Source organism: Aquarana catesbeiana, linkage group LG03 (genome assembly GCF_042186555.1).
Source record: "Aquarana catesbeiana isolate 2022-GZ linkage group LG03, ASM4218655v1, whole genome shotgun sequence".
NCBI classification, from domain to species: domain Eukaryota; kingdom Metazoa; phylum Chordata; class Amphibia; order Anura; family Ranidae; genus Aquarana; species Aquarana catesbeiana.
In genome coordinates this window covers 688,129,855-688,418,212 of record NC_133326.1, presented here as the reverse complement: position 1 = coordinate 688,418,212, position 288,358 = coordinate 688,129,855, and the positions used below count along the sequence as shown (strand labels likewise).

Sequence of the window (288,358 nt, the reverse complement as noted above, 5' to 3'; positions counted from 1 at the left end):
CATTATTTAGCCTAAAATAAAATATGTAATAAAAACAGAAAAGATTTATTTAGAAATGACATTAGTATGTTGGGGGGTACTTCAGCATTAACCACTAGCCGACCAGCTCACGCAGATATACTACGGCAGGTCGGCTCTCCTGTGCGAATCGACGTACCTGTACGTCAGTCCATGCAAGAAGGATAGCTGTATATTAAAAGCACTCAGGTGCGCTACTAGTGTCAAATCCACCAGACTGAGGGAACTCCCTTACTCTGGGTGTGCATGTGAATATTATCTTTACAATCCTGAATAACAAAATTTATCAAAATAAACTATCAAAAATAAATAAACACCAATGAAAACAAATAAACTACAAATAAAAAACACAGATATTAAACCTTCAAAGGTGATAAATAGTGACAATGTGACAAAGTCCCCTTGAGGGATGGATGATTGAAAAGCGATTTGCAAACAGTCCTCTAACCCAAGTGTATAATCTCTTGGATAAAGTAGTCCTTTCACTAAGACCCAGGATCCTGTAGTGTAATGAGAAAAGGTGGCCGCTTACCAGAAATGTGGGACCCCTGTTACGGGGGTCTTTCAGGCTCTAATGTAGCGAATCCCGCAGGCTGGAACGGCCAGTGAAGTCCTGCTATTCATACATACGATCCTCCACTGACATCAGGATGGCAATGTGTCCCGTAGACTGGAACAGCTGATCTGAGGGAACAGCTGATCTGCTTGCACAGGCTCCGATCCTTCACATATGCTGTGGAATCTATATGACCGGACCGGCTTCGGGTATATCGCTTGTCATGTATGAGAGAGGATTAAAAAGGAAAAAGGGTTTCCATGGTGTAGAAGGTAAAAAACTTCTTTATTAAAATCAATAACACGATCGGCATCAAGGGTTTTTGCAGAAAATCAAAGGAACGAAAGTTGAGCAGTACTACCGCACTAAAGCTGGTCCACTACTGTGTGGTGAAGCCAGGTTTCTTAGCTCCGCCCTACGCTGCGTTTCTCCGTAAGAGGCATTGGCTGGGAAAGAAGGATAGCGGACACGCGCCTCGGGTTCTGCGGACTCAATGCCCGCCGGTGACCCATGATCACACTGAGGCGAGGCAGAATGGGTTACTGTAAACAAGGCGATTCCCTGTTCTGCCTAGTGACATGATAAAGATCTACTGTCCCCGGTGATCGGGAGCAGTGATCTCTGTCATGTTCCAGTGAGCCCATCCCTCCTACAGTTAGAACACGCCCAAGGAGCACACTTAACCCCTTGATCGCCCCCTAGTGTTAACCTCTTCCCTGCCAGTGTCATTTATGCATTGATCAGTACATTGATATAGCCAGGGTTTTTTTTTCTCAGAACATAGGTACAGGAACGCAATCACGACCCCCCCCAACCCCACCGTCCCTTACAAACACCCTCCAAACCGCATCAAATAGTGGGTGTGGTCAAATTTCACTAACAGTGGGAGGGTCTTAACAGGCTCATTAATTACCAGGAGTGCATTATGTACAGACTGCAGAGATCAGGGAGGGGGTTACACACAGACTGTAGAGTTCAGGGAGGGGGTTACACACAGACTGCGGAGTTTAGGGAGGGGGTTACACACAGGTTGTAGAGTTCAGGGAGGGGGTTACACACAGATTGTAGAGTTCAGGGAGGGGGCTACACACAGACTGCAGAGTTCAGGGAGGGGGCTACACACAGACTGCAGAGTTCAGGGAGGGGGTTACACAAAAACTGCAGAGTTCAGGGAGGGGGCTACACATAGAGTGCAGAGTTCAGGGAGAGGGCTACACACAGACTGAAGAGTTCAGGGAGGGGGCTACACACAGACTGCAGAGTTCAGGGAGGGGGTTACACAAAGACTGCAGAGTTCAGGGAGGGGGCTACACACAGAGTGCAGAGTTCAGGGAGAGGGCTACACACAGACTGCAGAGTTCAGGGAGGGGGGTACACACAGACTGCAGAGTTCAGGGAGGGGGTTACACACAGACTGCAGAGTTCAGGGAGAGGGTTACACACAGACTGCAGAGTTCAGGGAGGGGGCTACACACAGACTGCAGAGTTCAGGGAGGGGGCTACACACAGAGTGCAGAGTTCAGGGAGAGGGCTACATACAGACTGCAGAGTTCAGGGAGGGGGCTACACACAGACTGCAGAGTTCAGGGAGGGGGTTACACAAAGACTGCAGAGTTCAGGGAGGGGGCTACACACAGAGTGCAGAGTTCAGGGAGAGGGCTACACACAAACTGCAGAGTTCAGGGAGGGGGGTACACACAGACTGCAGAGTTCAGGGAGGGGGTTACACACAGACTGCAGAGTTCAGGGAGAGGGTTACACACAGACTGCAGAGTTCAGGGAGGGGGCTACACACAGAGTGCAGAGTTCAGGGAGAGGGCTACACACAGACTGCAGAGTTCAGGGAGGGGGCTACACACAGACTGCAGAGTTCAGGGAGGGGGTTACACAAAGACTGCAGAGTTCAGGGAGGGGGCTACACACAGAGTGCAGAGTTCAGGGAGAGGGCTACACACAGACTGCAGAGTTCAGGGAGGGGGGTACACACAGACTGCAGAGTTCAGGGAGGGGGTTACACACAGACTGCAGAGTTCAGGGAGAGGGTTACACACAGACTGCAGAGTTCAGGGAGGGGGCTACACACAGACTGCAGAGTTCAGGGAGGGGGCTACACACAGACTGCAGAGTTCAGGGAGGGGGTTACACAAAGACTGCAGAGTTCAGGGAGGGGGCTACACACAGAGTGCAGAGTTCAGGGAGAGGGCTACACACAGACTGCAGAGTTCAGGGAGGGGCTACACACAGACTGCAGAGTTCAGGGAGGGGGCTACACACAGAGTGCAGAGTTCAGGGAGAGGGCTACACACAGACTGCAGAGTTCAGGGAGGGGGTTACACACAGAGTGCAGAGTTCAGGGAGGGGGTTACACACAGACTGCAGAGTTCAGGGAGGGGGTTACACACAGACTGCAGAGTTCAGGGAGAGGGTTACATACAGACTGCAGAGTTCAGGGAGGGGGTTACACACAGACTGCAAAGTTCAGGGTGTGCTGAGTTTAGCCTTCTTTCACAGCTGCTTACCTCTGCATCCCCCATCCACATCTTACGTTTACCCCTCTTTAGCTCTGACCTCTGCATGCAACCCCCTTTACTGCCCCCATTTCCTCCCCATCTCCTTAAAAGCTCCACCATCATCCACATATCTTCTTTTTGTTGCTGTATTAGGCTGAAGCACCCAGCCATCTCTAGTACCTCCCTGCATACTGTAGTTGGCATACCTCCCAACGTTTTGAGATGGGAATGTGGGACACCTATCAGCAAAAGCATGCAGGCATAGGTCACACCCCTTGCCACGCCCCATTAAAGAAGAATTGTACAACAAAAAACAAGATTGGTTAAAGTGGTTGTAAACCCTAAAAAAAAAAATAAATAAAAAACCTGCAAGACATGCATAGCATGTTAGCTCATTATGAATTACTTACCTGAGATCGAAGCCAACGCAGCGGTCCTCATTCCCAGCTTCTGCAGCCGACATCACTCCAGGGGGTTACTTCCTGGTTTCGAGGCTCCGGCGCTGTGATTGGCCGGAGCCGCGATTACGTCACTCCTGCGGTAACGGCACAGTCTAACTGAAGCAAGGGCACGTATGTGCCCTTGCTTCAGTTTGCTTAATGCCGCGTACACACGGTCGGACTTTTCGTCTACAAAAGTCCAACGGACGCCGACGGACTAAAGCTGGCTGGTAATCCGATCGTGTGTGGGCTTCTCCGGACTTTCAGCAGACTTTTTCAGCCTCAAATCCGACGGACTTTAGATTTGAAACATGCTTCAAATCTTTACGTCGTAACTACGACGGACCCCGAAATCCGCTCGTCTGTGTGCTAGTCCGACGGACAAAAACCCATGCTAGGGCAGCTATTGGCTACTGGCTATGAACTTCCTTATTTTAGTCCGGTGTACGTCATCACGTACGAATCCGTCGGACTTTTGTGTGGTCGTGTGTAGGCAAGTCCGTTCGTTAGAAAGTCTGCTGCAAGTCCGCCGAAAGTCCGCCGGAAGTCTGTCGGACAGGCTGTCGGACTTTTGTAGACGAAAAGTCCGACCGTGTGTACGCGGCATAAGTGTGCATGTGCCGATGATGTCGGCACATGCAAATATAGGGAATATCTCCTAAACCGTGCAGGTTTAGGAGATATCCAGTGTAGCTACAGGTAAGCCTAATTATAGGCTTGCATGTAGTAAAAAGTGGTTGTAAAGGGTTTACAACCACTTTAAACCCACAAGTTCTTTTTTTACCACTACTATTTCTTTATATTGGCTTTTGGAATTTACAAATGCAGCAATTTAGAAATCAGATGAAAGGTTTAGTGGTGGAAAACACTTTTTGATAGATAAAAAGTGCATATTATATACAGTATCTCACAAAAGTGAGTACACCCCTCACATTTTTGTAAATATTTTATTCTATCTTTTCATGTGACAACACTGAAGAAATTACACTTTGCTACAATGTAAAGTAGTGAATGTACAGCTTGTATAACAGTGTACATTTGCTGTCCCCTTAAAATAACTCAACACACAGCCATTAATGTCTAAACCGCTGGCAACAAAAGTGAGTACACCCCTAAGTAAAAATGTCCAAATTGGGCCCAAAGTGTCAATATTTTGTGTGGCCACCATTATTTTCCAGCACTGCCTTAACCCTCTTGCAGCTCTGTTTCAGGGTTTTGGCAATCTTCTTATAGCCCAGGCCATCTTTATGTAGAACAACAATTCTTTTTTATAGATCCTCAGAGAGTTCTTTGCCATGAGGTGCCATGTTGAACTTCCAGTGACCAGTATGAGAGAGTGAGAGCGATAACACCAAATTTAACATACCTGTTCCCCATTCATACCTGAGACCTTGTAATACTAATTAGTCACATGACACCGGGGAGGAAAAATGGTTAATTGGGCCCAATTTGGACATTTTCACTTAGGGGTGTACTCACTTTTGTTGCCAGCGGTTTAGACATTAATGGCTGTGTGTTGAGTTATTTTGAGGGGACAGCAAATTTACACTGTTATACAAGCTGTACACTCACTACTTTACATTGTAGGAAAGTGTCATTTCTTCGGTGTTGTCACATGAAAAGATTAATAATTAAGAATAAAATATTTACAAGGATGTGAGGGGTGTACTCACTTTTGTGAGATACTGTACATCTATATAGATCAAACCAAAATGAGGGACAAATGAGGAGGAATGAGGGACAGAGGGACTTTGCTCCAAATCAGGGACAGTTGGGAGCTATGTAGTTGGCTCCACCTCTCTCACTTGCAGGGGGAGATCATCAGGTGGTGATGTTGGCATTTGCACTGCACTCCGTGTACCTGCATCCCCCTTGTCCCCATCCTTCACTCAAGAGGAGCCACTCAAGAGATCTGATCTGTGGGAGCCGTTGGGGAACAAGCTGTCACTTGTAAGCATACAGTACCTGACCGCGAGATTGTGTTTCCAGTGCGATACCGTTGCGCTGGTTCTCGGCGACAGGGTACTGTGCATGTCGCGCTGGCTCACTCATCGGGAAAGGAAAACTTTTTTTTCCTTTCGTGATGAGTGACAGGCAGTGCTGACAGCTGTCTGGTATGAATCCTGAGGGGGAACGCCGCGTCAAATTTTTAATAAAAAAAATGGCGTAAGTTCCCTCCAGGGGCATACCAGGCCCTTAGGTCTGGTATGGATTGTAAGGGGAACCCACTTACGCCCAAAAATCGGCGTGGGGGTCCCCCAAAATCCATACCAGACCCTTATCCGAGCACGCAGGGCCTCTTCCCAACAACCCTGGCCGTTGGTTTTGGGGTCTGCGGGCGGGGGGCTTATTGGAATCCGGGAGCCCCCTTTAATAAGGGGGCCCCCAGATCCCAGCCCCCCACCCTATGTGAATGAGTATGGGGTACATGGTACCCCTACCCATTCACCTAGGGAAAAAAGTGTCAATAAAAAAAAAACACAGTACACAGGTTTTAAGAGTAATTTATTATAGGCAGCTCCGGGGTCTTCTTCTGACTTCGGGGGGGGTCTTCTTCCGACTTCTCCCGGTGTTCCGCCTCTTCTCCCGGGCCCCTCCGCTATCTTCTTCCAGCTCTTTTGCCAGTGGGGGCCCAGTCTGCTGCCACTGTCTCGCCGCTGTCTCGTCGCTTCTTCTCTTCTTCCAATGTTGACACGATGCTCTCTCCGGCTGGAATGCTGTGTGCGAGCTGCGGAGCCATTTATATAGGCGGTGACCCCGCCCCCTTGTGACGTCAAGGTCCCAGCATGCGCAGGGACTCTGGGGTCACGCCCCCTTATGACGCCAGAGTCCCTGCACATGCTGGGACCTTGACGTCACAAGGGGGCGGGGTCACTGCCTATATAAATGGCTCCGCAGCTCGCACACAGCATTCCAGCCGGAGAGAGCGTTGTGTCAACATCAGAAGAAGAGAATAAGAGAAGAAGCGGCGAGACAGCGTCGAGACAGCGGCAGCGGACTGGGCCTCCGCTGGCAAAAGAGCTGGAAGAAGATAGCAGAGGGGCCCGGGAGAAGAGGCGGAACACCGGGAGAAGTCGGAAGAAGACCCCCCCGAAGTCGGAAGAAGACCCCGGAGCTGTCTAATAAATTACTCTTAAAACCTGTGTACTGGGTTTTTTTTTTATTGACACTTTTTTCCCTAGGTCTATGGGTAGGGGTACCATGTACCCCACACTCATTCACATAGGGTGGGATGCCGGGATCTGGGGGCCCCCTTAATAAAGGGGGCTCCCGGATTCCGATAAGCCCCCCGCCCGCAGACCCTGACAACCAACGGCCAGGGTTGTCGGGAAGAGGCCCTTGTCCTCATCAACATGGGGACAAGGTGCTTTAGGGTGGGGGGCACCCACCCCCCCCCATGTTGAGGGCATGCGGCCTGGTACGGCTCAGGAGGGGGGGCGCTCGCTCGTCCCCACCACCTTTCCTGGCCGGCCGGGCTGCATGCTCGAAAAAGGGTCTGGTATGGATTTTGGGGGGATTATTCGGCGTAAGGGGGTTCCCTTTACAATCCATACCAGACCTAAGGGCCTGGTAAGGCCCTGGGGGGGAACCCACGCCGTTTTTTTCATTTAAAATTTGGCGCGGCGTTCCCCCTCAGGATTCATACCAGACAGCTGTCAGCACTGCCTGTCGCTCATCGCGAAAGGAAAAAAAACTTTTCCTTTCCCGATGAGTGAGCCATCTCGGCGCTGGCTCCTGCGACGGGGCTCGCAGGTGTCAAATCTCGCAGATAAATGCGTCGCGATTGACACAATATCGCGGTCACCTACTGTAGAAGCCGGACTTTTGTGTTTTTTAAGTAATAGTGGTCAGCAGGGAGCAGAGGGCCTGAGCCAGAGGTGGTGGAACTGAGTTCCACCAAGTTCCAGCTGAAAAAAAAAAAGCCCTAGTTATAGCACTGATCAATGTAATAATGTCACTGGTCCCCAAAAAGTGTCATGTGGGGTCAGATTTGTCCGCCGCAATGTCTCAGTCCCGATAAAAATCGTAGATCGCTACCATTACCAGTAAAAACAATAAAAAAATAAATAAAAGTCTCTAAATCTGTCCCATAGTTTGTAGACACGAAAAACGCAGACTGGTCAAATACCACCAAACGAACCTTCGATGGAAGGAGCACCAGGTCTGGACCACAAGGCAACTCTCATTCAGATGGTTATGTAAAGAAAAATTCTTCCATATGGTGTAGGTCAAAAAAATAGTTTTTTTTTATTTCTAAAAACCAGCATACAGCAATAAGAGTAAATAACTGTGATCACAGGATAAAATTCAGGGCAATGTGAGGAGCGATTGGCTCCTTCCATCGGAGGTTCGTTTGGTGGTTACCTACAACACCCCTGGATTTGTGCTTTGAGGTCCTGGATCCCTTGAAGTTCCGTTTATCCGCCGATTTCGGCACCTTTGCCTTTATGACTCGTTGTCGCTGACACTCGAGTCCACCTGTTCCGGTAAGAGTAGATATACTTCTCTTTTTGGTTGAAGATGTACCATCTCTGATGCTTTCCATGCCGGATAGTGCCAGCTTATTCCATCCTCCGTTCCGGTCATGTGATCCCCCTGTGTCAACCAGCAGCGACAAGAAAAGGATAAATGTACTTTGTATTACAGCACACGTATCCTGGTGGCCCTCCATCTGTTGTAGAACTACAAGTCTCATCATGCCTCTGCCTGTGGGAGTCATGCTTGTAACTGTCAGCCTTGCAATGCCTCATGGGACTTGTAGATCTGCAACAGCTGCCTGGAGCGTCGCCAGTTTGACACCTGTGCATTAACCACTTACGGACCGCCCGCCGCAGTTTTACGTCGCTACTTTGAAGAGAAAAATCTTTGTTATGGTAGCAGCTAGCTACCATAACCCTGGTATCCTCTTCTTCAGCGGGCGGTCCGCTTCAAGATAAAAGTGGTCTCTGCGGCAGATTCACCGTGAGCTCACTTTTATCAGCGGCAGGAGAGGGCCCCCCCTCCCACCACGCTCCGGTACCCTCCGCCACTTACCAGAGCCGTCGGTAGCGGCGGAGGCGATCAGGTCCTTATTCTGGCTTGGTATGGAGATGAGTGAGGGGAAGATTGCCCCCACCCGTCTCCATATCATTGCAGGGCGTAAGCAACGTCAAAAAGTCACTTCTGCCCAATGCTCTTAAAGGGTCTTTTTTTTCCTTTTTTTTTTCAAATGACAAATTTTTTTTTATTGCATTTTAGTGTAAATACAGTATGAGATCTGAGGTCTTTTTGACCCCAGATCTCATATTTAAGAGGTCCTGCCATGCTTTTTTTCTATTACAAAGGATGTTTACATTCCTTGTAATAGGAATAAAAGTGACACATTTTTTTAAAAAGAACAGTGTAAAAATAAAAAATAAAAGGTAAAATAAATAAGAAAAAAAAAATGTTTTAAATGTGCCCCTTCCCCTTGAGCACACGTGCAGAACCGAACGCATACGTGAGCAGCGCCTGCATTTGAAAACTGTGTTCAAACCACACATGTGAGGTATCAGTAGAGCAAGAGCAATAATTCTAGCTCTAGACCTCCTGTGTATCTCAAAACATGCAACCTGTAGAATTTTTTAAACGTCGCCTATGGAGATTTTTTAAGGGTAAAGGTTTGTCGCCATTCCACGAGCAGGCGCAATTTTGAAGCGTGACATGTTGGGTATCAATTTACTCGGCGTAACATTATCTTTAACAATATAAAAAAAAATTGGGCTCACTTTACTGTTGTTTTATTTTTTAAGGCTCAACCTCGTATTCTCCCATCACTGCACTCCCTGCAATCTCTCTAACACACCCTTTCCTCTCTCTGATCACAACCTTATCCGTTTCACACTCTCCTTGTCTCCTACATCCCATGCTGCCAACCCACAAACCACTACCTACAGGAACCTTTGCAACCTCAACCCTTCCCTTCTTCACTCTGCTACTGATGGCCTTTATGACAAAATCGCACCCCTGTCCTGCCCAGACCTAGCCACTTCCATCTACAACACCACGTTGTCATCCTCCCTATCTGCCACAACCCTGGCAAACAGACGACACCTGAAGTCTCAAGAGACACAGCCGTACTCTTGAGCGAGCATGGCGTAAATCTAAATCCCTGCAAGACTTTACCCTCTACAAATCTGCCCTTCTCAAATACAACTCCTGCCTTCACACTGCTAAACAAACCTAATACAACACTCTCATCAAAACCCTCTCATCCAAACCTTGTCAAATCTTTTCTACCCTTGATTCCTTACTTCACCCCCCCACTGCCCCAACCCACCAACTTGCTTACCGCTCAACAGATTGCCAACCACTTCAAGAACAAAATCGACACAATTCTTAAGGAGATATCCAGCATTCAAATTCCTCCCCTACCCAACATATTAGGTCCAACACCACGCTCAATACTCTCCTCCTTTTGCCCAGTTACCACAGATGAAGTTGATAAACTGCTCTCCAATGGCCCACCTCACTACCTGTCCCCTGGACCCTGTCCCTTCTCAATTACTGCGACCACCTTCCCACTCTATCCTCAACTCCTTAACCCACACCTTCAACCTCTCCCTCTCCTCCGGTACCTTTCCTTCCCCGCTCAAACATGTACTGGTTACCCCCATACTCAAAAAACCCTCGAAAGACCCCACCTGTTTGAATAACTTAAGACCCATCTCCCTGCTCCCGTTTGTCTCCAAGCTCATTGAACGCCTTGTTCATGACCAAATGAGTCGCTACCTCACAGACAACAACCTTCTCGACCCCCTACAGTCTGGCTTCCACCCACAACATTCTACTGGAACTGCCCTACTAAAACTCACCAATGACCTACTAACTGCTAAAACCAATGGCCACTACTCCATACTCATACTTTTAGACCTCTCTGCTGCCCTTTACACAGTTGACCACCTGCTCCTCCTCAGCACATTACACTCCCTTGGCCTCCGTGATTCTGCATTATCCTGGTTCTCCTCCTACCTATCTCAGCGCACTTTCAGTATCACTTACAACTCCATCTCCTCCGCTACCCTTCCTCTTTCTGTTGGGGTACCCCAAGGCTCCGTCCTTGGGCCTCTCCTATTCTCACTCTATACCTCTTCCCTGGGCCAGTTGATAACCTCCCATGGCTTCCAATACCATCTCTATGCCGATGACACCCAGATCTTTCTCTCCACTTCTCAACTCACCCCCTCGATCTCCTCACGGATCTCAAACTTACTGAATGACATATCGGCATGGATGTCACACCACTTCCTCAAACTTAATCTTTCTAAAACTGAGCTTGTTATATTTCCTCCTTCACGGTCCCCTTCCTGTGACTTCACCATTAATATCAACAACACCACCATTGGTCCCTCCACACATGCCAGGGTCCTGGATGTAATCCTTGACTCTGACCTCTCCTTCAGCCCTCATATCCAATCACTGGCTAAATCCTGCTGCCTTAACCTCTGCAACATCTCCAGAATTCGACCCTTCCTGACTAATGACACCACAAAGCAACTTATTCACTCCTTGATTATTTCCCGCCTTGACTACTGCAACTCTCTCCTTAATGGCCTACCCTTAAGCAGGCTATCCCCCCTTCTGTCTACTATGAATGCTGCTGCTAGACTAATACACCTCACTAATGGACCCGTGACTGCCGCCCCTCTCTGCCAATCCCTTCACTGGCTTCCCCTACCCCACCGTGTAAAATTCAAAATGCTAACCATAACATACAAGGCCATTCACAACATTGCCCCCATCTACATCACCAACCTCATCTGCAGATATTGCCCAAATCGTCCCTTCCGCTCCTCCCAGGACCTCCTGCTCTCTAGCTCCCTTGTTACCTCCTCCCATGCTCGCCTTCAGGACTTCTCCAGAGCCTCTCCCATCCTCTGGAACTCCCTGCCCCAGTATGTCCGATCAGCCCCTACCCCCTAACTCATTTATTCAGGGAAGCCTATCCCATACCCACCTAACAACTGTCCCCGAGCCACCCCCATCAAATCAGTCTTTGCATCTATTACCTTTTGTACCACCACCCCCTCCCTTTAGAATGTAATCTCTACGAGCAGGGCCCTCCTATTCCTTCTGTATTGAACTGTACTATAATTGTGTTGTCCCTCTATGCATTGTATAGTGCTGCGTAAACTGTTGGCGCTATATAAATCGTGTATAATAATAATAATTTCCAAAAATATTGCGCTTGTAAGACCGCTGCGCAAATACGGTGTGACAGAAAGTATTGCAACGACAGCCATTTTATTCTCTAGAATGTTCGAAAAAAAAAAAAAAAATATATATATATATATATATATATATATATATATATATATATATATATATATAATGTTTGGGGGTTCTAAGTAATTTTCTAGCAAAAGAAAACTGTTTTTAACTTGTAAACAACAAATCTCAGAAAGTTAAAGGATGACTTTTGTTGCATTGTTGTGACATCCTGTGCAGGGCTGGACCGTGCTCTGGCACTCGAGGAATTTATAGGACAGATGTGATTTTCCAAACCACCCCCCTTGGCTTCTATGCCTGTGAGTCTTCTAATCCCATCACACACAATGCAATCCCAGCGGAAAGCCATCTTCCCACTTCTTCTATGTGTACTACAGTCATACTCTGCTCTGTAAATATTACCCCGAGGTCACTCCGACACGCTGGAGGGTGGAGAAAAGCGAAGAGTTCAGAATCTGCTCCCTCTACATTGCTGAGCTCATTCTGATAATGCTAGTGGCCTGGGTGCCCCACAGGATCTTGATTTGGGGCTCCTGGCTCAGGAAGTATCCAAGGGTCAGCCAGGTGAGTAGTATTTTCAGGAAGATCTCAGCTCTGGGTGTCCGTTTATTGCACTAACAGCAGCGAGAGAGTCAGCAGACAATCTACAGACGTTAAAGATATAAGCGAGTCAGAGAATGGGACAGCCAATCAGAGAGTGTGGTGAGTACCTGTACGTAGCGTCTGGGTGTAGATTGTCAGCTCCTGTGTCTCAGCTTCCCGGGGATGTGTGCGGAATGACAGATCTGGAAGTCAGTCTGTGTTTTCCTCTTCCCTGACCCCTCCCCAGATCTATAATTCTCATATTTCATAATTGTGATTGTGTCGCTCTGCAGGAAGAAGTGTTTGTGGGCTGTGATCATAAAATTGTGTAAATTGACAACACCCAACACATCCCAGGGACTACAGGGGTCACCGCACCCGGGAATTCCCTTTCAGCAAGACCTATTTTACCCACTTGCCAACCAGTGGCATCTCTAGCTTTCATATTCAGGGAGGGGCGGTACAAAAGTAGGGGGGCCAACTATAAAAATGTTTTATATATATATATATATATATATATATATATATATATATATATATATACATACACACACATACACACATTGCCTTGAAAAAGTATTCACACCCCTTGAAATTTTCCACATTTTGTCATGTTACAACCAAAAACATAAATGTATTTTATTGGGATTTTATGTGATAGACCAAAACAAATTGGCACATAATTGTGAAGTGGAAGGAAAATGATAAATGTTTTTCAAAATTGGCACCCGGGGTGGATCCTATATCTGGCACCCCCCCCCCGGTGGACAGGCAGGCAGCGCACCGCACGTCAATGTCAAGTGATGTTAGGGTAGTATACTGGCAGGTTAGGTGATATACAGTAGTGCCAGGTCAGGTGATATACAGTAGTGCCAGATTAGGTGATATACAGCAATGCCAGCTTAGTTGGTATACAGCAGTGCCAGGTTAGGTGGTATACAGTAGTGCCAGGTTAGGTGATATACAGTAGTGCGCCAGGCTAGGTGATATACAGTAGTGCCGGGCTAGGTGATATAGAGCAGTTCCAGGCTAGGTGGTATACAGTAGTGCCAGGTTAAGTGATATACAGTAGTGCCAGGTTAGGTTATATACAGCAATGCCAGATTTGGTGGTATACAGCAGTGCCAGGCTAGGTAGTATACAGTAGTGCCAGGTTAGGTGATATACAGTAGTGCCAGGCTAGGTGGTATACAGTAGTGCCAGATTAGGTGGTATACAGCAGTGCCAGGCTAGGTGATATACAGCAGTGCCAGGTTAGGTGATATACAGTAGTGACAGGTTAGGTGATATACAGTAATGCCAGGTTAGGTTGTATACAGAAGTGCCAGCTGCCAGGCGATATACAGTAGTGCCAGCTGCCAAGCGATATACAGTAGTGCCAGGCTAGGGGATATACAATAGTTCCAGGCTAGGTGATATACAGTAGTGCCAGGTTAGGTGTTATACAGTAGTGCCAGGTTAGGTGATATATAGTGGTATATAGTAGTGCCAGCTGCTAGGCTAGGTGATATACAGTAGTGCAAGGTTAGGTGGTATAAAGTAGTGTCAGCTGGCAGGCGATATACAGTAGTGCCAGGATAGGTGTTATACAGTAGTGCCAGCGGCCAGGTTAGGTGATATACAGTAGTGCCAGGTTAGGTGATATACAGTAGTGCCAGGTTAGGTGATATACGGTAGTGCCAGGTTAGGTGATATACAGTAGTGCCAGGTTAGGTGATATACGGTAGTGCCAGGCCAGGTGGTATACGGTAGTGCCAGGTTAGGTGGTATACGGTAGTGCCAGGTTAGGTGGTGTAATGGTGATTTCTACCTACCCACTTATACGCCTAATACACATAAAATAAGTGATTAAAACCTTTTATCTATATAAGAATCAACCACTGAGGTTGCCACTATTATGGATAGAATTAAAACTGTTAAGGAAATGATTAAGAGCTCCAATCGAGCCCAAGGTTATCTGCTGCTGTCTCTAATTTGAAAAGTGTTGATATGCATGCATATAAAAGTAAACACTCTGAGACACGCTCAGCACCATTACTTTTTACACTTCTAATTTATTCAAGGCGGTGTTAATGTTTTATACACACAAATACGTCATTGCTATGTTAGTCTAATAGGTACATCTCATTGGTTAAGATAGAAAAAGAAAATGGAGAATGTTCATAACGAGGTTTGGCTGTCTTTGGTTTTATCTTCAGTTCCGCGTTCTTCTGATGTGTGGGATGCAGGGGGTACCCGCCATCTTGAGAAAATATAGGAACAGAGCAAACCTGTATACTTATATAATGAGTAAGGAGAAAAATATGTATGCACATAAGAAAATAGACATTTTCAGACTACTATTATTATTATCTACATCACATTCCTTCACAATCCCCCCTAAAATGACTATTTTCTCTTTTCTGTTCCTAATACTAAAGGTCCCACTTTGGCCTGGCCCTTCTCCTCAGCAACTCTTTTAGGCTGTATATAGAATTGGGCAGCAACTGTTCACTTCCCTCCTCGATACAGCTGGAGAGGTGCAGTCAGGCGCTATCTATCCCTATAACCCTATAGGACTGTGAGATTATGGACAGGCAGTGACTGTAGAGGAGTGAACGGTTTGTCATCTTCCATCATAAGGAGGTCCTCTTCTTCTTGGTGGAGAAATGTAGGTGTGCTACAGCCTTGCTCATTAACTTTTTACGAAAGGTAGAATACAGCATACAATCAGGACTAAAAGAACCAGGATTATTAATACCCTTACCCATATCTGGGCGAGCACCTTCTGCCACCCACTCATCCAGCTAAAATATTGGTCCCATGGGTCTGTGATACCTGAGTTCTTCTTCAACTCTAGTGACAGATCTTCTAATTTCTTTATAGCTAGAGTAACCTTACCATTTGGGCCAGTATTATCAGGAATGTATGTACAACAGGTTCCCGTTTTTTTTTCCTATGATTTTACAAAACACCTCCTTTCCCAGCTAGCACCATGTCTAAGGCCATCCGGTCCTGGAATGTCATGTAGGAAGTGGGGGCTAACTGGTCAGCAATTCGCTGGAGGGCATCTTTAGAGTAATTTACAAATCTCTGTTGGTTATAATATGTGTAGTGTCAGGTCACCTAGAGGCTGGGTGACAGATGCACACCGTTGGGATCAGGAGTGCACCGCAAGGTAGTGGACCCTACGGGTGACTGCTGCGGATTGAACCCTGGGAGGTTCAGGAAGCAGGTCTACTGGATCACTGACACAGATCCCACTGGGAGCTAGAGCATAGATTCCCCAGGGCGCGGAGTCTAAGAGCCAGCAGGTGTTCACCAGAGCCTTTAAAGGTAAGGATGGACTGCGCTGCAGTCTGGCTCCAGGTCGCGGCCCCCAGGGTCTCACAGCTCACGCTCACGGTAGACTACAGGAGAAGAGGAATGAGGCAGCAGGCTGGAACAACAAGGAAAGTAAGGTACAAGCCAAGGTCGGTAACCGGAATCAGATGTAGGAAACACAGCAAGTACACACAGAGGCTAACACACAGTGGTTGATCAGCACTGCTGGCTTGCAGTGCACAGGTTAATATAGGGTTCCCTGATAGGGCCTGGGGTGGGGCCATACTTAGAGGAGAGGTTACAAAAGCAGTCAGGTGAGGGTCAGCTGGTCTCTAGAGATGAACACATGGAGACAGGTATGCTGATCGACAAACTCTATTGCATAACCATGACATGTAGTTAATCCAATCTACATTCTTGCTGACAGTTGTTATGGGGATCAAAGACTCAAAACCAGCTTTTACCTGATCCCTGGCTTTAAACTCATCAGGGACCCCCCTTGTAACCCCTATGACATGTATGTATACATGAGGATCAAAGCTTCCGGAGAGAGCTGCTCGCTTCCTCCTCTGACTGTGTGCTGGGTCAGTGTATGTATCAGGGGTATCTTTGGTTAGGATATGGGGCTTTCTATTTTCATCTTTTTTTTTTTTTTTGTCTAATGCACTCTGTGGTCGCCCAGTCTGGCCCTGGGTTCCAACCCACTGGCCCCCACAGAAACCACAACTCTGTCCCCAGTAACTGTCTGTGTGGCATACATATATGTCCTTACCATCAGGGATATCACTGTACCAATGGCATCACCATGAAGGGTCAAACAGACTAGGTACTATGTCACAGTAATCTAAGGTAAAGGTTGTCACATGTGTACCTGAAGAGTTACACTAAAACGTAATTATGTTATCATTTTTGTGATGGCCACCTCCTGGGCCCCTCCCCCCCTAGATCAAACAGGAAAAGGATATGCAGCACCCGAAAACACGCTCTCCTGCAGTGATAAGCGTGCATTCAGGTGTTCTTCCTGGCCAACTTGACTGAGGTGGCTGTGGTCAGCAAAACTTGGAATGGACCATCATAACTTGGCTCAAGTATCTCCAGACAGTAGTTGGTGTGTTCCTGTATCTAATTCAGGATCTGGAATGGAAGAAAACACCTGGACATGCATTCAGGTTAATTCTCGTGATAATGTGGTTACATAATTAGTCAACACATCAGACTGTAACTGTAACTGTTGTGGAAAGTAACAACCAAGTCTGGGAGCTGAACCAAACAAAATGTCATAAGGGGATAGGGCATGTTTCCCCTGGGGGTGTGTCTGACACTGAACAGGGCAATGGGCTAACTGTCTGGCCAACTCATGTTAGTCTCTTGGGCCATCTTTAACATCCTGTTTTTAGTGTCCCATTCATCCTTTCTACCTTCCCGCTACTTTGAGGGTGGTATGGGATGTGTAGTGCCAACTGAACCCCCAGTGCTGCCCAAATCTCTTTAGTAAGGGTTGTTGTTAGGGCTTGTCCCTGATCTCTCAATATCACCTCTGGGACCCCAAATCTACATACTATCTCACTCAGTAGTTTCTTAGCTGTGGTCCTGGCAGTCATGACCACTTCCACTAGGGCGTATTCGAATCTGCCACTTCTTGGCACTTGAGAATGATCAATTTGCATCCTCTGGAATAGGGTATAGGGCTTTTGCCAGGTGCTTCTTCTGTGCTTCTTCTGTGCTTCTTCTGTGCTTCTTCTGTGCATCCTGGGTTACATTTGGTGCAGATAATGCATGATCTGCAGAAGCTGTCGGTCAGTGGAGTAACTCTTGGTGCAACACTTGTTGATAAGAGAGTTCATAAAAGTCTTTGTCAAGTGGGCAGCTCCATGTGCCCATTGCACCACGGCTGGGTACATACTCCTGGGTAGACAAGGCTTCTTGTTGCACTCGAATAGTCCATTTCTGAGAGTTGCTCCTCTCCGTTTCCAGCTTTCCTTCTTATCCGCACTTGTTGTTTCCTGTAGTTCTTTTAGATAAACTCTGTCCACTGGGAAAGTCTGTAAGGTAAGCACGGGGTGGTCTTCTTCTACCACCCTGCTGTCCACTTCCCGTGGACCACCAGCTGTCTGTTTGGCAGCTGTATTGGCTCGATGATTGCCTTAAGCTTCCTTTGAGTTCATTTTGTCGTGTGCTTTACTCAGAATAGTCACTTGGGTTGGGAGAAGCAAGGCATCAATCAAGTTTTCACAAGTGTTCCTGCAGCCATCAGGAATCCTCTGTCCTAGATAACACCATAATCATGGGCAATGCTGAAAGCATATCTTGAGTCCATATGAATGTTGGCTCTTTTTCCCTCTGCCCATTTATATGCTGCAGTAAGTGCTTACAGCTCTGCCTCCTGTGCAGACATCACCAGTGGTAAGGCTTCAGCTTGTAGAACAGTGTTTTCAGTGGTGACCGCGTGTCCTGTGTGGTCATGGGGTAACAAGTCAAGACTCTACTCCTCCTCCTCCTTTCCCCTCTCGAGAAGTGGAAGAAGGGTGGTAGGGTTCAGTGTTTGACAACTTAATAGAGTAATGCTGTCCAGTAGGAGGGAACACAGGAGTCTCAAGTGTCTGGTAGTAGACTAGTGTTTCGGCTGGATCTTGGTTGAATATGGCAACAACGTCATGGGGAGCAAGCAGAACGAGGCAGTGTCCGAGGACCAAGTTCAAAGTTTTGTCAAGCAAGGCTTGTGTAGCAAAGCCAGCTCACAGACACAATAGGCCTCCTCTTGCTACCACATCCAGTCGACAGGAATAATATCCTACAGGGCGTAGGCTGATGCCGTGTGATTGGGTGAGTACACCTGCAGCATGTCCCAGACGTTCGGATACAAAGAACTTGAGCGTTTTGCCGTAGGCTGGGAGCCCTAGCGCCGGGGGTGGCGCACTTAAAGGCTTCAAACTTTAGATATTTCTTCAGGAGACATCTGGAAGGGTCTGATTGCAGAGAATCAGTAGGAAGGCTTCTGGAATCCATGCTCTGCACTTGGAAATTAGTCCAAGGAAAATGACAGGTGTTGAGCACCACTGCAATTTGGGCTTTGAGTCTCTGCAGCCCTGGTTGGCAAGATAGCACAACAGGCTTTCTGAGGTGACTTCAACAGGGGGTAAGTCAGCTGCACAAAGGAGAAGGTCATCGACATGTTGGAAGAGAATCACTTCTGGCTGTTCCTCTTGTCATGTGTCAAGGATGATAGCCATAGTTTTTGCAGACTGGCTTGGAAAGTTCTGTACCCCTTGTGGCACAACTGTTTAGGTATGTTTCCGTTTCTTTCCGTGGATGAATGCAAAAAGGTACCAGCAGGAGGGGTGAGGGTGGACACTGAAGAAAACGTTTGTAAGGTCCACCTCTGTGAGGTATTTTGCAGTCAAAGGCATCCACAGCAGGTACCTGGTTCTCCTTTAGGGGTTCTCTTCTTGGGGTTATTGTGGTTTCCGGGGCAATGATGCGCCCTCTTTTAGCTTGACTGAAACTGGTGGCACCTTTAAGTGACCGTTGTCTTCCGGTCCTGTGGACCATAGGCACGCAGGGATTCTGTCAAGTACTTCCTGCAGTATTGAACTTGAAGTTTTTTCTTCATTAAGTGTCATCAGGGAGATAGAGAACACAAGGCAGATGAGTCTTCTAAAGATAGGGGAGTATGTAACTTCATCCCCCCTTCAGGCGTGTCCTGATTGAGGCCTGTAGTCTGGACAACACATCAGCTCCTAGTAGATTCAAGGGACATGTAGAGGATACCACAAATCTGGCAAGCAAATCAGGAAGTGGACTGGAGAGGGGCACCCCATCCATTCCTACGCAGGAAACATCAATAGTGGAAAGGAAAGAACTATTAGGCAGGTTCACCGCCCTCAACACACTTTTGGCTGCACCCCTGTCAATGAGGAAAGTGGTAGGTTTTTCGTCTGGGACATCTTGGGGCTCTGCATTCTTTTCTGAAGTGACCCCGTTTCCCACAGTTGTAACAGGTGATCCTTTCCCTGGTATTGGGCAGTGGTGGTGGACTAGTGTAGGCGGGATCTTCGTCATGGGTTACCATGAGGGGCGTTGGTTTTTTACCTTTTTGATTTTCTATACCTCTGGTCACCAACAATAAATCAGACATTTTCATTGAATGGTATTCAGGGCGGGCCACCATCAGGCCTTTTCTGATATCCTCTCTGAGCCCTGAAACAAAAGCAGTTGATAACATGTGTGTGTGTGTCTTTATGAGTCTAGCATGATACTTCTTCACAGACTCCCCTTTATCTTGGGTAATATCTTGGATTGTGGTCTTCTGATCCGTCAACTTCTCCTTTGCCCAGTCGTGGAGTTGTGCACAGAACTCCACGCCTGAGGTGTAGGAAGTGGCACTTGTCAGGCTGGCATCATTGAAGGCCGTCTGCATGACTGGCCAAAAGACATATCCTGCTTTGATTTGGCATAGGCTGATCAAGTCTCTCCAGGCAGCTGAGTAAGTTTCTTGTATCTGCACTATCCTGTGGTAGAAGGGAATTGGCTGCTTCTCTGGGTCAGGCAGACTTGTCACTAAGGCCGCTGCTTGTGATAGAGTAAAAGCGACATACATCACTGGTGCCCCTTCTGGTAACCGAGACTGTTGTTGGGGCAGGGGCTGGCAAGGGGCACTGTTCTTTACGGTTGCCAGCATGTGTTTGAGATCCTCTCGGAACTGTGAGTCCGGAGCCGGATTGGGGGTTAAATCAGTGGGTGGCCTTGCTGCCTGCTGTTGGGCTTCCCACTCAGACGCTTCTTCATCATTAACATATCCGGCCTGGGAATGTGATGCTCCCGTATTGGGGAAGACAGGTGTGTGGTATGAACCATCTTGGTTTAAAACAGGGAGGGCTGGGTACAGGCTGTTTAAGCTTACTGGGTGTACCAAGATGGCCGCCGGCAGGAAGTGCACTGGACTGGGTAGAAAGTGAAGGCATGGGTGCACTAAGATGGCCGCCGGGCTGAGTTGTCACAGTGGGTTGTGCTTGGGTGGTGAGAAAGGACTGGTTGTTAGACGGAGGGCAGTGCTGTCCCTCCCCTCCTTTGTTTCAAGTTCCAACATATCATCAGCTCTGTGATACACATACATAATACAATCGCCATCTTTCTTAACTTCCTTTATCCAATTTTCTTTATCACACAGGATTTTTCTCCCTGTTTCTTCAGCAACATAACTTTCGCCACTTCTTTCAACTTTGTTAACTATTTCAACATCTTCTCTCCTTCTTTACAATATCACTTTCTTTTCTCTCTCTCAACCAAGGGGTTAATATTTTTTCTCAGTGTTCTTATCAACAAATTCCTTCGGTGGGGGCACATAAGACTAATGTACGGTTAATCTCAGAACAAGAACAAACACATCAGGGGTAATAGGGAGCAACGTAGCAAACAGTAAATCACAAATACACTCACGACAGGACATTACACCTGCCACTCTTCGAACTGTAAAATTTCAGCAGGCTAAGATAACCCCAGGGGCAGACATCACCCCCTTCACAATCCAGTTAAAGGCCGTCATTACAGTTACCTCCCAGAGGCCGACAGCACATCTGGGGGTGACACATCTGTAATGCTTTCAGACTGCAACGCCAGCAGCTGAGATTTCCTTTTTAAAGATCCGACAAATCCTTGAGTAACCGTCCTATAACCGACTGCCACAATAACCCATCTCATTCCAGAAGCCGACAGCTCGTCTGGAAATGAGAACACACATTCACACATGTAGCACTTTTAGACTGCTGAGTTTCGTAGCCCAAAGAATGGCAGACAGTGAACAAATACAGTCAGCAGAAACCCATTGACAGGTTCGTTAAACAACCTCAGGCGAGGAAATACCTGCCTCTAAGACAGTCTCAGCATACCGACAGAATCCAGCCGTCAACCGAAAGATAAGAGAGTCATACAGTGGTAAGAATATAAATCAAACTCACCGGTACTGTTAGGGCTGCGCAAACCCCACTCTCATCAATCAGTTAACGCCCGAATGCTTGTCGCGGTATAACTTCGACTGTAGCCTGAGGTCCCGGGTTTCGGCACCATCTGTTAAGGAAATGATTAAGAGCTCCAATCGAGCCCAAGGTTATCTGCTGCTGTCTCTAATTTGAAAAGTGTTGATATGCATGCATATAAAAGTAAACACTCTGAGACACGCTCAGCACCGTTACTTTTTACACTTCTAATTTATTCAAGGCGGTGTTAATGTTTTATACACACAAATACGTCATTGCTATGTTAGTCTAATAGGTACATCTCATTGGTTAAGATAGAAAAAGAAAATGGAGAATGTTCATAACGAGGTTTGGCTGTCTTTGGTTTTATCTTCAGTTCCGCGTTCTTCTGATGTGTGGGATGCAGGGGGTACCCGCCATCTTGAGAAAATATAGGAACAGAGCAAACCTGTATACTTATATAATGAGTAAGGAGAAAAATATGTATGCACATAAGAAAATAGACATTTTCAGATTACTATTATTATTATCTACATCACATTCCTTCACAAAACGAATGATAACTGTGCGAAAAGAATAACAATAACAATCAAATTTATTTAAACTTACTATTCTATTTATTTAAACTTACTATTAAACTTACTTCTGTACTTACGTACAGAAAAGAAACTTATATTAATCCGATATTACCAACTATAACATAAATGATACAACCTTAAAACAAAGATGTTACCAATGATACAAATTAATACAAATAGGAATATTACTATAAGGCTGCTTTTACGCTGTGGGGACACTTATATTTTAGTGTTAGGACTACAGATACCAGGGTGCCGTGACGAGGCTCTGTGGCTCACGCATGCGTTTGCAAATGCATGCGGACTAAACCCCTGTTTTTAACGCATACTGTTAGACAGGCTTTGTTGTAACCTTAAAACAAAGATGTTACCGATGATACAAATTAATACAAATAGGAATATTACTATAAGGCTGCTTTCACACTGGGGCGTCGGCGGTAAAGCGCTGCTATCTTTAGCAGCGCCTTACGGTCGTTTTTTTGCAGAGGTTTTCGGCCTCTAGCGGGGCACTTTTAACCCTCGCTAGTGGCCGAAAAAGGGTTAAAACAACCCGCAAAGCACCGCCGTTTTTCAGGCGCTTTTTTTTTTAGCCCAAAAGCGCCGGAAAAACGCCCCAGTGTGAAAGGGGTCTAATGGACCTACAAATGCTATCAGTATATCAAGACAAATTGTAGGACAGGAAAAGTTACAGAAAAGATAAAGTTAGAGGTACATTACAGAGAGAAATCTTATGTCCCAATGCTTCTTAGACCAGGAACCAAATAGACTGAAGCAGGGGTTTGTATTCTGATATATACACACTGGTAAAAAACCACCCCCTCTTCACCCCCCTTCCATATGCTAAAACTGTTACATTGAGCCAATGGGGGTGGGGGGGCTCTCTTAAGCTAGGACACCAGCTACCATTTTAGGATCAAGTTATACCTGTTCCCTTCCCACCTCCCACCTCCTTTGAAGTGACATTAGATAATGCTACCAAATGGTCAGAGAAGAGGCTTTTGTCAGATAGCTACTCCAGTTAAAATTCCACAGCTGGGTATGGTGTCTCTGTTGATTCTCAACATGTTCTGAAACTATAGAGTCATTGAAAGATCACTGTAAGTCATATTAATAATGAAGTCTATAATTTTCAGGGCCTAAATTTCCATATCAGTTCCCCCCGAAGTTCATTCTTGAACTTATGCCATCCCTCAATGATTTTGTACCCACCCACAACAGCCCAGAAGCCCCGACCCTCCCCACCACCACTGAGACCTCCTCTTCTTTTTTTGAGCACGCCAGAACCCATCAAGGTAGACTTGGGACAGCAGAGAAATCCTGGTGCTTTTTAGACTCCACATCTGGACCATGAGTGCCTGTGCTGCGATGTTTCCATGCTCCTCTGCCTTGGAAGAGTGGAACTCCAACATTGATGGCGGGATCCCAGCAACTTTTGGTCCCGTAACTTGGGATTGATGTGTGATGTTGTTTGCAAAGATCGGGTCGGACCGCGAGATGGCACTGTACAGCATGGTGAAGGAAAGTTAAGGACAGTCTAGTCATTGCACCTTGGTTTCAAGATATGGCGTGATGGTTGTTGTTGCTTCTTCAGGTGGTGGTAGGGTGGGCCTCCAGACAGTCATGCATAAATACAAGAAAGAAAAAGGAGAATGTCTGTGTACAGTAATTGAAGGAATGCCAGACAGGAGCAGTGATGTGGCCATTAAGGCTAAACACTTGTAAGTACCATCACTTAAAGTAATTAAAGATAAGAATATGAAACAAAGAAAGTAGGAAAGAGAAAGGAGAAAAAAAAATAAGCAAAAAAAGTAAAAAAAACATACAGGTCTAATGCTGCTTCAACCCAGACCGTTTATCACACACATTTCACTTTATGTCAAAGAGCATTGAATCTGCATTCATAAAAACAAACGAACAATATATAACTGTCCTGAAAAATTATTATAAAGTACCTTGAAAAATAATACATTGCAGCTGTTGCAGCAGCAACTAAGCAAAAAAATATGCCAAAGATTCATCAGACAATTGGTAACAAATAGCCACATAAAAACAAACAGGAAACTCTAGGAGCAAATAGAGTTGCATGGTGACACTGGGCAGGAAGCAGGTTTGAAATACACTTGGGAACACACAGATAGACTGCTAGGGACAGTACCATACCTTAGCCTGAGGAAATGATTGGAGCTTGAACAGCCAGGCATGGTTGGGTGTGTAACTAATTACAATAACAGCAGGGGGGTTAGGCAGTCTTAAACACAAGCAGGGCCGCCATCCGGGAGTGCAGCCGTCACAACTGTAAGGGGCCCCGGGGCCAGAAGAAGGCAGGACGAGTGGAGGGGAGCTGTGCTGTGCATTACAGAAATGATTTCACAGCTTCTGCTGTTCTCGTGTCATTGAGCTCAGACATTGAGCTCTTTACTGCCACCTTTGGCTGCTATGTGTATGTGCACCCCTCGTGTGATCTGTACTATGCTTCTCAGCAACTTTGTAAAAATGGATTGGGACCAGGTAGGAAGACTTTCTTTAGAAGTAGGGGCTGTGAGGGAAAGTAAGGGGGGCTGTTTGTGTACAGGGAGGGGCCAGAGCTTTGTGTGTTTACAGGTTTGTGTATGTGAGGGCAGTGGCGGCTGCTGCTCAAAATTTAAAAAAAAAAAAACATCAATTGCAGCCACTGTGCCATCAAACACTGTCACTATGCCATCAAATGCTGTCACTGTGCCATCAAATACAGCCACTGTGCCCATCAAACACTGCCATTGTGCCATCAAATGCCACTGTGCCACCAAATACAGCCACTGTGCCCATCAAACGCTGCCACTGTACCCATTAAACGCAGCCACTGTGCCCATCAAACACAGCCACTGTTCCATTAAACGCAGCCACTGTGTCATCAAATGCCATCACTGTGCCCATCAATTGCAGCCACTGTGCTCATCAATTGCAGCCACTGTGCCCATCAAATGCTGCCACTGTTCCCATTAAATGCTGCCACTGTGCCATCAATTGCTGCCACTGTAGAAAACATATAGTGTAGTGCTTTTGGAAAACGTGACTTAACACATGTATCAAACAGAGAGTGCTAAACCCAAATAATCACCACTAAAGATTAAAGAGACATGTACAAAAATATTGAACACTGTAACACTGTAGTGATAAATATGCAAGGAAAAGTCCAAGTGTAAGATGTTCAAAATGTGGTTCAGAATTCCATGTGAAATCAAAATATGATTCAAAACTTTGTGTGAATATCCCGACCCTGAATGGGATATGTATCTGAAGTGAAAAGTACCACCACCGAAAACTAGGAGGCATTACCGGAGCGTTTGAACCCACATGAGCATATGTTCTGTGAGTCAAATGGATTGTGTTGTGTAAACAACCAGTAGGAATGGACACTGGGAACAATCCAACCCTTTCGTATAAAAGAAAACTTCAGAAGATCATTACGAAAGGCTACGATTGTAACATTTTGAACAAGAAAGAGAGAGATTTTTTAGTACCTTTGGCTCCTAGAATTCCCACCATTTATTATTTGCCAAAGATCCATAAAGACCCACTTCATCCCCCGGGCAGCCTATCGTGAGTGGCATTGATTCTGTCACTTAACGCATAGGCCGCTACATAGATTTTTATTTGCAACCTTTAGTTAGACAGACACCATCTTATTTGAAAGATATGGGAGCCACCATCAGATTATTGGAAAGTTTGGACGTGCGGGGTGATAATATTAGGGCCACCGCTGATGTGGCCTCCCTATATACGTGCATACCACATGAAAAGGGCATTGAAGCTGTCCAATATTTTTTGGATAAGGAACCATCCCTTGCTCCTTCATTATTGAGTTGTTGGAGTTTGCAACCAAACACAGTTATTTTTGGTTTAATAAACAATATTATCTCCAACTACGAGGAGTGGCTATGGGGGCTAAATTTGCCCCAAGCCTCGCTATTTTGTTCATGGCCAAATGGGAGGAGGATGTTGTCTATGCCCATGAGACTCCTTCCTTGGTCTTATGGGCATGTTATATTGACGACATCCTCCTCCTATGGAATGGCAGTGTGGAATCACTGAAAACATTCTTTGACCATTTGAACAACAACGATAGAGGCATTTCCCAGTCTTATGTTGTAAGTACGGACAAGATCAACTTTTTAGACCTGGAAATTAAATTTAAGAACAGACAATTTGAATTTCAAACATATTTCAAACCAACAGATCGAAATGGCTTCATCCCAACTGATAGTTGCCATCATCAATCGTGGCTCCAGTCTGTTCCACGTAGCCAATTTTTAAGACTACGTAGAAATTGTACTGATAGTGAAACCTTTACGGTACAGGCTAATGTATTAAAAACCAGGTTCCTTGACAAAGGTTACAATCCCAATGAAGTTGATTGTGAACTTCAATGTACATTGGAGGTGAACAGAGAGTCTTTATTGGAAGTCAAACCTAAACAAGATTTTGATAATAACTTCAAGTGGGCCATGTTGACTTCATTTTCCACCCAACATCGACAAGTTAAAGCAATTTTTGCTAAACATTGGGGAATTCTTAAAAATGACCGCATTCTTAATTCCTCTTTGCCAGATCAAGCTAGGGTTATTTTCAGAGGAGCCCCCACTTTACAAAGCAAAATAGCCCCTAACATCATCAATCCCCCTGAATCCAGCAGAAGAGCTTTAGTGGTGATTATTTGGGTTTAGTACTCTCTGTTTGATACATGTGTTAAGTCACGTTTTCCAAAAGCGTTACACTATTTGTTTTCTTTTGTATTGCTATTTATCTAATTTGCTGTGTTAGCTGCTACCTTTTTAAGGCAGCGCAAAATTACTTGTTACAACAAATGCTGCCACTGTGCCCATCAAACACTGCCACTGTGCCATCAAACGCTGCCACTGTGCCATCAAATGGTGCCACTGTGCCCATCAAATGCTGCCACTGTGCCATCAAATGCTGCCACTGTTCCCATCAAACGCAGCCACTGTGCCATCAAATGCTGCCACTGTGCCCATCAAACGCTGCCACTGTGCCCATCAAACACTGCCACTGTGCCCATCAAATGCTGCCACTGTGCCTATCAAATGCTGCCAGTGTGCCCTTGAATGCCGCCAGTGTGACCCTGCCCGCTCGCTGCCTGCCCGGCACTTACCCTGTCTTGGTGGGGCAGCGGGTGACGGTGACGAGCGGGGTCCTTCAAGCATCTCCTGCCATCCTCATCTCAACGTCCTCTCCTCCAGATAGTTGTACAATTGCGGCGCCTGTCGTTTCAGCCAATCTGGTAACAGACCCGAGCACCTGATTGGCAGAGAGGTGGTTCAGTGTTAGGAAAGCGAATATTCATTCGCTCTTCTAACACAGCTGGGTGAACTGCAAATGCCAAGCATGGCGCTCTCTGTTTACCTTTTTTGACGCCTATTAGAGCCTATGGCTCTAATCAGGTGCTTAAAAAAAAAAATACCCCGCCGCTGTAATTCATAAATAGATTCATGCATTGGTGATAGAGGGGTGGCTGGAGAGAGTGGGCGGTGCCCGTACGGACGCACTGCCACTGTGTGAGGGGCTGCCATATATACAGGTTTGTGTATGTGAGGGGCTGGCATATATACAGGTGTGGGGGGGGCTGAAATATATACAGGTGTGTATGGGGGGGTGGACATATATACAGGTACGTGTGTGGGGGGGCTGACACATATACAGGTGTGAAGGGCTGGCATATATACAGGTGTGTGAGGGGCGGACATATATACAGGTGTGTGGGGGGCTGACATATATACAGGTGTGTGTGGGGCAGTGGACATATATACAGGTGTGTGGGGGGGGCTGACATATATACAGGTGTGTGGGGGGGCTGACATATATACAGGTGTGAGGGGGGCTGACATATATACAGGTGTGTGGGGGGGCTGACATATATACAGGTGTGAGGGGGGCTGACATATATACAGGTGTGTGGGGGGGCTGACATATTTACAAGTGTGTGGGGGGCTGACACATATACAGGTGTGTGGGGGGCTGGCATATATACAGGTGTGTGAGGGGGCGGACATATATACAGGTGTGTGGGGGGTTGACATATATACAGGTGTGTGTGGGGGGCTGACATATATACAGGTGTGTGTGTGGGGGGCGGACATATATACAGGTGTGTGTGGGGGGCTGACATATATACAGGTGTGTGTGTGGGGGGGCGGACATATATACAGGTGTGTGTGTGGGGGGCTGACATATATACAGGTGTGTGGGGGGGCTGACATATTTACAAGTGTGTGGGGGGGTGGGGCGCTGACATAAATACAGGTGTGAGGGGGGATGACTGTCAGGGCTGGCTCAGCCCTTCCTTCTCTGAGCTGGCCGCTCAGCTGTCGGCTAATTGCCAGCTCTCATCTCTCTCCACAGTTAACCAACTGTTGTGGATCTGCTCGTCAGTGCTGCCTACTTAAAGATCTCCAGCTCACTTCATTCCTGCCTTCGCCCTGGTCTCATCACAAGAAACCATCTCCTGTGTTCCTGTTTAAAGACTGGCTTTGCTGACATCCCTTCTGGCTCCTTATCCTGCTTGCTGTAATTCTACTTGGATCCCTGACTTCTGGCCTGGCTGACTACCCGATCTGGTTTCTGGGCTCTGGCTTTGACTACGCTTACTCTATTTACCTTTTTATTTTGATTAATAAACAAGTGTGATTTTTCTGTACTTCTGTCTCGGTCTGGTTCATGGTTTCTGACAGTGACATATATACAGGTGTGTGGCGGGGGCTGACATATATACAGGTGTGTGGGGGGGCTGACATATATACAGGTGTGTGGGGGGCTGACATATATACAGGATTGTGGGGGGGGGGGATTCGGTAGAATGGCCTGTGGGCAAGCCTTGGGGAATGTTGGTGGTCAGGCTCAGGAGGGGGGGGGCAGGCCTAAAGCTGTGTAAGGGGCCCAAAAATTTCTGATGGTTGCCCTGAAAACAAGTCTACACAAAAGTAACATCAGACCTTTACCCTTTAAAGCCATAGAACTGCAAATATCAGCATAGGAAAATGCATGGGAATAGGAAACAGATATGTAACAGATCTTATGATCGATCCAATTCACACTCTGGATAATACCAAAACGCTCTTACCACTAAATGCAATACCACTTTTTTGATTGAAAATGTATACTTTATTTTGCATAAAAATATACAAAAAACAAATACTTTGACAGGGTACATTCCACTCTGTACTGCGACGCAGCGCATAAATACACTACATTACAATACAGGTCCAAGCATACAGTAAATTACATTCATCCTGTGGTATGATGCCTAATGTGTTGTGCAGAGTAATAATACCCCGAAACGTCACATCATGCATGATGCAACATCCCAAAGATTTATTGAACTGCCAAAGGATACAAAGGGAGGAAAGGGGAAATCTTCAGACCTCTTCCTCCTTAAAGTCCATCAAGTTATAGTATCTGAACAGACTGTGAACCAGTCTGCGACAGTCCTCAATGGACATCCTCTCCCGCTGGTGAATGAGACACTTTCTGGTGCGCCATTAAGCATCCTTAAAGCAACACAGCACCCGACAGGCGCTGTTAGATCGAAGCCCCCACAGCGGTCCTCGTTCACCGCCGACATCGCTACCGGGGGGGTTACATCCGGGTATCGCTGTGATTGGCCGGAGCCCCAATGACGTCACTGAGCCGCCGGTAACGGCACAGTCTAACTGAAGCAAGGGCACGTACATGCCGTTGCTTCAGTGCGCATGTGCCGATGATGTCAGCACATGCAAATACAGGGATATCTCCTAAACCGTGCAGGTTTAGGAGATATCCAGTGTAGCTACAGGTAAGCCTAATTATAGGCTTACCTGTAGTAAAAAGTAGTTGTAAAGAGTTTATAACCACTTTAAGTTCAGGTTTCAAGGCCCTCAACTTGCCACGTGCAAAGGAGCACTCCCAGAAAACGTGCAAAACTGTTTCCTCCTGGGTGATACAAAAAGGGTAGTGCCTGTATCTGCACAGGTTTCTGGCATGCATGAATGTCCTGAGCGGCAACCCCCCTTGGGTTGCCATCCATGCCAGATCTTTGTGCCTGTTGGTGAGTCTCTTTGAAGAAACATTTCTCCAGACCACTTTGCAAATGACTGAAGGGAGGCCTGAAAAAGTCTCAACAATGTCCGATGCTCTAATCAACTTGTGGATATCTGATAAATGCAGTACCACTGACAGAGATTTATAACACTTCTTAGCCTAATATATGTGTTATTCCCTGTACACACGATCGGACATTGATCGGACATTCTGACAACAAAATCCATGGATTTTTTCCAACGGATGTTGGCTCAAACTTGTCTTGCATACACACAGTCGCACAAAGTTGTCGGAAAATCCGATCGTTCTGAACGCGGTGGCGTAAAACACGTACGTCTGGGCTATAAATGGGGCAGTAGCCAATAGCTTTCGTCTCTTAATTTATTCTGAGCATGTGTGGCACTTTGTGCGTCGGATTTGTGTACACACGATCGGAATTTAACCGATCGGATTTTGTTGTTGTAAAATTTTATAGCCTGCTCTTTGTGTGGAAAAAGTCAGATGGAGCCCACACACGATCGGAATTTCCAACAACACAATCCGATCGCACTTTTTCCATTGGAAAATCCGACCGTGTGTACAGGACATTAGAGTGACAATTATCCCCTGCAGTAAGGATGAGCCGAACACCCCCCGGCTTGGTTCGCACCAGAAAATCCGAACATGCCAAATAATTCGGCAAGAACACACGAACACTGTTAAAGTCTATAGGACACGAACATGAAGAATCAAAAGTGCTTATGTTAAAGGCTTATATGCAAGTTATTGTCATAAAAAGTGTTTGGGGACCTGGGTCCTGCCCCAGGGGACATGTATCAATGCAAAAAAAGTTTTAAAAACGGCCGTTTTTTCGGGAGCACTGATTTTTTTAATGCTTAAAGTGAAACAATACAAATTAAATATTCCTTTAAATATCGTGCCTGGGGGTGTCTATAGTATGCCTGTAAAGTGGTGCATTTTTCCAGTGTTTAGAACAGTACCACATCAAAATGACATTTCTAAAGGAAAAGTCAATTAAAACGGCTGTAATGAATTGTCGGGTCTCGGCAATGTAGGTAAAACTCATTGAAAAAAACGGCATGGGTCCCCCCCAGTCCATTACCAGGCCCTTTCGGTCTGGTATGAATATTAAAACCCTGAACCAAAAATTAAACAAGAAAATTGCGTGGGGGTCCCCCCAAAATCTATACCAGGCCCTTCAGGTCTGGTATGGAAATTAAGGGGAATCCTGCGCCAAATTTAAAAAAAAATGGTGTAGGGGTCCCCCCCAAAATCCATACTAGACCCTTATCCGAGCACGCAACCTGGCAGGCCACAGGAAAAGAGGGGGGGATGAGAAAGCGCCTCCCCTCCTGAACCGTACCAGGCCACATGCCCTCGACATGGGGAGGGTGCTTTGGGGTCTGACCCTTGCCCGGGGGTTGTGGGGGTATGCGGGCAGGGGGATTATCAGAATCTGGAAGCCCCCTTTAACAAGGTGACCCCCAGATCCCGCCCCCCCCATGTGAATTGGTAATGGGGTATTGTACCCCTCCATTTTACAAAAAAAAAGTGTCAAAAATGGTAAAAAAAGACAAGAGACAGCTTGGGACAAGTCCTTTATTAAAAGATACACAAAAATCGCGATGTCCATTCATCTTCTATCACGCCGCCGACCAGCCGAAAAAAGAAAAAAAAACACCTCCGCCTCCATGGGAGGCTCCCGCCGAATGACGCTTCCCATTGGTGACAGCTGTTATATAGCTGAGGGCGGGGCCACCCTGTGACATAAATGGGTGACCCTGCTCCCCTCTGATGCCACCTGGGGCTTCCCCATGGCTTCCCTGTGGCATCAGAGGGGTTGGGGTCACCCTTTTATGTCACCATGTGGCCCCGCCCTCAGCTATATAACAGCTGTCACCAATGGGAAGCGTCATTTGGTGGGAGCCTCCCATGGAGGCGGAGGTGTTGCGTTTTTTTTTCTTTTTTCAGCTCGTCAGTGACGTAATAGAAGATGAATGGACATCACAGGACATTTTTATTTTTTTATCTTTTAATAAAGGACTTGTCCCAAGCTGTCTTTTTATACCATCTTTGACAATTTTTTTGTGAAAGGATAGGGGTACAGTGTACCCCATTACCAATTCACATGAGGGAGGCCAGGATCAGGGGGTCCCCTTGTTAAAGGGGGCTTCCAGATTCCGATAAGCCCCCTGCCAGCAGACCCCCACAACCCCTGGGCAAGGGTTATGGGGATGATGCCCTTGTCCCCATCAACATGTCCCCATCAACATGGGGACGAGGTGCTTTGGGGTCAGACCCCAAATCACCCTCCCCATGTTGAGGGCATGTGGCCTGATACGGTTCAGGAGGGGGGGGCGCTCTCTCACCCCCCCTCTTTTCCTGCGTGCTCGGATAAGGGTCTGGTATGGATTTTGGGGGGACCCCTACGCCACTAACTTACTATTGTACAGAAAAGAAACTTGTACTTATCTGATATTACCAACTATAACATAAATGATACAACCTTAAAACAAAGATGTTACCAATGATACAAAGTGATACAAATAGGAATATTACTATAAGGCTGCTTTCACACTGGGATGTCCGCGGTAAAGCTCTGCTATTTTTAGCGGCGCTTTACCGTTTTGTTGCAGCGGTTTTCGGAAGCTAGCGGTGCGCTTTTAACCCCCGCTAGCAGCTGAAAAGGGGCTAAAATGACCTGCAAAGCGCCTCTGCAACGACGCTTTGCCAGCGGTTTGGCGGTGCTGCCCATTCATTTCAATGGGCAGGGGCACTTTAGGAGCATCGCTCCTTCACCGCTCCAAAAATGCTGCTTGCAAGAGCTTTTTTAACGTCCCGCCAGCGCATCGCCTCGGTGTGAAAGCACTCTGGCTTTCACACTGAGAATGCAGGGGAGCCGTTTTTCAGGCGCTTCAGAGTTAAAGGGGTCTAATGGACCTACAAATGTTATCAGTATATCAGGACAAATTGTAGAACAGGAAAGATGAATTTAGAGGTACATTACAGAGAGAAATCTTACGTCCCAATGCTTCTTAGACCACAAACCAAACAGTGTTTCAGTGTTTCCTCCTCCCTGTTCCAGCAGGACGGCGTCCAGGTGGGTAGGGGAAATATCATGGGGAAGGATAACCCCCCCTTATGAGCCTATACCTGGCGTATAACCGTTGTGGATTAGCGTGGGGGTAATGGAAGCGTCAGGGATTGGAATCTGTTCTGCTCGGCGGCGAGTGCTAGCCAGCCGAGAAGTCCGCTCTTACCCTCTCGGTTCGGATGTGAAGCTTACTGGCTCCGAGGTCAGCCCTTCAAAACTTCAGCTGGCGTGGGTGTACTTGCAATAAATTTATCCGCGAGATCAAACTGAGGGAGAGGGGGGGAGCCGGGTGAATCAGCGGGTCATATTCGATCAGTTAACAGGGAGCATGGAGCGAGACCCGGCTCATTCCTGCAGGCTCTAGCTGTGGACGTGCGCCATTGCTAGACTCCTCCCTCCATTGGGTGGAAAGCTCTGCCCTATCTATTTCTTCCTCTCTCTTCTCCCCTTCCTATTTCTTCCTTCCTCTCTCTCTCTCCTCCCCTACCTCCCTCTCTCTCTCTCTCTCCTTCGTCCCTATTTCCTCCTCCCTCTCTCTCTCTATCTCTCTCTCTCTCTCTCTCTTCCTCTATGTCTCCTTTTTCTCCTCGCTCTCTCTCTTTCTTTCTTTCTCTCTCTTTTTTTCTTCCCCTACTCTCACTCTCTTTTCCTCACTCTCTTTTTTCTTCCCCTCTCTCTCTCAGGTGCACAGGGTGTGCAAGGTGTGCCTGGGCACACCCTAATCACCCTATGTGGCGCAGATTACCCTTTTAAACCCCTGATATTTCAACAAAGCCCCCTAACGGGCATCCTAAGAAATTAGAAAAAAAATATAAAAAACAAAAATTGTCAAAAATAATAAATAAAATAATAAAAATAAAAACTACTGGCACCATCCACTGCCCTACTGACACCGTCCACTGCTCTGACACCAAGCTCTTCCCTACTCACACCGTCCATTGCTCTACTGACACCAAGCTCTTCCCTACTGACACCGTTCACTGCTTTGACCCCAAGCTCTTCCTTACTGACACCAAGCTTCTCCCTACTGACACCGTCCACTGCTCTACTGACACCAATCTCTTCCCTACTGACTCCGTCCAGTGCTCTGACACCAAGCTCTTCCCTACTGACACCGTCCACTGCTCTATTGACACCAAGCTCTTCCCTACTGGCACCGTCCACTGCTCTGTCACCAAGCTCTGCCCTACTAAAACCGTCCACTGCTCTACTGACAAAAAGCTCTTCCCTACTGACACCATCCACTGCTCTACTGACACAAAGCTCTTCCCTACTGACACCGTCAGTATAGAATACACATGCACACACATATATGTTTGAGCTTTGAGGTGCACACCATAATGCAATAGGCTGTGCACACCTATGCTCTTGCCAGTATTGAGCCTTTGCGCTCTGAGACGGTTGTCTAAATCATTGCTTCACCCCATTGCCCAGCTACAACACAAAGACACTTACCTGTAGCAAATCACTCTACTATCCTGTGTGACCTGCTTTGAGATGCGACACCTTACCTTATATACTCCAACCAATCCTGTAGATTTCATTAGGGAAATTCCAGGCTTTATGACCACTTCAGAGATAAAAAGCAGTCCCAAGTTTTTTTGCCTGTGTTCCTAAAGGCAATCTAAGATCTTGATTTGCAGGCTACAAATTCAAGAATGATGTTCTAGCTATGATTGAGTAACCAAAGTCCCATTCTCCAGTTGGAGTGGAACAACAATATTTACAGAGCATCTATAAATCTACAAATGTAAAACACCGTGGGTTTCTACTGTTCTGATGTATTGGAGTGGAGTGTGGACACATAAAATACATGAACAAAAGTTTTTGGACCCCTTACCATCACACCTTTATGAGCCGGTTGGAAATGCCATTCCAAATCCAGGGGAATTAATATAGACTTGACCCTCCTATGCAGCTTTAATATTCTCCACTTTTCACAGATGGGTTTTCACCAGATTTTGGCTTTCCTCCTAAGGAAATTTGTGTCTATTCAGCCCACAGAACATTTGTGAGGTCAGGTACTGATGTTGGATGGGAAGACCTGGCGCACAATCCCAAAGGTGATAAGTAGGGTTGAGGTCAGGGCTCTGTGTAGGACACTCAAGTTCCTCCACCAAACTCATCAAACCATTGTCATTTTGGACATGGCTTTGTACACAGGGGTACAGTCATCCTGGAACAGGAAAGTTCCTTCCCTAAACCGTTACCACAAGGTTGGAAGAACACAATTGTCTAAAACGTCTTTGTGACCTGTAGCATTAACAATATCCTCAATGGAAACCCCTGAACCTAATAATTTGGAGGTATGTGATGGTCAGTTGTACGCAAAATTTTGTCCATAAAGTGTACATGAAGACCAGTTTGATTAACAGCGCTACACGATTGTAGGAGCATTAATATAGATTTGACCCTCCTATGCAGCTATAATATTCTCCACTCTTTGAGGAAGGCTTTCCACAAGATTTTGGAGTGTGTCTGAGGGAAATTGTGTCCATTCAGCACACACAACATTGAGGTTAGATACTGATGTTGAATGACCGGGCTCACAGTTGGCATTCTAAAGGCAGGGCTCTGTGCAGACTCGTCAAGCCATGTCTTTATGGAGCTGGTTTTGTACACCGGACTGAACTGTTACCACAAGGTTGGAAGCACACAATTATCTAGATTGTCTTTGTAATCTGTAGCAATACCAATACCCTTCAGCGGAGGCACCTGAACTTAATATTTTGGAGGGATGTGGTGGTCAGGTTTCCACAAAATTTAGGTTTGTAACGTGTAAATGCAGACCAGTTTGATTAAGGCTGCCACACAAGTGTAAATGCTCAGTGACAGCGCTCGTTTATCTATTTTGTGTGCTGTGATCACTCGGTGGTTCACTGACAACTATGTACTAATTACTACATTGTAAGTCAGTGGCGGCCCATTCATTAGGGGTGCATGGGCGCCGCCCCCCCCATCTATGTGTCCAGCCTCCTGATCTACATACAGGACGCCGGATGCATGGATTCCAATGGGGTGGAGTGTTTTTTTGAAGCACATGATTAGAACCAGTGGCTCTAATTGGCTTAAAAAAGGGGCAGGCTCGGGGCACAGAGCACTGTGCTCTGAGCCCACCCAGTTGTGTTATGATAGCGAATGAACATTCTCTATTTTCACACTTAATCTCCTCCTCCCGATTGGCTAATATGTCACGCAATCCTATTGGACGCATAGGAGAAGGAGAGAGGACACGCACGACGGAAGCCAAGAAGGAAAGGACACCGGAGCTCGCAGCACGCCACACTGAGGACACCGGAGCCGCTGCCTGCAATCCACCGCCCGCCACCTACATGAGGGTAGGTGGTGGACCGACCGGCAGACAGGGTAGTAGTGCCACCTGCGGGGGGGGGTGGTTGTTGGCTGCCCCCCCAGAAAAAAACCCACAAGCCGCCACTGTTGTAAGCTATGTAGCATGGAATTGTTTTAGAAGTAGAAAAACAGTAATCAGTTTATGGCAGAACTGATATAAAATCAGGAAGGCTCCTTACTAACTGGGGTTCCCCATGATCTTGCTGCCATAATAGGAAAAGATTAGACCTCCTTTTTGGCATAGCACTGAAAAATGGAGTATACTCCTTATTAGGCCACCTATAACTCCCCGCACTCTCTGCTTGTGCTATGTTATTAGTTTGCATTTTTCCCAGCTATTTCTGTGGACTACTGAACAACCTGTTTATGTTATGAAGAAGAAAGGAGGGGAATGTGTTCTGTAGTCCCCACAGAGGGTGACAATGCTGCTCCTCTATACAATGGAGTGAGTGAGCATTGTCCCCCTAGGCCAGGAATTGTGTTACTGGGAGTATCACCTGGTCTAAATAAGGGAAAATAAATCTGAAATAAAGAATTTGTTTTTCTTTCTTTGGTTCCTTCAGACTACCAATTAAGGGGAGTGGTTAATTGCTCACAGGTGCTTGAGGCCTGTATAACTTTGTGTAGGACTCATACTGAGCCTGCTCATTGTGAGGCAGTTGAAACTCAGTCCAAGTGGAACTGGTCTAAGTGGTGAGTTAAAACCAGAGTTTAAAACAGGAGGTTATAACAGGGGTCATAGTACCTGTGTAGTGTGAGTACCTGAGTGTTGTCTGAGTAGTGTGTGTGGATCGTTAGTACTTGTGTATTGTGTACTGTATACTTGTGTATTGGGAGTGCACATAGGTCTGTGAGTACCTGTGTATTGTCTTGTGTACCTGTGTATTGTCTTGAGTATTAGTGCCAGGAAGCTAGCTTTTAAGTAATTTGGACAGGGTATAATCCCCAATCCTCACTAAATGTAATAGGTACGATGCCCAGCGGGTGTGGAGAGGCGACTCTTTGTACATCTTGTGGCATGTATGCGTTCCTTGATCATCCGATCGAGGGCGAATACTGCTGTGCAAAATGTAAGCACATTGTTTCCCTGGAAGCCCAGGTTCTGAATCTGGGGAAGCAACTGTCAGCACTGAGAAGTCCCTCCATACTAAAGGAGAGCCAGGAACGTACACAGCAGGTGCCGGCAGGGGCCAGCACAGAGGCGGGTGGAGACAAAGAGGTGCAGGCACTAGGAAAGAGTAGATGGGTGACAGTCAGGAAGGGTAGAGGGGGAAGTGCCAGGGAGGCCGATCCAGGACTGGAGCATCCCAATAAGTACGCTCCGTTGAGTGACATTGGTGAAACCAGTCAGAGACCAGCACTGCTGGAGCTGAGGGACTCTCCTAGCTGCCAGGGGAAGAACTCCTCCAGTGAGAGTGGGGGGGCAGCGAAGGGAAAGGAAAGACAGATTCTGGTGGTAGGGGACTCAGTTCTTAGAAGGACAGAGAGGGCAATCTGTAACCAAGACCTGAAGCGCCGAACAGTATGTTGTCTACCGGGCGCTCGGGTTCGGCACATCACGGATCTTGTGGACAGATTACTGGGAGGGGCTGGGGAAGACCCAGCTGTCATGGTGCACGTTGGCACCAATGACAAAGTCAGAGGCAGATGGAGTGTCCTAAAGAACGATTTTAGGGACTTGGTAGCTAAATTGAGGAAAAGGACCTCCAAGGTAGTATTCTCAGGAATACTACCAGTACATCGAGCCACACCAGAAAGGCAGAGGGAGATTAGGGAAGTAAACAAGTGGCTGAAGAGCTGGTGTAGTAAGGAGGGGTTTGGGTTCTTGGAGGACTGGGCCGACTTCTCAGTCGTTAACCGTTACTATAGAAGGGACAGACTGCACCTAAGTGAGGAGGGTGCAGATCTGCTGGGAATGAAGATGGACAAAAAGTTAGAGGGGTTTTTAAGCTAGGCGATGGGGGGGGAGGGTTCAGAGGTAGAGATAGTCAGTGCGGAAGATATTCCAGAGGGTAGTATTGGGGACATTAGTGGTAGGTTAACCAAAGCACAAAAACACAAGGTAAGTATAGTAGCAAGTCCTAGTTGCAATCTCGAAACACCCAGTACAAGGACAATATGCGAACGTCTAAACTATGTGGCATGTTCACCAATGCCAGGAGCATGGCGGACAAGATGGGTGAACTAGAGATACTGTTGTACGAGGAGGATTTGGATTTTGTGGGAATTTCAGAGACCTGGTTCAACAGCTCTCATGATTGGCTGGCAAACATTCAAGGGTATACCCTTTACCGCAAGGATAGAGAGGGTAAAAAAGGGGGAGGGGTATGCCTATACATCAAGAATAATGTACAAGTGAATGTGAGAGATGACATCACTGAGGGAGCTAGAGAGGAGGTGGAATCCTTATGGGTAGAGCTTCAAATGGATGAAGCTAAGGGGAAAATAATACTGGGAGTATGCTATAGGCCCCCTAACCTGAGGGAGGAAGTGGAGACAGATCTCCTATCACAATTTGGATAAGCAGCAAGGATGGTAAGTGTTATCATAATGGGGGATTTTAATTATCCAGACATAGACTGGGCGGAGGGAACTGCGCATTCATTTAAGGCTTGCCAGTTCCTTAATGTCTTGCAGGACAATTTTATGGGTCAGATGGTAGACGCACCAACTAGAAATAAAACATTACTGGATCTACTAATTACAGACAATACAGACCTGATCACGGATGTGGAAATACGGGGCAATTTAGGTAACAGCGATCACAGGTCAATTAGTTTCAGTATAAATCACACAAATAGGAAACATAAAGGGAATACAAAGACACTGAATTTCAAAAGAGCCAACTTCCCTAAACTACAAACCTTGCTAAAAGGCATAAATTGTGATAAAATGTTAGGAACAAAGAATACGGAGGAGAGATGGGTTTGCTTTAAGAGCATATTAAATAAGGGCATTAGCCAATGTATCCCATTGGGTAATAAATTTAAAAGCACGAACAAAAGCCCTGGATGACTTAACTCCATTGTAAAAATGCTTATAAAAGCAAAGGAGAAGGCCTTCAAAAAATACAAGGTTGAGGGATCATCATCAGCATTCAGACTTTATAAAGAATGCAACAAGAAATGTAAGGGTGCAATTAGGACGGCTAAGATAGAACATGAAAGACACATAGAAGAGGAGAGCAAAAAAATCCCAAGAAATTCTTTAAGTTTGTAAACAGTAAAAAAGGGAGGACAGACCATATTGGCCCCATAAAGAATGAGGAAGGACATCTGGTCACAAAGGATGGGGAGATGGTGAAGGTATTACATTTCTTCTTCTCCTCAGTCTTCACGAGTGAATCGGGGGGCTTCAGTAACCAAAACTGCAGTGTTTATCCTCATGACACATCACAGGAAGCACCTCCATGGTTAACAGAGGACAGAATTAAAATTAGACTTGGGAAACTTAACATTAATAAATCACCGGGACCAGATGGCTTGCATCCGAGGGTACTTAGGGAACTCAGTCAAGTGATTGCTAGACCGTTGTTCCTAAATTTTACAGACAGTCTACTGATTGGAATGGTATCAGCTGATTGGAGAAAAGCCAATGTAGCACCAATATTTAAAAATGGCCCAAAATACATCCCTGGGAATTACAGACCAGTTAGCCTAACATCAATAGTATGTAAACTCTTGGAGGGGATGATAAGGGACTATATACAAGATTTTAGTAATAAGAACGGTATCATTAGCAGTAAATAGCATGGATTCATGAATAGGGATGAGCCGAACACCCCCCGGTTCGGTTCGCACCAGAACCCGCGAACGGACCGAAAGTTCGCACGAACGTTAGAACCCCATTGACGTCTATGGGACTCGAACGTTCGAAATCAAAAGTGCTCATTTTAAAGGCTAATTTGCATGGTATTGTCCTAAAAAGGGTTTGGGGACCCGGGTCCTACCCCAGGGGACATGTATCAATGCAAAAAAAACTTTTAAAAACGGCCGTTTTTTCGGGAGCAGTGATTTTAATGATGCTTAAAGTAAAAAAAAAAAAGTGAAATATTCCTTTAAATATCGTACCTGGGGGGTGTCTATAGTATGCCTGTAAAGTGACGCGTGTTTCCCATGTTTAGAACAGTCCCTGCACCAAATGTCATTTTTAAAGGAAAAAATCTCATTTAAAACTGCTTGCGGGTTTAATGTCATGTCGGGTCATGGCAATATGGATGAAAATCAGTGAGACAAACGGCATGTTTACCCCCCAGTCCATTACCAGGCCCTTTGGGTCTTGTATGGATATTAAGGGGAACCCCGCACCCAAATTAAAATAAGGAAAGGTGTGGGGCCACCAGGCCCTATATACTCTGAACAGCAGTATACAAGACAGGGACTGTAGGTTTGTTGTTAAGTAGAATCTGTTTGTAATTTTGAACATTTTTAACGTGTTTAGCTCCAGCCAAAAAATCTTTTCTAAGCTTTTTGGAAAACATAGGGAAGGGTTATCACCCCTGTGACATTTGTTTTGCTGTCTTTCCTCCTCTTCAGAAGATTTCACCTCACTTTTTTGTCCCAATGAAAAATGTTTTTTGAAAATTTGGGTTTTTTTGTGGAACAAGGATTGGAAAGCATCAGTGGAAAGGAGAAATTGTTTTCCCATATTAACTCTTACAGGAGAGAATTTCCCTTCCTAGGGGTAGATTTCATCTCACTTCCTGTTGTCTCCTTCCGTTTGCAAGTAGGAGTCGTTTGTAAGTTAGATGTTTGAAAGTAGGGTCCTGCCCTATATACTCAGCAGAAATTTGGGCCTTAGGTGTTGCTGTGGCCACAACACTGTAAGCCCTCACAGGGCCCTGCTGTGAAATATTAGATCAAGAATTGTAACTACATGCCCCTGTTGAACAGGAGCTGAAAAATTAGGCCTTAGGCACTGGTGCTGGTGCCACAACACTGCAACCCCTCACAGACACTCTAGTTGGAACGCAGGAACGAGCCCTGCTGCAAATTATTGCTTCAAAAATTGTAATTACACGCCCCTGTTAGACAGGGGCAGAAAAATTGGGCCTTAGGCACTGGTGCTGGTGCCACAACACTGCAACCCCTCACAGACACTCTAGTTGGAACGCAAGAACGAGCCCTGCTGCAAAGTATTGCATCAAAAATTGTAATTACACGCCCCTGTTAGACAGGGGCAGAAAAATTGGGCCTTAGGCACTGGTGCTGGTGCCACAACACTGCAACCCCTCACAGACACTCTAGTTGGAACGCAGGAACGAGCCCTGCTGCAAAGTATTGCATCAAAAATTGTAATTACACGCCCCTGTTAGACAGGGGCAGAAAAATTGGGCCCTAGGCACTGGTGCTGGTGCCACAACACTGCAACCCCTCACAGACACTCTAGTTGGAATGCAGGAACGAGCCCTGCTGCAAAGTATTACATCAAAAATTGTAATTACACGCCCCTGTTAAACAGGGGCTGAAAAATTGTGCCTTAGGCACTGGTGGTGGCGCCCAGAACCAAAAATGTTCTTACAAGCTATCAGCGTGATGATTGAGGAGGAAGAGGATAATTACTCAGGGATAGTCACTCAGCATCAGCATAGGCAGTCTTTGAAGGGATCTGAGATTTCAAAAAAAATTATTCGGTTACATCAGCATCAGGTGCTTGGTAGCTGGTGGTGATCCAAGACTCATTCATTTTTATGAAGGTCAGCCGATCGACCGAGTCGGTGGACAGACGCACCCTGTGATCGGTTACCACGCCTCCAGCAGCACTGAATGTGCGTTCCGAAAGAACGCTGGATGCAGGACAGGCCAGTAGCTCAATTGCATACTGTGCAAGCTCTGGCCAGTGATCCATCCTCAAGACCCAGTAACCCAGAGGATTTTCGGTGGGAAAGGTGTCCAAGTCTGATCTTGCCCCTAGGTATTCCTGCACCATGTAAAACAGACGCTGGCGATGGTTGCTGGAACCGATCATACCTTGGGGCTGCGGACCAAAAAATTGTCTGAACGCATCGGTCAGACGGCCACCTTCTCCACCGCTCCTTCTTTGACTGACCGAAGCCTCAGCAACACGTTGTCCAGAAACAGGAGTTTGTAACCTCCCAGTCTCTGGGAACGCGTTGCACAGACCTTTCTGCAAGGCCTCCCGAAGATGTTTCATCCTCTGCTCCCTCTGCGATGGCAAGATAAGGTCCGCAACCTTACCCTTGTAACGTGGATCAAGGAGGGTTGCCAGCCAGTATTGGTCCTTCTCCTTGATACCACGAATACGAGGATCCTTACGCAGGCTTTGCAGGATCAGGGAGGCCATGCAGCGTAGGTTTGCTGAGGCATTCGGTCCGGAGTCCTCTGGGTCACTAAGAACGACATGGTCCGCAGCCACCTCCTCCCAGCCACGTACAAGTCCATGTGTTTCTTGGGACTGATCCCTTAAAGACTGCTGCTGATGCTGAGTGCCAGGCTCCACCTCCATACTGACACAATCTTCCTCCTCCTCCTCTTCCTCCTCGTCCTCTTCCTGTGTGATCGGCGGGCACGCAGGAACACTGTCTGGATAAAGGGGGCCTTGAGAGCTAAGGAAGTCCTCCTCTTCCTGCCTCTGTTCTGCCTCAAGTGCCCTGTCCATTATTCCACGCAGCGTGTGCTCCAACAGGTGGACAAGGGGGACAGTGTCACTGATGCATGCACTGTCACTGCTCACCATCCTCGTGGCCTCCTCGAATGGTGACAGGACAGTGCATGCATCCCTGATCATGGCCCACTGGCGTGGGGAAAAAAAACCAAGCTCCCCTGACCCTGTCCTGGTGCCATAGTCGCACAGGTACTCATTGATGGCCCTCTGCTGCGTGTGCAGCCGCTGCAGCATGGCCAACGTTGAGTTCCACCTGGTGGGCATGTCACAGATTAGGCGGTTCTTGGGCAGGTTAAACTCCTTTTGGAGGTCCGTCAGCCGAGCACTGGCATTATATGACCGGCGGAAATGCACACAGACTTTCCTGGCCTGCCTCAGGACATCCTGTAAGCCCGGGTACCTGCCCAAGAACCGCTGCACCACCAAGTTAAGGACGTGAGCCAAACAGGGCACATGGGTCATTTGTCCCTGTCGGAGGGCAGAGAGGAGGTTGGTGCCATTGTCGCAAACCACCATTCCTGCCTTAAGTTGGCGTGGCGTCAACCACCTCTGAACCTGCCCCTGCAGAGCTGACAGAACCTCTGCCCCAGTGTGGCTCCTGTCCCCCAAGCACACCAGCTCAAGCACCGCATGGCATCTTTTGGCCTGCGTACTTGCGTAGCCCCTTGAACGCCTACGGAGCACCGCTGGTTCCGAGGAAGAGGCCATGGAGGAAGAAGAAGAGGAGGGGGTGGAGGAGAGAGGTGTGTCACAATCAGCATTTTGGAGGCGTGGTGGCGGAACAACCTCCAACACTACTGCACCTTGTCCTGCATCCTTCCCAGCTGCCAGCAGAGTCACCCAATGCGCCGTGAAACTTAGGTAACGTCCCTGTCCATGCCTGCTGGACCATGAGTCAGCGGTAATATGCACCTTACCGCTGACCGCCCTGTCCAGCGAGGCATGGACATTGCCTTCCACATGCCGGTAGAGAGCCGGAATCGCCTTCCGTGAGAAAAAGTGGCGTTTGGGTACCTGCCACTGAGGAACCGCACATTCCACAAACTCACGGAAGGGGGCAGAGTCTACCAACTGAAAAGGCAGCAGTTGAAGTGCTAGCAATTTTGCCAAGCTAGCATTCAACCGCTGGGCATGTGGATGGCTGGGAGCAAACTTCTTTCGGCGGTGCAGCAGCTGGGGCAGGGAAATTTGCCTGGTACAATCTGACGTCGGTGTACCAAAAGCAGATTGCCCACAAGTACTTGGCTGTGACACACCTAATTCTACACCTTCATTCCTCTCACTGCAGGTCTCAGAGAGGACTGAAGGTCTAATGGGGTTGGAAATCTCAGCTGATGAGGAGCAAGGAGAGATCCTCTTTGTTCTTTGGTGTGGGTCTTTTAGATACGCTTGCCAACGAACTGCATGGCAGGTCAACATATGTCTGGTCAAGCATGTGGTACCCAAGCGGGAGATATTTTGGCCACGCGAGATACGCTTGAGACATATGTTGCAAATAGCAGCGGTGCGATCTGATGCACTCGTCTCAAAAAAGGCCCACACCAAAGAACTTTTTGAATAACGCGCAGAGACTGCAGCGCCCTGCACATGTGGAGCTTTGGGGTGTGATGCAGTCAATGTGCTGCCCTTAGGCTGGCCCCTGGAGGGCATCCTGCCTCGTTGGTGATGTGCTGCCGCCTCCTCCTCCTCCTCCTCCTCCTCCTCCTCTCTCCTATCAGGCACCCACGTTGAGTCAGTGACCTCATCATCCCCTCCCTCCTCATCACTGGAGCAAACCTGGCAGTATGCTGCAGCAGGGGGAGCATGACTGCCAGATTGCTGTCCTTCTTGGGCACCCCCTCTGTCCGCGCTCATGTTACTGCCTTCATCGAGCTCAGTATCGTCATCAGAGCCTTCCAAACGCTGGGCATCCTCCTGGAGCATGTACCCAACACTGTGGTCAAACAGTTCGAGGGAATCCTCATGAGGACATGGTGGAGCTAGGGAAGGAGTCACTGATGACATTGAGCTGAGGGAAGAGGCCGCTGCTTTGCCAGACAAAGCACCCTGGGCATGGGTGAGAGAGGATGAGGAGGATGAGGACGGCTTGGTCATCCACTCGACCAAGTCTTCCGCATGTTGCGGCTCAACATGGCCAGCTGCCGAAAAAAAGGCCAAGCGTGTCCCATGGCCACGTGCTGATGAGGATGCACCGTCTCCACGACCAGCACTAGACACAGAGCCTGCTTGCCCTCTCTTATTGGCTTGTGACTGTCTGCCTCTCCTTCTTGGCCTTCCAGACATACTAATGGCCTGTAGCTGCACTAAGCTGGGATAGAACACCTGTAATTTTCTTCAAGTAGCTTTATATACTGTAACCAGACAAGCCTGCCTGTCAGTAGGAAGATAACAGGAACGGATCTAGCTGAACACTGTGAGCAGGACGCACTGTACTAAATGTAAATAGTCTAGCTGCCTGACCGTGGTACTAATAGGATCAAATAGAACACCTGTAATTTTCTTCAGGTAGCTTTATATACTGTAACCAGACAAGCCTGCCGGTCAGTAGGAATTTAACAGGAACGGATCTAGCTGAACACTGTGAGCAGGACGCACTGCACTAAATGTAAATAGCAGGAACGGATCTAGCTGAACACTGTGAGCAGGACGCACTGCACTAAATGTAAATAGTCTAGAAGATAACAGGAACGGATCTAGCTGAACACTGTGAGCAGGACGCACTGCACTAAATGTAAATAGTCTAGAAGATAACAGGAACGGATCTAGCTGAACACTGTGAGCAGGACGCACTGCACTAAATGTAAATAGCAGGAACGGATCTAGCTGAACACTGTGAGCAGGACGCACTGCACTAAATGTAAATAGTCTAGAAGATAACAGGAACGGATCTAGCTGAACACTGTGAGCAGGACGCACTGCACTAAATGTAAATAGCAGGAACGGCTCTAGCTGAACACTGTGCGCAGGACGCACTGCACTAAATGTAAATTGCAGGAACGGATCTAGCTGAACACTGTGAGCAGGACGCACTGCACTAAATGTAAATTGCAGGAACGGATCTAGCTGAACACTGTGAGCAGGACGCACTGCACTAAATGTAAATAGCAGGAACGGATCTAGCTGAACACTGTGAGCAGGACGCACTGCACTAAATGTAAATAGCAGGAACGGATCTAGCTGAACACTGTGAGCAGGACACACTGCACTAAATGTAAATAGCAGGAACGGATCTAGCTGAACACTGTGAGCAGGACGCACTGCACTAAATGTAAATTGCAGGAACGGATCTAGCTGAACACTGTGAGCAGGACGCACTGCACTAAATGTAAATAGTCTAGAAGATAACAGGAACGGATCTAGCTGAACACTGTGAGCAGGACGCACTGCACTAAATGTAAATAGCAGGAACGGATCTAGCTGAACACTGTGAGCAGGACGCACTGCACTAAATGTAAATAGCAGGAACGGATCTAGCTGAACACTGTGAGCAGGACGCACTGCACTAAATGTAAATAGCAGGAACGGATCTAGCTGAACACTGTGAGCAGGATGCACTGCACTAAATGTAAATTGCAGGAACGGATCTAGCTGAACACTGTGAGCAGGACGCACTGCACTAAATGTAAATAGTCTAGAAGATAACAGGAACGGATCTAGCTGAACACTGTGAGCAGGACGCACTGCACTAAATGTAAATAGTCTAGAAGATAACAGGAACGGATCTAGCTGAACACTGTGAGCAGGACGCACTGCACTAAATGTAAATAGCAGGAACGGATCTAGCTGAACACTGTGAGCAGGACGCACTGCATTAAATGTAAATAGTCTAGATAGAAGATAACAGGAACGGATCTAGCTAAACTGAATACAGTGTATATATATATATGCAACACCTGGGATGCATATATATACACAATACACTGTAAGTGCAGCTAACTGACTGACTGTTCTGCCTAATCTATCTAACTCAAATCAAATGACACTGTCTCTCTCTCTCTCTATCTCTCAGCACACCGGAACACACACTACACAGGGCCGCCGTGCAGGCGGCCTTATATAGTGTGGGGTGTGTACTAAACCCTGGCTTTGGCCAATTACAGCTCTCTCTACTGACGGCGCTGTGATTGGCCAAGCATGCGGGTCATAGTGCATGCTTGGCCAATCATCAGCCAGCAATGCACTGCGATGCCGCAGTGAATTATGGGCCGTGACGCGCCACACGAATTTAGCGCGAACGGCCCATAACGTTCGCAATTCGGCGAACGATCGAACAGCCGATGTTCGAGTCGAACATGGGTTCGACTCGAACACGAAGCTCATCCCTATTCATGAAGAATCCTTCTTGCCAAACCAATCTACTAACCTTCTATGAGGAGGTAAGTTGCCATCTAGATAAAGGAAGCCCTGTAGACGTGGTGTATCTGGATTTTGCTAAAGCATTTGACACAGTTCCCCATAAACGTTTACTGTACAAAATAGGGTCCGTTGGCATGGACCATAGGGTGAGTACATGGATTGAAAACTGGCTACAAGGGCGAGTTCAGAGGGTGGTGATAAATGGGGAGTACTCGGAATGGTCACGGGTGGGTAGTGGGGTTCCCCAGGGTTCTGTGCTGGGACCAATCCTATTTAATTTGTTCATAAAGGACCTGGAGGATGGGATAAACAGTTCAATCTCTGTATTTGCAGACGATACTAAGCTAAGCAGGGCAATAACTTCTCCACAGGATGTGGAAACCTTTCAAAAAGATCTGAACAAATTAATGGGGTGGGCAACTACATGGCAAATGAGGTTCAATGTAGAAAAATGTAAAACAATGCATTTGGGTGGCAAAAATATGAATGCAATCTATACACTGGGGGGAGAACCTCTGGGGGAATCTAGGATGGAAAAGGACCTGGGGGTCATAGTAGATGATAGGCTTAGCAATGGCATGCAATGCCAAGCTGCTGCTAACAAAGCAAACAGAATATTGGCATGCATTAAAAAGGGGATCTACTCCAGAGATAAAACGATAATTCTCCCTCTCTACAAGACTCTGGTCCGGCAGCACCTGGAGTATGCTGTCCAGTTCTGGGCACCAGTCCTCAGGAAGGATGTACTGGAAATGGAGCGAGTACAAAAAAGGGCAACAAAGCTAATAAAGGGTCTGGAGGATCTTAGTTATGAGGAAAGGTTGCGAGCACTGAACTTATTCTCTCTGGAGAAGAGACGCTTGAGAGGGGATATGATTTTAATATACAAATACCGTACTGGTGACCCTACGATATAAATAAAACTTTTTCGCAGAAGAGAGATTAACAAGACTCTCAGCCACTCATTAAAATTAGAAGAAAAGAGGTTTAACCTTAAACTACGTAGAGGGTTCTTTACTGTAAGAGCGGCAAGGATGTGGAATTCCCTTCCACAGGCGGTGGTCTCAGCGGGGAGCATCGATAGCTTCAAGAAACTATTAAATAAGCACCTGAATGACCGCAACATACAGGGATATATAATGTAATACTGACACATAATCACACACATAGGTTGGACTTGATGGACTTGTGTCTTTTTTCAACCTCACCTACTATGTAACTATGTAACTATTTAAGAAAACAAATGCAGCCATCACATCTAAGGATTGTTAGGCTGTAATATATTACATTTTTGTTCTTTAGTGTTTAGATACATTTTAACTACTTCTTTTCACCAAATAGTTTTATGTCATTGCAGTGCCATTTTATGTTTTTGTTCATTTTGCTTATTTCTATAATTTTGTATATAAAAAAAAAAGAAACAAACAGCTTTATAAAAAAAAAACATTTATTTCATTTGGCATGATATCTCATAACAACTTCAATGCATTAACAATGAATATATTTCTTTTTTATGATATTTTTTATAATTTTTTTTTGCAGAATAACAGTATAGAAAGCGCACAAGTGGCAGTCAGTAGTTTTTCCAGGCACAACATACATAGAGTCATTATTACAGCATAGTGCATAGCAGACATTTTACCATTAAAGACACGGGTTTAGAAAAAAGTTGCAGACATAACAGGTTTGATATTACAATGGAAATCCACCTGGAAGTACTGGCATTGTTAATTTTGTGTATGTGTGGTGCCAGGCAGTTGGACTATCAATCAAAATATGCAGTGAGCACCCAAGCTTACAAAGTGAAGTGAGTGGAGTAAGTCCACTGAGGCTGTTTATTCCAGTGATGTGAGCTGAGCGGGAGAGGAAATTTGGGGTGACTGTCTAGAAGGGTTCTTCCAACCCAAGCTGATGCTTGAAGAGGATGCCAGGGTGGCAGTCCTTGTCTTTCCTCCCAGGCTTTGCCTGGAGACAATGATACTAGAGAAGAGTAGAGAAGGTCTTATGCCGTGTACACACGGGCGGACTTTTCGACAGGACTGAATCCGTCGGACAATCCGACCGTGTGTGGGCTTCATCAGACCTGCAGCGGACTTTTTCGGTCGAAAATCAGATGGACTTTAGATTTGGAACATGTTTCAAATCTTTCTGACGGACTCGAGTCCAGTCGAAAAATCCGCTCATCTGTATGCTAGTCCGACGGAGGAAAACCAACGCTAGGGCAGTTATTGGCTACTGACTATCAACTTCCTTATTTTAGTCCGGTCGTACATCATCACGTACGAATCCATCGGACTTTGGTGTGATCGTGTGTAGACAAGTCCGTTCGTTCGAAAGTCTATCGGAAGTCAGTCGAAAGTCCGTCGGAAAGACCGTCGGACCTTTGATGCCGAAAAGTCTACCCGTGTGTACACGGCATTTGTCTGAGGTCCAAGCCAAGTCCCATGGAATCTAAGCTGTCCTGTGTTAGGGCCTGGAGAATCAGGCAGATTGCTGCCCATTTGGAGCATCTTCAGGGAAGTCTGTTATGCTAAACAATGTAAATGAGAGCTTCAGGAAAGCTGCTGTCTAATGGACATTGCATGGAGACCTCATGGTTCAGATCTTACCTATGACTACTCTCATAGGGCCAGAGGACCAACTCCTATTGGGAGGCTGCTGTTGATTAAACTTGGGCCACAAACACAGGTACTTAAAGAATCTATTGTCTTTGGGAAGCTGCCACTGAAGAATCTAGGTCCAGCGCTAGTTGTTCTTGAAGGATCTATTTGTAACTGAAACATTAGGGTCAACATCAGTTTTGATATTACCGGGAGGACCCTACATAAGAAATTAGAGTCAGCATCAATTTTTATGGTTGACATAAGAAGACCTGTGAAATTTTGCCATTTTGAGTTATCCTATACCCCTAACCCTCTCTCCACAATGCATTGGTCCATTGAGCACATAAACTACAAAAAAACTAAAGATACTGAAGCCTAATTATCACTACTGGTGTGTCAGTGTATTAACCTGGTCCAGCGACATGAAAGTATCACCAATATGTAGGGTTGGAGAGCCAGTTATAAACCTGCAGCCCCTGCAGATTGCTGGTTTATACAGGTACTCTTTAAATAAAACTTGAAAAAATAATACAATACAGCATAATACAGTATAATAACATCTAAACATTCAAGAAATGCAACAATGTCAACACCCTTCATCCTGCCTCATCGATCGAGTTCACATACCTAAAGGTTCAACTGAATTTTCTCAGAATTACTTGGTGTTGTTTTGTAATACAGTGTTTCTAGGTACAGATACACTCATAAAATTGCAGCATTAGTACAAAAATCAATCACCACCACCGCCACCGTCCCCTCCGCCACAGTCCCCACCACCACAGTCCCCACCACCACAGTCCCCACCTCCACCACCGCAGTCCCCACCACCACCACCCCAGTCGCCTCCACCCCCCCAGTCACCTCCACCCCCCCAGTCACTGCCCCCAAAGCCCCCATGAGACATATCACCAAAGTCTACCCCACCAGCACCGGCCCAACCGAAGTCTCTGTCACGAGCTGTGGCTGTGGCTGTCACGTAGCTGTGGCTGCGAAACATTTCCCCTATGCTGAAACTCTGCAAAAAAAGAGAAATACACAGCTATGATAAAGGCAAATCTCATCTTATCCACTTTGCAACCGGGACAATTCTGACATTTCTCTCAAACATGTAAAAATCTGGTTTTTGGGTATTTTCGCTAGAAATTTACTTAGAACCCCCAAACATTATACTTTTTCTTAAAGCAAAGCAGCCCGTGTGAAAGGGGTATAAAGAGCCATTAAACTTGTGAGAATGATTGACACATTTGCCAGCAAAGTTTTTATATATGGACCTCTCAATGTTGTGAACCTGCACACACACATTACAACCAGTCTCTACAATCTAAGCTTAGGTTACAGTGGAGGGGTCGTAAGATTTATTCTGTATAAGAATAATAAGTATTAAAAAGGTTTGGATGTGAGAGTGAGTGGTTTAATTGGAAAGTTTTCCGATACATCTGTATGGCGTGACTGTGCAATTGTATAATACAGGGGTCTCCAAACTTTCTAAACACAAGAGGGCCAGTTTACTGTCCTTCAGACTTTAGGAGGGCTGGACTGAGGCCAGTGGGAGCAGAAAAGGTCCCGACGTCAGTGGGGAAAAAAATAACGCACCATTGTTTGTTTCAGTGAGAGTATATGCTTACCATTATTGGTGTAATTGGGAGGAATTGTGCCCCATCGTTGATGTCATTGGGCCCTATTGGTGTCAATGGGTGGAATTGTGCCCAACCTCGATGTCATTAGACCCCATTGTTGGTGTCATTGGGAGAAATTGTGCCCCATTGCTGGTGTCAGTGGGAGGAATTGTGCCTCATCATTGGTGTCATTGGAAAGGAATTGTGCCACCTCATTTGTGTCAATGGGGGGGATTATGCTACTTTGTTGGTATCAGTGGATGAAATAGTGCCCCAAGGGCCAGATAAATGCAAGTAAAGGGCCACATCTGGCCCCCGGGCCCCCACTGGTATAATATGTTCTCTGCTGATACCCTGACATGATACAATCTGGCTGCTCATTCAGATTATTCAATATGTAATTTCAAGATTTATTATTTGAAATCACACCAGACAACATTCAAACAAGTCTCCCATCACAAGCCATTGATAAAGGTAATTCTCGCGTTTCCCTTAAATTCTACTTCCATTTCATAGTCACATGACCACACAGGATTTTCTTACCAGCTTTTATGATATGTGGGTGGGATGTGGATGCATTTCCAGGGCAGACAGAGACATGATGCATGGGTTGGTGAGGAACATAGTTCCCCATCTGTTAATGTGGAATTCAACACTACAGCTGCTTGTTCTGACTCAGAGGCTCCTGCTAAGATCCAATGCCAATAGGAGTTGGGCAGGGGATGCGTCAACCAGGCTGACTACAGGGTTACAGACACACCGTATGTTGGTATCTTGTAGCTCTGAGTCGTACTGAGGGGCATAAACCGACTACACCAGAACAGATCTGCTTCCATAATTGGTGTGGTCAGAATTCTGGAGGAACAAAAAGGGACTGGCGGGATCTGTAGATATTTGCTCATAACTATCAGAATTACATTAAAAATAAAGATACATACCCAATAGTTACGATGGACAAATTAATGCGTTTAGTGAATTTCATTTTTAAGGTTTAAAAACACTTCAAATAAAAAGTTGGTCACAATCAGAAGATATCCCAGATTCAATTTGTTAGAGCAAAAACATTTCCCAGCATGTAGTATGAGGAACCATCTAATCCTAAATATCACAAGGTACAGATGTTGAGAAATTTTCCTGACCTGGTCGATCAGACATGAAACTAAGTATGACGGTGTGTGGGCAGCATCATTGAAACCAGTCCATGTATGGCATTCTTTTTGATATCTTTTGGTCAATTTATATAATAAAGTTTGAAAGTGTGTGCTGCATTTATTTTTATTCCGTATTTAAAGTTGAACTCTGGTCAGCTTACAAAATTCACATTTGGGTAATGTCCAAATGAACTAATAAGAAAAAGGAAGGACAAATAAGGATAAGTAAAGATGAATAAGGACAAGTAAAGACAAGAAAGAACAAGAACAAATATGGACAAGAAAGGACAAGTAAGGATAAGTAAAGGCGAAAAAGGACAAGTGAAGACAAGAAAGAACGAGTAAGGACAAATATGGACAAGTGGCCCATATTTTGTATGAGAACATGGTCACTAATAATATTCTTATTCCCTTCTGTGACTCCGTCTGGGAAATTTACGCTCAAATTCCATACAGTTTGTGTACTTACTGGAGTGACAGAAGAGGAAGTTATGGCTGATTCACCCCTAGTGTGAACACAGACCACAAATAAGAACCTAAAAGAAGAACAGCTTTGGCTGAAGTTGGGATTTAGCCTGAGTATACCTAATATCCAGAGGAAAATAATACCCTCAGGCTCGGTTCACACTGGATGCCGATGCGGCTCTCAGCAGGGGTCCTGTGCGTCCTGTTTCACCATTTCAGGTCCAATTTCCGCCCAACTTTTGGGCGGAATTCGGACCTGAAATGGCCCAAAAGGCGCATAGGGCTCCGGTGCAAATTTGCACCACAGCCAAATCAAAGATATGTGAACCAGCTCCATAGAGAGCTGGTCACATTCTCCTGCTATTGCAAATTGGATGCAGGTATCCTCCTCCGCTGCCTGCCGGAGCCCGCAACCCACCTACCGGGGCCTGCTGGGGTAGGTGAGGGGGGGTGCTGAGATGCCATGACCAACGGAGGGGTTGTTTGCCAGCGTCCCCCCGAAAAAAAAATAACACCGGCCGCCAATGTTCACAGTACCTACAGGTAATCCTTATTATAGGCTTACCTGTAGTAACAATTGGTAGAACAGAGTTTATTACCACTTTAAGGATTTCCAACCTTCAACCACACCTAGAGCATGTCCCCAGTCTCTGACCATCTCCAGCTGTATATTGTCAGTCTCTGTCAATCTTATGTAGCACTACATATACTAAATATTATGTGAGACCATCTGGGGAAGTCAGGGTCCTCATTGAGCACCCCTTATCTAGTTAGTTGCTCACCACAGCTGTAATCCATTTTAAATGTTTAATGGTAAAGAGCCCTGCCTAAGATCAGACCCCACAAACTTAGTGTGCTATTACCTATGTACGCCTCTCTGAAACTAGTTTGACCTTGATACTAAGGATCTGACTTTCCTGTCCCCCGGGCTCATGCTCTCCCCTCACCATTCCCTAATGCAGGGGTCTCCAAACTTTTGAAGCAAAAAGCCAGTTTATTGTCCTTCAGACTTTAGGGGAGGCAGACTGTGACCAGTGGGAGTAGAAAGTGGCCCAGTGTCAGTGGGAGAAACAACGAATCAGGCTTGGTGATCAATAGGAGTAAAAAGAAAAAATATAGCACCTACAGTATGGTCAATAGAAGGAAAAATAGTGCCCCAACATTGGTGTCAGTGGGATTAATAGTGCCCCATCATTGGTGTCAGTGTGAGGAATAGTGACCCATCATTGTTGTCAGTTGGAGAAATAGTGACCCATCATTGGTACCATTTGGAGAGATAGTGCCCCATAGTCGGTGTCAATTGGAGAAATCGTGCCCTGTTGTTGGTGTCAGTGGGAGGAAGAGTGACCCATCATTGGTGCCAATTGGAGGAATAAAGCCCCATCATTGGTGTCACTGGGAGAAATAGTGCCCGATCATTGTTGTCAATTGGAGGGATAGTGCCCCATTATTGGTGTCAACTGGAGGAATCCTGCCGCATTATTGGTGTCATTGGAAGGGATAGAACCCCATAGTTGGTATCAATTGGAGGAATAGCATCCCATCATTGGCGTCAGTGGGAGGAATAGTGCCCCATCATTGGTGTTACTGGAAGGAAGAGAGCCTCATCATTGGTGTCAGTTGGAGGAATAGCACCCCATCATTGGTGTCAGTGGAAGGATTACTGCCCCATCATTGGTGTCAGTTGGAGGAATAGCACCCTAACATTGGTGTCAGTGGGCAGAACAGTGCCCCATTACTGGTATTAGTGGGAGGAATAGTGCTCCATTGTTGGTGCCAGTGGGAGAAAGTATTTCCAATTGTTGGTGTCATTGAAAGGAATAATGCCCCACCCCTGAATAGTTGGAGTAGAAGGAATTCTGTCCCCTGTTGGTGTCAATTGGAGAAACGGTGCCTGCTTGTTGCTGTCAATGGTGCCTTAAGGGCCCAATGAAGACCTGCATAGAGCTGCAGTTTGGAGATCACTGCCCTAGCACCTCAATAGCCTGTAAAGAGCGCTGACATTGGACAGGACTATGGCATTTGGAGGAGCTGCTAAAGCCTCATACTTCTCGTATAATTGTATCTACTAGGATTGGATGGACTCTCTGCTCTCTCCATTCTGACCTTCTAGGAGACCTGGGACTGGCCTGGCCCTTTCCACTCACCACATAGAGGAAGGCTGCCAGGATCACGGCTTTCAGAGCGGCCTCCATGTTCAGCGGGAAGTGGAAGATGACCTGAGAAGAATTCCCTTCCTTCTCTTTGATGATGAAAGCCACAGGATGGGAGCTACCTGTGCCATGTATCTGAAGGGTAGAAGAAGATTACAATAAAGAGGAACTGCAGGCAGATAGAAAAGACACACATGAATGCAGCTAGTTTTCTTATATTGATTTCAGCCTAGTAACAGTTGAACCGCCTTCTCTCCTGTACTGAAATTTCTTCCTCTCTTTTCACTGCACACTGTGAGCTTCTCACAATGTGCATTAGAAGCTACAGTAAGTCAGATAAAGCCCGCCTCAGTTCCTGGCTGGAGGACATAAAGCACCATTTAGCCCTTTCCTCCCCAACCCAACTGTCCTTGGCCCACCCCTTTCGTTGAATTTTGAGTAACATTAATTTAATAAAATATTGCTTATGAAACCTATGAACATTTTGCATTTTTTTGTATGCAGGCAGCCAGTTGAAACTTGCAGCTTATCTATATATAACACAGGATTCCCACAGTACAATGGGTTATTTAAAGGACCAGAACTGCAGTAGTTCTCTCCTTTCAGGCTGTCTGTCAGTGAAACCATAGATAGAATCACACGGAGTGAGGAGGAGGAGTTGCTGCTCTGACTTTTGTGTGTGTGTAAGCTTTAGCTTGAGCTGCTGAGCTCTGTGAACAACAAGATTTTTTTACCCAAGAGGAGGAGCTGAAAAACATGAATACAAAAGGAGGAGCTGAAAAAGGAGGCGCTGAAAAAGGAGGAGCTGAAAAAACATGAAAAAAGGAGGAGCTGAAAAACATGAATACAAAATATTTGTATGTGATATTTCATCATTATATTTACAGCCAGCAGGTGTCACTGTACGCTCCTTCTCACATATTTACTTGTCTGTTCTTAGCTGCTATGTTGTAAAAGCCTATTGTCTACAAAGCTCAACAGTTCAAGATCAAAAATAAACACAGGAGTGGCTAAGTCAGAGCAGTGCCCTTCTCGGTATGGCTCAGTCCAAGTTTTTCAATAAGAGATTGCCTGTCCAAGAAGCACAGGGGAGGAGCCAGTGCTCTCACACACTGCTGTGTATGTGTATACATTTTAGCTTGAGATTCTGCTTCTAGTTTCCTCCTGCTGCCCAACCCAGGAAAAACCTCACCTCAATAGTACTGTCATTGTTGGAGTCCAGAGATACAGGCAGCTTGACGCTGAACACCGGCTCTCCGTTCCCCCTCTCAATGGAAACATTCATATTGCTGGAGGAGGTGACAATCCTGACATTCCCCATGTGGTAAGCAAACTGATCACAAACTTTCAGCTGGGGGGAGAAAATATAACATAACAATATAATATAACAATATAGCAATGATATACCAATATAACATAAGAATTTAACATAAAAATATAGCAATGACATAAAAAATATAACATAACAATATAGTAATGACATACAGTGCCTTGAAAAATTATTCACACCCCTTGAAATTTTCCACGTTTTCTCATGTTACAACTAAAAACGTAAATGTATTTTATTGGGATTTTTTGTGATAGACCAACACAAAGTTCCACATAATTGTGAAGTGGAAGGAAAACAATAAAGGGTTTTCAATTTTTTTTACAAATAAATATCTGAGAAGTGTGGGGTGCATTTGTATTCGGCCCCCTTTATTATGATACACCTAAATAAAACCTAATAGAACCAATTGCCTTCAAAAGTCACCTAATTAGTAAATAGAGTCCACCTGTGTGTAATTTAATCTTGGTATAAATACAGCTGTTCTATGAAGCCCTCAGAGGTGTGTTAGAAAACCTTAGTAAACAAACAGCATCATGAAAGCCAAGGAACACACCAGACAGGTCAGGAATACATTTGACATCTCACTGTCATCATTCGAAAATGAAAAGAGTATGGCACAACTGCAAACCTACCAAGACATGGCCATCCACCTAAACTGACAGGCTGGGCAAGGAGAGCATTAATCAGAGAAGCAGCCAAGAGGTCCATGGGAACCCTGGAGGAGCTGCAGAGATCCACAGCTCAGGTGGAAGAATCTGTCCACAGGACAACTATTAGTCGTGTTCTCCACAAATCTGGCCTTTATGGAAGAGTGGCAAGAAGAAAGCCATTGTTGAAAGAAAGCCATAAGAAGCCCCATTTACAGTTTGCGAGAAGCCATGCGGGAGACACAGAAAACACGTGGAAGAAGGTGCTCTGATCATATGAGACTAAATTTCACTTTTTGGCCTAAAAGCCAAATGCTATGTGTGGCGGAAAACTAACACTGCACATCACCCTGAACACACCATCCCCACCGTGAAACATGGTGGCGGCAGCATCATGTTGTGGGGATGATTTTCTTCAGCAGGGACAGGGAAGCTGGTCAGAGTTGATGGGAAGATGGATAGAGCCAAATACAGGACAATCTTAGAAGAAAACCCGTTGGAGTCTGCAAAAGACTTGAGACTGGGGAGGAGGTTCACCTTCCAGCAGGACTTAGGATTTAGATCAAATCATATTCATGTGTTAGAATGGCCCAGTCAAAGTCCAGACCTAAATCCAATTTAGAATCTGTGGCAAGACTTGAAAATTGCTGTTCACAGACGCTGACTTCTCTTTCTAAAAATGCCATTCGACTTGGCTCTCATGCTAATCCATAAAACATGGAGCTTGGTGTTGGTGCAGCTTATGCAGCGTATCATTGTTCAGATCACTGATAGAGGGAGGAGGAGGTGAAGGTGTTAGAGATAGAATGGAGATGGGAGGTACAGGAGAGAAGGGAGGTGAAGGGGTTAAAAAAAAACTGTTAAAATCCCCAACCTTTTAACCAGCTGCTGTCGTCCCCTTCATTCATTTATTTTTTTAATTGATAAAGTACTCATTTCCTACCCTTCTTTTAACTTTTACAACAATGTTGTACTTTTATTACATTGCAGCTGATTGGTGGTAACCCTAAAAATGCCTTTCACTGGCAGTCCCTCTACTTTATCTGGGAATAACTCATCTCCAAATGTTTGTTTAAAAAGATACCTCTAAATACTTTTTTCCAGTGATCTTCAGGCCGCTCTGCTACTACACCACAACTTCACAGGCCCTTAACCTGAGGTCTCTGTTCGGTTATAATGGGTCTTGCTGAAAGGAATATCGATGGTGGGGCCAGTCATTTTTTGGAGGATGTTAGGGAGTACAAACATGGGAGTATTGATTTGTAAAGGGGTTGTAATGGCAACTACTGTATCTCTAGACATCTCCTGTAGCATGTTTACAGTCTCTGACCATCTACATACCTCCCAACTTTTTGAGATGGGAATGAGGGACACCTATCACCAAAAGCATGCAGGCATAGGTCACACCCCCTGCCACGCCCCTTAAAGGAGAATTGTACAAAAAAAAAAAAAAAACAAGATTGGTTAAACCCACAAGTGCTTTTTTTACCACTACTATTCCTTTATATTGGCTTTTGGAATTTACAAATGCAGCAATTTAGAAATCAGATGAAAGGTTTAGTGCTGGAAAACACTTTTTGATAGATAAAAAAGTGCATTTTAAAAACATCTATATAGATTAGACCAAAATGAGGGACAAATGAGGAGGAATGAGGGACAGAGGGACATTGCACCAAATCAGGGACATTCTCACGAAATCAGGGACAGTTGGGAGCTATGCATTTCCTGTAGCATGCCTGCAGTCTGACCACCTAGCATAGAATGTCCCTGGTTTTTGACCATCTTCTGCAGCATGTCCCTGCTCTCTGACCATCTCCTGCATCATGTCCCTGCTCTCTAACCATCTCCTGCATCATGTCCCTGCTCTCTAACCATCTCCTGCATCATGTCCCTTGCTCTCTAACCATCTCCTGCAGCATGTCCCTTGCTCTCTGACCATCTCCTGCATCATGTCCCTGCTCTCTGACCATCTCCTGCATCATGTCCCTGCTCTCTAACCATCTCCTGCATCATGTCCCTTGCTCTCTAACCATCTCCTGCAGCATGTGCCTTACTCTCTGACCATCTCCTGCATCATGTCCCTGCTCTCTGACCATCTCCTGCATCATGTCCCTGCTCTCTGACCATCTCCTGCATCATGTCCCTGCTCTCTGACCATCTCCTGCATCATGTTCCTGCTCTATGACCATCTCCTGCATCATGTTCCTGCTCTATGACCATCTCCTGCAGCATGTTCCTGCTCTCTGACCATCTCCTGCAGCATGTTTCCAATCTCTGTCTCCTACAGAATATCCTCTGTATCTCATCATCTCCTGAAGCCTGTTTGCATACCTCCCAGCTTTTTGAGATGGAAACGAGGGACACCTATTAGCAAAAGTATATAGGCATAGGACACACCCCCCTGCCACACCCCCTTAACTACTTCAGCCCCGGAAGATTTGGCTGCTCAATGACAAGGCCATTTTTTGCGATACGGCAATGCGTCGCTTTAACTGACAATTGTGCAGTCGTACAATGCTGTACCCAAACAAAATTGATGTCCTTTTTTCCCCACAAATAGAGCTTTCTTTTGGTGATATTTGATCACCTTTTTAAATGTACAAATGCAGCAATTTAGAAATCAGATGAAAGGTTTAGCGCTGGAAAACACTTTTTGAACGATAAAAAGTGCATTTTATATACAACTATATAGATCAGACAAAAATGAGGGACACAGGAGGAGGAAAGAGAGACAGAGGGACATTGTTCCAAATCGGGGACAGTCCCTCAAAATCTGGGACAGTTGGGAGTTATGCTGTTTGCAGTCTCTGATCATCTCCTGTGATATGTCTGCAGTCTTTAATTATTTCCTGTAGCATGCCTGCTATCTCTGATCAACTCCTGCCGCATGTCCTCAGTATATCATCATCGCCCATAGCAGTCTCTGGCCATCTCCTGTAAGTATGTCTCTAGTTTCTGATCATATTCCCTAATATTTCTGCAGTCTCTATTTCCTTTGGTGAATCAGCAGTCTTTGACCATCTTCTGCAGCACGTTCTCAGTATCTCACCATCTGATGTCTGTACAGTGCCATCTTAAGAGCATACAGCAATACAGTGCACTGGGGCCCTGTCTATACAATCAGGCACGATTGCCCATCAAATGCAGCTTTACTGTGCCCGTGAATGCAGCCTCGCTGTGCCCATCAAATGCAGCCTCACTGTGTCCATGAATGCAGCCTCACTGTGCCCACCATTGCAGCCTCACTGTGCCCGTGAATGCAACCTCACTGTGCCCACCATTGCAGCCTCACTGTGCCCATGAATGCAGCCTCATTGTGCCCACCATTGCAGCCTCACTGTGACCGTGAATGCAGCATCACTGTGCCAATTAATACAGACTCACCATCGCCTGGTAACACCCACACAGCGGGCATCTCCTCCTGTGTAGTACGGAGCTGGCTGGGTCTGTGTTCGGCAGCTGCGCTGTAAGGTCCCACCCCCCCTAGACCGGCTTTTGTTATAGGCGGAACACTGATTCAATCTACTATTATATGAGTCGGTCTAGGGGGGGCGGGACCTTGTTACAGCGCGGCTGCCGAACACAGACCCAGCAACTCCGTTATACACAGGAGGGGGAGGAGAGAGGGAAAGAGTGGAGCGCTGCAGCCGCAACTCAAAGCAGCCCCAGGGCAGGCGGCCTACCAGGATGTTTCCGAGTATCCCAGTAGGCATACCTCCCAACTTTTGAACTTCCGAATGAGGGACACATGAGGAAGGAAGTAACTTTGTATAGCGCGCCGCTGCAATTGTGGGTGTGGTCAAACTTCTGACAGTGGGAGGAGCTTAAGGGGCGTCATTAAACAAAACTTGGGCTTCCTTGTACCTATAAAATATGCTTTTATTATTGTTTCGCAAGCAAGAGTCTCATGGATATATACGAACCCCAGCACATTCATTTAAAAAAAAAGGCATGCAGGGTTTGGAGTGCATTATGTACAGAGTGCAGGGTTCTGGGATGAGCTAAATACAGAGTGCAAGGTTCTGGGATAAGCTATGTACAGAGTGCAGGGTTCTGGGATGAGCTATGTACAGAATGCAGGGTTCTGGGGTGAGCTATGTACAGAATGCAGGGTTCTGGGATGAGCTATGTACAGAGTGCAGTGTTCTGGGATGAGCTATGTACAGAGTGCAGGGTTCTGGGATGAGCTATGTACAGAGTGCAGGGTTCTGGGATGAGCTATGTGCAGAGTGCAGGGTTCTGGGATAAACTATGTGCAGAGTGCAGGTAGGGGGTGGATAGGGGGATCTCAAGATGGCTGGGATGGGGGGGATCGCAGGATGGCTGGGATGGGAGGTGGATGGGGGGATCGCAGGATGGCTAGGATGGGGGGATCGCAGGATGGCTGGGATGGGGGGGATCGCGGGATGGCTGGGTTGGGGGGGTAGATGCGGAGATCGCAGGATGGTTGGGATGGGGGGTGGATGGGAGGATCACAGGATGGCTGGGATGGGGGGTGGATGGGGGGATCGCAGGATGGCTGGGATGGGGGGTGGATGGGGGGGATCGCAGGATGGCTGGGATGGGGGGGATCGTGGGATGGCTGGGATAGGGGGGTGGATGCGGAGATCACAGGATAGCTGGGATGGGGGGTGGATGGGGGGATCGCAGGGTGGCTGGGATGGGGGGGATTGCAGGATGGCTAGGATGAGGGGTGGATGGGGGATCGCAGGATGGCTGGGATGGGGGGATCGCGGGATGGCTGGGATGGGGGTGGATGCGTAGATCGCAGGATAGCTGGGATGAGGGGTGGATGGGAGGATCGCAGGATGGAAGGGATGGGGGGTGGATGGGGGGATCGCAGGATGGCTGGGATGGGGAGATCGCAGGATGGCTGGGATGGGGAGATCGCAGGATGGGGGGGATCGCAGGATGGCTGGGATGGGGGGGATCACGGGATGGCTGGGATGGGGGGGTGGATGCAGGGATCACAGAAAGGCTGGGATGGGGGGTGGATGGGGGGATTGCAGGATGGCTGGGATGGGGGGGTGGATGGGGGATCGCAGGATGGCTGGCATGGGGGAGATCGCAGGTAGCTCGGAAGGGGTGGATGCGGAGATCGCAGGATGGCTGGGATGGGGGGTGGATGGGGGGATCGCAGGATGGGTGGGATGGGGGGTGGATGGGGGGGATCGCAGGATGGGGGGGATCGCAGGATGGCTGGGATGGGGAGATCGCAGGATGGGGGGGATCGCAGGATGGCTGGGATGGGGGGGATCGCGGGATGGCTGGGATGGGGGGCTGGATGCGGAGATCGCAGTATGGCTGGGATGGGGGGTGGATGGGGGGATCGCAGGATGGCTGGGATGGGGGGTGGATGGGGAGATCGCAGGATGGCTGGGATGGGGGGTGGATGGGGGATCGCAGAATGGCTGGGATGGGGGGTGGATGGGGGATCGCAGGATGGCTGGGATGGGGGGTGGATGGGGGATCGCAGAATGGCTGGGATGGGGGGTGGATGGGGGATCGCAGGATGGCTGGGATGGGGGGTAGATGGGGGGATCGCAGGATGGCTGGGATGAGGGGATCGCAGGATGGCTGGGATGGGGGGTAGATGGGGGGATCGCAGGATGGCTGGGATGGGGGTAGATGGGGGGATCGCAGGATGGCTGGGATGGGGGGTGGATGGGGGGATCGCAGAATGGCTGGGATGGGGGGTAGATGGGGGGATAGCAGGATGGCTGGGATGGGGGGATCGCAGGATGGCTAGGATGGGGGGTAGATGGGGCATCGCAGGATAGCTGGGATGGGGGGATCGCAGGATGGCTGGGATGGGGGGTAGATGGGGGGATCGCAGGATGGCTGGGATGGGGGGATCGCAGGATGGCTGGGATTGGGGGTGGATGGGGGGATCACCGGATTCAGGATAAATGGGGGTGGATGCGGGGATCACAGGATTCAGGGTGAATGGGTGTGGATGGGGGGATCACAGGATTCAGGATGAATTGGGGTGGATGGGGAGCTCAGGAGAGAAAGCATAAACAGTGCAATTCAGCTTGAGACACAGAACACTTCCCCGCTCTCAGCACACACTCTCCTTATCTCCTGCTGCAGAGTCCTGTACAGATGAACCAGTGGTGCTCTGTGTCTGCAGCCTGAGCCCAGCTTCTGTCTTCCAATAATCTGATAAGATTCTGGGCACAGGCTTCACCAGAAATCCGTCTGTCATCTGTCAAGACACTACAGCAGCAGCTTAACTGCAGCAACTTTTCTATTAGGCGCACACTGACCTGCCCTCCTCCATTGGAAAGCACATCCTTGTCTTTAGTACAGATCGGCAACTGACCCCGCCCCCACTCACAGAGTGAGTCACGGTGTGAATACAGGATGATTGCTATGAGCTGCAGCCAATCACCATGAACACAAGCAACCGGAACGTCCAATCAAAGAAGATTTTCACATGCACAGTGAGAAAACCAGCCTCAGGCTGCGGGATTCTGTGTGCACGTGCAGGACAGCGGGAAAGCCCTCCCTTTGCGTGACAATCCCACCCATTCGGGGACGGTTGGGAGGTATGCCGGTAGGCTAGTCCGGCCCTGGTTGGGGTCGCTGGGCAGGTGGGGCCCCCCAGGCAAGTGGGGCCCCCGGGCAACTGCCCAGCATGCCCATGCAAAAAGAAGGCCCTGTGTCTGTAGTGTCTCACCATCTCCTATAGCAGTGGTTCTCATCTCCTTGCTCAAGTACCCCCAACAGGCCATGTTTGTAGGTTTTCCTTTATCTTGCACAGGTGCTTTAAATCAGAGTCAATGGCTTGGTATCGGACAGCTATTTTATCTAAGAGAAATTCCCAAAACAAATTCCTATAGCATGTCTGTAGTCTCTGACCATTTCTTTTAGCATGCCCACAGTCTAGCCATCTCCTTTAGCATGTCTGCAGTCTCTGACCATCTCCTGTAATATGTCTACAGTCTCTGACTAGCTCTTGTAATATATCTGTAGTCTCTCACCATTTCTTATAGCGTGTCTGCAATCTCTGACCATCTCCTTTAGCAAGCTTGCAATCTCCGACCATCTCTTTTAGCATGCTCGCTGTCTAGCCATCTACTGTAGTATGTCTGCTGTCTCTGACCATCTTCTTTTATAGGTTTGCAGTCTCTTGTAGGCAAGTGCAGTCTGCTTTCTACACTGTAAGTGAGGTTTGACCGGAGCAGTACTGCAGAGAGGAGGAGAAGTCAGGAGAAACTTGGTCAGCTGCGGCCAGTGGAATTTTTTTTAAGGGGGGCGGCAAACAGTATGACCCCCCCCCTTTGGTTGGTAGCACTTACCCCATCACCAGCAGCAGCCTCCCGTTCACCTGTTCTCCATGGGTCATCATGGCGATGGCGGCAGCGTCTTCCATTTCCTCCCTCCTCCTCGGCGGCAAATCAGGAGTCTTCTCTTTTCGACCAATCAGGAAACGGGTCTCACACTCGATTCTGATTGGCCGGATTGAGGATCAGTGTTTCAACAGTGAATATTAATTCACTGTTGTAACACATCTGGGTGGGCTCCGGTCGCATTCTCTAAGACCCGAGGCCCACCATATTTTGAAGCCTATTAGAGCCTCTGGTTCCAATCAGGTGCTTCAAAAAAACCCTGGCCACTGTAATTCATGCGCTCGGTGCCCTGAAGGGGGCCGGACGCATGAATAGCCTTTTTAAGTGTCTGCCCTCAGATCTTGGTGGGCAATTCAGAAGTGGCTAGTGTAGGGAGATGTACCCTATCTGTCAGGGACAGCACTAGCGGTGAGGAGAGGTTCCTGAGGAGTAGAGAAAGCATAGTCTACACTTCTGCAAGCTCCTGATTGGGTCAGACCGGCCACGCCGCAACTCCACCTCTCTCGCCAGGCGTTGTCTTCAGCTCGGTCTTCTACTGCTACTCTCCACAGTATTGACTATAGGTTTCCTGGACGGGTGTTCTCACCAGGTTGTTGTGACTGTTTTGCAAGTTCATCAATATCCTAGTTTTTGCATCTGGGCCTCAGTGTCATTATTAGCGCTGCACTACTCTACTCTACTACTCTACTCTCACGTAACCTGACCATCTACTGTAGTATGTCTGCTGTCTCTGACCATCTCCTGTAACATGTTTGCTGCCTCTGACCACCTCCTATAACATATTTTCCATCTCTGACTATCTCCTGTAACATGTTTTTCATCTCTGACCATCTCCTGTAACATATTTGTAGTTTCTTACCATCTCCTGTAGCATATCCAAAGCTTCTGACAGCCTTCTAAAGCAAGTCTGCAGTCTCTGAACATCTCCTGCAGCATGGCTGAAGTCTTTGACAGTTTTCTAACAATGCATACATTGAATCGCCCATTGGTGATTTCCGGGGTCACAATTGAATCCCTCTATACTGACAAAGTTGACCACCACTCAAGTGTGTCAGGGATGTTTCAATGAGGCTAAAGCCTCATACACATGATAGGACTTTGTACGAACTTTCCCGTGGATTTCTGTACAAAGGGCGTTGGCCATAAATTTCTATTGCATATACACGGCAGAACTTTTTCATCCAACTTTCACCAAATCACATGGTTTTTCAGCTTTTTACCACCACCCTTTGGTCAACTTCTGTATTGTCTGATATTGTGTCACTCTCGCCGCTTTTATCAGCGAGATTGACACCTTGCGAGCCAGGTTCACACTGGTGCGGGGATCCGACTTGGATCCCCGCCAATGCCAGGCACTGTGTTTGGTATGGCGTGGGGGTCCCCCCCAAAATCAAGCGCCCCCCTCCTTAACTGTACCAGGCCGCATGCCCTCAACATGGGGGGTGGGTGCTTTGGGGGAGGGGGGGGCGCCCTGCCGCCCCCCCACCCCAAAGCACCTTGTCCCCATGTTGATGAGGAGAAGGGCCTCTTCCTGACAACCCTGGCCGTTGGTTGTCGGGGGGCTTATCGGCGGGGGGCTTATCGGAATCCGGGAGCCCCCTTTAATAAGGGGGCCCGCAGATCCCAGCCCCCCACCCTATGTGAATGAGTAGGGGAAAAAGTGTCAATAAAAAAACACACTACACAGGTTTTTAAAGTAATTTATTAGGCAGCTCCGGGGGTCTTCTTCCAACTTCGGGAGTCTTCTTCCGACTTCGGGGGTCTCTCCGGCCTCTTCTCCCAGTGTCCATTTCTTCTCCGCTCTCTCTGGCCTCTTCTCCAGGTGTCCAGTTCTTCTCCTGGTGTCTGGTTCTTCTGCCGGGCTCCTCCTCTATCTTCTGCTCTTTTGCTGCTCTCTTGCTAGCGGTGGCCCAGTCTTCTTCGTCGTCTTCTTCCCTCTTCTCTTCTTCCGATGTTGACACGACGTTCTCTCCTACTGTAATGCTGTGTGAGCGCCTCGCAATGACTTATATAAGCATGGGGCGTGGTCACCGGGTGATGTCATCCGGTGACCCCGCCCCCCTATGACGCCACAGTCCTGGGGCATGCTGGAATTCCCTCTCGCGCTCGCTGCAATAGGAAAATGTGTTTTTCCTATTGCAGCCAGCCCGAGATGTACAGTACCCTGTCGCCGAGAACCAGCGCGATGGGATCGCGCTGGAAACATTCTCGCGGCTGCGTACTGTAGTTTGTACAAAAGTCTGATGGTTTTCTGTACACACGATCGGACTTTGCTCCATCGGACTTTTGTTGCTTGTTGTTGTTAAGTTTTAACGATGAATGAACTCAGCTAGTTTATAAAGTTAGGAAGCTGCACGGAAAAAGAATACTTACATAAGTTTGCCCTCCACAGCAGTCACCATCGGAGGTCAGGTAAAGGGAAACCACGTCCCTATAGTATGGCTTACGAAGGCGTAGGTTCAGTGAAGGTCCACAGCACTCCACCTCCTGATGTATAGTGAACAGATCCTTCTTGTTCTTGGTCTGAAAAACTGAATGATGGTTAAGGTCAATGGTTTCTAAAGAGTTCCTCTAAACATAAAAGACAGACACTATACTGGGAGCCTTATGTACTAAATATGATCTTCCATTGCCGGCAAGGATGAGAAGTATTCACTAGACTCAGCCAATGACATCCTTTTCGCCTACTCTGCGTCTGCCCCCTACACACATGGTGGTAGGTTAATGGTGTCTGAATTAAGTTGTACTGTATATGCCTGTTACACATCAACTAATAAACCATTTTAGGTATCATGTTTAAGTCTAGGTTCACAGCTATGCGTTTGATGTGTTTTTCAGGCACATTTTGCATTTTTAAACCCGCATTTTTTATGCATTTTTGCTTGTATTATTCAGGCATTTTTCATTTTTTTTTCCTTTTAACCACTTCCGGACCGCCACACACCGATATACATTCTAACTTTGACGGGGGATATCGTTGTTATGGCAGCAGCTAGCTGCCATAACCCCATTATCGTCTTGTTCGGCCGGCGGTCCGGTTTCAGATAAAAGTGGTCTCTGCGGCAGATTCGCCACAAGATCACTTTTATTGGTGGTGGGAGAAGGCCCCCCCCCTCCCGCCGGGGCCGTCGGCAGCAGCAGAGGCCATCGGACGTTCACCCTGCCTGGGCATGGAGACGAGTGAGGGGAAGATGGCCCCCACCCGTCTCCATGACATTGCAGGACGGAAGCAAAACATCACTTCCGCCCATAGCTCTTAAAGGGCCATTTAAAAAAAAAAAAAATTTAAATGACAAATGTATTTTTTTTATTTTTTGTTATTGCATTTTAGTGTAAATAAGAGATCTGAGGTCATATCGCTCTATCAGCATCGGGCTCAGGTGTCTATGGAATGTTTGACCATTCTTCCAGAAGCATATTTGGGAGGTCAGGCACTGATGTTGGACGAGAAGGCCTTGCTTGTAGACTCTGCTCTAATTCATCCCAAAGGTTTTCTCTTGGGTTGAGGTCAGGACTTTGTGCAGGCCAGTCAAACTCGCTCATCCATGTCATTATGGACCTTGCATTGTGCACTAGTCAAAATCATTTGGTGGAGGGGGGATTATGGTGTGGGGATGTTTATCAGGGGTTGGGCTTGGCCCCTTAGTTCCAGTGAAGGGAACTCTTAAGACATCAGCATACCAAGACATTTTGGACAATTTCATGCTCCCAACTTTGTGGGAACAGTTTGGGGATGGCCCCTTCCTGTTCCAACATAACTGCGCACCAGTGCACCATACAAGGTCCATAAAGACATGGATGAGCGAGTTTGGGTGGAGGAAGTCCAATTAGTCACATTTAATGAATAATCGGCGTCATCCATCCATCCTCTCCCGGAGATTTGTTATTAGCCATGTTTTTAAGGACTTTCGCCTTTTCGGCTGTAGAGATAGGGGCGTTTCATGAATTAAAAACTTTGCTGTCTTTGCAAGGAAGAGGAATGGCTTTTTTTTTAAATCAATAAGAATTTTATTGAAAAACAGCAATAAATCAGACACAGCACAGTTTGCAAGATCATATACATATCAGGCATAAGTTTGCAACCCTTGGTACGTAGCACTAAATCACAAACACTAATTACAACCGCATACTATTTAGCTCAAACACAAGACTAATCAAACAGTGGATTTCTGTGAAGGAGGACGATCCCGGGTGGGGAACACGTTCCAGTGACTATCGTATCCCTTCTACAATAGTAGACCTACTATAATTAGATCAGCTGGAGCTAGACCAGGAACCTCCAGCTAAGGCCCCCAAATTTTATTGAATTGTTCACACTGCCCCTGTGCTGATAAATGTATTTTTCCAACCTGATAGTATCTCCCATTTGATTCAGCCATTCTTTCACTGTGGGGGGTTCCGTTGACTTCCAACGTCTCAGAATTATTTTCCTAGCCTGGAAAAGGGCCCTAGCTACCGCTAGTCTAGAGGGTTCCCTCTCTGGGGAATCTCCAATAATTCCCAGCAAGCATAGTTTAGGGTTTTCCTTGAGACAGACCTGAAATACTCGGTTAATAGTTCTTATCACATACTGCCAATAGATATGCAATTTTGGGCACAGCCATAACATATGGATCAGATCACTGTGGTCTCTCATGCATCTTGTACAGGCAGGATCGTCTTGCACACCCATTCTCGCCGGTCTAGCTGGCGTGTAATGGACACGCAAGAGTAAATATAGCTGGGACAGCCTTTGAGCCACATTTAGGGAACACCGGGGAAACTGCGGCAAGTGCCTCCTCCCACTGGTCCTCCTCAAAAGCCCCAATGTCATTTTCCCACTTGGATATGACCCCTGTAGTACTGTCAGGGATGAATTTTTTGAGCAGCATGAAATAGCTGCATGATATAAAGCCTTTGTATGAGGTTACTTCCCTCATATAGTTGAAAATGGGTGTTATGCCGCATACACACGGGCGGACTTTTCGACGGACTAGGTCCGGCAGACTTTTTGACGGACTTTCCGACTGACTTTCGAATGAATGGACTTGCCTACACATGATCAACCAAAGTCCGACAGATTCGTACGTGATGACGTACGACCGGACTAAAATAAGGAAGTTGATAGCCAGTAGCCAATAGCTGCCCTAGCGTCGATTTTTGTCCATCGGACTAGCATACAGACGAGCGGATTTTTCAACGGGACTCGAGTCCGTTGGAAGGATTTGAAACATGTCTCATTTCGAGGTACGTCGCACTTTTGGGAAAAAAAGTCCCCTGGAGCCCACACACGATCGAATTATCTGACAGAGTCCGGTCCGCCGGACCAAGTCTGCCGGAAAGTCCGCTCGTGTGTACGCGGCATTAGACTCTGAGTCCATGCGTCGGTTCCCAGTTGGGTCTTGACAGCATGTTGGAGTTGGAAATAATAAAACAGCATAGAGGCAGGGAGTTCAAATTCCATCTGTAACGTATGGAATGAGCGTCATTTGCCGAGAAATGGCTTTTAAATATGAAGAAATATAGTCCTTAGAGAATTGGGGAGTGTCCCTATCATCTTTTAGATTGTAAAGTGAGAAATAATATTTTTGGAAAGCATTTGCGATTTCTTTCGGGTGGTAAACTTTAGTGCCATCTATAGGATTATGTATGAAGGGTAAATTTGATCTCGCTTGTCTCTTTTTAAAGTGACCTGTGAGGAGTTTGTCAGCTTTATTACTTTGGAAATAAAATTTTGCTTTAACTTTTTTCAAGACTTTCTCATGGTTAGATATCAATAAAAGGCGGAGTTCCTGTCTACACCTAAGAAGGTCAGTGACATTTTTTTGTAGTAATAGAAGTCTTGGTTAGGGACTCTAATGTTTTAATTTTACCCAGTAAGGAATTTACAGCCTGCGTCCTCTGCCTCTTCTCTCTGGCCCAACACCAAACATAAAACACATTAGAATCAGGAGTAGAATTAAGCTGAAAGTATTCTTGTATTTAAGGTTTAAGTTTATACTCTTTTTTGAGACAGGAGAAATGTGTTGTTGCTCCACATAGTAAATGGTCGAACAGCATTTTGTGGGAATTTCAGAGACCTGGTTCAACAGCTCTCATGATTGGCTGGCAAACATTCAAGGGTATACCCTATACCGCAAGGACAGAGAGGGTAAAAAAGGGGGAGGGGTATGCCTATATATCAAGAATAAAGTACAAGTGAATGTGAGAGATGACATCACTGAGGGGGCTAGGGAGGAGGTGGAATCTTTATGGGTAGAGCTCCAAAGGGATGAAGCTAAGGGGAAAATAATACTGGGAGTATGCTATAGGCCCCCTAACCTGAGGGAGGGAGTGGAGAAACAAATTGGATTAGCAGCAAGGATGGGAAGTGTTATCATAATGGGGGATTTTAATTATCCAGACATAGACTGGGCGGAGGGAACCGCGCATTCATTTAAGGCTCGCCAGTTCCTTAGTGTCTTGCAGGACAATTTTATGGGTCAGATGGTAGACGCACCAACTAGAAATAAAACATTACTAGATCTACTGATTACCAACAATACAGACCTGATAACAGATGTGGAAATACGGGGCAATTTAGGTAACAGCGATCACAGGTCAATTAGTTTCAGTATAAATCACACAAATAGGAGATATGAAGGGAACACAAAGACACTGAATTTCAAAAGAGCCAACTTCCCTAAACTACAAACCTTGCTAAAAGACATAAATTGGGATAAAATATTAGGAACAAAGAATACGGAGGAGAGATGGGTTTGCTTTAAGAGCATATTAAATAAGGGCATTAGCCAATGTATCCCATTGGGTAATAAATTTAAAAGAGCGAACAAACATCCTGGATGGCTTAACTCCAATGTAAAAATGCATATAAAAGCAAAGGAGAAGGCCTTCAAAAAATACAAGGTTGAGGGATCATCCACAGCATTCAGAATTTATAAAGAATGCAATAAGAAATGTAAGGGTGCAATTAGGATGGCTAAGATAGAACATGAAAGACACATAGCGGAGGAGAGCAAAAAAAATCCCAAGAAATTCTTTAAGTATGTAAACAGTAAAAAAGGGAGGACAGACCATATTGGCCCCATAAAGAATGAGGAAGGACATCTGGTTACAAAGGATGGGGAGATGGCGAAGGTATTGAATTTATTCTTCTCCTCAGTCTTCACGAGTGAATCGGGGGGCTTCAGTAACCAAAACTGCAGTGTTTATCCTCATGACACAACACAGGAAGCACCTACATGGTTAACAGAGGACGGAATTAAAATTAGACTTGAGAAACTTAACATTAATAAATCACCGGGACCAGATGGCTTGCATCCGAGGGTACTTAGGGAACTCAGTCAGGTGATTGCCAGACCGTTGTTCCTAATTTTTACAGACAGTCTATTGACTGGAATGGTACCAGCTGATTGGAGAAAAGCCAATGTAGCACCAATATTTAAAAAGGGCCCAAAAAACATCCCTGGGAATTACAGACCAGTTAGCCTAACATCAATAGTATGTAAACTCTTGGAGGGGATGATAAGGGACTATATACAAGATTTTAGTAATAAGAATGATATCATTAGCAGTAATCAGCATGGATTCATGAAGAATCGTTCTTGCCAAACCAATCTATTAACCTTCTATGAGGAGGTGAGTTGCCATCTAGATAAAGGAAGGCCCGTAGACGTGGTGTATCTGGATTTTGCAAAAGCATTTGACACAGTTCCCCATAAACGTTTACTGTACAAAATAAGGTGCGTTGGCATGGACCATAGGGTGAGTACATGGATTGAAAACTGGCTACAAGGGCGTGTTCAGAGGGTGGTGATAAATGGGGAGTACTCAGAATGGTCAGGGGTGGGTAGTGGGGTTCCCCAGGGTTCTGTGCTGGGACCAATCCTATTTAATTTGTTCATAAACGACCTGGAGGATGGGATAAACAGTTCAATCTCTGTATTTGCAGACGATACTAAGCTAAGCAGGGCAATAACTTCTCCGCAGGATGTGGAAATCTTGCAAAAAGACCTGAACAAATTAATGGGGTGGGCGACTACATGGCAAATGAGGTTCAATGTAGAAAAATGTAAAATAATGCATTTGGGTGGCAAAAATATGAATGCAATCTATACACTGGGGGGAGAACCTCTGGGGGAATCTAGGATGGAAAAGGACCTGGGGGTCCTAGTGGATGATAGGCTCAGCAATGGCATGCAATGCCAAGCTGCTGCTAATAAAGCAAACAGAATATTGGCATGCATTAAAAGGGGGATCAACTGCAGAGATAAAACGATAATTCTCCCGCTCTACAAGACTCTGGTCCGCCCGCACCTGGAGTATGCTGTCCAGTTCTGGGCACCAGTCCTCAGGAGGGACGTACTGGAAATGGAGCGAGTACAAAGAAGGGCAACAAAGCTAATAAAGGGTCTGGAGGATCTTAGTTATGAGGAAAGGTTGCGGCACTGAACTTATTCTCTCTGGAGAAGAGACGCTTGAGAGGGGATATGATTTAAATTTACAAATACTGTACTGGTGACCCCACAATAGGGATAAAACTTTTTCGCAGAAGGGAGTTTAATAAGACTCGTGGCCACTCATTACAATTAGAAGAAAAGAGGTTTAACCTTAAACTACGTAGAGGGTTCTTTACTGTAAGAGCGGCAAGGATGTGGAATTCCCTTCCACAGGCGGTGGTCTCAGCGGGGAGCATTGATAGCTTCAAGGAACTATTAGATAATCACCTGAATGACCGCAATATACAGGGATATGTAATGTAATACTGACACATAATCACACACATAGGTTGGACTTGATGGACTTGTGTCTTTTTTCAACCTCACCTACTATGTAACTATGTAGCATGATCCTCTCTCAACGTAACAGAGACAGGAGCATGGTCCAACCTTGTTATAGAGTGAATGGCGGCACAAGATACTTTATGTAGCAGATGAAGGTCCATTAGGCAATAGTCAATTCTTGCAAAAGATTTATGTGCTGACGAAAAAAGGTAAAGTCCTTTTCAGTGGGGTTAAGGCATCTCCAGACCGGCTTCGTGCATGAAGTAGTACAAATGGCGGTTGTAAGATGATTTAAAAGCAGTGGTATGCAAAGTGGGGTTGAGGAGAGAATTAAAGTCTCCACACCATAGCACATGCACTTGTTTCATTTGTTTAACTTTTTTTAACAGTTTTCGTCGAAAATGGGCTTGACCCGTGTTTGGTGCATATGAGTTCACTATGGTGTAGATGGTGTTGAGACTATACACTAAGGTCAGATATCGAGCCTGAGGGTCCTCAGCAGAGTTATGTCTTACAAATGCTACTGAATTTTTAACAGCTATAAAAATTGCTCTTTTCTTCTCAGGAGCATTAGCCATCATCATGTGAGGGTAGTCCTTATTAGAACATTTAGGAGGATTGACCTTCAGGACGTGTGATTCTTGAATACAAAGAACGTCTCTTTTTAACTTTTTTGCTTCCATCCATAATGCCCTGCGTTTATAGGGGCTGTTGAGCCCATGGGCGTTGAGTGATACAATTTTAAGCACCATGAGGTGTACACTGGTTGCTGATCACAGCTCCCACTGTGTCAAAGGGCCAAAGGTGGTAGAAAGGATACGTTGCAGCACCTGGAAGTTGGCTTGATGTAGGCAAACTCCTTGGGTCACAAAATAGTTGAGGATGCAGAAAAATGTTAAATGGATAGAAATGCACTCATAACCCTGTAACGAAAAGGAGGATAATCCGGTGTTCTTGGAAAAGGACAATAAAGAAAAACACATAAAACAAAAAATTGAAAAAGCAACCAATAAAAGGGAGTGAAATATTTCACAGAGCAGCATATGCTGGATCCAACAGTTGTGGGCTGGGAACTTTCAAAGGCCAAACTCCATGCGGAGAGCAGATAACCCTTTGCAATTGACTATATCTGCTTCATGAAGGAAGAAGAAGGCCCGAAGGCTATATTACATTTGCATCATCGGCAGTTTCTCAATCACGACTCACTCTGGAGGGGGAATGCTTTGAGTGGAAGGGTTCATCTTCAGGTGGAAGTAGGCCCCAAATCCTAGCAAGGAGGAGGCCTTCCGCTACGGGGCAGCCATCTTTTGTGATAAGCAACTTGGCAGGGAAGCCCCATCTATATATACGATATGATGGTTGCGCAGGATCTTTGCTACACATTGCATTCGTTTGCGCTCCATTATTGTGTATTGGGACAGATCTGTAAATAGCTGGAGATGGGCGTAAGGATCAGGCAATGGCGAGTTGGGTCTAGCGAATTGCTTAAAATCATCTTTGATGTGGAAAAAATGTATTTTTGCAATAACATCCTGAGGCACATTATCAGGCAAGCAGGCTGGTTTTGGGAGCCTATGAGCATGGTCGAACACCAATTCTTTCTCTGGGATATGCAGGAGAAGAGTAGCAATCATCTGTTGTATAGACCGGCCAAGATCTGCAGATAACACTGTTTCAGAGATCCCTCTGAATTTCACATTATTCCTGCAAGATCTGTCCTCAAGACCTGTCAGTTTAATCTTAAGAGCTGTCATTTCCTCATCATTTTTCATTATGGGCATCAACTAGCTCATTGTGTCCTGAGGCCTACTCCATTTTGTTCTCACTATGATGCACTCGGTCCCCCAGTTCCGAGACCTCAGCTTTCACTTGTGCCATAAAGGAGACCATGTCTCTGTGTAATGAGCCCTTTAAAGATATCAGCATATCTTTCAAATAGTGTCCATTATTGGCTGACCTCAAGTTGGAAATTCCTCCAGAATCTCCAACAGCTCCCTTGTGTCATCCCTGGAATTAAACTCCTCTGCCATGTGCTCACCTGCTCCAGGACGATCGAGGGCATGATTCGGCTTGTTCTTTATAGGGCTTGACAGAGGTGTGCTGCCGGAGGATGAGCGGGCAGATCCTCTCTGTGACCCACTTGGATGGCCGTCTCCTCCTTTCCCTCTGCTTGGTGATCCACTGCCTGTGGAGGCCAGAAAATGGCTGCCACCATCTTGGGCTGAGAGAGAGTCAGCCGAGAGGAAGAAATCTCAGCTTCCTCGGCCCCTCTCTCATCTTTCTCTTCCCTATGTTGTGCCTGAAGGTGCTGGATCCCAAATGGGCACAGATGGTGTAGATAATGCTTCCCCACATTGCTGCAAAGCTCTCCACAATAGACGGTGGCCCCCGAAGCTCGGCTAAACAGCAGCCATCTACAACGGCAGCTATCTCTGCCCCCCTGAACTCAGATTTAAAGGTGGACTCCAGGAAGATAAACACAAAGCATTGTGGCTCTGTAATCAATAATACATCTTTACCAGTTCCCGCCTGCCCACACTACAGCTACTGCTGGTGGGTGGTACGTGTAGGCTGGATCACCTACATGGACACAGCAGATTGCGGCTTCCGGTACCCAACCACTTTTAGCAGCTAGGGTATCACATGGTCGCTATGCGATCACATGATCACAATGAGTTTCATAACAGCTGTGCTTATTATTGTGATGCTGTGATTTGCCCTCAGTTATCACATGGTACAGGGTGATGTGATTGGCCCAGATGCCATGTGATAGCTGAGGGCCAATCACAGCATTATTGTGAAACAACCAGCACAAAGGACAGGAAGCTCTATAATACTCTCTATTCATTCCATTCTCTTACCTTTATCCTTTAATATCACTTCTTCCACCTGAAAGTAAATAAAGAAATGTGTTATAAAGTTATTATTTTGGTAATATTTTTTTTTTCTTTATTTTTCCTGTTTCTGTGTTTTGCTTTTATAGATCATTATTTTTTGTGAATGTGTCTCCTATTTTATCTATTTGTAAATTAATCTACCTGAAAACTGATGTTCCAGTTACAGTGAACTCTGGGGGTCTGGAGCAACCACAGGCATCTTATATTTTTCTATAATTTCTATAATAAAATGTTGGTCTCTTTGATAGAACAGCTCTTACGTTCCCCCAAAATGTGATATTTCAGCGTTTGATAGATGCTAGAGAGGCATTATGAGGGGTTGCCATCATCTCTTTGCTGAATTCCCAGGTCTGTATACCTGCTGTGCCCATTATGAGGGGTTCCCATCATCCCAGTGCTGAGTTCCCAGGTCTGAACACCTGTTGTGCCCATCATGGGAGTTAATTTTGTTTATTGAAAAATCTTACAAACAACAACTTATATACAATAAAACCATAATAAATAAGTAAAACATATTTACAAAGTAATTGAATATGATTATACAAAACAAGAACATAATAAACGGTGCAAACCAAAATGCGCATAACACAATCCCTACGGGAGAGCCAGACTAAGGAACATCACCGTCACCATGCATGTAGCCTTTTATCAAAAATATATATTTGATCTTGAAAATCTAGGGGAGTGAATCAAGAATACAAAGAAAAGCTGCACACCCCGAGATCAACAGGCAGCAGCTAGAGTCCTGATATTCCTCCACGCCCTTATCCAAGCCTCCTGCTGCCGCCTGCCTTTCTCAAAACCCTGAATCTTCCCAACCTCACCCAGAATGTCCTGCACCACCACTTTCAACAGGGAGGATTTTATTCCGTAAGGATACCTGACACCTTGCACTCCACGTGAAATAATGGACTACTAGACTAACTAAAAAAAGTGTTTCCAAATCATAATCCCGACGAGTCTGGAATGCCCCATACACCCACTCTGCATAACTCATATGGGGGAGGAAGGGTATACTCAGAGCCCTCCCCACCCTCTTGTACACCTCTATATTAAAAGGGCATTGAAGTAGAAAGTGATCCATTGACTCCACCACTCCTCCACACTCCACTCTCGGGCAGCCCCGATCACTCATGGAAAGAAACTTCAAGTTGCCCTTCACATATAGTTTTCCATGAAAGGCAAGCCAAGCCTGATCCCTAAACTTCATTTGGATTCTCTCCAAATTAATCAATCGCAAACCCACCCCCAAAACAAGGCTTGGGTAATCCCTCAAGGCCAGTGGCTCGCAAAAAGCAGAGCTCATGATCCGCTTCTCAAGGAGTTTCCTTGGAAGAGATCTGACTTCTCCTGCTGTTACTTGCCACTGCCGAAACATTTTCAAACACGGGGCAACATAAGCCGGGAGCTTATCATGCTTGACCCTCAGGCTTTTCACTGGCCCACCATTTTCCCAGTCTCACAGAAAGGGCCTAAACCAGGACTGGAAAATACCAACCCACCCAGGCGGTCTCTCTGCCAACATGTTACCAAGATTGTACTTCACAAACATCAGAGAGAAAAAGACTACAGGGTTGATCATCCCTAGACCACCCTCCCGCCTAGGAAGGTAAGTCACATTCCTTTTGACAAGGTTTATTTTGTTTCCCCATAACAGCTGGAAGAAACAACTATAGACCCTGGTATAGAGAGAAACTGGCAAAACGCAAACAAAACTGACATACAGAAAAATCGGAATCAGGTATGTCTTGATCAGATCAACCTTTTCCCTCAAGGAAAGCTGCCAACCCTTCCAGCTTGCCACCTTGACATCGGCATTCTCCAGCCTGTTCACCCAATTTGCATGACCATAGTCACCTGGGCTGAAATCAATGCCTAGAACTCTAATTTTTTGTTGGGGCTCTGGGAAGTCATCCGGGAGAACAAAGCTCTCACCTTCCACGCCCATCCAGAAAGCTTCACACTTGTCCCGGTTGACCTTTGAACCTGATGCCCCTACATACTGCCTTATCACTGAGACCACCTCCTACGCCTCTGCAGTCCAAGAGATAAAAACAGAAACATCATCAGCATAGGCCACAACCTTCAAAGGAGGCTCACCAGCGATGCCCAAAGGTACCCCAAAGGTACCCCACACAAAGGTCCACTCTCTAGCCTTCTAATGAAGGAGTCGATTGCAAACACATATAGCAGACACCCCTGACGCACACCCGAGCCGACCGCAAAGGGCTGCCCGACCCAACCATTAACCAGAGGAAAGATTTCAGCCCCTTTGTACAAAATCTTGAGCCAATCAATAAAACCCCCCCTCCAGGCCATATTTGTCAAGAAGGAGCCACAAGTACTCATGATTAACCCGATCAAAGGCCTTAGCCTGATCCAATGTCAGCAAAAATTTACCCCAACCAGCAGCCCTACAACGCTCCAAGGCCTCCCGGACAGCTAACACAGCTGAGAAAGTGCTTCTAGTTTGGACCGAACAGTGCTGGTGGCAGGATAACAAACTGCCTGCAACTGGTGATAATCGCCAGAAGAAAATCTTTGCCAGTATCTTTCTATCGACATTAAGAAGGCTAATGGGATGCCAATTCCCAATCATCGAAGGATCTTTACCCTTTGACAGAAGGATCACTGCAGATTGCCTCATGGAGGGAGGGAGAGAACCCTCATTCAAACAGCCATTAAACACTCCGCAAGGTAGGGAGCCAGGATCGTCTAAAAACATTTACAAAATTCGGATGTCAAACCATCTGGCCCTGGCGTTTTCTTGATGGCTAGTTTATCAATAGCTTGGATTACCTCATCTGCAGTGATTTCATCTGTCAAATTCATCAAAGGAACATTACTTTCCAGTCCTGGTGTAGAGTCCAAAAAACCCAACATCCTTGTCCGATCAAGGTTCCTTCCTCCCAGGAGATTGGCATAGTATGACCTGACAACCTCCAGGATCCCTGACTTAGACTTCGTCAGAGAGCCTGTACTGTCGCTCAGGCCATTGACCGTCTTAACTGCTATCGCTTTGTTTACAGTTCTGGTAAGGGTCAGGCGAATGGTATTTCCCATAATCCCTCTCCTGAACCAAAGAGGCGTACCGGTCATATTGATGTCTCCTAAGGAGGAGCTTCACCTCAGAGATCGCCCCAGAATCTCCTCCATTCGAAACAAGGCGGTCAAGTTTTCTCCGCAAACGCTAGTAGGTGATATACTTATCTTGCTGCTTCTTTCTTCCTATGGCCTTGAAAAGCCCAATAGTCCACTGTTTAACAAGCTCCCACCATTCTGACTTGCTGTTGCAAAAGTCTAGGATCGTTACATGCGCTTGAAAAAAACCCTCAAGGGATTGTCTTACTGTTTCGTCTTCCAGGAGGGCCGAATACAATCTCCAGATACCCCTCCCCCTAGGTGGCATGTCTGGGGCATTCAGAGTCACAGATAGAATACAGTGATCAGAAAACTCTACTGCCCGACACACAGGTGCCAAAAAAGCGGAGTCTCCCTTTAAAAAAACCTATCTATCCTACTCTGACTATTACCTCGCTGAAAAGTGAACCCCGTGCTGTCTGGGCAGCGCTTAATGTGCGCATCTACCAGACCTGCTTCCCTAACTATCGCATTAAGAAAAAGGGTGTCATAGCCCAGCTTATCTCTGAAACCTCTCCTGTCTTTAGACCTAGTAATGGTGTTGAAATCACCTCCAAAGATAACCTGCTGGGCCGTAAAAAGAAAAGGCTTAATCTTTGTAAAGAGGCATTTCCTGTCCCACTTCATCTGGGGGCCATAGATGTTAATCAGGCGCAAGTCCTGCCCCCTCACAGAGACGTCTAAGACCATGCATCTCCCTATCTCTACCTCAATTACCCGCTGGCACGTTACCATACCAGAAAAAAGGACTGCAACCCCGCTGTAAGGCTCGGCCGCAAGAGACCAAAATGAGGGACCACGTCTCCACTCCTTCTTTGCCAGATGTATATCGGCCAGACTACTCAGATGGGTTTCTTGCAAAAACAAAATGTCAGCATCAAACTCGCTGAGCAAAAATAAGGCCATTTGACGAGCACTTACTGATTTTAAGCTGGCAACATTAATGGCTGCCACTTTTAATGGAGTGGGAACTGCCATTAGGGTAGTTGAAGCAGCCGTTTCTTGCCTGACTACTCCCTCTTCCTGGAGAACCAGTGTGCTTCATTGCACCCTGGCACTCATCCTCCATAGAGGATGCTGAACTGAACGAGTCCCACTCATCATCATCATCATCATCAGACAGGACCTTAAACTTATTTTCCAAAGGCAAAACTTTAGGATTTAAGGTAACTGAACCTCTTTTTTTCCTTCTTTTGCCCCTCCTCCTCCTATCCTCCAACCACTTCATATCATCCTTCGACAAACCAGACTCAACAGCCTCCCCACACCTATCCTCCCCTTCACCCCCCTCCCCCCAACTCCCCCTTCCCTTACCTACCACCAGGCCAACCTCTCCACCATTTTCCCCACTCCTCTGCACCCCACGATCCTCAATAGAAACCCTGCAGCGTCGGGGGAGGGGGATTGGAACCACACCTAACGCACCTGCCTCAGCACCTCTTGCTGCCTCTGCAATTTTAGAAGACACAGAAGGATTGGACACATTTTCGGCAACTGATACCTTACCTACAGAAGACACGGGCACACTAGGTAAACGAACAGACACATTAGGTATTGGCACAGACTGGGGCACCACAGACTGGGGAGACACATTAGGTATTGGCACAGACTCAGATGAACTCACAGGCACCCCAGCTGCTGAGCTCTGAGCATCCTCCATGTCCAGGCGGAAGAACTCTCTCATGAGCTCAGGCTTGTTGTGCATTGCCTCAGGACACTGACTGTAAGGATGTCCAACCGCATTGCACAGATTGCACCTGATGATATTACAGTCCTTCGCCAAATGTCCTATACCCTGACACAGAGAGCACTTCATCACTGGACAGGAGGATGCAAGATGCCCTTTATCACCACACTTATTGCAGAGCTTTGGCTGGCCTGGATAGAAAATGGTCAGCCTGTCCCTCCCCAGGAAATCTGAGGATGGCAGATGCTGGACGACATTGTCAACGACCTTTAATTTTAGCTGCACAGACCACCCCTCCGTCCATATTCCCCGATCATCTACAATCTTTTTTAGGGGGCCTAGGACGTCTCCATACCTCCTCAACCAAACAGTTAAATCCCCTTTGCGGTATGGACACATTACTGACAAGAATTGTCACCATTTTAATGAGGGGTTGGCGTGAAACAAGCTTGGGGATGAGCCCTTTCCAGTCAGGCAGGCCCCTACACACATGCTCATTCTTCTCCCAAAATATGTCCAAAGACTCCGGATGGATAAAGGACAAATCATACTCATAGGAACCCCCATCTGCAGGATTTTATCCACCACTGCCCTCCTATGTGGGGGGATTCCACCGCCTTCCCATTTTAACTGAACAACATTTCTCCTTTAAACAGGGAGGAAGATAAACCATTTTCATGCTCCTTCCCTGCTTGCTGCCCCCTCTCAGATCCTGTAGCAGCAACACCATCATAATTTTTTTTACACCAGCAGCATTTGCAGTCTTGTCCTTAGATACATTCAAACCTGCAGGCAGAGAGTCTGAATCAGCTGGGACAGCAGTCTTCTGATTAGCAGAGGCAGGACTCTCCCCCTCCCCCTGCTCTGAACACACAGTTTCTTTTCTGGGATCAATCACAGTCATGGCTGCTGCAGACTCCTGGAAAGTTGTAGCACTACTGCACCCAGCATCTCCTCCACCATTCACGGGAACAGCCGCTGTGCCTGGTCCAGGCAAAGTCTCTGTATTGTCCATGGACCTCTCTACAGACTGAAGCTGACAGTTATTAGCAAATGTTATTGCATGCTGTGTATTGTCTATGGGTCTGGGCTGACTGCCTGCAGCACTACAACCCTCAGCAAGCACACTGTCATTAAAGTTCATACCATCCTGCAAACACACTGTACCTGCACCTGCTCTCTCCACAGGTCTTTCTTCCACAGGGCTAGGAACGGTGTCCATCTTCTCCTCATCATCCTCCGGACCCACTTTCTCACTCTCTGCTGTCTGTGCCTGCATCTCCTCACTGGTCTCCTCACCCTCCATGCAGGAAGCGGCTCCTCTTCTCATTTGGCTGAATCTTTCTTCATTCTTATATTTTTCTTTAAATGCTCCACTATTCTCCTTCAGAGAACTGACCAGTTATTTCTGTTTCTGCAGAGCTTGTTCCAGATCTTTCAACTCAGGCCTCAGAACCGGTCTTTTCTTGCTGAACACTTTGGCACAAATCTGTTTTTTCTTTTTAAATTCATTTTTCAAAGCTACCAATTTCTCCTCTTCCTTCTCAGTCCGCTTCAGTGTTTCAACAACCCTCCGTCTAAAGGCAGACAGGGACTCATCTTTCCTTGGGCCAGACCCAGTGTCTTTCACAGGCTGAGGCCTATCCAGGGGGCCTCCACCAGGGTCCTCCCCAGGATCCAGCATCACTCCTGGGGAAGAGGAGCAACTCTAGCCCCTGGTCTCTGGAAGCACAGGAGCAAAGGAACCAGCAACCTCACACCTCGCTGTTAAGGAGCAGAATGTCAGTTTCCCACCATCCCTGTACTGAGTTCCCAAGTCTGTACACCTGCTGTGCCCATTATGAGGGGTGCCCAGCATCCCTGTGCATACTTGCCAACAGTCCCGATTTTCCCTGGACAAGCCCAATTTTGGGACCCTCGTCCCGATCGGAGCTCGTCCGTTTAAATTCCCGGATTTTGCTTTTCTGTCCCGTGAAAATCGGGGGAATGTTTTAGCAAAAACAGCCGGCGGGATACAAGAAGATGGCCGCCCGCTGCCACCGTGAGGACTGCTCCCCTTGTGTTCAGTGGAGAGGGGAGGCCCCTCCCCTCTTCACTGAACACATGGAGAAACCCGGGAAATGCCGCTGAAGGGGACACGACAGACGCGGCCGGCATGAAGGAGGGAGGCAATGGCATTTCCAGGGTAAGAAGTACCTGTAGGCTTAGGTGATCCATTGGATCTGGGACATGTCATGATTTTTGTTTGAAAAACTACAAAAAATTTTCGCCTGCAAAACTGAGCTGCCGGAAAAGTGTGGTAACCCCTAGTAACCTATTGAAATGTGCTTCCAATGGTTGGATGATAATCTGAAATCTGGTCACAGGGGGTCTCTGTATAATCCACAACCAGCCAGTGCTTACTATAGCAGATACAATCTAACCATATAAAGTGCAGGATCACAATGCATGCCTGGCCGTGTCATTAAAGAAGTGTGTCGGTTCCTATGCACATCTGAACAGCTTGCTATTATCCTTATAGGAGAGCCAGCTTTGTGTTGAACCTTTTTAGGGGACTTTAGTTTGTTAAATAAGAATGGTGCCAGTATTAACCCATTACACCCAGGCAGCCCAGAGTCCTATCAGTGGGTGCTCCGATTATCCCAGACACTCCAGATGATGGATCTGTCATTGCCTTGCAGTGATCCCCGCACTCACCTCCAGGCTCTGGCTACACCTCGCTCCGCGCCGGGCTCCGCACTGCCAGCTCTGCGCCCATCCGTCTCATCAGTGTGATCCTCATCAGATGTAAGAAGGACTGATGGGGTCACCAGATGTAAGAAGGACTGATGGGGACACCAGATGTAAGAAGGGGCTCCGCTGATGGGAACACAGATGTAAGGAGGGGCTCCGCTGATGGGGACACAGATGTAAGAAGGGGCTCCGCTGATGGGGACACAGATGTAAGAAGGGGCTCCGCTGATGGGGACACAGATGTAAGGAGGGGCTCCGCTGATGGGGACACAGATGTAAGGAGGACTCCGCTGATGGGGGCACCTGATGTAAGGACGGACTCTGCTGGGGGCATCTGGTGGCGGGCGAGATGGCTGGTGACACGCTCAGGGCTCCCACTGATTCTGCATTATGGTGAGTTGAATGATTTAATTTTATATTACAATGTAATAATAGAAATAATGCGCTTCAATCATCCTGACAACATAACAACCATGGTGCCGGGATGATTGAAGCGCTAACACCAGGTGTTTGGAGAATCTTTATCTGCTGATTGTTAAACTCTGGAATAAACATATTTCTATTGTGGTGTAGGATATGGGGCTGCTGTCCCTTCATTCCCCCCCCCCCCTTTCCCTCTCCATCCCTCATTCATCTCAGACTCTAACCACACCCCTTTGAGCCACGCCCATTTAAGCCACGCCCACTATTTCACGTAAACCACACTCATTTTTTTTTCCATTTTTACTAGGCCATGCCTAAAGACGCATGCCCTGCCCCCTAATTATAATGCAACTCCACCTACTGCCAAAAAAGTGTCCCTAAAATTTTCTTTTACAATGTTGGCAACTATGCCTGTGCTGACTTCCTGGGTCTTTACACCTGCTGTGCCCATCATGGGGGGTTCCCACCATCCCTGTACTGAGTTCCTGGGTCTGTACACCTGCTGTGCCCATTATGAGGTGTTCCCACCATCCCTGTGCCGAGTTCCCAGGTCTGTACACCTGCTGTGCCCATTATGAGGAGTTCCCACTATTCTTTCATGATTTTTTTTTTTTATTATGGAGAATTCAACAGCAGGAGTTGGGGCACACAAAAGTTGGGAAGGACACCCAAAATCCCGAGGCGGGCAAGAACAGAGTCGGGCATTATGTTCTAGTATGACTGTGCCCCTCTGCACAAAGTTAGCAACATAAGGACTTAGTCTGATGAGTTTGGGGTTGAGGAACTGAATACCTTTAGAATGAATTGGGACACTGATTGAGAAGAGAAGACCCGATTATCGGGTCTTCTCCCTCAACAGCAGTCCCTGACCTCACAATGCTCTTTTGGCTGAATTGGCAGAAATTTCCACAGCAAAAAAAAGACATGTCGGCACCCCACCACCACCCTCCTATAGCTTGCCATATTACCGACCTCTACAAGACACTCTAGTCCCTTTGGCACTATAGCGGTAGAGAAGGAGAAGGGGGATCCATTCTGCCATTGTGGCTGAGACTGGATAGCTGCAGGATATCCTGTAACAACAAACAAAAATAATACTGTGCAGCAAAAGTATTAGAGGTTTCTACAGAGCAAAAAGGATCACATGCAAGCTAGTAAGGAAGGGTTAGAACCCCTGTCAAGTTTTTTGTTTGTTTGCTGTGCCCCTGCTGGGAAGGTTTAATCTTTATTCGTTCTGGCTTTTGTCAAAAAGTGATGAGAAATCAAAAATTTGACAGCTGTCACCAGTACAGGAATATAGGAGAATATTCCAGTGGGGACACTTGATCCTTTTGACAGTTGACTAAGAGGGGATTTCCACAGCTGAAGTGTAATCTGCTTATAGTTTGCCTTTGTGTTCTCCTGTCCAGATTCTGATAAGCCTTGCACCCACAGGCCCCCACAACCACTGAGCCAGGGTCGTGGAGAAAAGGCCCTTCTCCTCGTTAACAAGGCGATATTCTCCTCATTAACAAGGCGATATGCCATGTGGGGTTTAAGGTACCCCCCATGTTGAGGGCATATTGCCTGGTATGATTTGGGGGGGGGTGGGTGGACACATTCCCACCTCACTTTCCTAGCCTGCCGTGCTGCAAGCTTAGATAAGGTGTGGATAACACTGCGCAGACCCAATGAACAATGTGAAGCTGCTACATACAAATATGACCGATATTCAAAACATATAATAATAAAAATGTAGCGCTAAAATGAACAAAAAAGAGTGATGTGGTAATCAGTGGGTACAATACACTGAGACACAAAAAAATGAGTATATAAAGTTCAATGATTGAAGCATATTAGAACTAAGCCATGATGAAAATAAGTGAGAAAAGTCCCATCAGGAAGAGTGAAAGGTGAATCCAAAGTGAATGGAAATTCTTCAAATCTGTGTTTCATCAGCATGAAAATCTCGAATGACAAATAGATTGAATACTCTTACCAGAGATGGTGGATTCGGATGCCAGTGACACCGAATTGAACAGGCTTAGAGATCCAAGATGGAGGTGGTCGTCCCAGGAACCCCGACGCGTTTTATACAATTGGACTTCAACTGGGGCAATTGGACGAAACACTATACTCTTCCTTACACTTGTTTTTATTAACGTGATCACGCTTTTTACTTGTTTTGTTTATTGGTGTGACCCAATAACTATACCATTTTTGATCTGCGCTATTGGCGCATTTAATTTTTTTGCCTCCTTACATTCCGGGATTTTCACGAGGTTTGGACATTACATCACTCCCCCATGGTCCCTCCTGAATGGCCGTTTCCATCTTGATCGGTAAAGCAGAGAGGGGATACCCCATTGAGATCCGGGGTTCCTGGGACGACCACCTCCATCTTGGATCTCTAAGCCTGTTCGATTCGGTGTCACTGGCATCCGAATCCACCATCTCTGGTAAGAGTATTCAATCTATTTGTCATTCGAGATTTTCATGCTGATGAAACACAGATTTGAAGAATTTCCATTCACTTTGGATTCACCTTTCACTCTTCCTGATGGGACTTTTCTCATTTATTTTCATCGTGGCTTAGTTCTAATATACTTCAATCATTGAACTTTATATACTCATTTTTTTTTTTGTGTCTCAGTGTATTGTACCCACTGATTATCACATCACTCTTTTTTGTTCATTTTAGCGCTACATTTTTTTTTATTATTATAAGCTTATTATTATAAGCTTAGATAAGGGTCTGGTGTGTATTGTTTGGGGGGGGGGGGGTGGGGGGGGGCTTCAAGTTTTCTTTATTTTTGTGTGGGGTTTCCTCTTCAAACCTGGAATCTAATTTGGGGAGGACCTTGTGTCTTTTTTTTATGTAACAACCTGTGTGTATAATGTATAATGCAAGGGATATTTATTACATGTATAATGTGCAGGAAATGTATTACATGTTTAACATACAATGGGTATAGAAAAGAATCATCTAGACTTTGCAATATTTGCCCACTCTTCTTTGCAGAACTGCTCAAGTTCAGTTAAATTTGATGGTGACCGTTTGTGGACTGCAGTCTTCAAGTCATTCCACAGATTTTCAATGGGATTTAAGTCTGGGCTTTGACTAGGCCATGCAAGGACTTTCATCTTTTTTCTCCTTCAACCACTGTGTGGTCATTGTTGCTGTGTGATTTGGGTCATTGTCATGTTGGAAGGTAAACCTTCTTCCCATTGACAACTTTCTGTCCGAGGGCAGCAGATTTTTCTTAAGAATTTGCCGGGCATTTAGCCCCATCCATTTTTCCTTCTATCCTGACAAGTGCTCTAGTCCCTGCTGCAGAGAAACACCCCCAAAAGAGGATATTACCACCTCCAGGCTTTACTGTAGGAATGGTGTTATTTGGATGGTGATCTATATTGGATTTCAGCCAGACATTTGCTGTTGAAGCCAAATAATGAAATGTTAGTCTCATCTGACCATAACATCTTTTTCCATGTGGCCTCAGATACTTCAAGGTGCGTTTTGGCAAAGTTGAGTGGTGAATGCATGTGGCCTTTCTTGAGGAGTGGGTTTTTTTCTTCCAACCCTCCCATACAAGCCACATTTGTGGAGAATTTGTGATATTTTTGTCACATGTACACAATGACTTCTCTTTGTCATAAATTCCTGCAACTGCTTCAGAGTTGTTGTAGGCCTCTTGGTATCCTCTCTGGCCAGTTTCCTCCCGACTCTTTCACTCAGTTTGGAGCGACGTCCTGATCCAGGGAGGGTCTGTGTTGTACCAAATACCTTCCACTTCTTAATAATAGACTTTACTGTGCTTCTAGGCATTGACAAAGCCTTTGACATGTTTTTATATCCATCTCCTGACTGTCCACAACTTTATCTCGGAGATCCTGGTGACATTGCCTTGCCACTAGGGTTGCCACCTCATCCCTTTAAACCTGAACATCTTTGAATTACACAGATTCTGAGGCTAATTAAATGCAGATAAGGCACCGAGTGAGTTTAATTACCACCGTAATCAGCCACAGAATCTGTGTAATTAATATGTGTTCGGGTTTAAAGGGATGAGGTGGCAACCCTACTTGCCACCCATAGTTGATTGTTTGCTTCAGTTGCACTACCAGGGACTGAAATTCTCCAGGAAAGGTCTTTTCATGCTAAGCTAATCAAAATGACCACAGCTGATCACAGTTGAAAGGCAATCAGCTTTGTGTGCCATTGAGAAGGTGATTAGCTACACCTGATTGAGTTTGCAAGTCATTTTTAGGAGGGGGTGATCATTTTTTGAACTCAGTGATTCTGTTTTTGAATGATCTTTATTTTTTTCTGACATACAGGTGTTCTATCTTTCACTTGGATGTTATAAGTTGCATTGAGTAAATACAGCTGGATTAAAAAAAACTGTGTCGGTCTTCATTTCAGGCAGCAAAGCAACTAAATGTGATTATTTTTTTTTGGGGGGGGGGGTGTGATTTTTTTATTTTTTTACTATGCAAACTTAAATTCTAGTCCTTACCTGCAGACATGTTTTCCTGAAGACGAAGTCAGAATCTATTTCTGGCACTAATAAGATAAAATAAAGATGATCAGTATGAAAAGAAGTATTTACATTTTCAATAAATTAAATTCTTAATGGCGCCCCCACCCCAGTGGCACCAAGTACCATGTTTTGGCGCAACTTAATTTAAAAAAAGGGCCATGCACTTCTTCTGTGTGATCTTTGTGCAGAGGCCAGAACATTGAAATGAATGGGCTGCCTTAAACGGAAAATGCAGAATCACTCAAAAACAAGCAAGTACTGTCACATATAAATTCACAATATTACCAAAAGTATTGGGACACCTGCCTTTACACGCACATGAACTTTAATGGCATCCCAGTCTTAGTCTGTAGGGTTCAATATTGAGTTGGCCCACCCTTTGCAGCTATAACAGCTTCAAGTCTTCTGGGAAGGCTGTCCACAAAGTTTAGGAGTGTGCCTATGGGAATGTTTGATCATTCTTCCAGAAGTACGTTTGTGAGGTCAGGCGCTGAAGTTGGACGAGAAGGCCTGGCTCACAGTCTCCACTTGAATTCATCCCAAAGGTGTTGTATGGGGTTGAGGTCAGGACTGTGCAAGCCAGTCAAGTTCCTCCACCCCAAACTCGCTCATCCATGTCTTTATGGACCTTGCTTTGTGCGTTGGTCCAAATCATTTGGTGGAGGGGGGATTATGGTGCGGGATTGTTTTTTAGGGGTTGGGCTTGGCCCCTTAGTTCCAGTGAAGGGAACTCTTAAGGTGTCAGCATACCAAGACATTTTGGACTATTTCATGCTCCCAAGTTTGTGGGAACAGTTTGGGGATGACTCCTTCCTGTTCCAACATGACTGCACACCAGTGCACAAAACAAGGTCCATAAAGAACTGGATGAGCATGTTTGGGGTGAAGGAACTTGACTGACCTGACCTCAACCCGATAGAACACCTTTGGGATGAATTCGAGCAGAGACTGCAAGCCAGGCCTTCCCGTCCAACATAAGTGCCTGACTTCACAAATGCACTTCTTGAAGAATGGTCAAACATTCCCATATACACACTCCTAAACCTTGTGGACAGCCTTCCCAGAAGAGTTGAAGCTGTTATAGCTGCAAAGGGTGGGCCAACTCATTATTGTAAGACTGGGATGCTATTAAAGTTCATGTGCCCTAATACTTTGGTAATATAGAGTAGGTGTGAATGGAGCTCTAAACTGTGTGTGTTACTATTAAAAGGGTATAATGAGTGTATGTAAATGGTTAACTACAGGGATAACTGATCCCACTGATAACTAGTCTGCTGGTGCCTACATTGTTGTCCTGCAAGCTGGAAGATCTCTGCTTAGGCTTAGGGCAATAGTGCAATACGGTAATAGAGAGTGCAATACGGCACATTGTGGTGGCAGCGGTGGGATCTGAGACTGCTACTGTCACAGGAAGTACTGAGGCAGGCAGCTATTGTATGTACAGAAGTCTGCTGGCCTCTCCCCCTGAGCCTGCACTGCATAGGGAAGCACAGATATACTACGGCAGGTCGGCTCTCCTGTGCGTTAATGCCAAATTCAAGTGGCGCGTCACGGACCATAATTCACGGTGGCATCGCAGTGCATTGCTGGCTGATTATTGGCCAAGCATGCACTATGACCTGCATGGTTGGCCAATCACAGCGCCGTCTGTACAAAGATCCGTAATTGGCCAAAGCCAGGGTGGCTTTGGCCAATTATGGCTCAGGGGGTTTAGTACACGCCCCAAACTATATAAGGCCGCCTGCGTGGTGGCCTTGTGTAGTGTGTTGCGGCGGCGGAAAGATAGACAGAGAGACGGTGTCATTTGATTTAAGTTAGATAGAGTAGGCAGGCGAGTCAGTTAGCTGCAGTCACAGTGTATTGTGTATATATATGCATCCTAGGTGCAGGGGCTGATCCGGGGGGGGGCAACAGGGCAATTGCACCCCCCCCCCGAAATAGTAGCACTGACATGTCATTGAAGCCAGTGCCTCTGCCGCTGCCTCTGCCCGAGTCTCTCTCACATCAGCCAATCAGCGGCGCTGAGAGAGAGACTCGCACTGACTGAGCAGGATACCAGGAGGAGGAGGAGGTGGGTTGAGCCTCTTCCCTGCACTCGTTGCTAACGCCAGGGCCGCCTGGCATCTAGCATAGAGTGACGTCAGTGAGTCACGTCGGACTCAGACTCGAGTCTGAAAGCCGACGTGACGGTGACAGGTCAGACGGAGCTGTTGCCTGCTGGAGCCTCAAAACAGCAGAGACTGTGTGTTCCGTTCTGCACTAACATGTCCAGCGTCCACACTGCAGTCAGTGGTGGCAGAGAGGAGCACCAGCATTCTTCTTTCTCCGTGTCTGCCCCTGACTGTGTTGGCCCCACCCACCTGTACCTCCTCCCTCCATGATCCATCTTTTCCATACTACAGGCCAGCGCCACCCCTTAATTAGTGTTGGCTCCACCCACCCACCTCCTCCATCTTCTCCACCTGGCTTGCGCCTGCAGAGCGGCGTGAATTGAATACAGGAGGAAAAAGACTTATTGAGAAGATTACTGGATCCATCCATCCATACTATCCATCTCCACTCCGTCTCCATTGCTCCTTCATGGGAACCCCTCCCCTCACCAGACAACCAAAATAATTAACTAAACGTGAGTAAAAGAATGAATGCATGTCATGTGTCAAATCGCAAAATACATGTGTGCCATATTATGTATGAAAAAAAAAAAATTAGTCTTCACTTGTTCAATCTTAACCCCTTCAGCTCCGAAAAGTTTTACCCCTCCTTATGACCAGGCCATTTTTTGTGATACTTCGCTGCGTTACTTTGACTGGCTGACAATTACGCTGTACCCAAATAAAATTGATGTCCTTTTTTTCCCAATAGAGCTTTCTTTTGGTGGTATTTGATCACCTCTGCGGTTTTTATTTTTTGCGAAAAAAAAATTTTTTTTTGCTTTTTCCTATAAAAAAAATGTCTTCCTCAGTTTAGGCCGATATGTATTCTGCTCCATATTTTTGGTAAAAAAAAATCACAATAAGCGTATATTGATTGGTTTGCGCAAAATTTATAGCGTCTACAAACTATGGGATTGATTTATATTTAATTATTTTTTACTAGTAATGGCGGTGATCAGTGATTTTTAGCGGTACTGCAACATTGCAGCAGACAGATCGGACACCTAACTGACACTTTTGACACTTTTTGGGGACCAGTGACACTAATAAAGTGATCAGTGCTAAAAATATGTACTGTCATTGCACTAATGACACTGGCTAGGAAGGGGTTAACATCAGGGGTTGATCAAAGGGTTAACTGTGTGCCTAGGGGGTGCTTGCTAACTGTGTGGGGGATGGACTCACTAGATGAACAGAGTTATCCATGTTCCTGGTTAGCAGGAACACAAGATCACTCTGTTCATCTCTGACAGAACGGCGGTCTGCCTTGTTTACATTTGCAGACCGCTGTTCTATCTCTGTGGGGAGCGATCATGGGTGGCTGGCGGACATCGCTTCCGCCAGACCCACTGATTGGCTCCCCCTCTGGCCAAAATCAATAAATCTAACAATGAATTTAAACACTGACATGGAAATCGAGCAAAAAATTTTTTCAGGCAGTGCCCCTCCCGAGACTAGACTCTGGATCTGCCTTTGCCTAGGTGTTGTGTATATATATATATATATATATATATATATATATATATATATATATATATATATATACACTGTATTCAATTTAGCTAGATCTGTTCCTGTTATTCTCTTCCTACTGACAGGCAGGCAGGTGTTTTTACAGTATTTACAGCTACCTGAAGAAAATTCTTCTATTAGTACCACAGGCAGCTACAGTATTTACAGTTAGTGTACTGTGTCCTCTGCACAGTGTGCACCTAAAGCTACCTTAAGAAAATTGCTGGTGTTCTTCTGATCCTATTAGTACCACAGGCAGGCATTTGCAGTATTTACAGTTAGTGTATAGTTAGTGTAGTGTGTCCTCTGTACAGTGTGCATCTAAAGCTACCTGAAGACAATTGCTGTTGTTCTGATCCTATTAGTACCACAGGCAGGCAGCTGCAGTATTTACAGTTAGTGTAGTGCGTCCTCTGCACAGTGTGAATCTAAAGCTACCTGAAGACAATTGCTGTTGTTCTGATCCTATTAGTACCACAGGCAGGCAGCTGCAGTATTTACAGTTAGTGTAGTGCATCCTCTGCACAGTGTGCACCTGAAGCTACCTGAAGACAATTGCTGTTGTTCTGATCCCATTAATACCACAGGCAGGCATCTGCAGTATTTACAGTTAGTGTACTCTGTCCTCTGCACAGTGTGCACCTAAAGCTACCTGAAGACAATTGCTGTTGTTCTGATCCTATTAATACCACAGGCAGGCAGCTGCAGTATTTACAGTTAGTGTAATGCGTCCTCTGCACAGTGTGCACCTAAAGCTACCTGAAGACAATTGCTGTTGTTCAGATCCTATTAATACCACAGGCAGGCAGCTGTAGTATTTACAGTTAGTGTACTGTGTCCTTTGCACAGTGTGCACCTAAAGCTACCTGAAGACAATTGCTGTTGTTCTGATCCTATTAATACCACAGGCAGGCACCTGCAGTATTTACAGTTAGTGTAATGCGTCCTCTGCACAGTGTGCACCTAAAGCTACCTGAAGACAATTGCTGTTGTTCAGATCCTATTAATACCACAGGCAGGCAGCTGTAGTATTTACAGTTAGTGTACTGTGTCCTTTGCACAGTGTGCACCTAAAGCTACCTGAAGACAATTGCTGTTGCTCTGATCCTATTAATACCACAGGCAGGCAGCTGCAGTATTTACAGTTAGTGTACTGTGTCCTCTGCACAGTGTGCACCTAATGCTACCTGAAGAAAATTGGTGGTGTTCTTTTGATCCTATTAGTACCACAGGCAGGCAGCTGCAGTATTTACAGTTAGTGTAGTGCGTCCTTTGCACAGTGTGCACCTAAAGCTACCTGAAGACAATTGCTGTTGTTCTGATACTATTAATACCACAGGCAGGCAGCTGCAGTATATACAGTTAGTGTACTGTGTCCTTTGCACAGTGTGCACCTAAAGATACCTGTAGACAATTGCTGTTCTGATCTTATTAATACCACAGGCAAGCAGCTGCAGTATTTACAGTTAGTGTACTGCAGGGGTGTCAAACTCAATTTCATCGTGGGCCACATCAGCATTATGATCGTCCTCAAAAGGGCCGGTTGTATCTGTAAGATTAGATGTCCAGCGCATCCTCTCCCCTTACATTAGATGTCAAGAGCCACCCCACCATCAGAAGTTGAGTCCCCTATTCTCCCTAACACCACAGTGCACCCCCTTTCCTTATGCTACTGCTGGGAAGAAGCAGGATGCATTATTGAAAGCAGCAAATAGGGGTCTGGAGGAGGACCAGAGAAGGGCTGGAGCTCTCCTGCAGCTGCAGGAGAGGTGCGAGGGCCACATGAAATGGCCCGGAGGGCCGGATTCGGCCCGCGGGCCTTGTGTTTGGCACCTGTGGTGTACTGTACCCTCTGCACAGTGTGCACCTAAAGCTACCTGAAGACAATTGCTGTTGTTCTAAACCTATTAATACCACAGGCAGGCAGTTGCAGTATTTACAGTTAGTGTACTGTGTCCTCTGCACAGTGTGCACCTAAAGCTACCTGAAGACAATTGCTGGTGTTCTCATACTAATAATACTACAGGCAGGCAGTTGATTCTGCTAGCTGCAGTATCAGTATATATATATATGCAGCTACATCTCACTGCAGGCCATTAGTAATTAGTAGTATGTCTGGAAGGCCAACAAGGAGAGGCAGACAGTCACAAACCAATAAAAGAGGGCAAGCAGGCTCTGTGTCTAGAGGCAACAGTGCTGGTCGTGGAGACGGTGCATCCTCATCAGCACGTGGCCGTGGGACACGCTTGTCCTTTTTTTCGGCAGCTGGCTATGTTGAGCCGCAACATGCGGAAGACTTGGTAGAGTGGATGATCACGTCTGCTAGTGAGGAAACGACGTAGGGAGGAGAAGCTACGTTCTGACGTTACAGCTGCACATTCAGTCCTGGAAGCTACGGGCTGTTTGGAAGCCAGCTGGCTCGTTATTTATGTCTATTTTGCCTATTGTTATTCACCACCCTGTAAGTGTTCAATTGTCTTCTTTTAATTCTAATAAATGTTAAAGGATTTATGCTATGTGAGGCTTTTTGTTTTCATGGTGAACACACTGCCCACTATCTATCTATGGACCGTTTCTACTGACGCTGAGGAGCCCAGAGTATGCCAGTGAGATCCCGGGCTGGGGTTACAGCCATCCACTCGGTGTGGTCCCCTGTAATAAGGGACCACTGATTTCTGGTAAGCGGCAGTCCTTTTTGTGGTGGAGGAAACTTCTCACTTGTCACTCTAGTGTGGAGTTTTACGGCACATCACTATTTGAATATCATCAGTTTTTTATGGACTTATTCTCATGTTTAGTTCTTTTTTTTTTTCTCTTCACTATGGATTGATTTTTATCATAATCTTTATTCAGTCACTGGATGATTCACAAACACCTTTTTATGCCTTTTTATTTTTTATTGTGTCATTTTTTGTATCTGCATTTATTTGTTTGACGCACTATTCAGTTTGTTTAATATTTAGTTGAGTGTACCCATTTTTGCATTTTTGCTTTGTGTCTGCCTAATTTCATGTTCACTCAGTGTACGTGGTGGGAGGAGGTGGCTGCGGATCATGTCGTCCTTATTGACCCAGAGGACTCTGGACCAAATGCCTTAGAAAACCTACGCTGCATGGCCTCCCTGATCCTGCAAAGCCTGCAGAAGGATCCTCGTATTCATGGTATCAATGGGAGGGATGATTACTGGCTGCCAACCCTCCTTGATCCATCGCCAGCGTCTGATTCACATGGTGCAGGATTACCTAGGGGCAAGATCAGACTTGGACACCTTTCCCACCGAAAATCCTCTGGGTTACTGGGTCTTAAGGATGGATCACTGGCCAGAGCTTGCACAGTATACAATTGAGCTACTGGCCTGTCCTGCATCCCCCTACAGTTAGAACACATCGAGGGAACACACTTAAGCCATTGATCGCCCCCTAGTGTTAACCTCTTCCCTGCCAGTGTCATTTATGTATTAATCAGTACATTGTTATTGCCAGGGCTTTTCTTCTCAGGAAATAAGTACAGGAACTCAATCACGACCCCCCCCCCCCTGACCCCTCCCGTCCCCTTACAAACATCCTCCGAACCGCATCAAATACTGGGTGTGGTCAAATTTCACTAACAGTGGGAGGGTCTTAACAGTCTCATTAATTACCAGGAGTGCATTATGTACAGACTGCAGAGATCAGGGAAGGGGTTATACACAGAGTGTAGAGTTCAGGGAGGGGGTTACACACAGACTGCAGAGTTCAGGGAGGGGGTTACACACAGAGTGCAGAGTTCAGGGTGTGCTACGTAAAGAGTGCAGAGTTTTGAGGTGCGCTACACACAGTGTGCAGAATTCAGCCTTCTTTCACAGCTGCTTACCTCTGCATCCCCCATCCACATCTCACGTTTACCCCTCTTCAGCTCTGACCTCTGCATGCAACCCCCCTTTACTGCCCCCATTTCCTCACCATCTCCTTAAAAGCTCCACCATCTTCCACGTGTCTTCTTTTTGTTGCTGTATTAGGCTGAAGCACCCAGCCAGCTCTAGTACCTCCCTGCATACTGTAGTTGGCATACCTCCCAACTTTTTGAGATGGGAATGTGGGACACCTATCAGCAAAAGTATGCAGGCATAGGACACACCCCTTGCCACGCCCCGTTAAAGGAGAATTGTACACAAAAAAAAAGACTGGTTAAAGTGGTTGTAAACCCTAAAAAAAAACACCAAAAAAAACCTGCAAGACAAAGACATAATAAGCTAGTATGCATAGCATATTAGCTCATTATGAATTACTTACCTGAGATCGAAGCCACCGCAGTGGTTCTTGTTCACCGCTCCAGCGGCCGACATCGCTCCATTGCTTCCGGCTTTCGTGGCTCTGACGCTGTGATTGGCCGGAGCCGCGATGACGTCACTCCCGCGGTAACGGCACAGTCTAACTGAAGCAAGGGCACGTACGTGCCCTTGCTTCAGTTTGCTTAAGGGTGCATGTGCCGATGATGTCGGTACATGCAAATACAGGGGGTATCTCCTAACCGTGCAGGTTTAGGATATATCCAGTGTAGCTACAGGTAAGCCTAATTATAGGCTTGCCTGTAGTAAAAAGTGGTTGTAAAGGGTTTACAACCACTTTAAACCCACAAGTGCTTTTTTTACCACTACTATTCCTTTATATTGGCTTTTGGAATTTACAAATGTAGCAATTTAGAAATCAGATTAAAGGTTTAGCGCTGGAAAACACCTTTTGATAGATAAAAAGTGCATATTATATACAGTATCTCACAAAAGTGAGTACACCCCTCATATTTTTGTAAATATTTTATTATATCTTTTCATGTGACAACACTGAAGAAATGACACTTTGCTACAATATAAAGTAGTGAGTGTACAGCTTGTATAACAGTGTAAAATTTACTGTCCCCTCAAAATAACTCAACACACAGCCATTAATGTCTAAACCGCTGGCAGTAAAAGTGAGTACACCCCTAAGCAAAAATGTCCAAATTGGGCCCAAAGTGTCAATATTTTGTGTGGCCACAATTATTTTCCAGCACTGCCTTAACTCTCTTGGGCATGGAGTTCACCAGAGCTCCACAGTTTGCCACTGGAGTCCTCTTCCACTCCTCCATGACGACATCACTGGGTTGGTGGATGTTAGAGACCTTCCAATTGAGGATGCCCCACAGATGCTCAATAGGGTTTAGGTCTGAAGACATGCTTGGCCAGTCCATCACCTTTACTGTCAGCTTCTTTAGCAAGGCAGTGATGGTCTTGGAGGTGTGTTTGGGGTTGTTATCATGTTGGAATACTGCCCTGCGGCCCAGTCTCTGAAGGGAGGGGATCATGCTCTGCTTCAGTATGTCACAGTACATGTTGGCATTCATGGTTCCCTCAATGAACTGTAGCTCCCCAGTGCCAGCAGCATTCATGCAGCCCCAGACCATGACACTCCCACCACCATGCTTGACTGTAGGCAATACACACTTGTCTTTGTACTCCTCACCTGGTTGCCGCCACACATGCTTGACACCATCTGAACCAAATAAGTTCTCATCAGACCACAGGACATTGTTCCAGTAATCCATATCCTTAGTCTGCTTGTCTTCAGTAAACTGTTTGCGGGCTTTCTTGTGCATCATCTTTATAAGAGGCTTCCTTCTGGGATGACAGCCATGCAGACCAATTTGATGCAGTGTGTGGCATATGGTCTGAGCATTGACAGCCTGACCCCCCACTCTTTCAACCTCTGCAGCAATGCTGGCAGCACTCATACGTCTATTTCCCAAAGACAACCTCTGGATATGAAGCTGAGCACATGCACTCAACCTTCTTTGGTCGACCATGGCAAGGCCTGTTCTGAGTAAAACCTGTCCTGTTGAACCACTGTATGGTCTTGGCCACCATGCTGCAGCTCAGTTTCAGGATCTTGGCAATCTTCTTATAACCCAGACCATCTTTATGTAGAGCGACAATTCTTTTTTTAAGAGCCTCAGAGAGTTCTTTGCCATGAGGTGCCATGTTGAACTTACAGTGACCAGAATGAGAAAGTAAGATCGATAACACCAAATTTAACACACCTGCTCCCCATTCACACCTGAGACCTTGTACCGCTAATGAGTCACATGACACCAGGGAGGGAAAATGGCTAATTGGGCCCAATTTGGACATTTTCACTTAGGGGTGTACTAACTTTTGTTGCCAGTGGTTTAGACATTAATGGCTGTGTGTTGAGTTTTTTTTGAGGGGACAGCAAATTTACACTGTTATACAAGCTGTACACTCACTACTTTACATTGTAGAAAAGTGTCATTTATTCAGTGTTGTCACATGAAAAGATAGAATAAAATATTTACAAAAATGTGAGGGGTGTACTCACTTTTGTGAGATACTGTATATATATATATATATATACACTACCGTTCAAAAGTTTGGGGTCACATTGAAATGTCCTTATTTTTTAAGGAAAAGCACTGTACTTTTAAATGAAGCTAACTTTAAACTAGTCCTAACTTTAAACAAATATACTCTATACATTGCTAATGTGGTAAATGACTATTCTAACTGCAAATGTCTAGTTTTTGGTGCAATATCTACATAGGTGTATAGAGGCCCATTTCCAGCAACTATCACTCCAGTGTTCTAATGGTACAATGTGTTTGCTCATTGGCTCAGAAGGCTAATTGATGATTAGCAAACCCTTGTGCAATCATGTTCACACATCTAAAAACAGTCTAGCTCCTTCCAGAAGCTACAAAACTGACCTTCCTGTGAGCAGATTGAGTTTCTGGAGCATCACATTTGTGGGGTCAATTAAACGCTCAAAATGGCCAGAAAAAGAGAACTTTCATCTGAAACTCGACAGTCTATTCTTGTTCTTAGAAATGAAGGCTATTCCATGCGAGAAATTGCAAAGAAATTGAAGATTTCCTACAACGGTGTGTACTACTCCCTTCAGAGGACAGCACAAACAGGCTCTAACCAGAGTAGAAAAAGAAGTGGAAGGCCGCGTTGCACAACTAAGCAAGAAGATAAGCACATTAGAGTCTCTAGTTTGAGAAACAGACGCCTCACAGGTCCCCAACTGGCATCTTCATTAAATAGTACCCGCAAAACACCAGTGTCAACATCTACAGTGAAGAGGCGGCTGCGGGATTTTGGGCTTCAGGGCAGAGTGGCAAAGAAAAAGCCATATCTGAGACTGGCCAATAAAAGAAAAAGTTTAAGATGGGCAAAAGAACACAGACATTGGACAGAGGAAGACTGGAAAAAAGTGTTGTGGACGGATGCCAAAGGTGTGCAATGCTGTAATTGCTGCAAAAAAAGGATTCTTTGATGAAAGCAAAGTTTGATGTAAAAACAATGTTATTTCAAATACAAATCATTATTTCTAACCTTGTCAATGTCTTGACTCTATTTTCTATTCATTTCACAACGTATGGTGGTGAATAAGTGTGACTTTTCATGGAAAACACAAAATTGTTTGGGTGACCCCAAACTTTTGAACGGTAGTGTATATATATAGATTAGAACAAAATGAGGGACAAATGAGGAGGAATGAGGGACAGAGGGACATTGCTCCAAAGCAGCAACAGTCCCTCCAAATCAGGGACAGTTGGGAGCTATGTAGGTGGCTCCACCTTTCTCACTTGCGGGGGAAATCATCCAGTGGTGATGTTGGCATTTGCACTGCACTCCGTGTACCTTCATCCCCCTTGTCCCCCCTGAGTTCCACCAAGTTCCAGCTGAAAAAAAAAGCCCTGGTTATAGCACTGATCAATGTAATAATGTCACTGGTCCCCAGAAAGTGTCATGTGGGGCCAGATTTGTCCGCCGCAATGTTGCAGTCCTGCTAAAAATTCGTAGATGGCTACCATTACCAGTAAAAACAATAAAAAAATAAATAAAAGTCTCTACATCTATCCCATAGTTTGTAGACCCGATAACTTTTCCACAAACCAATCAATATACGCCTATAGCGATTTTTTTTTTTACCAAAAATATGTAGAAGAATCTATATTGGCCTAAACTGATAAATACATTTTTCTTTTCTTTTTTTTATTATATACTATAGCAGTAAGTTAAATTTTTTTTGTTTTTTAATTGTTTTTTTTTTGTTTATAGAGCAAAAAAAAAAATGCAGAAGTGGTCAAATACCACCAAATGAACCTCAGATGGAAGGAGCACCAGGGCTGGACTTTAGGTGTGGAGAGACCGGCTGGACCACAAGGCAACTCTCATCCAGATGGTTATGTAAAGAAAAAATTCTTCCATATGGTGTAGGTCAAAAACTTTTTTTTTTTTTAATTTCTAAAAACCAGCATACAGCAATAAGAGTAAAAAACTGTGATAAAATTCAGGGCAATGTGGGGAGCGATAACCCAAGCCCTTGGCTCCTTTCATCGGAGGTTTGTTTGGTGGATACCTACAACACCCCCGGATTTGTGCTTTGAGGTCCTGGATCCCTTGGAGTTCCGTTTATCTGCCGATTTCGGCACCTTTGCCTTTATGACTCGTTGTCGCTGACACTCGAGTCCACCTCTTCTGGTAAGAGTAGATATACTTCTCTTTTTGGTTAAAGATGTACCATCTCTGATGATTCCCATGCCGGATAGTGCCAGCTTATTCCATCCTTGATTTATCATCATGGTGGTTGACGCATAAGGCCTCTTTTAAGGATTTTCACATTCATTGGACTTTTTCACATCTCCATATATGTTACTTTTGTATATTTGATTTTTGTACTGTTTCACTTATATATCGATATATGTGTTCACTTGTTGGCGCTACAATATTTACCATCTTCATTGGCATCGCAGTCCACTAAGGCAATGCCTAGGGAGCCTGGTTTACATGTGCGGCAGCCCTTGCCATACCTCTGAAAAGTTATCACTTTTCAGCCCCCCCCGTTCAAACCGGTGCGGCAATTTGATGGGTCCAAATCACATTACAAGTCACACCCTATTGTCGGCAGTAGAACTGTTCAAATCGGCATGACTTTGCGGCGCCGCACCAATTTGAAAAAGTTGTTCCTGCGCTACTTTTGCTGATTTCAGGTGCGACTTGCATAGACATCTGTACATGAAGTCGCACAGATGTCAGCCAAGTTGTACCTGAAGTTGTACAGACATGTGGCTTTGAAATCGTGCGATTTCAAGTGAAGTCGCATGATTTCGTTTAATTTAAAGGGGGGGGCTCAGAGGTGTTTGTACTTTGTATTACAGCACACGTATCCTTTAAAGGAGGGTGTGGCCCTCCATCTGTTGTAGAACTACAAGTCCCATCATGCCTCTGCCTGTGGGAGTCATGCTTGTAACTGTCAGCCTTGTAATGCCTCATGGGACTTGTAGTTCTGCAACAGCTGCCTGGAGGGCCGCCAGTTTGACAACTGTGCTTTAACCACTTACGGACCGCCCGCCGCAGTTTTACGTCGCTACTTTGAAGAGGGAAATCTTTGTTATGGTAGCAGCTAGCTACCATAACCCTGGTATCCTCTTCTTCAGCGGGCGGTCCGCTTCAAGATAAAAGCAGTCTCTGCAGCGGATTCGCCATGAGTTCACTTTTATCAGCGGCAGGAGAGGGCCCCCCCCGCCACGCTCCGGTACCCTCCGCTGCTTACCAGAGCCGTCGGTAGCGGCAGAGGCGATCTGATCCTTATTCTGGCTTGGTATGGAGATGAGTGAGGAGAAGATGGCCCCCACCCGTCTCCATATCATTGCAGGGCGTAAGCGACATCAAAACGTCACTTCTGCCCAATGCTCTTAATATATATATATAATGTTTGGGGGTTCTAAGTAATTTTCTAGCAAAAGAAAACTGTTTTTAACTTGTAAACAACAAATCTCAGAAAGTTAAAGGATGACTTTTGTTACATTGTTGTGACATCCTGTGCAGGGCTGGCCCTGAGCTCTGGCACTCGAGGAATTTATAAGACAGATGTGATTTTCCAAACCACCCCCCTTGGCTTCTATGCCTGTGAGTCTTCTAATCCCATCACACACAATGCAATCCCAAGTGAAATCCATCTTCCCACTTCTTCTATGTGTACTATAGTAAGTGCCGGTTCACACAGGGGCGGCACAACTTGCAGGTCGCCTCACCGAGGCGACCTGCACACGACTTCAGCGGCGACTTGCAAAACGACTCCTGTATAGAAGTCAATGCAAGTCACCTGAAGTCGCCCCAAAAATACTACAGGAACCTTTTACTAAGTCAGAGCGACTTGCGTCGCTCCTATTAGAACGGTTCCGTAGTACAGAACGGGAGGCGACTTGTCAGGCGGCTAGGTCGCCTGACAAGTCGCCACTGTGTGAACCAGCACTAATACTCTGCTCTCTAAATATTACCCCGAGGTCACTCCGACACGCTGGAGGGTGGAGAAAAGCGAAGAGTTCAGAATCTGCTCCCTCTACATTGCTCAGCTCATTATGATAATGCTAGTGGCCTGGCTGCCCCACAGGATCTTGATTTGGGGCGCCTGGCTCAGGAAGTATCCAAGGGTCAGCCAGGTGAGTAGTATATTCAGGAGGATCTCAGCTCTGGGTGTCCGTGTATTGCACTAACAGCAGCGAGAGAGTCAGCAGACAATCTACAGACGTTAAAGATATAAGCGAGTCAGAGAATGCGACAGCCAATCAGAGAGTGCGGTGAGTACCTGTAAGTAGCGTCTGGGTGTAGATTGTCAGCTCCTGTGTCTCAGCTCCCCGGGGATGTGTGCGGAATGACAGATCTAGAAGTCAGTCTGTGTTTTCCTCTCCTCTGACCCCTCCCCAGATCAATAATTCTCATATTTCATAATTGTGATTGTGTCGCTCTGCAGGAAGACGTGTTTGTGGGCTGTGATCATAAAATTGTGTAAATTGACAACACCCAACACATCCCGGGGATTACAGGGGTCACCGCACCCGGGAATTCCCTTTCAGCAAGACCTATTTTACCCACTTGCCAACCAGTGGCATCTCCAGCTTTCATATTTAGGGGGGGCAGGTACAAAAGTACGGGGGGCCAACTATAAAAATTATATATATATATGCATACACACACACAGTGCCTTGAAAAAGTATTCACACCCCTTGAAATTTTCCACATTTTGTCATGTTACAACCAAAAACATAAATGTATTTTATTGGGATTTTATGTGATAGACCAACACAAAGTGGCACATAATTGTGAAGTGAAATGATAAATGTTTTTCAAAATTGGCACCCAGTGCGGATCCTATATCTGGCATCCCCCCCCCTCAGGTGGACAGGCAGGCAGCGTACCGCACGTCGATGTCAAGTGACGTTAGGGTAGTATACTGGCAGGTTAGGTGATATACAGTAGTGCCAGGTTAGGTGATATACAGTAGTGCCAGGTTAGGTGGTGTAAAGGTGATTTCTACCTACCCACTTATACGCCTAATACACATAAAATAAGTGATTAAAACCCTTTATCTATATAAGAATCAACCACTGAGGTTGCCGCTATTATGGATAGAATTAAAACGAATGATAACTGTGCGAAAAGAATAATCAAATTTATTTAAACTTACTATTGTACAAAAAAGAAACTTGTATTAATCCGATATTACCAACTATAACATAAATGATACAACCTTAAAACAAAGATGTTACCAATGATACAAATTAATACAAATATTACTATAAGGCTGCTTTCACACTGGGGCTTTCATACTGTGGGGACACTTATATTTTAGTGTTAGGACTACAGATACCAGGGTACGAACTAAACCCCTGTTTTTAACGCATACTGTTAGACAGGTTAATTCGGTTGTCTGCAAGCTGGTTGGTAAGTAGGCTTGGGTTTTTTCCTGGGCATTAGACAGGCTTTGTTGTAACCTTAAAACAAAGATGTTACCGATCATACAAATTAATACAAATAGGAATATTACTATAAGGCTGCTTTCAAACTGGGGGGTGGGCGGTAAAGCGCCTTACCGTCGTTTTTTTTGCCGAGGTTTTCCGCCGCTAGCGGGGCACTTTTTACCGAAAAAGGGTTAAAATGACCCGCAAAGCGCCGCCTTTTTTCAGGCGTTTTTTTTTTTTAGCCCAAAAGCGCTGGAAAAACACCCCAATGTGAAAGGGGTCTAATGGACCTACAAATGCTATCAGTATATCAGGACAAATTGTAGAACAGGAAAAGTTACAGAAAAGATGAAGTTAGAGGTACATTACAGAGAGAAATCTTATGTCCCAATGCTTCTTAGACCAGGAACCAAATAGACTGAGGCAGGGGTTTGTATTCTGATATATACACACTGGTAAAAAACCCACCCCCTCCTCACCCCCCTTCCATATGCTAAAACTGTTACATTGACCCAATGGGGTGGGGGGTGCTATCTTAAGCTAGGACACCAGCTACCATTTTAGGATCAAGTTATTCCTGTTCCCTTCCCACCTCCCACCTCCTTTGAAGTGACATTAGATAATGCAACCAAATGGTCAGAGAAGAGGCTTTTGTCAGATAGCTACTCTGGATAAAATTCCACAGCTGGGTACGGTGTCTCTGTTGATTCTAAACATGTTCTGAAACTATAGAGTCAACGAAAGATCACTGTAAGTCACATTAATAATGAAGTCTATCATTTTCAGGGCCTACATTTCCACATTAGTTCATTTATGATGTTCATTCTTGAACCTATGCCATCCCTCAATGATTTTGTACCCACCCACAACAGCCCAGAAGCCCCGACCCTCCCCACCACCACTGAGACCTCCTTTCCTTTTTTTGAGCACGCCTGAACCCATCAAGGTAGACTCGAGACAGCAGAGAAATCCTGGTGCTTTTTAGATTCCACATCAGGACCATGAGTGCCTGTGCTGCAATGTTTCCACGCTCCTCTGCCTTGGAAGAGTGGAACTCCAACATCGATGGCGGGATCCTGGCAACTTTTGGTCCCGTAACTTGGGAATGTTGTGTGATGTTGTTTGCAAAAATCAGATCGGACCGCGAGACGGCACTGTACAGCATGGTGAAGGAAAGTTAAGGACAGTCTAGTCATTGCACCTTGGTTTCAAGATATGGCGTGATGGTTGTTGTTGCTTCTTCAGGTGGTGGTAGGGTGGGCCTCCAGACAGTCGTGCGTGAATACATTAAAAGAAAAAGGAGAATGTCTGTGTACAATAATTGGAGGAATGCCAGACAGGAGCAGCGATGTGGCCATTAAGGCTAAACACTATTAGGTGTGCACTGTGGATGAGCAAAATCTGATCCCCACAGGGTACGGAGTCCAAGCAACAACCAGTATCCACAAGAGCCCTTAAAGTTAGGGTTAGTCAACACTGCATGCTATTGCCAGGTCCCTTGGTACACCACACCTGCTCACGGGGTTCAGGCCAAAGCAGTAGACGGACTGGGAGATGTAGAATTACAATGAGACATAAGACCTGGATGTCCAGGGATACTTTGTGAAATATGATACTTTGTATGTTTCAGGAAACCATTATATAGGACCCACTGGACTCTTAAAAACAGAGACAGGCAGAGACAAACGATAAAGCCTTACAATTCACAGCTCATCTCTGGTATTCAAACAAAAGTTGCAGAAGATGAATATATTTACCTTTAAAGATATAGAAGAACATTATTAGCTAATGGACTGGTACCATCACTTAAAGTAATTAAAGATAAGAATATGATACAAAGAAAGTAGGAAAGAGAAAGAATAAAAAAAAATAAAAAAAAAACATACAGGTCTAATGCTGCTTCAACCCAGACCGTTTATCACACACATTTCACTTTATGTCAAAGAGCATTGAATCTGCATTAATAATAACAAACTAACAATAGATAACTGTCCTGAAAAATTATTATAAAGTGCCTTGAAAAATAATACACTGCAGCTGTTGTAGCAGCAACTTAGCAAAAAAATAAAAAAGAGGGACAAAAAAAACAAAAATAGATAACTCCTCTCCCATATTAGTGATTAACAGGTTGAACAGGATCACTGTCACTAAAAATGTACAAGTCGGGTACAAAAAAATATTAAAAAAGAGAGAATAAAACAATGGTTACCAAAAACTTTTAGAATTTAGTCAAACCCGACTGCCCTTTATTACTCAAATTTTTTTTAGAGGCTTTTCCCCAAAACAACAAAAAGGAAAATATATTTCTAGGGTCCTCCTTTTAAATGCACACAGTCCCCTATGTTGGTCTCTTAATAGATACCCACATCAGGACAGCAACAGGGTAGAGTTTACTAAAGCTGTGGCCTTCGGACGGTACTTGAATAAACTTTTCCCATTAAGAAACCTTAGTTTGAGATATTTGGGTTAACCTATTTCGATCTTGAGATATCACCCAAATCGTCGATTTCGCTCCTCCTAATACATCCTGATTTCCAGCTCCCTTCTTACCTCCCCCCATGCTCAACCTCAGGACGGCTCCAGAACCTCTGGAACTCCCTACCCCAGTATGTCCAGCCAGGCCCTACCCTTTTCACACCTAGGTGATCGCTAAAAACTCTTTTATTCCGGGAAGCATACCCCGTCTCCACCTAAAATGTTACCGCAGCCAGTTCCATCTCAGATAATTTCCATCAGCTATTACTTTTGTACCACCCCATCCCCTTAGATTATAAACCCCTTGAGCAGGGCCCTTCTATTCACGGCTGCACAAACTGTTGGCACTATCTAAATTTCTGTTGCCCAAATTTTAACTACCCAACTTTTTAACTCCTCTCCAAATCCCAACCAAAGTTACATGTGGGTTTAAGGGGGTGTCAGGTTTGCTATAAAACCTTACTTCAGGGGTAATCGGGGTACAACCCGGTGTTCCTGCTATATCCATGCCAAGGGTAAGAGGAGATGTACAATAGACTCCCCGAGGTAGTGTACCCTGCTGAGTACAATTTAACCTGATGCTGAAAGCAGTACATCATTAGACATGTGATACCAGCACCAGTACCCTGTTCTCAGGTCTCAAGTATTTTTAACTTTGTTTAGGACCAGTAGGGATACTACCCCGGCATCCATTAGACATGACCCCTTCCTGTGCCAGACATGCTGTCTCATGATTCTGTCCTTTTCCCTTCATATAGCACAACACCTTCCTTTCTCCAGCACTCATCAGTACCAGTCATCTGAGGCTGTCCGGACTCAAACCATCAGAACAAGATGGACTCCAGGGTGTAACCCAGTAGAGTCGGATAGGATAGTACCTAAATTGACTGTGATATATGCACAATGTTCTGTCCCTGCCATTAAGGATGAGAATAGTCCAAGTTAGATTTTGACAACCCTGGAACTGAGTCATCCACAAATCTATATGACTGATAGTCAACTTGGATACTATCCCCACCTGCCTGTTTTTGCAAAGTGGAAATTGTTCCAATGAGAAAGAGTCAGTCACTTCTCCGAGGTCCTGGATGCTGGACAGAGCAAGTTGGATTTCCTAACTCCTTCCCTGATATGTAGCACAAGACCTCCCAATGTGTTCCTGATTATCTCCAGCCCCATAGTGTTTAAGGTACCCAGTGACCCGCCTCCAGCTCCAAAGGCAGTCTCCATTAAGCCTCCCTTTATCCTAAGTATTGGAAATAGTCTGAATACCTAGATTGAGAACCCACAGGTACACTTGATTCTTTATAGAGGCTGCACACCTTTCCCTCCTTTATCAATTTGGTAATCAGACAATGCTATCCTTCACCCATACAAAATACAGGACTTCACATGAATGACAGGGGCATAGTGCAACACTGAGACACTGGTCTTCCAGGCATGCAGGACACGGAGAACTAGTTAAGGTACACAAGGAGTCTAGGACAGGAAGGACCCCTATGGGTATTAACTGAGGAGAATACAGCATGCCCACACATATAACCAAAGTGAGGGCCCTTAGAACAGCCAAGAGCTGGTAACACCCCATACAATCTTCCTGCACAACTCCAGACTCACCCAAAACTATACAATACGAGACCAGACCTATACACTCTCAACTTGTATGCAATCAGGCAGGCCCTCGTACTACACATCTGAAGGTAAATCTAAAGGGAATTGAACAACAAAAATTGCATAATGTGTATCCAGCTCGAGGGACTGCTGCTAAGAGACACAACTGGCCAACAGGCAAAGAAAAATCTCTTGCAGCACTGAGGCGCTGGGATCACTGAACAAAAGGGGATACAATTTGAGCCGACCGGTGTGCTTGAAACACAAAGATATTAGTGACAGATAAGCCAAAGACATATTAGACAATTGGTAACACGTAAAAGCAAACAGGAAACTCTAGGAGCAAATAGAGTTGCATGGTGACACTGGGCAGGAAGCAGGCTTGAAATACACTTGGGGACACACAGATAAACTGCTAGGGACATTAACATATCTTAGCCTGTGGAAATGATTGGAGCTTCGCATGGCTGGGCGTGTAACTAATTACAATAACAGCAGGGGGGTTAGGCAGTCTGAAACACAAGCAGGGCCGCCATCAGGGGGGTACATCTGTCACAAGTGTAAGGGGCACGCGGGGCCCGCCCGGGCCAGAAGAAGGCAGGACGGGTGGAGGAGAGCCGTGCTGTGCAATACAGAAACGATCTCACAGCTTCTGCTGTTTTTGTGTCATTGAGCTCAGACAGCGAGCTATTTACTGCCACCTCTGGCCATCAAATGCTGTCACTGTGCCATCAAATACAGCCACTGTGCCCATGAAACGCTGCCACTGTGCCCATCAAATGCTGCCACTGTGCCCATTAAATGCTGCCACTGTGCCCATCAAACGCAGCCATTGTGCCATCAAATGCCATCACTGTGCCCATCAATTGCAGTGTGCCCTTGAATGCCACCAGTGTGACCCCTGCCCGCTCGCCGTCTGCCCAGCACTTACCCTGTCTTGGTGGGGCAGCGGGTGACAGTGACGAGCGGGGTCCTTCATGTGTCTCCTGCCGTCCTCATCTCCTGTCCTCTCCCCCTGATAGGCGTCCAATAGTGGCGCCTGTCGTTTCAGCCAATCGGGTGACAGGTAACAGACCCGAGCACCTGATTGGCGGAGAGGTGGTTCAGTGTTAGGAAAGCGAATATTCATTCGTTTTTCTAACACAGCTGGGTAAACTGCAAACGCCAAGCATGGCACTCACTGTTTACCTTTTTTGACGCCTATTAGAGGCTATGGCTCTAATCTGGTGCTAAAAAAAATACCCCACCACTGTAATTCATAGATAGATTCATGCAATGCATGAATCTATCTATTGGTGATAGAGGGGTGGCTGGAGTGGGCGGAGCTTGGGCGCCCTTATGGACGAGTTTTGTGTATGTGAGGGGCTGGTATATATAAAGGTGTGTGTGTGTGGGGGGCGCTGGTATATATACAGGTGTATGCGGGGCGGACATATATACAGGTGTATGGGGGGCGGACATATATACAGGTGTGTGGGGGCCTGACATATATACAGGTGTGTGTGGGGGGTGGACATATATACAGGTGTGTGTGCGTGGGGGCTGACATATTAGGGTGACCACATTTCCAAACTGCCATTCAGGGACACCCCCCCCGGGGGGGGTTAGGTTGGGGGATGGGAGAATGTAGGTTGATGGGAAATTTGGCGGCGGGTGATTTGTCGGGCGAATGGCTGGTGTTAGCACTTAAATCATCCCAGCCCCATGCTTGATATGGTGTCAGGATGATCGAAGCACATTGTTTCTATTACTATATTATAATATATAATGAAATAGTTCAACTCACCATAATGCAGAATCAGTGGGAACCCTGAGCTTGTCACTTGCCACTGTCGCCTGCTGCCAAATGCAGTGTGTCACTTGTCACCTTCACATGCCACCGCAGCCTGCCCACCTTAGAGTGTCGCTTGCCACCACAGCCTCCCAGGGAAGGTGGACACCCCCCCGCCGCTGTGGCTCCTCCTAGTGGCAGTGTGGCACAGGGGTTGGGGAGTCCCCTGCTTTAAAGCATGCTGGAGCCCGGAGATGATAGAGGAGGTTTGTGCCGGCAGACGTCCATGGGGAAGGCGGAGCCGGCCCGGAGATGATAGAGGAGGTGGGTGAAGTTGACATCCGTGGTGGAGGCGGAGCCTGCGCAAGCCCAAAAAAGATAGAGGAGGTGGTGGGTGCCACTGTGACAGTACGGGGGGGTGGGGCATTACAGGACCACATTTTATTAGCCAGTCCTCTATGCCTAGCCCTCCCTTCTTCTGGCAGCACATGGTGAGGTATGTAAGGGTCATGGCACAGGAGTGGGCTCCCTGGCAGGGCATTAGAAGAGAGAAGCAGGCAGAAGTATGGGTGTTCAGTGTATGATTGTTCTCCTTGCAGGCAGCACATGGTGGAATGTGTAAGGGGCAATCATGGCACAGGAGGGGGCACCATGGCAGGGCATTAGAAGTGAGAATCAGCAGGCAGAAGTATGGGTGTTCAGTGTATGATTGCTCCTCTGCAAGCAGCAAATGGTGGGGTGTGTATGGAGCAGTCAGGGCACATAGGGGGGAGATCCCTGGCAGGGCAGGAGAGGAGGTGCCATAGGTGGGGGTGACAGGAGAAGAGGGGGGACCCAGAGAAGGAGGTCTGTGAGTTCTCTGTAGGTGGTGGGCTGGTGGAAAGGGTGGGAGGGGAGAAGTTAAAGAAACCTGCTAATGGAGGGGGGAGTGAGGCAGGGAGAGGTGAGTGCAGTGTGGACTGAGATGCTGCAGGAAGGGAGATGCAGTGGGAGTGAAGGGAATCCCGGAACTGGAAGGAGAGATGATCCCTGGAGAAGGAGCTGCCAGTGATCTGGTGATGCAGGGATCTGACACGGTGAGTCCTGGACTGTACACTGCGGGCTGTGCTGCATGCAGATCTGTGGAGGCGGAGCCGGCCTGGAGATGATAGAGAAGGTGGGTGGAGTGGGGGCATCCGTGGTGGAGGTGGAGCCGGCCGTGCGGAGAGCACTAGGCGTGGAGGAGGAGGAGGAGGAAGTTAACTCCTCCTCCGCTTTGAATGCAGGGCAGGGAATCCCGGCCGTGACGTCACTTGTTGTTAGACGCCAGGTGGCTGTAGCAACCAGTGGCCTGGCCATTAGAAGAGTCACTCAGATGATGGTGGAGGCGGAGCGAGCGCCAGCACTATAGCGGGGTTTGCTCCTCTCTGTCAGCTTCATTCCGGGACACTGTATTGTCCCGGAATGAAGGTGCCCGGGACCTGGGACAGACCTGCCGATTGCGGTACTGTCCCGGGCAGTCCGGGACATGTGGTCACCCTATGACATATATACAGGTGTGTGTGTGGGGGGCTGACATGTATACAGGTGTGTGTGTGGAGGGCAGTCATATATACAGGTGTGTGTGGGGGGGGGACATATATACAGGTTTGTGTGTGGGGGGGACGGACATATATACAGGTGTGTCGGTGCATGCAAATACAGGGATATCTCCTAAACCGTTCAGGTAGGCCTATATATAGACTTGCCTGTAGTAAAAAGTAGTTGTAAAGGGTTTACAACCACTTTAAGTTCAGGTTCCAAGGCTCCTCAACAAGCCTCGTGCAAAGGAGCACTCCCAGAAAACGTGCAAAACTGTTTCCTCCTGGGTGATACAAAAAGGGCAGTGCCTGTATCTGCACAGGTTTCTGGCATGCATGAATGTCCTGAGCGGCATCTCCCCTTGGATTGCCATTCATGCCAGATCTTTGTGCCTGTTGGTGAGTCTCTTTGAAGAAAAATTTTTACCAGACCACTTCGTAAGTGGTCTGGAGAAGGGAGGCCTGAAACAGTCTCAACAAATGAAGTACCACTGATAGAGATTTATAACACTTCTTAGCCTAATATATGTGTTAGAGTGACAATTATCCCCTGCAGTAAGGATGAGCCGAACACCCCCCAGTTCGATTCGCACCAGAACATCCGAACAGACCAAAAAATTTGTCAAGAACACACGAACACCATTAAAGTCTATGGGACACGAACATGAAAAATCAAAAGTGCTCATGTCAAAGGCTTATATACAAATTATTGTCATAAAAAGTGTTTGGGGACCTGGGTTCTGTTCCAGGGGACATGTATCAATGCAAAAAAAGTTTTAAAAAACGGCTGTTTTTTTCAGGAGCAGTGAATTTTTTAATGCTTAAAGTGAAACAATACAAATTAAATATTCCTTTAAATATTGTGCCTGGGGGTGTCTATAGTATGCCTGTAAAGTGGCGCATTCTTCCCGTGTTTAGAACAGTACCACAGCAAAATGACATTTCTAAAGGAAAAAAGTAATTTAAAACTCATCGCAGCTATAATGAATTGTCGGGTCTCGGCAATATAGATAAAACTCATTGAAAAAAACGGCATGGGTCCCCCCCAGTCCATTACCAGGCCCTTTGGATCTGGTATGAATATTAAAATCCTGAACCAAAAATTAAACAAAAAAATTGCGTGGGGGGTCCCCCAGAAATATATACCAGGCCCTTCAGGTCTGGTATGGAAATTAAGGGGAACCCTGTGCCGAAATTTTTTTTAAAAATGGCGTAGGGATCCCCCCCAAAATCCATACCAGACCCTTATCCGAGTACACAACCTGGCAGGCCACAGGAAAAGAGGTGGGGATGAGAGAGCGCCCCCCCCCTCCTGAACCGTACCAGGCCACATGCCCTCAGCATGGGGAGGGTGCTTTGGGGTTCTGACCCTTGCCCGGTGGTTGTGGGGGTATGCGGGCGGGGGGCTTATCGGAATCTGGAAGCCCCCTTTAACAAGGGGACCCCCAGATCCCGGCCCCCCATGTGAATTGGTAATGGGGTACATTGTACCCCTACCATTTCACAAAAAAAAGTGTCAAAAATGGTAAAAAAAAAGACGAGACAGCTTGGGACAAGTCTTTTATTAAAAGATAAATAAAAATCTCCCACGATGTCCATTCATCTTCTATCATGCCGCCGGCGAGCCGAAAAAAAAAACACCTCCGCCTCCATGGGAGGCTCCCGCCTTTTTTTTTTTCAGCTCATCAGCAGCATGATAGAAGATGAATGGACATCGCGATACATTTTTCTTTTTTTTTATTTTAATAAAGGACTTGTCCCAAGCTGTCTCTTGTCTTTTTATACCATTTTTGACACTTTTTTGTGAAATGCTAGGGGTACAATGTACCCCATTACCAATTCACATGGGGGGGCTGGGATCAGGGGGTCCCCTTGTTAAAGGGGGCTTCCAGATTCCGATAAGCCCCCCGCCTGCATACCCCCACAACCACCGGGCAAGGGTTATGGGGATGAGGCCCTTGTCCCCATCAACATGGGGACAAGGTGCTTTTGGGTCAGACCCTAAAGCACCCTCCCCATGTTGAGGGCATGTGGCCTGGTACGGTTCAGGAGGGGGGCACTCTCTCACCACTCCTCTTTTCCTGTGGCCTGCCAGGTTGCGTGCTCAGATAAGGGTCTGGTATGGATTTTGAGGGGACCCCTACGCCATTTTTTTTTATTTTGGTGCGGGTTTCCCCTTAAAATCCATACCAGACCCGAAGGGCCTGGTATGGATTTTGGGCGGACCCCCATGCAATTTTTTTTACATTTTTGGCTCGGGGTTCCCCTTAATATTCATACCAGACCCAAAGGGCCTGTTAATGGACTGGGGGGACCCCATGCCGTTTTTTTCAATGAGTTTTATCTATATTGCCGAGGCCCGACAATTCATTACAGCCGCAATCAGTTTTAAATGACAATTTTTCCTTTAGAAATGTAATTTTGCTGTGGTATTGTTCTAAACACGGTAAAAATGCGCCACTTTACAGGCATACTATAGACACCCCCAGGCATGATATTTAAAGGAATATTTCATTTTTATTGTTTCACTTTAAGCATTAAAAAAGCACCGCTCCAGAAAAAACGGCTGTTTTAAAAAAATGTTTTTGCATTGATACATGTCCCCTGGGGCAGGACCCGGGTCCCCAAACACTTTTTATGACAATAATTTGCATATAAGCCTTTAAAATGAACACTTATGATTGTTCATGTTAGTGTCTCATAGACTTTAATGGTGTTCCGGCGGTTTTCAAATTTGCCCCGAACACCGCATATTGTTCAGTGTTTGCCCGAACATCCGAACAACCAGTTTGTCCTGAACTTATGCTCGGGCTGAACCATTCACCCATCCCTAACCTGCAGTCTTACTCAACTTTTCATTTAAAAAACTAAGTGACAACTGGAGATGCGTCTTCAGTTAGTTGGTTCTGCTAATCAGTGGAGCAAAGAAACTTGTTCACACCAGAGCTTCATACATGTCGGATCAGAACACACAACACACACACTAGGTAGTCCAAAACACAGCCAAATGAACTGACAAATATGCCGCGTACACACGATCGCACATTCCGACAACAAAATCCATGTTTTCTTTCCGACGGATGTTGGCTCAAACTTGTCTTGCATACACACGGTCACACAAAGTTGTTCAAAAATTCCAAACGTCAAGAACACGGTGACGTACAACACATATGACGAGCCGAGAAAAATTAAGTTCAATAGCCAGTGCGGCTCTTATGCTTGATTCCGAGCATGTTTGGAACTTTGTGCGTCAGAATTGTGTACACACGATCGGAATTTCCAACAATGGATTTTGTTGTCGGAAAATTTGAGATCCAGATCTCAAATTTTATGTGACGGAAATTCTGATGAAAAATGTCCGATGGAGCCTACACACGGTCGGAATTTCTGACAAAAGGCTCCCATCGAACATTTTCCATCGGAAAATCCGACCGTGTGTACGAGGCAACAGAAGCACCAACTAGAAAATGGCGATGAAAACCTAAAACATTTACATGTGAAACCCGACAAACCAGGATAAAGAAAAACAATCTTGTATAAAGTTGTCTATGGAGGCTGTGATTTCCTTTTGTTCTGAAAGCCATGAAACCCAATTATCAAATCTGAGGGATAAAACTCCAATAAAATTTAGTAATAAACATTCAATTTTTCCTCCTAGAAACAAAATAAACCAATTGTTATATACCTGTAACAAGATATTAGCATATGAAACACAAATATACATTACATTACATTCTATAAAGAAAGTCTTTCTTATTTGTTTTGGAACAGTGCACTTTTTTAAAATACCAAAAATTGTTGAGCTCAACTTTAATTACTCATCCCCATGGATTTTAGTTTTATGGTATACCATTCATTTCCCCCCCCCAAAAAAAAATAAGCAACTCCTAAAATAACCTTTTAGCGGTACCATTTATCTACAAATCATAATGCCGAACCTCTCCACAACGGTCTCTCTGGAAAACAAACACATTTTAGTAAATACACATTTCAATTCACTATTACAGATATTTATCTTGGCTCCGGTAATTTGCATGTCAATAAAGTTCGCTTTACACTCTCACCAACCTGGTCAGAAAGGAGGAGGGGGGTGTCATTTGGGTGGGTTCTTAGTAGACCTCAGCAGACAGACCTCAGAGTTAGATGACACAACACATATTCCATATTCCGTACACACACTCACACAATTAGCTAGATTAAAGACGAACTCTAGACATTACACATATCAGCATGTTAATTTAATCTTTTATTATAAATTTTAAATATACATAGTACACATTGTCAAATACTACATAGCACTCATTCAATACTATAACAAAACCCCCCTATTCCCTCTCCCACCTGTCTTGATCTGTTGTCCCCATCATCTATCTTCCTTAAGCCAGTTCAATCATTCCCTGTGAATATTTTCCTGACATTTTAAATCTATTCCATCTTGCCCAGATTGCTCTGTAGCTTTCGGTCCATCCCTGCTCCGCACTGATTAGGTACTCCATGTTGTCAATGTGGTCCACTCGCTGTAACCACTCTTTAATGCTCGGCTTCTTAGTACACAGCCATTTTTTAGGAATAAGCCCTTTTGCAGGTACGGAACCAGGGTTTTTTTATATTGTTTACTTGTTTTAGGTGTTCCATGGAACAAGCAGTTTCAAGGATGTTGAGGAATACTCTCTCCTGTTATCGCTTCCGTATATTCCAATATACCTTGCCAGTATTCCTTGATCTCTGGACATTCCCGCCATATGTGAAATGTCGTTCCTTGTTGTTTACAATTCCTCTGGCAAAGTGGAGATTTAGCTGGCTGAATTTTATTGATTCCGTCTGGTGTCTAGTTTACCTCTATCGAGGTGATATCTGACATAGTTGTGGACTGAGCTTATCATTTGCCTTTCATCTAATTTTATGTCCATGTCCCGTTCCAATTTTCCTATGAAGGGTAGGGCTCCTTGCCCATCTAATTCTGATAGTATTTCATATATTTGAGATGTCCCGTGTCTTAAGGGCTTTTTTGTATTGCAGAGCTTTTCTATTGGTGTTAAATATTTTAATTGCAAAAACTCCCATTCATTTAGGTAAGACCACCAGTGAGTCGATATTAGGTCCTGTTTTGTCATAATTTCCCCATGAGTTATAATGTCTTTTAACTGTGCATTGCCCATTTGTTTTCCCATGCGTGTCCCATTTCCTGGTGTTAAAAAAAATGTGCCTGAAAATGAAATTAGTGGTGAATTATACTTCCATTTTTCTTTATGATAAAGCGTGTCCCATATTTTAAGTACTGTTTTGGTTATCTCGTATGTGTTTTTGTTAAGTGTTCTATATGTCGGTGGAATCCATATAATTTTTTTTGGTTGTGTCCCGGAAAGTGTGTCCTCCATCTTTACCTATCTCTTTTTAGTGTTTGTATTTGCCCATTCAACCAATCTTGCTAATATAATTGCCTTGTAATACCTTCCCACATCCGGGGGTGACATCCCTCCTTTTTTTTTTTTTTTTTTCCTAGATAGTAGGTTATAATTTACTCTGGGCTTTTTATTTTGCCATATATATTTCGAGAGTATTGTTTTTATTACTTTAAAAAAGCTTGATGGTATTCCTATCGGGAGCATGTGAAGTTTATATGTTACTTTTGGTAAGATCAGCATTTTTAACATGTTTATTCTTCCTATCCATGAACTTGATCTCCTTGACATGTTTATCTCACTTTTAAGTTCATTGAGTAAATTAATAAAGTTAGCTTGGTATAATTCATCTATCTTAGCTGTTATTTTAATTCTTAGATATGCTATTTCTTCTTTTTCCCAAGTAAAGGGGAATTTTTGTTTTAATAATTTTTCCTCTTTTTTACTTATTCCTAAATTCAATATTACAGTTTTTATAGGCTTTATCTTAAAATTAGAAAGTTCACCATATTCTTTCAACTCCTTTATTAGATTAGGTAGAGACAGCCTTGGTTTAGTCATATATAGGAGTATGTCGTCTGCGTATGCTGCAACTTTATGTTCTTCCTCTCCAACTTTTACACCCCCTATGTCGATGTTGTTTCGTATTTTTGTTAATAGGGGTTCTAATGCAATAATATACAGGAGTGGTGAGAGCGGGCATCCTTGCCTTGTCCCGTTGAACATCTCAAAAGCAGACGACATACTCCCATTGACCGCCACCCTGGCTGTAGGGTGTTTGTATAAGTTGCCAATCCATCTCATGATCCTTGGTCCCAGCCCTACACTCCTGAGGGATTTCATCATGAATCCCCAATCAACTCGATCAAATGCCTTTTCGGCATCGATCGATATAAAAATCATTGGGGGGCATCCTCCCTCCCTTTGTTTATTAATAGCATGGTTCTAATACTATTGTCCCTACCCTCTCTTTCCTGGCACGAAACCCACTTGATCAACATTTATCAGACTTGGCAGTAGGTTTTTTAGTCTCGATGCCAGGACTTTAGCGTATAATTTCGTGTCGGCCTTTAGTAGCGCTATGGGACGGTAATTGGAACATATTGTGCTATCTTTTCCAGCTTTTGGTATTACTGAGATATTTGCCATAATGGACTCTTTTCTTATTTCCTCACTCTCCCCTATGTTATTTAAGTAATTACAGAGTTCTGGGACTAATTGTTCTTTAAATTTTTTTATAGTACTTAATTGAAAACCCATCTGGGCCTGGGCTTTTCCCCCCTGGTGTTTCATTTAAGGCAGTGTAGATTTCATCATGGGTAATAGGTTCATCTAGGAAACCTGCACTCTCCGCTGTTATTTTTGGAAGATTGACTTCTGCTAAGTATTTCTGTATTTTGAATTTTCTAGTCTCTACCTCTGTTTGTGTCTGTTTGTTTCTGATTGCATATAATGCACTACATAGTATGTTTTAAAGGCATTGGCTATTTCTGCTGTTTTGTGGATCATTTCGCCTTTCTCATTTTTTACCTTTTCTATTTAATTTAATGTTTTTATTCCTTTTGATATTTTTGCTAAATACTTCCCGGGCTTGTTCCCCCCACATGTACCTTTCTTTCGCCATGTTTTTAAATATCTTTCTGGTTTCCTGCTCCATCATGTCGTTTAATTGACCTCTTTTTATAATAATCCTCTGTTGTGTTTCTGTGTCTAGTAGTGTTTTGTGTTTTTGTTCCAAATCATGTAGTTCCTTTATAGTGTTTTTCATTTTTATTTCCCTTTCTTTTTTTTTTTTCCAGCTCCCAGGGAGATCCATTTCCCCCTAATATAGGCATTGCGTGCCTCCCAAATTGTTGCCTTTAAGACTTCTGGTGTATTGTTTATACTAAAATATTGCTAAATCTCTGTCTTTATTATTCTTCCTACTTCCTCATCGTCAATGAGGTCTTCATTCAGTCTCCAGTACCCTTTTCTCCGGCCCATGTCTCTGAGTTTTATTTTTACAGTTACCGGGGCATGATCGGAGACAGAGTTTATTTCAATCCCTGCCTCCGCAATGTGCTCCAATATTTCGTGGTCTACTAAGACATAGTCCAGCCTCGCATACGTGTCATGCACCGTAGAATGATATGTATAATCCTTTTTCTGTGGATGTATAATTCTCCATACATGGAGTAATTGTTGACTATGCATTTTTTTTTATCAATCTTAATTGTTTGTTTTCTCAGCACGGTGCACGAGACATAGTTTCAAGGCCATGATCCATTTAAAAGTTAAAGTCTCCTGCTAGAATTAAACGTCCTTGTTTAAAGTCTGTTAGAGCGTTTAACAACCAGTTTAAATATTTTTTGGGGCGTTTGTTAGGGCAATATACATTGGCTAATGTGTATGTTATTCCTTGGAGGGTCCCTTTCAAAAACAAAAAGTGACCTTTTTGATCCACCTTCCTGTCTTCTAGGGTAAAGTTAATATTATTTTTTGCTATCCCAATGGCTACACCTTTTGCTCTCCTATTTTGGGAGTCTGCGTAGTACCAAGTTGGTATCGCCCGTGAATATAATTTGATATTTGTATCAAGCGATAAATGCGTCTCCTGTAGGAAGACTATATTTGTGTGGTACCTCTCCAACTCTTTGAGGATGATATGTCTTTTTCCTGGGGAATTCAACCCTCTTACATTGTACGTTATAAATTTAACGTCTGTCATTATTGAGCTTGTTTAGTTTCCTTACTTTCACAGGTAATTGAGGACAGACAGATCTCATATCCCTCCCACCCATCCCCTACCCTTCCCGTCCCAATCCCACTGCCCCCCTTCCTATCTTTAAGGAGGTATCTTGACCTCATGGTCTGAAGCAATCCTTGGGGGACCTCTTTGCCCCCTTGCTCCCTTTGACCTGAGGTGGAGTTCTGTATGTTGTCGCCCTCGGTCATCCCACTTGCTACCAGTGGGGTGGTACCAGAGCATGCCTGGAGGCCAAGCCTCGCCCCCACTACCATTCATTTTTGTTTTTTCATTTTTTTCACCTCAAATCCGAATCCATGGAAATTAATATAGATTTGACCCTCCTATGCAGCTTTAATATTCTCCACTATTCACTGATGGGTTTTCACCAGATTTTGGCGTGCATCTAAGGAAATTTGTGTCTATTCAGCCCACAGAACATTTGTGAGGTCAGGTACTGATGTTGGATGGGAAGACCTGGCGCACAATCCCAAAAGTGATCAGTAGGGTTAAGGTCAGGGCTCTGTGTAGGACACTTAAGTTCCTCCACCAAACTCATCAAACCATTGTCATTTCGGACATGGCTTTGTACACAGGGGTACAGTCATCCTGGAACAGGAAAGTTCCTTCCCTAAACCATTACCACAAGGTTGGAAGAACACAATTGTCTAAAGTGTCTTTGTGATCTGTAGCATTAAAAATATCCTCAATGGAAACCCCTGAACCTAAAAATTTGGAGGTATGTGATGGTCAGTTGTACGCAAAATTTTGTCCATAAAGTGTACACAAAGACCAGTTTGATAAGCAGTGCTACACAATTGTAGGAGCAATAATATAGATTTGACCCTCCTATGCAACTATATTATTCTCCACTCTTTGAGGAAGGCTTTCCACAAGATTTTGGAGTGTGTCTGAGGGAATGTGTGTCCATTCAGCACACACAACATTTGAGAGGTTAGATACTGATGTTGAATGACATGGCAGGGCTCTGTGCAGACTCATCAAACCATGTCTTTATGGAGCTGGTTTTGTTCACCAGACCGAACTGTTACCACAAGGTTGTAAGCACACAATTATCTAGATTGTCTTTGTAATCTGTAGCAATACCAATACCCTTCTGCGGAGGCACCTTAACTTAATATTTTGGAGGGATGTGATGGTCAGGTTTCCACAAAATTTAGTTTCGTTACATGTAAATGCAGACCAATTTGATTAAGGGTGCCACACAAGTGCAAATGCTGAGTGTCAGCGCTCGTTTTTCTATTTTGTGCATTGTGATCACTCAGGGGTTCACTGATAATCATATACTAATTACTACAATGTGAGCCAGTGGCGGCCCGTTCATTAGGGGTGCACAGGCGCTGCCCCCCCCTATCCATGTGTCCAGCCTCCTGATCTACATACAGGACGCCGGATGCATGGATTCCAATGGGGTGGAGTGTTTTTTTGAAGCATGTGATTAGAACCAGAGGCTCTAATTGGCTTAAAAAAAGGGTGGGCTCTGGTCGCAGAGCACTCCTCCTCCCGACTGGGCAAAACGTCAGGCGATCCTATTGGATGCCTAGGAGAAGGCAAGAGGACACGCACGATGGAAGCCATGGAGGAAAGGACACCGGAGCTCGCAGCCCGCCGCCACGCTGAGGACACCGGAGCCACTGCTCGCAATCCACCACCCGCAACCTAGATGAGGTAGGTTCCAGACCGACCGGCAGACAGGGGGTAGTGCCATGCCGCTGGCCGCCCGAGGGGGGTTGGTTGTTTGCTGCCCCCCCCAGAAAAAACCCACAAGCCGCCACTGTTGTAAGCTATGTAGCATGGAATTGTTTTAGAAGTAGAAAAAAAAACTAATCAGTTTATGGCAGAACTGATAGAAAATCAGGAAGGCACCTTACTAACTGGGGTTCCCCATGATCTTGCTGCCATAATAGGAAAAGATTAGACCACATTTTTGGCATAGCACTGAAAAATGGAGTATACTCTGCTTGTGCTATGTTATTAGTTTATTAGTTTGCATTTTTCCCAGCTATTTCTGTGGACTACAACCTGTTTGCTTTCACATCACTCAAGTTTTTGCAGTTCAGAACACATTGGCAGCTTTGCTGTCCTCATTAGTCAATTTAGAGCCATACACACTGCAATAATTTTTACTTGAACCGATCTACCTCAAGTCATTACATAAATATATTGCTACAGCGCCCCTGTGTTTATATAGATTTTATTACAAAACCGTCCCTGTCTACCCCCCGCAGCCATAGATGCGATGCAGCCTTGGTGGCCCCTTCAGGGTTGCCTCTCCCCGCTCGGCTCCCCTGTGAGTGGCTAGAACTCTTTAGTTTTGGTACAGGCACAAATAATTTCCATGAGGAAGCCAATGTATTGGCGAAACATGTAGGAACTGATAAACCTGTATTATTCGCCTATAACACCTAGGCCTGACCTGTTCTATTATACACCACATGTACTGTATTAACTATGTCTGTGCACATATGTAAATTTTATGTGCTTGTCTTCTTTTTATATTTGTAAACAGAATAAAATTTAATTGTCTATTTTAGCATTTTTGTTGCACCGCTATAGTCCCCCTTCTCCCCTCTTTACCATTTTGAACAACCTGTTTGTTATGGAGAAGAAATGAGGAGAATGTGTTCTGTAGTCCCCACAGAGGGTGACAATGCTGCTCCTCTATACAATGGACTGAGTGAGCATTGTCCCCCTAGGCCAGGAATTGTGTTACCGGGAGAATCACCTGGTCTAAATAAGGAAAAATACATCTGAAATAAAGAAAACAAATGCAGCCATAACATCTAATGCCGTGTACAGACGGTCGGACTTTCTGGCATACTTGGTACGGCACACTTTCTGACAGACTTTGTCCGCCAGGTGCGCCGGACTTTAAAACGGACGGACTTGCCCACACACGACCGGACTTTCCGGCGGGCTAAGTCCGCCCATCTTTCCGATGGACTTTCGCTGGAGTTATGGCGGACTTTCAGAATGAACGGACTTGCCCACACACGGACAAGTCCGTTCATTTTGAACGTGACTCAGGTGCGACGGGACTAGAAAAGGAAGTCAATCTTGCCGCTTTTATCGGCGAGATTGACACCTTGCGAGCCCCGTCGTGGGTCATACCAGGCCCTTAGGTCTGGGGAACCCCCTACGCTGAAAAAACGGCGTGGGGTCCCCCCTAAAACCCATACCAGACCCCGATCCGAGCACGCAGCCCGGCCGGTCAGGAAAGGGGGTGGGAACGAGCGAGAGCCCCCCACCCTCCTGAACCGTACCAGGCCGCATGCCCTCAACATGGGGGGGTGGGTGCTTTGGGGGAGGGGGGGCGCCCTACGGGCCCCCCCACCCCACAGCACCTTGTCCCTATGTTGATGAGGACAAGGGCCTCTTCCCGACAACCCTGGCCGTTGGTTATCGGGGTCTGCGAGCGGGGGGCTTATCGGAATCCGGGAGCCCCCTATAAGAGGGCCCCCAGATACCGGCCCCCCCACCCTATGTGAATGAGTATGGGGTACATGGTACCCCTACCCATTCACCTAGGGAAAAAGTGTAAATAATAAAACACTACACAGGTTTTTAAAATATTTTATTAAACAGCTCCGGGGGGGGGGATCTTCCTCTGGCTTCGGGGGTCTTCTTCTGGCTTCGGGGGTCCCTCCGGTTCATCTTCTCCCGGCGTCCGGTTGGTTCTTCTCCGCTCTCTTCTCCCGGTGTTCCAGTTCTTCGGCCGGCTCCTCCACTGTCTTCAGGTAGCTCTCTTGCCAGCAGAGGTCCGGACTTCTGGGGTTCTTGTCTTCCTTTCTCTTATCTTCTCTTCTCTTCTCCAGATGTTGACACGACGCTCTCTCCGGTTGGACTGCTCTCTGAGGGCTGCGTTGTGACTTATATAGGTGGAGACCCCACCCCCTTTTGATGTCACAGTCCCTGGGTATGCTGGGACTGTGACGTTTTAGGGGGCATGGTCACTGGGTGATGTTGACCACGCCCCCTAAAACGTCACAGTCCCAGCATGCCCAGGGACTGTGACATCAAAAGGGGGCGGGGTCTCCGCCTATATAAGTCACAACGCAGCCCTCAGAGAGCAGTCCAGCCGGAGAGAGCGTCGTGTCAACATCTGGAGAAGAGAAGAGAAGGGAAGACAAGAAGCCCAGAAGACAAGAAGCCCAGAAGTCCGGACCTCTGCTGGCAAGAGAGCTACCTGAAGACAGCAGAGGAGCCGGCCGAAGAACTGGAACACCGGGAGAAGAGAGCGGAGAAGAACCAACCGGACGCCGGGAGAAGATGAACCAGAGGGACCCCCGAAGCCGGAGGAAGATCCCCCCCCGGAGCTGTTTAATAAAATATTTTAAAAACCTGTGTAGTGTTTTATTATTATACCCCATACTCATTCACATAGGGTGGGGGGGCCGGGATCTGGGGGCCCTCTTATAGGGGGCTCCCGGATTCCGATAAGCCCCCCGCCCGCAGACCCCGACAACCAACGGCCAGGGTTGTCGGGAAGAGGCCCTTGTCCTCATCAACATGGGGACAAGGTGCTTTGGGGTGGGGGGGCCCGCAGGGCGCCCCCCTCCCCCAAAGCACCCACCCCCATGTTGAGGGCATGCGGCCTGGTACGGTTCAGAGGGGGGGGTGCTCGCTCGTCCCCACCCCCTTTCCTGACCGGCCGGGCTGCGTGCTCAGATCAGGGTCTGGTATGGATTTTAGGGGGGACCCCACGCCGAGGCGTAGGGGGGTTCCCTTTATAATCCATACCAGACCTAAGGGCCTGGTATGCCGCGCGCGCCACAATAGGAAAATTTGTTTTTCCTATTGCAGCGAGCGCGAAATGCAATACCCTGCCCTCGTGTCGTATGCTGTCCGTTGGACCAGCATACACACGAGCGGGCTTTCCATCGGACCAGCACACAGACGAGCGGTCTTTCCGCCAGAAACTGAGTCCGACGGAAAGATTTAAAACATGTTTGAAATCTAGGTCCGGCGGGCTTTTGGGAAAAAGTCCGCCGGAAAAGTCCGCCGGAGCCTACACACGGGCGGATTGTCCGGCAGACTCTGGTCCGCCGGACCAAGTATGCCGGAAAGTCCACTCGTGTGTACGCGGCATAAGGATTGTTAAGCTGTAATATATTAAATTTTTGTCCTTTAGTGTTTAGATACACTTTAACTACTTCTTTTCACCAAATAGTTTTATGTCATTGCTGTGCCATTTTATGTTTTTGTTCACTTTGCTTATTTCTATAATTTTGTAAAAAAAGAAAAAAAAAAAGAGACAGCTTTATAAAAAAAATGCATTTATTTCATTTGGCATGATATCTCATAACAACTTCAATGCATTAACAATGAATATATTTATTTTACAGTATTTTTTATTACTTTTTTTGCAGAATAACAGTATAGAAAGTGCACAAGTGGCAGTGAGTAGTTTTTCAGGTACAACATACATAGAGTCATTATTACAGCATAGTGCATAGCAAATATTTTACCATTAAATCCACGGGTTTAGAAAACAAATTTGCAGACATAAAAGGTTTGATATTACACTGGAAATCCACCTGGAAGTACTGGCATTGTTAATTTTGTGTATGTTTGGTGCCAGGCAGTTGGACTATCAATCAAAATTGCAGTGAGCACCCGAGCTTACGAAGTGAAGTGAGTGGAGTAAGTCACAGAGAGGAAGAAAGAAAAGAAAAGACAAATGACGGTAAATAACATATACAGGTGTGCAATCTTCTTCCAAGGTGTACTACCATCATCACTTGTGCTTAAAGCCGAACTCCAGCTTTCTGTCACTTGAAAAAGTCACGTGACCGTGACGCAACGCGTGGGAGGAGCCAAGGACGCTCTGTGCAGACTGGCAGTATCAAACAGTGTACTGCAGCGATTCTGCTCCTGTCTGAAGCGGCTGACTGCTATATAGAAACCTGCATACGCCTTATCACTATAAGGCGCACGTGAGTGGATCAGATTCAAGTTTTTGCCTGTGTACCTGGTATCAAGATCATTGCACAATGATCTGTTTTTCTTTTATCTGCTTTATCTATGAGGTCTGTTTGTGATCGTCACATCTGATGTGAACAGAAGCATAAGAAACATTGTTGCTAAAATTTATCAATTAGCAAGTGTGTGCTATTTTCTAGAACTTTGCTAGTGGGACTTGATTAAGTCTCTTTGTCAATCGGATTATACATTTTATAGATTGAACTCTTTGAACACCTCCTATTTAATATTTTTTATGTGGATCTTCCTACACATGTGGTGTCACCAATTTTTATTATCTCACATTTTTTACTGCTGGATTTATTTATTTTTAGGGATTTTTTACTCACTGCTGGATTTATTTGAGTGGCTTATTAATTATTTATTCATCCTTTTTATCACATTGTGAAGCGCTTCAAACACCATAATTTATTCTATTTTAAGTGATCCTGATAACACTCTTTTTTGATAGCAGCCTCACTTGGTTTTATGTGTATTTACTAGTTATTTAGCATCACAGCGCTTTGTGTTTTTTATACCTTTTGCATGTATCGGCTTTGGCCACTCACTGAGGCTGTTTATTGCAGTGATGTGAGCTGAGAGGAGAGGAAATTTGGGGTGACTGTCTAAAAGGGTTCTTCCAACCCAAGCTGATGCTTGAAGAGGATGCCAGGGTAGGAGTCCTTGTCTTTCCTCTCGGGCTTTGCCTGGAGACAATGATACTGTAGAGAAGGTCTTTGTTCGAGGCCCAAGCCAAGTCCCATGGAATCTAAGCTGTCCTGTGTTAGGGCCTGGAGAATCAGGCAGATTGCTGCCCATTTGGAGCATCTTCAGGATAGTCTGTTATACTGAGCAATGTAAATGAGAGCTTCAGGAAAGTTGCTGCCTAAAGGACATTGCATGGAGACCTCATGACTCAGATCTTAACTATGACTACTCTTATAGAGTCAGAGGACCAACTCCTATTGGGAGGCTTCTGTTGATTAAACTTGGGCCACAAACAGAGGTACTTAAAGAATTTATTGTCTTCGGGAAGCTGCCACTGAAGAATCTAGGGCCAATGCTTGTTGTTCTTGAATGATCTATTTGTAAATGAAACATTAGGGTCAACATCCATTTTGATATTACCGGGAGGACCCAACATAAGCAATTAGAGCCAGCATCAATTTTTATGGTTGACATAAGAAGGCCTGTGAAATGTTGCCGTTTTGAGTTGTCCTATATCCCTAACCCTCTCTCCACAAATACATTGGTCCATTGAGCACATAAACTACAAAAAAAGCCTAATTATCACTACTGGTGTGTCAGTGTATTGACCAGGTCCAGCGGCATGAAAGTATCACCAATATGTAGAGTTAGAGAGCCGTTATAAACCTGCAGCCCCTGCAGATTGCTGGTTTATAAAAGGTACTCTTTACATAAACTTGAAAAAATAATACAATACAGCATAATATAATAACATCTAAACATTCAAGAAATGCAACAATGTCAACACTCTTCATCCTGCTTCATCGGTCGAGTTCACATACCTAAAGGTTCAACTGAATTTTCTCACAATTTCTTGGTGTTGTTTTGTAATACAGTGTTTTTAGGTACAGATACACTCATAAAATTGCAGCATTAGTACAAAAATCATTCACCACCACCACCACCGCCACAGTCCCCACCGCCACCACCGCAGTCCCCACCTCCACCACCGCAGTCCCCACCGCCACCACCGCAGTCTCCACCGCCACCACCGCAGTCCCCACCGCCACCACCCCAGTCACCTCCACCCCCATGAGACATATCAGCAAAGTCTACCCCACCAGCACCGGCCCAACCGAAGTCGCTGTCACCAGAGCTGTGGCTGCGAGACATTTCCCGTATGCGGAAACCCTGCAAAAAAAAAAGAAAAAATACACAGCTATGATAAAGGCAAATCCCATCTTATCCACTTTGCAGCCGGGACAATTCTGACATTTCTCTCATACATGTACAAATCTGTTTTTTTGGGTATTTTCGCTAGAAATTTACTTAGAACCCCCAAACATTATACTTTTTCTAAAAGCAAAGCCGCCCGTGTGAAAGCGGCATAAGGAGCCATTAGAATTTGCGGGAATGACACATTTGCCAGCAAAGTTTTTATATATGGACCCCTCAATGTTGTTAACCTGCACACACACATTACAACCAGACTCTACAATCTACTAAGCTTAGGTTACAGTGGAGGGGTCGTAAGATTTATTCTATATAAGAATAATAAGTATTAAAAAAGAGTTGGATGTGACAGTGTGTGGATTAATTGGAAAGTTTTCCAATACATTTGTGTGGTGTGACTGTACAATTGTATAATATAGGGGTCTCCAAACTTTTTAAACAAAAGGGCCAATTTACTGTCCTTCAGACTTTAGGAGGGCTGGACTGTGGCGAGTGGGAGTAGAAAAGGTTTGTTTCAGTGAGAGTAATTGCTCCCCATTATTGGTATAAGTGGGAGGAATTGTGCCCCATCGTTGATGTCATTGGGCCCTATCGATGTCAAAGGGGGGAACTGTGCCCCAACCTTGATGTCATTGTACTCCATTGTTGGTGTCAGTGGGAGGAATTGTGCCCCATTGTTGGTGTCATTGGAAAGGAATTGTGCCCCTTCACTGGTGTCAGTGGGAGGGGATTATGCTACTTTGTTGGTATCAGTGAATGAAATAGTGCCCCAAGGGCCAGATAAATGCAAGTAAAGGGCCGCATCTGGCCCCCGGGCTCCAGTTTGGAGACCACTGGTATAATATGTTCTCTGCTGATACCCTGACATGATACAGTCTGGCTGCTCATTCAGATTATTCAATATGTAATTTCAAGATTTATTATTTGAAATCACACCAGACAACAGTATTATTATTATTATTATACAGGATTTATATAGCGCCAACAGTTTAAGCAGCTCTTTACAATATAAAAGGGAGACAATACAGTTAGAATACAAAAAAATACAAGAGGATTAAGAGGGCCCTGCTCAGAAGAGCTTACAATCTAATAGGGTGGGGCAGGTGGTACAAAAGGTTGTATCTGTGGGGAAAGAGCTGATAGAAGTGGTAGGAGATTAGTTGGAGACGTGATAGGCTTTCCTGAAGAGATGAGTTTTCAGGAATCGCCTGAAGGTAGCAAGGGTAGGGGATAGCCGGATAGGTTGAGGTAGCGAGTTCCAGAGGATGGGAGAGGCTCTGGAGAAATCCTGGAGACGAGCATGGGAGGAGGAGATGAGAGAGCTTGAGAGCAGGAGGTCTTGAGAAGAGCAGAGAGGGCGATTTGGGTGATATTTGGAGACAAGATTGGTGATGTAGCTCGGGGCAGAGTTGTGAATGGCTTTGTATGTTGTGGTTAGTATTTTGAATTTAATTCACTGGGTAATTGGGAGCCAGTGTAGGGATTGGAGGAGAGGGTTGGCAGACACCGAGCGGTTGGTAAGGTGTATAGGTCACATTCAAACAAGTCTCCCATCACAAGCCATTGATAAAGGTAATTCTCACGTTTCCCATAAATTCTACCTTCATTTCATAGTCACATGACCACACAGGATTTTCTTACCAGCTTTTATGATATGTGGGTGGGATGTGGATGCATTTCCAGGGCAGACAGAGACATGATGCATGGGTTGGTGAGGAACATACCGTAGTTCCCCATCTGCTAATGCGGAGTTCAACACTACAGCTGCTTGTTCTGACTCAGAGGCTCCTGCTAAGATCCAATGCCAATAGGAGTTGGGCAGGGAATGTGTCAACCAGGCTGACTACAGGGTTACAGACACACCGAACGTTGGCATCTTGTTGCTCTGTATCTTGCAGCTATGTAGTATGAGGAACCATCTAATCCTAAATATCACAAGGTACAGATGTTGAGAAATCTTCCTGACCTGGTCAATCAGACCTGAAACTAAGTATGACTGTGTGTGGGCAGCATCATTAAAACCAGTTCATGTATGGCATTCTTTACAATATCTTTTGGTCAATTTATATAATAAGGTTTGAGAGTGTGTGCTGCATTTATTTTTATTCTTTATTTAAAGCTGAACTCTGGTCATCTAACAAAATTCACATTTGGGTAATGTCCAAATGGACTAATAAGAAAAAGGAAGGACAAATAAGGATAAGTAAAGATGAATAAGGACAAGTAAAGACAAGAAAGAACAAATATGAACAAGAAAGGACAAGTAAGGATAAGTAAAGATGAAAAAGGACAAGTAAAAACAAGAAAGAACTAGTAAGAACAAATCTGGACAAGTGGCCCATATTTTGTATGAGGACATGGTCACTCTAATAATATTCTTATTCCCTTCTGTGACTCCGTCTGGGAGTGACAAATTTGCACCTGAGCCAAATCGGAGATATGTGAACCGGCTCCATAGAGAGCCAGTCACATTTTCCTGCTATTGCGAATTGGATGCGGAGATCCCGGCCTTAGTCTTTCCTATATCAGGGCCGCCATAAGGGAGGTACAGCCGTTCCAACTGTAAGGGGCCCCGGGGCCCGAGGGGCCCGTCCGGGCCAGAAGAAGGCAGGACGGGTGAAAGGGGGCTGTGCTGTGGGGGGGGGGGGGGCTAAAATATATACAGGTGTACGATGGGGGCTGACATATATACAGGTGTGTGGGGGTGGGGCGCTGACAGATAAACAGGTGTGTGTGTATAAGGGGGCTGACATATATACAGGTGTGTGTGTGTGTGTGTGTGTGTGTGTGTGTGTGGCAGGCTGCCATATATACAGGTGTGAGGGGGGCTGACATATATACAGGTGTGAGGGGGGCTGCCATATATACAGGTGTGAGGGGGGCTGCCATATATACAGGTGTGAGGGGGGCTGACATATATACAGGTTTGGGGGGGCGGACAAATATACAGGTGTGTGAGGGGGGCTGACATATAAACAGGTGTGAGGGGGGCTGACAAATATACAGGTGTGAGGGGTGGCTGAGTGCCTACAGGTGGGGTGGCTGGTGTGCGGATTCGGTAGGATGGCCCATAGGCAAGTCCTGGGGAATGTTGGTGGTCAGGCTGGGGGCCCAGGTCTAAAGCTGTGTAAGGGGCCCAAAAATTTCTGATGGCTGCCCTGTACTATATAGCTGTATAAAGTGAACCTGCACGCCACTCATTCCCAACCTGCAGCCCTTTGGTACTTATTGTGTGGCCTTCAGGCAGCAGCCAGTAGAGGGAGCATTGTTTTGTGAAGTCATTAAAGTGGTTGTAAACCACAGGTGATTAAAAAAAAATCGCATCGCATACTAGCGCATCATGATAGACTTACCTGAGATGGCTGACATCTTCCCCCCCGGTCTTCCTTCTGGGTTCACGGCCTCCGGTTACATGAGTGGCCAGGGGCACAAAGACGCACAGAAGCTGCTGTTTCCGGCACGGGCTCTGAAGATCCAGCACTGTAAGCCGGACCTTCAGAGGCCATGCGCCGGTGATGTCATCTGCTGCATGCACTCTGAATATCTCCTAAACTGTGCAAGTTTAGGAGATATTCACAGTCAGGGGCAGCCCACCCATTGTGGGCGCACGGGCGCCACCCCCATATCCATATCCGCCCCCTTTCGGGGCGCAGGGCACATGAATTCCTATGACGGGGATTGTCAGGGGTGTGTTTTTTTTTAAGCAGTGATTAGAGCTAGAGGCTCTAATAGGCTTCAAAATAGGGTGGGCTCGGGGCACAGGTGTGTTGCAACAGCGAATGAACATTCGCTGTTGCAACACTAATCCTACTCCTGGCCAATCGGGAAGCGGGTCTGATACCCGTCACCTGATTGGCTGAAAGAACAGGCGATCCTATTGGACGCCTAGGAGAAGAAGGGAGGAGCCACACAGAAGACACAGAAGTCCGCCCGCCATCCATAGAAGCCCGGAGCTGCCATTGCCTGCAACCCGCTGAAGCACGCAAACCTCCGGAGCCTACAACCCTCTACTGCTGCCAGAACCTGCAGCCCGCCGATATCCGCCTCTGCCTGCCGGAGCCCGCAACCCACCCTCCGGGGCCTGCTGGGGTAGGGTGTTGAGATGCCACCGACCGTTTGCCAGCGTCCCCCCCAAAAAAACAAAAAAATAACACCGGCCGCCAATGTTCACAGTACCTACAGGTAATCCTTATTATAGGCTTACCTGTAGGAACGAATAGTAGAACAGAGTTTATTACCACTTTAAGGATCTCCAACCTTCAACCACACCTAGAGCATGTCCCCAGTCTCTGGCCATCTCCAGCTGTATATTGTCAGTCTCTGTCAATCTTATGTAGCACTACATATACTAAATATTATGTGAGACCATCTGGGGAAGTCAGGGTCCTCATTGAGGACAAAAAAAAAAAAAAAGAACATGAGTTCGACTCGAACTCGAAGCTCATCCCTAATTATCACTAGTGGCTATAGCAACTAGAGCTGCACAATTAATCGTTAAAAAAATTGTGATCTCGATTCAACCCCCCCCCCGACGATTTCTATTGCAGAGTTTGCCGATTCTTTCATATAACAAGTGGAGTGACTTATCTGCTCACTCAGCTGTCAAAATAAAACATCGGGGCAGTCTGCCAAGTTTTTAACATGAAACATTATAACTAACTCTTCCTTCTTAGACCAAAGGGATAAACTTCTGTGTGTAAAGAAAAAATCCAGGCAGTCTGCCAAGTTTTTAACAACGTGTAAATGCGGGAAGTTTAACCACTTAAAGTCTAAATCTTTTTCTGACCCTTCTTTCTTAAGGTAAAATCAATATTTTTTGCTAGAAAATTAATTGGAACCCCCCAAACATTACATATATTTTAGCAGAGACCCTAGGGAATAAAATGTCAATTGCTGCTATATTTTATGTCACACTGTATTTGCCCAGTGGTCTTTCAAATGCAATTTTTTGGGAAAAAATACACTTTAATGAATAATGAATAATAAAAAAAAAACAGTAAAGTTATCCCAATTTTTTTTGTTTTAATGTGAAAGATGATGTTACGCCGCAAGAATCGTGAGAGAATCGTGATCTATCCTCTAAGCAAAAAAATTGTGATTCTCATTTTAGCCAGAATTGTGCAGCTCTAATAGCAACCATTAGTGATCATCATAAGAGAATCCGGCAGGGCTGGTTGTACCCAATTTGATCAATCAACTTGGTACATTCAGCCTGCTCATTAACCGCTTCAGCCCCGGACCATTTGGCTGGCCAAAGACCAGAGCACTTTTTGCGATTCGGCACTGCGTCGCTTTAACTGACAACTGCGCGGTCGTGCAACGTGGCTCCCAAACAAAATCAACGCCATTTTTTCCCCACATATAGAGCTTTCTTTTGGTGGTATTTAATCACCTCTGCGGTTTTTATTTTTTGCACTATAAACAAAAAAAGAGCGGCAATTTTGAAAAGAAACACATTTATTACTTTTTGCTATAATAAATATCCCCAAAAAATATATAAAAACACGTTTTTTTCCTCAGTTTAGGCCGATACGTATTCTTCTACATATTTTTGGTAAAAAAAAAAAAAAAAAAATCGCAATAAGCGTATATTGATTTGTTTGCGCAAAAGTTATAGCGTCTACAAAATAGGGGATAGTTTTATGGCATTTTTATTATTTTTTTTTTTTTTTTACTAGTAATGGCGGCGATCAGCGATTTTTATCATGACTGCGACATTATGGCGGACACGTCGAACAATGTTGACACATTTTTGGGACCATTGGCATTAATACAGCGATCAGTGTGATTAAAAATGCATTGATTACTGTAAAAATGTCACTGGCAGTGAAGGGGTTAACACTAGGGGGCAGGGAAGGGGTTAATGTGTGTCCTAGTGTGTGTTCTAACTGAAAGGGGAGGGGACTGTGCAGGGAAACTAACAGATCCTCTGTTCATATTCTGTAAGAACAGAGGATCTGTCAGTTCTCCCCTCAGAGAACCGGAAACTGTGTGTTTACACATACAGATCCTGGTTCTCCGTGTGCCCCGAGCGATCGCAGTAGCCCGGCGGTGATCGAGACCGGCAGGCACTCGCATCGGCTCGGGGGCGAGCGGAGGGCGCGCGCACGCCTCCGGCGGCGTGCATGCGCGCCCTAGTGGCCACAGGGCGAAGCGACGTTACATAACGTCATTTCGCCCAGCCGTGCCATTCTGCCGCAGTACAACTGCGGTGGCTGGTCGGTATGTGGTTAATGGTTCAATGGATTTAAACTATCTATGGCTGGTCTTAGCACTTAGGCAGCCCATACATTGATCACTTTTTTCATTCAACTATAAAGCCCCGTACACACGATCGGACATTCCGACAACAAAATCCCATGTTTTTTTTCCAACGGATGTTGGCTCAAACTTGTCTTGCATACACACAGTCACACAAAGTTGGTCGGAAATTCCAAACGTCAAGAACGCGGTGACGTACAACACGTATGACGAGCCGAGAAAAATGAAGTTCAATAGCCAGTGCGGCTCTTCTGCTTGATTCCGAGCATGTTTGGAACTTTGTGCGTCGGAAATGTGTACACACGATCGGAATTTGCGCAAACGGATTTTGTTGTTGGAAAATTTGAGATCCAGATCTTAAATTTTGTGTGTCGGAAATTCCGATAGAAAAAGTCAGATGGAGCCTAAACACGGTCGGAATTTCCGGCAACAAGCTCCGATCGCAGGTTTTCCGTCGGAAAGTCCAACCGTGTGTACAGGGCATTAGGTTGAATGAAAAAAAAAAAAAAAGAAATGATCCAATTCCCCCATACACAAGTTATAGGTTGGATGGGGGAAATCCTCCCACTGTTGACCAGTGGTGAAACTACCAGGGTTGCTGTCCTGTCCCGGCTATTCACAGCTCTGTCTTCATGGCAGCGGTGGGCAGCATATTGGAACCCAGTGCTGGTTACTTTATGGGGCTGATGTACAGGAGGGCCAGCACAATTTGTTGTTAGGGGCTAGGGATGAGCCGAACACCCCCCGGTTCGGTTCGCACCAGAACCTGCGAACGGACCGAAAGTTCGCACGAACGTTAGAACCCCATTGACGTCTATGGGACTCGAACGTTCGAAATCAAAAGTGCTCATTTTAAAAACTAATTTGCATGGTATTGTCCTAAAAAGGGTTTGGGGACCCGGGTCCTACCCCAGGGGACATGTATCAATGCAAAAAAAAACGTTTAAAAACGGCCGTTTTTTCGGGAGCAGTGATTTTAATGATGCTTAAAGTAAAAAAAAAAAAGTGAAATATTCCTTTAAATATAGTACCTGGGGAGTGTCTATAGTATGTAGTAGTGGCGCGTGTTTCCCGTGTTTAGAACAGTCCCTGCACCAAATGTAATTTTTAAAGGAAAAAATCTCATTTAAAACTGCGTGCGGGTTTAATGTAATGTCGGGTCCTGGCAATATGGATGAAAATCAGTGAGACAAACAGCATGGGTACCCCCCAGTCCATTACCAGGCCCTTTGGGTCTTGTATGGATATTAAGGGGAACCCCGCACCCAAATTAAAATAAGGAAAGGTGTGGGGCCACCAGGCCCTATATACTCTGAACAGCAGTATACAGGCGGTGCAAACAAGACAGGGACTGTAGGTTTGTTGTTAAGTAGAATCTGTTTGTAATTTTGAACGGGTACATTTTTAACGTGTTTAGCTCCAGCCAAAAAATCTTTTTTAAGCTTTTTGGAAAACATAGGGAAGGGTTATCACCCCTGTGACATTTGTTTTGCTGTCTTTCCTCCTCTTCAGAAGATTTCTCCTCACTTTTTGTCCCAATGGATTGGAAAGCATCAGTGGAAAGGAGAAATGTTTTTCCCATATTAACTCTTACAGGAGAGAATTTCCCTTCCTAGGGGTAGATTTCATCTCACTTCCTGTTGTCTCCTTCCGTTTGCAAGTAGGAGTCGTTTGTAAGTTAGTTGTTTGAAAGTAGGGTCCTGCCCTATATACTCAGCAGAAATTTGGGCCTTAGGTGTTGCTGTGGCCACAACACTGTAAGCCCTCACAGGGCTCTGCTGTGAAATATTAGATCAAGAATTGTAATTACATGCCCCTGTTGAACAGGAGCTGAAAAATTAGGCCTTAGGCACTGGTGCTGGTGCCACAACACTGCAACCCCTCACAGACACTCTAGTTGGAACGCAGGAACGGGCCCTGCTGCAAAGTATTGCATCAAAAATTGTAATTACACACCCCTGTTAAACAGGGGCAGAAAAAATGGGCCTTAGGCACTGGTGCCACAACACTGCAACCCCTCACAGACACTCTAGTTGGAACGCAGGAACGAGCCCTGCTGCAAAGTATTGCATCAAAAATTGTAATTACACGCCCCTGTTAAACAGGGGCAGAAAAATTGTGCCTTAGGCACTGGTGGTGGCGCCCAGAACCAAAAATGTTCTTACAAGCTATCAGCGTGATGATTGAGGAGGAAGAGGATAATTACTCAGGGATAGTCACTCAGCATCAGCATAGGCAGTCTTTGAAGGGATCTGAGATTTCAAAAAAAATTATTCGGTTACATCAGCATCAGGTGCTTGGTAGCTGGTGGTGATCCAAGACTGATTCATTTTTATGAAGGTCAGTCGATCGACCGAGTCAGTGGACAGACGCACCCTGTGATCGGTTACCACGCCTCCAGCAGCACTGAATGTGCGTTCCGAAAGAACGCTGGATGCAGGACAGGCCAGTAGCTCAATTGCATACTGTGCAAGCTCTGGCCAGTGATCCATCCTCAAGACCCAGTAACCCAGAGGATTTTCGGTGGGAAAGGTGTCCAAGTCGGATCTTGCCCCTAGGTATTCCTGCACCATGTAAAACAGACGCTGGCGATGGTTGCTGGAACCGATCATACCTTGGGGCTGCGGACCAAAAAATTGTCTGAACGCATCGGTCAGACGGCCACCTTCTCCACCGCTCCTTCTTTGACTGACCGAAGCCTCAGCAACACGTTGTCCAGAAACAGGAGTTTGTAACCTCCCAGTCTCTGGGAACGCGTTGCACAGACTTTTCTGCAAGGCCTCCCGAAGATGTTTCATCCTCTGCTCCCTCTGCGATGGCAAGATAAGGTCCGCAACCTTACCCTTGTAACGTGGATCAAGGAGGGTTGCCAGCCAGTATTGGTCCTTCTCCTTGATACCACGAATACGAGGATCCTTACGCAGGCTTTGCAGGATCAGGGAGGCCATGCAGCGTAGGTTTGCTGAGGCATTCGGTCCGGAGTCCTCTGGGTCACTAAGGACGACATGGTCCGCAGCCACCTCCTCCCAGCCACGTACAAGTCCATGTGTTTCTTGGGACTGATCCCTTAAAGACTGCTGCTGATGCTGAGTGTCAGGCTCCACCTCCATACTGACACAATCTTCCTCCTCCTCCTCCTCCTCGTCCTCTTCCTGTGTGATCGGCGGGCACGCAGGAACACTGTCTGGATAAAGGGGGCCTTGAGAGCTAAGGAAGTCCTCCTCTTCCTGCCTCTGTTCTGCCTCAAGTGCCCTGTCCATTGTTCCACGCAGCGTGTGCTTCAACAGGTGGACAAGGGGGACAGTGTCACTGATGCATGCACTGTCACTGCTCACCATCCTCGTGGCCTCCTCAAATGGTGACAGGACAGTGCATGCATCCCTGATCATGGCCCACTGGCGTGAGGAAAAAAAAACAAGCTCCCCTGACCCTGTCCTGGTGCCATAGTCGCACAGGTACTCATTGATGGCCCTCTGCTGCGTGTGCAGCCGCTGCAGCATGGCCAACGTTGAGTTACACCTGGTGGGCATGTCACAGATTAGGCGGTTCTTGGGCAGGTTAAACTCCTTTTGGAGGTCCGTCAGCCGAGCACTGGCATTATATGACCGGCGGAAATGCACACAGACTTTCCTGGCCTGCCTCAGGACATCCTGTAAGCCCGGGTACCTGCCCAAGAACCGCTGCACCACCAAGTTAAGGACATGAGCCAAACAGGGCACATGGGTCATTTGTCCCTGTCGGAGGGCAGAGAGGAGGTTGGTGCCATTGTCGCAAACCACCATTCCTGCCTTAAGTTGGCGTGGCGTCAACCACCTCTGAACCTGCCCCTGCAGAGCTGACAGAACCTCTGCCCCAGTGTGGCTCCTGTCCCCCAAGCACACCAGCTCAAGCACCGCATGACATCTTTTGGCCTGCGTACTTGCGTAGCCCCTTGAACGACTACGGAGCACCGCTGGTTCCGAGGAAGAGGCCATGGAGGAAGAAGAAGAGGAGGGGGTGGAGGAGAGAGGTGTGTCACAATCATTAGCATTTTGGAGGCGTGGTGGCGGAACAACCTCCAACACTACTGCACCTTGTCCTGCATCCTTCCCAGCTGCCAGCAGAGTCACCCAATGCGCCGTGAAACTTAGGTAACGTCCCTGTCCATGCCTGCTGGACCATGAGTCAGTGGTAATATGCACCTTACCGCTGACCGCCCTGTCCAGCGAGGCATGGACATTGCCTTCCACATGCTGGTAGAGAGCCGGAATCGCCTTCCGTGAGAAAAAGTGGCGTTTGGGTACCTGCCACTGAGGAACCGCACATTCCACAAACTCACGGAAGGGGGCAGAGTCTACCAACTGAAAAGGCAGCAGTTGAAGTGCTAGCAATTTTGCCAAGCTAGCATTCAACCGCTGGGCATGTGGATGGCTGGGAGCAAACTTCTTTCGGCGGTGCAGCAGCTGGGGCAGGGAAATTTGCCTGGTACAATCTGACATCGGTGTACCAAAATCAGATTGCCCACAAGTACTTGGCTGTGACACACCTAATTCTACACCTTCATTCCTCTCAGTGCAGGTCTCAGAGAGGACTGAAGGTCTAGTGGGGTTGGAAATCTCAGCTGATGAGGAGCAAGGAGAGGTCCTCTTTGTTCTTTGGTGTGGGTCTTTTAGATACGCTTGCCAACGAACTGCATGGCAGGTCAACATATGTCTGGTCAAGCATGTGGTACCCAAGCGGGAGATGTTTTGGCCACGCGAGATACGCTTGAGACATATGTTGCAAATAGCAGCGGTGCGATCTGATGCACTCGTCTCAAAAAAGGCCCACACCAAAGAACTTTTTGAATAACGCGCAGAGACTGCAGCGCCCTGCACATGTGGAGCTTTGGGGTGTGATGCAGTCAATGTGCTGCCCTTAGGCTGGCCCCTGGAGGGCATCCTGCCTCGTTGGTGATGTGCCGCCTCCTCCTCCTCCTCCTCTCTCCTATCAGGCACCCACGTTGAGTCAGTGACCTCATCATCCCCTCCCTCCTCATCACTGGAGCAAACCTGGCAGTATGCTGCAGCAGGGGGAGCATGACTGCCAGATTGCTGTCCTTCTTGGGCACCCACTCTGTCCGTGCTCATGTTACTGCCTTCATCGAGCTCAGTATCATCATCAGAGCCTTCCAAACGCTGGGCATCCTCCTGGAGCATGTACCCAACACTGTGGTCAAACAGTTCGAGGGACTCCTCAGGAGGACATGGTGAGGCTAGGGAAGGAGTCACTGATGACATTGAGCCGAGGGAAGAGGCCGCTGCTTTGCCAGACAAAGTACCCTGGGCATGGGTGAGAGAGGATGAGGAGGATGAGGACGGCTTGGTCATCCACTCGACCAAGTCTTCCGCATGTTGCGGCTCAACATGGCCAGCTGCCGAAAAAAAGGCCAAGCGTGTCCCATGGCCACGTGCTGATGAAGATGCACCGTCTCCACGACCAGCACTAGGCACAGAGCCTGCTTGCCCTCTTATTGGCTTGTGACTGTCTGCCTCTCCTTCTTGGCCTTCCAGACATACTAATGGCCTGTAGCTGCACTAAGCTGGGATATATATATATATATATATATATATATATATATATATATATATATATATGTACTGATACTGCAGCTAGCAAAATCAACTGCCTGCCTGTAGTATGAGAACACCACCAACCTTCTACATTTAGCTTTAGCTGAACACTGTGAGGTGGACGCACCCCACTAACTTGTAGGTTTAGCTGAACACTGTGAGCAGGACGCACTGCACTAACTGTAAATAGTCTAGCTGCCTGACTGTGGTACTAATAGGATCAAAAGAACACCAGCAATTTTCTTCAGGTAGCTGTATTTACTGTAACAAGACAAGCCTGCCTGTCAGTAAGAAGATAACAGAAACGGATCTAGCTGAACACTGTGAGCAGGACGCACCCCACTAGCTTGTAGGTTTAGCTGAACACTGTGAGGTGGACGCACCCCACTAACTTGTAGGTTTAGCTGAACACTGTGAGCAGGATGCACCCCACTAACTTGTAGGTTTAGCAGAACACTGTGAGCAGGACGCACTGCACTAACTGTAAATAGTCTAGCTGCCTGACTGTGGTACTAATAGGATCAAAAGAACACAAGCAATTTTCTTCAGGTAGCTGTATTTACTGTAACAAGACAAGCCTGTCTGTCAGTAAGAAGATAACAGAAACGGATCTAGCTGAACACTGTGAGCAGGACGCACCCCATTAACTTGTAGGTTTAGCAGAACACTGTGAGCAGGACGCTCTGCACTAAATGTAAATAGTCTAGCTGCCTGACTGTGGTACTAATAGGATCAAAAGAACACCAGTAATTTTCTTCAAAATCCTGTAACAAGACAAGCCTGCCTGTCAGTAAGAAGATAACAGGAACGGATCTAGCTGAACACTGTGAGAAGGACGCACTGCACTAAATGTAAATAGTCTAGAAGATAACAGGAACGGATCTAGCTAAACTGAATACAGTGTATATATATATATATATATATATATGCAACACCTGGGATGCATATATATAGACAATACACTTTAAGTGCAGCTAACTGACTGACTGTCCTGCCTAATCTATCTAACTCAAATGAAATGACACTCTCTCTCTCTCTCTCTATTTCTCAGCACACCGGAACACACTGCACAGGGCCGCCGTTCAGGCAGCCTTATATAGTGTGGGGCGTGTACTAAATCCCCTGAGCCATAATTGGCCAATTATGGCTCTCTGTTAAGGCGGCGCTGTGATTGGCCAAGCATGCGGGTCATAGTGCATGCTTGGCCAATCATCAGCAAGCAATGCACTGCGATGCCGCAGTGAATTATGGGCCGTGACGCGCCACACGAATTTGGCGCGAACGGCCCATATCGTTCGCAATTCGACGAACGATCGAACAGCCGATGTTCGAGTCGAACATGGGTTCGACTTGAACACGAAGCTCATCCCTATTAGGGGCTGGACATGTTCAAAATTCCACGTGCCCGCCAGGAAGCCAACACTGCACAGCACTAATCACCAGGGATGGACTGGCCATCGGGACTACCGGGAGATTCCCGGTGGGCCGATGGCTCAGTGTGGGCCAGTTTCTGCTGCATCTGTGGTGCGTGGCGATCTACCCATCAACCGCCGACAGCTGTCGCATGTCACGCAGCGCTGTTCGCTCCCCGGTGGCCCCTCCTCTTTTCTCGTCTATCCCCATTGGCTTGTAAGATCATCTGGGATAGACGAGAAGAGAGGAGGGGCCGCTGGGGAGCGAACAGCGCTGCATGACATGAGAGAGAGAACTTACTACACACGCTTCCTGCGCTACTCTGCATACTGGCTAGTAAGATGCTGGTGATGTGTCCCTGATGTGCCCTACAATGTGCCCCGATCATGTGCCCCCTGAGGTGCCCCATGCCCTAATGTGCCCTAATGTGCCATGTGCCCTGATGTGCTATGTGCCCTGATGTGCTATGTGCCCTAATGTGCCATGTGCTATGTGCCCTGATGTGCTATGTGCCCCGATGAGCCCCATAATGTGCCATGTGCCATAATGTGCCCTGATGTACTATGTGCCCTGACGTGCCCCATGCCCTGATGTTCTATGTGCCCTGATGTGCCCCATAATGTGCCCTGATGTGCCCCATAATGTGCCATGTGCCCTGATGTGCCATGTGCCCTGATGTGCTATGTGCCCTGATGTGCTATATGCCCTGATGTGCCCCGTGCCCTGATGTGCCCCGTGCCCTGATGTGCCATAATGTGCCCTGATGTGCCATAATGTGCCCTGATGCGCCCCGTGCCCTGATGTGCCATGTGCCCTGATGTGCCCCATAATGTGCCATGTGCCCTGATGTGCCATAATGTGCCCTGATGTGCCCCGTGCCCTGATGTGCTATGTGCCCTGATGTGCCCCGTGCCCTGATGTGCCATGTGCCCTGATGTGCCCAATAATGTGCCATGTGCCCTGATGTGCCATAATGTGCCCTGATGTGCTATGTGCCCTGATGTGCCCCATTATGTGCCATGTGCCCTGATGTGCCATAATGTGCCCTGATGTGCTATGTGCCCTGATGTGCCCCGTGCTCTGATGTGCTATATGCCCTGATGTGCCCTAATGTGCTATGTGCCCTGATGTGCCCCGTGCCCTGATGTGCTATATGCCCTGATGTGCTGTGCCCCAATCTCCTATGCCCTGATGTGCCCCGTGACCTGATGTGCCTTGTGGCCCGGTCCCCCGTGCCCTGATGTGCCCCGATGTCCTGTGCCTCAATGTTGTGTGCCCTGATGTCCTGTGCCCTGATGTGCTGTGCCCTGATGTGCTGTACCCTGATGTGCTGTACCCTGATGTGCTGTATCCTGATGTGCTGTGCCCTGTACGCTGATGTGCTGGGCTCTGTACCCTGATGTGTTGTGCCCTGATGTGCCCTATACGCTGATGTGCTGGGCTCTGTACCCTGATGTGTTGTGCCCATATGTCCCCTATACGCTGATGTGCTGGGCTCTGTACCCTGATGTGTTGTGTCCTGTACCCTGATATGCTGTGCCCTGATGTGCCTTGTGCCCTGATGTGCCTTGTGCCCTGATGTGGCCTGATGTGCTGTGCCCTGATGTACCGTACCCTGATGTGTTGTGCCCTGGGCCGGTCTGGATGAAGTCCAGGGCCACATTTTTGTCCCAGTCCAGCCCTGCTAATCACAGGCAGTGAGACATTTCCCGGTCCGCAGCTGCACAGATCAGGAATGTCTCAGTGCCTGTGATTAGCACTGTGAAGTGTCGGCTTCCTGGCGGGATCGGGCATGTGGGATTCCAAACACACCCTGAGCACATCTCTAATGGTTGTAGACAATTAGGCTCCCTGCAGGTTGCTTAGCAGCAGTGGAGCCTTCTCTGACATGCTGATCGGGATGCAAGCCAGGTGATGCTCTTAGTCAACTCCAAGTGTTAAATATCAGTGATTTTATTGATCAAAGCCCACACCTTACTGGCATGGAGCCCACATGGCTGCTGAACATATGGTTGATTATATATATATGTGTGGTTGTACTCTTGATGCTAATAAATACTGTGTTTATTAGATCTGACTGGGAGCATCACCTGGATCACATCCCGATCAACAGAGAAGGTTATACAGCATTACTGCTGCTAGGTGACCAGCTGACCGGCTCGGCTCTCTACAACCAATAGTGCCAGCCTTTCCCGGCATGCACCCACAATGTCACCAGCACTAAGTCCTAATAGACTGCCACCGCTGCCAAGAAGACAGAAACCAGACCAGTGCTGTCAATAGCAAGGACAGGGCAGCAAGAGAAGGCTGGGGAACCCCACAGTGGCAGAACACCAGGGCCCGGTGGCAAGACAACCTTTGCAACCCTGGTAGTTCTCCAACTGCTTTGGACCCTTCTAGGTTCTTGGTGGGCTAGTGACATATCTCTTGTCTTCTTCCACCCTAGGGGGCACCAATGAAGTAGGAAGGGAGCTCACTGCAAAACATGTGAATGGGTCTCGTTGTGGGATCGTAGTAAAGGGCCCCAGGAGATTATATATATATATATATATATATATATATATATATATATATATATATATAAATTGCATTTTATAGTTGGCCCCCTACTTTTGTCCCTGTCCCCCCATGTGCCCCTCCTAAATTTGAAAGCTGGAGACGCCACTGCCCGTCATTGGTGTCAGTGGAAGCATTACTGCCCCATCATTGGTGTCAGTTGGAAGAATAGTACCCTAACATTGGTGTCAGTGGGAGGAATAGTTCCCCATTATTGGTGTCAGTGGAAGGATTACTGCCCCATCATTGGTGTCAGTTGGGGAAATAGCACCCCAACATTGGTGTCAGTGGGCGGAACAGTGCCCCATCGCTGGTATCAGTGGGAGGAATAGTGCTCCATTGTTGGTGCCAATGGGAGAAAGTATTTCCAATTGTTGATGTCATTGAAAGGAATAATGCCCCACCCCTGAATAGTTGGAGTAGAAGGAATTAGGCCCCCTGTTGGTGTCAATTGGAGAAACGGTGCCTGCTTGTTGCTGTCAATGGCGCCTTAAGGGCCCAATGAAGACCTGCATAGGGCTGCAGTTTGGAGATCACTGCCCTAGCACCTCAATAGCCTGTAAAGAGCGCTGACATTGGACAGGACTATGGCATTTGGAGGAGCTGCTAAAGCCTCATACTTCTCGTATAATTGTATCTACTAGGATTGGATGGACTCTCTGCTCTCTTTATTCTGACCTTCTAGGAGTCCTGAGAGTGGCCTGGCCCTTTCCACTCACCACATAGAGGAAGGATGCCAGGATCACGGCTTTCAGAGCGGCCTCCATGTTCAGCGGGAAGTGGAAGATGACCTGAGAAGACTTCCCTTCCTTCTCTTTGGTGATAAAAGCCACAGGCTGGGAGCTATCCATGTTGAGTATCTGAAGGGTAGAAGCAGATTACAATAAAGAGGAACTGCAGGCAGATAGAAAAGACACACATGAATGTAGCTTTTTTTTTTATTTTTTGATTTCAGCCTAGTAACAGTTGAACCGCCTCCTCTCCTGTACTGAAATTTCTTACTCTGTTTTCACTGCACACTGTGAACTTCTCACAATGTGCACTAGAAGCTACAGTAAGTCAGAAAAAGCCCGCCTCAGTTCCTGGCTGGAGGACATAAAGCACCATTTAGCCCTTTCCTCCTCACCCTGACTGTCCTTGGCCCACCCTTCTCAGTCGTTGAATTTTGAGTAACGTTACTTTAATAAAATATTGCTTATGAAGCCTATGAATATTTTGTATTTTTTGTATGCAGGCAGCCAGTTGAAACTTGCAGCTTATCTATATATAACACAAGATTCCCACAGTACAATGGGTTAAAGGACCAGCACTGCAGTAGATAGAGTAACACGGAGTGAGGAGGAGGAGTTGCTGCTCTGACTTTTTGTGTGTGTAAACTTTAGCTTGAGCTGCTGAGCTCTGTAAAGAACAAGATTTTTTACCCAAGAGATAGTAAGGAGGAGCTGAAAAACCCGAATACAAAATATTTGTATGTGATATTTCATTATTACATTTACAGCCAGTAGGTGTCACTGTACGCTCCTTCTCACATATTTACTTGTCTGTTCCTAGCTGCTATGTTGTAAAAGCCTATTGTCTACAAAGCCCAACAGTTCAAGATCAAAAATAAACACAGGAGTGGGTAAGTCAGAGCAGTGCCCTTCTCGGGATGGCTCAGTCCAAGTTTTTCAATAAGAGATTGCCTGTCCAAGAGGTACAGGGGAGGAGCCAGTGCTCTCACACACTGCTGTGTATGTGTATACATTTTAGCTTGAGATTCTGCTTCTAGTTTCCTTCTGCTGCCCAACCCAGTAAAAACCTCACCTCAATAGTACTGTCATTCTTGGAGTTCAGAGATACAGGCAGCTTGGCGCTGAACACCGGCTCTCCATTACCCCTCTCAATGTAAACATTTATATTGCTGGAGGAGGTGACGATCCTGACATTCCCGATGTGATGAGCAGACTGAGCACAAACTTTCAGCTGGGAGACAATACAACATAACATAACAATATAGCAATGATATACCAATATAACATAACAATTTAACATAAAAATATAGCAATGACATAAAAATCTAACATAACAATATAGTAATGACATACAGTGAAAAAATATGAAAATGAACCAAAGCGCCAAAGAATGAAAGTAATGGCGTGTAAACACGAGCTGGCTTCTCGTCAGACTGAACTCCGAAGGACTTTTCGACGGAGTTCCGATGAAACGGGACTTGCCTACACATGATCCCACCAAAGTCCGATCGTAATGACGTACGACCGAACTAAAATAAGGAAGTTCATAGCCAGTAGCCAACAGCTGCCCTTGCGTCGTTTTTCGGTCCGTCGGACTAGCATACAGACGAACGTTTTTTTCGATAGGATAGGAATCGAGTCAGTTGGAAAAATTTGAAACATGTTCTATTTCTAAGGTCCATCAGATTTTGAGACAGAACATAACAGAAAAGGTCCGATGAAGCCCACACATGATTGGAATGTCCGACGAATTCGTTCCGTCTGACGTTTTCTGCCGGAAAGTCCGTTCGTGTGTACGTGGCATAAGTGAAAAAAATCTCATGTATGTGTTAATATGGATAAAGAAAACGAATTGCTTTACCACATAATTAAAGCAGCTGCAGTGTGAAATTGGTGTGAACAATTAATAAATGATAAAAAGTAAATGCTAAAAAATTACATACAGGTAATAAAATATAGGTGATACATTGGTAACAATTAATAAAATGAATAAAACAGTCCCCAGTGAAAAAAAAGGTGCTCGTGCTAGTGGAACAGTATCCAGTGCTGTGACTTGAATAGATGGATGATTCTGTGCTTCTTATGTGCTTTAAATAGGGTGCCCCCCCCAGTAGATGTGCACTCACCCCTGGGAGTGGACCAACTATCGCTAGTTAGGTCAAATGCACGTGCGGTGCGACCCCTGTGGATGTCCTCTGGACCAATCATTGGCTGCGGTGAATATTCCTCATGTAAATAGATATAATAGAAAAAGCCTCATTAGCCTCAGTACCGTTGATAAAGAGCTTTTTATTCCAAAAAATATAAAAGGTATTCAACTCACATGTATGAGTGCCTAATGTCCTGGCACCCGGAGTGAAAAGCAGGTATAAGTAAATCCGTGAAATCCGCCTGGTTAGTTCATACAGCCGCTGGCTCAGTGAAGGCTTGATTTCCGGGTTGAATGTGTGGGCGGAAGTGTGTCACGATAACGTGACTCAACCTCTATGCATTTCGGCCTATCAGATTGGCCGTCCTCAAGAAGTTACCAATCATCGGTCCAGAGGACATCTACAAGGGTCGCCCCACACGCGCATTTGACCTAACTAGCGATAGTTGGTCCACTCCCAGGGGTGACTGCACATCTACTAGGGGGAGGCACCCTATTTAAAGTGGAGTTCCACACAAAAATGGAACTTCCACTTTTTGGAATCCTCCCCCCCTCTGGTGTCACATTTGGCACCTTTCAGGGGGGAGGAGGGAGCAGATACCTTTCTAATACAGGTATTTGCTCCCACTTCCTGGCATAGATCACCGCAGTGATCTACGCCACTTCCGGCACCTACTCTGTCCTCCCCCCGCTGTCTTCTGGGAGACAGAAGACAGCAGGGACCAGTGAGGACACGCAGTGGGACTCGCGCATGCGCAGTAGGGAACCAGGAACTGAAGATTCCCATACCGAGGATGGCGGCGGCAGCAGCCGAGAGCCGTCGGACAGATCGGCTTCAGCTGCCGACATCGCGGGCTCCATGGACGGGTAAGTGTCCATATACAATGGGGCAAAAAAGTATTTAGTCAGCCACCAATTGTGCAAGTTCTCCCACTTAAAAAGATGAGGCCTGTAATTGTCATCATAGGTATACCTCAACTATGAGAGACAAAATGTGGAAACAAATCCAGACAATCACATTGTCTGATTTTTGAAAGAATTTATTTGCAAATTATGGTGGAAAATAAGTATTTGGTCAATATCAAAAGTTCGTCTCAATACTTTGTTATATATCCTTTGTTGGCAATGACAGAGGTTCAACGTTTTCTGTAAGTCTTCACAAGGTTGTCACACACTGTTGCTGGTATGTTGGCCCATTCCTCCATGCAGATCTCCTCTAGAGCAGTGATGTTTTGGGGCTGTCGCTGGGCAACACGGACTTTCAACTCCCTCCAAAGGTTTTCTATGGGGTTGAGATCTGGAGACTGGCTAGGCCACTCCAGGACCTTGAAATGCTTTTTACGAAGCCACTCCTTCATTGCCCGGGCGGTGTGTTTGGGATCATTGTCATGCTGAAAGACCCAGCCACGTTTCATCTTCAATGCCCTTGCTGATAGGAGGAGGTCTGCACTCAAAATCTCACGATACATGGCCCCATTCATTCTTTCATGTACACGGATCAGTCGTCCTGTTCCCTTTGCAGAGAAACAGCCCCAAAGCATGATGTTGCCACCCCCATGCTTCACAGTAGGTATGGTGTTCTTTGGTTGCAACTCAGCATTCTCTGTCCTCCAAACACGATCAGTTGTGTTTCTACCAAACAGTTCTACTTTGGTTTCATCTGACCATATGACATTCTCCCAATCCTCTTCTGGACCATCCAAATGCTCCCTGGTGGCGTAGTGTTAATGATGGTATCCTTGGTTAAGTTGGTCCCAGCTCTCTGCAGGTCATTCAGTAGGTCCCCCCGTGTGGTTCTGGGATTTTTGCTCACCGCTCTTGTGATCATTTTGACCCCACAGGGTGAGATCTTGCGTGGAGCCCCAGATCGGGGGAGATTATCAGTGGTCTTGTATGTCTTCCATTTTCTAATAATTGCTCCCACAGTTGATTTCTTCACACCAAGCTGCTTGCCTATTGCAGATTCAGTCTTCCCAGCCTGGTGCAGGTCTACAATTTTGTCTCTGGTGTCCTTCGACAGCTCTTTGGTCTTCACCATAGTGGAGTTTGGAGTGTGACTGTTTGAGGTTGTGGACAGGTGTCTTTTATACTGATAACAAGTTCAAACAGGTGCCATTCATACAGGTAATGAGTGGAGGAGAGAGGAGCCTCTTAAAGAAGATGATACAGGTCTGTGAGAGCCAGAAATCTTGTTTGTTTGTAGGTGACCAAATACTTGTTTTCCACCATAGTGTGCAAATAAATTCTTTCAAAAATCAGACAGACAATGTGATTGTCTGGATTTGTTTCCACATTTTGTCTCTCGTAGTTGAGGTATACCTATGATGACAATTACAGGCCACTCTCATCTTTTTAAGTGGGAGAACTTGCACAATTGGTGGCTGACTAAATACTTTTTTGCTCCACTGTATTAAAAGTCAGCAGATGCGGTATTTGTAGCTGCTGTATCTCCTGTAGCATATCCAAAGCTTCTGACAAACTTCTAAAGCAAGTCTGCAGTCTCTGAACATCTCCTGCAGCATGGCTGAAGTCTCTAATGCCCCGTACACACGGTCGGACTTTGTTCGGACATTCCGACAACAAAATCCTAGGATTTTTTCTGACGGATGTTGGCTCAAACTTGTCTTGCATACACACCATCACACAAAGTTGTCGGAAAATCCGATCGTTCTGAACGTGGTGACGTAAAACATGTACGTCGAGACTATAAAACGGGGCAGTGGCCAATAGCTTTCATCTCTTTATTTATTCTGAGCATGCATGGCACTTTGTGCGTCGGATTTGTGTACACATGATCGGAATTTCCGACAACGGATTTTGTTGTCGGAAAATTTTATATCCTGCTCTCAAACTTTGTGTGTCGGAAAATCCGATGGAAAATGTGTGATGGAGCCTACACACGGTCAGAATTTCCGACAACACGCTCCGATCGGACATTTTCCATCGGAAAATCCGACCGCGTGTACGGGGCATTACAGTTTTCTAACAATGCATACATTGAATTGCCCATTGGTGATTTCTGGGGCCACACTTAAATCCCTCTATACTGACAAAGTTGACCACCACTCAAGTGTGTCAGGGATGTTTCAAAGAGGTGCCATGTACACATGGTTGGAATTTCTGACAGAAAAAGTCAGATGGGAGCTTTTCATCGTATATTCCGACCGTGTGTATGCCCCATGGGACTTTTTCTGTCGAAAATTCAGAGAACATGTTCTAAATTTTTCAGACGGAAAAAAAATCCTATTGGAAAAACCGCTCATCTGTACACTGTTCCAATGCAGCGGCTATTATACTTCCTTTTTATAGTGCCGTCATATGTGTTATACGTCACCGCGTTCTTGGCGGTCGGAATTTGGTGTGACTGTGTGTATGCAAGACAGCTTGAGTGGAATTCCGTCAAAATTCCATCGGAATTCCGTCGGAAAAACCTTCAGAGTTTATTGTGAAGGCAAAACCGGTTGTGTGTACAGGGCATTAGAAAGAGGGCAGTGCTGGAACCAGAGAACACACTGGTGCATTTATTGAAGCTCACCTTGAGATGATATGAATACCATCAGCTACAGATATGTAGTTAGCAGGCAGACAATATACCCAACATGGAAATCAGACCCGCTAGTCAATAATTTTATGTCCCCTGTCTGAATATAACCTTTTCATGTTCTAAAAGTTAGGAAGCTGCACAGAAAAAGAATACTTACATAAGTTTGCCCTCCACAGCAGCCACCATCGGAGATCAGGTAAAGGGAAACCACGTCCCTCTTGTATGGATCACGAAGGCGTAGGTTCAGTGAAGGTCCACAACACTCCGACTCCCTCCGTACAGTGAATAGATCCTGCTCGTTCTTGGTCTGAAAAACTGAATGATGGTTAAGGTCAATGGTTTCTAAAGAGTTCTTCTAAACATAAAAGACAGACACTATACTGGGGAGCCTCATGTACTAAATATGATCTTCCATTGCCGGCAAGGATGAGAAATATTCACTAGACTCAGCCAATGACATCCTTTTCGCCTACTCTGCCCCCTACACACATGGTGGTAGGTTAACCACTTAAGCCCTGGACCATTTGGCTGGCCAAAGACCAGAGCACTTTTTGCGATTCGACACTGCGTCGCTTTAACTGACAATTGCTCGGTCATGCGACGTGGCTCCCAAACAAAATTGACGTCCTTTTGTTCCCCACAAATAGAGCTTTCTTTTGGTGGTATTTGATCACCTCTGCAGTTTTTATTTTTTGCGCTATAAACAAAAAAAGAGCGACAATTTTGAAAAAAAAAACAATATTTTTTACTTTTTGCTATAATAAATATCCCCAAAAATTATTTAAAAAAAAACATTTTTTTCCACAGTTTAGGCCGATACATATTCTTCTACATATTTTTGGTAAAAAAAAAAAAAAAAAAAATCGCAATAAGCGTTTATTGATTGGTTTGCGCAAAAGTTAGAGCGTCTACAAAATAGGGTATAGATTTATGGCATTTTTCTTTTACAAAGGGTTTTATTGATAATCATAGCAATTTCACAGTTTAACAGTGAAGATAATGCATCATGAATAAACATAACATAAAGTTTAGCATCTTATAAATAAAATAAGTATGCTAGTAAATTAAAGAAAAACAAAACAATAAGAATATAACAGAGGCTGAAAACAGTTTTGAGAGGGAGGTTAAAGAAGAGCTAGGGGCAGAGATTAGTTGAGAAGGTAGGAGTAAAGAATAGGGGGAAAGGAGAGAAGAGGAAAAAAGGGGGAAGGGTGGGTCCTCGCGGTGGGGAGCAAAAGTGCATTAAATCCAAAGAAGGGTGGTATCAAATCTGGTGGGTTTAGTATATTCGACCCATGGCCTCCATACCATCATGAGTGTCCGAAAGGACAGCAGTCAGCTATGATTTATGGCATTTTTATTAATATTTTTTTTTTTTTACTAGTAATGGCAGCAAACAGCGATTTTTATTGTGACTGAGACATTATGGCGGACAGATCGGACTCTTTTGGCGTTATTTTGGGACCACATTTATACAGCGATCAGTGCGATTACAAATGCATTGATTACTGTGTAAATGTGACTGGCAGTGAAGGGGTTACTCAGGAGGGGGGCGCTACAGGGGTTAAATGTGTCCTAGGGATGTGTTCTAACTGTGGGGGGGGGGGGCGTGGCTATGCGTGACACGACACTGATCACCGCTCCCGATCACAGGGAGCTGTGATCAGTGATAGTGTCATTAGGCAGAACGGGGAAATGCTTGTTTACATCAGCATCTCCCCGTTCTTCCTCTCCGTGAGACGATAGTGGGTATCCCCGCTGACATCGAGTTCGTGGGACCCGTCATCACACTCACGGAGCTTGCGGCAGGGTCACGCACGTGCCGCTGCCGGCGCGCACACGACCCCGCGGCGGCAAATTTAAAGGGGCGTACCTGTACGCCCATTTGCCTGTCTGTGCCATTCTGTCGACCTAAATGTACATGCGGCGGTCGGCAAGTGGTTAATGGTGTCTGAATTAAGTTGTACCATATATACCTGTTACACGTCAACTAACAAACCATTTTAGGTATCATGTTTAAGTCTAGGTTCACATCTATGCGGTTGATGTGTTTTTCAGGCACATTTTGCATTTTTAAACCCACGTTTTTTTTATGCATTTTTGCTTGTATTATTCATGCATTTTGCGTTTTTATTTTCTTTTTAAATACACTGGGGTTGATTTACTAAAGGCAAATAGACAATGCACTTTGCAAGTGCAGCTGCTCCAGAGCTTAGTAAATGAGGAAAAGATTCAGTTTGCAAAGAATACCCAATCAGGTGCAAGGAAAATAAAACGCAGCATTTTTGCTTGCACCGGATTGGGTGATGGAAGTCAGCAGAGCTTCTGCTCATTTACTAATATCTGGAATTATTGTAAATGTTTTTGTTGAATGGGTAGAGATACAATGTACCCCATACTCATTCACATGGGGTGCGGGATCTGGGAGCCCCCTTTGTTAAAGGTGGGCTTTCAGATTCCGATAAGCCCCGTGCCCACAGACCCATACCTCCCAACATTTTGAGATGGGAATGAGGGACACCTACTAGCAAATGTATGTTGGCATAGGACACGCTCCCCTGCCACACCCCCTTAAAGGACAATTAACCAAGAAAAAAAGTTTAATTAAACCCACAGGGTTTTTTTTATCCACCACTATTCCTTTAAAATTTAAAAATTTAAAATTTACAAATGCAGCCATTTAGAATTTGGATGAAAGGTTTAGCTCTGACAAACACTTTTTGAAAGATAAAAAGTGCATTTTATATACATCTATATAGATCAGACCAAAATGAGGGACAAATGAGGGTGAATGAGGGACAGAGGGACAAATCAGGGACAGTCCCTCAAAATCAGGGACAGTTGGGAGCTATGCAGACCCCCACAACCACTGCCCAGGGTTGTTGGGAAGATGCCCTTGTCCCCATCAACATGGGGACAGGGTGCTTTGGGGCAGGGATGGCAGAGGTCCCCCCTTACCCCAAAGCACCCGCTGTCCCATATTGAGGGCATGTGGCCTGCTATGGTTCAGGAGGAGGGGCGATCTCTCGTCCCCTCCCTTTCCTGTGCTGCTGGGTGTTGCATACTTGGATAAGGATCTGGGCGGAACCCCAACACCATTTTTTTTTTATTTTGGTGTGGGGTTCCCCTCCAAATCCATACCAGACCTGAAGGGCCTGGTATGGATTTGGGGGGTTGACCCCACGCTGTTTTTTTCTTGAATTCTGTAGCTGGATATTCTTTTTTGTACATTCAGCTCAGTGGGGAAACACGCTGACAGCTGATAACCATCCGTTGTTAAGGACAAGGCGGCCGACTTCCAGGCATGCTGCCTAGCAACCCACTATATACAGTGTTTTTAAAGGGGGAAAAGAAAAAAAAAAACACTTGCATTTCAGGTGTGACTCCATTGAAGTCTATTACACACAAAATGCAATCTGCTGCAGGAAAAACATCCCTGACCCTTTAAAGAAAAAAATGCAGCGGCTGCAAAATGCATAGATGTGAAAGTGTACCATAGAAAACCATGTTAAATGGACTGTAGTGCGTTTCTGCAAAATGTAAAAACGCACAAAAAAAAGAGCATAGATGTGAACGTAGTGTAAAAAATAATTTTATTTTAACTAATTTAACCTGGCTTATTGATACCTACTCTAACTTACAGGCTACAAGTTTTGTTTTATAACCTCTTAACGTCAGCGCCTCCCGGCCCTTTAAGAGGTTTTTATGGCGTAAGGAGGCGTTGCTTAAGTCACGTGATCTAACAACTTTTGGTTAGGTGCCGGCAACTGTGGCAGGAACATGCGCCACGCGTGCTCTCAGCACAGCTGTATGCACAGCAATTCATGCAAATATGCAGCCCCTCAGCGCCAAGGACCAGGCGCAGAGAGGCCACATAGTTGTGTGCGGCCACCACCAAGGGGTTAATATACTATTTAAACTGTTGGATATTTTTACATTCTCTGCAGCTACATTCTAGCTGTCTACTATCTTCCTGCCAATTTAAAAAGTTCTTGTATGCCATGTTTTGTACCCAAAAGTGGAACTTCCGCTTTAAGCACCCCTCGCCCCCTTACATGCCACAATTGGTCATGTCATTTTTTTTGGGGGGGGTTGTTTAGCTAGCTCCCACTTCCTGGTCTGGTCGCCTGGCCGCCTAGTCAACCTCTCCATCCCTGCAATCTTTTGGGACATGTCACAGGTCCCAGAAGATTGCCTGGCCACTGACGGAGCGCAGCGTGACATGGCGTGGCTTTTCAACCAAAGCGCCAAACCTCTGACCAAGTAGCACAGAGAATACACTCACTTTGAAGCCATTTGCACTGACACTGAGCCCCAAAGACATCTGATGTCGACCTTGTACTCACCCCTGTTCTTAGACTGCAGCCCCAAGTCTAACGCAATTAGCCAGCGCTGGGAAAAAGAACTCTCATTGAATCTAACGTTCAATGAGAGCAGATCTTTGACCACATTCATAAAGGATCCATCAACATATCAGCGCAAGAAAATGGATACAAGCTATACTCTAGATGGTACAGGACCCCTGTCAGGATACATAAATACCACCCCAGCATCTCCCCACTCTGCTGGAAATATAATTTAACCCAAGGATCCCTACTCCACATATGGTGGGAGTGCCCGCTCATACAACCTATTTGGAAGGAAGTACACCGTCTACCACCCAAATCACAACTTACATGCCAGACTTTACCCCCGCCCAATATATGCTCCACCACACATCAATACCCCACTTGGCCTACAAAAAATCCCTCACCCTCCACCTCATTAATGTTGCCAAACAATGCATACCTGTGTTTTGGAGACAGACCAACCCCCCAACTACTTCTCACTGGTTTCACCGCATTGAAAGAATAGCAGAAATATAGGCCCTCATTCACCAGGCTAGAGAGACCCCAACAAAGTTTCAGAAAACCTGGGCCTGCTGGTCACACTTTAAAGAAACAGCCGATTACCGCAATTCCCTAAACTGACACACTTCTACTCAACCCGGGGTAATCCACAAGACGCTATCTGCCTATACTATGCACTTAAATGAGATCTGTCCCCTCATACCCCCACCCACCCTTACTTACTGCCCCTGCCTGATGATGTCTATTATTGTCCTGATGACATTAGGTCTTTCTGAGATTCTATACCCCTCACTGCATTGCCATTTGGTACCAAGGGTTCCTCCCCAGTTATACTCCCTATAGAGCAATCTAACCAAATATTTTGTCCCACTGGCATAACATAAAACAACCCATCATACAGGTAAACTACCCCTTTACCGACAACGCTTGTCGAGTTCCATAGCTCCCCCATCCATACACAGAGCCCGACAGGGGTGTTTGGATGTCAGGGGAGCATATATAAGTTTACCTGTCTTTAACCTTCATACACACGCATGACCCCGTACCCCACTCCAATACCCGCCAGTGGAGACCTCTTCCTGCCCTGCATGAGGACTTCTTTATATGTTCCTTTAATTGGTTTGGTTCTTCAGCTTAGTGGTGTAGTTTATTGATTAAAGAACTTCTTATTTTACACTTAAATCATATTGTATACATTGATTCATGTAACATCTCAATGCTGTATTGTTCTTTCCTTGTTAAATTGAAAACTTCAATAAAAAACTTGAAACAAAACAAAAAAAATTTTGCTTTAACTTTTTTCAAGACGTTCTCATGGTTAGATATCAATTAAAAGGGGTCTACACCTAAGAAGGTCAATTACGTTTTTTTTGTAGTAATAGAAGTCTTGGTTAGGGACTCTAATGTTTTAATCCTACCCAGTAAGGAATTTACAGCCTGCGTCCTCTGCCTCTTCTCTTTGGAAGCAATTTGGATCATTAGACCCCTTACAGCCTTATGTCATGCAGCCTTATCGGCACACCAAGCATAAACACATTAGAATCAGGAGCAGAATTAAGCTGAAAGTATTCTTGTATGTGAGGTTTAAGTTTATGCTGGACTCTTTTTTGAGACAGGAGAAATGTGTTGTTGCTCCACAAAGTAGATGGTCGAACAGCATGATCCTCTCTCAACGTAACAGAGATGGGAGCATGGTCCAACCATGTTATAGAGTGAATGGCCGCACAAGATACTTTATGTAGCAGATGAAGGTCCATTAGACAATAGTCAATTCTTGAAAAAGATTCATGTGCTGACGAAAAAAAGGTAAAGTCTTTTTCAGTGGGGTTGAGGCATCTTCAGACCGGCTTTGTGTATGAAGTGGAGCAAATGGCGGTTGTAAGATGATTTAAAAGCAGTGGTATCCAAAGTGGGGTCGAGGAGAGAATTAAAGTCTCCACACCATAGCACATGCCCTTGTTGCATTTGTTTAACTTTTTTTAACAGTTTTCGTAGAAAATGGGCTTGACCCGTGTTTGGTGCATATGAGTTCACTATGTTGTAGATGGTGTTGTTGAGTCTACACACTAAGGTCAGATATTGACCCTGAGGCTCCTCAGCAGAGTTATGTCTTACAAATAACAGCTATAAAAACTGCTCTTTTCTTCTCAGGACATTAGAACATTTAGGAGGATTGACCTTCAGGACGTGTGATTCTTGAATACAAAGAAGTCTCCTTTGAACTTTTTTGCTTCCATCCATAATGCCCTGCCTTTATAGGGACTGTTGAGCCCAAGGCCGTTGAGTGATACACTTTTAAGCACCATGAGGGGTATACTGGTTGCTGATCACAGCCCCCCTGGGCCAAAGGTGGTAGGAAGGATATGTTGTAGTACCTGGAAGGTGGTTTGATGTAGGGAAAGTCCTTGGGTCACAAAACAGTTGAGGATGCAGAATAATGTTGATAGATAGAAATGCACTCATAACCCTATAACGAAAAGGAGGAAAATCCTGTGTTCTTGGAAAAGGCCGAACTCCATGCCTTGACTAAAACCACTTCATGAAGGAAGAAGAAGGCCCGAAGGCTACATTACATTTGCATCATCGGCAGTTTATATAGTGACAAGCGCGCATCCTGACACAGTATGTATTATACAGTGTGTGTAATCCTTAGTGTTTTGAACCCTATAGGTGTGATATTGACATGTCTCCGTTCCCAGTGGAAGCCTTTTTAGGGGAAACATGTCGGGTGGAGCTAGAGGCTGTGATGCCATCACGTTTTTTTAGTGTTTTTTTTTTCCCATGCAGTCAGTCGGTTTGCTCCCTCGCTTCATGTCTGCTAAAATTTGCAGTTGAACTTTTTAGCTGTTTTTTAGCTGTTTTTTATCTGGTTCCCGTTTGCTGTGCACTTTTGAAGTTGTTGATTTGCGGTTCCTAGAGTGCTGTGTGTCATTGCTGTGATTATCTGCAGTGGAATTTGTTGAAGTGACTGTGAAAAAGTTTTTTTAAATACATTTTTTGAAATACACATCTGAACTATGGAGTTTCTCCCGCTTTGTTCCCACTGAGGCGTTTGGCTATACTATGGATAATTCAAAGACTTAAAATCATTCTGGAGTTGTGAAATCCTGTATACCAAAAACAGAGGATACCTGTTCTGTGGATTGGGTAAAGTGGATGAAGATCCTACAACTGACATCCAGGTGATAATCAGGGAAGCCGGCAGGCTAATGCAACAAGCTTGTTTGATCTCCCTAAAGAGAGATCCATCTGATCCGGTAAGCGGCCTGTTCTACTATATTTTCTGAATAGGAAGATCATCGCTGTATTCCAGTAGAAGATTTATTTCATCATCAGCATAATATATATTTCTATGAGGACTGAGTTTGAATACATATTTTTTATTGTTTAAATCCTTACACAGGATATTCAGGGGGAAGAAGTTCTCATTGACAGACTATATTTTTTTCTACCACTGTTTTTGAGGTGTGGAGTGAATACTACATTGTTGCTGACCAAAGAGTCTTTTTGCAACATTGTGGCTGGTGTCACTATACCACTATATTTCACCATCTGATGTTCACAATATTATTTTGAGTAATGAGTGGATGCTACATTGTTGCTGACCAAAAGTTTTTTTAGCAACATTGTGTCACTATACCAACATTGTTTTACTATATTGTTTTCACAATATTGTTTGGAGCATGGGAATTCAATATTTAGCGGAACTGTAACAAACTCTTCAATAAGTTTTTTTCACATAAATTATTTTGGATATTTATTATTCAATATCACACCTATAGGGTTCAAAACACTAAGGATTACACACACTGTATAATACATACTGTGTCAGGATGCGCGCTTGTCACTATATATGTATTGTATTAGGGTCTTTTGTATTTTTTTGACTAACACTAGCAGCTGCACCTAATATTTTATTTTATTTAATTTGTCTGGTTAGCGCAAAAGTTCTTCTTTCTTTATAGTTTCCCAATCATGACTCACTCAGGAGGGAGAATGCTTTTAGTGGAAAGGTTCATCTTCATGTGTAAGTAGGCCCCAAATTCTAGCAAGGCGGAGGCCTTTCGCTATGGGGCAGCCGTGAAGTATTTGCCATCTTTTGTAATAAGCAACTTGGCAGGGAAGCCCCATCTATATACGATATGATGGTTGCGCAGGAACTTTGCTACAGATTGCATTCGTTTGCGCCCCCTTATTGTGTGTTGGGACAGATCTGTAAATAGCTGGAGATGGGCATAAGGATCAGGCAATGGCGAGTTGGGCCTAGCGAATTGCGTAAAATCATCTTTGATGTGGAAAAAATTTATTTTTGCAATAACATCCCGAGGCACATTATCAGGCAAGTAGGCTGGTTTTGGGAGCCAATGAGCGTGGTCGACCACCAATTCTCTCTCTGCAGTATCCAGGAGAAGATTAGCCAAGATCTGCAGATAACACTGTTTCAGAGATCCCTCTGAATTTCACATTATTCCTGCGAGATCTGTCCTGAAGACCTGCAAGTTTAATCTTAAGAGCTGCGATTTCCTCATCATTTTTCATTATGGGCATCAACTAGCTCATTGTGAGCAGAAGCATACTCCCTCCATTTTGTTCTCAATATGATGCACTCGGTCCGAGACCTCAGCTTTCACTTGTGCCATAAAGGAGACCATGTCTCTGTGTAAGGAGCCCTTTAAAGATATCAGCATATCTTTCAAAGTAGTGTCCATTATTGGCTGACCTCAAGTTGGAAATTCCTCCAGAATCTCCACCAGCTCCCTTGTGTCATCTGCCTTTGCCATGTGCCCACTTACTCCAGGACGATCGAGGGCATAGGTGTGCACAGCCTAATGCATTAGGGTGTGCACCCTTAAGCTCAAACACACATGCATGTGTATGTATTTATATATATGACCCAGCACATTGATCTCCCTGCTGGCACAGTGAAAGAGAAAAGGATAAACACTTCTCTTATGGCAGAGCCGGTAAGAGGGAGATCTTTCCCATGATCCTGTTGCTACACAGAACGATAACACTAATGCGCATGGGGGGATTAGGGTGTGCCTGGGCACACCTGGCACACCCTGTGCGCACGCTTATGATCGAGGGCATGCTTGGGTTTGTTCTTTAGAGGGATTGAGAGAGGTGTGCTGCAGGAGGATGAGTGAGCAGATCCTCTCTGTGATCTGCTTGGATGGCCATCTCCTCCTTTCCCTCTGCTCGGCAATCTGCTGCCTGTGGAGGCCGGAAAATAGGGGCTGAGAGTCAGCCGAGAGGAAGAAATCTGTCAGTTTCTTCGGCCCCTCTCTCATCTTTCTCTTTCCCATGTTGTGCCTTGAGGTGCTGGGTCCAGAACGGACACGGATGGTGGAGATAATGCTACCCTACATTGCTGCAAAGCTCTCCATAATAGACGATGGCCCCAAAGCTCGGCTAAACAGTGGCCATCTACAACAGCAGCCGGCTCCGCCCCCCTGAACTCAGATTTAAAGGTGGACTCCAGGCAAATAAACACAAAGTAATGCGGCTCTGTAATCAATAATACATCTTTACCAGTTCCTGCCTGCCCACAGTACATTTATTGTTGGCGGGGGGCACGGGTAAGCTGGATCACCTACATGGACACAGCAGAATTGCGGCTCCCGGTACCCAACCGCTTTGAGCAGCCATGGTATCACATGGTCGCTATGCGATCACATGATCACAATGAGTTTCATAACAGCTGTGCTTATTATTGTGATTCTGTGATTGGCCCTCAGCTAGCACATGGTATCTGGGCCAATCACATCACCCTCTACCATGTGATAGCTGTGGGCCAATCACAGAACACAATAGTAAGTACAGCTTTAATGAATGTAACCCATTCATGCCAGATCAAAACATTGCTGTTACAGTGATTACAGTGATCAAAGTTTAAAAAAAAAAAAATGTAAAAAATCCCTACCCCCCCCCCCCCCTTGTAGTAGTACAGCGTCACTTTGGTGACACTGAACCACTTTGATAAAAGTATGTTTAGAAAAAAGGAAAGTAAAGAAAATGAAAAGAAGTAAACAAAGAAAAACATGTTTAAAAGAGTTGTTAAAAAATGTAATTAAAAAACGATTTATCTGTTTTTCACATACTGTCACCAGTCAGTGACACTAGTCATATGATGGCGCTGTACTGTACTGGTGACAGTATGTAAAAAAATAAGTGAAGTTCATGCCAGCCTGGGCTCAGAGGAAGTGATTGGCAGCATCATTCATGCCAAAATACAAAGGGCATCTTGTAACAAAAAATAATTTCTGCAGGTCACAGCTCTGGATTAAAGGCGAGTATTGCGTCAAAAGCGGTTTTTCATTTTATCTTTTTATAGGCTTTTCTTCTTCATTTTTTTTGGCTGGAGTTCTGCTTTGACTTCTTTTGCAATGCTTTTTGTCAAGAGACATTTGTTCTTCTATAAAAACAAACAACCAGCACAAAGGACAGGAAGCTCTATAATACTCTATATTCATTCCCATCTCTTACCTTTATGCTTTAATATCACTTCTTCCACCTGAAAGTAAATAAAGAAATGTGTTATAAAGTTATTATTTTTGTAATATTTTTATTTTTTTTTCTTTATTTTTCCTGTTTCTGTGTTATGCTTCTATAGATCATTATATTTTGTGAAGATGTCTCTTATTTTATCTATTTGTAAGTTAATCTACCCGAAACTGAAGTTCCAGTTATAGTGAACTCTGGGGGTCAGGCATCTTACGGTATATTTTTCTATAATTTCAATAATAATTGTCTCTTTGATAGAACAGCTCTTACGTTCCCCCAAAATGTGGCATTTCAGTGTTTGATAGATGCTAGAGAGGCATTATGAGGGGTTGCCATCATCTCTGTGCTGAATAGACATGTGCAGGATGAAAAAATTCGTTTAGTTTAGTTTCGTTTCGATTCGTTATTTAACTTAATTCGTTTAGTTAAATTCGTTGCATTCATTACATTCGTTTTCGGAATTCGTTTCGTTTCGTATTCGAATTCGAAAAAATTCGACCGCATTCGAAAAAATTCGACCGTATTCGAAAAAAACTATCAAATTCGAAAAAATTCCACCACATTCGAAAAAAACTATCAAATTCGAAAAAATTCTACCACATTCGAAAAAAACTGTCAAATTCGAAAAAATTCTTACTACGGTGTCCTTTTATGAAACTGAGATCAGCGGCGATCCCGAGTCTCACCGCTGATCTCAGCGCTTTACCAGTTTATGAAACTGAGATAATCAGCGGAGAACATGTTCTCCGCTGATTATCTCAGCACAGTGAGAATTCACAGAAACGGCCAGTTTATGAAGGTGCGATCTCCACACCTCACTGGCGATCTGTGACAGAATTCTCACTTTCTGATTCACCATTTCAGAAGTGGAGAATCAGAGTGAGAAGCCTGAAACTGGCTGATATTCTGGAGAAAGAAAGAAGTCTTTTGACTTCTTTCTTTCAAACAGTCAGAGCACACCTTCCCCACCATTACACACCCCAAAACCAGCAGGATAGGAATTTATAGTGTGTATATGTATATATATATATATTTTTTTTTTTTTTTAGATGTTCACGTCTCTGGCTGGGTTCACACTTGTGCGATGCGTGAACCAGCGTGATTCCTGTGCGGGTTTTCACATCGCACCTACATTGACATCTGCGCACCACTGCGGGTGTCAATGTAAAGTTAATGACACCCCCAGATCATTTCACAGATCGCAGTGCGAACTATGTAATGGTGCAGGAATCGGATCGCATGGGTGTTCACACCCATGCGATCCGATTCCAGTGCGGACCAAATAAAGGGTCCTGTACCATTTTGGTGCAAATGCAATATGATTTAGGGCCAGTTCCCACTGCTGCGGTGTCCGAGATCGGATGTGATTCGCACCGCAGTGCAAAATCACATCCGATCTCTGTGCGATGCGATTTCAGCCATACAGATAGTATTGCTAAATTTGCATTGCCCTCGGACCAAACTCTTACAGGACCCTTTTATTGGTCCACAGCAGAATCGGATTGCATGGGTGTTCACACCCATGCGATTCGATTACTGTCCGAGTTTGCAGATCGCACTGCGATATGTGAACTGATTTGGGGGTGTTAACTTTTAGGCCCAGTTCACACTTGCGCGATGCCGGACATCGCACAGGCATCGCATGTTATTTGCAGCACACTGCCATTCACATTACATGCGATGTCTGTGCGGTGCGATATCAGCTGTACAGATAGTATGGCTGATATCGCACCGCATTCGGTGCAAACACGCACAGGACCCTTTTTTCTGTTCGGACCAGAATCGGATCGCATGTGTGTTCACACATATGCGATCCGATTCATGTCCGAACTGTCAGTTCGCAGTGCGATATGCAAGCTGATCTGGGGGTGTCCTTAACAATGTATTGACACTCCCCAGCGATTCGCATATGGCAGTGTGAACTGACATGCGAGTCGGTGCGATGCGGGAACCCGCAGTGGATTCGCAGTGTTCTCGCATCGCACCAGTTTATCAATTTTTATGTTTATCTATAATGAAATATATTTTATTTTAATTTATTAATAAATATTTATACTTGTATACTTTATTAAAATTATTTTTTTAATGATTATAAATGTATTTTGCATTTATATGAATGGTGTATAGCTGCATTACATATGTGCATTACATTCATTTACTATACACCATTCACATTTAAATAGGGACATGTATGATCTTTAAATATTGATAAAAACAATGTTTTTTTTATAATTAGGTTAATGTATATTGTGTAGGGGGAATTTAACTTTATTATTTTATTAATATGTTGGGGAATAATGTGTGCTGATTTGTGTTAAACTTTTGTATTTTATGGTTCCTCATACTGTAATCCCGCTATATCACGCGAGATTATAGTGAGAGGAGCCATTCTCAGGAGTTCCCGGCGTTTGTAGATCGCTCCTCAACTCAACATGAGAAGCGATCTACACACTTTCATAAACAGGCACTCAGAAGAGAGCGATCTCCTCTGAGAATGCCTGAGAACTGAAAAGCGGTATTTTACCGCACTTTCATAAAAGGACACCTACATTTGAAAAAACTATCAAATTCGAAAAAATTCTACCACATTCGAAAAAAACTGTCAAATTCGAAAAATTTCTACCATATTCGAAAAAAACTATCAAATTCGAAAAAATTCTACCACATTCGAAAAAAACTGTCAAATTCGAAAAAATTCCACCACATTCGAAAAAAACTGTCAAATTCGAAAAATTTCTACCACATTCGAAAAAAACTATCAAATTCGAAAAAAACAATAACTGAATTTGAAAAAGTAAACTATATATAACCATTTTGCGAAATTTGAAATTCGTATAGAATGAAATCGAATTCCAATAGAAAAGATTAGGATAGAATAGAAAGTATAAAAGAATAGCATCATGTTTTCGAATTCGATTCGAATATGTTTTCGAATTCGATTCGAATTCGTTCGTTTTTTTTTCGGATTCGTTTAAATTCTTTACTTTTGTCATTCGGAAATTCGGATGCATCCGAATTTCCGAATAATGAAAAATTCGTCCGAATTTCGATTCGGAACGAAACGAAATGCACATGCCTAGTGCTGAATTCCCAGGTCTGTACACCTGCTGTGCCCATTATGAGGGGTTAATTTTATTTATTGAAAAATCCTACAAACAACAACTTATATACAATAAAACCATAATAAATAAGTAAAACATATTTACAAAATAATTGAATATGACTATACAAAACAGAAAGAACAAGAACATAATAAATGGTGCAAACCAAATTGCGCACAACATAATAATCCCTACAGGAGAGCCAGACTAAGGAACATCACCGTCACCGTGCATGTAGCCATTTATCAAAAATATATTTGATCTGAAAATCTAGGGGAGTGAAACAGAATACAAAGAAAAGCCGCACACCCTGAGATCAACAGGCAGCAGCTACAGAGTCCTGATATTCCTCCACGCCCTTATCCAGGCCTCCTGCCACCACCTGTCTTTCTCAAGACCCTGAATCTTCCCAACCTCACCCAGAATGTCCTGCATCACCACTTCGATACGGAGGATCTTACTCCATAAGGATACCTGACACCGTGCACTCCACTTGAAAAAACGGACTACTAGACTAACTAAAAAAAGTGTTTCCAAATCAGAATCCTGATGAGTCTGGAATGCCTCATACACCCACTCTGCATAACTCATATGGGGGAGGAAGGGTATACTCAGAGCCCTCCCCACCCTCTTGTACACCTCTATATTAAAAGGGCACTGAAGTAGAAAGTGATCCATGGACTCCACCACTCCTCCACACTCCACTCTCGGGCAGCCCCAATCACTCATGGAAAGAAACTTCAAGTTGCCCTTCACATATAGTTTTCCATGAAAGGCAAGCCAAGCCTGATCCCTAAACTTCATCGGGATTCTCTCCAAATTAATCAATCGCAAACCCACCCCGAAAACCAGGCTTGGGCAATCCTTTAAGGCCAGTGGCTCGCAAAAAGCAGAGCTCATGATCCGCTTCTCAAGAAGTTTCCTTGGAAGAGATCTGACTTCTCCTGCTGTTACTTGCCACTGCCGAAGCATTTTCCAACACAGGGCAACATAAGCCGGGAGCTTATCATGCTTGACCCTCAGGCTTTTCACTGGCCCATCGTTTTCCCAGTGTCACAGAAAGGGCCTAAACCAGGGCTGAAAAATACCAACCCACCCAGGCGGTCTCTCTGCCAACATGTTACCAAGATTGTACAGCACAAACATCAAAGGGGAAAAGACTACAGGGTTAATCATCCCTAGACCACCCTCCTATGTTGCCCCATAACAGCTGGAAGTAACAACTATAGACCCTGGTATAGAGAGAAACTGGCAAAACGCAAACAAAACTGACATACAGAAAAATCGGAATCAGGTATGTCTTGATCAGATCAACCTTTTCCCTCAAGGAAAGCTGCCAACCTTTCCAGCTTGCCACCTTGGTATCGGCATTCTCAAGCCTGTGCACCCAATTTGCATGGCCATAGTCACCTGGGCCAAATTCAATGCCTAGAACTCTAATTTTTTGTTGGGGCTATGGGAAGTCATCTGGGAAAACAAAGCTCTCACCTTCCACGCCCATCCAGAAAGCTTCACACTTGTCTTGGTTGACCTTTGAACCTGATGCCTCTGCATACTGCCTTACCACTGAGACCACCTCCTGCGCCTCCCCAGTCCCAGAGACAAAAACAGAAATATCATCAGCATAGGCCACAACCTTCAAAGGAGGCTCACCAGCGATGCCCAAAGGTACCCCACACAATGGTCCACTCTCTAGCCTTCTAATGAAGGGGTTGATTGCAAACACATATAGCAGATGACTCAATAGACACCCCTGACTCACACCCGAGCCAACCACAAATGGCTGCCCGACCCAACCATTAACCAGAGGAAAGCTTTCAGCCCCTTTGTACAAAATCTTGAGCCAATCAATGAAACCCCCCTCCAGGCCATATTTGTCAAGTAGGAGCCACAAGTACTCATGATTAACCAGATCAAAGGCCTTAGCCTGATCCAATGTCAGCAAAAATTTACCCCAACCAGCAGCCCTACAACACTTCAAGGCCTCCCGGACAGCTAACACCGCTGAGAAAATGCTTCTACCTTGGACCGGGCAGTGCTGGTAGCGGGATAACAAACTGCCTGCAACTGGTGATAAGCGCCAGAAAAAAAATCTTTGCCAGTATCTTTCTATCAACATTAAGAAGGCTAATGGGGTGCCAATTCCCAATCATCGAAGGATCTTTACACTTTGACAGAAGCATCACTGCAGATTGCCTCATGGAGGGAGGGAGAGAAGAGAACCCTCCTGCAAACAGCCATTAAAAACCTCCGCAGGGTAAGGAGCCAGGATCGTCTTAAAACATTTATAAAATTTGGCTGTCAAACCATCTGGCCCTGGCGTTTTCTTGATGGCCAGTTTATTAATAGCCTGGATTACCTCATCTGCAGTGATTTCATCTGTCAAATTCATCAAAGGAATATTACTTTCCAGACCTGGTGTAGAGTCCAAAAAACCCAACATCCTTGTTCGATCAAGGTTTCATTCCTCCCAGGAGATCGGCATAGTATGACCGGACAACTTCCAGGATCCCTGACCTAGACTTAATCAGGAAGCCCGTACTGTCCCTCAGGCCATTGACCGTCTTAACTGCTATGCTCTGTTTACAGTTCTGGTAAGGGTCAGGCGAATGGTATTTCCCGTAATCCCTCTCCTGAACCAAAAAGAGGTGTGCCGGTCATATTGATGTCTCATAAGGAGGAGTTTCACCTCAGAGATCGTCCCAGAATCTCCTCCATTCGAAACAAGGCAGTTAAGTTTCCTCCGCAAACGCTGGTAGGTGATATACTCATCTTGCTGCTTCTTTCTTCCTATGACCTTGAAAAGCCCAACAGTCCGCTGTTTCACAAGCTTCCACCATTCTGACTTGCTGCTGCAAAAGTCTAGGATCGTTACCTGTGTTTGAAAAAAATCCTCAAAGGATTGTCTTATGCCACGTACACACAAGCAGACTTTACGGCAGACTTTGCCCGGCGGACTTTTCAACGTACTTTACGACGGACTTACTGAATGAACGGACTTGCCTACACACAATCCACCAAAGTCCGTTGAATTCGTATGTGATGATGTACGACCGGACTAAAACAAGGAAGTTCATAGTCAGTAGCCAATAGCTGCCCTAGCGTGGCTTTTTGTCCGTCAAACTAGCATACAGACGAGCGGACTTTTCGACCGGACTCAATTTCGACGGATTGATTTAAAACATGCTTCAAATCTAAGTCCGTCCAACTTTTGAGAAAACAAAGTCCGCTGGAGCCCACACACATCGAATTGTCCAAAGAAATCCCGTCCGCCCGGCAAAGTCTGCCGTAAAGTCCGCTCGTGTGTACGCGGCATTACTCTCTCGTCTTCCAGGAGGGCCGAATTCAATCTCCAGATACCCCTCCCCCTAGGGGGCATGTCTGAGGCATTCAGAGTCACAGATAGAATACAGTGATCAGAAAAAAAAACTCCACTGTCCGACACACAGGTGCCGAAAAAGCAGAGTCTCCCTTTTAAAAAAACCTATCTATCCTACTCTGACTACTACCTCGCTGAAAAGTGAACCCCGTGCTGTCTGGGCAGTGCTTAATGTGCGCATCTACCAGACCTGCTTCCCTAACTATCGCATTGAGAAAAAGGGTGTCATAGCCCAGCTTATCTCTGAAACCTCTCCTGTCTTTAGACCTAGTAATGGTGTTGAAATCACCTCCAAAGATAACCTGCTGGGCCGTAAAAAGAAAGGCTTAATCTTTGTAAAGAGGTGTTTCCTGTCCCACTTCGTCTGGGGACCATAGATGTTAATCAGGCGCAAGTCCTGCCCCTTCACAGAGACGTCTAAGACCATGCATCTCACTATCTCTACCTCAATCACCCGCCGGCACGGGAACTGCCATTAGGGTAATTGAGGCAGCCGTTTCTTAGCCTGACTACTACCTCTCCCTGGAGAACCAGCGCTTCATTGCACCCCGGCACTCATCATCCATGGAGGATGCAGAACTCAACGAGTCCCATTCATCATCATCCTCATCTGACAGGGCCCCAAACTTATTTTCTAAAGGCAAAACTTTAGGATTTAAGGTAACTGAACCCCTTTTTTCCTTCTTTTGCCCCTCCTCCTCCTATCCTCCAACCACTCCATATCATCCTTAGACAAACCATAATCAACAGCCTCCCCACACCCATACCCCCCTTCACCCCCCCCCACTCTACCTTCCCTTATCTACCACCAGGCCAGCCTCTCCACCATTTTCCCCACTCCTCTGCACCCCACGATCTTCAATAGAAACCCTGCAGCGTCGGGGGAGGGGGACTGGCACTGCACTTGATGCACCTGCCTCAGCACCTCTTGCTGCCTCTGCAATTTTAGAAGACATAGACACAGAAGCATTGGACACATTCTTGCCAACTGATACCTTACCTACAGACTGGGAAGACATGGGCACACTAGGTAAACGCACAGATTGGGAAGATACGGGCACACGCACAGACTGGGAAGACACAGACATACTGGGTATTGTCACAGATTGGGGCACCACAAACTTGGGAGACACATTGGGTATTGGCACAGACTCGGGTGGACTCACAGGCACTCCAGCTGCTGAGCTCTGAGCATCCCCCATGTCCAGGCGGAAGAACTCTCTCATGAGCTCAGGATTGTTGTGCATTGCCTCAGGACACTGACTGTAAGGATGTCCCACCGCATTGCACAGATTGCACCTGATGATATTACAGTCCTTTGCCAAATGTCCTATACCAAGGGCCTCAAACTGGCGGCCCTCCAGCTGTTGCAAAACTACAAGTCCCATCATGCCTCTGACTGTGGAAGTCATGCTTGTAACTGTCAACCTTGCAATGCCTCATGGGACTTGTAGTTTCACAACAGCTGGAGGGCCACCAGTTTGAGACCTCTGTCCTATACCCTGACACAGAGAGCATTTCATCACTGAACAGGAGGATGCAAGATGCCCTTTATCACCACACTTGTTGCAGAGCTTTGGCTGGCCCAGATAGAAGATGGTCAATTTGTCCCTTCCCAGGAAAGCTGAGGATGGCAGATGCTGGATGACATTCTCAATGACCTTTAGCTGCACAGACCACCCCCCCCCCCGTCCATATTCCCCGATCGTCCACAATCTTTTTTAGGGGGCTCAGGACGTCTTCATACCTCCTCAACCATACAGTTAAATCCCCTTGCGGTATGGATTCATTACGGACAAGAATTATCACCATTTTAATGAGTGGCTGGCGTGATACAAGCTTGGGGATGAGCCTTTTCCAGTCCGGCAGGCCCCTACACAAGTGTTCATACTTCTCCCAAAATATGACCAAAGACTCTGGACGGATAAAGGACGAATCATACTCATAGGAACCTGCCGGACTGATAAGGGTGAAGATATCTGTGGGCCTAAACCCCATCTGCAAAATCTTATCCACCACTGCCCTCCTATGTGGGGGGATTGCACCGCCCTCCCATTTTAATTGAACAACATTCCTCCTTTTAAACAGGGCGGAAGATAAACCATTTTCATGCTCCCTCCCTGCTTGCTGTCCCTTCCCAGATCCTGTAGGAGCAACACCAGCATAAGTTTTTCTTACACCAGGAGCATTTGCAGTCTTGTCCTTAGACACATTCAAACCTGCTGGCAGAGAGTCTGAATCAGCTGTGATAGCAGTCTTCTGATTAGCAGAGGCAGGACCCTTCCCCTCCCCCTGCTCTGAACACACAGCTTCAATCCTGGGATCAATCACAGTCTTATTTGCTGCAGACTCCTGGAGAGTTGTAGCACTACTGCACCCAGCATCTCCTCCACCATTCTCAGGAACAGCCGCTGTGTCTGATCCAGGCAAAGTCTCTGTATTGTCCATGGAGCTCCTCACTGCAGACTCTTCCCCCAGAAGCTGACAGTTACTCTCACCAGTTTCATCTGAAGCTTTGTTTTCAGCAAGTAATTCAGACTGCACTTCATGCTGTACATTGCCTATGGGTCTGGGCTGACTGTCCGTAGCACTACAACCCTCAGCAAGCACATTGTCACTAATACAGTCCACATCACCATCCTGCACACACACTGTACCTACTTGCTGTGTTGCTACCTTTGCGATGTCATGACTGACGGTGGGATCAGACTTCCTCCCAGCTGCTGCAGACTTCATGGTGGATCTTGCTCTCGCTACAGGTCTCTCTTTCACAGGGTGAGGAACGATGTCCATCTTCTCATCATCATCTGGGGATTCCAGCTTACAGATGAACTCCAGCATGCTAGTACCTCCCTCAACCTCCTGCTCAGATGTTCCATATTGCTCTTGCAGAGGGAGGGAGACAGAGGCCTCCGCCATTGAGGGCTCAGCAGATGTCTGAGGTGTTCAAGAGCTGAGCACATCCCACTTTCTCACTCTCTGCTGACTCTGTTGGTACCTGCATCTCCTCGCTGAGTTGGTCACTTTCCATGCAGGAAGCGGCTCCTCTTCTCATGCGATTAAATCGCTCCTCATTTCTATATTTTTCTTTAAATATGCCACTATTCTGCTTCAGAGAGCTCACCAGCTCCTTTTGCTTCTTCACAGCTTCTCCAAGTCCTTCAACTCAGGCCTCAGAGGTGGTCTCTTCATGCTGTATAGTTTGGCACAAACCTGTTTTTTCTTCTTAAATTCAGCCATCAAAATCAACAATTTCTCCTCTTCCTTCTCAATCCGCTTCAGCTTTCCAACAATCATCTGTCTAAAGGCAGACAGAGACTCATCACTCCTTGGGCCAGGCCCAGTATCTTCCACAGGCTGAGGCCTAGTCACAGGCCTATCTAGGGGGCCCCCCCCAGGGTCCTCCCTAGGATCCAGCATCCCTCCTGGGGCAGAGAAGCAACTCCAGCCCCTGGTCTCTGGAAGCACAGGAGCAAAGGAACCAGCAACCTCACACCTCGCTGTCAAGGAGCGGAATGGCCACCCGCTGTGCCCATTATGAGGGGTTCCCACCATCCTTGTGCTGAGTTCCTGGGTCTGTACACCTGCTGTGCCCACTATGAGGGGTTCCCACCATCCCTGTGCTGAGTTCCCAGGTATGTACACCTGCTGTGCCCATTATGATGAGTTCCCACCATTCTTTCACAATTCTTTATATTATTATGGAGAATTCAACAGGAGAACTTGGGGCACACAAAGGTTAGGAAGGACACCCAAAATCTCGAGGTGAGCAAGAACAGAGTCGGGGATTATGTTCTAGTATGACTGTGCCCCTCTGCACAAAGTTAGCAACATAAAGATATGGTCTGATGAGTTTGGGGTGGAGGAACTGAACACCATTAGAATGAATTGGGACACTGATTGGGAAGAGAAGACCCGATTAACAGGTGTTCTCCCCCAATAGCAGTCCCTGACCTCACAATGCTCTTTTTGCTGAATTGGCAGAAATTCCCACAGCAAAAAAGACATGTAAGCACCCCACCACCACCCTCCTATAGCTTGCCGTCTTACTGACCTCTACAAGACACTCCAGTCCCGGTGGCACTATAGCGGTAGATTTGGAGAAGGTGGAGCCATTCTGCCATTGCGGCTGAGAATGGATAGCTGCAGGATATCCTGTAACAACAAACAAAAGTGTTGGAGGTTTCTACAGAGCAAAAAGGGTCACATGCAACCTAGTAAGGAAGGGTTAGAACCCCTGTCAAGTTTTTTTTGTTTGTTTGCTGTGTCCCTGCTGGGAAGGTTTAATCTTTATTCGTTCTGGCTTTTGTCAAAAAGTGATGAGAAATCCAAAATTTGACAGCTGTCACCAGTACAGGAATATAGGGGAATCTTCCAGTGGGGACACTTGATCCTTTTGACAGTTGACTAAGAGGGGATTTCCACAGCTGAAGTGTAATCTGCTTATAGTTTGCCTTTGTGTTCTCCTGTCCAGATTCTGATAAGCCTTGCACCCACAGGCCCCCACAACCTCCGAGCCAGGGTCGTGGAGAAAAGGCCCTTCTCATTAACAAGGAGATATGCCATGTGGGGTCTGAGGTACCCCCCATATGTTGAGGGCATATGGCCTGGTATGATTTGGGGGGGGGGGGGGATGGGTGGACACATTCCCACCTCACTTTCCTAGCCTGCCATGGGGTGTATTGTTTGGGGGGGGTGGGGGGGCCTCAATTTTCTTTATTTTTGTGTGGGGTTCTCCCTTCAAACCTGTAATCGAATTTGCGGAGGACCTCGTGCCTTTTTTTTATGTAACAACCTGTGTGTATAATGTATAATGCAAGGGATATTTATTACATGTATAATGTGTGGGAAATGTATTACATGTTTAACATACAATGGGTATTAAAAAGGATCATCTAGACTTTGCAATATTTGCCCACTCTTCTTTGCAGAACTGCTCAAGTTCAGTTAAATTTGATGGTGACCGTTTGTGGACTGCAGTCTTCAAGTCATTCCACAGATTTTCAATGGTGTTTAAAGGGGTTGTAAAGGTAAAAATTTTTTCACCTTAATGCATTCTATGCATTAAGGTGAAAAAACTTTTGACAATACCGCCGCCCCCAGCACCCCCGTTTTACTTACATGACGCCTCGAATCTTCGCTGCTCGTCCTCGTCATCTTCATTGCAGCTCAGCCTGGTCGCTGATTGGCTGCAGTGGATGGATTGAAAGCAGCGCAGCCATTTGCTCGCGCTGCTGTCAATCACATCCGATGACGCGGCGCGCCGGGGGGCGGGGCCGAGTGGTACAGCGAGCGGCTATAGCCGCCGGCTGTATCACGGGAGCGCGCTCGCAAGCACTCACCACCATGCGAGGGAGCTCGCATTAAGGTGGTGAATGCATGCGGGGAGGAGCTGAAACAGCTGCCGAGGGACCCCAGAAGACCAGGTTCGGGGCCACTCTGTGCAGAATGAGCTGCACAGTGAAGGTAAGTATAACATGTTTGTTATTTAAAAAAAAAAAAAAAAAATTAGCTTTACAACCCCTTTAAGTCTGGGCTCTGACTAGGCCATGCAAGGACTTTCACCTTTTCCTCCTTCAACCACTGTGTGGTAATTTTTGGGTCATTGTCATGTTGGAAGGTAAACCTTCTTCCCATTGACAACTTTCTGTCAGAGGGCAGCAGATTTTTCTCAAGAATTTGCTGGGTATTTAGCCCCATCCATTTTCCCTTCTATCCTGACAAGTGCTCCAGTCCCTGCTGCAGAGAAACACCCCCAAAACAGGATATTACCACCTCCAGGCTTTACTGTAGGAACGGTATTATTTGGATGGTGAGCTGTATCGGATTTCCGCCAGACATTTGCTGTTGAAGCTAAATAATGAAATGTTAATCTCATCTGACCATAATATCTTTTTCCATGTGGCCTCAGATACTTCAAGACAGAGAAGAGAATTGACCCCCTAACTGGACTTTTAAGGCACTCAGATTCCTATAGATAGAAAAGTATAAATGTTTTATTGTAAAAATAGGTATCCTATATGCCACCGCCCTCTGCACGTAGAACACCTCCACCGCGCCCCTGGCACCCAAATAAAACTTCAAAAATGCTAAATAAATATACACCAATACTAGTGAATTAATGATAATAAACTAGTGAACACAAAAAATGTCGAGCTGCCCCCTTTAAATCAAAATATGAATCAGTTGTTAATTTAATCCTAAATGCCAGTTAGGAACCAAAACGGTAAACCGACACGTAGGGTAAATAGACGGCACTCAAAAACAATAAAGGTATACCTTGCAGTATACAATAATGGTGATAACCTCTATTGATGAATTTAATCACCTAAGTGTAGCACACTAAATTAACAGTGGACCACAAAACATAAACCTGTAAACATAAAATAAAAAATGATTTATGATATAAATATATATGTGACTATATTAATTTATACACACATATAGATTCATGCTGCAAAAGTCAAAAACTCCATATGCAGTCCATAGATAATATTTTATATCACTTGCAGCTTGTTTGGAGGCTGTTTATTATCTATGGACTGCATATGGAGTTTTTGACTTTTGCAGCATGAATTGAAATATTTGCACGTGTTTATTTTCCAATTTTTTGTCACATCTATATGTGTGTATAAATTAATATAGTCATATATTTATATCATAAATCATTTTTTATTTTATGTTTACAGGTTTATGTTTTGTGGTCCACTGTTAATTTAGTGTGCTACACTTAGGTGATTAAATTCATCAATAGAGGTTATCACCATTATTGTATACTGCAAGGTATACCTTTATTGTTTCTGAGCGCCGTCTATTTACCCTACGTGTCGGTTTACCGTTTTGGTTCCTAACTGGCATTTAGGATTAAATTAACAACTGATTCATAAATGTTTTATTGTTAACATACATATATCAAAAAATGCAGAATAAAAATGGCGGAATGTTAAACAAACATGCATAGGTGTTGAAACGGTCACCACAGTGATTAATACTGTTGTCTTATGCTTCACCCAACGCATTTCGGAGTTTTCTCATCTCCTTCTTCAGGACAGGATCAGCAACCAATACTGCTGAAGTCAAAGAGAGGCAGAGTCCTCATTATGGTTGGATTTGTGCTTATTTATTCACAGGTAAGTATAGCACACTCAGAAATAAATGGCCGCTTAAACAGTACAGGTGATCGTATGGGAACACATTCCAACACTCCACATGATTGATTTTCTTACGTACCCCCGAAGAAGGAGATGAAAAAACTCTGAAACGCGTTGGGTGAACCATAAGACAACAGTATCAATCACTGTGGCGACTGTTTCAACTCATATGCATGTTTGTTTAACATTCCTCCATTTGTATTCTGCATTTTTTGATATATGTATGTTACCAATAAAACATTTACACTTTTCTATCTATACAAATCTGGGTGCCTTAAAAGTCCAGTTAGGGGTCAATTCTCCTCTCCGTCTAGCTATTTGGATGCGGCACATTTTAGAGACATTCTCCGACAACAAATATCAGATACTTCAAGGTGCGTTTTGGCAAAGCTCAATGGTGACTGCATGTGGCCTTTCTTGAGGAGTGGCTTTTTTCTTCCAACCCTCCCACACAAGCCACATTTGGCTCTTTCATCCAGTTTAGAGCGACGTCCTGATCCGGAGAGGGTCTGTGTTGTACCAAATACCTTCCACTTCTTAATAATAGACTTTACTGTCCTTCTAGGCATTGATAAAGCCTTTGACATGTTTTTATATCCATCTCCTGACTTGTGCCCGCCCACATCTTTATCCTGGAGATCCTGGTGACATTGCCTTACCACCCATAGTTGATTGTTTGATTCAGTTGCACTAACAGGGACTGAAATGCTCCAGTAAAGCTCTTTTCATGCTAAGCTAATCAAAATGACCCCAGCTAATCACAGTTGAAAGGCAATCAGCTTTGTGTGCCATTGAGAAGGTGATTAGCTACACCTGATTGAGTTTACAAGTCATTTTTAGGAGGGGTGATCATTTTTCGAACTCAGTGATTCTGTTTTTGAATGATCTTTATTTTTTTCTGACATATTGATGTTTCATCTTTCACTTGGATGTTATAATTTGCATTGAGTAAATACAGCTGAATAAAACAAAAACTGTGTCGGTCTTCATTTCAGGCAGCAAAGCAACTAAATGTGATTATTTCTTTTTTTTTTTGGGGGGGGGGGGGGTTCTATGCCCACTATACAGGTATACAGGATATGTATTTTTATATTATTTTTACCATGCAAAACTAAAATTCTAGTCCTTACCTGCAGACATGTTTTCCTGAAGATGAAATCAGAATCTATTTCTGGCACTAATAAGATAAAATAAAGATGATCAGTATGAAAAGAAGTATTTACAGTTTCAATAAATTAATTCTTAATGGCGCCCCCACCCCAATGGCACCAAGTACTATGTTTTGGCGCAACATGATTTTAAAAAAAGGGTCATGCACTTCTTCTGTGTGATCTTTGTGCATAGGCCAGAACATTGAAATGAATGAGCTGCCTTAAACGGAAAGCGCAGAATCACGCAAAAACAGGCAAGTACTGTCACATATAAATACTCTATATTACCAATAGTATTGGGACACCTGCCTTTACGCGCACATGAACTTTAATGGCATACCAGTCTTAGTCCATAGGGTTAAATATTGAGTTGGCCCACCCTTTGCAGCTATAACAGCTTCAACTCTTCTGGGAAGGCTGTCCACAAGGTTTAGGAGTGTGTCTATGGGAATATTTGACCATTCTTCAGAAGTGCGTTTGTGAGGTCAGGCACTGATGTTGGACGGGAGGGCCTGGCTCACAGTCTCTGCTTGAATTCATCCCAAAGGTGTTCTATGGGGTTGAGGTCAGGACTCTGTGCAGGCCAGTCAAATTCTTCCACCCTAAACTCACTCATCCACGTCTTTATGAACCTTGCTTTGTGCTGGTCCAAATCATTTGGTGGAGGGGGGGTTATGGTGTGGGGTTGTTTTTCAGGGGTTGGGCTTGGCCCCCTTAGTACCAGTGAAGGGAACTCTTAAAGCGTCAGCATACCAAGACAGTTTGGACAATTTCATGCTCCCAACTTTGTGGGAACAGTTTGGTGTTGACTAGTTCTGTATTTTGTGCATACACCTCAATCATTGTGGTAGTATGGACATATACATATCTAGATCTGAGAGATTTTACAACAAAGAGGTAGTTCCATCCGCAATACACATTTCTTAATAGGGTTACATAATATATACAAATTACACACCAGACAGTATTTACAACACAATGTACAGTGTAGGTCCCCTGGCTTACATGATATTTACAAATTACTCACAGAACCATATATACAATACAATATAAGATGCAAGTATAGAGTTATGCCGCATACACACGGTCGGACTTTTCGTCTACAAAAGTCCGACAGCCTGTCCGACAGACTTTCGACGGACTTTTGGCGGACTTGCGGCAGACTTTCCTACGAACGGACTTGCCTACATACGATCACACAAAAGTCTGACGGATTCGTACGTGATGACGTACACCGGACTAAAATAAGGAAGTTGATAGCCAGTAGCCAATAGCTGCCCTAGCGTGGGTTTTTGCCCGTCGGACTAGCACACAGACGAGCGGATTTCTGGGTCCAACGTAGTTACGACGTAAAGATTTGAAGCATGTTTCAAATCTAAAGTCCGTCAGATTTGCGGCTGGAAAAGTCTGCTGAAAGTCCGGAGAAGCCCACACACGATCGGATTGTCAGCCAGCTTTAGTCCGTCGGCGTCCGTCAGACTTTTGTAGACGAAAAGTCCGACCGTGTGTACGCGGCATTAGATTACCTGTTAACTTCAGGTCAGCCCATGGTGACTGCTGTCTATTCCCACACCAAAGAGTGAGTTAGCTTGGTCACAGAGCATTATATCCCCCCCCCCCTCCTTTCTGTAGTGTGGCTAATATAATTCTCCCTAATTGGTCACTGTACCTAGTAAATGTATATTGGGCACAGCCTGATTGGATGAGTCAAAGAAGGCTGTTGTTTACTACCCAGGGAAGATGTTATCAGGGAAAACAAAAGGCCAACCTTTGAAGTTGAACTAGTTACAATAACACCAACACAACACTCAGTATTTTAAATATATTTCCCTCTAACTGAAATAGATTTCTAATTGCAATATTTTACAGCGATTAATGGAGATTTCACATAAACTCATAAGGCAACATTGGGGACGGCCCCTTCCTGTTCCAACATGATTGGTCACCAGTGCACAAAGCAAGGTCCATAAAGACATGGATGAGCGAGTTTGGGGTGGAGGAACTTGATTGTCCTGATCTCAACCCCATAGAACACCTTTGGGATGAATTAGAGTGGAGACTGTGAGCCAGGCCTTCTCCTCCAACATCAGTGCCTGACCTCACAAATGCGCTTCTGGAAGAATGGTCAAACCTTCCCATAGACACACTACTAAACCTTGTGGACAGCCTTCCCAGAAGAGTTGAAGCTGTTATAGCTGCAAAGGGAGGGCCAACTGATTATTGTATTGAACCTTATGGACTAAGACTGGGATGCCATTAAAGTTCATGTGCCCTAATACTTTGGTAATATAGAGTAGGTGTGAATGGAGCCCTAAACTGTGTGTGTTACTATTAAAAGGGTATAATGAGTGTATGTAAATGGTTAACTACAGGGATAACTGACCCCACTGATAACTAGTCTGCTGGTGCCTACATTGTTGTCCTGCAAGCTGGAAGATCTCTGCTTAGGCTTAAGGTGAGGCAATAGTGCAATACGGTAATAGAGAGTGCAATACGGCACATTGTGGTGGCAGCGGTGGGATCTGAGACTGCTAATGTCACAAGAGGTACTGAGGCAGGCAGCTATTGTATGTACAGAAGCCTGCTGGCCCCTCCCCCTGAGCCTGCACTGCATAGGGAAGCACAGAGACCCAAATATTGCATTATTTAACCTAAAATGAAATATGTAATAAAAACAGAAAAGATTTATTTAGAAATGACATTAGTATGTTGATGGGGGTACTTCAGCATTAACCACTAGCCGACCAGCTCAGGCAGATATACTAAGGCAGGTCGGCTCTCCTGTGCGAATCGACGTACCTGTACATCAGTCTGTGCAAGGAAGGATAGCGGATGCGTGTGCGCCGTGGGTCTGTGCAGACTCGATGTACGCCGGCGACCCACGATCACGCTGAGGATAGGCAGAACGGGTTACTGCCTATGTAAACAAGGCGATTCCCTGTTCTGCCTAGTGACATGACAGGGATCTTCTGTCCCCAGTGATCAGGAGCAGTGATCTCTGTCATGTTCCAGTGAGCCCATCCCCCCTACAGTTAGAACACTTCCAGAGAACACACTTAACCCCTTGATCGCCCCCTAGTGTTAACCCCTTCCCTGCCATTGTATGCTTTGATCAGTAAATTGTTAAAGCCAGGGATTGTTTTCTCAGAAAATAAGTACAGGAACTTCTTCACGACCCCCCCCCCCCCATCCCTTACAAACACCCTCCAAACCGCATCAAATTTCACTAACAGTGGGAGGGTCTTAATAGGGTCGTAAATTACCAGGAGTGCATTATGTACAGACTGCAGAGATCAGGGAGGGGGTTACACACAGACTGCAGAGATCAGGGAGGGGGTTACACACAGACTGCGGAGATCAGGGAGGGGGTTACACACAGACTGCAGAGATCAGGGAGGGGGTTACACACAGACTGCAGAGATCAGGGAGGGGGTTACACACAGACTGCAGAGATCAGGGAGGGAGTTACACACAGACTGCAGAGTTCAGGGAGGGGGTTACACACAGAGTGCAGAGTTCAGGGTGTGCTACGTAAAGAGTGCAGAGTTTTGAGGTGCGCTACACACAGTGTGCAGAATTCAGCCTTCTTCCACAGCTGCTTACCTCTGCATCCCCCATCCACAGCTCACTTTTACCCCTCTTCAGCTCTGACCTCTGCATGCAACCCCCCTTTACAGCCCCCATTTCCTCCCCAGCTCCTTAAAAGCTCCACCATCTTCCACGTGTGTTCTTTTTGTTGCTGTATTCGGCTGAAGCACCCAACCATCTCTAGTACCTCCCTGCATACTGTAGTTGGCATACCTCCCAACTTTTTGAGATGGGAATGGGGGACACCTATCAGCAAAAGTATGCAGGCATAGGACACACCCCTTGCCATGCCCCATTAAAGGAGAATTGTACAAAAAAAAAAAACAAGTTGGGTTAAACCCACAAGTTCTCTTTTTACCACTACTATTCCTTTATATTGCCTTATGGAATTTACAAATGCAGCAATTTAGAAATCAGATAAAAGGTTTAGCGCTGGAAAACACTTTTTGATACTTAAAAAGTGCATTTTATACACAACTAGGGATGAGCTTCGTGTTCGAGTCGAACCCATGTTCGACTCGAACATCGTCTGTTCGCCCGTTCGCTGAATTGCGAACGATATGGGCCGTTCGCGCCAAATTCGCGTGGCGCGTCACAGCCCATAATTCACTGCGGCATCGCAGTGCATTGCTGGCTGATGATTGGCCAAGCATGCACTATGACCCGCATGCTTGGCCAATCACAGCGCCGTCTGAACAGAGAGCCGTAATTGGCCAAAGCCAAGGAGGCTTTGGCCAATTATGGCTCAGGGGATTTAGTACACGCCCCACACTATATAAGGCCGCCTGCACGGCGGCCCTGTGTAGTGTGTGTTCCGGCGTTCATTGAGAGAGAAAGAGAGAGAGAGAGAGAGACACACAGACAGTGACATTTGATTTGAGTTAGATAGATTAGGCAGAACAGTCTGTCAGTTAGCTACACTTACAGTGTATTGTGTATATATATGCATCCCAGGTGTTGCATATATATATATATATATATATATATATATATATATATATATATACACTGTATTCAGTTTAGCTAGATCCGTTCCTGTTATCTTCCAGGCTTGTCTTGTTACAGTATATACAGCTACCTGAAGAAAACTACTGGTGTTCTTTTGATCCTATTAGTACCACAGTCAGGCAGCTAGACTATTTACAGTTAGTGCAGTGCGTCCTGCTCACAGTGTTCAGCTAAAACTACAAGTTAGTGGGGTGCGTCCTGCTCACAGTGTTCAGCTAAACCTACAAGTTAGTGGGGTGCGTCCTGCTCACAGTGTTCAGCTAAACCTACAAGTTAGTGTGGTGCGTCCTGCTCACAGTGTTCAGCTAGATCCGTTCCTGTTATCTTCTTACTGACAGGCAGGCTTGTCTTGTTACAGTATATACAGCTACCTGAAGAAAAATTACTGGTGTTCTTTTGATCCTATTAGTACCACAGTCAGGCAGCTAGACTATTTACAGTTAGTGCAGTGCGTCCTGCTCACAGTGTTCAGCTAAACCTACAAGTTAGTGGGGTGCGTCCACCTCACAGTGTTCAGCTAAAGCTACCTGTAGAAGGTTGGTGGTGTTCTCATACTACAGGCAGGCAGTTGATTTTGCTAGCTGCAGTATCAGTATATATATATATATATATATATATATATATATATATCCCAGCTTAGTGCAGCTACAGGCCATTAGTATGTCTGGAAGGCCAAGAAGGAGAGGCAAACAGTCACAAGCCAATAAGAGAGGGCAAGCAGGCTCTGTGTCTAGTGCTGGTCGTGGAGACGGTGCATCCTCATCAGCACGTGGCCGTGGGACACGCTTGGCATTTTTTTTCGGCAGCTGGCTGTGTTGAGCCGCAACATGCAGAAGACTTGGTCGAGTGGATGACCAAGCCGTCCTCATCCTCCTCATCCTCTCTCCCCCATGCCCAGGGTACTTTGTCTGGCAAAGCAGCGGCCTCTTCCCTCGGCTCAATGTTATCAGTGACTCCTTCCCTAGCCCCACCATGTCCTCCTGAGGAGTCCCTCGAACTGTTTGACCACAGTGTTGGGTACATGCTCAAGGAGGATGCCCAGCGTTTGGAAGGCTCTGATGATGATACTGAGCTCGATGAAGGCAGTAACATGAGCACGGACAGAGGGGGTGCCCAAGAAGGACAGCAATCTGGCAGTCATGCTCCCCCTGCTGCAGCATACTGCCAGGTTTGCTCCAGTGATGAGGAGGGAGGGGATGATGAGGTCACTGACTCAACGTGGGTGCCTGATGGGAGAGAGGAGGAGGAGGAGGCGGCACATCACCAACGAGGCAGGATGCCCTCCAGGGGCCAGCCTAAGGGCAGCACATTGACCGCATCACACCCCAAAGCTCCACATGTGCAGGGTGCTGCAGTCTCTGCGCGTTATTCAAAAAGTTCTTTGGTGTGGGCCTTTTTTGAGACGAGTGCATCAGATCGCACCGCTGCTATTTGCAACATATGGCTCAAGCGTATCTTGCGTGGCCAAAACATCTCCCGCTTGGGTACCACATGCTTGACCAGACATATGTTGACCTGCCATGCAGTTCGTTGGCAAGCGTATCTAAAAGACCCACACCAAAGAACAAAGAGGACCTCTCCTTGCTCCTCATCAGCTGAGATTTCCAACCCCACTATACCTTCAGTCCTCTCTGAGACCTGCACTGAGAGGAATGAAGGTGTAGAATTAGGTGTGTCACAGCCAAGTACTTGTGGGCAATCTGCTTTTGGTACACCGACATCAGATTGTACCAGGCAAATTTCCCTGCCCCAGCTGCTGCACCGCCGAAAGAAGTTTGCTCCCAGCCATCCACATGCCCAGCGGTTGAATGCTAGCTTGGCAAAATTGCTAGCACTTCAACTGCTGCCTTTTCAGTTGGTAGACTCTGCCCCCTGCCCGATTCCGGCTCTCTACCGGCATGTGGAAGGCAATGTCCATGCCTCGCTGGACAGGGCGGTCAGCGGTAAGTTGCATATTACCGCTGACTCATGGTCCAGCAGGCATGGACAGGGACGTTACCTAAGTTTCACGGCGCATTGGGTGACTCTGCTGGCAGCTGGGAAGGATGCAGGACAAGGTGCAGTAGTGTTGGAGGTTGTTCCGCCACCACGCCTCCAAAATGCTAATGATTGTGACACACCTCTCTCCTCCACCCCCTCCTCTTCTTCTTCCTCCATGGCCTCTTCCTGTGCTTTGTCCTTGGAACCAGCGGTGCTCCGTAGCCATTCAAGGGGCTACGCAAGTACGCAGGCCAAAAGATGCCATGCGGTGCTTGAGCTGGCGTGCTTGGGGACAGGAGCCACACTGGGGCAGAGGTTCTGTCAGCTCTGCAGGGGCAGGTTCAGAGGTAGTTGACACCATGCCAACTTAAGGCAGGAATGGTGGTTTGCGACAATGGCACCAACCTCCTCTCTGCCCTCCGACAGGGACAAATGACCCATGTGCCCTGTTTGGCTCACGTCCTTAACTTGGTGGTGCAGCGGTTCTTGGCTTACAGGATGTCCTGAGGCAGGCCAGGAAAGTCTGTGTGCATTTCCGCCGGTCATATAATGCCAGTGCTCGGCTGACGGACCTCCAAAAGGAGTTTAACCTGCTCAAGAACCGCCTAATCTGTGACATGCCCACCAGGTGGAACTCAACGTTGGCCATGCTGCAGCGGCTGCATACGCAGCAGAGGGCCATCAATGAGTACCTGTGCGACTATAGCACCAGGACAGGGTCAGGGGAGCTTGTTTTTTTTCCCCACGCCAGTGGGCCATGATCAGGGATGCATGCACTGTCCTGTCACCATTTGAGGAGGCCACGAGGATGGTGAGCAGTGACAGTGCATGCATCAGTGACACTGTCCCCCTTGTCCACCTGTTGGAGCACACGCTGCGTGGAATAATGGACAGGGCACTTGAGGCAGAACAGAGGCAGGAAGAGGAGGACTTCCTTAGCTCTCAAGGCCCCCTTTATCCAGACAGTGTTCCTGCCGATCACACAGGAAGAGGACGAGGAGGACGAGGACGAGGACGAGGACGAGGACGATTGTGTCAGTATGGAGGTGGAGCCTGGCACTCAGCATCAGCAGCAGTCTTTAAGGGATCAGTCCCAAGAAACACATGGACTTGTACGTGGCTGGGAGGAGGTGGCTGCGGACCATGTCGTCCTTAGTGACCCAGAGGACTCCGGACCGAATGCCTCAGAAAACCTACGCTGCATGGCCTCCCTGATCCTGCAAAGCCTGCGTAAGGATCCTCGTATTCGTGGTATCAAGGAGAAGAACCAATACTGGCTGGCAACCCTCCTTGATCCACATTACAAGGGTAAGGTTGCGGACCTTATCTTGCCATCGCAGAGGGAGCAGAGGATGAAACATCTTCGGGAGGCCTTGCAGAAAGGTCTGTGCAACGCGTTCCCAGAGACTGGGAGGTTACAAACTCCTGTTTCTGGACAACGTGTTGCTGAGGCTTCGGTCAGTCAAAGAAGGAGCGGTGGAGAAGGTGGCTGTTTGACCAATGCGTTCAGACAATTTTTTGGTCCGCAGCCCCAAGGTATGATCGGTTCCAGCAACCGTCGCCAGCGTCTGTTTTACATGGTGCAGGAATACCTAGGGGCAAGATCTGACTTGGACACCTTTCCCACCGAAAATCCTCTGGGTTACTGGGTCTTGAGGATGGATCACTGGCCAGAGCTTGCACAGTATGCAATTGAGCTACTGGCCTGTCCTGCATCCAGCGTTCTTTTGGAACGCACATTCAGTGCTGCTGGAGGCGTGGTAACCGATCACAGGGTGTGTCTGTCCACCGACTCAGTCGATCGACTGACCTTCATAAAAATGAATCAGCCTTGGATCACCACCAGCTACCAAGCACCTGATGCTGATGTAACCGAATAATTTTTTTTGAAATCTCAGATCCCTTCAAAGACTGCCTATGCTGAGTGGCTATCCCTGAGTAATTATCCTCTTCCTCCTCAATCATCACGCTCATAGCTTGTAAGAACATTTTTGGTTCTGGGCGCCACCAGTGCCTAAGGCACAATTTTTCAGCCCCTGTTTAACAGGGGCGTGTAATTACAATTTTTGATGCAATACTTTGCAGCAGGGCTCGTTCCTGCGTTCCAACTAGAGTGTCTGTGAGGGGTTGCAGTGTTGTGGCACCAGCACCAGTGCCTAAGGCCTAATTTTTCAGCCCCTGTTCAACAGGGGCATGTAATTACAATTCTTGATCTAATATTTCACAGCAGGGCCCATTTCTGCACCCACCAAGAGCGAGTGAGGACTTACAGTGTTGTGGCACCAGCACCACCAGCACCACCACACCACCACCAAAGGCCCAATTTTTCTGCCCTTGTTCAACAGGGGCATGTAATTACAATTCTTGATCTAATATTTCACAGCAGGGCCCTGTGAGGGCTTACAGTGTTGTGGCCACAACAACACCTAAGGCCCAAATTTCTGCTGAGTATATAGGGCAGGCCCCTACTTTCAAACATCTAACTTACAAACGACTCCTACTTGCAAACGGAAGGAGACAACAGGAAGTGAGATGAAATCTACCCCTAGGAAGGGAAATTCTCTCCTGTAAGAGCTAATATGGGAAAAACATTTCTCCTTTCCTCTGATGCTTTCCAATCCTTGTTCCACAAAAAAAAACCAAATTTTCAAAAAACATTTGTCATTGGGACAAAAAGTGAGGTGAAATCTTCTGAAGAGGAGGAAAGACAGCAAAACAAATGTCACAGGGGTGATAACCCTTCCCTATGTTTTCCAAAAAGCTTAAAAAAGATTTTTTGGCTGGAGCTAAACATGTTAAAAATGTACCCGTTCAAAATTACAAACAGATTCTACTTAACAACAAACCTACAGTCCCTGTGTTGTTTGCACCGCCTGTATACTGCTGTTCAGAGTATATAGGGCCTGGTGGCCCCACACCTTTCCTTATTTTAATTTGGGTGTGGGGTTCCCCTTAATATCCATACAAGACCCAAAGGGCCTGGTAATGGACTGGGGGGTACCCATGCTGTTTGTCTCACTGATTTTCATCCATATTGCCAGGACCCGACATTACATTAAACCCGCAAGCAGTTTTAAATGACTTTTTTTCCTTTAAAAATGACATTTGGTGCAGGGACTGTTCTAAACACGGGAAACACGCGCCACTTTACAGGCAAACTATAGACACCCCCCAGGTACGATATTTAAAGGAATATTTCACTTTTTTTTTTTTTACTTTAAGCATCATTAAAATCACTGCTCCCGAAAAAACGGCCGATTTTAAAAGTTTTTTTTGCATTGATACATGTCCCCTGGGGTAGGACCCGGGTCCCCAAACCCTTTTAAGAGCCCTTGCACACTGGGGCGGTTTGCAGGCGCTATTGCGCTAATAATAGCGCCTGCATACCGCCCCGAAAGTGCCGCTGCTTTCATTCCAGTGTGCAAGCCCCGAGGGTTTGCACACTGGAGCGATGCGCTGGCAGGACGGTAAAAAAAGTCCTGCTAGCAGCATCTTCGGAGCGGTGAAGGAGCGGTGTGTATACCGCTCCTGCCCATTGAAATCAATGGGACGGCGCGGCTATACCACCGGCAAAGCACCTCTGCAGAGGCACTTTGCGGTGGTATTTAACCCTTTCTCGGCCGTTAGCGGGGGGTAAAACCGCCCCGCTAGCGGCCGCATACCGACGGTAAAACGCCGCTAATAATAGCGGTGTTTTACCGCCGACGCCGCCCCCCGCCCCAGTGTGCAAGGGCTCTTAGGACAATACCATGCAAATTAGCCTTTAAAATGAGCACTTTTGATTTCGAACGTTCGAGTCCCATAGACGTCAATGGGGTTCTAACGTTCGTGCGAATTTTCGGTCCGTTCGCAGGTTCTGGTGCGAACCGAACCGGGGGGTGTTCGGCTCATCCCTATACACAACTATGCAGATCAGGCCAAAATGAGGGACAAATGAGGAGGAATGAGGGACAGAGGGACATTGCTCCAAATCAGGGACAGTTGGGAGCTGTAGGTGGCTCCACCTCTCTCACTTGCAGGGGAGATCATAAGGTTGCCACCTGTCCGGGATTTACCCGGACAGTTCGGGTTTTGAATCAGGTGTTCGGGTTTCAGGCGGACTGAAACCCAGACACATTATTCAGACTGGGTTGTGGCTCCCCAAGTAACCAAGAAAGTCATACACAAATCTGTTGCCCTCCGGGATCTGTAGGCGGCTATCTGGTTTGGCATCACTAGGAGGCAAGAGCAATTTAGCCATACCCACTGTCCGCTGTAGCGCACTGCATTACTACTCTCCTTGGTGCCACACAAAGGTATCCCAGGCTGCTAAAGTGTTCGGGTTTGGCTTGAAGAAAAGGTGGCAACCCTAGGAGATCATCCAGTGGTGATGTTGGCATTTGCACTGCACCCCGTGTACCTGCATCCCCTTTGTCCCCATCCTTCACTCAGTGGGAGCCACTCAAGCGATCTGATCTGTGGGAGCCGTTGGAGAACAAGCTGTCCCTTGTAAGCATAGAAGCCGGACTTTTGTGTTTTTTAAGTAATAGTGGTCAGCAGGGAGCAGAGGGTCTGAGCCAGAGGTGGTGGCCAAGTTCCAGCTAAAAAAAAGCCCTGGTTATAGCACTGATCAATGCATACCTCCCAACTGTCCCTGATTTGAAGTAATGTCCCTCTGTCCCTCATTCCTCCTCATGTGTCCCTCATTTTGGTCTGATCTATATAGATGTATATAAAATGCACGTTTTATCTATCAAAAAGTGTTTTCCAGCACTAAGCCTTTCATCTGATTTATAAATTGCTGCATTTGTAAATTCCAAGAGCCAATATAAAGGAATAGTAGTGGTAAAAAAAAGCACATGTGGATTCAACCAATCTTTTTTAGTTTTTTTGTACAATTCTCCTTTAAGGGGGCGTGGCAAGGGGTGTGTCCTATTTCAAAAATATATAAAGGGGTTTAAAAATGGGGGGGGTGTGGAAAAGAAGGGGAAGGGAAGAGGTGGGAAAGGGGGGGAAAAAAGAAGGGAAAAAATAAGGAACCCTCCTTAACCCCCTGGAAAGCCAACTGAAGGGAGAAGCAACCATGTGATAATGATCAAAATAGAAAAGGGGTGTGTCCTATGCCTGCATGCTTTTGCTGATAGGTGTCCCTCATTCCCATCTCAAAAACTTGGGAGGTATGTCAATGTAATAATGTCACTGGTCCCCAAAAAGTGTCATTTGGGGGTCAGATTTGTCCGCCGCAATGTCGCAGTCCCACCAAAAATCGTAGATCGCCGCCATTACCAGTAAAAACAATAAAAAATAAATTAAAAAGTCTCTAAATCTATCCCATAGTTTGTAGACGCAATAACGTTTGTGCAAACCAATTATAATTTTTTTTTTTTTACCAAAAATATGTAGAAGAATATATATCGGCCTAAACCGATGAATACATTTTTTTTACGTATTATAGCAGAAAGTAAAAAAAATTTTTTTTTTTTTTTGTTAAAAATAGTTTTTTTTTTGTTTATAGCGCAAAAAAAACAAAAAACGCAGAGGTGATCAAATACCACCAAAAGAAAGCTCTATTTGTGGGGGGAAAAAAAAGGCGTCAATTTTGTTTGGGTGCAGCTTCGCACAACCGCGCAATTGTCAGTTAAAGCGATGCAGTGCCGAATCGCAAAAAAATGGCCTGGTCAGGGGGCAAATCCTTCCGGGGCTGAAGAGGTTAAGAATTGATGAAAGGTGAGAGCTTGTTGGCCGGATTGTCATCTTTTAACTTTTGTACTTTGGACTGCAATAAAAAGGAAATAAAAGCTGTGAGCGTCTCGTGTCATTTATATTTTTGCTGGACAAGAAGTGGCTGAAAGAGGCTGCAGGAGATACAATAAGCATGAAAATGGGAGAAAACAGCATTTTAGAAATTAAAAATGGCAATTATTTATGAGTTAGGGCAATTGCAATTAAATTATGAGTTGCTTCAATAAAACTAAATGACGTCCAGTCGGGGTTTATATCTAAACTCCAGGGATTTTTAATTTTCTTTAAATAATAATGGGAGCCACCAGCCAAATAACAAAATAAAAAAAAAATAATTTTCGGTGTAATATTTCTTGAAAGTCTCCCCCTTTGCAGTACTTTTTTTTTCACCACAAGGTGTCCTCGGCCTCCTGGGTAAATGGTGTCAATCACAGAGCAGGTGCTGTCAGCGTTTCAAAGATTGGGATCTGTAGATTACATTCCGGGTGTGGCAGAGGGGGAGTGGGGAAGAAATTTGGTTCGCAATGCTGAGTGCCCAAATCAGGCATGGCAAATAATGGGCCGGACAAGGGTCATATAATCTGGGCGGTCTGGTTGAAGACTGGACAGGTGGGAATACTGATGACCCCCTACACTGCACCAATGGATAAGTGAAGGATCAGGTCAGGCTGCTAGATTTATCATTGGTATATTAACGTTTTTTTTGGCGCCATTTTTTTTAGGTCGTGTTCACATTTCTGCATTGTGGTAACTCTTGTGCGCAATGATTGCAACGCATGCCAACTAGGGTTGCTGCCTCATCCCTTTAATCCAGGACACATATCAATTACACAGGTTCTGTGGCTGATTAAGGTGGTAATTAAACTCACTCGGTGCCTTATCTGCATTAAATCAGCCTCAGAACCTGTGTAATTAATGTGTGTCCTGAATTAAAGGGATGATGTGGCAACCCTGCCAACACACATAAAATGTGTTGGGGTGCCAATTATTTAAACTACCTTCCTAATACACTAAGGTGATGCACCGGCGTTGCAGGGCACCCTACGGCCGTGCATTTCTGTGCGATGGGTTACATTAAAAAAAAGGGTCATGCGTGATTTTAGGCACATTGAGTTGCACTGGCCACCCCGTTCATATTGAAGGCACAATATAATGCACTTCAAAGGAGGTGAGGCCAGATTCACACTGTTGTGTAATAGTAATGTATGTAACTTGCGTTGCTGCACTGCAGTGCTTCATTGTGAATGGCATCGCAGGCCACTAAGGCAATGCCTAGGGGGCCTGGTTTACATGGGCGGCAGGCCTTGCCATCCCTCTGAAAAGTGATCCACGGTGCATCACTTTTCAGCCCCCAGTTCACACCGGTGCGGCTTGACGGGTCCAAATCGCATTACAAGTTGCGCCCTATTGTCTGCAGTAGAACTGTTCAGATCGGCATGGCGCCGTCTTTGCGCGGCCGCACCAATTTGAAAAAGTTGTTACCGCGCGACTTTTGCTGACTTCAGGTGCGACTTTCATAGACATCTGTACACGAAGTCGCACAGATGTCAGCCAAGTTGCACCTGAAGTCTTACTGACAGGTGGCTTTGAAATTGCGCGATTTCAAGTGAAGTCGCACAATTTCAAAGCCGCATTTAATGTGAACGGGGGAGTGGCTCAGAGGCGTTTGACTGGGGGTGAGGAGGCAATATGTTGTCTACTCGCTGCCTGATTTAACCCCGTAAATGCTGCACTAAAACAATATATAATATGCTCTATAGCAGTGATGGCGAACCTTGGCACCCCAGATGGTTTGGAACTACATTTCCCATGATGCTTTTCAAGGAATACAGTTTTGCTGGTGTTCTGCTGAGAAAGTTCCTCTCGGCGGATAAGGACCCCCCCTCTAATGCGCAGGCGCTGCGCCTGCGCAGTAGGAGCCAGCGGAAATAGCCGAAGCGGAATAGTTGGAAATCAGCTGTACACGGCGCCTGTGAGAGGGCCCCTCGCGGGCTCGCTTCGGTCGCCACACTTCGAGCATGGCCTCGCTGCGCTCGGCACTTTTTTATTCTCCCTCTAGGTCCACTTGGATGGTGGGGCTTGAACCTGGACCCAGAGCGCAGGCGCCGTGTACAGCTGATTGAAGATTTTCAGCTTTGGCTATCTTCGGCGGCTCCTAGTAGTTTGTACTGCGCAAGCGCTGCGCCTGCGCAGTACAGGGGGGTTCTTATCCGCCGGGGGAACTTTCTCGGCAAGACACCGGCTCTCCATATTACTGTTACATTTCCCATGATGCTCAGCTACACTGCAGAGTACATGAGCATCATGGGAAATGTAGTTCCAAAACATCTGGGGTGCCAAGGTTCGCCATCACTGCCCTATAGACTTGCATGGGACAGGCTTAAAGTAGAATTCCAGCCTAAACCCATCTAGTGTTAACCACTTCATACCCCGCCCATAGTAATATGACGAGGGACCTCCCATCCTGGGCAGGCGTCATATGACGTCCTGGGCTTCCCGGCCACCTAGGGGGGCGCGCATGCGCCCACCGTGTCACTGAGGACCCTGTGCGCGTGCCCAGCGGCCACGATGTCCGCTGGGCACCCACGATTGCCGGTAACAGTGCCAGGGACGCAGATCTGTGTGTGTGTGTAAACACACGTCCTGTCAGGTGAGAGGAGACCGGTGTTCCTCTGTACTGGGAACACACGATCGATCGCTCTCTTCCCCTTGTGAGTCCCCGCCCCCTACAGTTAGAATCACTCCCTAGGACACACTTAACCCCTTGATCGCCCCCTAGTGTTAACCCCTTACCTGCCAGTGTCATTTACACAGTAATCAGAGCATTTTTATAGCACTGATCGATGTATAATTGTCAATCGTCCCAAAAATGTGTCAAAAGTGTCCGTTGTGTCCGCCGCAATGTCGCAGTCACGATAAAAATTGCAGATCACCGCCATTACTAGTAAAAAAAATAGATTTAATAATAAAAATGCCATAAATCTTTCCCCTATTTTGTAGATGCTATAAATTTTGTGCAAACCAATCAATATACGCTTATTGCGATTTTTTTTTTTTTTTTTACCAAAAATAATGTAGAAGAAAATATATCGGTCTAAATTGAGAAAAAATTTGTTTTGTTTTTTTTTTGTTTTTTGTTTTTTTTTAATTGGGAAATTTATTACAGCAAAAAGTAAAAAAATATTGTGTTTTTTTTTCAAACTTGTCACTCTTCTTTTGTTTATAGAGCAAAAAATAAAAAGAGGTGATCAAATACCACCAAAAGAAAGCTCTATTTGTGGGGGGAAAAAATGATCTATTGCTGTGCTGGCTGCTTTTAGACCATCTTTTTGTAGACAGCGCGGTATATTCGTTTTATTTTTTAGAATATCGTTGTTATGGCAGCATCTAGCTGCCATAACCCCGGTATCCTCTTCAGCCGGAGGTCCGGTTTCCAATAACAGTGGTCTCTGCGGCGGATTCGCCGTCAGATCACTTTTATCGGCGGCGAGAGAGGCCCCCCCTCCCTCTTGCCGCTCTCCGGTGCCCTCCGCCGCTTGCCGAAGCCGTCAGTAACAGTGGAGGCGATTGGATCCTTTTCCTTCCTTGGTATAGAGACGAGTGAGGGGAAGATGGTCCCCCCCCGTCTCCATATCACTGTAGGGCGGAAGCGACGTCAAAATTTTTTTTTTTTTTTCAAATGACAATTTATTTTTTATTGCATTTTAGTGTAAATATGAGATCTGAGGTCTTTTTGACCCCAGATATCATATTTAAGAGGTCCTGTCATGCTTATATTCTATTACAAGGGATGTTTACATTCCTTGTAATAGGAATAAAAGTGACACTTTTTTTTTCTTTTTTTTAAAGAACAGTGTAAAAATCAAAAATAAAAAAAAGGTAAAATAAATAGTAATTAAAAAAAAAAACGTTTTAAATGCGCCCCGTCCCACCGAGCTTGCGTGCAGAAGCGAACGCATACATGAGTAGCGCACGCATATTAAAATGGTGTTCAAACCACACATGTGAGGTATCGCCGCGATCAGTAAAGCAAGAGCAATACTTCTAGCCCTAGACCTCCTCTGTAACTCAAGACATGCAACCTGTAGAATTGTTTTTAAATGTCGCCTATGGAGATTTTTTAAGGGTAAAAGTTTGTCATCATTCCACGGCGCAATTTTGAAGCGTGACATGTTGGGTATCAATTTACTCGGTGTAACATCATCTTTCACAATATAATAAAAAAAAAGTTGGGATAACTTTACTATTGACATATTTTTTAATTCAAAAAAGTGTATTTTTTTTCCGAAAAAAGTGCGCTTGTAAGACCGCTGCGCAAATACGGCGTGACAGAAAATATTGCAACAACCACCATTTTATTCTACAGGGTGTTATAAAAAAAAAATTATATATATAATGTTTGGGAGTTCTAAGTAATTTTCTAGCAAAAAAAACAGTTTTTAACTTGTAAACAACAAATCTCAAAAAGAGGTCCTAAGTGGTTAAAGAATGACTTTTGTTGTGACATCCTGTGCAGGGCTGGGCTGAGCTCCGGCACTCGAGGAATTTATAGGACAGATGTGATTTTCCAAACCACCCCCCTTGGCTTCTATGCCTGTGAGTCTTCTAATCCCATCACACACAATGCAATCCCAGCGGAAAGCCATCTTCCCACTTCTTCTATGTGTACTATAGTCATACTCTGCTCTGTAATTATTACCCCGAGGTCACTCCGACACGCTGGAGGGTGGAGAAAAGTGAAGAGTTCAGAATCTGCTCCCTCTACATTGCTGAGCTCATTCTGATAATGCTAGTGGCCTGGGTGCCCCGCAGGATCTTGATTTGGGGCGCCTGGCTCAGGAAGTATCCAAGGGTCAGCCAGGTGAGTAGTATATTCAGGAGGATCTCAGCTCTGGGTGTCCGTGTATTGCACTAACAGCAGCGAGAGAGTCAGCAGACAATCTACAGACGTTAAAGATATAAGCGAGTCAGAGAATGCAACAGCCAATCAGAGACAGCGGTGAGTACCTGTAAGTAGTGTCTGGGTGTAGATTGTCAGCTCCTATGTCTCAGCTCCCCGGGGATGTGTGCGTAATGACAGATCTGGAAGTCAGTCTGTGTTTTGCTCTCCTCTGACCCCTCCCCAGATCAATAATTCTCATATTTCATAATTGTGTAATGTCGCTCTGCAGGAAGAATTGTATGATTGCCAGCAGATGACAACACCCAACACATCCCGGGGATTACAGGGGTCACCACACCCGGGAATTCCCCTTCAGGAAGACCTATTTTACCCACTTGCCAACCAGTGGCGTCTCCAGCTTTCATATTTAGGGGGGGCAGGTACAAAAGTAGGGGGGCCAACTATAAAAATTTATATATATATATATATATATATATATATATATATATATATATATATATATATATATATATATATATATTACACATACATACACACACACCCTTGAAAAAGTATTCATACCCCTTGACATTTGATTGGGATTTTATGTGATGGACCAACACAAAGTGGCACATACTTGTGAAGTGGCAGGAAAATTATAAATAGTTTTCAAAATAGTCACCCGGGGCAGATCCTATATCTGGCATCCCCCCCCTTTCCCAGGTGGACAGGCAGTGCACCGCACGTCGATGTCAAGTGACGTTAGGGTAGTATACTGGCAGGTTAAGTGATATACAGCAATGCCAAGCGGTATACAGTTGTGCCAGGCTAGGTGATATAAAGTAGTGCCAAGCTAGGTGATATAGAGTAGTGCTAGGCGATATACAGTAGTGTCAGGTTAAGTGATATACAGTAATGCCAGGCTAGGTGATATACAGTAGTGCCAGGTTAGGTGGTATACAGTAGAGCCAGGCTAGGTGGTATACAGTAGTGCCAGGTTAGGTGGTATACAGTAGTGCCAGGTTAGGTGGTATACAGTAGTGCCAGGTTAGGTGGTATACAGTAGTGCCAGGTTAGGTGGTATACAGTAGTGCCAGGTTAGGTGGTATAGTGCCAGAGTAAATACATGACATGAATAGATAAGAGAATGCAGGTCCTGTTCCCCTCTTCCTCCATCGCCTGCACTAAAAGTACAAATCCTTCTCCCCCTCCCTGAAGTAAACATAAAGAAAAAATAACTCACATGGGAGTTAGCAAGCTGTGGACTATGTGAGGATAATGTGGCAGGAGGGAGGGGAAGAGGGAGGGGCTGAAGCACGGACAAAGCATTATTGGCTAACACTGAGATGAGATGTAAATATTCCCAGCTCCCTTTGTTGGTCGGGAGTCGAGCCACTGACATCATGCAGCCCTGCATCTTACTGCTGTGTGCACTTCTCCACACATTACAGGTTGGAGATGTTGTTTTGCACACACACAGGGGCGGGCTTAGAGGTGGAAGTGCTGCTGCTCGAGCTGGCTCTGCCTGCTGCCATTATGACAAGCAGGAGACCCTGACTGCAAACTTTAGATAACAGAACAGGGAGGATGATTGGCACGGCAATGCTCTGTGTGTCTCTATCCCTCCAGCAGAGCGAGACACACAGAGCATCGCTCTCTAATTGCCATGCCGATCGTTTTAAAGGGGGGGACAGTATGATGTTGGGGGGTCAGGGCCCCCTCCGGTCCCCCCTATAAATGCCACTGTTGCCGAGACCAGCTGCCCTTATTATACTGCGGCAGGTTGGCATGGCTGCGTGAATCACCAAAAGAAAAAACGTGACAAGCACAAAGGAACTCTTCTATGAGGATAATTCAGTGATATAGGTACAAATCTTTATTAAAGACTATCCAAAAGTAAAATTCCATATATAAATAACTATTAAACTACAACCCTATTCCCAGTGCACATTAAAAGACCTAAAGTCTGGAGGAGGAAAGGTGGCCACCATTTTCTAAATCACCTCATACAACTCTCATTCTCACACACTCCCACATACACCAGTAGATATTGATTGGTCATACAATCTGTTTGGATTGAAGGTGAAGTCATCAGGTGATCAATGGAAATTAGTCAATCATGATAACTGGCATAGTCTTCTAGTGACTGACATATCCGATCACCAATAGTTTAACCACAGATGTAACAATCTTATAAATATTGTAAAGTGCAGGTGTGGTGTAGCATTTCCTTTTCTTTTCAGTAAAACCAGCTTGTGACAATTGCAGCCTCCGTTTCACACTGTGAATATTGTCTATTCAGAATGATTCACTAGTAAATAGCACAGTCACTGAAACATGACAGCTAGACGATACAAAATGAAACTGAAATTGACTTTACCATATGCTGGAGTTGAACGGCAAGCAGTGTGTCATGAGAAGCAGCGGGGGAATCCGAGTACAGGAACCGACTCTCAGAAGAGATCTGTGTGATCTGTTAGTAGCTGTCTCTGATGCTGGAAACAGGGATCCCACTTGCTAGACACAGTGCAGCTTCCTGCTTTCACGATGCTTGCTGTAATCAGCTGTTTGTGTAGATTCAAGTCCTTATCAGTAATACACTTACAGTATACCACTATCTGGGCTGCAGATGTCAGGCTCTGATGCTGGCATTTAGTCAGAGGGAATCGAAGAGGTTTAGAGGCATTTCAGTAGGTGAATATAGGTGGTCATCAATGGATCCTCCTCACAGATACCAGATACAGATGCTTACATGTTTCGCTAATTAATTAGCTTCCTCAGAGCATGTGCATTATGCCCCATACACGCGATCCGAAAATCGTACGAAAAATGCCGCATTTGAATCGATCGTACGATAATCGGATCGTTAGTACAGAGCTTTCGAGAGCCGATCAGGACAGTTCATCCGATATTATTCTATTGGACATGCACGGAAATTGTTTTCGTACGATGCCAGATCATACGATTTTCGTTTCATCAGTACACCTATCGTTCGAAAATGCAATATAAATGCATTACAACACATGACATCACTTCCGAATTTTTATGCTGTCGTACGGGAATTTTCATGACTTTAGTAAAACTCATCAGATTCGACGTGAGATCAGTATGCAAAAAAAAAACGGCCGATCATTCGTCCGATAATCGGATCGTGTGTACGGGGCATTAGTGTGTCAGCCAGGTTTAAATCTTCATCTCAATCAGGTGTCATTTAATTACAGCAGGTTAACAACACACTATACTTTAATCACTCCTGGTATCATTCACCCACACACACACACACACACACACATACATCGTGCAGAGGAGCACTCAGAGTTAACCCTATATAAACCTCCGATCAAGGCTCAGTCATAAATGAGATTGCGCTTTCTGTTTAAAGCGGGGTTCCACCCAAATTTTGAACAATATCTGTATGCATTCTCTTCCTTGCCTAGATGCTGACATGCCGTTTAAAAAAATTTAAATCTCCGTAATTACCTTTTATTTTTCTATTCTTCTTTGCACTTCCTGGTTCTCCTCCCGTGGGAGTAGGCGTGTTTCTAGCCTCTCCCAGACTCCTGGGAGCTAGTCTCAGGCTTCCCAGGATGCCACTGAGCATGTGCGGGAACGAGCGGTGAATGCTGGGAGCACAGCATTCACCACATCCAGGAAATAAATGCTTGTGGGCTTCAAATGCCCACAATGAAGATGGAAATTGCCTGCAGTGAATAATATAAGTTATTCTTTCCGACGAAATCTGACACAGGCGGACATATTACACACAATATGTGAGTATGTAATGCTGAGAAGAAAAGGTTGTGAATGAACTAAAAAAAAATAAAAGAACGATAGATAGGTGGACCCCCGCTTTAAGAGACTAACAGGAGCCTGGGTAAAGTGAAACCCCTTAATTGTAGAAAGGTTTAGAAACAAAGTTATTACATTACAAAGTCAGCTACAGTTCCATTAGTTGCCCAAAATAACAAAGTAGCAATTTCATAAGCCAATATAGCTCATGTTCGCATGTCATTCCTATAGATATACATATGACACATCATTGCTGGTTTAGTTGGATACTATTGTGGATATTATAAATAACAGGAGTAGCTCAAAAACGTGAATAGGGAGATCTCGTATACAGAGTTAAGCAAAATATCAGCATGATGTGAAGATTTAGACAGCATATCCCTGGTCATGTTTATTACCCACAAATGTACCTTATTTACCTAGTGATCAGAAAAACTACTACCCCAGCCCCAATACATGAAGAATTCCTCTTGATGTCAGCAGGGCTAATAATAAAGGGGCATTTACTCAATATGGGGCATCTCTTATTGTTCCAAAAAAAACGATAAGTTACATTCATTGTTCAAGCCTAATGGCTGCATACTTCTTAACATGAATATCCACATCTTTTCCTTTTGATATAGCACTTTGTCAAAATCCCCTCTCCTTGGGGGCAAGTTTAATTTGTAGATTCCTTTGCATTTGAGACCTCTAGGGTCGCCATCATGTTTCTCCAAAAAATGTAACGATAGTGGTCTGTCATCATCCTTATTTAGTATACTCTGGACATGTTCGCCAACTCTGACCTTGAGCTGTCTTTTGGTCTTGCCCACATAGATAAGACCACATGGGCACGTTAGCATATATATGACTCTTGTTGACCGGCAGTTAATAAAATGGTGAATTTTATATTGTTTTGTGCCGTCAGAGCTGGCGAACACGCCTGTCTTGTCCACAAATTTGCAGATATGACATCTGCCACATTGGAACATACCCTTTAAGGGGGGAAGGCTAGTAAGCCAATTTCGTCTGTTGGGTCTCGTGTATTCCGAGTGGACCAAGTTATCTCTTAAATTTGTAGCTCTTCTAGCTGTGAGAAGAGGTCTATTGCCAACTATCCTGCCAAGGATGGGGGATTCGACTAGGATATGCCAGTGGCGATTCAGTATTCATGGCTACGTGAATCACCGTTGGTGTATGTCGGGCGCGTTAAGAGCGATAGGGGGCACCCACAACGCGACACCGGCGCGATGTGGCCAACGACCGTGATGTCTGCTGGTGACCCACGATCGCTCCTCAGAGAGCCAGAACAGGGATCTGTGTATGTAAACAGACAGATCCCCGTTCTGACAGGGGAGAAGAGAGAGATCTTCTGTTCCTAGTGATCAGGAACAGCGATCTCTTTCCTCCTCCAGTCACTACACTCCCCGCACAGTTATGCCGCATACAAACAAGCGGACTTTTCGACCGGACTGATCCGACGGACCGAATCCGGTGGACAATCCGACCGTGTGTGGGCTCCATCGGACCTTCAGCTGACTTTTTCATGTGAAAATCTGACGGACTTTAGATTTGGAACACGTTTTACATTTGTCCGACGGGCTCGAGTCTGGTAAAAAAATCTGCTCGTCTGTATGCTAGTCCGACGGACGAAAACCCACGCTAGGGCAGCTATTGGCTACTGGCTATCAACTTCCTTATTTTAGTCCGGTCGTACGTCATCGTACGAAACCGTCAGACTTTGGTGTGATCGTGTGTAGGCAAGTCCGTTCATTCAAAAGTCTGTCGGAAGTCCGTCTAAAGTCCGTTGGAAAGACTGTCGGACCTTTGTTGCTGGAAAGTCCGCCCGTGTGTACAGGGTATTAGAAACACCTCCCTAGGGAACACTTAACGCCTTGCTCGCCCCCTAGTGTTAACCCCTTCCCTGCCAGTGACATGTATACAGTAATCAGTAGCTATTTTTAGCTCTGATCGCTGTATAAATGTCACTTGTCCCAAAAAAGTGTCCGATCTGTCCACTGCAATGCCCACTAAAAATCACAGCTCGCCGCCATTACTAGTAAAAAAAAAAAAAATAGATAATGAAAATGCCATAAATCTATCCCCTATTTTGTATGTATATATATATATATATATATATATATATATATATATATGCTTATTGCGATTTTTTTTTTTTTTACCAAAAACATGTAGAAAATATTTGTGAAGTTTTTTTTTTTTTAATTTTTGGATATTTATTTTAGCAAAAAGTAAAAAAAAAATATTTTTTTTTTCAAAATTGTTTTTTTTTTTTTTTTAGCGCAAAAAATAAAAACCGCAGAGGTGATCAAAAAGCACCAAAAGAAAGCTCTATTTGTGGGGAAAAAAAAGGACGTCAATTTTGTTTGGGTACAACTACATGCAATGCACACAGTTGCAGGGTGGTTGCAGTGCAGCCTCATTCACCTAGGGGTATACTTCAAGGGTGCCCTGACTGAAAAAAGATTGAGAAACACTGGCATAGAGAAACCGATCTCTCCATTTTCCTCCTGCAGCCGCTTTATGCCTGCGGGAGGAAGAGGAGGAGAAGCGAGGGGAAATGGAGAAATCGGTTCCTTTATATGCAGCCACCCACTTGCAAACAGGCCATGTTGTTCTTCCACCGGGCTTGGAGTAAAGGGCCCTGTCTGGGGGGGGTCAGGGGGGCCCTTCATGGTTTCTTGCATCAGGGCCCTGAAGGTTCTTGTTACGCCACTGCATTCAATGTAATAAAATCCGATACAGAGTTGGAAATGTGCAACCCCAGATATTTGATCACCTCTACCTGTTGCAAAGGACAGTCGGCAGGAACCCTACAATGGGTAAACGGTGTCCTGAGTGGAAGAATCTGGGATTTTCCCCGTTGACTTTCAGGTTCGAGAATTGTGCAAAGGAATTTAAGATGTCCAAAACTGCCAACAGGGAATTCTCAGAGTCACCCAAAAAAAATAGAGCCGTTTTTTCGTTCAAGCTACCTGCAGTTATCCCCGTACCTCCATGGAGGCCTGCAAGGCAGCAGCCAAGGGTTCAATCATAATGGAGAAAAGACCCGGGGACAAAGGTCATTCTTGGTAAGTGCCCCTACCCACCGAAAAAAAATCAGATAGCATACCGTTCAATTTTATGGCCGCGGTTGGGGAGTGATGGAGAATATCAATCCACTTTCTAAATCGAGGGCCGAAGCTGAACACTTCCAATACCACATTCATGTATCTCCAATCCATGGAATCAAAGGCCTTTTCCAAATCCAGGAAGACCAATATCCCGCCATTGGAAATATCAGGGCCTAACTGAGTCTGCGTGAAGACCCTACATAGATAAATATCCGTGGCCTTCTTAGGCATAAAACCTGTCTGGTCAGGGGAAATAACATGTTGCAAGACCGACATGAGTCTAGTAGCTAGTAGTTTGGTCAGTATTTTGAAATCCATATTTAATAATGATATAGGTCTATAAGAAGAGCACTGCAGCGGTTCCTTATCTGGCTTAGCTAATAACACGATATGAGGAATAAAAGGAAGAGGGGAGGCTCCCCTTCTGGAAACGGTCTAAGTATAGTTGCAACAATCTGGGTGCAAGGGCTTCCGAGTATTGATGGTACCACTCTATTGGCATACCATCTGGGCCTGGAGCCCTACCACTAGGAAATTACCCTATTGCTGAGACCACCTCATCCTCCTTAAATGTGGCATCAACAAAATCTCTAGAATCGTCAGGCAAATGTAAGGCCCCCAAGGTTGCTTTACTTCATATGACACTATAGGAGAGTACAAAGTCCTATAAAAAGGATACAAATGCCAGTAATATATCCTCCCTGTCTTTTTAGAATATTCCAGAAGGGGAAAGTATGCAAAGGACTACTGTTAGATGTATCTACTGTTGTCAATAGGGCTAAAAGTTTACCATTTTTGTCCCCTTTTTCGAAAATACGTGCCACACTCTTTTGCAGTCTGAATTGCTGTCTTTGCCCCCGTTGGGGCAGTTTAATGTATGGCATCTGCCATAATAATTACATGGGGATTTTCTTTTAAAAGGTCCAAAAAAAGTACTGTATATCTACAGCCATTTTTTTTTAAAGCATGGATATCAAGGTTAGAAATGGGATGGGGTTTAGATTTTCCATGACCTCAGTTTCGCAGGGAATGCTTTTAGCTCTAATATGAACTCCCAGCTCATTTTTGTCTGGAATTACCCAGGCAAAACATTTTTTATCCTAAAATGTACCACATAGCCTTTAAACTATGACCAGCAGGCATCAAAGGACCAAAAAAAGAGGATTCTGCATAACCCAGCCCCCCAGGATAAAAGGGGTTCTCAGTTCCGCCATACTGTTAGTGCAATGGAAGCAGCTATGGAAAATTGACAAACTGAACAAGAAGTTGGATCCAGTTGGAAAACTGTAATCTATTTCTGAACTGCAGTGGTGGGGAGTTGTTTGCCCCCAATATGTTCACATATCTTCATCTAACCCACATGCTCTTAATAGGACTACTATCTGTGTCACCAACACATTTTAACGCAAGCTTTTGGAGTACCACTCCTTTTCTGCCTTCTTACTTCTGAGGGGGGGTCTTATATAAGAGCTTTTTTCATTAAATTTAGTTTGTGTTTGATATAAGGGCAGAGGTCATGTTTAGTTGCTGTTCCTGTGCACTGACACTCCTAATTCTTGTAGGACAATATCTGACTGTGCCTTCTAGAGTGTCAGCCCATAGATGGTACAGCAATGTAAAACTGGACAGTTTTAATTAGCAAGACTAGGCCAAAACATACTGAAGACACAAGGCACTTGACTAAAACTTACCAGACGCAAGGCACTAGGCAAAAATGTACTAAAAAAGCAAGGCATTAGGCCAAAACATACTAAAGACACAAGGCACTAGGCCAAAACATACTAAAGACACAAGGCACTAGGCCAAAACGTACTAAAGACGTAAGGCACTAGGCCAAAACGTACTAAAGATGCAAGGCACTAGGCCAAAACGTACTAAAGACACAAGGCACTAGGCCAAAACGTACTAAAGACGCAAGGCACTAGGCCTAAATGTACTAAAGACGCAAGGCACTAGGCCAAAACGTTCTATATACACAAGGCACTAGGCCAAAACATACTAAAGACACAAAGCACTAGGCCAAAACATACTAAAGACACAAGGCACTAGGCCAAAACCTACTAAAGGCGCAAGGTACTAGGCCAAAATGTACTAAAGACGCAAGGCACTAGGCCAAAACGTATTATATACACAAGGCACTAGGCCAAAACATACTAAAGACACACGGCAGTAGGCCAAAACATACTAAAGACACACGGCACTAGGCCAAAATGTACTAAAGACACACTGCACTAGGCTAAAATGTACTAAAGACACAAGGCATAGACAGGCATTTTTCTATAGCTCAACCATCCCCATGGTAGTATCCTGCCTATTGTCCCTTCTCTCCATAACAGCTGGCTGATTAGTCCTAAAAATTGACAGATTTGACCAACATTATTTTCCCCCCTATAGATTTGAATGCAGTTTATTGCAAAGTTCGGGTTCTCCAACTCTCTGGAAAAAGTGAAAAAAAGGAAAGTGTGTGAGTGTGGCACTGTCCCAAAGTTGTAAAAGAAATATCTGCATATATACAATTTTATCCAAAGTGTCACGTGTGTATTCCCTTAAGTGAAATGTGTATGGCAGTAATTACCACTTCTGTGGATTAAAGTGACTGGTGATTAGTGCAATAAATCGCTCTTTATAGGGCACTTCTCACTTTGTTATTTGCAACGTTTGTAGAGCAATATTTTAATATTTATTTATTTAGCACCAGACACTTTAGAATTTTTTGCATGTCACGTGTGATGTATTTATTGCAACTCTGTGTTTTCTAGTGTTTAGACATAGACCACTTCATGCTCTTAGCAGTGGTTAATACTTTTTTTTTCCTTTTGAGGGAATATAGCACTAAACACCTTGGATGCGATTTATTGCACTAATCACCAGTCACTTTAATCCACAGAAGTGGTAATTACTGCCATACACATTTCACTTAAGGGAATACACACGTGACACTTTGGATAAAATTGTATATATGCAGATATTTCTTTTACAACTTTGGGACAGCGCCACACTCACACACTTTCCTTTTTTTCACTTTTTCCGCTCATTCCACCCCCTGTGGAGTCAGCGTATGTGAGGGCAGCAGTCTATCAATTTAGGAATATACTTCCCATCTAGGCTTCTAATTACACCCATTAGCGCGGACTCCCTATTTCTTCTATATACTCTCCAACTCTCTAACGGGACCCCATGTGAACTGAAGCTGGGTGGATCAGCTCACTATTGGTTAGATCTTCTGTTAGCTTTGTATACCTGTCTGTATCCTCTCTATGGAGGTTCACCCTGTTTGTCTTGGTGACAATTGTCATTGTGAAAGAAAGTGATCAGAATTCCAAAATATTAAAGATGTCACTTTAGGGTATGGAGAAACTTTTCAAAGTGTTCCAGTGCAGACTGCATAAGGATGGATTTCCCCTCATGTAAAAGATGCTTCTTTTCACTTCCTGTTGGAACAGGAAGTGAGGAAAATTCTCCCCAATAGGGTACAGACAGCAAAAACAAAAAAAGAAGAAACCTATTGGTTTTATCCCCTCCCTACTGTATCTATCCAGATAATTTTAGATAATTTTAGGCAGTGTAGATTAGATACATTTTAGGCAGTGTACTTCTAATGCAGCACTGGATCAATGGCAGCCATCTCTTAGGGAAGAGCAAAGTGAGCTTATACAACTTGTTTATGAGTTCATTGTGTGTTATGGTTCTACATAAACACCTCAGGTGTACACACTTTGAGTTTAAACCTTGGGTGGGTCAGATACGCAGTTGGCTAAAGGATAGATGTGGCTGTAAATGGGGTTCATTCTGAACAGAGACGAGTCACTAAAAGTAGACCACAAAGCTCTGTATTGGGTCCTGTTCTATTTAAACACTTTGTGATATACTGTAACTAAAGTTTTGGTGGATAAGGCATGTCTTTATTCTAATGACACAAAGGTGTGCTATTGTTGATATTGATGGAGGTGTTCGTAACATAGAATAAGATTTAGCGTTCCTGGGAGATCAGTCAATGCAGTGGAAACTGCGGTTCAACTTTTCTAAATGTAAAATGATGTATTTGGGGGAAAAAGAATCCTCTGATAGAGTACAATATTAGGAGTACAGTGTTGGCCGGAAATACAGAAGAAAAGGATTTGGGGGTTCCTTATTTTAGACGATTGCAAAATAAACAAATAGTGGACCCACACAGTTCAGGACTTGCACCCTCACAAAGTCCAGGAGTTTGGTTCCCACATGGCTCATCACTTGAAACGCACACAGTCCAGGGCTAAGATCTCACATAGCCTGGGGTCTCAGGTCTAATACAGTCCAGGGGCTTAAATTCAACAGAGTCCAGGGGTTAGGTTCCCACACATTCTGGGGCTTGAGGCTGTTGTAATATGTTCACCCATTTATGTGGGACATTATATTATTATATGTATGTACACATACAGTACAATATTGACCTAGCAGAAACTCCCTCCCAGGGTGCTAATATATCAGGGGGGACTTGTTGATGTTAATATGCAAGAATACAGATTAGGAATGTAGGTATTCCAAGGGTTCAAAAGGGTGTTCAGGTGGTATATGTTAATCTAATTACACATATCTAAGGGGACTTGTTGATGTTGATATGCGGGAGTGCAAATTGGGGCGGTTTATGACTGCAGCTCTTCACAACCGGGGGGTGTTGTCTGTTTGAAAGACTAAAGTAAATCAAAGGCCTGAATGGAGACGGCCAGTTAAATTGCTCAGCCATTCAATGTCTAGTGAATATAACATGGCGTTCAGTCTATAGTATGATATAGTCTAGTCTGTGTATGACTATGAAGGCGCAAATCTAGAGAAAATGGGACTCTGAATTATATTTACTCTGTCAGATTTTTTGTCATCTGTGGACTTTGGACCTTGTTCTGTGTTGGAAGTCAATAAAGTGCATCTCTCTGGAAGACATGGGTTGCTGCGGAAGAGTACTTACATCATCATTATAATAACTACTAACTGATTATCTACGCCTACTATACATTTTATATCACTACATTGGTGACGTTCAAGTGACCAGAAGAGCATTTTTGGACTTAGTAACAGAAGTCGTGGTGACAACCATCCTGTGAGGTGGACAGAAGTCTGATGAAGAACCAAGAGCTGTGCTGTGACTCTAATATCTGGTTGTGACATAAGAGAGTCTGATCTACAAATTTAAACAAGTTGGGAACCCCAGAATTATTCTCTGGAGAATGGAAACAACAACAAAAAAAGGACTGTGTCGTGTACCAGAAGACCTGAACTGGAAGCTGAAGGAGTAACTAATGCGGAGAGTAAAATATTTCCTTTGTTTTAAATTATTAGTAATATAGTCAAAATGCTTACTCAGTGTGAAGCTAGTGTCAGTTCTGATAAAGTTAACAGATGGGTATTAAAATGTATTAAGCGCCATGGCCGTCCTTATGAAATTCAAGAAAAATGTAAGCAGACATGGACGATGATGAAGGAATTTTTAGAGAAAAATGTTTTTGATAGCAAAAGTTCAGAAAGTAAAAGTAAAGGTTGTATTGTGCAGGGCTTGTTATCTTGCTGTTTAACAATGCAAAGTTCTTTAAAGGGTAAGGTTGAGGAAATTACTCAGTTACAGAAGGCAGTTGATAATAGCAACGATGTTTGTGAGAGGTTGCAAAACCAATCAGACACTGAGATAGTAAATTTAAAATTGCATGCAGTTACCATTGGGGGAGCTTTGCTTGAGAAATCGAAACGTTGTGATGAATTATCAGAGGAAAATGAGAGATTAACCACTTGAGGTCCGGGCCATAGCCGAATGACGGCTACAGCGCGGACCTCAATCTCCGGGAGGACGTCATATGATGTCCTCCCCTATGCACGCGCACCGCACGCACCCTGCAGGGCGCGTGGTGTGCGCGCTGTGATCACTGAGTCATGGAGACTCGGATGATCACAGATCCGAGTAAGGGGCCGGTCCCAGCCCCTTACCATGTGATCAGCTGTCAGCCAATGACAGCTGGTCACATGATGTAAACAAAAGCTCGGTGATCGGTTTCGTTTTCTCCTCACAAAAAAAAGCCGATCACCGGCTTATGTCACAGGGACATCGGTCCCGAAGAGGAAGGAGGCACAGATGCCTCATCTGTGCCTCCAAGTGCCATCTGCCAGTGCCCACAGTGCCCACAAGTGCCACCTATCAATGCCCACAAGTGCCACCTATCAATGCCCACAAGTGCCACCTATCAATGCCCACAAGTGCCACCTATTAGTGCCACCTAGCAGTGCTGCCATCAATCAGTGCCCAATCAGTGCCCAACACCGCCACCCATCAGTGCCCATAACCGCCACCCATCAGTGCCCATCACTGCCACCTATTGGTGCCCATCAGTGCCGCCTCATCAGCGTACATCAACGAAGGAGAAAAATTAACTGTTTGCAAAAATTGATAACAAAATATTAAAAAAATATAATTTTTTTTTTTAAATTCTGTCTTTTTCAATTTTTTTAACAAAAAATAAAAACCGTAGAGGTGATCAAATACCATCAAAAGAAAGCTCTATTTGTGGGGAAAAAATGATAAAAATTTCATTTGAGTACCGTGTTGTATGACCGCGCAATTGTCATCCAAAGTGCGACAGCGCTGAAAGCTGAAAATTGGTCTGGACAGGAGGGGGGTTTAAGTGCCCAGTAAGCAAGTGGTTAAAATTAAGAATTATGGAATTAGAGAAGAGATCTCAGGAATGCAGATATGCATCAAATCTTGGATTCAGCTATCTTCAGCAAAATACAGACACAAACTTTCTATCAAATGAAACAGAACCTCAAATTAAATCTGATAATTCATTACCAGCTGCCCCCACTGTGACCACCACAGTTTATAACAATAATAATAATACAGGTGAAGTTCGACTTGTAATGAAGCCTTTGAAACCAAAAGAATTAGACGCAACTCTTAAAGAAATAGGAATGGTTCCATACCATGATTTAAACAGATTTTTAAAATGGTTTTGTGACGTGCAGCAGGTCAGAGATATGTACAATCTCAACCCATCTGACTTAGAAAGAGTTTTGCAGCATTCTGTAGGAAGTGGTCTTTGGATGAGAATTAAACAGATCTGTATTCAGCCTCTGAGGACAAGGGACATATTACTGGAATTATTATGTGTTTTGTATGGTGTACATTCTATTCATGGGAAGATCCAACAAATGCAAAATGAATCTCCCTATGAATTGTCACACAGGATAGCAACTATTATGGAATTATTGGTCGGTAATAATCTTGCATTTGAGCGTGGTGGCTTGATACATATGACTATGTTTCTAGATGCTTTGCATGAAGATATCAAACAAAATATTTTATTAGTTACTCCAAATCCTCATGATTTAAAAGACGTAATGTTGAGAGCAGACCATTTATGGAGAAAGTCAAATGAGCAGGCAGTCAAAATTGATTTAGCCACATTGTTTAGGCCAAATACTGAACATAAAGATCAGAAGATAATATCCTATGATAACAGCCAGAGAGGAGACACCGGGGCAAATATAGGTGATAACTGGGCGGCACAGTGGCGCAGTGGGTAGCACTCTCGCCTAGCAGTAAGAAGGGTCGCTGGTTCGAATTCCGACCACGACACTACCTGCCTGGAGTTTGCATGTTCTCCCTGTGTCTGCGTGGGTTTCCTCCGGGTACTCCGGTTTCCTCCCACACTCCAAAGACATGCTGGTAGGTTAATTGGATCCGGTCTAAATCGGCCCTGGTATGTATGAATGTGAGTTAGGGACCTTAGATTGTAAGCTCCTTGAGGGTATAGGGACTGATGTGAATGTATAATATATATATATGTAAAGCGCTGCGTAAATTGACGGCGCTATATAAGTACCTGAAATAAATAAATAATAATTAAAAATAAAACAACACTCCTGGGAGGGGGGGGGGGGGAGGAGGGAAGAGACGTTTGCACCCGGGGAGCCAATTTCGGTAATGCTGAACTGTCCATGGGAATCCTAGACGATGGACCCCGACAGGTATTGGTGGAACTCGTCGGAGAAGCGAAAAAGGTTCCAATGAAACCATCTGGACTTATGTTCCTCTGACCTGTCCCGCAACGCAGAGGTCAGATCCTCCATCTGCTCAATGTCCTTCACCCTCGCAAACCATTGGGCCACCGTTGGCGCAGACTGTTGCTTCCAAAGAGATGGAATGCTAGCCCGGGCCGCGTTAAGGAGATGCTTGAGAAGGGATTTGTGGTAACGTTTCTTTGACAGGGGAGTAAGGTTAAGAAGAACCGCAGCTGGATTATCCTGAAGGGAGATATCCGTGAGTTTCTGTATGAGCTTAACCACTTCAGCCCCGGAAGGATTTACCCCCTTCCTGACCAGAGCACTTTTTACAATTTGGCACTGCGTCGCTTTAACTGCTAATTGCGCGGTCATGCAATGCTGTACCCAAACGAAATTTGCGTCCTTTTCTTCCCACAAATAGAGCTTTATTTTGATGGTATTTGATCACCTCTGCCGCTTTTATTTTTTGCGCTATAAACGGAAAAAGACCGAAAATTTTGAAAAAAAATGATATTTTCTAATTTTTGTTATAAAAAAAATCCATTAAAATCAATTTTAGTCATACATTTAGGCCAAAATGTATTCGGCCACATGTCTTTGGTAAAAAAAATGTCAATAAGCGTATATTTATTGGTTTGCGCAAAAGTTATAGCGCCTACAAACTAGGGTACATTTTCTGGAATTTACACAGCTTTTAGTTTATGACTGTCTATGTCATTTCATGAGGTGCTAAAATGGCAGGGCAGTACAAAACCCCCCCAAATGACCCCATTTTGGAAAGTAGACACCCCAAGGAAATTGCTGAGAGGCATGTTGAACCCATTGAATATTTTTTTTTTTTGTCCCAAGTGATTGAATAATGACAAAAAAAAAAAAAAAAAAAAAAAAAATTACAAAAAGTTGTCACTAAATGATATATTGCTCACACAGGCCATGGGCATATGTGGAATTGCACCCCAAAATACATTCAGCTGCTTCTCCTGAGTACGGGGATACCAAATGTGTGGGACTTTTTGGGAGCCCAGCCGCGTACGGGGCCCCGAAAACCAAGCACCGCCTTCAGGATTTCAAAGGGCATACATTTTTGATTTTACTCCTCACTACCTATCACAGTTTTGAAGGCCATAAAATGCCAGGATGGCACAAACCCCCCCCAAATGACCCCATTTTGGAAAGTAGACACCCCAAGCTATTTGCTGAGAGGCATGTTAAGTCCATGGAATATTTTATATTTGGACACAAGTTGCGGGAAAGTGACAATTTTTTTTTTTTTTCACAAAGTTGTCACTAAATGATATATTGCTCAAACATGCCATGGGCATATGTGGAATTACACCCCAAAATACATTCTGCTGCTTCTCCTGAGTACGGGGATATCACATGTGTGGGACTTTTTGGGAGCCTAGCCGCGTACGGGGCCCCGAAAACCAAGCACCGCCTTCAGGATTTCAAAGGGCATACATTTTTGATTTTACTCCCCACTACCTATCACAGTTTTGAAGGCCATAAAATGCCAAGATGGCACAAACCCCCCCCAAATGACCCCATTTTGGAAAGTAGACACCCCAAGCTATTTGCTGAGAGGCATGTTGAGTCCATGGAATATTTTATATTTGGACACAAGTTGCAGGAAAGTGACAATTTTTTTTTTTTTTTTTGCACAAAGTTGTCACTAAATGATATACTGCTCAAACATGCCATGGGCATATGTGGAATTACACCCCAAAATACATTCTGCTGCTTCTCCTGAGTACGGGGATACCACATGTGTGGGACTTTTTGGGAGCCTAGCCGCGTACGGGGCCCCAAAAACCAAGCACCGCCTTCAGGATTTCTAAGGGCATAAATTTTTGATTTTACTCCTCACTACCTATCACAGTTTTGAAGGCCATAAAATGCCAAGATGGCACAAACCCCCCCCAAATGACCCCATTTTGGAAAGTAGACACCCCAAGCTATTTGCTGAGAGGCATGTTGAGTCCATGGAATATTTAATTTTTGACACAAGTTGCGGAAAAGTGACAATTTTTTTTTTTTTTTGCACAAAGTTGTCACTAAATGATATATTGCTCACACAGGCTATGGGCTTATGTGGAATTGCACCCCAAAATACATTCTGCTGATTCTCCTGAGTATGGGGATACCACATGTGTGGGACTTTTTGGGAGCCTAGCCGCGTACGGGGCCCCGAAAACCCAGCACCGCCTTCAGGATTTCTAAGGGCGTAAAGTTGTGATTTCACTCCTCACTACCTATCACATTTTTGAAGGCCATAAAATGCCCAGATGGCACAAAACCCCCCCAAATGACCCCATTTTGGAAAGAAGACACCCCAAGCTATTTGCTGAGAGGCATGATGAGTACATGGAATATTTTATATTTTGACACAAGTTGCGGGAAAGTGACAATTTTTTTTTTTTTTTTTTTTTGCACAAAGTTGTCACTAAATGATATATTGCTCAAACATGCCATGGGCATATGTGGAATTACACCCCAAAATACATTCTGCTGCTTCTCCTGAGTACGGGGATACCACATGAGTGGCACTTTTTGGGAGCCTAGCTTCATACGGGGCCCCGAAATCCAATCACCGCCTTCAGGATTTCTAAGAGCGTTAATTTTTGATTTCACTCCTTACTACCCATCACAGTTTTGAAGGCCATAAAATGCCAAGATAGCACAAAACCGCCCCAAAATGACCCCATTTTGGAAAGTAGACACCCCAAGCTATTTGCTGAGAGGCATGGTGAGTATTTTGCAGCTCTCATTTGTTTTTGAAAATGAAGAAAGACAAGAAAAACGTATTTTTTTTTTTTCTTTTTTCAATTTTCAAAAGTTTGTGACAAAAAGTGAGGTCTGCAAAATACTCACTATACCTCTCAGCAAATAGCTTTGGGTGTCTATTTTCCAAAATGGGGTCATTTGGGGGGGGTTTGTGCCATCTGGGCATTACATGGCCTCCGAAACTGTGATAGGCAGTGAAGAGTGAAATCAAAAATTTACGCCCTTAGAAAGCCTGAAGGCGGTGCTTGGTTTTCGGGGTCCCCTATGCGGATAGGCTCCCAAAAAGTCTCACACATGTGGTATCCCCGTACTCAGGAGAGGCAACAGAATGTATTTTGGGGTGTAATTTCACATATTCCCATGGCATGTTTGAGCAATATATCATTTAGTGACAACTTTGTGCAAAAAAAAAAAAAAAAAATAATAATTTGTCTTTTTCCCGCAACTTGTGTCACAATATAAAATATTCCATGGACTCGACATGCCTCTCAGCAAATAGCTTGGGGTGTCTACTTTCCAAAATGGGGTCATTTGGGGGGGTTTTGAACTGTCCTGGCATTTTATGCAGAACATTTAGAAGCTTATGTCACACATCACCCACTCTTCTAACCACTGGAAGACAAAGCCCTTTCTGACACTTTTTGTTTACATGAAAAAATTATTTTTTTTTGCAAGAAAATTACTTTGAACCCCCAAACATTATATATTTTTTTAAAGCAAATGCCCTACAGATTAAAATGGTGGGTGTTTCATTTTTTTTTTTCACACAATATTTCCGCAGCGATTTTTCAAACGCATTTTTTGGGGAAAAAACACACTTTTTTAAATTTTAATGCACTAAAACACACTATATTGCCCAAATGTTTGATGAAATAAAAAAGATGATCTTAGGCCGAGTACATGGATACCAAACATGACATGTTTTAAAATTGCGCACAAACGTGCAGTGGCGACAAACTAAATACATTTTTAAAAGCCTTTAAAAGCCTTTACAGGTTACCACTTTAGATTTACAGAGGAGGTCTACTGCTAAAATTACTGCCCTCGATCTGACCTTCGCGGTGATACCTCACATGCATGGTGCAATTGCTGTTTACATTTGACGCCAGACCAACGCTTGCGTTCGCCTTTGCGCGAGAGCAGGGGGGGACAGGGGTGCTTTTTTTTTTTTTTTTTTTTTTTTTTTTTTTTTAATTAATTTTTTGATTTTTTATCTTATTTTTAAACTGTTCCTTTCATTTTTATTTTTTTTAAATCATTTTTATTGTTATCTCAGGGAATGTAAATATCCCCTATGATAGCAATAGGTAGTGACAGGTACTCTTTTTTGAAAAAATTGGGGTCTATTAGACCCTAGATCTCTCCTCTGCCCTCAAAGCATCTGACCACACCAAGATCGGTGTGATAAAATGCTTTCCCAATTTCCCAATGGCGCTGTTTACATCTGGCGAAATCTAAGTCATGAAATGCTCGTAGCTTCCGGATTCTTAGGCCATAGAGATGTTTGGAGCCATTCTGGTCTCTGATCAGCTCTATGGTCAGCTGGCCGAATCACTGGCTGCATTCTCAGGTTCCCTGTTGGGACAGGAGAGCCAGAGAAAAACATGGAAGACGGTGGGGGGGGGGGGGGGGCATTTCCTCCCACTGCTTGTAAAAGCAGTCTAGAGGCTAATTAGCCGCTAGGATTGCTTTTACATGAAAGCCGACCACTGGCTGAAAAGAATGATACCAAGATGATACCTAAACCTGCAGGCATCATTCTGGTATAACCACTCAAAGTCCAGCAACATACCAGTACGTTGCTGGTCCTTGTTGGGCATATATTGTAAACTTTTTTTTCATGCAGCCTGTGGGCTGAACGAAAAAAAGATATTGATCGGTGGGTATGCCCACCATTAGAATACCTCCCTTCATCCACCCACTTCTAATGATGGGCATACATGCACCATTTATATATGCCGAAGCATGAGGGCATCCTCCCGCAAAAGGCAGGAGCAAATTGCTCCTCCACCCACTGCCCCCACGCTTCGGCATATATGCTGAAGTATGTAACTGTGGTGGTGAAATCACCTCCGACAGCGCTGGAGTCACGGCTTTATGTATCGTGGGAGCAAACGCTGTTGCTGTCAAGATAAATAAATCCGCGCTGCAACTGAATGGCGTACCTGCTAAGCAAATGATGGTTAACAAAAAACAAAGTAACATTACAGTATAACAGTAATACTTACCATACCTGCAAAGCAAATACAAAAAAAAAACCATAGTAAAAAATAAAACATTTAACGCAACCTGTGCCTACCTAAAATATATATATGCCGAAGCATGGGGGCATCCTCCCGCAAAAGGCAGGAGCAAATCGCTCCTCCACCCACTTCTGCCCCCACGCTTCGGCATATATGCTGAAGTATGTAACTGTGGTGGTGAAATCACCTCCGACAGCGCTGGAGTCACGGCTTTATGTATCGTGGGAGCAAACGCTGTTGCTGTCAAGATAAATAAATCCGCGCTGCAACTGAATGGCGTACCTGCTAAGCAAATGATGGTTAACAAAAAACAAAGTAACATTAGAGTATAACAGTAATACTTACCATACCTGCAAAGCAAATACAAAAAAAAACCATAGTAAAAAATAAAACATTTAACGCAACCTGTGCCTACCTAAAATATATATATGCCGAAGCATGGGGGCATCCTCCCGCAAAAGGCAGGAGCAAATCGCTCCTCCACCCACTTCTGCCCCCACGCTTCGGCATATATGCTGAAGTATGTAACTGTGGTGGTGAAATCACCTCCGACAGCGCTGGAGTCACGGCTTTATGTATCGTGGGAGCAAACGCTGTTGCTGTCAAGATAAATAAATCCGCGCTGCAGCTGAATGGCGTACCTGAAAACACAAAGGTGGTTAACAATAAAAAAAACAAAGTATAAAAAAATTACATACCTGAAAAGCAAACATGATAAAACATAACAATAAAACAATGCAGAATAGAATACAGTAAAAAAGAGCAGAACAATAGAGAGAAAATAGAGAGAGAGAGAACAATAAAACGACAACTATTTTTGGTTTTTTTATTTTATATTTTTTTTGTGTATTTTTTTTTTTTTTACTTTTTTTTTTTTTATAACTGTAACTTTTAAAACTGTAACGGTTCCAGGTTTGGGTCTCTCAAAATGCGATGGCATCTTGGGAGACCCTGTGGAAGTGTGTCCTAGTCTGTGCAGTGCTGTACCCTACGCTAATACTCAACTAGTGTATGGTAGCGTTCAAAACATTCACCAATGCAAAGACCAGGATTGCCAGGACAGGAGGGACAATAATACCGGGTGTCACGCCTAAATCCGCGCTTTCTGCAGACACGACATTTTCTTTGGGGGGCTCGTTGGGTAGGGGTACTCTCGAGGACATAAGGAAAATGCCTCTCATGCAGCCGGCCTACTGCATTTGGATTGGGAAGGTGAGGTGGAGCACCGTCTGGAAACAGAAGGGCTCTGACGATCTCTTCCTGGAATTTAAGGAAGGATCCAGTCTGTCCTGAAGCTCTGTATAGCACATGAGCGTTCAGCAAAGCCAATTGAAATAAATAAACAGACACTTTTTTGTACCAGCGTCTGGCCTTACGGGCAATTAGGTACGGCGCCAACAACTGGTCGTTGAGGTCCACCCCTCCCATATTAAGGTTGTATTCGTGGACACAGAGGGGTTTCTCCACAACACCAGTCGCCGTAGTAATTTGGGTCGTCGTGTCTGCATGAAGGGAGGTGAGAACGAAAACATTCTTCTTATCCCTCCACTTCATAGCGAGCAAATTATTATACTTCAAGCAGGCTCTCTCCCCCAGCCTAAGACGGGACTCTACAAGCCGCTGGGGAAAGCCCCGGCGATTAGGTCGCACGGTGCCACATGCTCCAATCTGCTGATCAAACAAGTGACTAAAAAGTGGCACGCTCGTATAATAATTGTCCACGTACAAGTGGTACCCCTTTCCGAATAAGGGTGACACCAAGTCCCACACTATCTTGCCAGCGCTTCCTATGTAGTCAGGGCAGTTGATCGGCTCTACGTGACTATCTTTGCCCTCGTAAACCATAAATCTACATGTATAGCCTGTGGCCCTGTCACAGAGCTTATACATCTTGACCCCGTATCTGGCACGCTTGCTGGGAAGGTACTGTTTGAAGGACAAGCGGCCAGAAAACTTAATCAGGGACTCATCAACGCAGACAACTTGATGGGGGGTAAACAAGTCTGCAAAACGTTGGTTGAAGTGGTTTACGAGGGGCCGAATTTTGTAGAGCCGATCGTATGCAGGGTCTCCACGAGGACGACAGAGTTCATTGTCGTTGAAGTGCATGAACCGCAAAATCTGCTCGTATCGTGCCCTGGTCATGGAGGCAGAGAACACGGGCATATGGTGAATTGGGTCAGTGGACCAATATGACCGCAACTCACTCTTTTTGGTTATGCCCATGTTGAGGGAAAGGCCCAGAAAGATCTTAAATTCGGAGACCGTAATTGGTCTCCAATCTCTGGCAAGGGAGGACTGGGGATTAGCGGCGATGTGTTGACCAGCGTACAAATTGCTTTGGTCCACAATAGATCTATAGAGATCTTCGGTGAAAAACAGTGAATAAAAATCCAGTGGCATAAAGTCAACTGTTTCCACCTGAATTCCGGGTTGGCCAGTGAAAGGGGGAAGTACGGGTGCTGCAGAAGTGGTGGGTACCCAATTCGGATTGGCGAATGCAGCAGGAAGGGCACTATGGGCACGACGGGCCTGTCTTTGTCTTATTGGTGGCAGCGGGACACTAGTTGTGCTTGCCACCTCGCCAGCTTGAACTGCACTTATGGGACTCGCCACGTCACCACGTGATACTGCAGTGCTGGATGTACGACCAGGGTGTACTAGGCCGCTGGTGCTTGCCAGTTCACCAGAAGGAGTAGCGGCACTAGTACCTCTCTGCTCCCTACGAGAGCCCTGCGGTTCTTGCACTTCAAGGACAGAAGAAGAAGATCGGGGTCTGGTACGCCTGACCCTAGCAGGGACCACAACTCCGTCGTCAGAGCTATCTGTCATGGAGCCGCTGTCCTCTACAGGTTCGTATTCTGAGCCTGAACTTGACAGATGAGTGACTTCCTCTTCACTATCTGTCATACTCAGAAACGTGTAGGCCTCTTCACTAGTGTACCTTCGATTTGCCATTTTGGCCTCTAAATTTAGGGGTACACTAGTGAGACTCACAGGCAAAAAAGCTCCTGACTGTCAGCGACTGATTCAAACCGCTACCAAAAAACTGTTAGCGATCGCAGGGATCAGGCCTGACTCTGCGAACGCTACAGTTATGTGTGCTTAGTGTTTTGTGACAGTTATCGATCGATACTGCACTTGGGTGGGCTGGGCTGGGCTGGGCCGAGGAGCAAAACGCAGGTGCTAGCAGGTATCTGGGCTGATCCCGCTAACACTGCGTTTTTTTGGGGGACCCTAAACTGCTGGGGAGTATAGATCTGATCGGATCAGATATCGATCCGTTCAGATACTATAGCACTAAGGGAGGTGTATGCTGCGTGCGTGGGTTTTAGCGGTACTGGCGCTAACCTGACGCTGCCTGGGGCGACGCAGACCTTATCTGACCCTAAAAACTTAACTTCTATCACCGCCGGGCAATTAGGGGGTTAAACCTTTATAGGGTAATAAACGGCGGGTGCCCTAAAACTATAATAAACTACAAAAAACAAACCAACTAACCAGCGTCACCTGTAACAATTATATGGTGATCGCTGGTGAAAGGGTTAACTAGGGGGCAATCAAGGGGTTAAAACCTTTAGAAGGTAGTATATGGGGGTCCCTGTCGCTATAAAACACTGACAGCGAACCTATATACTTACCTCCCTAACTAGCGTCACCTGTGTCACTAATACAGCGATCAGAAAAACGATCGCTTAGTGACACTGGCGACGGGGGGTGATCACGGGGTTAAAACTTTATTAGGGGGGTTAGGGGGGTACCCTGGACCTAAAGGGGGGTACCCTAGACCTAAAGGGGGCTAACCTAACTGCCCTAACACTTGTAACTGACACAAACTGACACCAATGCAATAAATCAGAAAAAAAAAAAACCTGCTATTGGTGTCAGAGTGACAGGGGGTACAGGGGGGTGATCAGGGGGTGATCGGGGGGTGACAGGGGGGTGACAAGTGTGCCTGCGTGTTCTACTGTATGTGTAGTGTTGGTGCACTTACTTGGATGTCTTCTCTCCTCGGCGCCGGACGAAAAGACCGACTCGAGGAGAGATGACATCACTTCCTCTGCTTCTGTTTACATTCACAGAAGCCGAGGAAGCTTGTCATTGGCCAGGAGCGATCGCGAGGGGGGGGCCACGAATGAGTGGCCTCCCCCTCACCTTTGATCGACCCTGACCTCGATCCGACCGCCGCTGGCACCGGGGGGGGTCCGATCGGACCCCCCACCCGCGGGCAGGCAAGGACGTACCTGTACGTCCTTTTGCCTGCCCGTGCCGCTCTGTCGACGTATATAGTCGTGCGGCGGTCGGCAACTGGTTAAGCACCGGCTGCCAAAAAGTTTTCAGTACAGGGCAGTCCCAGAAAATATGTATTAGAGTGCCTGGATGTAGGTTACAACGCCAGCAGCGGTCAGATTGTAAAGGAAATATCTTGGCTAACACTGAAGGGGTCCTGTACCAGCGCGTCACTATTTTATATGCGGTCTCTTGGTATTTGCTGCACAAAGAGGATTTCTGTGCGAAAAAGAGTATGCGTTCTTTTTGGGGTTCTGTGAAGGTGACTTGCAAGTCTCTCTCCCATTTTGCTAAGAATGGGGGATCCTCTGTGGCGTGCAGTTCCAAGAGGGATTTGTAGGAGGCTGATAAGGATCTCCGAATCGGTCCCTCACCCAAACAGAGCTCCTCAAAAGAGTGGAGCTCTCTGACAAAGTGGTTTGGTTTGGGCAGTGAGCCAAGGAAGTGGGATAATTGATTTATCCTCCAGTGGTCCAACCGAAGTGGAGCCCGACCTGAGAGCAGGCTCTCTGTAGCTGGCCAACCGGAGGACCACAGGAGCGTGGAGGCCCTCATGAGCCCCCTCGGGGCTTGTGATCGAAAGGACGGGTCAGTGAGGCCAGGTAGAAAATCCGGATGACCAATAAGTGGCGTCAGTGGGGATGGAAAGTTTCTTAATGAGGCTAAACGGAAAAACCTCTTCAGTTCCATAAGAGTTGGTCCAATCAGTGGGTGAGTGGTCAAGTGGGTGGCAGGAGTTTTCCCAGCCCAAGATAGTCCCGCCAGAGGGGCTCTGGCTGCCTCCCGCTCCATCGAGACCCAGAGCTTCAAATCACTGTGACGGCACCAGTCCACCACTCTGGTCATATGTGCCGCGGTATAGTATAGAGCTGGATCTGGGAATCCGAGACCGCCTTTAGTCTTTGGTCTTAATAGGAGTGTTCTGCCAAGACGTGGGTGTTTTCCATGCCAGATGAATCTGATGAATAGTGAGCGAACGGCGTGAAAAAATGTTTGAGGTATCTTAACGGGCAGCGCCTGCAATAAGTACAGGAGTCTGGGCATTGCATTCATTTTAAGTATATTGCAGCGGCCGAACCAGGAAAGGGCCAGGGAGTTCCATCTCTCTAGGTCAGCAGCGAGCGTAGATAGAAGGGGCTGAAAGTTGAGGGTGACAATGTCTTGTAGTTTTGCAGAGATTTTTGTTCCTAGATATTGTATTGAGCGAGCAGCCCATTTGAATGGAAAGAAGGGGCGTAAGTTAGAAATGGTAGAATCTGACAAGGATACATTTAAGGCCTCTGATTTTTGTAAGTTGACCTTAAAATTAGAAAGGGTGCCATAACGTTTTAGCTCCTGTAACAAGGAGGGTAGAGAGGTGAGGGGCTCGGTAATGTAGAACAAGAGGTCGTCGGCATAAGCCGCAACTTTGTGTTGGCATTGATCCGATTGGATGCCTTTTATGGACTGGTTACTTCTGATGTGGCGTAGAAAAGGTTCCAGGGAGAGGACGAACAGCATTGGAGACAGGGGGCAGCCCTGTCTGGTGCCGTTCGAGATGGAGAAAGGGCTGGAGTCAAAGCCGTTTACCCGGACAGTCGCTGTGGGATTCTCATAGATGGCCGAAATCCATGACAGGATGGAATCTGGCATACCCACAAATTTAAGTGTCTCCCGAAGGAAGGTCCAGTCCACCCTGTCAAAAGCCTTCTCGGCATCCGTAGAAAGGAGCAGTAAGGGTATTCGGGAACGCTTCGCTTTTTCTATGATGTTCAGTGTCCGGGTGGTGTTGTCCCTGGCCTCTCTAGTTTGAATAAAACCGACTTGGTCTATTCCGACCAGACGTGGTAATAAGGCATTCATCCGGGAGGCCAGGATTTTAGTGAAAAGTTTCATATCACAATTCAGAAGTGAAATGGGCCTGTAATTGGCGCATAGTAGTGGGTCTTTACCCGGCTTAGGGATCACAGATATAGATGCGCGTAGCATGTCAGCAGGGAGATTGTGTCCGTCTAGCACAGAATTAAAGGCTGCAAGGAATGAAGGTGCCAAAGTGTCCAGGTATAGTTTGTAATATGGGAGGGTAAAACCATCCGGTCCAGGAGCCTTACCGGGCTGGGTGTCAGCTATTGCGGCTGCAAATTCTTCCATGGTAATAGGTTTGGACAAGTCTACTCGCTCTTCAGTCGTCAGCGTAGGAAGGTCAGTCTCTTGAAGATATTTGCAAATGTCTAGGGTTTTTTGGGGTAGCAACTGAGGGGTGGGAATTGGATCCAAATTATACAGCTTGTAGTAAAAAGTACGGAAAGTATCCGCCAGCTCCGGGGACGAATGGACTCTGGAGCCCGATGACGAGAGAAGAGCGGGCACGTATGTCTGAGAGCGCTTCGCACGTATGGCGTGGGCCAATAGCCGACCACATTTATCGCCGTATTCGTAAAAAGAACGCCGGGCCTTTAGTAGTACATGTTTCGCCTCGTACATGGAATGGTCTCGTATAGCTTCCCGAAGACGGACAAGTTCCGTCTCGGCAGCACTATCGGGCCGACTCTTATGTTGACGTTCCAAAGTGTGAAGTTGCGTTAAGAGGTCAGTCAAGGTTTTAACACGACGTTGTTTGGCCGCATGACCGTGTTTGATTAGTATGCCTCTAATGACGCACTTATGTGCTGACCATACAATGGCTGGGTTGTCTACAGAATCTTTGTTGACAGAAAAGTATGACTTGAGTTCCCGAAGGACGTCAGCGGCAATCTCTGGGTCTTTTAGGAGCGTTTCGTTAAGTCGCCACGTGGATGTCCTGGGGGATGCTTGTGAAATAGACATCTCCAACAGAATTGGAGCGTGATCGGAAAGTGCTATATGACCTATGTCCGTCTTGGTGACCATGGGGATGGCTGAGTGTTTTAAGAAAAAAAGGTCGATTCTGGAGTAAGACCCATGAACGGTGGAATAGAAGGTGTAGTCCCGTTCTTGAGGGTGCATTATTCTCCAGATATCGATTAGTTGGTGTGAGTGTAAAAGATCTTTTAGGCGAAGTCGGGTTCCCCTAGGGAGGGAAGACAGGTTCGAGGAGGAGTCTTTATGGGGGTCCAATGTTAAGTTGAAATCCCCACCTAGGACAAGTGTTCCCTCAAGGAAGGAGTCGAGAGTGGATAAGAAAGCCTCGAGGGTGGGGAGGGGATTTGAATTTGGAAGGTAGATGTTCGCGAGAGTGAAGGTCCGAGAACAAATTTTTCCTTTTATGAGGAGGAACCTACCCTCCTGATCACGGAACTCCTCGAGGAATTGCCATTGGAGGGATTTAGAAATGAGTATACTCGTCCCTTTTGATTTAGAGGACAAAGACGGACTGTGATAGGCCGTTGGGAAGTGTTTGTTAATTAGTTTAGGTATCCTGTCTGCCCTAAAGTGAGTCTCTTGGAGGAATGCAATATGCGCTCTTTGCCTCCAGAGCTCGGCGAGACAGCTAGTACGCTTCTCCGGGGAGTTCAGCCCCTTTATGTTCCATGAGAGGATTCTGACAGTCATGTTGTCCAGGTCCAGGTCAACTTGCGTTAACTCCCGGGGTGCACAGGGAGGGGAGGAGAGGAGGGGAGGGAAATGGGTGAAGGGAGAAAAAAAAAAAAAAAAAAAAAAAAGGGGGGGAAGATTGACAAGAGAAAGAAGAAGAAAGGTAAGAAGAGAAGAGATCTAGTAGTCCAAAATGTAAACTCCGCAGAGAGAAACTACTGCCACCTGGGCAGAGTGTGCCTAGTGCGGGGAGTGGTAAGGCACAGCTGAGTTCCGGGCCCCGGCCATATGGGCCCCCGCAGCCTTTGTGGTCAGCCATTAAGGCACCTTTATTGTTACCCGGCTGGGAAAAAAAAAAAAAAAACTTAAAATTAAAACTAAACTTGAAACTTAAACTAGGACAGCACCGGTCCCGCGTCCCAACCCCGGAGCCGCACAGCGCCCAAATCTAGACATCAGGGCCACGGCATCTCAGCGGAACCCAAAAAAGACTTTAACCATGGTGTACAACCTGTAAAAAGTGTAAGGTGTTAGTTGAAGAAACAGTTACCTGCTCACATTTGCACAAAAAAATAAATAAATAAATAAATAAAAAAGAGGAAGAAAACCCCTCGTTAGGACATAGATATCCCTAGTTATATACATATTTATATACTTGTCATCATAGGGAACATGAATACGTATAGTCTCTATGGCAAATAATACAATGTTATGTCTACGGTTTCATCATTAGGCAGTCAGCATTATTCCAATACTTTGGGCGTGGTCAACAAAAAAAAAAAAAAAAAAAAAAGGGAGAGAAATTGCTCTTGCGTGTAGGCTAGGAAGCATTGTTCCAGTTGTATTTTGAGGGCAATGGGTCCGAGTTGAAGGTACCAAGCGTAGTACTGGGTTTGTCACATTAGAAACAAGCCAACTATTATGTGGGATGATCGATGCCTAGGGGAGGCCTATTTTCGTTCGTGGACCAGTGTGTGCTGAATGTCAAGCTGGAGGGCCTCTAGTTTGCGAGCCTCACACATAATGTTCCTGACATGTCATCAAGCAACCGAGAAGTAATTTAAACTCAACCTGAGAAAAAAAAAAAAAAAAAAAAAAAAGAAAAACAAGGCAAAACTGATCTGGGTGCGTGTCAGCAATTTGCGTGTGAAGGTTCAGCCCAACGCTTCTGCATTCGGGGGTTGTGAGCGAGAGTTTCCCGCCCGTCTAACTTGAGAGTGGTTCCCTCGGCCACGGCGACTGTAGTGGGCCCTTTGTGGTCTACCCGGGAGAGCTTGGCGCATCGGATCTTTGGCAATAACTGTCAGCAGCCAGTTGGGCACTGGGAACGGCTCCATGTCGGCAAAGGAGAAGAGGTCTGGGAGCTCCGAAGGGTGGCGCAGAGAGAAGGTATCTGGACCCTTACGAACTATAAGGTGAAATGGGTGCCCCCACTTGTACGTCAGACCTTTCTCCCCAAGACCATCCAGGAGAGGTTTGAGCGATCGTCGCATAAGGAGGGTTTTTCTGGAAACATCTGGCAGAAGGTGGACAGCTGCACCATCAAATTCCAGGACTCCTACCCTCCAAGCCTGCTGTAATATATCCTCTTTAAGGCTGAAGGAGTGTAAACAGCATAGGATGTCTCTTGGTCTATCAGATGTATCCGGTCTAGGGCCCAGGGTCCTATGAACTCTGTCAATGATGATCTCAGAGTCTGGCGGGCGGTCTAGGTAACGGTTGAAGACATTAACCACTGATGAGCGCAATTCTGAGTTTGGAACACTTTCGGGTAAGCCCCTTAGCCTGATGTTCTGCCTGCGGCTGCGATTTTCCAAGTCGTCCTGAAGTAGGTGCAGCTGTATGATTTGGTCAGTAAGTTCGGCTTGGGATGTCTGTAGGGTTTGCACAGATTGTGACACAGTGATCTGCTCCTGCTCTACTACAGTGACACGGGAGTCCAGCACCACTGCATCCTGTCTGATAGATTGTATTTCTCCCTTTAAGGCTGTCTCCATCCTCTGAACAATTGATTCTAGGTCAGTTCTTGTGGGTAGCTGCTGCAGGAAATCCCACAGTCTTTGTTCAGAGGTGGCATGGAGAGGGAGACCCTGTGCTTGCTGTGTACAATATAGTGTACTCACTGCGTTCTGGTGCATGGTTAGTTGCCTCTGTTCCTCCATGTCTCCTGGGCTGAAACTCAGAGCGCTGGATGGGATAGGAGCTGTGGGTGAAGCTGGGAGCGCTGGGCTGTGCAGGGTGTCTTCTCTGTCTGGTGATGCAGCCAGAGATCTAGGAAGACAGGGCGAAAGGTCACTGGGCGGTGAGAAGGGCGGCATGGTGTGATCATCTGCCGTCTGTAGAGGAGGATCAGCAACGCTGGAAACTTCTGCTGTGCCTTGTGCTGTGTGGCGGGCCGGCGCCATCTTTGCGGCCGTTGGTGTGGAAGCCGCCGGATTCGGTGGACGTAAATAGCGGTCCACGCCGGCTCCAGAGCGATTGTGTGGCGATCGGGCTTCTCAGGTGTCTGAGGGGGCAGGTAGGAGCCGTTAGATGCCGGTAATGTGCGGTAGTGTGCTGCGGGGAAACCGCCGGCCGGGAGCCCTGTAGAGAAGCGTCCTCACGCCGCCATGCCTAGGCCACGCCCCATAAATAAATAATAAAATAAAATAATTATATGAAGAACAGAGCTGACCAAAATAATAAGAAAAGGACCAAAACCTGGATACCATTTTCTCAGTTAAAACAGAATTATGACCACCTGAAGATTGAGTATGACAAGATGAGAGGGGAACGTGATCAATTATTAGAGCAGTTGAAGGGGGTACAAGGTGTACATTCTCCAGATCTGTTTTTGAATGCAGATGACACTTCTCTAGCAGTGGGGGGTGAATTAGCTTCAAACTTCAAACCTCGCTAATGAGTTTTTGTTGGAGAGTTTTGTCTTTCAGGTACTGCCGGAGATACTTGCTTGCATGTGAATAGCAGAAGCACAGTCTGAAATTGCTGGCTAGTGGGGGAGAATTATGGGAGAAATGCGGAATAGACAACAATTATAAAGAATTCATGGACTCTCTCAATATTCATCGAGCAATGGACCTTTTTTTCTTTTTTTCTTCAACGCCCTAATTTTTAATTTTTCTCCCTTTTCCTGATACATTTTGCTTTTCATTTTTTTTATCTTCTTTGTTTATGTATGTTTTTTATCTCTTGAACTTTATCTTAAAACCAAAGAGAAGCATTTAAACCTAAAATAATTTTCATAACATCTGTACATATTGCATAATGCGTATTGATCAATATATTTGACATCTAAGGTGGGATGCTGCACAATGGCTTGGCATAGCATAAATTATAGTATGTTGGGTGGTTTTCCTAAATTTATAGGAGGGGTGCGTGATATTCATCACTCCAGTCATGATTTGAAACTTTTGTTGAATCAGTTGTTCATAATATGCTAAAGGCTATGACATATATGGATGAAAAAGACCTTTCTACCTTTCATGGTGAGGATACTGGCAAGAATTTCCACTGCCGCTTTGTCTGGATAGAAGATCTGATAAGAGTGCATGCGCGGAGCAGACAGCGATGGACATGTCCCACAGACCACAGACGCCCGAATGGCAGGGTAACTAAACAAAAAGCATACTAATATCCTCCTTAGTACCCTGTGGACCAAATAGAATGGTTTTGGGAGCTGCCCGAGGCAAAACAAAAGTGAAAAGCCACAAGGAAATACCGCTCAGAGGCTCCTGTAATATGGCTCAGTCAAATTCTCCTCACACAGCTAAGGCCTGCGCTGACAAGAAACAGCTGCATTTCCCTCAGAAACTGTATGACACAGATAGTGAATACAGTGCCAGCTCCCAGCCACAACAAGCAGATACATTACACCCAAATATATTAAAAAAAAATAGAGAAAATGCTACAGAAAGCTTTAAAGCAGACCTCTGACCAAATTACAGAGAAACTGACAAAAGAAATAGGTGATTTAGGCCAACGCACAGCTGAATTGGAAAACAGAATGGATGACATTGAAACTAATGTACTATCACATGACAGTGAATTGGAGTCTCTTAACCACTTCAATACCAGGCACTTAGACACCTTCCCCCCCAGGCCAATTTTCAGCTTTCAGCGCTGTCGCAATTTGAATGACAATTGCGCGGTCATGCTACGCTGTACCCAAACAAATTTTTTTTTTATCATTTTGTTCCCACAAATAGAGCTTTCTTTTGGTGATATTTGATCACCTCTGCAGTTTTTATTTTTTGCGCAACAAATAAAAAAAGACCAAAAAATTTGAAAAAAAACAAGTTTTTCTTTGTTTCTGTTAAAACTTTTGGTAAATAAGTACATTTTTTTCTTCAATTATGGGCACTGATATGGCTGCACTGACGGGCACTGATATGGCTGCACTGACGGGCACTGATATGGCTGCACTGACAGGCACTGATATGGCGGCACTGATGGGCACCGATTAAGTGGCACCAATGAGGTGGCACTGATGAGGTGGCACTGACGGGCACTGATGATGGGCACTGATAGGCGGCACTGATAGGTGGCACTGATGGGGCACTGATAGGTGGCACTGGTATGTGGCACTGATGGGCACTCATAGGTGGCACCGATGGGCACTCATAGCGGCACTGATGGGCACTCGTAGGTGGCATTGATGGGCACTCATAGGTGGCATTGATGGTTACTTATGGGTGGCACTGATAGTTGGCACAGATGGGCACGGATGGGCACTGATAGGTGGGCACTGATGGGCACGGATGGGCACTGACAGGTGGCACCGATGGACACTGATCGGTGGCACTGATGACACTGGTTATTTGCAGTGATGCCCCTAAGGGTGGCACTGCTGGGCATCACTGCAACATAATGGTGCCAATAAGTGCCCATTTGTGGGCACTGATTGGCACAGACTGGGCACACTGGGCACATGTGGATGGCCATGGGGTGCCTACCTGGCCATCCACATGTTACCCCTTCCCTGCTGGTCCTAGTGGTGATCCCTGGTGGTCCAGTGTGGTGATCTGAGGGGGGTCTGTGCTGATAAACAATCAGCGCAGACCCCCCCTGCCAGGAGAGCAGCCGATCGGCTCTCTCCTCTACTCGCGTCCTTCTGACCGGAAACTTTAACAGCAATAATTTCAATGATCCCCAAACTTAGTCTGATGACTCGTCTTGTACTAACTTTAGACCTATATCCTTATTAAACCTAGATATAAAACTACTAGCAAAAGTAATGGCGTCTCGTCTTAATAATATAATTGGTTCATTAATAAGCAAAGATCAAGTAGGTTTCATCCCTTTACGACAAGCAGCAGATAATGTCCGTAGAGCATCATTATTGATTTAAGCAGCTAAAACAAGGCGAATACCTCTGTGCCTCCTGTCATTACATATCAAAAAAGCATTTGATACGGTGACGTGGCCCTACTTAAATTTCACTCTACAAAAATGGGGCTTTGGCCCTCATTTCTAAGCTGGGTCACTTCACTTTATAATAATCCCAAGGCATATGTTAAATATGCAGGATACAAATCAGACATGTTTGACATACATGGAGGAACACGTCAGGGTTGTCCTCTCTCCCCACTTTTATTTGCCTTACTCATTGAACCTCTTGCCCAGGCTATCCGTACAGACCCATCAACTAAGGGCATAGATTTAGCAGGCCATCAACATAAATTATGTCTATTTGCTGACGATATATTAATTTTTATGTCTTCCCCTCATATTTCTGCTCCCAATCTTATAAGCAAACTAGATCACTTTGCCCAAATTTCTGGACTAATTATAAACTCACAAAAATCAACAGCTTTAAATGTCTCTTTACCCCCGCAAACACTACATCAAGGTCAAACATCTCTCCCTTTTACATGGTCAACGTCTCACCTCACATATCTAGGTATTACTCTTACCCCCAATCTATCTGATATCTTCTCTGCTAACTATCCTCCACTACTACGAAAAATTACTAATTTTCTTAAACAATGGTCCTCTTTGCCAATATCATGGATTGGTAAAATAAATGTAATAAAAATGACTGTATTACCTAAAATGTTATATCTCTTTCATGTATTACCCATTCCTATCCCTGCATACTTCCTTAGGAACCTACAACGTAAAACACAAGCATTCATATGGAGCTCCTTAAAATCTCGCTTACCTACCCACACCCTTTATCTTTCTAAACTTAAAGGAGGATTAGGTTTCCCTAAATTTACTGATTATTTCCATGCAGCACAAATAGCACATATTCCTAAATATCACACGAAACACGAGATCCCCCTCTAGGTAGCGATTGAATCAATCGACTGTGATCCGATCTCCATACCAAATCTAATATGGTCTACCTCTTCTGACCATAAAATAATAAAAAATAGGATTACTAAACATACAATTGCTATATGGGATAGATTCAAAGTAATCAAAAGACTACAATCTCCGCATACACCTCTTGTATCATTTATTAGAAATCCACTTTTCTACCCAGCTCATACATCTCCTAAAACTTTTAAAAAATGGATTTCTGCTGATTTAACACAACTCTATGAGCTGATAATGACCACTTCACTTAAAACATTTCCTGAAATATGTGAAACCCATCAATTTCCAGATTCAGAACTCTTTTGTTATCTACAGATCAAAAAATGTTTTATGCCATTTATACAAGGTAGAGATAATCTATGTGACATAACGCATTTTGAACGTATTTGTAAATATGACCCCCACTCAAAGGGGCTTGTGTCAATGTTGTATGGTCACCTGAATGCTTTGCCTGATACAAAAACACCCTCCTATGTGGAAAAATGGGAGAATGATCTTGGTTTTCACATGGACTCATCCAAATGGGATAAAGTCTGGGCCAATACCAAAATATCTTCTCATAATGTAGTAGCCTTAGAGGCGAACTATAAAGTACTTATGCGTTGGTATCTGGTCCCTGTTAGGATCGCAAAATATGTTCCACAATACTCTCCACTTTGCTTTCGCGGCTGTGGTGATCTAGGAATGCATTTTCATATCTTTTGGGATTGCCATATAGCAAAAAATTATTGGAAAGAAATATTCCTAAAGCTCTCTAAATTATTCAAGAAAACTATCATCCCAGATCCGACAATTGCACTTCTAAATTTAAAGCCTACCCAAATCTCCTATACACAATTTAAACTCCTTCTACAAATTACCACAGCCGCAAAGCAGACCATCGCCAAAGCGTGGAAGTCCTCATCACTAATGCTTTCTGAAACTACGAATAGAATACATCAGGCCATGATCCTCTCGAAAACAGATGCCATATCCAACGATAACATACCTAAATTTGAGAAAATTTGGAGTCCTTGGGTGACCCACTTTCTTTCTCCTAATTTTGACACTTCTTTACTAGGACCTTGGTAACTATATAACTTTGTTTTGAATAGCTGATAAAAATATACTATGTATATATTGTTACTAAGAAATCCCTTATTCTATCCTGTCTTCTCCTATTTATTTTTACATAACGAAATGGTAGCGAAACACTCACTCACACTCACTTTTATAATGTTCAATTATAATACAATAATAGATAGTAAGCTCTAATGTCCTATTATAAATAACTGAATCTCATAGTAATTAATATTATTTCTTTATTACATATTACTCAAAGTTAAAAGTTTAACAACTTTTTCATTTTTTTGTTGCTCTTGATTATATAATTGTTAAAATTGATTGTAACAACTTAGTCTTTCTAAAACATATAGCCTATTTAAGTCTTTCATTGCTTGTAACTACAAGAAATACTAAGAGCTGATATGTAAATTAAATTAATGCTACCATTTAATGTAATCAATATTTTGTTAATTGTATATTTTCAAAATCAATAAACAAATTTGACGAGAAGTAGAAAAAAACTAATGTTTATGGCAGAAAAATCAGATAGAAAATCAGGAAGGCACCTTACTGACTGGGGTTCCCCATGATCTTGCTGCCATAATAGGAAAAGATTAGACCACCTTTTTGGCATAGCACTGAAAAATGGAGTATACTTCTTATTAGGCCACCTATACGTTCCCGCACTCTCTGCTTGTGCTATGTTATTAGTTAATTAATTAGCATTTTTCCCAGCTATTTCTGTGGACTACTGAATAACCTGTTTGTTATGGACAAGAAATGAGGGGAATGTGTTCTGTAGTCCCCACAGAGGGGGACAATGCTGCTCCTCTATACAATGGAGTGAGTGAGAATTGTCCCCCTAGGCCAGGAATTGTGTTACCGGGAGGATCACCAGGTCTAAATAAGGAAAAATAAATCTGAAATAAAGAAAACAAATGCAGCCATCACATCTAAGGATTGTTAAGCTGTAATACATTACATTTTTGTCCTTTAGTGTTTAGATACACTTTAACTACTTCTTTTCACCAAATAGATTCATGTCATTGCAGTGCCATTTTATGTTTTTGTTCATTTTGCATATTTCTATAATTTTGTAAAAAAAAAAGAAACAGCTTTATAAAAAAATGCATTTATTTCATTTGGCATGATATCTCATAACAACTTCAATGCATTAACAATGAATATATTTATTTTACAATATTTTTTATTACATTTTTTGCAGAATAACAGTATAGAAAGTGCACAAGTGGCAGTGAGTAGTTTTTCAGGCACAACATACATAGAGTCATTATTACAGCATAGTGCATTGTACCATTAAAAGGTTTAGAAAAAATTTGCAGACATAACAGGTTTGATATTACACTGGAAATCCACCTGAAAGTACTGGCATTGTTAATTTTGTATATGTGTGGTGCCAGGCAGTTGGACTATCAATCAAAATATGCAGTGAGCACCCAAGCTTACGAAGTGAAGTGAGTGGAGTAAGTCACAGAGAGGAAGAAAGAAAAGAAGAGGAAAGACAAATGACGCTAAATAACATATACAGGTGTGCAATCTGCTTCCAAGGGGTACTACCATCATCACTTGTGCTTAAAGCCGAACTCCAGCTTTCTGTCACTTTAAAATAGTTTGTTTGGACCAAGCTGGTCCAAATAAATTAATACCTTTACTAACAGATGCACTCACTGTCACAGCTGTATAAACTGTATTTGGTATCAGCTCCTGCAACAAAATCAAGTTGAGCTCAGCCATTCACAGGAAGCTTTGTATTTTCTGAATAGGTACAAAGCTTCCTCTGATTGGCTGAGGTGGTGAGGTGGGTGGATGAAGTCACAAACAGAGGAAACATTGTACTCATTCAGAAAATACAACAGGTTTCTCTTAGTATGAGTAACAATGTATTGAGTTCTAAATATGTATCTGCTTTGGCCAATCACTGAGGCTGTTTGTTGCAGTGATGTGAGCTGAGGGGAGAGGAAATTTGGAGTGACTGTCTAGAAGGGTTCTTCCAAACCAAGCTGATGCTTGAAGAGGATGCCAGGGTAGGAGTCCTTGTCTTTCCTCCCAGGCTTTGCCTGGAGACAATGATACTGTAGAGAAGGTCTTTGTCCGAGGCCAAAGCCAAGTCCCATGGAATCTAAGCTGTCCTGTGTTAGGGCCTGGAGAATCAGCTAGATTGCTGTCCATTTGGAGCATCTTCAGGTTAGTCTGTTATGCTGAGCAATGTAAATGAGAGCTTCAGGAAAGCTGCTGCCTAAAAGGACATTGCATGGAGACCTCATGACTCAGATCTTAACTATGACTACTCTTATAGGGTCAGAGGACCAACTCCTATTGGGAGGCTTCTGTTGATTAAACTTGGGCCACAAACAGAGGTACTTAAAGAATCTATTGTCTTCGGGAAGCTGCCATTGAAGAATCTAGGGCCAACGCTAGTTGTTCTTGAAGGATCTATTTGTAACTGAAACATTAGGGTCATCAATTTTGATATTACCGGGAGGACCCTACATAAGAAATTAGAGCCAGCATCAATTTTTATGGTTGACATAAGAAGGCCTGTGAAATGTTGCCGTTTTGAGTTGTCCTATATCCCTAACCCTCTCTCCACAAATACATTGGTCCATTGAGCACATAAACTACAAAAAAACTAAAGATACTGAAGCCTAATTATCACTACTGGTGTGTCAGTGTATTGACCAGGTCCAGCGGCATGAAAGTATCACCAATATGTAGGGTTGGAGAGCCCGTTATAAACCTGCAGCCCCTGCAGATTGCTGGTTTATAAAAGGTTCTCTTTACATAAACTTTAAAAAATAATACAATACAGCATAATATAATAACATCTAAACATTCAAGAAATGCAACAATGTCAACACTCTTCATCCTGCTTCATCGGTCGAGTTCACATACCTAAAGGTTCCACTGAATTTTCTCACAATTTCTTGGTGTTGTTTTGTAATACAGTGTTTTTAGGTACAGATATACTCATAAAATTGCAGCATTAGTACAAAAATCAATGACCACCACCACCGTCCCCACCGCCACCACCACCGCAGTCCCCACCTCCACCACCGCAGTGCCCACCTCCACCACCGCAGTGCCCACCTCCACCACCGCAGTCCCCACCGCCACCACCCCAGTCACCTCCACCCCCATGAGACATATCAGCAAAGTCTACCCCACCAGCACCGGCCCAACCGAAGTCGCTGTCACCAGAGCTGTGGCTGCGAGACATTTCCCGTATGCGGAAACCCTGCAAAAAAAAAAAAGAAAAAATATACAGCTATGATAAAGGCAAATCCCATCTTATCCACTTAGCAGCCGGGCCAATTCTGATATTTCTCTCATACATGTAAAAATCTGTTTTTTTGGGCATTTTCGCTAGAAATTTACTTAGAACCCCCAAACATTATACTTTTTCTAAAAGCAAAGCCGCCTGTGTGAAAGCGTAATAAGGAGCCATTAGAATTTGCGTGAATGACACATTTTGCCAGCAAAGTTTTTATATATGGACCCCTCAATGTTGTTAACCTGCACACACACACATTACAACCAGACTCTACAATCTACTAAGCTTAGGTTACAGTGGAGGGGTTGTAAGATTTATTCTATATAAGAATAATAAGTATTAAAAAAGAGTTGGATGTGACAGTGTGCGAATTAATTGGAAAGTTTTCCAATACATTTGTGTGGTGTGACTGTACAATTGTATAATATAGGGGTCTCCAAACTTTTTAAACAAAAGGGCCAATTTACTGTCCTTCAGACTTTAGGAGGGCTGGACTGTGGCGAGTGGGAGTAGAAAAGGTTTGTTTCAGTGAGAGTAATTGCTCCCCATTATTGGTATAAGTGGGAGGAATTGTGCCCCATCGTTGATGTCATTGGGCCCTATCGATGTCAAAGGGGGGAATTGTGCCCCAACCTTGATGTCAGTGGACCCCATTGTTGGTGTCAGTGGGAGGAATTGTGCCCCATTGTGGGTGTCAGTGGGAGGAATTGTGCCTCATCATTGGTGTCATTGGAAAGGAATTGTGCTCCTTCACTGGTGTCAGTGAGAGGGGATTATGCTACTTTGTTGGTATCAGTAGATGAAATAGTGCCCCAAGGGCCAGATAAATGCAAGTAAAGGGCCGCATCTGGCCCCCGGGCTCCAGTTTGGAGACCACTGGTATAATATGTTCTCTGCTGATATCCTGACATGATACAGTCTGGCTGCTCATTCAGATTATTCAATAAGTAATTGCAAGATTTATTATTTGAGATCACACCAGACAACATTATTATTATTATTATTATTAGTAGTAGTATTATACAGAATTTATATAGCGCCAACAGTTTACAATATAAAAGGGAGACAATACAGTTATAATACAATAAAATACAAGAGGATTAAGAGGGCCCTGCTCAGAAGAGCTTACAATCTAATAGGGTGGGACAGATGGTACAAAAGGTTGTAACTGTGGGGAAAGAGCTGATGGAAGTGGTAGGAGATTAGTTGGAGATGTGATAGGCTTTCCTGAAGAGATGAGTTTTCAGGGATCGCCTTAAGTAGCATGGAGGTAGCGAGTTCCAGAGGATTGGAGAGGCTCTGGAGAAATCCTAGAGACGAGCATGGGAGGAGGAGATGAGAGAGCTTGAGAGCAGGAGGTCTTGAGAAGAGCTGAGAGGGCGATTTGGGTGATATTTGGAGACAAGATTAGTGATGTAGCTCAGGGCAGAGTTGTGAATAGCTTTGTATGTTGTGGTTAGTATTTTGAATTTAATTTGCTGGGTGATCGGGAGCCAATGTAGGGATTGGAGGAGAGGGTTGGCAGACACCGAGCGGTTGGTAAGGTGTATAGGTCACATTCAAACAAGTCTCCCATCACAAGCCATTGATAAAGGTAATTCTCGCGTTTCCCATAAATTCTACCTTCATTTCATAGTCACATGACCACACAGGATTTTCTTACCAGCTTTTATGATATGTGGGTGGGATGTAGATGCATTTCCAGGGCAAACAGAGACATGATGCATGGGTTGGTGAGGAACATAGTTCCCCATCTGCTAATGTGGAGTTCAACCCTACAGCTGCTTGTTCTGACTCAGAGGCTCCTGCTAAGATCCAATGCCAATAGGAGTTGGGCAGGGGATGTGCTAACCAGGCTGACTACAGGGTTACAGACACACCGAAAGTTGGCATCTTGTTGCTCTGTATCTTGCAGCTATGTAGTGTGAGGAACCATCTAATCCTAAATATCACAAGGTACAGATGTTGAGAAATCTTCCTGGCCTGGTCGATCAGACCTGAAACTAAGTATGACTGTGTGTGGGCAGCATCATTAAAACCAGTCCATGTATGGCATTCTTTCCAATATCTTTTGGTCAATTTATATAATAAAGTTTGAAAGTGTGTGCTGCATTTATTTTTATTCTTTATTCCCTATCTAAAGCTGAACTCCGGTCAGCTTACAAAATTCACATTTGGGTAATGTCCAAATGGACTAATAAGAAAAAGGAAGGAAAAATAAGGATACGTAAAAGATGAATAAGGACAAGTAAAGACAAGAAAGAACAAATATGGAGAAGAAAGGACAAGTAAGGATAAGTAAAGACGAAAAAGGACAAGTGAAGACAAGAAAGAACGAGTAAGGACAAATATGGACAAGTGGCCCATATTTTGTATGATGACATGGTCACTCTAATAATATTCTTATTCCCTTCTGTGACTCCGTCTGGGAGTGACAAATTTGCACTGGAGCCGAATCGGAGATATGTGAACCGGCTCCATAGAGAGCCAGTCACATTCTCCTGCTATTGCGAATTGGATGCGGAGATCCCAGCCTTATGCCCTGTACACACGGTCGGACATTGATCGGACATTCCGACAACAAAATCCATGGATTTTTTCCGACGGATGTTGGCTCAAACTTGTCTTGCATACACACGGTCACACAAAGTTGTCGGAAAATCCGATCATTCTGAACGCGGTGACGTAAAACACGTACGTCGGGACTATAAACGGGGCAGTAGCCAATAGCTTTCATCTCTTTATTTATTCTGAGTAGGGATGAGCCGAACACCCCCCTGTTCGGTTCGCACCAGAACATGCGAACAGGAAAAAAATTCGTTCGAACACGCGAACACCGTTAAAGTCTATGGGACACGAACATGAATAATCAAAAGTGCTAATTTTAAAGGCTAATATGCAAGTTATTGTCAATAAAAGTGTTTGGGGACCTGGGTCCTGCCCCAGGGGACATGGATCAATGCAAAAAAAAGTTTTAAAAACGGCCGTTTTTTCAGGAGCAGTGATTTTAAAAATGCTTAAAGTCAAACAATAAAAGTGTAATATCCCTTTAAATTTCATACCTGGGGGGTGTCTATAGTATGCCTGTAAAGGGGCGCATGTTTCCCGTGTTTAGAACAGTCTGACAGCAAAATGACATTTTGAAGGAAAAAACTCATTTAAAACTACCGCGGCTATTGCATTGCCGACAATACACATAGAAGTTCATTGATAAAAACGGCATGGGAATTCCCCACAGGGCAACCCCGAACCAAAATTAAAAAAAAAAAATGATGTGGGGGTCCCCCTAAATTCCATACAAGGCCCTTCAGGTCTGGTATGGATATTAAGGGGAACCCCAGCCAAAATTTAAAAAAAAAATTGACGTGGGGTTCCCCCTAAATTCCATACCAGACCCTTCAGGTCTGGTATGGATTTTAAGGGGAACCCCGCGCCAAAAAAAAAAAAAAAAAACGGCGTGGGGTCCCCCTAAAAATCCATACCAGACCCTTATCCGAGCACGCAACCTGGCAGGCCGCAGGAAAAGAGGGGGGGACGAGAGTGCGGCCCCCCCCCCCTCCTGAACCGTACCAGGCCACATGCCCTCAACATTGGGAGGGTGCTTTGGGGTAGCCCCCCAAAGCACCTTGTCCCCATGTTGATGAAGACAAGGGCCTCATCCTCACAACCGTGGCCGGTGGTTGTGGGGGTCTGCGGGCGGGGGGCTTATCGGAATCTGGAAGCCCCCTTTACCAAGGGGACCCCCAGATCCCGGCCCCCCCCCCTGTGTGAAATGGTAAGGGGTTACTTACCCCTACCATTTCACTAAAAAACTGTCAAAAATGTTAAAAATGACAAGAGACAGTTTTTGACAATTCCTTTATTTAAATGCTTCTTCTTTCTTCCTTCATCTTCTTCTTCTTCTGGTTCTTCTGGCTCTTCTGGTTCTTCCTCCGGCGTTCTCGTCCAGCATCTCCTCCGCGGCGTCTTCTATCTTCTTCTCCTCGGGCCGCTCCGCACCCATGGCATGAGGGGGGAGGCTCCCGCTCTTCTCTTCATCTTCTTCTTCATCTTCATCTTCTTCTTCTTCTTCTTCTTCTCTTCTTCATCTCTTCTTCCTTCTTCATTTCTTCTGCGGGCCGCTCCGCATCCATGCATGGAGGGAGGCTCCCGCTGTGTGACGGCGTCTCTTCGTCTGACGGTTCTTAAATAACGGGGGGCGGGGCCACCCGGTGACCCCGCCCCCCTCTGACGCACGGGACATGACGGGACTTCCCTGTGGCATTCCCCGTGACGTCACAGGGAAGTCCCGTCAATTCACCGTGCGTCAGAGGGGGGCGGGGTCACCGGATGGCCCCGCCCCCCGTTATTTAAGAACCGTCAGACGAAGAGACGCCGTCACACAGCGGGAGCCTCCCTCCATGCATGGATGCGGAGCGGCCCGCAGAAGAAATGAAGAAGGAAGAAGAGATGAAGAAGAGAAGAAGAAGAAGAAGAAGAAGATGAAGAAGAAGATGAAGATGAAGAAGAAGATGAAGAGAAGAGCGGGAGCCTCCCCCCTTATGCCATGGGTGCGGAGCGGCCCGAGGAGAAGAAGATAGAAGACGCCGCGGAGGAGATGCTGGACGAGAACGCCGGAGGAAGAACCAGAAGAGCCAGAAGAACCAGAAGAAGAAGAAGATGAAGGAAGAAAGAAGAAGCATTTAAATAAAGGAATTGTCAAAAACTGTCTCTTGTCATTTTTAACATTTTTGACAGTTTTTTAGTGAAATGGTAGGGGTAAGTAACCCCTTACCATTTCACACAGGGGGGGGGCCGGGATCTGGGGGTCCCCTTGGTAAAGGGGGCTTCCAGATTCCGATAAGCCCCCCGCCCGCAGACCCCCACAACCACCGGCCACGGTTGTGGGGATGAGGCCCTTGTCTTCATCAACATGGGGACAAGGTGCTTTGGGGGGCTACCCCAAAGCACCCTCCCAATGTTGAGGGCATGTGGCCTGGTACGGTTCAGGAGGGGGGGGGGGCCGCACTCTCGTCCCCCCCTCTTTTCCTGCGGCCTGCCAGGTTGCGTGCTCGGATAAGGGTCTGGTATGGATTTTTAGGGGGACCCCACGCCGTTTTTTTTTTTTTTTTTTGGCGCGGGGTTCCCCTTAAAATCCATACCAGACCTGAAGGGTCTGGTATGGAATTTAGGGGGAACCCCACGTCAATTTTTTTTTAAAATTTTGGCTGGGGTTCCCCTTAATATCCATACCAGACCCGAAGGGCCTTGTATGGAATTTAGGGGGACCCCCACATCATTTTTTTTTTTTAATTTTGGTTCGGGGTTGCCCTGTGGGGAATTCCCATGCCGTTTTTATCAATGAACTTCTATGTGTATTGTCGGCAATGCAATAGCCGCGGTAGTTTTAAATGAGTTTTTTCCTTCAAAATGTCATTTTGCTGTCAGACTGTTCTAAACACGGGAAACATGCGCCCCTTTACAGGCATACTATAGACACCCCCCAGGTACGAAATTTAAAGGGATATTACACTTTTATTGTTTGACTTTAAGCATTAATAAAATCACTGCTCCTGAAAAAACGTCCGTTTTTAAAACTTTTTTTTGCATTGATCCATGTCCCCTGGGGCAGGACCCGGGTCCCCAAACACTTTTTATGACAATAACTTGCATATAAGCCTTTAAAATTAGCACTTTTGATTTCTCCCATAGACTTTTAAAGGGTGTTCCGCGGCATTCGAATTTGCCGCGAACACCCCAAATTGTTCGCTGTTCGGCGAACTTGCGAACAGCCAATGTTCGAGTAGAACATGAGTTCGACTCGAACTCGAAGCTCATCCCTAATTCTGAGCATGCGTGGCACTTTGTGCGTCGGATTTGTGTACACACGATTGGAAATTCCGTCAACGGATTTTGTTGTCGGAAAATTTTATAGCCTGCTCTCAAACTTTGTGTGTCGGAAAATCCGATGGAAAATGTGTGATGGAGCCCACACACGGTCAGAATTTTCAGACAACAAGGTCCTATCGCACATTTTTCGTCAGAAAATCCGACCGTGTGTATGGGGCATAAGTCCTTCCTATATCAGGGCCGCCATCAGGGAGGTACAGCCGTTACAACTGTAAGGGGCCCCGGGGCCCGAGGGACCCGCCCGGGCCAGAAGAAAGCAGGACGGGTGAAGGGGAGCTGTGCTGTGGGGGGGGCTAAAATATATACAAGTGTTTGAAGGGGTGCTGACATATAAACAGGTGCATGGGGGGGCTGATATATATACAGGTGTGTGGGAGGGGGCTGCCATATATACAGGTGTGTGTGTGTATGGGGGGCTGACATATATACAGGCGTGTGTGTATAAGGGGGCTGACATATATACAGGTGTGTGTGTATGTGGCGGGTTGCCATATATACAGGTGTATGTGTGGGGGGGCTGACATATATACAGGTGTGAGGGGGGTTGACATATATACAGGGGTGAGGGGGGCTGACATATATACAGGATTGGGGGGGCGGACAAATATACAGGTATGTGAGGGGGGCTGACATATAAACAGGTGTGTGCGAGGGGGGGCTGACATATAAACAGGTGTGAGGGGGGCTGACAAATATACAGGTGTGAGGGGTGGCTGAGTGCCTACAGGTGGGGTGGCCGGTGTGCGGATTCGGTAGGATGGCCCATAGGCAAGTCCTGGGGAATGTTGGTGGTCAGGTGGGGGGCCCAGGTCTAAAGCTGTGTAAGGGGCCCAAAAATTTCTGATGGCTGCCGTGTCCTATATATCTGTATAAAGTGAACCTGCACGCCACTCATTCCCAACCTGCAGCCCTTTGGTACTTATTGTGTGGCCTTCAGGCAGCAGCCAGTAGAGGGAGCATTGTTTTGTGAAGTCATTAAAGTGGTTGTAAACTGCAGGGGATTTAAAAAAAATTGCATCGCATACTAGCACATCATGATAGACTTACCTGAGATGGCTGACATCTTCCCCTTCTTCCTTCTGGGTTCACGGCCTCCGGCTACATGAGTGGCCAGTGGCGCAATGACGCACAGGAACTGCTGTTTCCAGCACGGGCTCTGAAGATCCAGCACTGTAAGCTGGACCTTCAGAGGGCATGCGCCGGTGATGTCATCTGCTGCATGCACTCTGAATATCTCCTAAACTGTGCAAGTTTAGGAGATATTCACAGTCGGGGCAGCCCACCCATTGTGGGCGCACGGGCGCCGCCCCCATATCCATATCCGCCCCCTTTCGGGGGCAGGGCACATGATTTCCTATGACGGGGATTGGCAGGGGTGTGTTTTTTTGAAGCACTGATTAGAGCTAGAGGCTCTAATAGGCTTCAAAATAGGGTGGGCTCGGGGCACAGGTGTGTTGCAACAGCGAATGAATATTTGCTGTTGCAACACTAATCCTACTCCTGGCCAATCGGGAAGCGGGTCTGATACCTGTCACCTGATTGGCTGAAAGGACAGGCCATCCTATTAGACACCTAGGAGAAGAAGGGAGGAGCCGCACAGAAGACACAGAAGTCCGCCCGCCATCCATAGAAGCCCGGTGCCGCCATTGCCTGCAACCCGCTGAAGCCCCCCGCTGCCTGCTGGAGCATGCAAACCTCCGGAGCCTATAACCCGCTACTGCCGCCAGAGCCTGCAGCCCACCGATATTCGCCTCTGCCTGCCGGAGCCCGCAACCCACCCTCCGGGGCCTGCTGGGGTAGGGTGCTGAGATGCCACTGACCGTTTGCCAGCGTCCCCCCAAAAAAAGTAAATAACACCGGCCGCCAATGTTCACAGTACCTACAGGTAATCCTTATTATAGGCTTACCTGTAGGAACGAATAGTAGAACAGAGTTTATTACCACTTTAGGGATCTCCAGCCTTCAACCAAACCTAGAGCATGTCCCCAGTCTCTGGCCATCTCCAGCTGTATATTGTTAGTAGGGATGAGCCGAACACCCCCCCCGGTTTGGTTCGCACCAGAACCTGCGAACGGACCGAAAATTCGCACGAACTTTAGAAATCCATTGACGTCTATGGGACTCGAACATTCAAAATCAAAAGTGCTCATTTTAAAGGCTAATTTGCATGGTATTGTCCTAAAAAGGGTTTGGGGACCCGGGTCCTGCCCCAGGGGACATGTATCAATGCAAAAAAAACTTTTAAAAACGGCCGTTTTTTCGGGAGCAGTGATTTTAATGATGCTTAAAGTAAAAAAAAAGTGAAATATTCCTTTAAATATCGTTCCTGGGGGGTGTCTATAGTATGCCTGTAAAGTGGCGCGTGTTTCCCGTGTTTAGAACAGTCCCTGCACAAAATGTCATTTTTAAAGGAAAAAATGTCATTTAAAACTGCTTGCGGGTTTAATGTAATGTCGGGTCCTGGCAATATGGATGAAAATCAGTGAGACAAACGGCATGGGTACCCCCCAGTCCATTACCAGGCACTTTGGGTCTTGTATGGATATTAAGGGGAACCCCGCACCCAAATTAAAATAAGGAAAGGTGTGAGGCCACCAGGCCCTATATACTCTGAACAGCAGTATACAGGCGGTGCAAACAAGACAGGGACTGTAGGTTTGTTGTTAAGTAGAATCTGTTTGTAATTTTGAACGGGTACATTTTTAACGTGTTTAGCTCCAGCCAAAAAATCTTTTTTAAGCTTTTTGGAAAACATAGGGAAGGGTTATCACCCCTGTGACATTTGTTTTGCTGTCTGTCCTCCTCTTCAGAAGATTTCATCTCACTTTTTGTCCCAATGACAAATGTTTTTTGAAAATTTGGGGTTTTTTGTGGAACAAGGATTGGAAAGCATCAGTGGAAAGGAGAAATGTTTTTCCCATATAAACTTGTATGCCCCGTACACACGGTCGGACTTTGTTCGGATATTCTGACAACAAAATCCTAGGATTTTTTCCAACAGATGTTGGCTCAAACTTGTCTTGCATACACACGGTCACACAAAGTTGTCGGAAAATCCGATCGTTCTAAACGCGGTGACGTAAAACACGTACGTCGGGACTATAAACGGGGCAGTGGCCAATAGCTTTCATCTCTTTATTTATTCTGAGCATGCGTGGCACTTTGTCCGTCGGATTTGTGTACACACGATCGGAATTTCCGACAACGGATTTTGTTGTCGGAAAATTTTATAGCCTGCTCTCAAACTTTGTGTGTCGGAAAATCCGATGGAAAATGTGTGATGGAGCACACACGGTCGGAATTTCGGACAACAAGGTCCTATCACACATTTTCCATCGGAAAATCTGACCATGTGTACGGGGCATTACAGGAGAGAATTTCCCTTCCTAGGGGTAGATTTCATCTGACTTCCTGTTGTCTCCTTCCGTTTGCAAGTAGGAGTCGTTTGTAAGTTAGATGTTTGAAAGTAGTGGCCTGTCCTATATACTCTGCAGAAATTTGGGCCTTAGGCGTTGTTGTGGCCACAACACTGTAAGCCCTCACAGGGCCCTGCTGCGAAATATTAGATCAAGAATTGTAATTACATGCCCCTGTTGAACAGGGGCAGAAAAATTGGGCCTTTGGTGGTGGTGCTGGTGCCACAACACTGTAATTCCTCACTCGCTCTTGGTGGGTGCAGAAATGGGCCCTGCTGTGAAATATTAGATCAAGAATTGTAATTACATGCCCCTGTTGAACAAGGGCAGAAAAATTGGGCCTTTGGTGGTGGTGCTGGTGCCACAACACTGTAAGTCCTCACAGACACTCTAGTTGGAACGCAGGAACGAGCCCTGCTGCAAAGTATTGCATCAAAAATTGTAATTACACGCCCCTGTTAAACAGGGGTTGAAAAATTGGGCCTTAGGCACTGGTGCTGGTGCCACAACACTGCAACCCCTCACAGATACTCTAGTTGGAACGCAGAAACGAGCCCTGCTGCAAAGTATTGCATCAAAAACTGTAATTACACGCTCCTGTTAAACAGGGGCTGAAAAATTGGGCCTTAGGCACTGGTGGTGGCGCCCAGAACCAAAAATGTTCTTACAAGTTATCAACGTGATCATTGAGGAGGAAGAGGATAATTACTCAGGGATAGTCACTCAGCATCAGCATAGGCAGTCTTTGAAGGGATCTGAGATTTCAAAAAAAATTATTCGGTTACATCAGCATCAGGTGCTTGGTAGCTGGTGGTGATCCAAGACTGATTAATTTTTAAGAAGGTCAGTCGATCGACAGAGTCGGTGGACAGACGCACCCTGTGATCGGTTACAAAGCCTCCAGCAGCACTGAATGTGCGTTCCGAAAGAACGCTGGATGCAGGACAGGCCAGTAGCTCAATTGCATACTGTGCAAGCTCTGGCCAGTGATCCATCCTCAAGACCCAGTAACCCAGAGGATTTTCGGTGGGAAAGGTGTCCAAGTCAGATCTTGCCCCTAGGTATTCCTGTAAGTTATAAACAAATATATACCGCGCTGTCTCAAAAAAAAAAAAACAAAAGCAGCCAGCACAGCAGTGGATAAAGTTGCAAAAATGACAAATAGGGTGAAATGTGCAGCGCTTATGTGATCATATAAACCATGACAAATAATATTAGTACAGAAAACTTGAATAATAAATGATGTGCTCAAAAATACTCCAAGCAGTCCTCTATTATGACATGTGATGTCTATAAACAGAGTAACTTGGACGTGTGATGTCCAAAAAAGAAAAAAGTCAGTGACAAGCTTCAGTCATGTGTGATGATAATCCTCAACCACATGTGGATATAATATAGTGACAGTCTTTAACTTCAAATATGTATGATGTAATAACAGTTAATAGTGGGTCAACCACCAAAGACACCAGAAGCTGCTTACCAGAGGGATTGAACTCAAATAGGTGTACACCTAGTGAGTCAATCAAGCTTTGTGGTATAATATACCAAGGGGATCAGATGCTCTATCCAGATATGACCTCCAGATGGACCTCCGAACAAGTGTAAGGTATGGATGGACTCAGTAGATATAGGCAGTCAGCCCCATAATTAAAAGAAAGAGGAAGGCATATAGTGTAACTCCGTATGGAAATTTTAATACATAAAAAGCAAAGGAAATACACTCACGTGTTAAGCAGTAAAATCAAGCGCTTGTATAAAAGAAGACAGTGGTCTCAGCATATCCTTCCTAGGTATTCCTGCACCATGTAAAACAGACGCTGGCGATGGTTGCTGGAACCGATCATACCTTGGGGCTGCGGACCAAAAAATTGTCTGAACGCATCGGTCAGACGGCCACCTTCTCCACCGCTCCTTCTTTGACTGACCAAAGCCTCAGCAACACGTTGTCCAGAAACAGGAGTTTGTAACCTTCCAGTCTCTGGGAACGCGTTGCACAGACCTTTCTGCAAGGCCTCCCGAAGATGTTTCATCCTTTGCTCCCTCTGCGATGGCAAGATAAAGTCCGCAACTTTACCCTTGTAACGTGGATCAAGGAGGGTTGCCAGCCAGTATTGGTCCTTCTCCTTGATACCACGAATACGGGGATCCTTCCGCAGGCTTTGCAGGATCAGGGAGGCCATGCAGCGTAGGTTTGCTGAGGCATTCGGTCCGGAGTCCTCTGGGTCACTAAGGACGACATGGTCCGCAGCCACCTGGTCCGTGCCTGTAGTATGAGAACACCACCAACCTTCTACAGGTAGCTTTAGCTGAACACTGTGCGGAGCTCGCAAAAAACTAACTTGTAGCTTTTTTAGCTGCCTGTGGTAGTGATAGGATCAGGACAACACCACCAACCTTCTACAGGTAGCTTTAGCTGAACACTGTGCAGAGCTCGCAAAAAACTAACTTGTAGCTTATTTAGCTGCCTGCGGTAGTGATAGGATCAGGACAACACCACCAACCTTCTACAGGTAGCTTTAGCTGAACACTGTGCAGAGCTCGCAAAAAACTAACTTGTAGCTTTTTTAGCTGCCTGCGGTAGTGATAGGATCAGGAAAACACCACCAACCTTCTACAGGTAGCTTTAGCTGAACACTGTGCAGAGCTCGCAAAAAAATAACTTGTAGGTTTAGCTGAACACTGTGAGGAGGACACACCACACTAACTTGTAGTTTTAGCTGAACACTGTGAGCAGGACGCACTGCACTAACTTGTAGCTTTAGATGAACACTGTGCAGAGGTCTCACTACACTAACTTGTAGTTTTAGCTGAACACTGTGAGCAGGACGCACCACACTAACTTGTAGTTTTAGCTGAACACTGTGAGCAGGACGCACTGCACTAACTTGTAGCTTTAGATGAACACTGTGCAGAGGTCTCACTACACTAACTTGTAGTTTTAGCTGAACACTGTGAGCAGGACGCACCACACTAACTTGTAGTTTTAGCTGAACACTGTGAGCAGGACGCACTACACTAACTTGTAGCTTTAGATGAACACTGTGCAGAGGTCTCACTACACTAACTTGTAGTTTTAGCTGAACACTGTGAGCAGGACGCACTACACTAACTTGTAGTTTTAGCTGAACACTGTGAGGAGGACGCACCACACTAACTTGTAGTTTTAGCTGAACACTGTGAGCAAGACGCACTACACTAACTTGTAGCTTTAGATGAACACTGTGCAGAGCTCGCAAAAAAATAACTTGTAGGTTTAGCTGAACACTGTGAGGAGGACGCACCACACTAACTTGTAGTTTTAGCTGAACACTGTGAGCAAGACGCACTGCACTAACTTGTAGCTTTAGATGAACACTGTGCAGAGGTCTCACTACACTAACTTGTAGCTTTAGCTGAACACTGTGAGCAGGACGCACCACACTGACTTGTAGTTTTAGCTGAACACTGTGAGGAGGACGCACTACACTAACTTGTAGTTTTAGCTGAACACTGTGAGGAGGACGCACTACACTAACTTGTAGTTTTAGCTGAACACTGTGAGCAGGAAGCACTACACTAACTGTAAATAGTCTAGCTGCCTGACTGTGGTACTAATAGGATCAAAAGAACACCAGCAATTTTCTTCAGGTATCTGTAAATACTGTAACAAGACAAGCCTGCCTGTCAGTAAGAAGATAATATATATACACAACACCTGGGATGCATATATATATACACAATACACTGTAAGTGCAGCTAACTCACTAATTGTCCTGCCTAATCTAGCTAACTCAAATGAAATGACACTGTCTCTCTGTCTATCTATGTATCTCAACGCCGGAACACACACTACACCGGGCCGCCGTGCAGACGGCCTTATATAGTGTGGGGCGTGTTCTTAACCCCCTGAGCCATAATTGGCCAAAGCCACCCTGGCTTTGGCCAATTACAGCCCTCTCTACCGACGGCGCTGTGATTGGCCAAGCATGCGGGTCATAGTGCATGCTTAGCCAATCATCAGCCAGCAATGCACTGCGATGCCACAGTGAATTATGGGACGTGGCGCACCACGCGAATTTGGCGCTTACGGCCCATAACGTTCGGAATTCGGCGAACGACCGAACAGCCAATGTTCGAGTCGAACATGGGTTTGACTCAAACACGAAGCTCATTCCTAATTGTCAGTCTCTGTCAATCTTATGTAGCACTACATATACTAAATATTATGTGAGACCATCTGGGAATGTCAGGGTTGTCATTGAGGACAAAAAAAAAGAAAAAAAAGAACATGAGTTCGACTCGAACTCGAAGCTCACCCCTAATTATCACTAGTGGCTATAGCAACTAGAGCTGCACAATTAATCGTTAAAAAAATCGTGATCTCGAATCAACCCCCCTTGACGATCTCTATTGCAGAGTTTGCCGATTCTTTCATATAACAAGTGGAGAGACTTATCTGCTCACTCAGCTGTCAAAATAAAACATCGGGGCAGTCTGCCAACTTTTTAACATGAAACATTATAACTAACTCTTCCTTCTTAGACCAAAGGGATAAACTTATGTGTGTAAAGAAAAAATCCAGGCAGTCTGCCAAGTTTTTAACAATGTGTAAATGCGGGAAGTTTAACCACTTAAAGTCTAAATCTTTTTCTGACCCTTCTTTCTTAAGGTAAAATCAATATTTTTTGCTAGAAAATTACTTGGAACCCCCCAAACATTACATATATTTTAGCAGAGACCCTAGGGAATAAAATGTCAATTGCTGCAATATTTTATGTTACTTTAATGAATAATGAATAAAAAAAAAAAACAGTAAAGTTATCCCAATTTTTTTTGTTTTAATGTGAAAGATGTTGTTACGCCGCGAGAATCGTGATCTATCCTCTAAGCAAAAAAATTGTGATTCTCATTTTAGCCAGAATCGTGCAGCTCTAATAGCAACCATTAGTGATCATCATAAGAGAATCCGGCAGGGCTGGTTGTACCCAATTTGATCAATCACCTTGGTACATTCAGCCTGCTCATTAACCGCTTCAGCCCCGGACCATTTGGCTGGCCAAAGACCAGAGCACTTTTTGTGATTCGCTACTGCGTCGCTTTAACTGACAACTGCGCGGTCGTGCAACGTGGCTCCCAAACAAAGTCAACGCCATTTTTTCCCCACACATAGAGCTTTCTTTTAGCAGTATTTAATCACCTCTGCGGTTTTTATTTTTTGCACTATAAACAAAAAAAGAGTGAAAATTTTGAAAAGAAACACATTATTTATTACTTTTTACTATAATAAATATCCCCAAAAAATATATAAAAAAACTTTTTTTTCCTCAGTTTAGGCCGATACGTATTCTTCTACATATTTTTGGTAAAAAAAAAAAAAAAAAAAAAAATCGCAATAAGCGTATATTGATTTGTTTGCGCAAAAGTTATAGTGTCTACAAAATAGGGGATAGTTTTATGGCATTTTTTTTACTTATTTTTTTTTTACTAGTAATGGCGGCGATCAGCGATTTTTATCATGACTGCGACATTATGGCGGACACGTCGAACAATGTTGACACATTTTTGGGACCATTGGCATTAATACAGCGATCAGTGCGATTAAAAATGCATTGATTACTGTAAAAATGTCACTGGCAGTGAAGGGGTTAACACTAGGGGGCAGGGAAGGGGTTAATGTGTGTCCTAGGGAGTGTTCTAACTGAAGGGGGAGGGGACTGTGCAGGGAAACTAACAGATCACCTGTTCACACTCTGTATGAACAGAGGATCTGTCAGTTCTCCCCTCAGAGAACCGGAAACTGTGTGTTTACACATACAGATCCCGGTTCTCCGTGTGCCCCGAGCGATTCCCGGTGGGCCGATGGCTCAGTGTGGGCCAGTTTCTGCCGCATCTGTGGTGCGCGGCGATCTACCCATCAACCGGCGACAGCTGTCGCCTGGCGGGTAGGTCGTAAGCCAGTATGCAGAGTAGCGCAGGAAGCGCAGGAAGCGTGTGTAGTAAGTTCTCTCTCTCATGTCATGCAGCGCTGTTCGCTCCCCGGCGGCCCCTCCTCTCTTCTCGTCTATCCCCATTAGCTTGTAAGATCATCGGGATAGACGAGAAGAGAGGAGGGGCCACCGAGGAGCGAACAGCACTGCATGACATGAGAGAGAGAACTTACTGCACACGCTTCCTGCGCTACTCTGCATACTGTCTAGTAAGATGCTGGTGATGTGTCCCTGATGTGCCCTATAATGTGCCCCGATCATGTGCCCCCTGAGGTGCCCCATGCCCTAATGTGCCATGTGCCCTGATGTGCCCTGTGCCCTGATGTGCCCTGTGCCCTAATGTGCCCTGTGCCCTAATGTGCTATGTGCCCTGATGTGCTATGTGCCCTAATGTGCCATGTGCCCTGATGTGCTATGTGCCCTGATGTGCCCTGTGCCCTAATGTGCCATGTGCCCTGATGTGCTATGTGCCCTGATGTGCCCTGTGCCCTAATGTGCCATATGCTATGTGCCCTGATGTGCTATGTGCACGGTGAGCCCCATAATGTGCCATGTGCCATGTGCCATAATGTGCCCTGATGTGTTGTGCCCTGGGCCGGTCTGGATGAAGTCCAGGGCCACATTTTTGTCCCAGTCCAGCCCTGCTAATCACAGGCACTGAGACATTTCCCGGTCCGCAGCTGCACAGATCAGAATGTCTCAGTGCCTGTTATTAGCACTGTGAAGTGTCGGCTTCCTGGCGGGATCGGGCATGTGGGATTTCAGACACACCCCAAGCCCATCTCTAATGGTTGTAGACAGTTAAGCTCCCTGCAGGTTGCTTAGCAGCAGTGGAGCCTTCTCTGACATGCTGATCGGGATGCAATCCAGGTGATGCTCTTAGTCAACTCCAAGTGTTAAATATCAGTGATTTTATTGATCAAAGCCCACATCTTACTGGCATGGAGCCCACATGGCTGCTGAACATATGGTTGATTATATATATATATATGTGTGGTTGTACTCTTGATGCTAATAAATACTGTGTTTATTAGATCTGACTGGGAGCATCACCTGGATCACATCCCGATCAGCATGTCAACAGAGAAGGTTATACAGCATTACTGCTGCTAGGTGAGCAGCTGGGGGCTCGGCTCTCTACAACCAATAGTGCCAGCCTTTCCCTGCATGCACCCACAATGTCACCAGCACTATGTCCTAATAGACTGCCACCGCTGCCAAGAAGACAGAAACCAGACCAGTGCTGTCAATAGCAAGGGCAGGGCAGTAAGAGGAGGCTGGGGAACCCCACAGTGGCAGAACACCAGGGCCCGGTAGCAAGACAACCTTTTCAACCCTGGTAGTTCTCCAACTGCTTTGGACCCTTCTAGTTTCTTGGTGGGCTAGTGAAATATCTCTTGTCTTCTGCCACCCTAGGGGGCACCAATGAAGTAGGAAGGGAGTTCACTGCAAAACATGTGAATGGGTCTCGTTGTGGGATCGTAGTAAATGGCCCCAGGAGATTATATATATATATATATATATATATGCATTTTATAGTTGCCCCCCCCTACCTTTTGTCCCTGTCCCCCCATGTGCCCCTCCTAAATATGAAAGCTGGAGATGCCACTGCCCGTCATTGGTGTCAGTGGAAGCATTACTGCCCCATCATTGGTGTCAGTTGGAAGAATAGCACCCTAACATTGGTGTCAGTGGGAGGAATAGTTCCCCATCATTGGTGTCAGTTGGAGGAATAGCACCCCAACATTGATATCAGTGGGCGGAACAGTGCCCCATCACTGGTATCAGTGGGAGGAATAGTGCTCCATTGTTGGTGCTAGTGGGAGAAAGTATTTCCAATTGTTGGTGTCATTGAAAGGAATAATGCCCCACCCTTGAATAGTTGGAGTAGAAGGAAGTAGGCCCCCTGTTGGTGTCAATTGGAGAAACGGTGCCTGCTTGTTGCTGTCAATGGTGCCTTAAGGGCCCAATGAAGACCTGCATAGGGTTGCAGTTTGGAGATCACAGCCCTAGCACCTCAATAGCCTGTAAAGAGCGCTGACATTGGACGGGACTATGGCATTTGGAGGAGCTGCTAAAGCCTCATACTTCTCGTATAATTGTATCTATTAGGATTGGATGGACTCTCTGCTCTCTCCATTCTGACCTTCTAGGAGTCCTGGGACTGGCCTGGCCCTTTCCACTCACCACATAGAGGAAGGATGCCAGGATCACGGCTTTCAGAGCGGCCTCCATGTTCGGCGGGAATTGGAAGATGACTTGGGTAAACTTCCCTTCCTTCTTTTTGATGATGAAAGCCACAGGATGGGAGCTATCTGTGTCACGTATCTGAAGGGTAGAAGCAGGTTACAATAAAGAGGAACTGCAGGCAGATAGAAAAGACACACATGAATGCAGCTTTATTTTTATTTATTGATTTCAGCCTAGTAACAGTTGAAACGCCTTCTCTCCTGTACTGAAATTTCTTACTCTGTTTTCACTGCACACTGTGAGCTTCTCACAATGTGCACTAGAAGCTACAGTAAGTCAGATATAGCCCACCTCAGTTCCTGGCTGGAGGACATAAAGCACCATTTAGCCCTTTTCTCCTCACCCTGACTGTCCTTGGCCCACCCTTCTCAGTCGTTGAATTTCGAGTAACGTTACTTTAATAAAATATTGCTTATGAAGCCTATGAATATTTTATATTTTTTGTATGCAGGCAGCCAGTTGAAACTTGCAGCTTATCTATATATAACACAAGATTCCCACAGTACAATGGGTTAAAGGACCAGAACTGCAGTAGATAGAGTAACACGGAGTGAGGAGGAGGAGTTGCTGCTCTGACTTTTTGTGTGTGTAAGCTTTAGCTTGAGCTGCTGAGCTCTGTAAAGAACAAAATTTTTTACCCAAGAGATAGTAAGGAGAAGATGAAAAACCCGAATACAAAATATTTGTATGTGATATTTCATCATTACATTTACAGCCAGCAGGTGTCACTGTACGCTCCTTCTCACATATTTACTTGTCTGTTCTTAGCTGCTATGTTGTAAAAGCCTGTTGTCTACAAAGCCCAACAGTTCAAGATCAAAAATAAACACAGGAATGGGTAAGTCAGAGCAGTGCCCTTCTCGGTATGGCTCAGGCCAAGTTTTTCAATAAGAGATTGCCTGTCCAAGAGGTACAGGGGAGGAGCCAGTGCTCTCACACACTGCTGTGTATGTGTATACATTTTAACTTGAGATTCTGCTTCTAGTTCCCTTCTGCTGCCCAACCCAGGAAAAACCTCACCTCAATAGTACTGCTATTCTTGGAGTTCAGAGATACAGGCAGCTTGGCACTGAACACCGGCTCTCCGTTCTCCCTCTCAATGGAAACATTCATATTGCTGGAGGAGGTGACGATCCTGACATTCCCGATGTGGTGAGCAGACTGAGCACAAACTTTCAGCTGGGGGAGACAATACAACATAACATAACAATATAGCAATGATATACCAATATAACATAACAATTTAACATAAAAATATAGCAATGACATAAAAATCTAACATAACAATATAGTAATGACATACAGTGAAAAAATATGAAAATGAACCAAAGCGCCAAAGAATGAAAGTAATGGCGCGTAAACACGAGCAGACTTCAAGTCAGACTGAACTCCGAAGGACTTTTTTTCGACGGAGTTCCAATGAAACGGACTTGCCTACACATGATCCCACCAAAGTCCGATCGTAATGACGTACAACCGGACTAAAATAAGGAAGTTCATAGCCAGTAGCCAACAGCTGCCCTTGTGTCGTTTTTCGGTCCGTCGGACTAGCATACAGACAAACATTTTTTTCTATAGGATAGGAATCGAGTCCATCGGAAAGATTTGAAACATGTTCTATTTCTAAGGTCCGTCAGATTTTTCGACAGAAAAGGTCCGATGAAGCCCACAAACGATCGGAATGTCCAACAGATTCGTTCCGTCGGACCTTTTCTGCCGGAAAGTCTGCTCGTGTGTACGTGTATAAGTGAAAAAAACCTCATGTATGTGTTAATATGGATAAAGAAAACGAATTGCTTTACGACATAATTAAAGCAGCTGCAGTGTGAAATTGGTGTGAACAATTAATAAATGATAAAAAGTATACCGCGCTAAATGCTAAAAAATTACATACAGGTAATAAAATATAGGTGATACACTGGTAACAATTAATGAAATTAATAAAACAGTCCCCAGTGAAAAAAAAAGGTGCTCGTGCTAGTGGAACAGTATCCAGTGCTGTGACTTGAATAGATGGATGATTCCTATGTGCTTTAAATAGGGTGCCCCCCCCCCCCCCCCCAGTAGATGTGCACTCACCCCTGGGAGTGGACCAACTATCGCTAGTTAGGTCAAATGCACGTGCGGGGCGACCCTTGTGGATGTCCTCTGGACCGATGATTGGCTGCGGTGAATGTTCCTCATGTAAATAGATATAATAGAAAAAGCCTCCTTGCTCATGACTGTTGGATAACAGATGTTGTACACCCTTATCAACACCCCTCTTAACTTTCTACTCCCAATAAACCAGACCACACCAAAATTTGGAGTAAAAAAGGCCGTAGCAGCCTACTTTATTTAACACAATATATATTTATAACTTTCTTATAAACTCTGTCATCAAAACAATAAACAACAAACATCTGTTACTCAATGAAAAAACCTTAAACTAAAGAGCGTTGGTCTGCGCTATCACTTAAACTCAGTCTGATGGTCATCACCCATGTAACACTGCGGTACTTATCAAAATGTCTCAACTAGGCCTCAAGCCGACAAGCTGGCTCAGAGACTAACAATTCCCGCAGTGCCCCATTATCACTTCCCGGCTAACCTCCGTTAACCGGGAACCAAAAAACATCCGGATCCATAACAACGTTAGATCCCCCACTTACTTTTTCCATCTTCCTTCCCTTGCACAGACCAACGCCCGCCACTGCATCCCACGAGTAATGCCTTACTCTTGGATGCCTCTCCACACCCGAATAGCTCGCTGTATTCCATCCTGTAATCTTAAAGTCCACAAATCTATCCCCACATCATTAAGGTGGACCCCATCAGGTCTCAAATACCTCCACGTTTCTAATTCCAATTCAGGATGTCTAATTGCTAAACAACCATTGCGTACCATAAATTTGCTCACCTCCCTATTAATCTTTTTTCTGGCCCGATTTACACCTTCCACCGACCTGGCCATTCTCCAAGATGTCCGAGCCACCATATCCGACCATATAAAAATAGTCTTGGGGAATAATTCCATCAAGCGCCACAAGTCACATTTGATGTCGCGCATGATGTCTACCATGGATCTGAGACCTAGGTCATTGCTGCCAACGTGTAAAACTAACACGTCAGGTGGTCCCTCCCTCAGGGCATATTTCTGTACCTCAGGAAACAATCTACCCAACAGCATTCCCGGTATCCCCAATCACTTAATACAAACTTCCCTTTTATCAAAACCTAACTGTCTGCCTTCCCAACGAGCATCCCCCCTTCTTGCCCCCCAACACACATAAGAATGGCCCATAATCCAGACCATTCCAGGCGCCGACCCTGTAATTAGAAGAAGACAAAAAAAACTCTACTCAAACACTATCCTGAAAGAAAAAACCTTTCATGACTAAACATAATTACAGTACTACTCCCCTAAAATCCCTATAACTCTACCACCAAATGAGGCCTTACGTAAGACTGGAACCTGTTCGATTCCCACCGTCCAATTCGTTTCACCGCCTCCACATCTAGCCCATTTTTGGCTGCTTCAATAGCCGCTCCTATTCGAAAAGAGTGGGACGAAAAATCCTTCTCCTGTAATCCTACAACCTGCAGGCATTTTCTGAAAACTGCTACGAACTGAAACCTAGATAAAAAGCTCCCGTCCAAATGCACTAAAAAGGGGCCTTGGAAATATGGACGAACTTGCAAGAATTCCTCGACCGTGCCCACCAGGCACAGGCAAGATCCCTGAATCGGGTAAACCTTCACTACCCTGCCTCTCCCTACTTGATCTGTTTTTGACCTCTTTATATCCAACGTTAAACCTTCACGCTCCAACTTAACCTCCTGACATCCCAATCCTTCTTGAACTGTTTTTGACGGACTAACCAGTTTGCTGATCCTGAACGCTCCAAAAAACGCCAATACAAACACCACCTTAAACAAGGCGACTTCATACTCGGAAGAGCATACCTCCCCCAACTTTGCTACAATACTCCCCAAAATCTCAAAAGTCACCAGTCTTCTGGAATCACGCCTGACTCCCCGCTTCCTATACTCCTTTAGCGCTTAACGCACCCAAAAATCTTTCGTGACATCCGGCTGACCCTGTAGCTTAAAGAGAAAAGCCAACCCCGCTAACTGCGTATTCAACCCAGCTACTCACGCACCCCCTTCCATTTTCCTTGCCACATAGTATAGCAACAACAAATGCAAAGACCTCCCTGATGGCTCCTCGCTAGGGATGAGCCGAACACCCCCCTGTTCGGTTCGCACCAGAACATGCGAACAGGAAAAAAGTTCGTTCGAACACGCGAACACCGTTAAAGTCTATGGAACACGAACATCAATAATCAAAAGTGCTAATTTTAAAGGCTAATATGCAAGTTATTGTCATAAAAAGTGTTTGGGGACCTGGGTCCTGCCCCAGGGGACATGGATCAATGCAAAATAAATTTTTAAAAACGGCCATTTTTTCAGGAGCAGTGATTTTAATAATGCTTAAAGTCAAACAAAAAAAGTGTAATATCCCTTTAAATTTCGTACCTGGGGGGTGTCTATAGTATGCCTGTAAAGGGGCGCATGTTTCCTGTGTTTAGAACAGTCTGACAGCAAAATGACATTTTGAAGGAAAAAAGCCATTTAAAACTACCCGCGGCTATTGCATTGCCGACAATACACATAGAAGTTCATTGATAAAAACGGCATGGGAATTCCCCAAAGGGGAACCCTGAACCAAAATTAAAAAAAAAAAAAATGACGTGGGAGTCCCCCTAAATTCCATACCAGGCCCTTCAGGTCTGGTATGGATATTAAGGGGAACCCCGGCCAAAATTTAAAAAAAAAAATGATGTGGGGTTCCCCCTAAATTCCATACCAAACTCTGGTATGGATTTTAAGGGGAACCCCAAGCCAAAAAAAAAAAAAAAAAAAAAAAACGGCGTGGGGTCCCCCCAAAAATCCATACCAGACCCTTATCCGAGCATGCAACCTGGCAGGCCGCAGGAAAAGAGGGGGGATGAGAGTGCGGCCCCCCCCCCTCCTGAACCGTACCAGGCCACATGCCCTCAACATTGGGAGGGTGCTTTGGGGTAGCCGCCCAAAACACCTTGTCCCCATGTTGATGAGGACAAGGGCCTCATCCCCACAACCCTGGCCGGTGGTTGTGGGGGTCTGCGGGCGGGGGGCTTATCGGAATCTGGAAGCCCCCTTTACCAAAGGGACCCCCAGATCCCGGCCCCCCCCTGTGTGAAATGGTAAGGGGGTACAAAAGTACCCCTACCATTTCACTAAAAAACTGTCAAAAATGTTAAAAATGACAAGAGACAGTTTTTGACAATTCCTTTATTTAAATACTTCTTTCTTCTATCTTCCTTCATCTTCTGGTTCTTCTGGTTCTTCTGGCTCTTCTGGTTCTTCCTCCGGAGTTCTCGTCCAGCATCTCCTCCGCGGCGTCTTCTATCTTCTTCTCCTCGGGCCGCTCCGCACCCATGGCATGGGGGGAGGCTCCCGCTCTTCTCTTCATCTTCTCCATCTTCTTCTCTTCTTTTTTTCTTCTCTTCTTCTCTTCTTCTTTTCTTCATTTTCTTCTCCGGGCCGCTCCGCACCCATGCTGGCATGGAGGGAGGCTCCCGCTGTGTGACGGCGCTCCTCGTCTGACAGTTCTTAAATAACGGGGGGCGGGGCCACCTGGTGACCCCACCCCCCTCTGACGCATGGGACAGGACGGGACTTCCCTGTGGCATTCCCCGTGACGTCACAGGGAAGTCCCGTCAAGTCACCGTGCGTCAGAGGGGGCGGAGTCACCGGGTGGCCCCGCCCCTCATTATTTAAGAACTGTCAGACGAGGAGCGCCGTCACACAGCGGGAGCCTCCCTCCATGCCAGCATGGGTGCGGAGCGGCCCGGAGAAGAAAATGAAGACGAGAAGAAGAGAAGAAGAGAAGAAGAGAAGAAGAGAAGAAGATGAAGAAGATGAAGAGAAGAGCGGGAGCCTCCCCCCATGCCATGGGTGCGGAGCGGCCCGAGGAGAAGAAGATAGAAGACACCGCGGAGGAGATAGAAGAAAGAAGAAGTATTTAAATAAAGGAATTGTCAAAAACTGTCTCTTGTCATTTTTAACATTTTTGACAGTTTTTTAGTGAAATGGTAGGGGTACTTTTGTACCCCCTTACCATTTCACACAGGGGGGGGCCGGGATCTGGGGGTCCCCTTGTTAAAGGGGGCTTCCAGATTCCGATAAGCCCCCCGCCCGCAGACCCCCACAACCACCGGCCAGGGTTGTGGGGATGAGGCCCTTGTCCTCATCAACATGGGGACAAGGTGTTTTGGGGGGCTACCCCAAAGCACCCTCCCAATGTTGAGGGCATGTGGCCTGGTATGGTTCAGGAGGGGGGGGGCGCACTCTCGTCCCCCCCTCTTTTCCTGCGGCCTGCCAGGTTGCGTGCTCGGATAAGGGTCTGGTATGGATTTTTGGGGGGACCCCACGCCGTTTTTTTTTTTTTTTGGCGCGGGGTTCCCCTTAAAATCCATACCAGACCTGAAGGGTCTGGTATGGAATTTAGGGGGAACCCCACGTCATTTTTTTTTTTTTAATTTTGGCCGGGGTTCCCCTTAATATCCATATCAGACATGAAGGGCCTGGTATGGAATTTAGGGGGACTCCTACGTCATTTTTTTTTTTTTAATTTTGGTTCGGGGTTCCCCTTTGGGGAATTCCCATGCCGTTTTTATCAATGAACTTCTATGTGTATTGTCGGCAATGCAATAGCCGCGGTAGTTTTAAATGAGTTTTTTCCTTCAAAATGTCATTTTGCTGTCAGACTGTTCTAAACACAGGAAACATGCGCCCCTTTACAGGCATACTATAGACACCCCCCAGGTACGAAATTTAAAGGGATATTACACTTTTATTGTTTGACTTTAAGCATTATTAAAATCACTGCTCCTGAAAAAACGGCCGTTTTAAAAAAAATTTTTTGCATTGATCCATGTCCCCTGGGGCAGGACCCAGGTCCCCAAACACTTTTTATGACAATAACTTGCATATTAGCCTTTAAAATTAGCACTTTTGATTTCTCCCATAGACTTTTAAAGGGTGTTCCGCGGCATTCGAATTTGCCGCGAACACCCCAAATTGTTCGCTGTTCGGCGAACTTGCGAACAGCCAATGTTCGAGTCGAACATGAGTTCGACTCGAACTCGAAGCTCATCCCTACTCCTCGCCAACTCCCTGTACTAAAACCATCCACTCCCTCCATACCTTAGAGTATGCTGCCCATGTGGCCCCACTTACCAACTGCTGAATCCATCTAGCGATGGCGCCAAAGGTATCTCCCACAGCCACTCGGGACAAGGCACCCCTTGTTGCTCCGCTTCCGGCGCCAACTCTCGGAACCTGTCCCACTGGAAGCGAGATAACGCATCAGCTACCACATTTTCTACCCCCGGTAAGTGAATGGCATGAATGTACACATTCAATTGCAAACATCTTAACACCAAATGCTGCAACAACTTGATCACTGGCGGAGATGATGCCGTCACCCTATTGATCACTTGCACCACCCCTAAATTGTCCCAGTGGAAACGCACCTTCAGATCCCTGAAAGATGTGCCCCATAGTTCCACTGCCAGCACTACTGGAAACAATTCCAGCAAAACCAAGTTTTTTGTGAAACCCTCATCTATCCACGACTGAGGCCAAGCACCTGCACTCCACCGGCCTTGAAAAAACACCCCAAAACCTGTGGACCCTGCCGCATCAGTGAAGAGTTCCATTTCAAAATTACTGACCGGTCCTGACATCCACAATGCCCTTCCATTGAAGGATTCCAAAAAGGTATGCCATACCCATAAATCCTCCCTGTGCGATTTAACCAATCGCACAAAATGCCTTGGTGATTTTACACCACTCGTGCTAGCCGCCAGCCGGCGGCTGAACACTCTACCCATCGGAAGTATGCGGCAAGCAAAATTCGGGCTTGCCTAAAACCGATTGTAGCGTTCTCAGTTGCACCTTCCTCAAACCAATTAACCCTGCGATTTCTTTTTTTAAATCTTCCAATTTGTCTTCCGGCATTGCCTCTGAATCCAGTACAATGCCTAGGAACGTGATGACCGTGCAAGGTCCCTCCGTCTTATCATCAGCCAATGGAATGCCGAATCTGTCGGCGACATGCTGTAATGACGCCAATAACACCGCACAGATTCTAGATGAAGCCGGCCCTATGCATAAGAAATCATCCAGGTAGTGAATTATTGAATTCACTCCTGACACGTCCCTCACTACCCATTCCAAGAAATAGCTGAATTGCTCAAATATCGCACACGATATTGAGCAACCCATCAGTAGGCATTTGTCCACGTAAAACTCACCTTTCCAATGGCACCCCAGTAACCTAAAACTTTCCGGGTGTACTGGCAGCAGCCGAAAAGCCGATTCAACATTTGCCTTGGCCATCAAAGCTCCTTTTCCGTAACGGCGCACCCACCCCACAGCGGCATCAAATGACGTATAAGTCACCGAGCACGCCTCCTGATCGATGGCATCATTCACTGATCCCCCTTTCGGGAAGGATAAGTGGTGAATGAGCCTGAATTTGTTGTGCTCCTTCTGGGGCACAACACCTAACGGTGATACCAACAAATCTGCTAATGGTGCCGCATGGAAAGGACCCCCCATTCTCCCCATTGCAACCTCCTTTGCCAGCTTCTCAGAAACCACTTCCGGATGTTGCAATGCGGATCGTAAATTTTTGGGCACCTGGGGAACTACCTTCATCTCGCATGGGATCCTAAAGCCCACCGTGAAACCCTCATCCAGTAACCTCGCTGCTTGTCTGTCGGGATTAGGGATGAGCTTCGTGTTCGAGTCAAACCCATGTTCGACTCGAACATCGGCTGTTCGGTCCTTCGCCGAATTGCGAACGATATGGACCGTTCGCGCCAAATTCGTGTGGCGAGTTACGGCCCATAATTCACTGCGGCATCGCAGTGCATTGCTGGCTGATGATTGGCCAAGCATGCACTATGACCCGCATGCTTGGCCAATCACAGCGCCGCCTGAACAGAGAGCCATAATTGGCCAAAGCCAAGGAGGCTTTGGCCAATTATGGCTCAGGGGATTTAGTACACGCCCCACACTATATAAGGCCGCCTGCACGGCGGCCCTGTGTAGTGTGTGTTCCGGCGTTCATTGAACGCCCCACACTGTATAAGACCGCCTGCATGGCGGCCCTGTGTAGTGTGTGTTCCGGCGTTCATTGAGAGAGAGAGAGAGACAGACAGTGACATTTGATTTGAGTTAGATAGATTAGGCAGAACAGTCAGTCAGTTAGCTGCACTTACAGTGTATTGTGTATATATATATGCATCCCAGGTGTTGCATATAGGGATGAGCTTCGTGTTCGAGTCGAACCCATGTTCGACTCGAACATCGGCTGTTCGATCGTTCGCCGAATTGCGAACGTTATGGGCCGTTCGCGCTAAATTCGTGTGGCGCGTCACGGCCCATAATTCACTGCGGCATCGCAGTGCATTGCTGGCTGATGATTGGCCAAGCATGCACTATGACCCGCATGCTTGGCCAATCACAGCGCCGTCAGTAGAGAGAGCTGTAATTGGCCAAAGCCAGGGTGGCTTTGGCCAATTATGGCTCAGGGGATTTAGTACACACCCCACACTATATAAGGCCGCCTGCACGGCGGCCCTGTGTAGTGTGTGTTCCGGTGTGCTGAGAGATAGAGAGAGAGAGAGACAGTGTCATTTGATTTGAGTTAGATAGATTAGGCAGAACAGTCAGTCAGTTAGCTGCACTTACAGTGTATTGTGTATATATATGCATCCCAGGTGTTGCATATATATATATACACTGTATTCAGTTTAGCTAGATCCGTTCCTGTTATCTTCTATCTAGACTATTTACATTTAATGCAGTGCGTCCTGCTCACAGTGTTCAGCTAGATCCGTTCCTGTTATCTTCTAGACTATTTACATTTAGTGCAGTGCGTCCTGCTCACAGTGTTCAGCTAGATCCGTTCCTGTTATCTTCTAGACTATTTACATTTAGTGCAGTGCGTCCTGCTCACAGTGTTCAGCTAGATCCATTCCTGTTAAATTCCTACTGACAGGCAGGCTTGTCTGGTTACAGTATATAAAGCTACCTGAAGAAAATTACAGGTGTTCTATTTGATCCTATTAGTACCACGGTCAGGCAGCTAGACTATTTACATTTAGTACAGTGCGTCCTGCTCACAGTGTTCAGCTAGATCCGTTCCTGTTATCTTCCTACTGACAGGCAGGCTTGTCTGGTTACAGTATATAAAGCTACCTGAAGAAAATTACAGGTGTTCTATTTGATCCTATTAGTACCACGGTCAGGCAGCTAGACTATTTACATTTAGTACAGTGCGTCCTGCTCACAGTGTACAGCTAGATCCGTTCCTGTTATCTTCCTACTGACAGGCAGGCTTGTCTGGTTACAGTATATAAAGCTACCTGAAGAAAATTACAGGTGTTCTATTTGATCCTATTAGTACCACGGTCAGGCAGCTAGACTATTTACATTTAGTACAGTGCGTCCTGCTCACAGTGTTCAGCTAGATCCGTTCCTGTTATCTTCCTACTGACAGGCAGGCTTGTCTGGTTACAGTATATAAAGCTACTTGAAGAAAATTACAGGTGTTCTATTTGATCCTATTAGTACCACGGTCAGGCAGCTAGACTATTTACATTTAGTACAGTGCGTCCTGCTCACAGTGTTCAGCTAGATCCGTTCCTGTTATCTTCCTACTGACAGGCAGGCTTGTCTGGTTACAGTATATAAAGCTACCTGAAGAAAATTACAGGTGTTCTATTTGATCCTATTAGTACCACAGTCAGGCAGCTAGACTATTTACATTTAGTACAGTGCGTCCTGCTCACAGTGTTCAGCTAGATCCGTTCCTGTTATCTTCCTACTGACAGGCAGGCTTGTCTGGTTACAGTATATAAAGCTACCTGAAGAAAATTACAGGTGTTCTATTTGATCCTATTAGTACCACGGTCAGGCAGCTAGACTATTTACATTTAGTACAGTGCGTCCTGCTCACAGTGTACAGCTAGATCCGTTCCTGTTATCTTCCTACTGACAGGCAGGCTTGTCTGGTTACAGTATATAAAGCTACCTGAAGAAAATTACAGGTGTTCTATTTGATCCTATTAGTACCACGGTCAGGCAGCTAGACTATTTACATTTAGTACAGTGCGTCCTGCTCACAGTGTTCAGCTAGATCCGTTCCTGTTATCTTCCTACTGACAGGCAGGCTTGTCTGGTTACAGTATATAAAGCTACCTGAAGAAAATTACAGGTGTTCTATTTGATCCTATTAGTACCACGGTCAGGCAGCTAGACTATTTACATTTAGTACAGTGCGTCCTGCTCACAGTGTTCAGCTAGATCCGTTCCTGTTATCTTCCTACTGACAGGCAGGCTTGTCTGGTTACAGTATATAAAGCTACCTGAAGAAAATTACAGGTGTTCTATTTGATCCTATTAGTACCACGGTCAGGCAGCTAGACTATTTACATTTAGTACAGTGCGTCCTGCTCACAGTGTTCAGCTAGATCCGTTCCTGTTATCTTCCTACTGACAGGCAGGCTTGTCTGGTTACAGTATATAAAGCTACTTGAAGAAAATTACAGGTGTTCTATCCCAGCTTAGTGCAGCTACAGGCCATTAGTATGTCTGGAAGGCCAAGAAGGAGAGGCAGACAGTCACAAGCCAATAAGAGAGGGCAAGCAGGCTCTGTGTCTAGTGCTGGTCGTGGAGACGGTGCATCCTCATCAGCACGTGGCCATGGGACACGCTTGGCCTTTTTTTCGGCAGCTGGCCGTGTTGAGCCGCAACATGCGGAAGACTTGGTCGAGTGGATGACCAAGCCGTCCTCATCCTCCTCATCCTCTCTCACCCATGCCCAGGGTGCTTTGTCTGGCAAAGCAGCGGCCTCTTCCCTCAGCTCAATGTCATCAGTGACTCCTTCCCTAGCTCCACCATGTCCTCATGAGGATTCCCTCGAACTGTTTGACCACAGTGTTGGGTACATGCTCCAGGAGGATGCCCAGCGTTTGGAAGGCTCTGATGACGATACTGAGCTCGATGAAGGCAGTAACATGAGCACGGACAGAGGGGGTGCCCAAGAAGGACAGCAATCTGGCAGTCATGCTCCCCCTGCTGCAGCATACTGCCAGGTTTGCTCCAGTGATGAGGAGGGAGGGGATGATGAGGTCACTGACTCAACGTGGGTGCCTGATAGGAGAGAGGAGGAGGAGGAGGAGGAGAAGGAGGAGGAGGAGGAGGAGGTCTAGAGTGTCTGTGAGGGGTTGCAGTGTTGTGGCACCAGCACCAGTGCCTAAGGCCCAATTTTTCTGCCCCTGTCTAACAGGGGCGTGTAATTACAATTTTTGATGCAATACTTTGCAGCAGGGCTCGTTCCTGCGTTCCAACTAGAGTGTCTGTGAGGGGTTGCAGTGTTGTGGCACCAGCACCAGTGCCTAAGGCCCAATTTTTCTTCCCCTGTCTAACAGGGGCGTGTAATTACAATTTTTGAAGCAATACTTTGCAGCAGGGCTCGTTCCTGCGTTCCAACTAGAGTGTCTGTGAGGGGTTGCAGTGTTGTGGCACCAGCACCAGTGCCTAAGGCCTAATTTTTCAGCTCCTGTTCAACAGGGGCATGTAATTACAATTCTTGATCTAATATTTCACAGCAGGGCCCTGTGAGGGCTTACAGTGTTGTGGCCACAGCAACACCTAAGGCCCAAATTTCTGCTGAGTATATAGGGCAGGACCCTACTTTCAAACATCTAACTTACAAACGACTCCTACTTGCAAACGGAAGGAGACAACAGGAAGTGAGATGAAATCTACCCCTAGGAAGGGAAATTCTTTCCTGTAAGAGTTAATATGGGAAAACAATTTCTCCTTTCCACTGATGCTTTCCAATCCTTGTTCCACAAAAAAACCCAAATTTTCAAAACACATTTTTCATTGGGACAAAAAAGTGAGGTGAAATCTTCTGAAGAGGAGGAAAGACAGCAAAACAAATGTCACAGGGGTGATAACCCTTCCCTATGTTTTCCAAAAAGCTTAGAAAAGATTTTTTGGCTGGAGCTAAACACGTTAAAAATGTTCAAAATTACAAACAGATTCTACTTAACAACAAACCTGTATACTGCTGTTCAGAGTATATAGGGCCTGGTGGCCCCACACCTTTCCTTATTTTAATTTGGGTGCGGGGTTCCCCTTAATATCCATACAAGACCCAAAGGGCCTGGTAATGGACTGGGGGGTACCCATGCCGTTTGTCTCACTGATTTTCATCCATATTGCCATGACCCGACATGACATTAAACCCGCAAGCAGTTTTAAATGAGATTTTTTCCTTTAAAAATGACATTTGGTGCAGGGACTGTTCTAAACATGGGAAACACGCGTCACTTTACAGGCATACTATAGACACCCCCCAGGTACGATATTTAAAGGAATATTTCACTTTTTTTTTTTTTACTTTAAGCATCATTAAAATCACTGCTCCCGAAAAAACGGCCGTTTTTAAAAGTTTTTTTTGCATTGATACATGTCCCCTGGGGTAGGACCCGGGTCCCCAAACCCTTTTTAGGACAATACCATGCAAATTAGCCTTTAAAATGAGCACTTTTGATTTCGAACGTTCGAGTCCCATAGACGTCAATGGGGTTCTAACGTTCGTGCGAACTTTCGGTCCGTTCGCGGGTTCTGGTGCGAACCGAACCGGGGGGTGTTCGGCTCATCCCTAGTTGCATATATATATATATACACTGTATTCAGTTTAGCTAGATCCGTTCCTGTTATCTTCCTACTGACAGGCAGGCTTGTCTTGTTACAGTATTTACAGCTACCTGAAGAAAATTACTGGTGTTCTTTTGATCCTATTAGTACCACAGTCAGGCAGCTAGACTATTTACAGTTAGTGCAGTGCATCCTGCTCACAGTGTTCAGCTAGATCCGTTCCTGTTATCTTCCTACTGACAGGCAGGCTTGTCTTGTTACAGTATATACAGCTACCTGAAGAAAATTACTGGTGTTCTTTTGATCCTATTAGTACCACAGTCAGGCAGCTAGACTATTTACAGTTAGTGCAGTGCATCCTGCTCACAGTGTTCAGCTAAAACTACAAGTTAGTGGGGTGCGTCCTGCTCACAGTGTTCAGCTAAACCTACAAGTTAGTGGGGTGCGTCCTGCTCACAGTGTTCAGCTAAACCTACAAGTTAGTGTGGTGCGTCCACCTCACTGTGTTCAGCTAAACCTACAAGTTAGTGGGGTGCGTCCTGCTCACAGTGTTCAGCTAAACCTACAAGTTAGTGGGGTGCGACCACCTCACAGTGTTCAGCTAAACCTACAAGTTAGTGGGGTGCGTCCTGCTCACAGTGTTCAGCTAAACCTACAAGTTAGTGGGGTGCGTCCTGCTCACAGTGTTCAGCTAAACCTACAAGTTAGTGTGGTGCGTCCACCTCACAGTGTTCAGCTAAACCTACAAGTTAGTGGAGTGCGTCCTGCTTACAGTGTTCAGCTAAACCTACAAGTAGGGATGAGCCGAACACCCCCCCCGGTTCGGTTCACACCAGAACCTGCGAACGGACCGAAAGTTCGCACGAACGTTAGAACCCCATTGACGTCTATGGGACTCGAACGTTCGAAATCAAAAGTGCTTATTTTAAAGGCCAATTTGCATGGTATTGTCCTAAAAAGGGTTTGGGGACCCGGGTCCTACCCCAGGGGACATGTATCAATGCAAAAAAAACTTTTAAAAGCGGACGTTTTTTCGAGAGCAGTGATTTTAATGATGCTTAAAGTAAAAAAAAAAAGTGAAATATTCCTTTAAATATCGTACCTGGGGGGTGTCTATAGTATGCCTGTAAAGTGGCGCGTGTTTCCCGTGTTTAGAACAGTCCCTGCACCAAATGTCATTTTTAAAGGAAAAAATCTCATTTAAAACTGCTTGCAGATTTAATGTAATGTCTGTTCCTGGCAATATGGATGAAAATCAGTGAGACAAACACCATGGGTACCCCCCAGTCCATTACCAGGCCCTTTGGGTCTTGTATGGATATTAAGGGGAACCCCTCACCCAAATTAAAATAAGGAAAGGTGTCATGAAGATCCTGCCAGTAACCGGCGTCCCAGGCGCACGGGAACTCGGTCACGGGTTCCATTGCGCATGCGCGCGCGTTCACGGGTGCGGTCACGCACAGGCACGCGCGCGCGCACTCCCGCTGGTGTCAGGCGGGCTATTTAAACCTGCCTGTCACACTCCTTCCCCGCTGTCTGCTCTACAGCGTTCTGTGAGTGTTACCTGATCTGATCTGTGTATCCTGTTATCTGACCCGGCTTCCTGTTTGACGATCCTGCTATCTGCCTGCACCAGACCCTTTTGGCTTGCCTGACCATCCCTCTGCATTACCCCTGGTACCTCTGCTGTCCGACCGTTACTGACCACCGGCTTGTTGACCCTCCACTGTGTACATCAGCTTCCAGCCTGCTATTACCTGCTGTTGTTCCTGGTTCCAATCCAGCGTTCCAGGCTATCTTCTGCTGTGTTCCAGTCCAGCGTTCCAGGCTATCTTTTGCTGTGTTCCAGTCCAGTGTTCCAGGCTATTACCTGCTGTTGTTCCTGGTTCCAGTCCAGCTTCCAGTCTGCTATTACCTGCTGTTGTTCCTGGTTCCAGTCCAGCGTTCCAGGCTATCTTCTGCTGTGTTCCAGTCCAGCGTTCCAGGCTATCCTCTGCTGTGTTCCAGTCCAGTGTTCCAGGCTATCTTCTGCTGTGTTCCAGTCCAGTGTTCCAGGCTATTACCTGCTGTTGTTCCTGGTTCCAGTCCAGCTTCCAGTCTGCTATTACCTGCTGTTGTTCCTGGTTCCAGTCCAGTTTCCAGTCTGCTAGTACCTGCTGTTGTTCCTGGTTCCAGTCCAGCATTCCAGTCTCTGTTTTCAGTCTACTCTTCAGGTTCCTGACACCAGAGGGTGCCACCACTACTGTCTTTCAGCAACCGTTGATCCTGCCAGGCACCCATACCACTCTTCACTCCTGGCCCTCTGTCTCCATTCCAGGGGAACGGGAGTGGGAGCTGTAAGGGAGGTCTTTCTCTGCACTTCAGGCTCACAACCTACCAGGTACATGACAGTAGCAGACAGCCATGTCTGAGCCTGAGCAGGGAACGTCTCCCATGGAGGAACTCTGTGCACACTTGGCAGGATTGACTGAAGCAGTCAAAAATCTACAGCAAAGATACACCAGACTGGAGGAACGAGTGTTAACCCTGTCTAACCCCATTGGGGTCCAGGGAGCTTCCTCTGCTCCTGCTCCTTCAGTTGGGCCTTCCTCAACGGTGGTGATGCTCCCTCCGGAACCTAAAGTTCCCGCACCTGAACGTTTCTTTGGAAATCGCCATAAGTTCAGAGCCTTCCGCAACTCCTGCGAACTATTTTTTTCTCTTCAGCCATGTACCTTTTCCCTGGAGGCTACAAAGGTGGGCTACGTAATTTCTTTACTCTCTGGTGACCCCCAAACCCCCCCATATCTCTGACCTACCTCTCCACCTTCTTTGACGCACTGGGTCAGTTATATGATGACCCCCAGCTATCTGTAACTGCAGAGGCGGCTCTGCACACCCTTCAACAAGGTCGCAGAGCAGCAGAGGACTATGTGGCTGAATTCAGGAAGTGGAGTGCGGATACTAATTGGAACGATGCGGCTCTCCGTTATCAATTTCGGTTGGGACTTTCTGATCCTCTGAAGGATGAACTGGCCAGGGTGGGTACACCACAGACTTTAAATGCTTTAATCGATCTAGCCATCCAGATCGATCGACGCCTACGAGAGCGCAGGTCTGAGAAAGCTATGGGGTCTTCTCGTCCAACTTGGGTAACCCCTAAAGTTCCTCATCATCCATCATCAACACCACCTACCTCCACGTTTAACTTACCTGAGCCAATGCAATTAGGTGTCCTGCGGCCTTCGCTCACCCCAGAGGAACGACAACGTCGTCGAGCAAATAACTTATGCCTGTATTGTGGGGAACCCAGGCACTATGTCAGGAACTGTCCCCTTAAACTCCGTAAGTGTTTATCCCTATCTACTGACTATGTGATATCTCTGGTTAAAAATGCCACTCACCTTGCTCTTCCTCTTCTGCTACAGCTTACAGGGAAGGATCTACAAATCACCGCCATTATTGACTCAGGAGCTTGCAGCTGTTTCATGGATTCTTGTTTTGCCACCCAACACCAAATACCTTGTCACCTAAAGCCCATGGTCTTTCTATCCATCTAGCTGATGGGACTGCTATCAAGTCTGGGCCTGTCACCCAAGAGACTATGCCAATTCCCGTTCTCATTTCCAACGTCCATCAGGAACAGTTACGCCTGGACATTATCGCTTCACCCCTGTTTCCCATAATTCTCGGCATGCCATGGTTACAGGCCCATAATCCGGACATAAATTGGATCACGGGTGAGGTGACCTTCCCCTCTCCTTACTGCCAACAGTTCTGCAGAACCCAGAACATCCAGGAGAACCCTACTCTGTTATGCCTAGATACAGATCCTAGTCCACATCAATCCATTCCTTCTGCCTATCATGATTTCCTGGACGTATTTAGTAAACAGAGGGCAGAGGTGTTACCCCCTCACCGGGCCTATGACTGTCCCATTGAGTTACTTCCCGGTGCTGAAATTCCTTTTGGAAGAATATTTCCCTTAACTGAGGTAGAGCAAGGGGCATTGAAGGAATACATTAACGAAAACCTCAAAAGAGGCTTGATTCGTCCATCCACGTCCCCCGCAGGTGCAGGCATCTTCTTCGTGCAGAAAAAAGATAAAACCCTCAGGCCGTGTGTGGATTACCGCAAACTAAATAAAATTACTGTGAAGAATCGGTACCCTTTTCCCTTAGTACCAGAGCTGTTTCAGAGACTAGGAACGGCCACTATATTCACCAAACTTGATCTCCGTGGGGCCTACAATTTAGTTCGTATTAGGGATGGAGACGAATGGAAGACCGCTTTTCGTACCCGTTATATACATTTTGAGTACCTCGTGATGCCTTTCGGCCTGTGCAATGCCCCTGCCACTTTTCAATACTTTATTAACCCCCCTGGCGGTATTCCCGAGTCTGGCTCGGGTTGGATTTTACATACCAAAAGCGGTATCCCCGAGCCAGACTCGGGCTTGCATCGCAGGATCCAGGAAGAGCATACTTACCTTGTCCCCTGGATCCTGCGATGTCTCCCCGCTGTGATCGGCGAGCCGCTGTGTCTCGCTCGATTCACAGTGCCGAGCTCCGTTCCCTGCGAGCGTTGCGACGCACGGGGACGGAGTTCGGCGGTAAATTCAAATAGTGAAACACACAGTATAGATACAGCATACTGTAATCTTACAGATTACAGTACTGTATCAAATAACTACACATCCCCTTTGTCCCTAGTGGTCTGCCCAGTGTCCTGCATGCAGTTTTATATATATAAAACTGTTCTTTCTGCCAGGAAACTGGAGATTGTCCATAGCAACCAAAACTGTCTCTTTACATCAAAAGTGGTTTTAGAGCAGCTAGAAAAAAGCGATAATAAATTAGAATCACTCGCAGAATTGAGCGATAGTGATTTGTGGGGAGATCCGTCATCAAACACTAAAAGTAACGAAAGCGACAATTCTGCAACTGAGCAAATTTCAGTGTTTTTGATTTGATTATATTATTATATAATTTTTATTATTATTATATTATTATTTGTTATAATTATTTATAGTTATTTATTATATTATAATTTTTTATTTCGTTTTTCAAACTTTATCATACCCGGGATGTCTACTAGACTCTTGTTTGGACAGATTTAAGTGAACTATTACTAAGAATTACAGGCCTACAATATAAAACGCCAAATTTCTGTGCAAAATAATTGTACCGCTTTCAGCACCTAAAATCAGAAATAATCATACCGCCAGGGAGGTTAATGATGTGTTACGTGACTTTCTAGACCTGTTTGTCATCATCTATTTAGACGACATATTGATTTTCTCTTGTTCCCTTGAATCCCATCGCAGGCACGTCAGGAGTGTATTGGGCCGACTTCGACAACACGGTCTATATGCAAAGGCTGAAAAATGTGAATTTGAACAGGAAAGTATTCCATTTTTAGGGTTAGTCATTTCCAGTAAGGGCATTAAAATGGACCCCCAGAAGGTCACGGCTGTCCTAGATTGGCCAGTCCCGACAGACAAGAAAGGAATCCAGCGATTCGTTGGATTCGCTAATTTTTACCGTAAATTTATTAAAGGGTTCTCAGCCATCATTGCACCCATCACACAGCTAACCAAACAGGGTACACGCTTCCATTCGTCAACCGAGGCTCAAAAAGCTTTTGAGATTCTCAAGGGCCTTTTTACCTCCGCCTCTGTACTAAAGCATCCAGATTCCTCTCTGCCATTTATTCTAGAAGTGGATGCATTTGAAATTGCTGTAGGGGCAGTATTATCCCAAAGACAGGGAACCAAGGCCCTGCTGCATCCTGTGGCCTTCTTTTCTCGTAAATTGTCCACGGCAGAGAGAAATTATGATGTAGGTGACAGAGAGTTGTTGGCAATCAAGTCAGCATTGGAGGAGTGGCGCTATCTATTGGAGGGTGCCCCTCATCCAGTCTTAATCTTTACAGATCATAAGAACCTGGAGTATTTGAGGTCTGCAAAAAGGTTGAAACCACGTCAGGCCAGGTGGGCTCTCTTTTTCTCCAGGTTCTCCTTTCATGTCACCTACCGTCCTGGTTCCAAGAATACCAAACCTGACGCCCTGTCTAGAATGTTTCACAAACCTCAAGTTGCAAGTTATTGTCATAAAAAGTGTTTGGGGACCTGGATCCTGCCCCAGGGGACATGGATCAATGCAAAAAAAAGTTTTAAAAACGGCCGTTTTTTCAGGAGCAGTGATTTTAATAATGCTTAAAGTCAAACAATGAAAGTGTAATATCCCTTTAAATTTCGTACTGGGGGGTGTCTATAGTATGCCTGTAAAGGGGTGCATGTTTCCCATGTTTAGAACAGTCTGACAGCAAAATGACATTTCGAAGGAAAAAAGCCATTTAAAACTACTCGCGGCTATTGCATTGCCGGTCCGACAATACACATAGAAGTTCATTGATAAAAACGGCATGGGAATTCCCCACAGGGGAACCCCGAACCAAAATAAAAAAAAAAAATGACGTGGGGGTCTCCCTAAATTCCATACCAGGCCCTTCATCTCTGGTATGGATATTAAGGGGAACCCCGGCCAAAATGTAAAAAAAAAATGACGTGGGGGTCCCCCTAAATTCCATACCAGACCCTTCAGGTCTGGTATGGATTTTGAGGGGAACCCCGCACCAAAAAAAAAAAAAAAATGGCGTGGGGTCCCCCCAAAAATCCATACCAGACCCTTATCCGAGCACGCAACCTTGTCAGGCCGCAGGAAAAGAGGGGGGGACCACAGTGTGGCCCCCCCTCCTGAACCGTACCAGGCCACATGCCCTCAACATTGGGAGGCTGCTTTGGGGTTCCTTTATTTAAATGCTTCTTCTTTCTTCTATCTTCCTTCATCTTCTTCTTCTGGTTCTTCTGGCTCTTCTGGTTCTTCCTCTGGCGTTCTCGTCCAGCATCTCCTCCGCGGCGTCTTCTATCTTCTTTCTCCTCAGGCCGCTCCGCACCCATGGCATGGGGGGAGGCTCCCGCTCTTCTCTTCACCTTCTTCATCTTCTTCTTCATCTTCTTCTCTTCTTCTTTTCTTCTCTTCTTCTCTTCATTTTCTTCTCTACGCACGGGACATGACGGGACTTCCCTGTAGCATTCCCCGTGACGTCACAGGGAAGTCCCGTCAAGTCACTGTGCGTCAGAGGGGGCGGGGTCACCGGGTGGCCCCGCCCCCGTTATTTAAGAACCGTCAGATGAGGAGACGCTGTCACACAGCGGGAGCCTCCCTCCATGCCCGCTGTGTGACGGCGTCTCCTCATCAGAAGAAGAGAAGAAAAGAAGAAGAGAAGAAGATGAAGAAAAGAGCGGGAGCCTCCCCCCATGTCATGGGTGCGGAGCGGCCCGAGGAGAAGAAGATATAAGATGCCGCGGAGGAGATGCTGGACGAGAATGCCAGAGGAAGAACCAGAAGAGCCAGAAGAACCAGAAGAAGAAGATGAAGGAAGATAGAAGAAAGAAGAAGCATTTAAATAAAGGAATTGTCAAAAACTGTCTCTTGTCATTTTTAACATTTTTGACAGTTTTTTAGTGAAACGGTTGGTGGTACAAGTACCCCCTTTACCATTTCACACAGGGGGGGCGGGATCTGGGGGTCCCCTTGTTAAAGGGGGCTTCCAGATTCCGATATGCCCCCCGCCCGCAGACCCCCACAACCACCGGCCAGGGTTGTGGGGATGAGGCCCTTGTCCTCATCAACATGGGGACAAGGTGTTTTGGGGGAGGTGTGCGGAATGACAGATCTAGAAGTCAGTCTGTGTTTTCCTCTCCTCTGACCCCTCCCCAGATCAATAATTCTCATATTTCATAATGTCGCTCTGCAGGAAGAGCGAGGGCTGTGATCATACATTGTATGATTGCCAGCAGATGACAACACCCAACACATTTAGGGGATTACAGGGGTCACCGCACCCGGGAATTCTCCTTCAGCAAGACCTATTTTACCCGCTTACCAACCAGTGGCATCTCCAGCTTTCATATTTAGGGGGGGGCAGGTACAAAAGTAGGGGGGCCAACTATAAAAATTGTGTATATATATATATATATATATATATGCACACACACACAAAGTGCCTTGAAAAAGTATTCACACCCCTTGAAATTTGATTGGGATTTTATGTGATAGACCAACACAAAGTGGCACATACTTGTAAAGAGGCAAGAAAATTATAAATAGTTTTCAAAATAGGCACCCAGGGCAGATCCTATATTTGGCATCCCCCCCCCTTTCCCAGGTGGACAGGCAGTGCACCGCACGTCGATGTCAAGTGACGTTAGGGTAGTATACTGACAGGTTAGGTGATATACAGTAGTGCCAGGTTAAGTGATATACAGAAGTGCCAGACTAGGTGATATACAGCAATTCCAGCTTAGGTGGTATACAGCAGTGCCGGGCTAGGTGGTATAGAGTAGTGACAGGTTTATTTATTTATTTCAGGTACTTATATAGCGCGGTCAATTTACGCAGCGCTTTACATATACATTGTACGTTCACATCAGTCCCTACCCTCAAGGAGCTTACAATCTAAGGTCCCTACCTCACATTCATACATACTAGGGACAATTTGGACAGGATCCAAATAACCTACCAGCATGTCTTTGGAGGTTAGGTGGTATACAGTAGTGCCAGGTTAGGTGGTATACAGTAGAGCCAGGCTGGGTGGCATACAGTAGTGCCAAGCTAGGTGATATAGAGTAGTGCTAGGTGATGTACAGTAGTGCCAGGTTAGGTGGTATACAGTAGTGCCAGGTTAGGTGATGTACAGTAGTGCCAGGCTAGGTGATATACAGTAGTGTCAGGTTCGGTGATATACAGTAATGCCAGGCTAGGTGATATACAGTAGTGCCAGGCTAGGTGGTATACAGTAGTGCCAGGCTAGGTGGTATACAGTAGAGCCAGGCTAGGTGATATACAGTAATGCCAGGCTAGGTGATATACAGTAGTGCCAGGCTAGGTGGTATACAGTAGTGCCAGGTTAGGTGGTATACAGTAGTGCCAGGCTAGGTGGTATACAGTAGTGCCAGGTTAGGTTGATTACAGTAGTGCCATATACAGTAGTGCCAGGCTAGGTGATATACAGTAGTGCCAGGCTAGGTGGTATACAGTAGTGCCAGGTTAGGTGGTATACAGTAGTGCCAGGCTAGGTGGTATACAGTAGTGCCAGGCTAGGTGGTATACAGTAGTGCCAGGTTAGGTTGATTACAGTAGTGCCATATACAGTAGTGCCAGGCTAGGTGATATACAGTAGTGCCAGGCTAGGTGGTATACAGTAGTGCCAGGTTAGGTGATGTACAGTAGTGCCAGGTTAGGTGATGTACAGTAGTGCCAGGTTAGGTGAGATACAGTAGTGCCAGGCTAGGTGGTATACAGTAGTGCCAGGCTAGGTGGTATACAGTAGTGCCAGGTTAGTTTGATTACAGTAGTGCCATATACAGTAGTGCCAGGTTAGGTGATGTACAGTAGTGCCAGGTTAGGTGAGATAGAGTAGTGCCAGGCTAAGTGATATACAGTAGTGTCAGGTTAAGTGATATACAGTAGTGCCAGGCTAGGTTATATACAGTAGTGCCAGGCTAGGTGGTATACAGTAGTGCCAGGTTAGGTGGTATACAGTAGAGCCAGGCTAGGTGGTATACAGTAGAGCCAGGCTAGGTGATAGACAGTAGTGCCAGGCTAGGTGGTATACAGTAGTGCCAGGCTAGGTGGTATACAGTAGTGCCAGGTTAGGTTGATTACAGTAGTGCCAGGTTAGGTGGTATAGTGCCAGAGTAAATACATGACATGAATAGATAAGAGAATGCAGGTCCTGTTCCCCTCTTCCTCCATCGCCTGCACTAAAAGTACAAATCTGTGGCTGTCCCTGCTGCTGCAGAACCTCCTTCTCCCCCTCCCTGAAATAAACATAAAGAAAAAATAACTCACATGGGAGTTAGCAAGCTGTGGACTATGTGAGGATACAGTGGCAGGAGGGAGGGGAAGAGGGAGGGGCTGAAGCACGGACAAAGCATTATTGGCTAACACTGAGATGAGATGTAAATATTCCCAGCTCCCTTTGTTGGTCGGGAGTCGGGCCACTGACATCATGCAGCCCTGCATCTTACTGCTGTGTGCACTTCTCCACACATTACAGTTTGGAGATGTTGTTTTGCACACACGCAGGGGCGGGCTTAGTGGTGGAAGTGCTGCTGCTCGAGCTGGCTCTGCCTGCTGCCATTATGACAAGCAGGAGACCCTGACTGCAAACTTTAGATAACAAAACACGGAGGATGATTGGCACGGCAACGCTCTGTGTGTCTCTATCCCTCCAGCAGAGCCTACAGGAGGGGGAGGGAGAGACACACAGAGCATCGCTCTCTAATTGCTATGCCGATCGTTTTAAAGGGGGGGACAGTATGATGTTGGGGGGGTCAGGGCCCCCTCTGGTCCCCCCTATAAATGGCACTGTTGCCAACCAGCTGCCCTCATTATACTGCGGCAGGTTGGCATGGCTGCCTGAATCACCGTTGGTGTATGTCGGGCGCTTTAAGAGTGATAGGGGGCACCCACAGCGCGACGCCGGCGCGACGTGGCCAGCGACTGCGATGTCTGCTGGCAACCCACGATCGCTCCTCAGAGAGCCAGAACAGGGATCTGTGTATGTAAACAGACAGATCCCCGTTCTGACAGGGGAGTAGAGAGAGATCTGCTGTTCCTAGTGATCAGGAACAGCGATCTCTCTCCTCCTCCAGTCACTATACTCCCCGCACAGTTATGCCGCGTACAAACAAGCGAACTTTTCGACCAGACTGGTCCGACGGACCGAATCCGGCAGACAATTCGACCGTGTGTGGGCTCCATCGGACCTTCAGCTGACTTTTTCATGTGAAAATCTGACAGACTTTAGATTTGGAACATGTTTTAAATTTGTCCGACGGGCTCGAGTCTGGTCGAAAAATCCGCTCGTCTGTATGCTAGTCCGATGGACGAAAACCCACGCTAGGGCAGCTATTGGCTACTGGCTATCAACTTCCTTATTTTAGTCCGGTCGTATGTCATCATGTACGAAACCGTCAGACTTTGGTGTGATCGTATGTAGGCAAGTCCGTTCATTCAAAAGTCCGTCAAAAGTCCGTCAAAAGTCCGTCGAAAGTCCGTTGGAAAGACTGTCGGACCTTTGTTGCTGGAAAGTCTGCCTGTGTGTACAGGGCATTAGAAACACCTCCCTAGGGAACACTTAACGCCTTGATCGCCCCCTAGTGTTAACCCCTTCCCTGCCAGTGACATGTATACAGTAATCAGTGGCTATTTTTAGCTCTGATCGCTGTATAAATGTCACTTGTCCCAAAAAAGTGTCCGATCTGTCCGCTGCAATGCCGCAGTCCCACTAAAAATCACAGCTCGCCGCCATTACTAGTGAAAAAAAAAATAGATAATAAAAATGCCATAAATCTATCCCCTATTTTGTAGATGCGATAACTTTTGTGCAAACCAATCAATATATGCTTATTGCGATTTTTTTTTTTTTTTTTTTTTTTTTTTTTACCAAAAATATGTAGAAAATATTTGTGTAGTTTTTTTTTTAATTTTTGGATATTTATTTTAGCAAAAAGTAAAAAATATATATATATTTTTTTTTCAAAATTGTCCCTTTTTTTTTTTTTTTTTTAGCGCAAAAAATAAAAACCGCCGAGGTGATCAAAAAGCACCAAAAGAAAGCTCTATTTGTGGAAAAAAAAAGGACATCAATTTTGTTTGGGTACAACTCCATGCAATGCACACAGTTGCAGAGTGGTTACAGTGCAGCCTCATTCACCTAGGGGTATACTTCAAGGGTGCCCTGACTGAAAAAAGATTGAGAAACACTGGCATAGAGAAACCGATCTCTCCATTTTCCTCCTGCAGCCGCTTTATGCCTGCGGGAGGGAGAGGAGGAGAAGCGAGGGGAAATGGAGAAATCGGTTCCTTTATATGCAGCCACCCACTTGCAAACAGGCCCTGTTGTTCCGCCACCGGGCTTGGAGTAAAGGGCCCTGTCTGGGGGGGGAGTCAGGGGGGCCCTTCATGGTTTCTTGCATCAGGGCCCTGAAGGTTCTTGTTACGCCACTGCATTCAATGTAATAAAATCCGATACAGAGTTGGAAATGTGCAACCCCAGATATTTGATCACCTCTACCTGTTGCAAAGGACAGTCGGCAGGAACCCTACAATGGGTAAACGGTGTCCTGAGTGGAAGAATCTGGGATTTTCCCCGTTGACTTTCAGGTCCGAGAATTTTGCAAAGGAATTTAAGATGTCCAAAGCTGCCAACAGGGAATTATCAGAGTCACCCAAAAAAAATAGAGCCGTTTTTTCGTTCAAGCTACCTGCAGTTATCCCCGTACCTCCATGGAGGCCTGCAAGGCAGCAGCCAAGGGTTCAATCATAATGGAGAAAAGACCCGGGGACAAAGGTCATTCTTGGCAAGTGCCCCTACCCACCGAAAAAAAATCAGATAGCATACCGTTCAATTTTATGGCCGCGGTTGGGGAGTGATGGTGAATGTCAATCCACTTTCTAGATTGAGGGCCGAAGCTGAACACTTCCAATACCACATTCATGTATTTCCAATCCATGGAATCAAAGACCTTTTCCAAATCCAGAAAGACCAATATCCCGCCATTGGAAATATCAGGGCCTAACTGAGTCTGCGTGAAGACCCGACATAGATAAATATCCGTGGCCTTCTTAGGCATAAAACCTGTCTGGTCAGGGGAAATAACATGTTGCAAGACCGACATAAGTCTAGTAGCTAGTAGTTTGGTCAGTATTTTGAAATCCATATTTAATAATGATATAGGTCTATAAGAAGAGCACTGCAGCGGGTCCTTATCTGGCTTAGCTAATAACATGATATGAGCCTCATAAAAGGAAGAGGGAAGGCTCCCCTTCTGGAAACGGTCTAAGTATAGTTGCAACAATCTGGGTGCAAGGGCTTCTGAGTATTGATGGTACCACTCTATTGGCATACCATCTATGCCTGGAGCCTTACCACTAGGAAATTACCCTATTGCTGAGACCACCTCATCCTCCTTAAATGTGGCATCAACAAAATCTCTAGAGTCGTCAGGCAACTGTAAGGCCCCCAAGGTTGCTTTACTTCATATGACACTATAGGAGAGTACAAAGTCCTATAAAAGGATACAAATGCCAGTAATATATGCTCCCTGTCTTTTTAGAATATTCCAGAAGGGGAAAGTATGCAAAGGACTACTGTCAGATGTATCCACTGTTGTCAATAGGGCTAAAAGTTTACCATTTTTGTCCCCTTTTTCGAAAATACGTGCCACACTCTTTTGCAGTCTGAATTGCTGTCTTTGCCCCCGTTGGGACAGTTTAATGTATGGCATCTGCCATAATAATTACATAGGGGTTTTCTTTTAAAAGGTCCAAAAAAAGTACCGTATATCTACAGCCATTTTTTTTTTAAAGTTTGGATAACAAGGTTAGAAATGGGATGGGGTTTGGATTTTCCATGACCTCAGTTTCGCAGGGAATGCTTTTAGCTCTAGTATGAACTCCCAGCTCATTTTTGTCTGGAATTACCCAGGAAAAACATTTTTTATCCTAAAATGTACCACATAGCCTTTAAACTATGACCAGCAGGTATCAAAGGGCCAAGAAAGGAGGATTCTGCATAACCCGGGCCCCCCCAGGATAAAAGGGGTTCTTAGTTCCACCATACTGTTAGTGCAATGGAAGCAGCTATGGAAAATTGACAAACTGAACAAGTTGGATCCAGTTGGAAAACTTTAATCTATTTCTGAACTGCAGTGGTGGGGTGTTGTTTGCCCCCAATATGTTCACATATCTTCATCTAACCCACATGTTCTTAATAGGACTACTATCTGTGTCACCAACACATTCTAACGCAAGCTTTTGGAGTACCACTCCTTTGCTGCCTTCTTACTTCTGAGGGGGGGTCTTATATAAGAGCTTTTTTCATTAAATTTGGTTTGTGTTTGATATAAGAGCAGAGGTCATGTTTAGTTGCTGTTCCTGTGCGTTGACACTCCTAATTCTTGTAGGACAATATCTGACTGTGCCTTCTAGAGTATCAGCCCATAGATGGTACAGCAATGTAAAACTGGACAGTTTTAATTAGCAAGACTAGGCCAAAACATACTGAAGACACAAGGCACTTGACTAAAACTTACCAAAGACGCAAGGCACTAGGCAAAAATGTACTAAAAATAAAAGGCACTAGGCCAAAACATACTAAAGACACAAGACACTAGGCCAAAACATACTAAAGACACAAGGCACTAGGCCAAAATGTACTAAAGACACAAGGCACTAGACCAAAACGTACTATATACACAAGGCACTGGGCCAAAACATACTAAAGAAGCAAGGCACTAGGCCAAAACGTACTAAAGACGCAAGGCACTAGGCCAAAACGTACTAAAGACGCAAGGCACTAGGCCAAAACGTACTAAAGACACAAGGCACTAGGCCTAAATGTACTAAAGACGCAAGGCACTAGGCCTAAATGTACTAAAGACGCAAGGCACTAGGCCAAAACATTCTATATACACAAGGCACTAGGCCAAAACATACTAAAGACACAAAGCACTAGGCCAAAACATACTAAAAACACAAGGCACTTGGCCAAAACCTACTAAAGGCGCAAGGTACTAGGCCAAAATGTACTAAAGAGGCAAGGCACTAGGCCAAAACATATTATATACACACGCCACTAGGCTAAAATGTACTAAAGACACAAGGCATAGACAGGCATTTTTCTATAGCTCAACCATCCCCATGGTAGTATCCTGCCCATTGTCCCCTTGTCCCTTCTCTCCATAACAGCTGGCTGATTAGTCCTAAAAATTGACAGATTTGACCAACATTATTTTCCCCTCTATAGATTTGAATGCAGTTTTTTGCAAAGTTCGTGTTCTCCAACTCTCTAACGGGACCCCATGTGAACTGAAGCTGGGTGGATCAGCTCACTATTGGTTAGAACTTCTGTTAGCTTTGTATACCTGTCTGTATCCTCTCTATGGAGGTTCACCCTGTTTGTCTTGGTGACAATTGTCATTGTGAAAGAAAGTGATCAGAATTCCAAAATGTTAAAGATGTCACTTTAGGGTATGGAGAAACTTTTCAAAGTGTTCCAGTGCAGACTGCATAAGGATGGATTTCCCCTCATGTAAAAGATGCTTCCTTTCACTTCCTGTTGGAACAGGAGGTGAGGAAAATTCTCCCAAATAGGGTACAGACAGCAAAAACAAAAAAAGAAGAAACCTATGGGTTTTATCCCCTCCCTAATGTATCTATCCAGATAATTTTAGATAATTTTAGGCAGTGTAGATTAGATACATTTTAGGCAGCGTACTTCTAATGCAGCACTGGATCAATGGCAGCCATCTCTTAGGGAAGAGCAAAGTGAGCTTATACAACTTGTTTATGAGTTCATTGAGTGTTATGGTTCTACATAAACACCTCAGGTGTACACACTTTGGGTTTAAACCTTGGGTGGGTCAGATACGCAGTTGGCTAAAGGATAGATGTGGCTGTAAATGGGGTTCATTCTGAACAGAGAGCAGTCACTAAAGGTAAACCAAAAAGCTCTGTATTGGGTCCTGTTCTATTTAAACACTTTGTAAAATACTGTAACTAAAGTTTTGGTGGATAAGGTATGTCTTTATTCTAATGACACAAAGGTGTGCTATGGTTGATATTGATGGAGGTGTCCGTAACATGGAATATGATTTTGCGTTCCTGGGAGATCAGTCAATGCAGTGGAAACTACGGTTCAACTTTCTAAATGTAAAATTATGTATTTGGGGAAAAAGAATCATCTGATAGAGTACAATATTAGGAGTACAGTGTTGGCCGGAAATACAGAAGAAAAGGATTTGGGGGGTTCCTTATTTTAGATGATTGCAAAATAAACAAATAGTGGACCCACACAGTTCAGGACTTGCACCCTCACAAAGTCCAGGATTTTGGTTCCCACATGGTTCATCGCTTGAAACACACACAGTCCAGGGCTAAGATCTCACATAGCCTGGGGGCTCAGGTCTAATACAGTCCAGGGGCTTAAATTCAACAGAGTCCAGGGGTTAGGTTCCCACACATTCTGGGGCTTGAGGCTGTTGTAATATGTTCACCGATTTATGTGGGACATTATATTATTATATGTATGTACACATACAGTACAATATTGACCTAGCAGAAACTCCCTCCCAGGGTGCTAATATATCAGGGGGGACTTGTTGATGTTAATATACAAGAATACAGATTAGGAATGTAGGTATTCCAAGGGCTCAAAAGGGTGTTCAGGTGGTATATGTTAATCTAATTACACATATCTAAGGGGACTTGTTGATGTTGATATGCGGGTGTGCAAATTGGGGCGGTTTATGACTGCAGCTCTTCACGGCTGGGGGGTGTTGTCTGTCTGAAAGACTAAAGTAAATCAAAGGCCTGAATGGAGACGGCCAATCAAATTGCTCAGCCATTCAATGTCTAGTGAACATAACATGGGGTTCAGTCTATAGTATGATATAGTCTTGTCTGTGTATGACTATGAAGGCGCAAATCTAGAGAAAATGGGACTCTGAATTATATTTACTCAGATTTTTTTTCATCTGTGGACTTTGGACCTTGTTCTGTGTTGGAAGTCAATAAAGTGCATCTCTCTGGAAGAATTGGGTTGCTGTGGAAGAGTACTTACATCATCATTATAATAACTACTAACTGATTATCTACGCCTACTATACATTTTATATCATTGGTGCCGTTCAAGTGACCAGAATAGCATTTTCGGACTTAGTAACAGAAGTCGTGGTGACAACAATCCTGTGAGGTGGACAGAAGTCTGATGAAGAACCAAGAGCTGTGCTGTGACTCTAATGTCTGGTTGTGACCTAAGAGAGTCTGATCTACAAATTTAAACAAGTTGGGAACCCCAGAATTATTCTCTGGAGACTGGAAACAACAACAAAAAAAGGAATGTCGTGTATGTACCAGAAGACCTGAACTGGAAGCTGAAGGAGTAACTAATGCGGTGAGTAAAATATTTCCTTTGTTTTAAATTATTAGTAATATAGTCAAAATGCTTACTCAGTGTGAAGCTAGTGTCAGTTCTGATAAAGTTAACGGATGGGTATTAAAATGTATTAAGCGCCATGGCGGTCCTTATGAAATTCCAGAAAAATGTAAGCAGACGTGGACGATGATGAAGGAATTTTTAGAGAAAAATGTTTTTGATAGCAAAATTTCAGAAAGTAAAAGAAAAGGTTGTATTGTGCAGAGCTTATTATCTTGCTGTTTATCAATGGAAAGTTCTTTGAATGGTAAGGTTGAGGAAATTACTCAGTTACAGAAGGCAGTTGATAATAGCAACGATGTTTGTGAGAGGTTACAAAACCAATCAGGCACTGAGATAAAAAATTTAAAATTGCATGCGGTTACCATTGGAGAAGCTTTGCTTGGGAAATCTAAACGTGATGAATTATCAGAGGAAAATGAGAGATTAAAATTAAGAATTATGGAATTTAGAGAGGATATCTCAGGAATGCAGATATGCATCAAATCTTGGATTCAGCTATCTTCAGCAAAATACAGACACAAACTTTCTATCAAATGAAACAGAACCTCATATTAAATCTGATAATTCATTACCAGCCGCCGCCCACTGTGACCACCACAGTTTATAACAATAATAATAATACAGGTGAAGTTCAGCTTGTAATGAAGCCTTTGAAACCAAAAGAATTAGACGCAATTCTTAAAGTGGTGTTCCGGCCGAAATTATACTTTTTAAATAACAATACCCCTATAATACACAAGCTTAATGTATTCTAGTAAAGTTAGTCTGTAAACTAAGGTCTGTTTTGTTAGTTTATAGCAGTAGTTTGTTATTTTATAAACTTACAGCAGGCCGTGGCCATCTTAAGTCTGGGCATCTGAAGCCAGACTGTATTTCTTCCTGGATCTCATCCTTGCAGATCTTGCACATGCTCAGTGTAGCACAAGCAGTGTAATAGGTTTCAGGTCAGGTTTCCATAGCAACGGCAGTGTCAGAGAAAGTTGCCGCCCCTTCCCAGAAGGCATTGCAAACAGGAAATGATGCGATGGGCCGCGGCCAGGGAGGAGGAAGTGAAAAATGAATACAGCAGATATACAGTAAGTGCTGAGAAAAAAAAATTAAAAAATATCCAATTAGTTTACAGTGCACAGTTTATTGAGGGATGCTGAAGAGTTGGAAAAGTGGGTGGAACTCCACTTTAAAGAAATAGGAATGGTTCCCTACCATGATTTAAACAGATTTTTAAAATGGTTTTGTGACGTGCAGCAGATCAGAGATCTGTACAATCTCAACCCATCTGACTTAAAAAGAGTTTTGCAACATTCTGTAGGAAGTGGTCTTTGGATGGACATTAAACAAATCTGTATTCAGCCTCTGAGGACAAGGGACATATTACTGGAATTATTATGTGTTTTGTATGGTGTACGTTCTGATGTTACTATTCATGGGAAGATCCAACAAATGCAAAATGAATCTCCCTATGAATTGTCACACAGGATAGCAACTATTATGGAATTATTGGTCGGTAATAATCTTGCATTTGAGCATGGTGGCTTGATACATATGAGTATGTTTCTAGATGCGTTGCATGAAGATATCAAACAAAATATTTTATTAGTTACCCCAAATCCTCATGAATTAAGACATATTGTTGAGAGCAGACCATTTATGGAGAAAGTCAAATGAGCAAGCTGTCAAAATTGATTTAGCCACATTGTTTAGGACAAATACTGAACATAAAGATCAGAAGATAATATCCGATGATAACACCCAGAGAGGACACTCCGGGTCAAATATAGGTGATAATTATATGAAGAACAGAGCTGACCAAAATAATAAGAAAAGGACCAAAACCTGGATACCGTTAAAACAGAAATATGACCACCTGAAGATTGAGTATGACAAGATGAGAGGGGAACGTGATCAATTATTAGAACAGTTGAAGGGGGTACAAGGTGTACATTCTCCAGATCTGTTTTTGAATGCAGATGACACTTCTCTAGCAGTGGGGGGTGAATTAGCTTCAAACTGTAAATGTGTAAATAGTGCTTTGTTTTAACTTCCAACAACGTTTAAGGACCTCGCTAATGAGTTTTTGTTGGAGAGTTTTGTCTTTCAGGTACTGCCGGAAAAACTTGCTTGCATTTGAATAGCAGAAGCACCGTCTGAAATTGCTGGCTAGTGGGGGAGAATTATGGGAGAAATGCTGAATAGGCAACAAGGAATTATAAAGAATTCATCAAGCAATGGACCTTTTTTTTTTTTTTTTTCTTCAACGCCCTAATTTTTAATTTTTCTCCCTTTTCCTGATATATTTTGCTTTGCTTTTTTTTATTTTCTTTATGTTTTATTTCTTGAACTTTATCTTAAAACCAAAGAGAAGCATTTAAACCTAAAATAATTTTCATACCATCTGTACATATTGCATAATGCGTATTGATCAATATATTTGACATCTAAGGTGAGATGCTGCACAATGGCTTGGCATATCATAAATTTTAGTATGTTGGGTGGTTTTCCTAAATTTATAAGAGGGGTGAGTGAAATTCATCACTCCAGTCATGATTTGAAACTTTGTTGAATCAGTTGTTTATAATATGCTAAAGGCTATGACATATATGGATGAAAAAGACCCTTCTACCTTTCATGGTGAGGATACTGGCAAGAATTTCCACTGCCGCTTTGTCTGGATAGAAGATCTGATAAACACTGATGTCAAGCTGATTTTATCTGAACCATCGTGTGGGGGTTTGTTTATATGTTGGTATACCATTCAGGTGGAATTATTGGAATTATGGACTGAATGATCCAAGTAACTGCTTTATTGAAGGCAATGAGGAGTCGGCCTACAGCAAATTACAAAAGAAAATTGTGGCTGGCAATCAACAAATTCAGGTACCTGACAGGTACACAACAGCTCTTCATTGCTCAAATAGGAAATGGAAAGAAGCAGATCTGAATTGTAAAATGCTTGCAAGATGGACTCATGAATGTCAAGTGCAAGGAAATAGTTTGCAGCACAGTTTTTTTACTTCCGTATCCAAACCTTTTGATGGTTTTTCTTACCATAAAGATGTAAGTAGAATGTTTGTGTAAAAACATCTTTAAAAATGAAAAGCTTGAGCCTGGAGATGAGAGAATCCTGGACTAATGTGGATTGGAGCTCCCAGAGTATACCAAGTTTACTTTCGGTGAGATGGTGTCAGGAAATGTTCCATCCGCTGGTAATATCTGTCATTTGGCATGCAGTACTGAGGTCCACCAGCAGGTGTCTCCTGGCAGTTTAGAACTGTCAGGAGAGCTTTTCCCTGCTGATGTTAAGTCATCTTTGGGCCACAGTACTGGCGCCACCAGCGGATGGATCCTGGCAGTGTGGAGCAGACAGTACCTCCTACAATCAGGTGTCACTTGAGGCCAATCACAGGCCTATAAATACCCGACAAGCAATCACATGTTTGCCTTGGTTTCCTCCTTGCGCCCTGACCTGCTAGCTTGTGACCTGATCCTGATTCTGAACCTGTTCCTGTGCCCTGAACCTGTGACCCGTGTATCTGGTCCTGTCCCACCTGTTACCTTGCATCCCTGCCTGCAGTCTGATCCATCCATCCTCTCCCTGTCCTGTGTTCCATACGCCATCTGCTGATCTCCCTGTGTATGACCTTGGCCTGGCTTACGTTTATGTCTCCAGAACATCCCCTGTCCATCTGCTGATCTCCCTGTGTATGACCTTGGCCTGGCTTTTGTTTATGATCCTGGTATTTGCAATTTATTGTACTTATCTGTCTGTTGTTATTTGTGGGTTTCTGTCTGTTGGTTGGTTATTGCACTGTGTCATATTGGAGGTGGTTGTACTATATTATTCACTTACTTTATTAAATTATTATATTTTCACTTATATACATTTTGGTGTCCTCTGTCGCAGATCACACGGTTCTGGTCACACCTGTTCATGACAGTAAACCAAGGCCATCTCTGACCAGAAGTGACTGTGCAGAGGAACCATTGTAGTGCTGTTACTGCTACTAAAATGCAATCAGAAACAATTGTTCTCCTTGCCTCACTGGTGTTGGAGGATAACAATTACTGTCGTCTGGTATTGAAAGAGTGGACCAGGGATCAGCTCCTGGAGTGTATCCGTTTGGCCCATTCTCTGGTTGATCAGGGTAGATTACTGTTTAAAAACGTTCAGCCCCTGATACAGGTGTGTGCTGAGCTAGCCTTGTCTAGCAGTCCTAAAGGAAGTGACGATTTTTCTCCCCCCTTCAGTAGTGATCAGGTGGAGTCTCTGGTATGGCTGTTGGAGGATGATGCTGTATACTTTCTGGAGCATTATTCAGCTTGTCCTAAACAGGTGTTAGTGGATTGTATAGATTCGGTGCAGTCCCTGGTTAGACAGGCAGTATGTGAACCCACGTTTGTTCAACCTGTACTACAGGCATGGTCAGACTTATTATCTCCAACCTCGGTCAGCTCTTCACAACCCGGACCTGCTATTAGACACCTGCCTGCCCAGGAGTCTTTTCCCCCTTCACCCATGGCAACCTCTGTTTCAGCCCAATATACCCTGCTTCCCACCAAATATCAATACCCTGTCTCTACCCACTGCACTTATCCTGCCTTTAACCCGCCTGCCTCTTCTCTGCTACCTACAACTTCCCCACAAGAACTTCCTCTGGCCACTGTTCCCTCTTCCTTGCCATTTCCCAGACCTTCTCTTCAGTATGCCTCACCTCCTACCTACAGTCCTGCAGTCACCTACAGATCTCCAGCAGTTAAGCCAAAGAAGAAACGGAAGTTCTTTCCAACCCACATGATCCTGCCAGTAACCCAACCTGCCTCCACACCAAGCAACCTGCTCCAGTCTGCTTGCATGCCAGCTGAACCTGATAACCCATCTGATTCTGACAAATCTCTGCCTGCTATCCAGCCAGTGTCCCAGCCTGATGTGTTCCTGTCCGCTGCCCAGCCTGATGTGTTCCTGTCTGCTGCCCAGCCTGATGTGTTCCTGTCTGCTGCCCAGCCTGATGTGTTCCTGTCCGCTGCCCAGCCTGTGTTCCTGTCCGCTGCCCAGCCTGATGTGTTCCTGTCTGCTGCCCAGCCTGATGTGCCACCGTCTGCTGCCCAGCCTGATGTGCCACCGTCTGCTGCCCAGCCTGATGTGCCACCGTCTGCTGCCCAGCCTGATGTGCTCCTGTCTGCTGCCCAGCCTGATGTGCCAGTGTCTGCTACTCAGCCTGTTGTACCCATGCCTGTGCCCGCTGTCCAATTTGAGGTCCCAGTGCCTGCTGCTCAGCCTGACATCCCAGTGTCCATGTTCCAGTCTGACACTCCAGTGACTACTGCCCAGTCCGATGTACCTGTTGTTCAGCCTGTTGTGCCGGTACCTGCTGTTCTGCCTGATGTGCCAGCGCCTGTGTCTGCTGCCCAGTCTGAAGTTCCAGTACCTGCTGCCTGGTCTGATGTCTCGGTACCCGCTTTCCAGTCTGATGTGCCCACTTCCCAGACTGATGTGCCATCTTCCCCGTCTAATGTGCCCACCTTCCAGCCTGATGTCTCGGTGCTTGCTTTCCAGCCTGGTGTCTCGGTGCTTGCTTTCCAGCCTGGTGTCTCTTTGCCTGCCTTTCAGCCTGATGTCTTGAAATTAGTATCTCAGCCTGAAGTTTCGGTGCCGGTGTCTCAGCTTGAAGTTTCGGTGCCGGTGTCTCAGCCTGAAGTTTCGGTGCCGGTGTCTCAGCCTGAAGTTTTGGTGCCGGTGTCTCAGCCTGAAGTTTCTGTGCCGGTGTCTCAGCCTGAAGTTTCGTGCCCGTGTCTCAGCCTGAAGTTTTGTGCCCGTGTCTCAGCCTGAAGTTTCGGTGCCCATGTCTCAGCCTGCTGAACCAGTGCCCGTTACCCAGTCTGTTGAACCGGTGCCCGTTACCCAGTCTGTTGAACCGGTGCCCGTTACCCAGTCTGTTGAACCGGTGCCCGTTATCCAGTCTGTTGAACCGGTGCCCGTTACCCAGTCTGTTGAACCGGTGCCCGGTACCCAGTCTGTTGAACCAGTGCCCGGTACCCAGTCTGTTGAACCGGTGCCCGTTACCCAGTCTGTTAAGTCAGTACCCGTTATTCGGCTTGCCAGGCCAGTGCCCGGTGTCCAGTTTGCGGAGCCGGGTCCCGTTACCCAGCCCACTGGACCGGGGCCCGTTACCCAGCTTGCTGATACGATGCCTGTGATCCAGCCTGCCCTTACAGGGCTCGCTTTTAGGCCTAATGTTCCAGAGCCTGCTGCCCAGCTCGACGACCCGGAGCCTGCTGCCCAGCTCGACGACCCGGAATCTTCTGCCCAGCTCGACGACCCGGAGCCCACTGCTCTGATGTGCCCGCTGTCTGCTCTGATGTGCCTGATGCCCAGCCTGAAGTGCCTGTTGCCCAGCCTGATGTACCCCCATCTGTTGTTCTGCTTGATGCTATAGACTATGGACAATTACAACCAGTTGAAGCGTCCAGAGGCCGCTCCTTTTGAGGGGGGGGTACTGTCAGGAAATGTTCCATCCGCTGGTAATATCTGTCATTTGGCATGCAGTACTGAGGTCCACCAGCAGGTGTCTCCTGGCAGTTTGGAACTGTCAGGAGAGCTTTTCCCTGCTGATGTTATGTCATCTTTGGGCCGCAGTACTGGCGTCCACCAGCGGATGGATCCTGGCAGTGTGGAGCAGACAGTACCTCCTACAATCAGGTGTCACTTGAGGCCAATCACAGGCCTATAAATATCAGGCAAGCAATCACATGTTTGCCTTGGTTTCTTTCTTGTGCCCTGACCTGCTAGCTTGTGACCTGATCCTGATTTTGAACCTGTTCCTGTGCCCTGAACCTGTGACCCGTGTATCTGATCCTGTCCCACCTGTTACCTTGCATCCCTGCCTGCAGTCTGATCCATCCATCCTCTCCCTGTCCTGTGTTCCATACCCCATCTGCTGATCTCTCTGTGTATGACCTTGGCCTGGCTTAGGTTTATGTCTCCGGAACATCCCCTGTCCATCTGCTGATCTGCTGTGTATGACCCTGGCCTGGCTATTGTTTATGATCCTGGTATTTGCAATTTATTGTACTTATCTGTCTGTTGTTATTTGTGGGTCTCTGTCTGTTGGTTGGTTATTGCACTGTGTCATATTGGAGGTGGTTGTACTATATTATTCACTTACTTTAATAAATTATATTTTCACTTATATACGTTTTGGTGTCCTAGTTACATAGTTACATAGTTACATAGTAGGTGAGGTTGAAAAAAGACACAAGTCCATCAAGTCCAACCTATGTGTGTGATTATGTGTCAGTATTACATTATATATCCCTGTATGTTGCGGTCATTCAGGTGCTTATCTAATAGTTTCTTGAAGCTATCAATGCTCCCCGCTGAGACCACCGCCTGTGGAAGGGAATTCCACATCCTTGCCGCTCTTACAGTAAAGAACCCTCTACGTAGTTTAAGGTTAAACCTCTTTTCTTCTAATTTTAATGAGTGGCCACGAGTCTTGTTAAACTCCCTTCTGTGAAAAAGTTTTATCCTTATTGTGGAGTCACCAGTACGGTATTTGTAAATTGAAATCATATCCCCTCTCAAGTGTCTCTTCTCCAGAGAGAATAAGTTCAGTGCTCGCAACCTTTCCTCATAACTAAGATCCTCCAGATCCTTTATTAGCTTTGTTGCCCTTCTTTGTACTCGCTCCATTTCCAGTACATCCTTCCTGGGGACTGGTGCCCAGAACTGGACAGCATACTCCAGGTGCAGCCAGACCAGAGTCTTGTAGAGTGGGAGAATTATTGTTTTATCTCTGGAGTTGATCCCCCTTTTAATGCATGCCAATATTCTGTTTGCTTTGTTAGCAGCAGCTTGGCAGGCATGCCATTGCTGAGCCTATCATCTACTAGGACCCCCAGGTCCTTTTCCATCCTAGATTCCCCCAGAGGTTCTCCCCCCAGTGTATAGATTGCATTCATATTTTTGCCACCCAAATACATTATTTTACATTTTTCTACATTGAACCTCATTTGCCATGTAGTCGCCCACCCCATTAATTTGTTCAGGTCTTTTTGCAAGGTTTCCACATCCTGCGGAGAAGTTATTGCCCTGCTTAGCTTAGTATCGTCTGCAAATACAGAGATTGAACTATTTATCCCATCCTCCAGATCGTTTATGAACAAATTAAATAGGATTGGTCCCAGCACAGAACCCTGGGGAACCCCACTACCCACCCCTGACCATTCTGAGTACTCCCCATTTATCACCATCCTCTGAACTCGCCCTTGTAGCCAGTTTTCAATCCATGTACTCACCCTATGGTCCATGCCAACGGACCTTATTTTGTACAGTAAACGTTTATGGGGAACTGTGTCAAATGCTTTTGCAAAATCCAGATATACCACGTCTACGGGCCTTCCTTTATCTAGATGGCAACTCACCTCCTCATAGAAGGTTAATAGATTGGTTTGGCAAGAATGATTCTTCATGAATCCATGCTGATTACTGCTA

The 288,358-nt window shown here is 45.5% G+C and overlaps 4 protein-coding genes across 4 annotated transcripts in view; all 4 read right to left on the bottom strand.

Moving 5' to 3' along the window:
• LOC141134157 (uncharacterized) overlaps positions 1–787 on the bottom strand; it is a 44,567-nt gene extending 43,780 nt beyond the window's left edge. Inside the window, exon 1 of the mRNA XM_073623742.1 lies at positions 551–787. The gene's annotated coding sequence lies outside the window, so the exon portion shown is untranslated. The remainder of the gene's footprint in view (positions 1–550) is intronic.
• Positions 788–49,496: 48,709 nt separating this feature from the next.
• LOC141134156 (uncharacterized) lies at positions 49,497–103,589 on the bottom strand. The gene is made up of 9 exons (XM_073623741.1): positions 103,478–103,589; positions 89,164–89,210; positions 85,637–85,737; positions 76,645–76,672; positions 67,395–67,552; positions 56,882–57,040; positions 55,684–55,824; positions 51,166–51,319; positions 49,497–49,681 (listed from the first exon to the last, which is right to left on the bottom strand). The coding sequence occupies exons 2-9, from the start codon at positions 89,171–89,173 to the stop codon at positions 49,497–49,499; spliced, it is 936 nt and encodes a 311-aa protein (XP_073479842.1). The 5' UTR covers positions 89,174–89,210; positions 103,478–103,589.
• A 23,189-nt stretch (positions 103,590–126,778) lies between these two features.
• LOC141134155 (phospholipid scramblase 3-like) lies at positions 126,779–193,374 on the bottom strand. Its single transcript, XM_073623740.1, has 9 exons — positions 193,257–193,374; positions 175,932–175,978; positions 171,705–171,805; positions 161,153–161,180; positions 150,475–150,632; positions 145,697–145,855; positions 144,613–144,753; positions 127,904–128,030; positions 126,779–126,963 (listed from the first exon to the last, which is right to left on the bottom strand). The coding sequence occupies exons 2-9, from the start codon at positions 175,939–175,941 to the stop codon at positions 126,779–126,781; spliced, it is 909 nt and encodes a 302-aa protein (XP_073479841.1). The 5' UTR covers positions 175,942–175,978; positions 193,257–193,374.
• Positions 193,375–229,353: 35,979 nt separating this feature from the next.
• On the bottom strand, positions 229,354–250,218 carry KRTAP6-3 (keratin associated protein 6-3). Its single transcript, XM_073623038.1, has 3 exons — positions 250,066–250,218; positions 248,983–249,123; positions 229,354–231,488 (listed from the first exon to the last, which is right to left on the bottom strand). The coding sequence occupies exons 1-3, from the start codon at positions 250,156–250,158 to the stop codon at positions 231,249–231,251; spliced, it is 474 nt and encodes a 157-aa protein (XP_073479139.1). The 5' UTR covers positions 250,159–250,218; the 3' UTR covers positions 229,354–231,248.
• Positions 250,219–288,358: the final 38,140 nt, after the last annotated feature.

Coding starts and splice junctions, on each gene's coding strand:
- LOC141134156 (XM_073623741.1), bottom strand. Junction 55,825..56,881: donor ACAATGACAGTACTATTGAG/GTGAGGTTTTTC, acceptor TCTACCCTTCAG/ATACATGGCACAGGTAGCTC. Junction 51,320..55,683: donor TGGCAGCCTTCCTCTATGTG/GTGAGTGGAAAG, acceptor CTTTTTTTGCAG/AGTTTCAGCATAGGGGAAAT.
- LOC141134155 (XM_073623740.1), bottom strand. Junction 145,856..150,474: donor GCTGTGGAGGGCAAACTTAT/GTAAGTATTCTT, acceptor ATTGTCTCCCAG/CTGAAAGTTTGTGCTCAGTC. Junction 128,031..144,612: donor TGGCATCCTTCCTCTATGTG/GTGAGTGGAAAG, acceptor TTTTTTTTGCAG/GGTTTCCGCATACGGGAAAT.
- KRTAP6-3 (XM_073623038.1), bottom strand. CDS start 250,158: ATGAATGTTTCCATTGAGAGGGAGAACGGAGAGCCGGTGTTCAGTGCC. Junction 249,124..250,065: donor AGAATAGCAGTACTATTGAG/GTGAGGTTTTTC, acceptor TCTACCCTTCAG/ATACGTGACACAGATAGCTC. Junction 231,489..248,982: donor TGGCATCCTTCCTCTATGTG/GTGAGTGGAAAG, acceptor TTTTTTTTGCAG/GGTTTCCGCATACGGGAAAT.